Source organism: Mesoplodon bidens (genome assembly GCF_964165515.1).
Source record: "Mesoplodon bidens genome assembly, chromosome: 1".
NCBI lineage: Eukaryota > Metazoa > Chordata > Mammalia > Artiodactyla > Ziphiidae > Mesoplodon > Mesoplodon bidens.
Genome location: NC_138176.1, coordinates 31,552,518 through 31,832,952, shown reverse-complemented (window position 1 = coordinate 31,832,952; position 280,435 = coordinate 31,552,518). Strand labels below are relative to the sequence as shown.

At 48.3% G+C, this 280,435-nt stretch overlaps 12 protein-coding genes across 36 annotated transcripts; 7 read left to right on the top strand and 5 right to left on the bottom strand.

Moving 5' to 3' along the window:
- Positions 1-21,309: 21,309 nt before the first annotated feature.
- On the bottom strand, positions 21,310-50,549 carry RRP12 (ribosomal RNA processing 12 homolog). Its single transcript, XM_081245866.1, has 34 exons — positions 50,293-50,549; positions 49,518-49,750; positions 47,717-47,800; positions 46,530-46,606; positions 45,916-46,021; positions 45,596-45,712; positions 44,378-44,516; positions 44,162-44,289; positions 43,105-43,203; positions 42,382-42,473; positions 40,378-40,489; positions 40,071-40,168; positions 38,741-38,855; positions 37,582-37,724; positions 37,243-37,364; positions 36,233-36,297; positions 35,982-36,144; positions 35,399-35,553; positions 35,065-35,132; positions 34,412-34,505; positions 33,408-33,566; positions 33,192-33,272; positions 32,869-32,974; positions 32,537-32,644; positions 31,862-32,019; positions 30,754-30,845; positions 30,421-30,579; positions 30,129-30,301; positions 29,806-29,934; positions 26,540-26,589; positions 24,453-24,522; positions 22,850-22,917; positions 22,455-22,537; positions 21,310-21,829 (listed from the first exon to the last, which is right to left on the bottom strand). The coding sequence occupies exons 1-34, from the start codon at positions 50,429-50,431 to the stop codon at positions 21,727-21,729; spliced, it is 3,888 nt and encodes a 1,295-aa protein (XP_081101992.1). The 5' UTR covers positions 50,432-50,549; the 3' UTR covers positions 21,310-21,726.
- An 11,603-nt stretch (positions 50,550-62,152) lies between these two features.
- Positions 62,153-69,345, top strand: PGAM1 (phosphoglycerate mutase 1). Its single transcript, XM_081240405.1, has 4 exons — positions 62,153-62,415; positions 66,320-66,594; positions 67,288-67,468; positions 68,256-69,345. Exons 1-4 carry the CDS (start codon positions 62,277-62,279, stop codon positions 68,423-68,425), a joined length of 765 nt encoding a protein of 254 aa, XP_081096531.1. The 5' UTR covers positions 62,153-62,276; the 3' UTR covers positions 68,426-69,345.
- A 4,454-nt stretch (positions 69,346-73,799) lies between these two features.
- On the bottom strand, positions 73,800-80,030 carry EXOSC1 (exosome component 1). Of its 3 annotated transcripts, XM_081243043.1 has the most exons (8): positions 79,960-80,029; positions 79,738-79,853; positions 77,509-77,583; positions 75,954-76,042; positions 75,138-75,171; positions 74,588-74,638; positions 74,374-74,458; positions 73,800-74,038 (listed from the first exon to the last, which is right to left on the bottom strand). In XM_081243043.1, the coding sequence occupies exons 1-8, from the start codon at positions 79,988-79,990 to the stop codon at positions 73,932-73,934; spliced, it is 588 nt and encodes a 195-aa protein (XP_081099169.1). In that variant the 5' UTR covers positions 79,991-80,029; the 3' UTR covers positions 73,800-73,931. The 3 variants fall into 3 exon arrangements, with proteins under 3 accessions (XP_081099169.1, XP_081099170.1, XP_081099171.1); XM_081243044.1 differs by lacking the exon at positions 79,738-79,853 and having other exon boundaries at positions 79,960-80,030; XM_081243045.1 differs by lacking the exons at positions 79,738-79,853; positions 79,960-80,029 and having other exon boundaries at positions 75,131-75,171.
- Positions 80,031-80,216: 186 nt separating this feature from the next.
- Positions 80,217-89,310, top strand: ZDHHC16 (zDHHC palmitoyltransferase 16). Of its 3 annotated transcripts, XM_081242985.1 has the most exons (12): positions 80,217-80,388; positions 81,509-81,622; positions 83,565-83,812; positions 83,993-84,187; positions 84,338-84,426; positions 84,829-84,857; positions 85,478-85,611; positions 85,760-85,807; positions 86,655-86,740; positions 87,617-87,740; positions 87,926-87,996; positions 88,729-89,310. In XM_081242985.1, the coding sequence occupies exons 3-12, from the start codon at positions 83,570-83,572 to the stop codon at positions 88,841-88,843; spliced, it is 1,134 nt and encodes a 377-aa protein (XP_081099111.1). In that variant the 5' UTR covers positions 80,217-80,388; positions 81,509-81,622; positions 83,565-83,569; the 3' UTR covers positions 88,844-89,310. The 3 variants fall into 3 exon arrangements, with proteins under 3 accessions (XP_081099111.1, XP_081099110.1, XP_081099112.1); XM_081242984.1 differs by lacking the exon at positions 81,509-81,622; XM_081242986.1 differs by lacking the exons at positions 81,509-81,622; positions 85,760-85,807.
- A 239-nt stretch (positions 89,311-89,549) lies between these two features.
- On the bottom strand, positions 89,550-123,135 carry MMS19 (MMS19 homolog, cytosolic iron-sulfur assembly component). 2 transcript variants are annotated; one of them, XM_081228775.1, is made up of 31 exons: positions 123,008-123,135; positions 111,341-111,389; positions 109,279-109,379; positions 108,438-108,523; positions 107,983-108,057; positions 107,504-107,573; positions 106,996-107,124; positions 106,849-106,910; positions 100,672-100,758; positions 100,171-100,245; positions 99,682-99,759; positions 99,025-99,163; positions 98,627-98,781; positions 98,041-98,119; positions 97,518-97,643; positions 97,241-97,322; positions 96,835-96,935; positions 96,581-96,730; positions 94,439-94,594; positions 93,518-93,617; positions 92,926-93,028; positions 92,713-92,781; positions 92,368-92,494; positions 91,793-91,893; positions 91,597-91,653; positions 91,262-91,448; positions 90,856-90,938; positions 90,566-90,730; positions 90,424-90,483; positions 90,030-90,130; positions 89,550-89,947 (listed from the first exon to the last, which is right to left on the bottom strand). In XM_081228775.1, the coding sequence occupies exons 1-31, from the start codon at positions 123,117-123,119 to the stop codon at positions 89,920-89,922; spliced, it is 3,093 nt and encodes a 1,030-aa protein (XP_081084901.1). In that variant the 5' UTR covers positions 123,120-123,135; the 3' UTR covers positions 89,550-89,919. The 2 variants fall into 2 exon arrangements, with proteins under 2 accessions (XP_081084901.1, XP_081084902.1); XM_081228776.1 differs by having other exon boundaries at positions 96,835-96,932.
- A 706-nt stretch (positions 123,136-123,841) lies between these two features.
- On the top strand, positions 123,842-175,371 carry UBTD1 (ubiquitin domain containing 1). 2 transcript variants are annotated; one of them, XM_081251547.1, is made up of 4 exons: positions 123,960-124,048; positions 129,022-129,060; positions 172,665-172,892; positions 174,267-175,371. In XM_081251547.1, exons 3-4 carry the CDS (start codon positions 172,718-172,720, stop codon positions 174,650-174,652), a joined length of 561 nt encoding a protein of 186 aa, XP_081107673.1. In that variant the 5' UTR covers positions 123,960-124,048; positions 129,022-129,060; positions 172,665-172,717; the 3' UTR covers positions 174,653-175,371. The 2 variants fall into 2 exon arrangements, with proteins under 2 accessions (XP_081107672.1, XP_081107673.1); XM_081251546.1 differs by lacking the exon at positions 129,022-129,060 and having other exon boundaries at positions 123,842-124,048.
- A 1,534-nt stretch (positions 175,372-176,905) lies between these two features.
- ANKRD2 (ankyrin repeat domain 2) lies at positions 176,906-187,027 on the top strand. Its single transcript, XM_081242586.1, is given in 10 exon segments — positions 176,906-176,998; positions 177,000-177,089; positions 180,496-180,597; positions 182,139-182,297; positions 182,405-182,512; positions 184,007-184,105; positions 184,453-184,551; positions 185,370-185,468; positions 185,579-185,677; positions 186,725-187,027. Coding segments are annotated over 10 exon segments (1,083 nt in total). The 5' UTR covers positions 176,906-176,920; the 3' UTR covers positions 186,875-187,027.
- A 383-nt stretch (positions 187,028-187,410) lies between these two features.
- On the top strand, positions 187,411-209,500 carry HOGA1 (4-hydroxy-2-oxoglutarate aldolase 1). Of its 12 annotated transcripts, none has more exons than XM_081215832.1 (7): positions 187,411-188,028; positions 198,648-198,794; positions 198,997-199,124; positions 199,618-199,884; positions 200,011-200,107; positions 201,816-201,949; positions 208,512-208,795. In XM_081215832.1, the coding sequence occupies exons 1-7, from the start codon at positions 187,818-187,820 to the stop codon at positions 208,686-208,688; spliced, it is 1,161 nt and encodes a 386-aa protein (XP_081071958.1). In that variant the 5' UTR covers positions 187,411-187,817; the 3' UTR covers positions 208,689-208,795. The 12 variants fall into 12 exon arrangements, with proteins under 12 accessions (XP_081071958.1, XP_081071953.1, XP_081071960.1 ...); XM_081215827.1 differs by having other exon boundaries at positions 208,525-208,613; XM_081215834.1 differs by having other exon boundaries at positions 187,412-188,028; positions 199,618-199,852; positions 208,525-208,795.
- LOC308611725 (uncharacterized protein C10orf62) lies at positions 188,035-198,040 on the top strand. Its single transcript, XM_081223738.1, has one exon. The coding sequence runs from the start codon at positions 191,678-191,680 to the stop codon at positions 192,398-192,400; it is 723 nt and encodes a 240-aa protein (XP_081079864.1). The 5' UTR covers positions 188,035-191,677; the 3' UTR covers positions 192,401-198,040.
- A 1,469-nt stretch (positions 209,501-210,969) lies between the features above and the next one.
- Positions 210,970-230,009, bottom strand: MORN4 (MORN repeat containing 4). Of its 2 annotated transcripts, none has more exons than XM_081231987.1 (5): positions 229,826-230,009; positions 214,875-214,967; positions 213,038-213,152; positions 212,521-212,630; positions 210,970-212,271 (listed from the first exon to the last, which is right to left on the bottom strand). In XM_081231987.1, the coding sequence occupies exons 2-5, from the start codon at positions 214,939-214,941 to the stop codon at positions 212,123-212,125; spliced, it is 441 nt and encodes a 146-aa protein (XP_081088113.1). In that variant the 5' UTR covers positions 214,942-214,967; positions 229,826-230,009; the 3' UTR covers positions 210,970-212,122. The 2 variants fall into 2 exon arrangements, with proteins under 2 accessions (XP_081088113.1, XP_081088112.1); XM_081231986.1 differs by lacking the exon at positions 229,826-230,009 and adding an exon at positions 229,434-229,565.
- A 4,264-nt stretch (positions 230,010-234,273) lies between these two features.
- On the top strand, positions 234,274-262,860 carry PI4K2A (phosphatidylinositol 4-kinase type 2 alpha). Of its 2 annotated transcripts, none has more exons than XM_081225232.1 (9): positions 234,274-234,772; positions 241,799-241,999; positions 246,761-246,892; positions 247,259-247,412; positions 252,208-252,269; positions 253,952-254,051; positions 254,803-254,936; positions 255,439-255,498; positions 258,111-259,255. In XM_081225232.1, the coding sequence occupies exons 1-9, from the start codon at positions 234,338-234,340 to the stop codon at positions 258,165-258,167; spliced, it is 1,335 nt and encodes a 444-aa protein (XP_081081358.1). In that variant the 5' UTR covers positions 234,274-234,337; the 3' UTR covers positions 258,168-259,255. The 2 variants fall into 2 exon arrangements, with proteins under 2 accessions (XP_081081358.1, XP_081081357.1); XM_081225231.1 differs by lacking the exon at positions 258,111-259,255 and adding an exon at positions 259,507-262,860 and having other exon boundaries at positions 234,276-234,772.
- Positions 262,861-262,952: 92 nt separating this feature from the next.
- AVPI1 (arginine vasopressin induced 1) lies at positions 262,953-271,342 on the bottom strand. Of its 6 annotated transcripts, none has more exons than XM_081225251.1 (4): positions 271,155-271,341; positions 266,716-266,778; positions 264,746-265,033; positions 262,953-263,544 (listed from the first exon to the last, which is right to left on the bottom strand). In XM_081225251.1, the coding sequence occupies exons 3-4, from the start codon at positions 265,030-265,032 to the stop codon at positions 263,385-263,387; spliced, it is 447 nt and encodes a 148-aa protein (XP_081081377.1). In that variant the 5' UTR covers position 265,033; positions 266,716-266,778; positions 271,155-271,341; the 3' UTR covers positions 262,953-263,384. The 6 variants fall into 6 exon arrangements, with proteins under 6 accessions (XP_081081377.1, XP_081081376.1, XP_081081379.1 ...); XM_081225250.1 differs by lacking the exon at positions 271,155-271,341 and adding an exon at positions 270,791-271,143; XM_081225253.1 differs by lacking the exon at positions 266,716-266,778 and having other exon boundaries at positions 271,155-271,342.
- Positions 271,343-280,435: the final 9,093 nt, after the last annotated feature.

Genomic DNA, 280,435 nt, shown 5'->3' with positions numbered 1-280,435 from the left:
CCCTGCTCCCCCTCCCGCGCACCCGCAGTCACCGGGGTCCGGGAGTGGTGGGGGAGGGGTGGGCCCTGCGACCAGCTGGCTTGGGAGGGGTGGGGCTGGGGAAATTGGGGGCGGGGAGGGGGACTTCGTAATGGAGGGCGGAATCGCCCTGAGGTGGAGTCTCGGAGCCTGCTCCCTCCGCCTAGTCCTCAAGCGCTACGGCCCAGCGCGAGAGAAAGACGCGCCACCGCCTGGCTAAAGAAGAGCTGACTTTGTTCATTAAAAAAAAAAACAAACAAAACCGCGCGGCCAAAAAGAAAGATTTAAATAGAAATATAGGGCGATGAAAAAAAACTCTCTAATCATAGGATTCAAACATGGTTCACATATTAAAAGTTTTTCTTTTCCAGCCTTTTTCTATAAAAGTGTTATACAAACAGCCACTCGTATACGTTATACACTTTTCCACTAGCATTATCCCGTAAACGGTGTTCGTGTTATTGCATGCGCTTTGAGAACATGTAATGATTACGCGAGTTTCCATCAACTGGCTGTACCATAACTTACTAAATAATTCCTTTAACGTTTGCGGTTTACCTAATTTCACCGTTGTAAATAAGTGCGTGACCAACATTTTTGTGTGTAAAACTTTTTCCGTGTTGATTCTTTCCTAAGAACATATTTCCCAGGAATGGAAATTCAAGTCAAAGGATATGGATATTTTAAGGTTTCTGATAAATGTACCAAATTGCTTTCTAACAGTTGGGTAAATTTACTCTCTCATCATTCATGTGTAAGCATACAATATTCGTTGCGCCTTCACTAGTATTAATACTTGAGTATTATAGTTATTTTTCTGATTTTGTAGGTGAAATGGATCTCATTTCAGTATTTATTTCTTTGCCTTTAGTTAGGTAGAGTAGTTTTCTAAATGTTTGTTAACCAACTGTACTTCCTTTTTTTGTGAATAGTTCTCTAATAAGTTTTTCCTATTGATTTTTTCTTTTGTATTTGCATGACGCCTCTACATGCCAGAAGTTAACTCTTTTCTTTCATATTTTGCTGTGAATATTTCTTCGGTTTTTGTTGGCCCTGTGGAGTTTTTTTTTTTCACTAAAACTTAAACTTTAATATAGTCAAATCTACATAAAGTACCTTCCTTTGAAACTTCTAACACAATGCCAAGTTTAGTCTTCTTGCCTCCAGAAAGTTATTAAATATTACGTTCTATTTTCCTGAGATTTTTCTAGTGCCTTGATTTTTTTCAAATCCATCTGGATTCATTTTGGTCACTGGTGCAGGGAGATGATATGATTTTTTTTCCCACCACAGAGCTTGTCAGGCAGGGCTGTAGTTCTTCTTCAGGACAGAGGTGTTTGGGCACTGTAAACACAAGCTCAGCCCTGAGCAGCTCCCAGCTGCTGGTTAAGCCGAAGGTTGTAAGGACTGGGTGGGGCTGGGAATATTATGGTCAGTCTGTGTGCGAAGTCAAGAAAAACCTTGAACAGGTTGTACCAAGACCTAAAGAGATTCACATCTCATTCCTGCTGCGTCTGGGTGTGTGGCTCCTGGCAAATAAGTTTACAAGTGAAAACACATGTAAAATGGAAAAAATAATCCCAGCCCTGCCTCCCTCTGAGGATTGCTTTCAGGATCAAATAAGATAATGGGAGCAGGCTTTGTCAGGCATTACACAAATGTAACGTGGGATTAGGTCCAATGGTTTACTCACAGAGGCCTGGCTTAATTCCAGCGATTCCCTGAGGGAATCAGCTAATATATTCATGATAAAGTTTCCCCCTTACAGCCCACTAAGTAAAACGTACCCCCAAGGCATTACTTCCTTGAACCTGCCTTGTCCCTGAATTCTGCCTCGGGACCACCCTGACCTGGGATTGATTAAGGCCTTCTTGAAGTCAGCCCAAAGGCTCCCAAATCCCAGGGTGTGACCCCCTACAACTAGTTCTACAGGTTTTGCTGACAGATCCTTTCCCAACAAGCAGCCTTCCTCCTGCATCTCTGTGGAGGGCTCTTCACACGCTTTACTGATGAGGACTGGAAGCCATTTCCCCCAGAGACAGTGATTTTCATTTTCATTCTGATGGTACTTACTGGAGAATTTCAAGGGGAATGAAAATTAGGGGAGGGCTTATGGATTTCAGCAGAGTTAAATAAATGGTAATTTTTTTTTCTCCTCTCTGTAAGATGATGCCTGCCTGTAAGTAGAGAAAAGCAGTTTTATGCTCCATTGACTTTAAACATTAATGGAGCTGGTGTAGCTATTGTCTCTAACCCAGCATCCCTGGAAGTCGTTTTTCTTTTCTTGTCAGGGTAATTCCCATAGTGTTCTTAGTACTATAGGAAATGGAGCTGAGATGGCATTCTTTTAAAAATCTTCCCTTTGTAATGTTGCTTTTGTGTGGAGATTGCTATGTAAATATGCCGGGACTTGGATATTATACTATTCATTATAAAGATGAATTCATTACAGAAGACCAGCTCCATTTTCTGGGGGCACTTCTCTGGAGAGCTCTGAGAGAGGAAAGTGCTGTGCTGGACCAGTGGGAGGCAGAGAAATGCCCTGGATTAGGAATCAAAATACAAGATGCTAGAGAGGCTCAGATGCAATTAAAAGTAATGAGAGGGGGGCTTCCCTGGTGGCACAGTGGTTGGGAGTCCGCCTGCTGATGCAGGGGACACAAGTTCGTGCCCCGGTCCGGGAAGATCCCACATGCCACGGAGTGGCTGGGCCCTTGAGCCATGGCCACTGAGCCTGCGCATCCGGAGCCTGTGCTCTGCAACGGGAGAGGCCGCAACAGTGAGAGGCCCGCGTACCGCAAAAAAAAAAAAAAAAAGTAATGAGAGGGTATCAGAAAGGGAAGCAATGAGAGCTGTGTGCCTGGCACGCTGGCCGCCTGCCTGGAAAGAGATATGGAGGGTATTCAACAACACCCGTGGAAGGACACAGAATTCAAGGATTTTCTGAATTTGTTTGGACTGCATTGAAATTCTTCGCAAGGAGTTTGCTTTCCACCTGGACTTTGTTTTCAGTAACCTGTACTCAGAGACACCAGCGGGGATGAAGAGATGGACTCTAGGCTTGGAATTCCACCTGCATCCAGCCATGTCATCCTTCTGTGCCTCAGATCCTGAATCAGTAAAATGGAGGGTGATCCTTTCTTTACAAAATTGTTATATTACATAAGAATATGTATGGGGGGGCTTCCCTGGTGGCGCAGTGGTTGAGAGTCCACCTGCCGATGCAGGGGACACGGGTTTGTGCCCCGGTCCGGGAAGATCCCACATGCCGCAGAGCGGCTGGGCCTGTGAGCCATGGCCGCTCAGCCTGCGCGTCCGGAGCCTGTGCTCCGCAACGGGAGAGGCCGCGACAGTGAGAGGCCCGTGTACCACACACACAAAAAAGAGAATATGTATGGGAAGACTTATCACATGACCTTGGCAGGGGTGATGTTGGAGTGAAGCTCTGAGAAGCAGAAATAGTCTTAGTGATGTGTAAGCCTAAAAAAAGGGGAATTCTATGCTGTGGTCCATGAACAGATGAATAAACAAGCTGGGATATAGCCATGCAATGGAATATTACTCAGCCATAAAAAGAAATGAAGTGCTGATGTGCTACAACATGATGCTCAAAAACATTACGCTAAGTGAGAGAAGCCAGAAACACAAGGTCATGCATGTATTGGGATTCCACTTACAGAAAATATCCAGAATAAATAAACCCATAGAGGCAGAAAGTAGATTGGTGGTTGCTTAGTTCTGGGGAGCGAGAATGGTGGTGGCGGGGGAATGACTGCTAAAGGGTACGAGGTTTCCTTTTGGAGTGTTGAAAATGTTTTGGAGCTCAATAGCGGTGGTGGTTGCACAGTGCTGTGGGTGTACTAAATGTCACTGAATTGTACACTTTAAAATGGCTAATTTTATGCATGTGAATTTCACCTCAGTAAGAAAAATTCTGTGCTGTATCTGGTATTTGGTCTAGTTCTTTCTTTTTCTATAATTGTAACGGCAATCTATTTGGGGATGTGAAGTCATTGCATCTTCACCATGCTTCCAATGCAGGTCGCCGCTCTTTTTCGACTTTGAAGTCACATTGAAGATGTCAGATCAGCTGATTCCCTCACTCCTGTTGCATGATTTTCTGGCCAAGGTGAACTGGGTCATTATCTTCCCTCGGTAAGGAAGCAAAGGCTTGTCCAGAGGCAGCCAGGGGACCATGGTGGGCCTGATAAAGATCTTCAGTCATCCTTCCCATCCCAAAGTTTTCTTCTGGTTACCTGCCTCTCTCCTTTGTGCTAAGGGTGTTGGTTGGGAAAGTGGATACAGTACAGTGCCTAAAGGGAAAGGGGTTATTTTTAATAAAATTATGACCTAGGTAATCATGATTAGAATTTGCCTTGGACAAAACTGCAGGTTCAAATCACAGATCAGTGGTCACCAAAGGTTAAGTTGGTGGAGGGGAGGCTGTGACTACAAAGATGAGCACGAGAATTTTGGGGGGCAATGGGGGGCAATGGAACTGCTCAGTGTCCTGATTGTGGTAATGGTTACACACATCTACACCGGTGTTAAAACTCACAACTGTACACCCAAACAACAAAACAAACTGTAAACACACACACCATGTATTAATTATGGTGGCAGATGCATGGGTGTATATATTTGTCAAAACTCAATGGACCCTTCGGACTTCCCTCGTGGTCCAGTGGTAAAGAATCTGTCCTGCAATGCAGGGGACGCGGGTTCGATCCCTGGTCAGGGAACTAAGATCCTACATGCCGTGGAGCAACTAAGCCTGCACGCCACAACTACTGAGTCCGCGTGCCTCAACTAGAGAGCCCACATGCTGCAAACTACAGAGCCCACATGCCCTGGAGCCCTCATGCCACAACTAGAGAGAAGCCTGTGCCACTATGAAATATCCCACATGCTGCAACTAAGACCCAACGCAGCCAGAAAAATAAATTAAATAAATAAATATTTTAAAAAACCTAAAAAAAACCTCAGTGGACACTTAAAATGGGTAAATTAATTATATGTGAAATATAACCGCAATAAAGTGGATTTCCAAAAATTTGCCTTGTGGGGGACTTCCCTGGTGGTGCAGTGGTTAGGAATCCGCCTGCCAATTCAGGGGACATGGGTTTGATCCCTGGTCTGGGAAGATCCCACATGTCGCAGAGTAACTAAGTCCATGGGCCACAACTGCTGACCCCATGTGCCACAACTACTGAAGCCCGCGTACCTAGAGCCCGTGCTCCGCAACAAGAGAAGCCACCGCAATGAGAAGCCCGTGCACCACAACGAAGAGTAGCCCCCGCTCACCGCAACTAGAGAAAACGCACGCACAGCAATGAAGACCCAACACAGCCCAAAATAAATAAATATATAAAATTTTTAAAAATTGCCTTGGAACATGAAAGACATATGCTCTATAAATTCTCTATATATCACATCATATGGGAAAGTAGGAAAGATGACAAATGGGCTGCTGGTTGTGTGACAGACCAGGCCTCATGGGGCGAGGGAAGTCCTGGCAGGGTCACCACAGCCTGGAGCTCAGCTTGGGAGGCTGTAACCTCCCCCCATTAGCTTCAAGTAGGCCATTCTGGATTTTCCTCCTGGAGTAGCTTTGCTTCTGGTTTCCTGGGAGAGGGAAAGCACAGATGAGTCCAGCATCTACAGACTCTGACACACAAGTGCACTGAGGCCTTCTCTTTCCTGCTTCAGACTCGTGCAGGCAAACACCAGACCTCCTTGGAGGCAGTGCTGGTCTCCTCCGCAGAAAAAGCACATGACTTCATTTGGGAAAACATAAGGCCATTGGGAAATACAGACTTGAGAACATTGTCTAAATTCATTCTTACCCGTCACAGGCCTGTGCCCCTAGGTCTAGTGAGCTGTCCAGGGCCCACAGCCTTCTGGTCCTGACCAACTTTAGAGGGGGCACCACGTTGGGAGTTGGGTGACTTGGGTAGTAGTCTTGGTTCCTCCAGTACCTGGATGCTGGGAACAGCAGTCCCAGCTCTGGACCTCACGGTCCCATTTGCAAAGCAAGCGGTTTGGACTCAACTCCTGGAGGCTGCCCTGGCTCCAGGATGCTGCGTGAGCAGCTCGGCTGTGATATCCAGGCCCATAATCTCTAACCCTTCCTCGTACTACTCCTGCAAAATTAGGATGGTCAGCAGCTAGCGCCGAAAAAACTGACAAGGGCATTGGGAGACTTTGTGCTTTTTACTCTGTTTCCAATTCTGTAAAATGCACATAATAAAACCATCTAATTTAGGAGCTGTTCTAAGCAGAGAAGGAGGAGCCAGCTGCACCTGGTGCTCAGCTTGACAGCCCCAGGTAAACCACGGCCCCTCCCTCTTAATCCAGGCCCTGTGAATGCACACTTTTAGAAACCTATTAGCCTTGATTTGGGGTTCATTCTTTTCTCTCTACTACTATGTGGTTTTAATATTTTCTTTTCTAGCAGTCTTGGCTTTTATTTGGCTTTTATTATATAAATCTGTGGATACAGATGGACTATACATTTAAGTAAAATAAAATTGCTGTCTCCCCCAAAGAACAAACAAACCTTCAAGGTTAAATTAGATAAGAATTTAGGTAATAATTCCTAACATTTACCTGTAGTTATTATTGTGCCATATACTGAGCTTAATGCCTTATACATACATTTTATTTTATCCTCAAAACAAATGTGTGAGTTAGGTATGATCATCTCTATAATATAATATAGAGATCTATAATATAGAGAGGATATTCTCTCTAGGGAAACTGAGGCACAGAGAAGTAAAGTAACCAGCCCAAGGTTACACAGCTAGCAAGTGGGGGACTGGCCTTTGGGTGACCCACCATCCCAATTTGCCTGGGACCCTCCTGGTTTTAGCCCTGAAAGTCTGCTGTCCTGGGAAATTGCCCTAATCTCAGGCCAACCAGGATAGCTGGTCGCCGTAACTCAGTGGTCCTCAACACTGTGGGCAACGTGGCTCTTCAAGGGACGTTCTGCAATGGTAGTTGTTATAGTAATGGTAGTTATTACTATTTGTATTACTATTACTACCACATATATTTTTTTAACTTCTCATCCTCCCTCTTCTTACCACCATGATATCCCTACAAAAGTATTATCAGGGCCTCCCTGGTGGCGCAGTGGTTGAGAGTCCGCCTGCCGATGCAGGGGATACGGGTTCGTGCCCCGGTCTGGGAGGATCCCATATGCCGCGGAGCATCTGGGCCCGTGAGCCATGGCCGCTGGGCCTGCGCATCCGGAGCCTGTGCTCCGCAACGGGAGAGGCCACAACAGTGAGAGGCCCGCATACCGCAAAAAGAAAAAAAAAAAAAAAGTATTATCAGCTCTACCAAACCACTTCCCATGCTTGCAGGAGGAGGAAGGGTGTTGATTGGGAGTACCCAAAGTGAAAGGCACCTACTTTTACTTCTTTAAAACTCTTTTTTCCCTTACTTTTGGAGCAATTCTTTATTCTTTCTTTCTTTCTTTATATTTTTTGGCCGCACCGCGCAGCATGTGGGATCTTAGTTCCCCGACCAGGGATCAAACCCACGCCCCTACATGGGAAGTGCAGAGTCTTAACCACTGGACTGCCAGGGAAGTCCCTACTTTAAAAAATTTTTTAAACCAGAACCCACTTTTCTGGCTCAGCCAGTGTTTAATGAGAGCTCCGAGCCTGCCCCATCCTGTGCAGCCTTCAGCCAGGAGAAGAAGGCTGGCTGCGGAGCAAGAGCAAAGGCAGCTGAATACATCAGTGAGTAACCCCCCTGAGCTGCTGCTGCTGTGTTTTGTGCTTTCTTCCAAACCTGGATCCTCAAAGGGGACTTTCCTATTCTCTTTTCTGAAAAATGAGAGTACATTGTAAATAAAATCGTTTCAAAGCATGGTTGCTTAGTGGTTTCTACACAAAGGGAAAATCCTCTAAAAGGTAAACAGCCCAACCAAATGTAAGGTAGGAACTTTGGGTGCCAAGGGTCCTTAATTAGTGGCCCCTGTCCTATAGAAGTGGCTCTAAGCCTCAAAAAGTTAAACAGAAATACTATATGATCCAGCAATTCCACTTCCAATTCTTTCAACCCAAATTGAAAAAATTGAAAGCACCACATTCATAGCAGCATTATTCTCAATAGCCAAAGATAGAAACAACCCAAATGTCCATCTTGATTTGTGAATGGATAAACAGGTGTGATACGGTCATACAATGGATTATCATTCCTCCATAAAAAGGAAGGGAATTCTGACACATATGACCACATGGATGAACCCTGAGGACAGTATGCTAAGTGAAATAAACCAGTCACAAAAGAATAAATATTGCATGATTCCACTTATACGAAGTACCTGAAGTAGTCAAACTCATAGGGACAAAACGTAAGACGAAAAGGGGCTGGGGAGCAGAGGAATGGGAGTTGTTTAATGGGTGTAGAATTTCAGTTTGGGATGGTGAAAACGTTCTGGAGATGGATGGTGGTGATGGTTGCACAACAATGTGAATGTACTTAATGCTACTGAACTGTACACTTAAAATGGCTAAAATGGGGGCTTCCCTGGTGGCGCAGTGGTTGGGAGTCCGCCTGCCGATGCAGGGGACATGGGTTCGTGCCCCGGTCCAGGAGGATCCTACATTCCGCGGAGCGGCTGGGCCCGTGAGCCATGGCCGCTGAGCCTGTGCGTCTGGAGCCTGTGCTCCACAACGGGAGAGGCCACAACAGTGGGAGGCCCGCGTACTGCAAAAAAAAAAAAAAAAAAAAAAAAAAAAAAAATGGCTAAAATGGTAAATTTTGTGCTATGTATAATTTATCACAATGAAAGAAGAAGTGCCTGTTGCCTGGAAAAAGGGGGAAAAAAAGACAGACAATAACAAGTGTTGGCAAAGATGTGGAGAAACTGGAGCCCTTATACATTGCTGATGGGAATGGGAAATACTGCAACAGTTTGGCAGTTCCTCAAAAAGTTAAACGTGGCTTTAGCATATGACCCAGCAATTCCACTCCTGGGCATATATCCGAGAGAACTGAAAGTACGTGTCCATACAAACACTTGCACAGAAATATTCATAGCAACATAATTCATAGCAGCCAAAAAAATAGAAAGAACCCAAATGTCCATCAACTGATGAATGAATAAACAAAATATGGTATATCCATACATGGGATGTTATTTAGCCTTAAAAAGGAATGAAGTACTGATACATGCTACAACATGGATAAAACTTGAGAGCATTATGCTCAATGGAAGAAGCCAGACACAAAAAGCCACGTGTTATATAATGCCATTTATATAAAATGTCCAGAATAGGCAAATCCATAGAGACAGAAAGTAGATTTCCAGGGGATGGAGGAAGGGAAGCAGGGCATGAGGAATGACTGCTTAATGGGTATAGGTTTCCTTTTTGGGGTGGTGGAAATGTTTTGGAATTAGTGGTGACAGTTGTAAAACACTGAATTGTGTGCTTTAAAAAGGTGACTTTGGGGAATTCCCTGGCAGTCCAGTGGATAGGACACCGTGCCTTCAGTGCTTTCAGTGCTGAGGGCCCGGGTTCAATTCCTGGTCTGGGAACTAAGATCCCACAAGCTGCAGGGTGAAGAAAGAAAGAAAAGAGAAGAGAAGAGAAGAAAAGAAAAGAAAAGAAAAGAAGAAAGGAAGGAAGGAAGAAAGAAAGAAAAAGAAAGAAAGAAAGAAAGAGGGACTTCCCTGGTGGCGCAGTGGCTAGGACTCTGTGCTCCCAATGCAGGGGGTCTGGGTTCAATCCCTGGCCAGAGAACTAGATTCCACATGCATGTCGCAACTAACAGTTCTCATGCCACAACTAAGGAGCCCACATGCAGCAACTAAGACCCAGCACAACCAAATAAATAAATAAATATTAAAAAGAAAGAAAGAAAGGAAACAGTCTGGTACTTTCTTAAGAGGTTAAACATAAACTTAGCATATGACCCAGGAATTCCAATCCTAAGACTCTATCAAGAGACATGGAAACAAGTCCATAAAAAGGCTTGGGTGTGAATGTTCCTAGCAGCGTTAGTCATAATAACCCAAAGGTGGAAACAATCCAAATGTCTACCAACTGGTGAATGGATAAACACAATGTGTGTATACCCATACACTGGAACACTATTCAGCAATAAAAAGAAATGAACTACTGAATCATGCTAAAACATGGAGGAACCTCAAAAACACTATGTTAAGTCAAAGAAGAACTATGTTAAGCCAGATGCAAAGCACTACATATTACTTGATTCCATTTATGTGAAATATCCAGAAGAGGCAAACTTACAGAGACAGAGAGCAGACCAGCCTGGGGTTGTGGATGGGAGCAGAGTAGCAACAAAGGGGCCCAAGGGAAATGGTGGGGGTGACGGCAATGTTCTAAGACTGGAGGCTGGTGATAAGTTATACTAAAAATCATAGAACGGTGCATTTACAGTGGGTGAAGGTTATGGTATCTAAATTCTATATCAGCAAAGCAGTTAAACGTTGCTTTAAGGAAATTTATGGTCAATAAAGGAAAACTCTAGAGCTGTGGTCCCCAGCCACACAGGGCTATTCAGCACTTGAAATGTAGCTAGTCTGATCTGAGATGTGCTGTTTAGTGTAAAATACACACTGGATTTCATAGACTTAGTGTCAATAACAGAATGTAAGCTATTCATTAATAATTGTTTACATTATTACATGTTAAATGATAATATTTGGATATATTAGGTTAAATCTATTACTAAAATTAATTTCACCTTTGTTTCTTTTTAAACGTGGCTACTAGAATATTTTCATAGGTGACTTGCATTATATTTCTATTGGTCAGTGCTGCTCTAGAAGCAGGTCTAGCTTCAGATGAACCTTGATCTAGCAGCTTAACAATGTCACTAAAGGCCTGATTTCTTTCCAGTTGGCTCTTCCATGGTGTTGGTTTCATCCTGTAACTAGCTACTCTCAGTGTTGCAGCCAGCAACTCTTAGAGGGACATGCTTCTTCGCCCAAGAGTAGAGACTCTGTGTATCAGAATCTTTCCCAGAAGGTCTGGGATTCATGCATTGGACTGGCTTAGTTCACATGCTCACCCCTGGGTCAATCTTGTGGACAGGAGGAGAGACTCTGTGGATAGTTCACATGCCCTACTCCTACAGCTGGTGATAGAGTCGACTTCTCCAGTATCACATTTTTACCAGAACTGAAATCAAGAATGTAGGGAAGGGAAAAGAATGGAATGAATGCTGGGGAAGCAACCAAGAAATCTCCACAATGAGAAAGAGACATAAATAACAACAACACAGTGTGATGAGTGAAGTCATAGAGGTATAAACAGATTGCCTGTGGTCTGTTCTTGCTATTGTTTCTGCTTTTTCTTACTCATACCTTGTCTCCTAGTATTCGAGGTTATCATTGATTGAATACTGGACATTGTATTTGAAAAATTATTTATACAAATAATTTGGGAGCTAGGATGATGTCATCCTCCACATAGGATTTTTGTTTGTTTCTATCAGATTCCTGGGGACCCTAGGAGTCTGGAAACACCTTACTCCAAATCCTAGCCTCAAGATTCCCTGGGCCACCCAGACAACTTGATGGTAATTTGCAAGTGTATGTGACATAACTCAGATTTTTCCTTAGTCCCAGTTTGTAGTCCGTTAGGGTCCCAGCTTAAGGTGTGTGTATAATTTATTTGGGTCTCCACTCTTGGTGATTCCTAAACTCAAACTTTTATCCCTTTAACCTCATGAGGCCCCTAAAAGTGCATTTCAGCCTCACAACAGACTCTTTGTAATTTGCACCACCACCCATCCACCGAAACAAAAGTTTCCCTTTTGCTGGGCTCTCTGAGTCCTATCTACTCCTGAGGCTTGGTCAGGTAATTCCTCACTATACTGTTAGCTTTTTGTTGCTTTTAAAAGTTTCGTCTGGGCTTCCCTGGTGGCGCAGTGGTTGAGAGTCCGCCTGCCGATGCAGGGGACACGGGTTCGTGCCCCTATCCCGGAAGATCCCACATGCCGCGCAGCGGCTGGGCCCGCGAGCCATGGCCGCGGAGCCTGTGTGTCCGGAGCCTGTGCTCCGCAACGGGAGAGGCCACAGCAGTGAGAGGCCCGCGTACAGCAAAAAAAAAAAAAAAAAAAAAAAAAAAAAGTTTCGTCTTTTTACACCAAAGTGGGAAAGTGGTGGTGTGATGAATTGGGAGATTGGGACTGACATATATACACTAATATGTATAAAATGGATAACTAATAAGAACCTGCTGTATAAAAAAATAAATAAAATTCAAAAATTCAAAAAAAAGTTTTGTCTTTTTAAATGTTTCATCCTACTTCCTTTATTTTTAGCAATAAAGTACTTTTTAAAAAATAAACTTATTTATTTATTTAGGTCTTCGTTGTTGTGCATGGGCTTTCTTTAGTTGCAGCGGGGCGGGGGGCTACTCTTCGCTGCGGTGTGCGGGCTTCTCATTGCAGTGGCTTCTCTTGTGGAGCACCGGCTTTAGGAGCGCAGGTTCAGTAGTTGTGGCTCACAGGCACTAGAGTGCAGGCTCAGTGGCTGTGGCACACGGGCTTAGCTGCTCCTCGGCATGTGGGGTCTTCCCGGCCCAGGGCTCGAACCCATGTCCCCTGCATTGGCAAGCGGATTCTTAACCACTGAGCCACCAGGGAAGCCCCAATAAAGTACTTTTAAATTAAGGTATATACGTTGTTTTTTTAAGACATAATGATATTGCACACTTAGACTACAACATAGCATAAACATAACTTTTATGCACTGGGAAACCAGAACTTTCATGTTACTCCCCCTCCCAACTCCCCTTTTCCTCTGACCCCACCGCATGGCTTGTGGGATCTCAGCTACCCCGACCAGGGATTGAACCCTGGCCCTTGGCAGTGAAAGCGTGGAGTCCTAACCGCTGGACAGCCAGGGAATTCCCCTGTGTTACTCCCTTTATTGCAATAGTATTTGCTTTATTGTGGTGGTCTGGAACCAAACCTGAAATATCTCCAAGGTATGCCTATAATGTTCTTGACAGAGTTTGAAATCAGGGTCATACTAGTCTCATAAAATGGGTTGGAACGTTCCCTTTTATCTACCGTATGAAGGAATTTGTGCAAGATTGATGTAGTTTTATTTTTAAATATTTGCTGGTGAAGCCATCTGGACCAGGAGTTTTCTTTGTGGAGTTCCAACTTTTTAAATAGTTATAAAGCTATTCAGAAATTTTTTTGCAATTCAAAATTTTTATAGATTATACTCCATTTAAAGTTATTATAAAACATTGACCATATTCCCTGTGCTGTACAATATGTCCTTGTAGCTCATTTATCTTATACACAGCACCCTACTTTTTTTAGTTGAACGTCAGAGGATTTTGGACTGAATTGCTACAGACCTCCTCACCAATGACCTTCATATTACTAAATCCAATAATCCTCACCTTACTTGAACTTTCAGCAGATTTGATGCAGCTAATAACCTCTTTTTCCTTGAAATGTTATCTTCACTTAGGATACCATGTTCTCCTGTTTTGTGTTTTATTTTGTTTGGTCTTGTTTGTTTTTTTCTACCTCACTGGCCGTTCTTATCTGCCCTTAATGTTGGAGTGTTCCAAGCTTAGCCTTAGATGTGTTTTCTCTATCTATACTCACCCACTTGTTGATATCCCAGTTTATTTACTTGAAACAGACAGACACACACATGTTCCCAAATGAATACACCTACCCTGGGAGCTCTCATCTGAGTTCCAGATTCATTATCTAGTTGCTCTAGCAGCTCCATCTCCATTTGGACATCTAATAGCCATCTCAAACTCAATTATGTCTAAAACTGAACTCCTGACTCTCCAGCTCCCAAATGCTTCATCTGTAGTCTTTCCCATCTCAGTTGATGGCCACTCCAGATCATGTGACCCCTATGTTCACCATCTTCCAATGGCTCCCCTTTCCACTGTGAGGAAAAAGTCAAAGTCCTTACAGTGGCATATAAGACACTACGCCAGCTCATCTCCCTCTTACTCTCAACTCCAACCACTTTTCTTTGAATAACCCGAGCACATGCTTACCTCAGGGCCTTTGCTCTTGCTGCTTCCTCCATCTAGAGGAGTTATCTAAAGGCTCAATTATTCAAGTCCTTAGCCAATTTAAAGTTAATTGCCCAATTTAAAGTTGAAATCACCCCTCCTTCCCTTCCCCTGTCCCCTTTTCTGCTTTATAATTCTCTGTAACACTTATCGCCAGCTAACATACTTGAATCCCATATTTATTTTTTGGGTTACCCCATGGAGGCTAGGAGTTCTGTTTGTTTTGTTCTTTTTTTTTTTTTTTTTTTTGCGGTACGCGGGCCTCTCACCGTTGCGGCCTCTCCCGTTGCGGAGCACAGGCTCCGGACGCGCAGGCTCAGCGGCCATGGCTCACGGGCCCAGCCGCTCCGCGGCATGTGGGATCTTCCCGGACCGGGGCACGAACCCGTGTCCCCTGCATCGGCAGGCGGACTCTCAACCACTGCGCCACCAGGGAAGCCCTGTTTTGTTCTTTGATGTATCCCTAGTACCTAGGACAGTGCCAGACATATAGGGAGCAATGATAAAAAAGGATTGAATGATGGAATGGATGAAATATGTCCAGGCCTCGTGGTCCAGAAAACAAGGGGCCCAGCTTCCCTCTACTGTGGCTGAAGATCCCTCCACGAACAGCACTGAACTTCATGTGGCAGTTTTCATACCACTTAGAGCCATTTCTCACCATCTCCACCACTGACGCCACCACTCCCCACCCCAGCGTAATGCACCATCCCCTCTCGTCTGGATTGTTAACAGCAACTTCCCAGCACGTCTGCTCATTTCCTCTTTTTTAAGAAAAATTTATTTCATTTTTGGCTGCGTTGGGTCTTCGTCGCTGTGCACGGGCTTTCTCTAGTTGCGGCGAGCAGGGCCTACGTTTTGTTGCGGTGTGGGGGCTGCTCATTGCGGTGGCTTCTCTTGTTGCGCAGCACGGGCTCTAGGCGCGCGGGCTTTAGTTGTGGCACGTGGGCTCAATAGTTGTGGCTCTCGGGCTCTAGAGCGCAGGCTCAGTAGTTGTGGCGCATGGGCTTAGTTGCTCCCTGGCATGTGGGATCTTCCTGGTCCAGGGCTCGAACCCGTGTCCCCTGCATTGGCAGGCGGATTCTTAACCACTGCACCACCAGGGAAGTCCCCGTGTGCATTATATTTATTTTGTCTGTCCCCTCCTCATAAACTTTGTGAAGGCAAAGTTCCTGTCTGCTTTGCATACTACTGTATCTCCCACGCTTCCCAAAATGTTTTTGTAGAAGGAAGGAAGTCCTTTGCTCAGAGTAAATGCACAGTACAGGTGTATGAAGAAAATGATGGAAAGGAAGAAAGAAAAGAGACTCCACCCCCTCTTTGAAAGGGTACAAGGAAGAGGAATGAATACCCAGCAAGCAGCGCTGCCTGCCCCACCTCACCCCACCCCACTCCACCCCACCCCTCCCGGCCCTCCCAGTCCTCAAGAACTTAGTCCTGGTACAGCTCCACCCTCCCCTCACCAAGTACAAAGAAACCTCCTCTGCAATTAGTTTTAGTCTGAGTTGCAGGGCTTTGGGGGTGAAGAGCCTGCAAGATGACGTATGGGAAGAACAGACTCTGGTGTCCCAATCGCACGCAGTGTTTTGAAATTCGCAGCCAAGCCTCTTTGCAACACCGTGCTCACCCAGGGCTAAGCTACTTCTGTCTCGGGCAGTGTGGGCTTGAACTCTGGAGGCCTGGGTGCTCCCTAACGCCCCCTGCTTAACGTTACCTTTGGGGTCTCAGCTGTAAAGTGGGAATCATGATGGTAATCACCTTACCGTGATGAGGCTCTGCACAGTTGTAACTGCCTCTGTACCTGCACAGCAGATCTGAATCTGGCAACTGTGGATCAGGTGTGACTATGTCCCTGTGTGAAGTCCCAAGGGAGGGGATCCATGTGATTCCCTCTAATGACCCTCCTGTGGAGAGGGAGGGGCTTTCTTCAGAATAAATACTAGATGTCAGCTTTGCTAGCTGATTATTATTTGTTTTGGAGGTGTACCCCACCTACTCGGAAGGAGTTGAACTAGCTGCCGGAATGATTAAGTAAGGCATTTTTAGATAAGTGTTATCACACAACGATCCAATCAATACACGCATACAGGCAACCGTGTAACATCTGCTCGGGTAACACTGTGCCTCGTCATTTTTATGAGCATACTTACAACGGAGGGCTGGTCCCGGGGTTATTGTCTGTGGATGTACTTCAGGCACGGTTGCCTCAAGTCCAAGATCTACGGCATAGCAACCATTCTGGTGCAAAGCAAGACTTTTCAAGATCTTGCAAGACCTACAGAGGAGCCATAAGGACTGTATGGACTATTCCTGGCATGGTTCACAAATCCATCTGCCTGTCAGCGGTGCCTCTCTGAAATTCTGGCCTAAACTTGTATCAGCTCTGTAATTGGTACCTATGGACCTACAGGGTGACATCCCTGGAATCTGGAAATCAAGCTGCCCTCTAGAAGTCAAACCCTTCAGGTCCACACATGATGGACAGGATAAGTTATCTGCACAAGGCCCCAGAGGGAACAGGATGCCTCCCTGCTTGGGCTTGGAAATGCGATCCAGGCGTGCCTGCACATGAAGAAAGCAGGAGCCAAATGAAATCTCAGAAAAGCTTCTGGACAGCAAGTAAGTGGCTCCAAAGAACCTAGAAGGTACCACAGACCTTAGGCCTGTTCTGCAACAGTAACCAGAACAGAGAGGGACCCAGTGGGCAAGGTATATCCCATACACCAAGGACAGCCATCCTACCACAATGACATTACTTACATATCACTCACGTGATTCCCTTTGCCCAGTTTCATGCTCACTAAAGCCTCTGATTTTGACTCCCTTTGCAGGGGACCACACGAATGGAGCAGTCACCATGACACCAAGTCTCTGGCCCTGTAGCACTTATATTTCTCATTACGAATTAATAAATGGCAAATTTGACTGGGCCTCTTGTGAGTCTATTTTTCCTTCTCTGAACACGATCAACTCTGATTTTAGGTTTGCAGAGCTGATATCCAGACCTCACCTGGGGATGTGCATGCAGCCTGCACATGCAGTGGCAGGCCACCACACCTTCACCTACTTTCTTAATCAATACTTACAGATTACTGACCACAGCCCCAAATGGGAGGAAACCTTCCGGCACTGCAACCCTGAGCCTGGATGACTCAGCCAGCCTCTAACAACCTGCTAAATATATATATATATATATATATTTTTTTTTTTTTTTTTTCTTTCTTTTTAAAACATTTATTTATTTAATTTATTTTGGTTGCGCCGGGTCTCAGTTGCGGCATGGAGGATCTAGTTCCCCAACCAGGGGTCGAAACTAGGCCCCCTTCATTGGGAGCCTGGTAAATATTTCTAATGGCAGCAGTGACATTAAGCGCAATTTCAGGAAATGGCGAGCCAGCTTACATTGCCCCAAATCAGGGTGCGCAATTTCAGGAAATGGCGAGCCAGCTTACATTGCCCCAAATCAGGGTGCGCAATTTCAGGAAATGGCGAGCCAGCTTCCATTGCCCCAAATCAGGGTGCTTTTCTGGAGTACAGTCATCGACCCATTCATAATAATGTATACCAAAAAACAGACAAAGAGCAGTCATCCTGTCATTTTCTAAATGTTGCTTTGCACATGATCCAGCATCTAGTGATGGCATTAAACTCCTGCATACATCAAGGAGCAACATACTTATGGACTCAAAGATCCTTTCTAAGTAAACTGAGCTACATCTACTGGGCAGATGTTTAAGCCAGGACATTGAAAACATGTTTATGAAGTGTTTATACATCAGTAGGGTAGAAATTTTGTGAGAGCCAAGTGCAAATTTAGAACATAATCTTGTAATTTAAAACTCTATTCTTGTATCCAAAAAAGCCCTGTGTATAGAAAAAGGAAACAGGGATGAAATATATAGGATTAACAGTCAGAATTTGGTGGAAGGATTCTAGCCCGTTTTTCACTTTTCTGTTTTTTTTTCAAACGTTCTGTGAAACTTTATTTTTATTTACTTATTTTTTTGGCCACGCCGCGCGGCTTGTGGGATCTCAGTTCCATGACCATGGATTGAACCCAGGCTCTCAGCAGTGAAAGCGTGGAATCCTAACCACTGGACCGCCAGGGAATTCCCAAATCTTTATTAATTTTAAGTAAAATACAGAATACATTCTAATTTTCTAAGTTACCTTTTGAAGAAACGTATGCAACCAAGATGAATGAAAACAGAGACTACTTAAAGGTCTTGAGTAATTTTCCCACTTGTTGCAAACAACAGAGAAAACACAGGATCAAACATGTGGACTGAGGCAGGCTTGCAAATGAGCCAAAGACCTAATAAGACAGCCAATGCCAGGAATGAACTGTGGGGACAGCCACCATCAGGCCTGCTGACGCCATCTTGAGAAGCAACATTTCCCAAGGAGGGGGAGGGTTGGCTTAACCTGACCCACCTGTGTCCAGAAGCGTCATGAGGATGGGGGACATGAGCAGATTGCCTTTGCAAATCCCCAGCATGGGGCTTCCCTGGTGGCGCAGTGGTTGAGAGTCCGCCTGCCAATGCAGGGGACACGGGTTCGTGCCCTGGTCCAGGAAGATCCCACATGCCGCAGAGCGGCTGGGCCCGTGAGCCACGGCCGCCGAGCCTGTGCGTCCGGAGCCTGTGCGTCCGGAGCCTGTGCTCTGCAACGGGAGAGGCCACAACAGTGAGAGGCCCGCGTGCCGGGGAAAAAAAAAAAAAAAAAAAAAAATCCCCAGCATGATGCCAAATCCTCGGCCAGAACAAGGGTTGCTGTTTTGGTGCAGCCAGGGCGGGTATGCTTTGTCTTCCATTTCTGAGGATGGACCCCAGAAAAGAAAGCCTGAAGTCTCAGATTCTGACACTGCCAAAAGCATAACGAAATTAAAGTAGTAAATCTGGATATTGGTGGAGGCCCTCCACCATTCTAGTTGCCCTGAAATCAAATGAGTCTCGCGCTGATGAATACGCCCAATTTCCCTCCATCCCACTGTAGAAACAGAAGCGGCACTGACTTTCCTAACAGATGTTTCAAGCACCTGCAAGTTTCTAGAGCAGATTAATTCTTGCCTCTGCATCAAGATAATTTGCATTTGAAACCTACTTCCCAAAGGATATGGAGTTCATCACTAACACAAACCTTTCTAGGTCACCCGCCCCTCCCACCTTTGAAAGAAACAAAGCTCCTCGGAAAATAATAAGCAAGTTGCTTCAAAATTTTAAGACATCGATCCTGGGCAGTTGACTCCCACCCATACTTATTTTACATGAAGCTTCCTACTGCATATGCTTACATTTCCTGAGAAAAGAAACAGGAAAGGGCTGGGCTAGCTTAATTTGACCTACCTTGTGTCCAGAAGTGTAACGGCAGGGGGTCATTGTTGCACCACCTTTGAAAATCTAATAGCCACCTCTTTTGACTTTTCTTGCTTGCTCTCAAATTTCAGACTTTCTGCGAACAAGGCATGTCAACAGCGCCACCTCTGGGCGGAGTGTGGTTCCTCTCAGCTTCCTAGCCCAAAATCAGCAGGAGAAAATGCCCTAATTTGGGGGCAACTGATCAAGTTGACTTGTGTCCCCTTAGAGGATGAGTGGAATGGTGCACAGGGCCTCCTGGGAGCCATTTCAAATGGGGAGATTTTGAGATAATAAAAATTATCAATCCAGTGCCAGGGAACAAGCATACCTGGGGGTGGGAAATAGCCCTGTGGTTCTTTGCTTCTTGATTCTTGCTGGGAAAGCACACACAAGGGGTTCCCTGGGCTGATGGGACAAATGACCTTAGGAGCAATGGGAGCAATACACCAATCCCTTCTCTGCTCCAGACCGATGAAAGCTGGACAGTAGGAATCACACTCTTTGTACCACAACTTGTCTGGGAAAAAAGAGAATGTGAACATCAGGAAGTTGGGTGATCAGGCTGCACTTGGCACACAGAGGGGCTCAGTAAACAGTCCGTTGAATCAGTGAACAAAGCTGCTGGGAGAAACTTGTGCCCTGGGGCAGCCAGCGCTGCAGCTCTCAGCCGGCTGTCTCCCATTTTTATTTTTATTAAAAAAAAATTTACTTTTGGCTGCGTTGGGTTTTCACTGCTGCACTCAGGCTCTCTCCAGTTGTGGTGAGCAGGGGCTACTCTTCGTTGCGGTGCACGGGCTTCTCACTGCGGTGGCTTCCCTTGCTGTGGAGCACGGGCTCTAGGCACGCGGGTTTCAGTAGTTGTGGTGCGTGGGCTCAGTGGTTGTGCTCGCGGGCTCTAGAGCCCAGGCTCAGTAGTTGTGGCGCACGGGCATATGGGAGCCTCCCAGACCAGGGCCCAAACCCGTGTCCCCTGCATTGGCAGGCAGATTCTTAACCACTGCGCCACCAGGGATGTCCTGCCTCCCCTTTTTAGTCCGAGTCCCTGGTGCTCAACCACAGCTCCACAGACCAGCCCCAGAGCATTCGCTGCCCCTTCTGGTGCTACAAACATCACCTTCTAACTGGGACTGTGAAGTCAGGGAGACCTCCTGACGAAGGTGGGTCAAGATCCAAAGGGCATAAAGAAGATGTGGCACATATATACAATGGAATATTACTCAGCCATAAAAAGAAATGAAATTGAGTTATTTGTAGTGAGGTGGATGAACCCAGAGTCTGTCATACAAAGTGAAGTAAGTCAGAAAGAGAAAAACAAATACCGTATGCTAACACATATATATGGAATCTAAAAACAAACAAACAAAAAATGCTTCTGAAGAACCTAGAGGCAGGACAGGAATAAAGACGCAGACGTAGAGAATGGACTTGAGGGCACGTGGAGTGGGAAGGGTAAGCTGGGACAAAGTGAGAGAGTGGCATGGACATATATACACTACCAAATGTAAAACTGATGGCTAGTGGGAAGCAGCCACATAGCACAGGGAGGTCAGCTCGGTGCTTTGTGTCCACCTAGAGGGGTGGGATAGGGAGGCAGGGAGGGAGACGCAAGAGGGAGGGGATATGGGGATATATGTATAGGTGTAGCTGATTCACTTTGTTATACAGCAGAAACTAACACACCACTGTAAAGCAATTATACTCCAATAAAGATGTTAAAAAAAAAAGATACCAAAGGCAAGATCCAAAGCCTGACCCAGGGCTATCACGCTATGTGCCCCCGACAGCACGCTGGGACAGGAGAGGAAGTGGTCAAGCCACTGTTGCCAATGACCAGACACTGTTCTTGTACTTGGGGTGGGGGGGGCAGGTGATAAAGCACAGTGTTTCTAGGTACAACACATGGTGTTGTATCTTTATTCTACGTCTGATCACAGCAAATCTCACACAGCCAGACTGCAGCCAGGCAGAGTGCCACGTGGCGACAGGGAGCCAGAGGAAAGGAAGACCGTCTCTTCTGTTGCAAACACTCTGGACGGAAAGCACAGCCGCCTCGCTAGCCTACCCAGAGGCACTGAGGCCACATGCCCATCTCCAGGCCCCAGGGGCACCTCTAAAGGGTGACTCCCATTTGGAGCTTCCAAAATCCAGGGCACCTCCGGGAACCAATCCTGGTTCCAACAAGTCATTCTGAGTCCAGGCTCTCCCACTGACTGCTGCATCTGGAGCTGGCGTCAAGGCAGCTTGGGGGCTAAAAAGGGGCCTCAGGCTAGACCACAGAGCAGCCAGGGGGGTCCCGGGGCTCAGGGCCGTTGATCCTTTCTGCGGAGCTTGTGTCCCACCTGGGAGCCCCGCTGGGCAGCTCTCACCAGGCCTTTGAACTGTCCCTGCAGCTTCACCTTCTTCCTGCAGGGACAAGGATCAGAAGGGTCACATCTCGCAGAGAAAAGGCAGCCCCCCTCCCCATAACATCAAAGGGTGATGTCCCCACCCCAGCGCCAGCAGCAACAGGGGAGAAGGGGCGCTGCCAGGTGGTGGGCGGCACGTGATCCGCGCAGACCACACCCATCATGTTTAAACGAGCAGTTCAAGTCAATGATACTTGAAGGTGCATGCGAAAAAGTAAAAATAAAAAACTGGGACTTCCCTCGTGGCGCAGTGGTTAAGAATCCGCCTGCCAATGCAGGGGACACGGGTTCGAGCCCTGGACCGGGAAGATCCCACATGCTGCAGAGCAACTAAGCCCGTGCGCCACAACTACTGAGCCTGTGCTCTAGAGCCCGTGAGCCACAACTACTGAAGCCCGTGTGCCTAGAGCCCGTGCTCCGCAACAAGAGAAGCCCGCGCACTGCAATGAAAAGTAGCCCCCGCTCACCACAACTAGAGAAAGCCCATGCACAGCAACAAAAGACCCAACGCAGCCAAAAAGAAATAAACAAAATTAGTTAATAAAAAAACGGAAGAGACTTGAGCAATCGAGTGGAGAGTGTAACGAACACAGCCCTCACCCCCGACCCTGCACACGCCGTACCTGCGGTTGAGCTTGGCTTTACTGAGGGGGATGTAGGCATAGGGGTCGAGCCGACCTTTCTTCTTCACGTCACCCTTTGCTTTCTGCTCACCCAGAGAAACAGAGTCAGCCAGGAGGGTGGGCTTCTCTTTCCACCCTTGCCCCTGACCTGCCAGGCTGCATCCTCCCTTCCCTTCATCCTCTGCCTCAGGTGGTGCCAAAGAGCTTCTGCAGCCCTGGACAGCCATCCAACAAAGGCCTGGACTTCAGGTGCTAACAAGACCTCTGTGTGCCCCTCAGTGTGGCCTCAGGCTGGCTCCACAAAGGTGCCTCTCCAGGGCAGTGATGGGCACAGCTGCCCCGCACTTCCCCAGAGACTCTGCCAGGAGAGTCCTTGCCCCACCGGCAGCTCTTACCTTGGCCTTGTATTCAGCCCCAGGGGTAGCCTTCTTGGCCACAGGGCGATGGATGCCAGAGCCTCCCGCTAGAGGGGGAACACAGAGGCCATGAGTCAGGCAAGGCCAGGGCAATCGGGCAGCCTTCTTCCCGGAGAGCAGGCAGTGGGAGAAGGCAATGGGCACCTTCTCCCCGGAGAGCTGCTGGGGAGATGAGTCACAGCCAGGACCGAATGGCTGTCCCCTACCAACAAAGGACAAAGACCTTCCTCGAGAAGGGACTGTCCAGCGACTTGACAATTAGACCACTGAGCTCCTCAGACTGACCTGAATCCAGAGACCTACCAGTGACCTCTGGGAACACATATATCCTGGACCAACATAAAATACCTCACCCTCTCCAAACTGAATCTGCTCCATTTGTTCTGGGGAAAAGAACATAGGCTTTGAAGCCAGACAGACTGGGGTTCAACTCCCAGCTCTAACCGTAGGCAAGGCTCTGAACTTTCTGGAGCCTCTTAAGCTCATCTGTAAAATGAGGCACTAAGCCTTGATCTCATTCAGGCTTCACACCAAAGCTGAGAGTTAGAAAGGCAGCTCTTATCCCATCGTACAGACGTGAAAACTGTGGCTTCGAGAGATCGAAGTGCTTCCAAGGCTGGTGTCATTTCCAGCCCGGACTTCCACACAGTCATGGATGGAATCCCACAGTGCCGACTAGGGAGGGCTCTCTTAGATGACCCAGATGAATCTCCTTTCAAGGTGAGAAACTAGAAGGTCAGAGAGGCAGCGTGACCAGGCCAAGGTCACACTGCTAAGAGCAGCTGGCCAAGCAGTCCCGAACCCAGGCCTCCTGCTGCATCGTGTGGTACTACTGCTTCTGCACCACACCATCTCAGAGCAGAGGAGGTGAGCTGGGCCCTGGCCTGGGGGGCCACAGAACAAGAAGGAGCCCGGAGGCGCTCCAGCTGGGTGAGGATGTCGTGGGGCTCTGAGAGCATACCTGCTCCTGGGATCAGGGACCTCCCGCAGGAGCCCCTGGACCTCCAGATGCAGAGCAAGGGCTCTGCTTCGAGGACCTGGGGGCAGGGGCCCTGCCGGGGCTGCCTTGGGGGAAAGGAGGCAAAGGTGAGGCAACAGAGGCCTCTCCTGGCTTTGGGCAGCCACCTTGGTACCTCTAGCAGCTACTCTGGGGAAAGGAACAGCCCGGGAGCCCAGAAACAACTGTACAGGGGAACTCCCTGGGCAGCCCTCCCAACTGCCACCCTCAACATAGGTCAAATCTGGCCTGACTCAAAGCCAGAACAGAGAGGCAGACATCTCCCAGGAGAAGGGTGGGCTGCAAAAGCCTCAGGAAAGCCTGGGTGGGTGGGGAAGAGATGGGGCTCAGGGGCTCCCCAGAAGGGCTTGGGGTTCTGTGCACAGATCTCCTAACCCCCAGGCTCTCCCTCACCCACAGACCCCCTTGGTCCCCAGCCCAGCCTTATGGGACATATCAGCCAATCTTTGCTGGTGCCAACTGAGTACAACCAGGCCATGCAACCACTTGGCCCTGCCTGCAACACACCCTGCCTAGTGCAGGTGACAGGGAACCTGCTGCAAGAGAGGAGAGAGGAAGCCTCACCTTGGTACTGAGGGGGCACCTCCAGCTCCTCACTGTCAGCCTCTTTCTGCTTGAGCTTCTGGTGCTTTTTCTATAAAGAGGTAACAAGCAAAGTTCATAAACAAGAGGACATGATGGTCCTCACTAACGGTAGCCGCAAAAGGAATCGTAACCTGCATCAGTAGAAAAGGTTCTCTGCCAAGCACTCAATCCCCCATACAGATGAGGACACTAAAGCTCAGAAAGGGCAAGTAACCAGGCAAGGCCACACTGCTAGGCAGCAGAGGCGTGGCTTCCAGCCCAGGTCCTCACTGCAGAGCTCATGTCGGCTGCTCCACTGCTAGGCCTCTCCACACTGAACTCCCCCAACAGGGCTACAGCTGCCTGTCTGGGCACCTTGACCTCAGTTTAGCCCAGCCTTCCTAACGGGGATAATGAGGTCCTCAGCCTCTTTGGGGAGAACAGCTTCACCGGTACTTCGTCTCACATGATCTCCACTGCACCCTCCCTATTAGTCAGACTCACTGATCTCTGACTAAGTGCCAGGCCCTGGGGATACAGGGGGCAAGACCCCCTTCCTGTGCTCCCGGGGCCCTCAGGCAGGCGGGAGACCCCTGCTCAAGTCAGTCATCCCAGTCCCTCAACAAGGCTACCGTCCCCGGAGTTGTAAGCACGAGGCACATGCTACCTGCCAGGCACCGTGCTGGGCGCGCCAAGAGGGAGAGGTGGGCCTGACAGCAGCCCAGCCCACCAGGGGATCTGAGCCCGGAAACTGACAGCCAGGCGAGGCAGAGGGCCTTTGTGTGGGGAGACCTGAGCTCGCAGGGCTGGCTGCCCCCCAGTGTCTCTCCCACACTGCCCGGGAAGCCTGTTCAAACTACAGATTCCTGAGGCTAAAGCTCCCCAGGGACCCCAGGCACCTGAGGGGCATTCACTGGCTTAGGGGCCAGATAGAGGGAAGGTGAGCCAGGTAAAGGGAACGAGGCCGCAGCACACACAAGTGTGTCTGGGGAACCAGGACACCCAGTGTTGTTCGTTGAGACCTAGGAGAGGGGGCTCCTCGTGGAGAAACAGAAACCGGCTGGAAATGTGGCTTTGGCTGCATCACGGAGGTGATGGCTCAGTTTGTTCTTGGTTCAGCTGGCACCTGGCAACAGTTCTGCCCGCTGGCAACTGCAGCTGTCAGTTGCACCCTGGCATTTTATGCTCCCACAACTGAGGGCAGAGGAGTGAGACTAAGCAACTGTTATGCAAAAAAGCCCCCAGGGATCCCAATGGCAGGTGATGGATGCCATGAGCCAGCCGGGAGCGTGGCCACCCTGGGACCCTCTCGGTGCCATGAGACAAGATGCCCCAGCCCTGCTCTGCTGACCTGGGGGCCATCCTTCCACAGCCACAGTCAGTTCCCCTGGCCAGGAACAAGAGTAGGCTGCAGAGGGACTGCAAAGCCACCTGTGAGGATGTTGCTCAAGGAATCAGGCAGGCTTCGGCCAGAAAAAGGTTTCCAGGAAAAATGTAATGATGATGATGGCAACGATGAACAGCCACCACTTCCTTAGTGTCACTAAGTGCCATACGCTTTACATATAAGCTGAGATTTGAGTTCAGTCTGGGGCCGGAGACACGCACTTTTAACAACCCCTGTGGCCTCAGGCAGGCTGCGGATGATAAAGAGTCCCCACCTCCTGGGAGGATTAGTGAGGTGACACATGGGGCCCTCGGCACTCCTCAGTGGTGGGTGCCCCTCCCCCAAGTGGAGCCGGCCCCTGGCAGCATGCAGGCCGGCTGTTGCCCCTGCTGCCTGCACAGCACATGCCCTCGGTGGAGAGACAAGGGACCGTCTCTTTCTTCCTTCAGCTGGACAATACAGCCAACACCGAAGGAGGCACTGGGTGCTTCAGAGGGAGCCAAGCCCTCTCCGCGCCCCACAGAGGGGTCAGCCGTGACATTGCATGCCCCGGACTGCCTGCTGTGTGCCACCCCGAGGCTCCACTGGGCAGTGAGGAAGCAGGGCAATGAGTGTGTGGGAGCGGGGAGACGGCGAGAAGCTATGAGGCCCAAGGTTTAGGTCTAAGGGCCCCGGCCCGCCAGCAGCAGGAATTACTCACACTCCTGATGCCCACGTCTTCCATCAGGTCAGCCATCTCTTCATCCTCCCCTGGAGCCAAAAAGAAGAGAGACCTGTGAACACTCAGGGAGCACCCCTGTCCTCCCAAAGCCCACACAAATTTCAACCTGCCTCCTCCCGGCTCATCAGGGTGCAAGGGCTGCCAACTCCAGCCCCAGAAGACCTATCCCGTGGAAGATAAGACCCCCGGACCCTGCCCCTTCCTCCTTCCCATCCTGGGCCCCACGGACGACAGCCCCTCAAGGAAGCGGTGACCCGACTTCTAAAGTGAATACAGCTTTTGTTGAGACTCTAAGAAAGCCCCAGGTTTCCCGGGGAGCCAGGCGTTCCCGCAGCCCCACATACACTCCACTTTGCTGGGAAGACTGCCCTATTCCCCTGCTTAAAAACCTTTCCCCGCATCTGTGCTAGGCATTGTGTGGCGATATAAAGAAGTATGAACCAACAAAAAGCACAGGCAACAAAAGGTAGATAAACAAAAGATAGACAGATTAGACTCCATTAAAAATGTTAAACTTGTGTATGTCAAAGGACACACCAACAGGATGAAAAGGCAGCCTACAGGATAGGAGAAGGTATTTGCAAAATACTTTCAAAAGATAGATAAACAAAAGATAGATAAATTAGACTCCATTAAAAATGTTAAACTTGTGTATGTCAAAGGACACATCAACAGGATGAAAACGCAGCCTACAGGATAGGAGAAAGTATTCTCAAATCATACATCTGATAAAAAGTTAATATCCAGAATAAAGACAGAACTCCTATAACTCAACAACAAAAAGAAACAACCTGAGACGCAAGAGGGAGGGGATATGGCGACATATGTATACGTATTGCTGATTCACTTTGTTATACAGCAGACACTAACACAACAATGTAAAGCAATTATACTCCAATAAAGATGTTAAAAAAAAACACCCAATTCAAAAATGGGCAAAGGACTTGAGTAGACATTTCTCCAAAAAGATAGACAACAAACATGAAAAGACGCTAAACACCACTAATCATTAGGGAAATGCAAACAAAACTACCATGAGATACCACTTTACACACATTAGGATGGCTACTATCAATGAAACAGAAAACACCAAGGGTTGGAGAGGGTGTGGAGAAATTGAAACCCTTGTGTCCTGCTGGTGGGAATGTAAAATAGTGCAGCCACCATGGAAAACAGTAGGGCAGTTCCTCAAAAAATTAAAGACAGAACTACCATATGATCCAGCAATTCCACTTCTGGGCATATACCCAAGCGAACTGAAAGCAAGATCTTGAAGAAGTATTTGTATATTTATGTTCATAGCAGCACTATTCACAATAGTCAAAAGTGGAAGAAAAAAAACAAAAAAAAGTGGAAGCAACCCAAATGTCCACTGATGGATGATGGACAAACAAAATGTGGTCTAGATATACAACAGAATAAGGCAAGCCTTAAAAAGGAAGGAAATTCTGACACAAGCTACAACATGAATCAACCTTGAGGACATTATGCTAAGTGAAATAAACCAGACACAAAAGCACAAATACCGAATGATTCCACTTATATGAGGAACCTCGACTCATATTCAAATTCACATTCATACAGACAGAAAGCAGAATGGTGGCTGTCAGGGGCTGGAAGAGGGGGAAATGAGGAGTTGCTGTTTAATGCGTACAGAGTTTCAGTTTTGCAAGATGAAGAGTTCTGGTGATAGGTGGTACAACAATGTGAATGTACTTCACACTGGTGAACCGTACACTTAAAAATGGTTAATATAGTAAATTACATGTTACGCATATTTTACCATTTTTTTAAAAAAGCTACCAGTATATTTAAAAAAAAAAAAAAAAGAACTAGGGCTTCCCTGGTGGCGCAGTGGTTGAGAGTCTGCCTGCCGATTCAGGGGACACAGGTTCGTGCCCCGGTCCGGGAAGATCCCACATGCCGCGGAGCGGCTGGGCCCGTGAGCCATGGCCGCTGAGCCTGCGCATCCGGAGCCTGGGCTCCGCAACGGGAGAGGCCACAAAAGTGAGAAGCCCGCGTATCACAAAAAAAAAAAAAAAAAAAAAAGAACTTTGAAACTGATCCGCTGGAGGGAAGACAAACTGAAGTGAAGTCAATCAACAACCAAACGTCATAAGAAGCGTGTGACTAAGTACGGAAGCCTGGCAGTCCCTGGGCTTGTCAGGAGTTCCGAGGGAACACGGCTGAAGCCAAGGGCCCGTGCAAAGGCCAAAAAGAAGGACTTGCACTGGATCTGAAAGAGTGGAGAGGGGCTGGGAAGGTGGGGGGCAGGGGGCGGGTGGGCATTTCTAGTGTCAGGGTTCCATGTGCAAGAAGGGAGCAAGGAGACGGGATACACTGAGGGTGAGAAGGGGACAATGACGAGGCCAGATCTGGACACAGTGTCACCACATTTACCCCCAGCACCTCTATATGCTGTTCAGGTCACCATTTCATCTTCACAACAACCCTCTGAAGTAGGTATTGGTATTACACCCGCTTTGGAGTGAGGAAACTGAGGCACAGAGAGGTTAAATGACTGTCCACAGTCACACGACCGGTAGTCGGGTTGCAGGGGCAGCAGTGACAGCACTGGTTGAGTGGCTGCAGTGAGCAGGCGGTGAGAACCAAACCAAAGAGGAAGACATAAAACTTAGAAGACCCAGGCTTCTGTGATCTTACGTGATATGTACAGAGATACGTGAATACAGAGATACAAGCAGAGGGAACAGAAAAGACGAAACGGGACTTGGAGAGGTTACACCTGAGCAGCCCCTGGACAACAGGAGACAATGACTCGGGAGAGTCTGGCTCTTTTCACCAATAAATGAGCTTCCAGGCCTCAGCTAAGCTTACGCTTGGAATAAAAAAACACAAAAATTTTCAAAAAGGAGGAGGACAAGCAAATAACCAGAACAGAACAGAATACAATAGAAGAGAGATGAACAGAGTGTATCACAGATGGTAAGAGGAAGTACTACTACTGCCTTTTGAAAGTTCTGTTTGAATTATGGAAGTACTGTATAAATGGCTGGGTTACACCATAGAAAGATTTCTCAATGTGGTCAAAAAAGTTTGAGAAACTCAAAAAATTTGAGAAAGTTGCCCAAGATACAAGCTCCTTGTATCTGTTTTTACCTATGTTTCCCCCCAGAATGGTCGCTGAGTGAATGAGTGAACAGGCAAATGAGTGGATGAATGAGCCAACAAGTGCAGCCCTGGCCCAGGCCAGCTGCAGCTCCCGAATGGGCAGGTGGCCCCACCTTTAGCGCCTTCCTCTTCCTCCACCTTGGCGTCGTCATCCTCCTCCTCACGGATGATCAGCCGGCCGTCAGCGCTCACCTTGAAGCCGTGGTCCTTCCTCTTGCCCCGACCCGGCCCAGGCTGGGTGGCTGGCGGGGCAGAGTCGGGAGGTGAGGAGGTGGAAGGCCCGTCCTAGCCCGCTCACACCCTCATCAGAACCGACGAGCCCAGGTCTGTGACTTGGAGGAGTGCTCGCGGGCCTCCCCAGGGGCCACTCCACTCCTAAAGCCGGCCCAGGGCAAGCCCGTCCCCTGTGCCCACAGGCCAGCCGCTTCTTGCTCACCCAGGACTCGCTGGGCCACCTTGGGGTCCAAGAAGTTGAGGGGCTCGTCCCCGCCACCCTCCTTCAGCCACGTCCGGGCCCTCTGGCGGGCCAGCCTCTGCTGCTCCTTGCCCCGACTCCTCTCCTCCTGCTCGTCCTCCTCATCCTCTGAGTCAGCCAAAATCTCCTCGATGCTAAGGACAGACAAGCCCCAAGTCAGGGCGCTCCAGGAGAGGGAGGGCAGCTGGGCATGGCCTGGGCAGACTTCGGGCCAGGGGCGACCAGGCCCCCAGCGTCCCGCCACAGGTCTCACCTGTCGCCTTTGCCCTGGAAGGGCTCCTCCTCCTCCACCTCCTCTTCCGCTGCGGCCTGGCTCAGGGCCCGCTGTTTCCTGGCCCGGGCCTCTGCTTTCCGGATGTTCACCAGGACTTTCTGGTACTCCTCTGGCAGGAGCTTCCTCACCAGCTCGAACCTGAGGCCGTAGAGACGGGCCGGTGAGGTGCCCGGGCCAGAGAGCGCTATCCAGAGCGAGGTGTCCAGCCAGAGCCCTTCCAGCCCCCCGGCCTGGCCCCTTCTCAGCAGCGGTCCTGGTGGGACTGGAAACCCCTCGACTCCTCCCCTACCCCCTCCCTGTCAGGACACAGACCCGAACTTGCGGATGAACTTGGTAAACAGGTTCCGAAGCTTCATGCGGAAGTGCCGCCGCATGTCGTCCGAGAGCTTCCCGATGGCTCCCATCTGCGGGGCAGAGCGGCGGGGCTTCAGGGGGAGGATGCGCCCCCCACCCTGTCTGCCCCCCCCCACCACGGGTTTCTCCTGGTTCCACGAGTCCCTCCTATTGCCCCGCATGAATCTCTGGCTGGACCGCTCTCCAGCCTTCGTGAGAAACGTGTGGCCAGCAGGTATCATCTGCAGTGTCCCTCAGTGAGGCTGGTGGTGCAGGGCCCCCTCGATCCTTTGAAGGCTCGTATAAACCCTAGTCACTCCAGGACAGGTCACCGCTCAGGCCGTCCTCCCCTGCCCATCGCTGGCCCCAGTTAGGTGGCAGGGTTGGGCAGGCATCCTGACTCTCATTTTCCCCTTCTCGCTTTGACCCAACCCAAGGCCAGATGCAAACATGACAGGCAAGCTGGACCTAGAGCCCTGATGTGATTCAACCCAGCTGGAAGTGGGAAACTGAGGCGGCGGGTGCAGTGGACGGAGGGCTCAGAGGACAGTCCCAGCTTGCTGCACGCCTTATGCCCAGCAGGAGGGGGCCAGGGACCCAATACCAGAGGGCTCTTCAGGCCCTTCTGCAGCCCAGCAGGGGCATCCAGAGAAGCCTTCTCAAACCCAGAAGGTCACAGTGCAAGAGGGAAAATAAAAAGGGAGGCTTGGGTCCCTTCCGAGGGACAGCCCAGAGTCGCAGTTCTGTTCCCAGGACTGCTCTCACTAGCACGGTGACCTGGGAAAATCTCTGGCCTCAGTTTGCTATCCGTAAAACAAGCGGTGGCCCTACCCACCAGCCCCTGCCCTGCCCTGCAGAGCCCCTGCTGCTGTGGAGGGGCCGCGGGGGGTGACAAGTGGCAGCCTGGGCGCTGTGCCCCTTTACCTCCACCACTGGTCTCTTCCAGAGCTCATGCATGACCTGCTGCTGCACAAGACAGTGTGTAGCTAGAAAAGTGTTTGAAGCTGGCTGGCCTCAAGGCTCACTGGGTCTCTGCCAGCAGCTCTCGGGCCACGATGCCACTGGCCGAGGGGAAAGGGACACTCACCACCAGCTGCACGTGCTTGGCCAGGTGTGCCATGTCCATGACGACCATTGCCACCTTGATGAAGCCCAGTGCTGATCTGACCACGTCGCGGGTACGGGAGGCCAGGAGCAGGCACACATTCTCCAGCAGCTGCTCCATCGTGCTGGTCCCCATCAGACCTGTGGTGGCCAGAGGGCCACTGTCAGAGACTCCTGGAACCCCACCCATACCCAAGACCCCTGCCGCATCACAAGAGTGGGAGCTGACACCTGGGGGACACTTCCAAGTGCCTGGCACGCATCTAGTCACTTTCTGCCAGCATCTCCTTTAGTCCTTCAGACACCCTGTGAACAGGTGCTGGTTTTCTCCTCCATTTTAGAGATGAGAGAGTAAGGTTCCAGGAGGTTCCTAAGTTTGTTCAAGGTGTCACATGGCTGGTAAGAGGCAGAACCGGGACGAAAATCTAGGCGTGGAACCTAACCTCCTCCGACCCACTCTGAGATCGGGATGCGGGCAGCTGTGGGATGAGGAAAGCCGAGCTGGGCAGGAGAGGAGACGGGAGGCGGGCAGGCCTGGTTCCAGCTCTTTGTCCTCCCTCCCAGGACCTTTCCCTGTTTCGGAAGCCACCCTGTCCTGACCTCCTGGGCATTTTCCTACCCCGAGGGCTTCCCAGGCCTTCAAGGAAATAGCGTTTACCTTTAAACTCGAAAAGGAGGTGGGTCAGGGCCAGGATACTGCAGCTGACCATGGTCACAGCGCCCACGAGACCGGGGTAGATCAGGACGAGGTAGCGCTGCAGGGCCTCTGGGAGGGCAGAGAGCAGGAGCTGCCCAGGGAAGAACCCACCCTGCGCGCTGCATCGCGGGCCCAACGGGAAGGGGGGCTCCCGCCAGAGAGGAGCAGCCCACCCAGGGACAGGGCCAGGCAGCTCCCCCTATCTTTTCTCTCTGACGGGCGAGTGCGGGGTGCCTCCTCACCCAGGCCGGGAGCACAGCGCCCACCCCAGCCCCATGCCACCCGGGCCTCACCTGCCGGGTCTGGGCCAAACCGAAGGAAGGCGTGGCCCATCTCCACCAGCAGCGCAAAAGCATTCTTCCGAGCTCCCACCGACACCTCCTTAGTGCAGAGGATCACCTGCCCAGACAGCCCCGTTAGCACGGGCTCCCCGAGCTGGCCACCCCCGGGCGGGCAGCCTGAGGCAGAGTGGACGGGTAAGGGCACTCACGCTCCCAGGCAGTGAATCCAGCCCACCCCTCTCCCACTACTGCCCTCCCCTGATCCTGGTAGGCCTTCAGGAGCCCCATTCCAAGGAACCCCAAATCACAGCACACTCCCCTCCTGCACCCCGCACCTCCGGGACGAGGGCACTGATGAACTCCTCGTGCTCGGCTGAGAGCTTCCTCACGATATGTATGAGGCACTTCAAACGGGGCTGCGGGACAGAGGGACAACAGTCAGGACGCTCAGTGCCACCTCTGCCCCTGAAGTCCCTGAGCGTCTCCACGCTGGTCCTCTCCTGGTGTTGCTCGTCCCCCCTCGGGCAGAGCGGGGCCCCTGGAGTCCGCACCCTCTTGGCAGGCGAGGAGGTGCTCCGTAGCGAGTCCAGAAGGGTCTTCTTCAGGTCGTCCAGGTGGCTCTGCACGAAGCGGGCGCCAGGACCCTGGGGGCTGGCGCACACCTCCTCCAGCACACGGTAGGCCTTCTTCTGTACCCCATGGGCCTTGCTCTGGGAGGGCGTATGGTAGACAGGGGTGGGTGAGAGAGGGGGCTGGGGGGCCCCCCACCCTCACCCAGTCCAATAACATCCACAGAGCAGCCAAGTGAGCTGTGACTGGCCCTGGTGGGGACTCAGAGAAGCTGGCCCTGCCCTCTGGAGCTCGTGACATCCAATGGGAGGGCAGGGAGAACACAGGTTAGTGAGAGGCTGACTCTGGGCCAGGCAGGGGACGCCGAGGGGAATGAAGCCTACCCGGCCCTCCCTCCATCCCTTCCGCTCCCCTCCGGGACACCTCTCCCGAGTTAGGTGACTCTGTCCTGGACTTGTGTGTCTGCCTGCATGTTCCACCAGAGCACTTCTCATGCTGTTGGGTAACTGCTTATTATACTGTTGCAGTGGTGACAGTTTTCAGAAGGTCACGCTGGCCTGACTTTTGCCTGGTGGTTAGCCACAGCGGGCAGGGGCAAGCATGTCAGGCAGGGGACCCAGCACATGCAAATGCACAGAGGGGCTGTTATATCTGGAACCCTTAAATGCAGCCTCATGAGGCCGGAGTGGCAGCAGGGGGATGAGGCTGGGTAGGATGAAGATCAGGCCAGGCGGGGATGGGCCTAGTGAGTGAGTCAGACCTTGGCTCTACAAGAGGCATCTTAGCAGGTGAGGCCCAAGCATGGCCGTGCATTTCTGTCACTCTGGCACCTACATGATAGAGTACAGGGCTAGACAGATACAAAGGGCAGCCACGCCATGAGAAAGCAGATTAAAACCCGATCTTGAGCAGCAGCAAGGCATGGAGACAGGGCCCACGCCCGCCCAGGTGTGGGCGTGTGGGGCTCCTGGCCTCCATGGCTCACCTCTAGGTAGGGCCGGATGGTGGAGTACAGCTTGCTGATGGCGGCTTCATCAGCGTGGGGAGCCAAGGCCACGACCAGGTCCAAGACGGACAATCTGCTCAGCGACAGGAGACCAAGGAGGAGCTTAGTGGAGGCTGGGGAAGGGCATGGACTATCAGTGCCCTCATGTCTACTGGGTATGGGGGAGGTGGGAAAGGTCAGAGTGAGGAGGACAAGGGGCCTCGAAGGAGCCCATGAACAATAATCACTGCCTGTAACCTAACTCAGCACTCATAAGGTACCAGCACTGTTCCCAGCGCTTTACATGTCTTAACCCCTTCAATCCTCACAGCAACTCTACTGCAGGTATTATCATCATGCCCATTTTACAGATGAGGGCACAGAGTAGAGTAGATAAATAACTCAACCAAGGTCACAGCTTATAAGGGGCAGAGCTGGGATTTGAATCCGGGCAGCATGTCTCCAGGGTCCTCACCCTTCCCTAGCAGACTACAATGGTGCTCCAGGATGGAGGAACTGGTCAGGCCTCAGGGTAGAGCTGGGACATTCAATATCTCAAGACTTTCCTAAATAATCCCAGACAGAAACACAGAGCTTCTGCTAGACATACTCTCTAGCTCCCTGGGCTGCCCCAGCTCAAGTGGGGCACTTACCTGGTGAAGTCAGAGCTAGCAGGGTCCAGCACCTTCTCACTGGCTTTTTCCAGGAAACCATTCACCAACTGGCAGCCCAAAGGGATAAGGAGGGAGTTGTTCAAGAGAAAATACAGAGCAGCAGCAGGTCACAGAATTGCACCCTCGTCTCTTCCCCCTCCTCTCCTCCCTTTGGAGGAGGCTCGAGCCCAGCCTACTGCTGGCATATGGTCCCCTGTTCTTCTGGGGGCAGACAGCCAAGTGAGCCATGGTAGGTAGGGTCTTGACCTTTCCAACACCCCAACCCAACACTCACCCACCAGAGACTGTTCCTCCCCCTCCTCTACCAGGTCACCTGAGGCTCAGTAATGGTGAGGTAAGTTTTGATGGTTTCCAGCACGGCCCGGCGAGGGGCTGGGGTGTCTCCAGCTGCAACGGGCTGCCCGTACAGGTTGAACAGGATCGGCAGAAAGTTCTTCGCAAAGCGGCTCACTTCAGCACGGTCGGCCTCTGGCAGGAGGACCAAAGTTTGCACAAAAGGGCCAGGAGATGACCCTGCCTCAAAGGCCACTGTGGTTGCAGCCCAGAGGCATTCTTTTGGGGAACCTGTGACAGGGTCATGGGTTTGGGGCTTTTCTGGGACAGGAGAGGCTGAAGCCAGAGCACAGAGGACGAGGGGCCACCACAGTCTACGGGGCCAGCCAAGTGCTAGCCCCATGTAAAGGCTGGACAACTCCCAGCAGCTGTCAGTACACTGAGAGTAAAGAAAGAGAAGGGGCTGTTTTCAGCATCCTACTAGCTCCTCGGGTCCCAGCAGACACTCAGGTCCTTGAAAAGGCTTAGCGGTGGCTCAAGCAATGACCTGGACAGGCAAGGTCAGGGGACTCGCACCATCACAGCCATCTTCCACCAGCCCCGACCCCAGAGCCCACACGTACCCGCCTCACAGCCCTTGGTGATGAGGGTGCGCAGGGCCTGGCACACAGTGACCCTCAGGTCTGGGCGCTCGCTGATGGCTGTGCCCAGCGTCCGCGCCAGCCCTTTGAAGGCGGTGGCCACGTCCGTGGGCCTCGTGCAGAACCCAGGCAGGAGGGTCCAGATCTGGGGAGGGAGGGGATGATAGAGGAGAGCGACGCCCAGCAACCTGTGCCCGCCTGTCCCCCCCACCCCCCCCCAGCTCACCCCTTACCTGCCACTGGAGCGTGTCGTAGATCTTGGACTCCACTGTGCTGCCTGCCTGGGCCAGGTCCATTGCTAGAGTGACACAGGACACAGTGTGACCCTGGGCACACTCCTGACTGACAGGCCTCAGGTTTACCCAAACCAAAAGCCCAATGATGAGGACAGGAATATGGGCGATTCCCCTGCTCCACAGACGAAACATAACACTTATTATTAAACAAACACTCGTTTGTTCTAAAAAAATGAAAAGACCTATGTAAAACAGAAAGCGGTATCTCCCCACAATCTCCCCCCCAAATCTTCCTCCCCATTTCTGACCTTATATTTCTCCAAGCACGTGCACACTTTTAAAGATGTAAAAAGGATTGTCTTATAAATATATTGTTCTGAAACCTGGTTTTACTTGAGAATAAAGCTGGTAACATTTATCAGGCAGTTTCTACATGGCAGCCTGTGTAATGTGCACTTACGTGATTATTGCATTTAATCCTCACACCATCGCAATTATCGCCCTCATTTTACAGATGATGAGCAGACCCAGGGGAGTTGAATAAACTTGCCCAAAGTCACCAAACTGTGGAGCGGCTGAGCTGAGATTTCAATCTAATCTACTCAGCTCACCATGGACTAAACCGTCCATTCCCCTGTCGGTCTCTTTCCTTCTGTACAGTGAGCACTCTGTATCCCATGGTGGGGCTTTATTATGACTGACTTCACTGGAGCCCCAATGAGGGACGTGTGGGCTATGTTGGGATTTTTACTTGGAACATCTTTGTATATATAAATTGGTGTGTACTTGTGTAATTGTTCCTCTGGTGGGAGAAAAGGCCCCTGTCTGCCTGCCTCGGGGCAGGGGTGCCTGGCCACGCCTCGGACCCCACTGATGACGGCGCTCAAGCACTGGCTGACCACCTGCTTGGCCCAGGGAGGCTGCTGAACGTCCTAAGGCTGGTGCGCTGGACCAGGAGCCCTTCCTGACCCTTCCAGTGAGGCTCCAGGACTGTGGTGGGCCCGTACCTTTCCTCTTCAGGGTGGTAGCCAGAGGCAGGAAGTAAGCGGTAAAGAAACCAAGTCGAGTTTCCCGGACGTGGTCTCGGATGACGGGCAGCAGCCAGCTCCGAGGGAAATCCAGAGTCTCTCTGGGAGGAGGGAGGGGAGGCGCGGTGAGGAAGGGGTGACGGCCTGGAGCTGTCTCCCCACGGAGCCGAGGAACAGGACAGATCCTGCTCTGGCCACCCCCACTGACCCGCACGGCACGTGGAGACGTCAGCCGAAGGTGTGGACACCCTCCCAGCAGAGAACAAGCCACGTGGCTCTCCTGGGGCTGGAATGGAAGCCAAGCAGGGCTGCACTTACTCAGAGCCATCAATTTCCAAAGGCACAGCCTCTAACACCACCTCGGGGCCCATGCTGGCCACGGCAGCACCCACTGCGCGGTCCAGAGCTGCCATGTGGGGGGAGTAGGGGGAGAGGCGCAGGTCACACAGGGACTGGAGGCACTGGAGCAAAGAGACACGGGTCAGACATTCAGACGGGCCTGCGGCGCAAGTACCCATGGCTGAGGCTGGGCTGAAGTCTCCAAGAGGACGAGGTCAGGGGCGTGGGGTCAGGTTATGCTCTCGCCAGAGGTCACAGACCATTAACCAAATTCAACTCTTGGATGTGTTTGAGCCCTCCTCAATGCCCCAGGATTTAAAAAGAAATTCTGTATTTGTTAGTAACGGGTAAAAATCAGGAGATTTCATATACAAATGTAGATTTCCGGTTTATCTTGAAAACCGGGAAGGTATGGGAAACGCAGACCCACAGTACAATTAGTATAAATTAGCAGGCACTGCGGAGCAGCTGCCCCTCGAGACCAGAGCTGCCCCCTCTGGTTCACTACAGCCCCTCAGAGCCCCTCTGCGAGCCTCATTCCTTGAGGACCTCTCACAGGAGCCAGGTGTTGCCAACCTAATCTAGTGGGGCCTGGGCCAGGCCTCTCAAGGAAGGCCCTACCCTTGGGGAAGGCCCCACGAGGCCGGGAGTTGCTCTGCCTGCTGGAGAGGGGTCTGTGGCCTGTCCTCAGGCTCCCACCTGCTCCTGGAGCCGGGGAGGATCTCCGGGTGATCCCTGAGCCTTAAATGGTTTACTCTGGGCTTTGGTAACCTTCCTGGGACCTAAGTCTGCTTAAAATACTATGCTCACCTGTTACAGAAAATTTAGAGAATTAAAAATTAAAAATTAAAAGATAATAGATAGGGGTGAGGGAGAATCACACTGCTTCCCTGTGAGTTTCAAAACCATCAACTCCAGCTAAGACTAGTGAGAAGGCATTAGGCGGTGGGGGGAGGGGTGGTTTCAGCCCTCTTCTCGTTCCTCCCACGTTGGCCCAGTCGCCTTCCTGGGGACACAGTACTGGGCACCCGCAGTGGACCCTGGCAGTGGGGGAGTAAAGCGCAGAGGTAACGGAGACACGTGCCCCTCTAGCAGCCCCAGCCACTTCCTGCCCCAGCCCAGCCGCTGCCCCAGTCACCTTCCTCATCACGGGATGGGCCTGTCTCCCACACGCCTCGAAGAAGACACACAGCAGCTGCAGCACGGAGCTCCATGATGCGTGGAATCTGTATGTCAGGCCCTCCTCCACTGCCCTGCCAAGGGAGTGGGCAGTCAGGGCCATGGAAGTCCATGGCCGGCACCAGGAACTACAGACCACGGCAAGGGTGAGGCCCCAGGAAAGGCCAAGGGGGGAGAGCTAGTGTTTACCAAGTACCCCCTGTGCTAAGAGTTTCATTTATATAATCCTCACACTTCAAAAAAAAGCTGTGAGCTAGGTTATTTGTTCCATCCTCAGATGGGGAAACTGAGGCTCAGAGGGACTAAGTAACCCAGCAGTGTCACACTGCTAGTGGCCAAACTGGGCCTCCAAAGCCCGTGTTGTCACTGTCCCACGCTTTCTCGGTCTGACCAGAGGTGGGAAGATGGGGTAGGTACAGGTGGCCTGGGCAGAGGGAGGAAAGCCACAGCAGTGGGGAAGCCCGGCCGGCTGCTAGCCCCTTCCGGCCCAGGCACGCTGTGGTCAGCTCATCTCTTGAAGTCGAGCCCCAAAGGCTTTAGGCAAGAATGGCCAACAGGGGTTAGTGTGGGGAAAGGGGTGAGCTGGGGGTGGAGCAGCTCTATTCCTCAGTTTTCCAGAAACTTCATTCCAGGTGTATCCAGAAGAAACAGGCCTATGTCCTCACAAGGAACAGAACCCAAAGCATCACACCTTGGAGCTGAGCAGACAGACCCAGAGGAAACACCAAAGATCCTAGCCTCTTGGTGCTCTGAGGCTCCTCACTGGTGGCTGGAAGGGCCTGGGTGGTTGGAGGCCGTGTCTGTGAATGGCTTCTCTTGTAGGCATGGAGGGCAGCAGAGCACATGAGTAAGAGTGGACTCTGCGGTCAGGCTGCCACTTACTAGTTGAGTGACCTCAGCTTTCCCAGTCTGTAAAATGGAGTCAGCACCTATCTCCTAGAACTGTAAGGACTACCAGTAGTTTCTATTTATTGGAACTTAACTACACACCAGGTACTGTTCTGAGAACTTTACACGTATGACCTCATTCAATCCACACCTCCATTAGACTGATGCGGACCCTGAGGTGTTGAGAGGCAGAGGAACTAGCCCCAGATGACAGGCCCCCAAGTCCACACTCATGAGCATGACGCTACGGCACCTGGAGTGTGGCCAGTGCTCAAACCGACAGCAGCTGCTCTGGCAGTGTGCGCAAGGCCCACCACAGTGACAAGAGGAGTACCTGTCATCATGAGGAACTTTCTACAGGCACACCTTATTCCCTCCTCACGCAGAGGCTGTGTTCTCACCTGAACATCTTGGCGACATACTGGGCAGGGCCTGAGGCCGAGGAGGTCACGGAGCCGATGTCAGCCATGTGGGGAGCAACACACTCCTTCAGGATCTCCTGCAAAAAGAGGCCACAGCTGTTTGGGCCCAAGACAGCCCCCCAGTGCCACTCAGCCTTCCCAGGTGACTGCTTCCTGAAGCTTCTAGGAAGCTCACCCCCACCCTGAGAACTTCCTCCCCAGGATGCAGCTGGAGGCCTGGGGTGAGCTCTGGGAGCTCTACGGCTCTCTGCCTCCCTCGCTAAAGCTGGGCTGGGGGCTGAGGTACCTGAAGGCACTGGGTGGCAGCTGTCACCACCTGCGAGTGGGGGGAGAGGAGGCAGGTTGTCGCAGTTCCAAACAAGCGAGGGAGGTGGCCCAGCCCCAGGTCGCGATGCAGCCTGTCAACACAAAAGGCTTCTGTGGGGCCTGGCCCTGGGCCTCGGGGACTCAGATGGCCCAGGTCTGACAGCAGTCATGGATCTGCGGGGCTCTACGGGGCCCTGCTGGTGGGCAACTGCAAGAAGTGCCGTCATGCAGGTGACAGCTACACGTGGTACAAAAATGCAAACAGGTCTCCAGGGTATAAAACGAAGAGCATGCCTTCCTCACCACACCCTTCTCCCAGACTGACTCTCGGATGCACTTCCCAGGGGAAACTCAAGCTTAAGTTTCTCAAATACTCTTCCAGAAGTTTTTATGCATATACAAACACACAAAACAATAATAGTTGCTAACATTTATGTAACAATGATCACATACCAAGCACTGGTGTAACAATAAGAATTAATTCATTTAAACCTTGCAAAAAATAAAAACAAGTAAAAACCTTAAAACTGAGATTAAATCCTATTACAATTCCCATTTTATACATGAGGAAACTGAAGCTCGGAGAAGTTGAATAACTTGCCCAAGGCTGCCCAGCTAGTGGGCGGTGGGGGTGGTCAGGATTCACAGCCTGGTAGTTTGGCTCAAAAATACAGATAATTACGCACCTCGCTTTTGCTCAGTGTATCTTGGAGGTCTACCCACATCAGCATGCACACATTTACCTCAATTATTTCTAACAGCTGCCTAGTATTCCACTGTTTGCGTTTAACCAGTCCCCCCCGGGGCCACATCTAGGTTGCTCCTAGGTGTTTTTGCCATTACCTAGAATGCTACTACAAACATCCTACAACTGTGGGAGTCCTCCTGCAGGATAAACCCTGAGAAGTGGAGAACAAAATGATTTGGCCATTTGCTGGCACCTCCAGGTAAAAGGTGATTTGGTGCAGAAAAAAAGACACGGGCCTGGCAGACCTGCGCTGGAGACCCGGCTTTGCTCCCCTGCAGCTGCATGACTAGCTAACTTGCAGTGTTTCACTTTCTGGTTTATGAAGTGGGCTAAGACCTTCCTCACGGGGTGCTGTGATCAGTGAGATGAAACATGGATGCAAAGCACCCAGCATGGTGCCTGAGGGAGAGCAAGCCAACGGAAAGCCTTCAGTGGAGGGGAGGATGACACGGTGGACCCTGTCTCCAGGCAAAATGCAATCACCAACTGATATTCTACTTCATTCTCAGCCTTATTCAGGAAAAGTGGAGCCATCTAGTGGCTACTATAAGAGTGACTGTTATGGGCTTCCCTGGTGGCGCAGAGGTTGAGAGTCCACCTGCCGATGCAGGGGACACGGGTTCATGCCCCAGTCTGGGAAGATCCCACATGCCACGGAGCGGCTGGGCCCGTGAGCCTGCGCGTCTGGAGCCCGTGCTCCGCGACGGGAGGGGCCGCAACAGTGAGAGGCCCGTGTACCGCAAAAAAAAAAAAAAAAAAAAAAAAAAAGTGACTGTTATGACGGAGACACAAAACAGAAACTGGGTTCGCAGGACTGAGGATCCCAGAGGAGGGGACCATTAACCCAGGTGGGGAGTAGGGTAGAGCCGCAGAAAGGGGATGATATCCTCTGAGAAGTAAACCAGCTGCACAGGGTGACAGCTGGCCAGGGGTGACAGGAATCAGGATGGCACTCGGGCCCCACCTCTCGGTGGGGAAGGTGCTCTCGGCCGCCTTGTGCTCCTCAGCTCCCCGCAGCTCTGGCAGGAAAGGCAGCAGCCCTGGCTAACACAGGCTGTGCTACCCGGCCCCGCCTTCATGAACACAAGAGCTGGCCTGCACACACTCAGTGCAGAACCGCCACCGCCCCCAGAAAGCCGAATCCCCTCCAGCTTCCGGCTCATGTCCCTCTCATCTGTACCGCAGCGCAGGGGTCCTGGCTGGAGGCCAAGGGACCGCCCTCCACCACATCCCTACCTAACCAGGTTGATGTGGGCTTTCTCCATGACCTTCAGCCAGGCCAGCAGGGGTTGTAAGTCATTCTCGCTGGGAACGTAGTCGTACAAGGCCTAGGGGCGAGACAGGGAATAAGCAGGTGACTGAGCAAGTGTGTTCAGCAGCAGCCCAATGCCAGGACCCATTCCCATCCCTAGGCAACAGCACGTCCCTGTGACTGTCCTGTCCCAGGGCCTGCACACAGGGCCCCCTGCACTCACAGCCCCCTTGGCCTTCCTTTCCCTGCTCAATGAAGCCCTTCCGCCTCTGCTTCTATGGGGAAAAAATCTCTAGGAGCAGTCAAGAATAACTTGGGTCACACAATCCTTTGTGAACCTGACAAAAGCCAGAACCCTTCTCCGGAAAAATGTACGTGAGCATATACACACATTTTGCAATTTGGGGGTGGGGTTTGTGCCCCGTTCCCCAAATCCACCCAGAGATCCCTAACATTGTTCAAGGTACCTGTTAATACCATGAGACCACGCTGAATGGTTTTTTAGGTTAACTACCACAAAGTCAAGAGTCAGGGCCCCCAGCTCCCATGGACACCAGTGTGGCTTTGGTGGCCAGTCTCCTGGCTGCCCGTCTACCTGACTCCTACACTGGGGCAGCCCAACCCAGCCCATCCAACCTCGCTCTGCAGACAAGTAACAGGGCCGCCCCCCAGCACAGCCATGTGCCCGTCCCCCCATCAGGCCTCACCGTGATGATCTGGGCGTTGAGCTCTGCTGGCAGGGTACCCGGGCTTGGCTTGGCATGGAAGAGGCTGTGAAAGGCCTGCATGGCACAGGCTGTCACCAGCTGGAGAGGACAGGGAGGCTTAGTGGGGAACCCACCGCAAAGCCCACGGTGGCCCTGCACCCCTCAATATCTCACTCCAGCCGGTGGGCTTGTGGGGACTTGGGCCCCCTGAACCTCAAACATGCCTCCTACACCTGGACACTCAGAGGACTGCTGCTTTAGTAAGTCTTGGCAGCCACCAGGAAAAAAAAATGATTTAAACAAGGACAATGGAGAAATGCGAAGAAAATGTTTTTTTAACGTAATGGGCTAAAAAAGCAGGCTACAAATGGTTGGCATACTATAATTATAGCTGTACCTTCACGTTTTTATGTGTTTGCTTACCTAAAAAGAAAATGTCTGAAAGGATACACAGCAAGTTGTCTGTGTACTATTTATCTTAGGAAATGAGACTTGGAGGGAAAAAGAGACTTTTATTTTTTTACTTTATATACTTCAGAATGTTTTTTTTTTCCTTTTAAACAATGATCATGTTATTTATATAATGAATGCTTTAAAACATGTAGTGGACAGACAGTATAAGAGAATATATAGAGATTAACAGAATTGTGCTGGTATATCAAACGCAAGGGATCGTTTTTATGTATCTTTAAAGTTGTTATACTGACGTTATTAAGTAAGCAAAAAAAAAAAAAAAAAAAGAGAGAGAGAAATAACCGTTGTCTGTGGCTGGGGTAGAGCTCAAGGTAGGGGGAGGACTGACGCTTTACCGGCCCCGCCAGGGTTCCACCCTCTCCCTCACCTCACCTCCCAACTGAAGATGCCCAGTCTATCCGACACCGGGGATGAGATGTTGTCCCTGGGTGTAGCTAAGAGCAGCGCGGGGGCCGGGAGACCCTGGCCCCTGCTTTTGGCCTGAACAGTGAGTTTCCCGAGTGCCAGCACCACGGGCCTGGGGTCTGAAGCTCTGTCCTCCCTCCTCCTCGGCGCGTCCCCACGCGCCGGGGCCCAAGCTCACCACGTGGCTCAAGGTCATGACGCGGAGGAGAGTCTCACTGCAGCTCTTCACCAGGCCATCCGGGAAGCAGGGCAGCACGTCCTTCAGCAGGGTGAGCATGTGCAGCGTGGTGGTGGCCTCCTTGGAGCCTGGTGGACAGAGGGCAGCTGAGACTCCAGCCCGCTCTCTGCAGCAGGCCCTGTTCTCCGCCGCCCACTCTCAACTGCGTTTCCCCACCTCCAGACTTCTCGATCTCCTGGATGCAGAACTTGGCAGTGGACATGGCAGCAGGGTGGTGGGCAGGGGCCTTTTCACCAAACATGAATTCACTGCCCTTGAGGACGGAGCACACTCCATGCTGGGCAGCCTTCCGGATCTGAGGGGCAAGGAAGGGGGACAGGGCCGGGTCAGTGTTCAACCAGCAGTGTGTGTGCTTCTCATGACCACCAGCAGTGAGCATTGATCGCACACCTCCTACAGGGCCAAGGCCACGCCTGGGGCTGCGTGTGTGTGGACTCCTGGGCTGCCGAGTAAGACAGACCTCGCTTTCCATTCCTGCTCTTCTGCTAACTCACCAACTGGCCTTGAGCAAACCAGACCACTTAGTCTCTGAGCTTCAGTGTCTCATCTTTACAACACGGATTCCTTCATTCATGCAATCGTCCAGCAATATGGAGTGTCCACCAGTTCAGCGGTGAACCAACAACTCATTGGGAGGTAGGAAATAAAGAAATGTACACCAGAAGGTGAAAGTACCTTGCAGACAATAACACAGGGGCTGTTACTTTTTATACAGCGATCAGGAAAGTGTCACTTCAGTGACATGACGTTTCAGCAGAGATCTGAAGCAAGTGAGGGAACCACTGCAGGGATACACAGGGAAGGAGGCATGAGCCTGCCTGGGATCAGAGCGCTTAGCACAGGGAGTGACTCTTAACGACTGTTACATGTTCCCCGCGCTAAATTTCAGGAGGAAGCAGAGTGGCCAAGCACAACGTACTGGGCACCTACTACAAGCCAGGACCTGCACCAGGCCCGTGGGGAACACCAGAGTGTCACCGCGACCTTGCAGCAAAGTTGTTATTATCATCCCTATTTTACAGCTTAAAAACCAAGACTCAGAGAGGTTAAGTAACTTGCCCAAGGTCACAGCACAACCAGTGAGTCCAGTATTCAACTCAGGTCTGTGTGACTCAAAGCCCCTCTCCAGCCCTCTCTCCTGCCACTGTAACTAAACAAGTCACTGACCAATGAGGCAGCAGAGACTCAAATGGGCCTGACCGTGACCCTCCCTCCTGTAGGAGGAGCTAGCAGATAGGGCTTCAGGCAGGAGGAGAACCTCCGGACAAGAGCCCAGAGCTCAGGGTGACCTCCCCAGTCCACTTAGCAGGCCAGGCCCAGCCTGGTTACTAGAGTGGCCGCCCGCTCCCACGTCCTGGTGCCCCACGGCCTCACCTTGGGCTTGGTGTGCACAGTGAAGCTCAGCAGCCCATGGAACACCTGCAGGGTCACGGGGTAGCTCCAGGCCTCCAGGTCCTGCTTCCGCAGAAGGGTGGCCAGGCAGGAGAGGACCTTCAGAGGAGAGGCGGTCTCTCAGCTCCACCTGCTTCACCCAGGTGGGAAAGAGCCCAGCTTCTCACCAACTCCAGAAAGCGCCAAGGGGCTTTCTGAGGGTCCACAGAGTGCCTATACCCCTCCCAGGGAGTGTCCAAGCTGTAGCCAAATCAGATGGGCTCCGGAAGACGGCAGGGGGACACTGAGACCCAAACACTGACCCATCGGAGGGCAGAGGTGGAGCCACTGTTGGCCTGGGCTGACAGGATATCCATGAAGGCTTTGGAGGTATCAGAGAACTTCTTAATGAGCACAGGGCTGGGCACGCTACAGGGAGAGAAGAAAGAAGGTCAGAAGACTAGAGGGGCCTCCGAGAGCAGCTGGTCTGGAGGAGAAGTTGGACAGAGCGGGGCAGCGCTGGCCCAGTCACTCCACGAGCCCACCCTTCCTGACGCCCGGTTCAGTGCGTTTCCATGGCACCTGAGCTCCCTGCCTGCCCCACCTTCTCCACCACCCGCTCTCCACTATCCACCAGATGGGCCCTTATAAACTCCCCCAAGTCCTCTCCCCACCTGGCCCCTGGCTGCAGATGCCCAGACATCGTGGCTCAACACTCCACCCTGTCCCTCCTGCCCCACTCGCGGCACAGGGCTGCCCCTGGCCAGGCACCAGCACTCACACTCTGCCCTGTAACATCCCAGGCCACCCTGGAGCCTGAGCCAGTGGAATGCCACCTGATACTTAGCATCTTTTTGTTCCTTTGAATAATTCCCTGATCCTCCTCCTCCCTTCCACCCCCACTCCCTTCTTCCCCATATAAGGAGCCAGGACTCACCGCTTCAGGACGAGGTTCAGCAGGTAAGCAACAGCAGCCAGAGACTCTGTGGACTCCACCGCTTCCATTGTTGTCATCTGAGGCCAGACCATGGGGTGTGAGTGGGAAATGTGTCACGCTGGGCAAATGGGGTATGGGGGTGTGCCCAGCAGGACGGTTATGACTGAGAATGCTGGTGTCAGAGGTTCAAATCCCAGCTCCACCACTGTGACTTTGGACTAGCAACTTAACTTTTCTGTGACTCGGTTTCCTTATTTGTAAAATAGGGATCATAAGTTGTTGTGAGGTTTAATTGAATTAATATACATCAGACATTTAGAACACTACCTGACACATTATGAAAACCATATGGTGCTATTTAATCTACTTCATTAGTCTAGAGCAGAGGTTAGAAAGCTTTGTCTGTAAAGAGCCAGATAATAAATACTTTAGATTTTGCAGGCCACATGTGGTCTCTGCTGCGTATTCTTCTTTGTGTATTTTAACTATCTTGTAAAAATGTAAAAGCCATTCCCAGCCCTAGGGCTATACAAAAACAGGGCACGAGTCAGATTATGCCCATGGGCTATATATATAGTTTGCCGGCCCCTGTTCCACAGTAGTGGTTCTCACACTTTTACACCCTTAAAAAGTACTGATGATTTCCCCAAAGAGACTTTGTTTACAAAAGTTATATCTATTGATCTTTATCATATTAAAAATTAAAACTGAGAATTTTTAAAAACACACAAATATGCAAGCACAATTCCATGAGCTGTCAAAATGTCATCAGACATCACGTAACTTCTGGAAAACTCCAGGGTACAGTCAAGAGAGAATGGGAGTGAAAAAGGTAAATGATGGTTTAGCATTATTATGGAAATAATTTTGACTTAACCAACCACCAAAAGGGTCTTGGGAACCCCCAGACTACACTTTGAAAACAATTTTATTAGAGAATCCCCTGGGTGTAACTCAGTTTCATGGATTAGGAGAAAAAAATAAAAGAGAGTAGTGGATTTTGTTTTACAAGAATAATGTAGCAAATCCCACCAGGCTTACCAAGCCACCTGAGAATAACTGAAGCGCTTTCACCTGTTTAAGGTTGTCCTTCTCATCCCCACATGCAGGGGCCCCTGCCTTCTCCTTATAGCCTGAATAACCTGCTACTCGGAAAGCCCGCCCACCTGCAAGTCACACCCACTCACCAGGGCAGCAAAGTACTCAGTCTCCGTCTCCTTCCCACCCTGGGAGCGTATCACCTCGGTGACAGCAGCCAAGACAGCACAGATCTGCACATGAGGGAGAAGGTACCTATGACATCTATTTCCAATCAAACCCCACCGCAGGGTAGCCTCTTCTCCTTCCTCCTTCACAAATTATTCTCCTGACAAAGCCCAGAGCAGACAAGATGAGCAGCATCCAGAGCCAGGGGAACACACACAGGGCCCAGCAACAGGAAAACTCACACATCTGCCCAAAACCCACCTCTAAGGCTCTACCCCTTATATATGTGTAAACATTCATGCACAAGTGTTCACTGCCGCAACCAACTGGAACAATAAAGCAGCCATCAACAAGGGATTAATAATGTACTCATTATATAATAATGACAAATTCAAACACTATGTAACTATTGAAAAGAATAGTGAACAACTACATAGATTAACTCAGAAACACCGATCAGTGGCGAAAAAAGTTGTAGAACAGTATATATAAAATATAATGGCATTTCAGTAAACCTGAACAAAATGTGGGTAAAAAAGTCTACAATGGTAATTTGACAAGAGGCCACTGAGCACTTGAGATGTGGCTAGTATGACTGAGGAACTGCATCTTAAAATTTTTATATTATTTATATTTAAAAACAAATACTTTGGGCTCCCCTGGTGGCGCAGTGGTTGAGAGTCCGCCTGCCGATGCAGGGGACACGGGTTCGTGCCCCAGTCCGGGAAGATCCCACATGCCGCGGAGCGGCTGGGCCCGTGAGCCATGGCCGCCGAGCCTGCGCGTCCGGAGCCTGTGCTCCGCAACGGGAGAGGCCACAACAGTGAGAGGCCCACGTACCGCAAAACAAACAAACAAACAAACAAATACTTTATCCAGTTATTGGGAAACAGATTTAGAACTACTTGGGTATATGAATCTACTTTTGCAACTGTAAGTTTTATGAACTTTAAATACAAATCAAGTATTGCCAATGAAGATTTAGCCTCCAAATGGAGGTGTCAGACTAGATTTTGAAGACTTAGTATGATAAAAATAATGCAAAAACACCTCACTTGTAAAAATATTGATTATAAGTTGAAACAACAATATTTTGGGCATACCAGGTTAAATGAGATATATAATTAAGGTTAATTTCACTTGCATCTTTTTTACTTTTATTTAACATAGCTACTAGAAAATTTTAAATTATGTATGTGGCTCATATTACATTTCTTTTCGACAGCGCTGGTCTAGAAAAGTACTGTTACAGTTAACAGTAACTACCACAAAGGAGTTAAGCTGGGAGAACAACTTTCATATTTTATTCTACTCACCTCACTTTGTTATCATTTATAGTTTTGACATTTTTCATTTAAACAATGAAAATATATGTATATATAATTTAGAAACTAAAAAAATAATATTTAGGTCTTGTTAGATAGAACATTTTTTAACCACTGTTATTCAGTATTAATTTATTCAACAAATGTTTCCTGAAAACATTCTATGAATATATAAAAAGGCCTGTGTTAAGTACAGTTGAAGAGATAAATGTTTGCAAAAAATGTTTTGGACATTTGAAAATTGTCAGGAAAATACCCTGAGGGACTTGACACTTGAGCCAGGAAGATGTTCTTAGAAAAAGCAGAAAGTGAAACCTGCCCTAGGAGGGGTAATAAGTAGCAGACACAAAGGGTAGGAGGGGTGACACATCATCCAGAGATTCCACCTGTTGTCACTGGACAGCAGTCAGCTGGCCTCCCCTCACTAGCCTCTGGCTGTCCTGAGACTCCCGCCTACCTCCTTGTGGGCAGCCGAGCTGGACTCCCAGAAGCGCTGCACTTTGCTGAAGGTGACGTTTGTGCAGTCGGAGAGGCCGCTCAGGAAGGTGCCCGAGGACTTCTCGGTGAGAGCTGGCGCCACCTCTTCCTCTTCCATGGCAGTCTCAGGGGCTTCGCTTTTACCCAGACGCAGGGATCCTGACTGCAGCTCATTATGCAACTTTACCGCATCAACTGTCAAGTCGCTCTTTCCTGAGAACCGGAGGCAAAGGGTAAGGACCCCACTTCTTACCCGAGCCTCCTTTTGGCTAAGAGAACAAGAACTACCCCTAGGAAACAAACAGGGGGAGTCCAGACCCCCAACCAGAGAGGCTAAATTCTGAACGCGGTCTGCCTCAGCAGTCCACTGTACACCTAGAACTTATCAGATTCAGAGAGGGAACCCTCCAGGTAAAAGTTTCGCCGGTGGGAGTCGGGTGAGGGCTGCAGTGAGGGGCCTGGGAAAGAGATGAGGGTGAAAGCGCTTTGTAAAGCGCCACCACGGTTAACTATAGGCGTGAGTACTGACTGATACTCGTGGTACCCTAGCCAAGTCATCACCCTCCTGTGGAGTCGGTTTCTGCATCTCTTAAATGGGGAGGGTGGACCTTTACAACAGGCTCCAGATCGGATACTTTAGGAGACGAAAGGTCCGATGCTTGGGCCCCAGAGCCTGCAGAGAGGCTCAAATCCATTGAGACCCAGGCCCGCCCAGAACCCCGCCGCCGGCTGCGCCTGGGTCGCGACCCTGCTACCTGAGGGCCGGCTGAAGAAGCGGCTGCGGGCGGCCTGGCGGTGGCGGGAGATGGCCGGGTTGCTGTCGCTGCTGTGGCCTTTCTTCCAGCGTTTCAACTTGGCCGAGACCCCGGAGGGCAACTTCCCCGAACGACCCATGTCTACTAAGCCGGGGGTGAGTTTAAAGGACCGGGGTCCAAGGACCTAGAAACACACGCAAGCCCCACGTGGGTTCGCAGCCCGCTCCACTTCCTCTTCCTCTGGCGTAACTTCCGTATTCACGTCCGTTACCATGGCAAAAGAGTCAACATCCGGTTTACGTATTCTCCAGGCTCCGATCTGGGAGGGGCTCCGAGGAGATCAGTTCCTAGGGAAGAAGTGCTGGTGTTAGGGAGTCGCTGGGGCTCTTACTCCAGGACTAGGGTTTTTGGCCACAGGAGTGTCTTTTTTTTTTTTTTTTTACATCTTTATTGGAGTATAATTACTTTACAATGGTGTGTTAGTTTCTGCTTTATAATAAAGTGAATCAGCTATACATATACATATATCCCCATATCTCCTCCCTCTTGCATCTCCCTCCCACCCTTCTTATCCCACCCAGGAGTGAGTCTTATAAAACTGGAATTCCTTTGCAGGTTAAAAAACAAACGTACATTTATATTATTTTTTAAAAATCTAATTTCAAAACTTAAGCGTAGAGGGCTTCCCTGGTGGCGCAGTGGTTGAGAGTCCGCCTGCCGATGCAGGGGACACGGGTTCGTGCCCCGGTCCGGGAAGATCCCACATGCCACAGAGCAACTAAGCCCATGCGCCACAACTACTGAGCCTGTGCTCTAGAGCCTGTGAGCCACAACTACTGAGCCCGTGTGCCACAGCTACTGAAGCCTGCGTGCCTAGAGCCCGTGCTCCGCAACAAAGAGTAGCCCCCCCTCGCTGCCAACTAGAGAAAGCCTGCGTGCAGCAACGAAGACCCAACGCAGCCAAATTAATTAATTAATTTTAAAAATGTATATATGTGTATAACTGAATCACTTTGAAAGATTGGCACAACATTGTAAATCAACTATACTTCAATTAAAAAAAAAAAAAAAGAGTTAAGACCTGGCCAGACCTGAGGAGTGAAAACTAGTTTGGGCTGGAAAGAGAAAAAAGCAGGCAGTGATGGTCTAAACCCACTTAGCTATTTTCATTTATTACTGTGGATACCCACTTGCTAAACCACCCTTGCCTCATGACAGCACTCAATCCCACCTACTTAATATCCTCTTCTCCTAATTCCACTTCAGAACCAGAAAGCAATCCACATTCCCATTCCCCTGAGACCCTGCCCAGAATCCTTTAGCCAGAGCCCAAACTTTACAAAAGAGCTTCCCTCCCCTCTCTTGCAGAGCAGCATTCCAAGATTCCTCCAGAATTCCCTCCCTCAATTCAAGTCAGTAAATATGATTTTGTCAGACTAAGGCTTGATCCTGGGGCTTTTGGCTGATTAGGCTTTAAACATTCATTTTACAAACATTTTTTTTTAGCTCCCACTGAGTAAGATACTTCAATGAGTCAATCTTGTAAATGAACCAGAAGCTGACAAAGATTTTGCATTCTGCTTCCTTCACTTGATACAGTGTGAATTTTCCCCCTTGTTACAAGATGATGAAATGACAGTTTGCGTCCCCCACAAATTCAAATGTTAAAATCCTAACCCCCATAGATGATGGTATTAGGAGGTGGAGTTTTGAGAGGTGTTTAAGTCGTGAGGGTGGACCCTCATGAAAGGAATTGGTGCCTTATAAAAGAGATGTCTAGCCCTTTCCACCATATGAAGACAAAGCAAGAAGGCACTAGCTATGAACCAGGGGCCTCACCAGCCACACTGGCTCCCCTGAAGCTCGAAACCAGCCATAACTAATCTACAGTATTAGAAGTCAGGATAGCACTTTTCATGGTGGTAACAGCTGAGAGTGGGCACAGTGGTAATATTCGAATTTTTTATCAGAAGGGAGTTTACATGGATGTATTCACTGCGTGATAGCTCATTGAGCTGTACACTTATAATTTGTGCACCTTTCTGTGCATATATTAGTCTTCACTGGTTTACTAAAAATAAAAAGTCGTCCTTGCACACAGAGCAGAGGGAGCGTCCAGACTGTTAACATGAGAAAGCGTCACTGCAGCAAAGGCAGCGAAGGCAGCTGAGCGTTGACTCAGCTGCACGGGTCGCCACCAACTCCTCCCATCGGGCCTTATTCCCGAGACACAGGCTGAGAGCTGGATTGTAAGTCTGAGAAAAAGGAACTGTTGGCCTGAAGAGGAAGAGGAAGACAAGTCTGGAAACTACTGTAAGCAAGCCGGTGCTCACAACCAGAGGCCTAGATGTGGAGACAGTTACTTGAGAGAAGACAGATGTTAAGTGTTGGGTTCGAGTCTGGACTTACGTTCCACATGACATGGAGCAAGGATTTAACCTCTCTGAGTCTGCGTTTCATATTCCGTAAAGTGGTAATAATACTACTGAACCCACTGGGCTACTCTCTCTGTGGTTTCAATGCGAAAGGTATGTTTGTCAAAATGTGTACAGCTCCGTAATGTTGTTAGTGGTACCTTGTAAAGGGTGCCATGGTGCACTTTTGCCACCAGAGGGAGTTCTGCAAACAAGCAGTTAAAGCCAAAACCCTACCAGAGACAGCTGCAAACAGCAGCAATGGCTGAGCCGCTGGGGTTTTGCAAATCAGATGCGGAGATGAAAAGGCCCTGGGTAGTGGCAGCCTTCCTATCCTTTTCCTAGACAGCAGACACTGCGGGCCCGCAAACCGAGTCTGCGTCATGACTGGATACAGCCCCTGGATGAACCATCACTCTAGAATGAGCACTGGAGGTCCACAGCCTCCCTGCCAGCCCTCCATCCTGAGGCATCTGCTCAGAGCCTCCTTAAGAAGGAATGTGGGGGCTTCCCTGGTGGCGCAGTGGTTGAGAGTCCGCCTGCCGATGCAGCGGACACGGGTTCGTGCCCTGGTCCGGGAAGATCCCACCTGCCGTGGAGCGGCTGGGCCCGTGAGCTGTGGCCGCTGAGCCTGCATGTCCGGAGCCTGTGCTGCGCAACGGGAGAGGCCACAACAGTGAGAGGCCCGCGTAATGCAAATAAATAAATAAATAAATAAGGCATGTGGTGCCAGGAGAGGGGACAAGAGGCATCCAGATGGCCTGAGCATACCCTTTCCCACCCTGCACCCCAGGGTTCACCTTTTTGGTGAAGCACTAACCACCTCGACCCTGAATTCCAGCAACGTCTTCCACCCAGAGGCATTAGCCATCTCCATGACTAGCCACATATATATGGCTAATAAGGACCACTCACGTTTGTAGGATGGGTCCTGTAGTCAGACCCTCAGGGTTAGAATTCAAGTACTACCACTTGCTGTCTGACCTTGAGCAAGTCGCCTTACTCTCTGAGCCTCAGTTTTCCTCATCTGTAAAATGGAGATAAGAATGCCTACCCTACCCATAGGGTTTATGAGAACTAAATAAGGTAACACATGTAAAAGTGCTTAACACTGCCTTGCACATAATGAGAAGGCAATAAATGTGAGCTCATTATTATAATCCAAAACACTCTTCTTGACTAACAAAACAGCTTCTCAGCTACTATCTAAGTGAGGAGGACAGAGCACGTGTCCTCACTTCACAGATGGGGAAACATGGGTCCAAGGAGTTGAGTGACACCCCTAAGGTCACACAGGCGATCAATGGGCAAAAGCTGGGAGATCCAACTCTTAGCCAAGGAGCACCCCCTGTAGCCACTGCTCTTAAAAGCCTCTTTGAGGCTCATGTGGAAGGAACAGGGCTTCTGCGTCCAAAGCACTGAGCCCAGGGCCAGCAGGAAGGCCTTTTTTAGGTTATTGGGGCTGTAATCTGCTATGACAATAGGCAAGAGGAAACGGAAGTTGATGCTTAGCCTCTTGCTCTAAACAAAAAGGAAGCGATGGTTTGGATGTTTGACTTAGGGCTCAAGCTCTGGTTGGGGGAGAAGGGCTTTGTCACCCTGGGCAGCCTATCATGAGCCAGGCAGTGGAGTTGCAACGGCTCCAGAGCATTTTCCTAACTGCTGGAACTGTGTCAACAACCAAGCTTTGGGCTTAGGCAAGCTTGCATTTGGAGCCACATCCTAGGTGTGCCTGGGGGCAGGCAGCTGACCTTTCTAAGCCACAGTTTCCTCATCTGAAAATGGGGCTGCTCTTTGGAGGCTGAAATGAGATCACACGTGCCAAACGCTTAGCACCGTGCCTGGCACAGGGGCATGAGTGAATGGCCGGGTGTACTAAGAAGTGTGTTTCCCTTCTGGTGTAGAGAGGACTGGTGTCTAGGCATGGCAGATGAGCTCTTGCTCAAAGGGAGAACTGTCTCCAAGGTGGAGTCCACCCTTTCTTCCCACCTGACAGCAGGTGTCCATGGCTGGCAGAAGGGAGTCTGGGTAAGGAGAGACAGTGTGATCACCACTACCTGGCATCCTGATTCCCATAAAGTCAATCTTGGACTTCCCTGGTGGTGCAGTGGTTAAGAATCCTCCTGCCAATGCAGGGGACACAGGTTCGATCCCTGGTCCGGGAAGATCCCACACACCGCGAAGCAACTAAGCCCATGCACCACAACTACTGAGCCTGAGCTCTAGAACCTGCGAGCCACAACTACTGAGCCCGCATGCCACAACTACTGAAGCCTGCATGCCTAGAGTCCGTGCTCCGCAACAAGAGAAGCCACTGCAATGAGAAGCCCGCGCACCGCAACGAAGAGTAGCTCCCACTCACTGCAACTAGAGAAAGCCCGCACGCAGCAATGAAGACCCAACACAGTCAAAAAAAAAAAAAAAAAAAAAGAATTGCATTTTGCTTCTCTGCCTCCCGCTGACTGTGAACCCCCTGAGGACAGGGGCCATTCTGGTCCACTCTTTCTTTTTTGTGTGTGTGTGTGTGGGCTTCTCATTGCGGTAGCTTCTCTTGCTGTGGAACACAGGCTCTAGGCACATGCACTTCAGTAGTTGTGGTACACAGGCTCAGTAGTTGTGGCACACAGTCTTAGCTGCTCCGCGGCATGTGGGATCTTCCTGGACTGGGGCTCGAATCATGTCCCCTGCATTGGCAGGCGGATTCTTAACCACTGTGCCATCAGGGAAGTCCCAGGGGTCTGAATTTTAATAGGAAGTTTCGGAAGCATCTTACACTCATGATCCTGCTGAGTCCTCACAACCAGGCTGTGCAGGAGGTGTTATTATTGTCAACCAAACAACAATAACAACAATAAACACACACATACACACACACATACAAGGCTGCAAATAAGAGAAGAGTTTATTTTGTTCTTAAGAATTGCAATTCTGGAGACACAAATTTGGGTGAAACCTAAAGAGTGTTCCAGGGAAGGGAGTCAGGGGCTTTTGAAGGCAAAAGCCACAGGCTGCACTCTGGCACAAGAAAGGAAATGTTTGTCCTTAAGGGGTAGGCTGTCACAAGAGTTTTAGGGTAAGGGTCTGATAAATATCTTGAGTTTCTGGAACATTGGGCAGATGTCCTGGATGCCTGCATTAAGGTAATAAGTGCTCAGAAGGTCAGATTTCTATCCAGGCTGAGACATGCATAAGTCACACTTCCTCAAAGGCCTCCCAGCTCCATTTCAGAGTGCAGTCTTAGCAACACTGACTCCATTTTGATTTTCCTTTCACATCATTATCCACATTTTACAGATGGAGAAACCAAAGCTGTGGAAAGTCAAGTAACTTGCTTAAGTTCCCAACAGCGTTAAATGGTAGAGTTGGAATTGTAACTTACTTTTCTCTCAAGTCCTTTTCCTCATGACCAGCTGGTTACAAAGAAATGAAAGTAGCCTAGTTCTCACATCCAGCACTCACAGGCCGGTTGGGGTGGCAGCAAAAAAACCTGGGGGTTATGATCAGTGCCATCATCCAGGTACACCCAGGAGGACGGGAGCCCCGAGCCCGGCTGGGTGTGGGCAGGCCTCAGAGGAGAGTCAGGGACAGCTTTCAGGTAAAAGGTGACAGCCTTGGTCTATTCGGTCTGCTATAACAGAATATCATGAACTTGGTGGCTTATAAACAGCAGAAGTTTGTTTTTCACAGTTCTGGAGGCTGGGAAGCCCAAGATCAAGGTACAGGCAGATTCAGTGTCAGGTGAGGGCCACTTCCTGATCCATAGACTGCTGTCTTCTTGCTGTGTCCTCACACGGCAAAAAGGGCAAGGGAACACTGTGGGCTTTCTTTTATAAGGTTCTAATCCCATGAGCCCTCATCACCTAATCACCTCCTATAGCCTCCACCTCCTACTGCCATCACATTGAGGGTTAGGATTTCAACAGATGAATTTAGGGAGGACATAAACATTCAGTCCATTGCAGTGACATTGGAGCTGCACAGTGACTTGAAGTTGACCTGAAAGGAAAGTTAGAGGCCGAGGGAACAGCCAAGGGAACAGCAGCTGCAAAGGCACAGAGGCTAGGGGTAGCATAACATGTTTGCTCTAGAGGTGGATGCCCGTTAGAGACTACTGCACCAGTACAGGCAACAAACAATGAGGTCTGACACCAAAGCAGCAGCAGTGGGAGCAAAGAGGAGAGGACAGATTGAAAAATATATTTAGGAGGTGGAATGGGCAGCACTCACTGACTGACCAGTTATGAGGGACGGGCAGGGTTGCAGTGTGCAGTGGTGCAGACTGTGGACTGCTCAGTTTCCCAGCTGAGGGATCTGAAATCCCAGCCTCTTTGGAACCTTGTCTAGAAGAAGGGTTGGTCTTTTTTAATTAACCAAGACGTCATAGAGACTAGCAATAGCCTTAGAAGGGAGGAAAAATTACTCCCAGAGAGGTGACATTCCAGAATATGAGTGGAGGGTGTCTATGGAAGACACCACCTCTCAGTAGCTGAAACAAAAAGCTGAATCTCTGACTTACTTCAGGAAGACAGGGCACTGTCTGTGGGGCAATCTCCTTGAGTGGAGCAGGGAAGTGACCCTCTATGCGGTGCTGGGAGGTGTGAAGGTCAGTGATGGGCGTGCTTAGAGAGGGAGAGTTTGGGGGTCGGTTGGTGAACTGAAGTGTGGCTGTTGCTGATTGGCTGGCTTACAGAAGAGTGGTCACTGAGGCAAGCTGTCATTGTTCAATTAAAGGGAGATGAGTTATCATTGCTTGAATGGTTTAACACACTTTGGGGTGGTTACTTGTTGCCATGGCAACAAGACAGTCTTTGGGATATGAGAACTTTTTTTCCTCAAGTGACAGCTGGCTTAAGCCATTCACCCCTCCCCCACAGGGGCGTTTTACTTTAACGATGGACCATGTTTCTCAAGGGGTTAAATCTCCAGAGAGATTTAGGGGCTGTTTGGGGCGAGACACCTGCCTGGTCCAGGCAGCGGCAATAAGGTCCAGTTTCTGTCATCTCCCTCCAAATCCTGGGCCTGGGGTGATCCCGATAAGGGACAAGGGAAATTAGTTGTATAGCAGGGGAAGGTCCCGGCCTGGGGCAACGTCACGTATCAAATCAAAAATAGGACCTAGGAGTGAATGAAAGTTTATCTGGGCACCTTACTGAGGACTATAGCCAGGGAAACAGCCACTCAGATAGCTCTGAGGAACTGCTCTGGGAAGTTAAGGGAGGGGCCAGGATACATCATCGTGTTTGCTGAAAAGACAAAACAAAAAAACAAAACCCCCCCCAAAAAAACCCATGTAGTCAAACATCAAAAGTTTACTGCTAAAAAAAAAAAAAAAGTTTACTGCTAATCACAAAAAACAGACATCTCAAATAAATGAGATGTCTGTTTTACACTTAGAATTTAATCCAAAGAAACATAGACTAGGAAAACAGTTTGATGTGAAGGAGAATAGACGGGTTGGCTTATTGCCCTGTTTTGAGCATTTTTATCATCAATAGTTCTCACACGCAGGGCCTAGAGGCAGAGGACCTCGTGCACCCCGAGTGGTTTCTTTTCAGAGACTGAGAGTTCCATAACCCGGGGAGAGGGGTTTTTACTATGGCTGGGCTGGACACTCAAGTCTGAAGCTGGGTTTTGAGGTTGGAGAAGAAAGGGTTTTGTGAGGGGATCTGTAGGAAGCCACTTTCAGCCAGTTCCAGCTCTATCTTCAGATGGCAACTGTAAAAGGCTGTGAAGCATGTGTTTCACCCTTCCTTGAAGCCCTGCTTCCTCTCTTAGAAGCTCACAGTCTTGAGACGTGAGCCACAACCATCTGGGCTCACTTTCCAAGGCAGGAGTCCTCTCCTCCTGCGGCACCAGCTGAGCTGGGGATATCTGAGCATCACGCGATGAGTTTGCAAGATGTTGAACAAATAAAGATGTGGTGTCCTGATGGGGAGTCCTGTGGGCTGTACGGCAGCCGCCCGCCCCACCTTCCACCCAGCAGAAAACGCGGTTCGCCCTACTGGGATTCTAAATCGGGTCCTTCACTGAATGTTTGGTACTTGATAAGGGCGTTAACCTTCTGCAGAAAAAAATAAATGGGAAGGGAAGCTTGAGAGAGGCCTTTATTATTTTAAGGGACAAGCGAGGGCAATAGGGCTGTGATCATTGATTATCTGAGTTTTTGAAGCAGCTGAACCAACAAGCTTGGTGGTTGGAAGCTGTTCGAGTCCTGGGAATTTCCCTGAGGCCTGAGGAATTAGAGCACTGAGCTAGAAGGGAGGCTGTCTGCCCTAAGAGTTCAGGGATTAGAGGTTGGCTGGGGGCCCCAGGAAGAGATGAGAGCTGTCACTGATGAATGTCCCTGACCAGGAGATGAGAGTAAAGAAGGCTCTGGAGCACAGGCCCCCACCCCCATGCACCATGCAGGAAGGAGGGCTTATTTGGCCATAGTTGCTCCCTGCCGGGCAGGGAGGGAAGGAGGTGACCTGTTTGGGAGCTGTGCAGTGGGTCCCTCAGGCTGCCCCCCAAGCTGCCCCCCAGCTGTGATCAGAGCCTTCACACTGCTCGGTTCTCAGGTTATGTGAATGCGCTCCTGTATTCACCCACTTCTTTAGAAGGGCCCAGGAATCAGCCCTGACAAATGTCTGTGTGTCTTGTGTTCAGGAGAGATAACAATTAAGATTAAAAAAAAAAAAAAAAGTAGTAGAGGGCAGCATACACTGCTTTATCCTTACCCTTTACTGTCATTTGAGAAATCTTGGTTTGATAGGCTCTAAGCTTCTTCCCAGATTTGTGATGCTGTGGTAGATGCTGAATGAATCCCAATCTCTGCCCAGGAATTCTGGCTTCCAGCTGCAAAGCCTTCACAGTACTCACGTGGCTCCCCCCAGCCCCCTTCTTTTCCAGATTTCTCCAGGCTCCTGCCTTTCCCTGACACAGCAAGCCCCAACTTTGGGGCCCTTCTCCATGGATCACCTCTGACTTCTCACTTATGAACCCAGTCCCCTGCTCATCTCCTGTGCTTTTGAAAGGCTCACCTCACTTTCCTCATCTGTTACATGTGGACGGGAGGTGGCTGGAGGTGGGGACTTGCAGTGGAGAATTATCAAGGTCTCTCCTAGCTCTGACACTCAAGAACACTCAGGGAGTTAGCCGTGGGCAAAGACATCATGCTTAGTGCTTGTGTATGGGTGTATAAAATAGAGATGCGGTACCCACCCTCAAGGAGTTTCTAGTTGAGTGGATCTGACACATACATAAAAAAATCTCTGATGCTCCAAGGTAGATATGCTGTGAGTTAATCAGAGCTCCTCAGAATTCCAGGGAGATGAGAGATCCCTTCTGGAGGCAGAGGGAGTTGGTGAAAGCAATAAAGCAGGACTTCCCGGGCTCTTTCCCAAGGCTGGTGGCACAGAAGCCCTTGGCCTCCTGCCCAAAGTATCCTAGTTATCTGCTCAGTTCCAATCCCAGTGGGCAAGGGATCCCTTACCAGGCATCCTCCTGGAGAGGAAATCTGTCCATAGACCCTCAGATTCATATGCTCTAAATCGGTACCTCATTAAATCTTTTTTGTATTCTTGATCACATTGCTAATAATATTTATTATTAATATGTTAATAATACATTATTATTATTTATGGCTATTTGCTGGTGTGAAAAGCCCTGGGAGGGCATCAGTACTGGGATGACCAAGCAGAAGGAATGCCCAGAGGGAGAACTTCCAAAGAGAGATTCTTCCAAGGTCCCCCATGTGGGCCATGCCAGGAGCTTGAACAAGGAAGCCTTCCAGGACGGTTCTTGCTTTGCAGCCCTGGGAGACTGTAAGCTCCAAGTACAGCTTTTAGTGCTGGACCTCATCCCCGTCACCTCCCTGGTCACTGAATTCCATCTTCTCCCAGCTGCAGAGGAGGAAGGCAGTGGAGCACTGTACCTAGAGTGCACGCTAGGCCACTGGACTGCCTGGATTTGAGTCTTGGTTTCTTCTTCACTTCTGCTCCGAGCTGTGACTTTGGACAAATTATTTCCCCGGGCCTCAGTTTCCTCATCTGTGGAATGGAGCTATAATAGTACCTATATTATATGAATTGCTGGAAGGTTGAGATAATACATTAAAACACTTGACACGCTAACCTTTCACAAACAGTAGATGACATATCTAAAAGCCAGTCTTATGTATTTTGGTTCATGTCATTACCAAAGTGCCTTTTCTCTGCCTCTCAAACCCTTCCCACTCTTCAAAGTCAATAAATGCCTAAAATGCAACAAATATGTGGAGGCCGCAGAGAGTAGTAGGTCAGATAAGCGTGGACTTGGGAGCCAGCCATACTAGGCATGAATCTTGGTTCCTATAACCTTAGACAAATTACTTCATCCCTCAGTTTCTTCATCAGTAAATAGGGACACAATAGTACTAGCCTCATAAGATCATCATGAGGATATGAGGATTAAATGAGTTAGTGTTTGTAAAGCACTCATAACACTGCCTGGCATGTAGTAGGTGCTTTATGAGTGCATGCTAAATTTTTTTCTATAATCTGTCAAAATATAGCACACGGCACAATTTCATTGTTAGCTGTTTCCATGTGGGTCTTATTTGCACTCCACCTGCTATGAAGGGTAGAAAACACATTCAACCCATCTTTGACCCTAGCCCACTGCCTGATTCATGTTTGGTGCTCAATAAAGTGGCTAGATTGAAATAAACCAGGAAAAGGGGCATGGGCACCAGAGAGATGTCCAGATAAAGCAGATACTGAAACTGCTGATTGGGTGTAGGGCAGGCACAGGCAGTAACTCTTCTCTTCCAGGAGTGTTTGATCGGCCTAGAATTTGCTTCACTGTGGTTGGTCCAGGAAGCACTGGCCAGAGGCTGTGAGAAACTAGAAGGTGGGACAAAAGGCCCTGTGTTAGATAAAGAGCATGGCTTTCGAACCAGCAGGAACCCGTGTCGTTATGGAGATCAGTGTCCATGGAAATGAGATAGAAACAACCACCATTTACTGCACCTTCCAGGTAGATAGGCACCAGCTAAGTATTTACTACGTCCATTTACAGATGGGGCTGAGCGAGAGGTTAAGCGAGATACAAAGCGAATAAAATGGAAGAGTGAAGATTGGAACACAGGTGTGTGAATCACACCCTGCGTACGGATGGGAAAGTGACCTGGCCGAGCCAAGCGCGATTCAAATGATAAAGACCATTTTATTACAACGAAGGGTTTGAGAATAACGGCAATACGACCACACTCCGGCCTGCGAGCACACCCGGGAACAGCCCGAAGGTCCCACCTCCCTTCGGCGCTTACGTGCGCTCCGTGACTACCGCGGCGGACGCGGGGCCGGCGACGGAGGCCGCATGCGCCCTGGCGTCCTGGAGGGCGCCCCCTCCCCCTGGCGGCTGCAGCGCCCGCACGGGGCGCATGCGTACACCCGGCGGGCCGAGGGCGGCCCCGAGCCAGTGGAAAGATTTGGCCGAGCAAGTGAGCGGGAGCCGGCCGGTGGAGCGCGAGCGCGCAGGCGCGGCCGGGGTAGGGCCGCGACTCCGGAATCTCAGTGAGCCCCAGTCTGCGCCGCACTCCGAGCCGCAGCCATGGCCGCCTACAAACTGGTGCTGATCCGGCACGGCGAGAGCGCGTGGAACCTGGAGAATCGCTTCAGCGGCTGGTACGACGCCGACCTGAGCCCGGCCGGGCACGAGGAGGCGAAGCGCGGTGGGCAGGCGCTGCGAGGTGCGGAGCGGGCCGGGGCAGTGGGTGGGGGCTGCGAAGGCTCGGGCAGGCGCCGCTGGGTGAGGGCCGCTTGACCTCCCCCGCGACCCCCGGAGAGCGCCTTCTCTCCAACAGTTTATTTTGCAGTTGAAAAAATGGTCCCAGGTTGGGGGATCGACTTGCTCAAGGTCACCCAGAGGAGTGTGAGGGGCCGTGCCAGGAAGAGGACCCGGGCGGTAGCCCCGCAGCTTACTGCGCTCTCCACGACACCGCCTTGAGAAATTCCCCCTCTTCCTAGTCCGAGCACTTAGTAACTCGGGGACGGGTTGCTAAATGGGATGCCTGGTGCCTTCCGGCGGCTATAACCAAGCCTACTCAAGAGGATGCTGGGGATCCTGGTGAAGCGGCAGGCCACATGCTTCTCCCCGCTGCGGGGGAGTGACGCGGCACCCGGGGCCGGGGGGGGGCAGGGGGCGACCAGCAGGGTTCTAGGTACAAAGACATCCACGTGCTTATGTAGAATGCTGTTTACCAGCATTCCGCAAATCCTGTGTCCAAAATGCGTCCACAAATGTAATTGAGTGAATGAATGAATGAAGGAAGGAAGGATTTGAGTAGATCCTCTTCACAGCCCTATAAATTATACAGGTTTTATTCCCCTCCTTCCCATCCCTCCCTGGCCCTCTTTCCTAGTTGGGAAAGTGAGGATTGGAAAGATGACTTGTCCAAGGTCACATCTTATTCCTAGTCTGCCACCCTGGCCTCTGTTCTGGGGTTGAGTACCGGGTAGGTGCGAGGAACTGGTAGGCTGTTACGGGCAAAGGTGGAAGTGGCAGTGAGATAAGCTGGCTTACCCAGGCTTGCCCCCGCTGGCACACAGCTCTTTGTGATTTTGAAACGCTAATAAGGAAGCATTCCCTGCTGCCAGCAGTTCAAAGCGTCTCTGGACGGAGGAGGTGCTTCCACCGATCCTTCCCTGCTCCCTTTTAACCTCTGGACAAAGCAGCAGCCATTAAAAAGGGTCACTGTTGCCTGGCTGGTGTGAATCAGGTATTTGGCCCCAGTTTGCTCTCTCTAGCTTCTTGCCTTCACTGTAGATCCTTTAGAAATGAAGCTAAAGGTTCGGAAAGTCTGGGAAATGTAATCCTGCTGGGGATGTGTGTGAATACTTTGGGATGGCCTGGTGTGACCTCATACCGGTTAGGAGAGGCCAGGATAGGGAAAGTGCTGGTAAAGGAGGCCATTTTCTCTCCTGCTGTCTGGCAGGAAGAACTGTATGGGTCTGTGGTGGTTTGCTGATGACTAGCCTAGGACAAAGCAAATTGCAGCTGTCCTCTAAGACTGATCAAATGCCTTAACTTGTAATATCTTAAAATAACAGACCCTATTTCAGTTTTTAAGTAAATGTTAGTAGCATTAGTTTCAAAAGAAATCCCATTTAAAATTTTAATAACTGTTTAGGGGCATCACAGACGATTAAATAAAAAGTGAAAGACCAAAAGCAAAAACGGAATGATGAAGACCATATGAATGAATAATCTAATACTGTAGAAGACCTAAAATAACATTAAATTCACCAGGGCTTTAAGTATTATAGGGTTTATAAAATCTTGAATGATTTCAGGAGGAAGCTACCAAGAACTGAGTTTCCCCATCCGTCTTGCTCCTGGGGGCGAATGGAGTCCACACTGCACACCAGCTAACCCCATCCCTGGGAGTGTCCTAGACTATGCTTCTGTTTGATGGCCAAGTTGAAGGAAGAGACTTTAGAGTTCTCTGTTAAGAGTTGTAAGGGGAACTGCTCTTTTCCTCGGGGACTGACTTGTGTATCCAATGTGCAGCACTCCATTGCAAGTGGAAAATGCAGTGAAACAACCAATAGCTTTTCAGCATGGGAGCTGAGGCTTGCACTGTGGATAGTCACTTCCCAGTGACTCAGCCTTTCATTGGGGAGCCATTCCTCCCCATAAGATTAGGGAGGGGATGGTAAGTGCATCTACTCGGACTTGTCAGTGAGGCTCAGTGATGAAATCTGTGTCTTTTCCCTTGTGGGTTGTGGTGAGTTTCTTGGTGATTAATTCTCCCTTCCCCCATCAGCGTAGTTCTTCTTACTGGCCTTATTCTCAGTTGAACGGCTGGCAGGAAAATTCACTTCACGTTTCATTAATTACTGTTGGCAACCTCAACATGGGGCAATACGCAGGAAAGTTTGTGCTGAATTTCAGAGGGCCTTGTAGCCTCATGGAAGAAAATAGGAATGTTTTCCTGGCCCACTACGTAAGGAAAGGGCCATCTCCCCATTAAAGTGGGAGGGAGAATAATCGTTTGTGAAACATGAAGTAAGACAAATAGTTGTAACTTACTGGTTGGGCCAACATAACTTGATACCACCCCTCAGTAACTGCTGTGTATGGAGGAGAGGTTCCTTTACAAGTGCATCAGACAGCGCACAGCATTTGCTCTTTCTCCAATGAGTGGCTTCAACTTGGTTTAACAATTGACGTAGGTAGATTATATTCTCAGGGTAGTGAGGTAATTTGACGATAGCAGAAAAGGAACTGTGGATGAAGAGATTGTGATGTGATTTCCGTACTCTAGGGAAGGTATAATTTCATGCAACGAACTAGTTTTATCAGCATCCTCTAAGAGCTCTTGCTGTGTCCTGGTTGTTGAGAGTTCAAAATCCCATTTCTCCTAGACCAGAGGTTAGAGAGGACTGAAGTAGGTTAATAATTGTCAACAGAAGTGGCAGTTCTAACTAAAATACAAACATCAGGATCCTTAGAAATTAGCGAACTATGGAGATAGCTAGAGATGGCGGTTATGAGTTAGAGTTTGAAAAAATAAATTTATTGATGTATTTATTTTTGGCTGCGTTGAGTCTTGTTGCTGGGCTCGGGCTTTTATTTAGTTGCGGCGAGCGGGGGCTAACTCTTTGCTGCAGTGCACAGGCTTCTCTTGTTGCGGAGCACGGGCTCTAGGCGCACGGGCTTCAGTAGTTGCAGCACGTGGGCTTTGCAGTTGCGGCTCGCGGGCTTTAGAGCGCAGGCTTAGTAGTTGTAGCTCGCAGGCTTAGCTGCTCCGCTGCATGTGGGATGTTCCCAGACAGGGGCTCGAACCCGTTTACCCCTGCCTTGGCAGGCAGATTCTTAACCACTGCGCCACCAGGGAAGTCCGCTGTGAGTTAGATTTTAGAGTCATACAACCTGGGTTTTACTCTCTTTTGTGTAATAGCTGTGAGCTCGGATAATTTGCTTAACTCCTCTAGTTTCTGTTTTCACCTGGTAACATGGGTTGTAATGATGTAACCTTATAGGATTCTTCTGAAGACTAAATAAAGCACATACAAAGTACTCAGTCCAGTACCTGACAGATGGTAAGCTCTCTATAAGTATTAGCTATTATATTTATTAAAAGATTCCAAGTTTTTTGAATCCTTATCTTGAAAGAATTAAAGCAAATAAATTCTTAAAATGTGCTTAAGCACAGCACTCTGGGGATTAGGAAAAGTAGCCCAGATCTCAGGTTAGCTGGTTGACAGTACATTTGGGCCTTGGGTTAGATGAATTATTGGGGAACCACTGGGAAGTATATTGTCAACTGCAACATAAGTCAACAAATTTTATCTTCCCCGAAGGCAGAATATTGTTTTTCCTGCTAAGGTGTACAAAATAAAATATTTAGCCAAATAATTTTCATTTGGGTTGTCTGTACGTGATGAAATTTATATGTAAGAAAATTCTGGCTCTAGGGAATTCCCTGGTGGTCCACTGGTTACAACTCCCACTGCCGAGGGTCCGGGTTGAATCCCTGGTTGGGGAACTAAGATCCCACAAGCCACATGGTGTGGCCAAAAAGAAAGAAAGAAAATTCTTGCTCTAGAGTGGACCTGATTAGCTCATCACTTTGAACTTATAATTTCCAGATGCTGGCTATGAGTTTGACATCTGCTTCACCTCAGTGCAGAAGAGAGCAATTCGGACCCTCTGGACAGTGCTGGATGCCATTGACCAAATGTGGCTGCCAGTGGTGAGGACTTGGCGCCTTAATGAGCGACACTATGGGGGTCTGACTGGCCTCAATAAGGCAGAAACTGCTGCCAAGCACGGTGAGGCCCAGGTAAAGATCTGGAGGCGCTCCTATGATGTCCCACCACCTCCGATGGAGCCCGACCATCCCTTCTATAGCAACATCAGTAAGGTATGGACAAATGGAGGTTTGGCTTGCTCCACCCAGGACCAGGGTGTTAGGATCTGGGCTTCACTCTTTTAGCTTTTATTAGGGTCTGCCTAGATCCACTGAGTTTCTAATTTATGATAAAATAGTTACTTGGTTTTTTCTTTTCTTTTTTTTTTTTTTTGGCTGTGGGGTTTGTGGGATCTTAGTTCCCCAGCCAGGGATCAAACCTGGGCCCTCGGCAGTGAAAGCACAGAGTCCCAACCACTGGACCACCAGGGAATTCCCTAAAATAGTTAATTGTAATCCCCTTTCTCCAAGGAATGACCTCCACTTGTTAAAAGATTTAGTTAAGAGTTTATGTTGTTTATCTAAAAAGAATATATCTTTTTTACATCTACTGCCATGTTTTAAAAAAACCCATCCATAGCTGATAGGGCCTTCCTAAGCCAATTGCAAGATAAAGTGAATTGGTTAGAGCCTTGTAGCCTACCTTTTTTTTCTTCTTTCCTAAGTTATGTTTCTTTTGAACTGTCAGTCTTCCCTATAGAGGGTAATGGGGGAGGGAGGGGCAGGATAATAATTATCCCCTTTCCCAAGCTCTCAGTGCCCTGGTGAGAGACTTTCACCCATCACTTTGATCCCTTAGGGGATGAGAAATAGGCAGAACAGATGCAACTGGTAATAACTGAGAAGCTTGGATTTTTTGTTGTTTAGGATCGTAGGTATGCAGACCTCACTGAAGATCAGCTGCCCTCCTGTGAGAGTCTGAAGGACACTATTGCCAGAGCTCTGCCCTTCTGGAATGAAGAAATAGTTCCCCAGATCAAGGAGGGGAAACGAGTACTGATTGCAGCCCACGGCAACAGCCTTCGGGGCATTGTCAAGCATCTGGAGGGTATGTACGTTTTTCAGAGGGGCCCTCAAAGAGGGCTAAAGCAGAACTGTCGCTAATCTGGACTTATTTAGTACAAAGGAGACCTTCAGGAAAGGGCTGGACATGTTGATAGCCTTAGAGACAGTCCAGATTGTCTCCTAGTAGAAACACACTCTCTATCCTTGTTTCTCAAAGCATCCTCTGCAGAAGCAGAGGCGGCCAGACCCCACTGGGTGCTTGTTACATATGCAGAGCCTCAGGTCCCACTTCAGACCTGATTGAGAGGATGCATCTATCACCCAGGTAATTCAGATACACGTGGAAGTTTGAGATGCCCACCTCTAGACTAGGATTACCAGTCGCAACTGCTGATAAAAATCCTTCTTAATCACAACCTGGTACAACTCCACAGATGAATCTCAATTTGCATCTTAAATTGTTTCACCCAAGGGCCTAGAGGCCCAGATGTGCTGAGTTTTGGCAGCCTGGATGGACTACATAGGACATTTGAGATATGTATAGTCCTGCTTTACTGTGGGCTTCCAGATCTCACTTTGGGAGAGATCGCTTTCATCCTTTTTTCTTGCTTTTCAGTGACTGAGAAATAAGTTACAGGGGCATTCCTTGGGTGAGTGATCTACTATAACACAGATCATTACTGTTATGACAAATACCAGAAAGGGTGTCGTTTTAATTCCTACGAAAGTCTTTGGAGGACGTGTTTCCCCACCTGGAGAATGAGTAGCAACGCTGGAGAGGTCGTGGATTCATATCTTGCTTGACTGATCATAGGGGGGTGTATTTTCAGGTCTCTCCGAGGAGGCTATCATGGAGCTGAACCTGCCGACTGGCATTCCCATTGTCTATGAATTGGACAAGAACTTGAAGCCCATCAAGCCAATGCAGTTCCTGGGTGATGAAGAGACCGTGCGTAAAGCCATGGAGGCTGTGGCTGCCCAGGGCAAGGCCAAGAAGTGAGGTCGGGTAGCAGAGTACTTTCCCAAGGATTACCTTTCCTCCCAAGCCCATCCATTCCTCTGCACCTCTCCCCTGCACACGTCACACTGACGACATCTGTAGGCATCTTAGGCTGTAGCTGCGGATGGGGAGCAGCGGCTCCCGATTTCATTTTAGCCATTTTCTCTCTTGCACCCACTCCCTTCATACAGTCTAGTCAGAATGGCACCTCTGGGACATGGTCCTCAGTCCAAGCCAAGGGAAGACTTATCCAAGAGCGTTGAGAGGTAGTAACTGGGGCGGGGCGTTGCTAGTGGTTGGTTTATTACTAAGGACCTGCTTGAGTAGGGGATAGGGAGGAACCATGCCAAGGTGTGACCAATGAGGAGAAGCAAGAGAGCCTATTTGTGTTCCCAGAGGCTAGCTGGGCACTGTTCTGTTCAGGTGACTGGGGGCTCTAGTCATTCCAGTGGAAGATGAATGTAACCTGCATGGTGATTCAATCAAACACTTCCTCCCTGACTCCAAAAAATTGGGATCAATCCTGAATGTTTATGTGTTGCATTTACTTTTACAAAAGAAAAAATTTTATGTATATATAAATTAAAAAAAAACCCTTCTGGGGTTTCTAGTGGCGGTTGAAATATTCCCACATGTGGTCATCAGAAAATGAGCCATTCCTTACACCGTCATGGGATAAGCTTCTTGACTTCTAAGGTGTAGGAGTTCATCCTGCTGTGTGTTTTAGAATCCCTTCCCCGCCTTATTGTTTTATGGCAGCGGAATGCCTCTTGATCACATCCAAGTGTGTCTTTCACTGTGCCTGATTTCTGAATCATGTTCCCGTTGCTTGGCCCACCACTTAGGCCCAGTACTCATTTGAGCATAACTGTAGTAAATCTTTTTTCCAGGTCAGTATGATAAAGGAGTGATGTGCAATATTTTCTGTGTCATGTGTGGTATGTCTTATCTGAGGAAATCAACTCGAACATTCAACTTGAAATGTCTCTCATTACCCAAGTCCTTGTACGACAGATAAAGAGCTTTTAGGACAACCAGTCACAGCTTTACGTAGCCTAGTCCAAGTATCATGTATCTCACTGGGTTTTCAGTGTTGGAGAGCTGAACTCTGCATTCCTGTTGCCTCTCTACAGCTCTTGCTCAGTGGTGCTGGTTACTGAACACTGGAAAATCAAATTCTGAAACTCTATTATGCCCTCTTTAGAGTAAGGTAAATGCTTGTTTACTAGACTTAAAAAAGCCAATCTTTTTTTTTATTAGTAACTTTAAAACTTGATTCACACCTTCCTTTTTGGGCCCTATTTTTTTTTTTTTTTTTTTTTGGCGGTGCGCGGGCCTCTCACTGTTGTGGCCTCTCCCGCTGCGGAGCACAGGCTCCAGCCGCGCAGGCCCAGCCGCTCTGCGGCATGTGGGATCTTCCCAGACCGGGGCACGAACCCATGTCCCCTGCATCAGCAGGCGGGCTCTTAACCACTGCGCCACCAGGGAAGCCCGGCCCCTAAAATTTTAACCCTGTCAGTCAACTAATTAACATCCTCAAAAGTTACACATGCAGGAGAAAAGGGGTATACAGTCATCCCTTGGTATCTGCAGCGGGGGACTGGTTCCAGGATTCCTGTGAATACCAAAATTAACAGAAGCTAAAGTGCCTTATATAAAACTGAATAGTAGGGCTTCCCTGGTGGCGCAGTGGTTGAGAGTCCGCCTGCTGATGCAGGGGACGCGGGTTCGTGCCCCGGTCCGGGAGGATCCCACATGCCGCGGAGCGGCTGGGCCCGTAAGCCATGGCTGCTGAGCCTGTGCGTCCGGAGCCTGTGCTCCACAACGGGAGAGGCCACAACAGCGAGAGGCCCACGTACCGCAAAAACAAACAAACAAATCCTGGGTAGTACAGTTGGCCCTCCATATTCACAGGTTTCACATCCATGAATAGGGAGGGCCGACTAATTATATACGTAATAGGGAAGGGGTACCTTTTCTCTAAGGCCTTTTAAAAGATCACTGGAATGTGAGAAAGCCCATAATGCCTTTCTTCTAGTAGGAGCAAGCAACACCATCTATAAAGCTCTTATGAAGTACCTCTATGCTAGCCACTGGGTTACCTACATAATCTCCAATCTTGACAACCTCTGAAAGGGCTGGTATCCCCAGTTTACAGAAGAGGAAACATGCTGAAAACGGTAACAGAAACTTGCCAGAAGGTACACTGCTAAGTACTGGAACCCAGATGAATGTTACTGCAACTAAATCAAGATGCTTATTCTAAAATTTAAGTACTTTTAAGCATCTTGCTTTTCAAGTTTAGTTTTTTATTTGATCTACACATTAATCCTAGGAAGACCTTTAGTAACTTAAGTCTCCAGTAGCCTGGTGGGATGTGAGTTTACTTAGCTTGTACTGAATCTTAGACCAGAAGTTGGTGATTTTGCTTGATCAAGTGCTCTTCACCCAAATCAGGTTGGATCAGCTTTGATTACTACTACGCTATGTCCCGACATCACTTGAGTTTGCAGCAGTCTCCATTCCTTGCAACTTAGACTCCTGGCTAGAACTCCTGCCTCATGGGCAGGAAAATAACAGAAAGCCAGCCTCATTTACCATTATGGCTAGGAGGCCAACAACGACTATCCCTCCAAGACAGTGTTTCTTAGCCAGGGTAGCACATCAGAATCACCTGTGGAGCTGAACAAACCCTAAACACCCACAGGTTCAACCATGAGATTCGTGAGCAGAGCCAGGGCACCTGCAGTCTTTTTTTCCCCTGCACTCCCCCTGCTACCCCTTTACCACTTACAGGCAATTTTGAAGTTCACCTAACCCAGGCTGAGAACCACTTTTCCAAGGCACAGAAAGTATATTCTCCCTGTCTCTAGATTAGCAAATATCACCATTACTACATATCAATCACTGTTTGGGCATAGCTATTCAGTCAGCTATGAGTACACTCAAAACATTTTTATTCAGCATTTGCTACGTGTTAATCACAGTACCAGGTACTGGAGATTCGAAGATAGATAGCATGCTGCCCTAAAAGCTAAGGTAAGTAGGGGAGACAGGCACACAACTAACATGTAATACAATATTGCATGGTTAAGGGTGAGAAAATCTAACCTGGTTCGCAGCAAATCAGAAGGCCATTACCCAGTTGTTTCAAATGTTCTTCTTTATGACACTTTTTAAAATTACTGTTTGAAATTATAACATTTCCGTATTTGTTTACTTTCATTTGTCTCCCCTCCCACCAATGGTCCCCCCGACTAGAATGTAAGCTCCACAAGGAAAGAATTCTATCACGTTCACTGCTTTACTCCCTAGTTCCTGGAGCAGTGGTGGGCAGAGGAGTTGCTCAAATATATTTATATAATGAATGAATGATGTCCAACAAGCACTTATAACTAATTAACCAATGTCAGTTTGGAGAGCCTCTAATTGCATGCCTGAGGTTTCTGTTCAATACTTGGAAAAATGAGGCACCATGGTATAGAAGGAAGGGTCCAGGCTTTACAGTAAAACAGATCTGAGTTTGAACACTGTTCTGCCTCTTGATGTCTGTGAGATTTATTAATTTTTCTGAGCCTTAGTTTACTTATCTGTAACATGTGGAAATAATGGCTACTTTTCCGGGTCACTGTGAAGTTCAGAGATAACTGAATGGCTAACACTGTTGAGAAAATCAATTGGTAGCACCTTTCTGCAAAGCAGTAAGGGAAAATCTAACCAAAATTTAAATGTGCATATTCTTTTACTCAGCATTACACTGCTAGGAATCTGTTTTGCAAAAGAATCATAGGCATGCACAAAGATATATGGTATAGGGATTTTCTCTGCAGCATTGTCTGTAAAAGAAAGAAAGTTTAAAAATATCTATCAATAGGAGATTGATTATATCAGTACAAACTACACTGAAGTATCTAGCATTAAGTCCTGGCATTTAGTAGATACCTGATAGAAGGCAATCAGTTATATAATAACAACAATACATAACAGTAATATTGGCTTGTACTAACCAGTTTTATACATTTCCTTATAATAATCCTGTGAGGTCATACTATTCCAGATGAGGAAACAGACTTAAAGAAATACAAATAATTTGCTCAAGTATCAGTTCAACATCCTGATTGTTATAGTACAGCATATTATTTTGCAAAATGTCACCACTGGCGGAAACTGGGAAAAGTGCATAAGGGATCTCTGTACTATTTCTTAAAACTGCAATTACTTACAATTATGTCAATAAAAATTTCAATTAAAAAAAAAACAGGGCTTCCCTGGTGGCACAGTGGTTGAGAGTCTGCCTGCCAATGCAGGGGACACGGGTTCGTGCCCCGGTCCGGGAAGATCCCACATGCCGTGGAGCGGCTGGGCCCGTGAGCCATGGCCGCTGAGCCTGCGCGTCCGGAGCCTGTGCTCCGCAACGGGAGAGGCCACAACGGTGAGAGGCCCGCGTATCGCAAAAAAAAAAAAAAGCAACATATAACCTGGCTTAAGGCAACGAGAGGACACAAACCCAAGTGGGATGACTCCAAAGCTTACCCCAACCATTCTCACTTCACAGAGAAGACATGGGCTCCCTAATAACATCTCAAGAAGTGACATAATTCATCTCTCCTTTCATTCTCTCTGCAACCTCCCCATGCTTAACCCTCATCCTTTGCTTGTCCTCAAGCTTGTGTGTACATTCCTGATTCTGCACTTTGCTTGGGCTTCTCTCTCTGCTCTGAATATCTTCACCTCACTTATCTTAGTTCTTTAATTCCTCTCACTTCATGTTACAAATCCTTTCCTGTGGCCACTTCACAGGATAGTGTTCTGCACCTCTTTTCAATTCGGATTTAACATTTCCTGGAGTATCTACTGTATCAGTAATACTTTGTTTCCCAAATTACTTTCAGAATTACTCACATGCTACCTGAATCACCACATGTGCCCCATAATTTTCACTAAACCATAATCTCTCTAAATGAGGGAATGCATATAAAGTACTTAACCTAGCGCCTGACACATAGCAAGTACTCAATAAGCAAAAGTATGTACAACAGAATATACAAAGAAGATTGGCAGTTAGGCGTCGTCTAGAGCAAGAATGCACATAACACATGTCTGTTAATCGGTGCCACCAGGAAAGACCCTGCTCTAAATGTCATGACACTGTTTAGATTCTTTTCCCTACTCAATATAACAGAAACCATAAAATTCTTTTCGTAAAAATGTTTTCTTTGTCACAGCAAAAAATACATATTTATAAGACTGTCAGAAAGAGCAGGCTATTTCCACCATCATACATTGGTTTGCTGGTGCCTCCATAAGAGAAATTTATCACTCAAGAGAATGAAATCCACTGAATGATTCACAGGAAAAATGTTCTGCCTACAGAGTAAGATTTTTCTAGAGGTGGCTGCTGGCCAGCCCCAGGTGCCTGAATGAAGACAACGGCATCCTGATGTCACTTTCACACATGTACCCTTGGAAAGAGCTTACTCCCATGCATGGGGTAAAGTGTGGCTTCTTAGGTCTGTAAGAATTCAGGCTGTACTCGGGCCACTTTCCGGAATTCTTTAGTGTGGGTCTTAGGGCACTGCATCTCACACCAGCTGATGGGAACCATCTGGACACCTGGAAGGGAAAAGGTGGAGTTGGAGATGGGACCCCAAATATTTGCTTGAGACCCTTCTCTTTTCAGCTGGGTATGAACTGAAGTGTCACCAAGCTGCCTAGTGAACCTCACCTCATACAGAAAAAAACCTTGTTTATCCCACTGATGTATGGAGTGAGTGCCTCTTTTCCTTAGATTATATAAGGAGAATCATTCTAATCTCAGTAGTAAGTATCTACACTAGCATTGCTTTTTAGATAATTAAAAAACACGGGAAATGACGGAAAACAATGGACTAATCCCAAACCCTAGCTCCCAGGTAAAGGTAAGCATGTGGAAGCATGGACAAACTCACCCGATTCACTGTGGGCCACCACCACTCCCAGCTCATTTTCGGCAGTGGTTAGGAGGTAGTTGGACTGCGCGTCACCTAGGGAGATCTAGTCACATCACATTGGTAAAGGAAAACAGAGCTATAAGCCATCCCTCCCATAGCCACTTGAATGGTTTCTCCACTTCCATTTCTTCTTTTGACAAAGGACCACAAGTCTGAGGGGAATAAAGGATACCACTTTGGCCAAGACAATGTCCCCTGGGCGGAAACTCTTATAAATTTCAACCTGTAAAGAAAGAACAGGAGTGTTAAGTGAAAGCTCCGAATCAGGTCTACAGGACACTATTAACACCCCTGGCAGAACCAGTCTACTTCTAATCTCAGAGGGTAGAAGTCATCACTACTCAAGTCAATCAACTTTTATTGTTTCTGTGGCATCATCACATAAATGAAAGATTTTGAACTCAGTAACCTAATCAGGAATCTGACTTGGACAAAAGTACTATAGTTGCTCTGAAAGGCTCCAGAGTAAGTCTGAGGAAACAGCAATGAATAAATACGTGGCTTCCAAGGCAAAGGGTAAACTAGCCCCTCTCTGGTCAACAAAGTGAACAAAAATGATATGAAGAGGAAAGGTACAGTGAAGTGAATTCCACACCTTCCAGAAGGGAACACCTCAAAATTCCTTGGACTCCACATTTCCACAGACCTTTCAAATTCACTGGAATAATTTAAAAGGATTGAGATTCCTAAAGCCATGAAAAAAAAAAGAACCAACCAACAACCTTGTCTTTTTCAGTAGCTCGGACGTCTTCCTTGCTATAAAGAAAAAAGAATTAACAGAAAGGTTAATTATCTGTGAGAAAGAATTATCCTGCAGACTCCTGGCAGACAAAGAGCTACAACAGCAGAGAGAACAAGTCCTAACGGGGACCCAGCTGCCACCCAGAGGAGCAGGGTGAAGATGTATCCCTAGTCCTCTCCTGGAGGAGAAAACCACATTTCCCATTCTTGGATCACACAGAGCAGCAGTATCAATACCTCCCACTAGAGAAAAGTGGATCAGATTTAGCAGGGAAGGATAAGGAACTTCACTGCCTTAGGAGAGCTTGAACAGAAGCACCACAGAACACAGAATCCTGAGGGTGGAAAGAGCCTCAGACGTTAAATTATCTAGCTCACGAGAATTGTTTGTCCCTTCTCAAGAACCCATAGGAAAAAAATTTACCATTTCACCCACTACCCTTTTTATTGTTTTACAGTCCTTGGGTTTAACTGATATTAACTTCAAGAAAGAAAGGTACTTCCTAAAATGCTTTCTATTTTGTTTGATATGAATCATCCCTACAATGCTAATCTCCAGCTTAGCTCAACTCTTTTTGTTTTATTTAAAGCCCTATCTCATTAATATTTTCCTTTTGTCCTAACTCACATGTTTTAACGTTTTCTTTGGCTACTACCTGGGGAGAATCAAAGCACAAAAGAAGAGAGAAATGGGCAGGAATAGAGAATGTAATTGTTCCTAAAAAATCCAGGCTCCCATTCTATCCTAATCTCATTCCAGGTGCTGAGGCAAATATGAAGACAAAAATACTTCTTACCGGATAGTTCCTCGAAAAGAGTTCTTAAGTGGCGTGGACCCCACATATAGGATGTGTACTTTGGCAAAGCGTGAATTGATGCTAGAGACCTGTGCAATAGAGAAAAGAGCAGCATTAGAGTGAGTGTTAGTCGTTGGCAGCTGAAGGAGGCAGGAATAAACTAGGATTTTGGTCCAAGCAACCCTACTAAGTATAGAATTTAAGACAAGTTAACTCCTACTTATCCCTGTATAAGTCATACTCGTAAAGTGGAATAAGAGCCACTCTGGCCACTTAATAGTTACTGTGGAAATCAAATAATATGGAATAGATTTTGAAAAATGTACAAGTCTAACATAAACACTCAAGGGTATTTATAGTGTACAGCAAATCTAGCTAGACCTTTAACAGATCTTACTATGAGCCCTGTAGTGTGAAGAGAATTTAAGTCTCCATTTCAGCTGCTGCATAATATTTAGATCACTGCCTCTCCAGTTATTTTCAAAATAACACATACATTCTCTCTCCCTTTCTGTTTTTTTTTAAATTTGGCCACGCTTCGCAGCTTGCGGGATCTTAGCTACCTGACCAGGGATTGAACCCACGCCCTCAGCAGTGAAAGCTCAGAGTCTGAACCACTGGATCGCCAGGGAATCCCCACATAGATTTTCTGCTGGAGAAATTTATAGAGAAAAACTAAGAGCTGCAAGTTAATTTAACTGGCAGAGAGTGGGGATGGGCAGGGAGTACTGATATATTATACTTACTGACCAGTACTGCATTAATCTGTACTTCCCCTCAAAGACTTTATCAAATCTTCTGTTTCTCTGCAGCAAGAGTTTTGCTTCAGATGTTCAAAAATGGGCCTTCTGGGACTTCCCTGGTGGTGCAGTGGTTGAGACTCTGTGCTCCCAGTGCAGGAGGCCCGCATTCAATCCCTGGTTGGGGAACTAGATCCCACATGCATGCCGCAACTAAGAGTTTGCATGCCACAACTAAGAAGCCCGCATGCTGCAACTAAAGAGCCCGCCTGCCACAACTAAGGAGTTGGTGAGCCACAACTAAAGGAGTCCTCGAGCTGCAACTAAGGAGTCCACATGCTGCAACTAAGGAGCCCACCTACTGCAACTAAGACCCGGTACAACCAAATAAATAAATATTAAAAAAAAAAAAAAGGGCTTCCTTATCACCCTGTGGTGCCCCGTCTCTCAGACAAAAGTAAAAAATTACAAACTCAGGGAATCAGCTCTGTGAAAGAACTATGCAAGCGTGAACTTGACCTCATTGATCATTATCCTAGAAATCTCTAGACCAGCATAGTCCAGTAAAACTGTGATGATAGAAATATTCTGTGTTGACCAATATGGCAGCCACCAACCACCTGTGGCTATTGAGCACTTGAAATGTACCTAGTGGAACTGAGAAAATAAATTTTAAATTTTGTTTAATTTTAATTTATTTCAATTTAAATGGCCATATGTGGCTACTGGTTACCATATTGAACAGTGCAGCTCTACAATGATCATTATTTCAGCATTGGACAGTATCCTAAGCAGGGAGGTTAGGACCAACTTACCTTACAGGTTACAATAGCTCCCACATCTGGCAGTAATTGGGACTCTGTTTCTCTCATCACAGATATGACAGGAAGCTACAAAGAGAATAAAACATGAATATCCTCACTAAGTCTTGGGTAAAAGTGTCTGTGGCTTGACAATAATATAGGAATGCCTTGGGCCACAGTTGAGGTCACAAGGGCAGGTGGACCACAGCTTCATTTGCAGCCCAGAGCAGAAAGCCTTAGAAATTTTAGGCTATAGGATGGCTAAGGGTCCACAGGAAGAAAGCTGCTAGAAGACATAATCTAACCATTTCAGATGAGTTCTAAGCTTTCTGGTGATTTTCTTAGAGTTTTCTGGCATACAACTATATTGCCTGTAATCATGGATAATGTGACTCTTTCCTCCAAAGTTATACCTTTCTTTCTGTTTGTCATTTTATTGGACAGGCTAGAATTTCCAAATCAATGTTATATAATAGTGGCCATACTTGTTTACTTCTATTTTAAGGGAATACTTAACAGAGTTTCCTCTTGAGCATGGTACTGGCTATTGAAGTAGGCAAGATATTTTTGAGCCTCATTTTTATTAATCTCTCCCTTGTTCACTATGCCTCAGCTTTCCTGGCCTTTTTTCAGTTTCATGAATTCACTAAATTTCTTCCCATCTCAGGATCTCTATTCAACCTGTTCTTTATGCTCACCCACTCAACTCTTAGTTTTCCTTTATTCAGGATAAATATAAATATTCAGGATAAAGATTCAGGTTAAATGTCACTTCTGACTAGGGTGGGTTTGCCTATTACATGTTCTCATGGTACCCCGTAATATTCTTTCAGAGCAGGAATCACATTTGTAAGCATACATTCATTTGAGCATATATTTGCTTACAGTTTGTGTTTGTGCCCCCTGAGAAGGGACCATGTGTATTTGGCTCATTACGACATCCCTAGAGGTCAGCACTGTGCCTGGCACATGAAAATGCTCCATAGCTAGCTATATGTATAGCTATGAAATGAACAAACTTTCAAATCCTAAGGAAATTCCCAAATTTATCAAATAAAAAGTCTCTCATTTTATAGATGAGGAAGAACCTAAAACCAGAGGGTTTAAGTTTCTTATCTAAAGCAGAATCAAGGTTTAGTCAATACTGAAGTGTTCTAACTCTGAATCCTCTTTCTACTACGCTCCCTGTCTTTAAGCTGCTCCTTCAAAAACTGCTTATCTGGGCTTCCCTGGTGGCGCAGTGCTTGGGAGTCCGCCTGCCGATGAAGGGGACACGGGTTCGTGCTCTGGTCCGGGAAGATCCCACATGCCGCGGAGTGGCTGGGCCCGTGAGCCATGGCCGCTGAGCCTGCGCGTCCGGAGCCTGTGCTCCGCGACGGGAGAGGCCACAACAGTGAGAGGCCCGCGTACCGCAAAACAAAACAAAACAAAACAAAACAAAACAAAAAACAAACTGCTTATCGGATCCTGAGCTAATCGTGGATCAGCCTCTGGAACCAGGGAGAATAATATTACTCATGCATTCAACAAACATCTACTGAGCATTTATCTTGTGCTAGGCTCGGAGGTTATGGGAGTGAGGCCTGCTTTCATGGAGTCTACGGGAGAAGGGTCTAATGGGGAACTTATTGATATAACTGAGTGTTTAATTACATGCTGAGCTAAGTGCTTAGAAAGGGAAGAATACAGCTCTTTGTGAGTGTTCAACAAAACAAACAAAGCTTTTTTCGACTAGTGGTGTCTAGGACAGCCTCTCTGAGAAAGTGATACTAGTGAGGCTATCTGAAGGGTAGGTAGGAATTGAATAGGCTAAGGAAGAGAGGAGCGTGTTCCAGTCGGCGTGTGTCCAAAGGCTCTGTGGCGCACTGGCGACACTGAAAGAAGCCAGCAGTACTAGACAGCAGAGAGTGAGGCTCGGGTAGCGGAGCGAGATAAAGCCGGAGAGGTAGGCGACGTTCGGACAGGATTCAGCTCACTGCAGGGCTAAGCTCGCCTCCACTCTTCCCCCACTTGCTTCCCCGAGTGTCAGCAACACAACCAAGCCGGACCAACAAAACTGTTCTGTTATGGCGAAGTGCCCGGCAGCGGGGACCAGAGCTGTTAAAACTTAAAGAGACCAACTTCTTCTACTGAACGAGGCACTGAAGACGCGCCCGCAAGTCCCCTGCCTAAGAACTTCGAAATCAAAGGCAGCCTAAGAGAAAGGTAGAGACGGAGAAGAGGGGAAGCCGCCCCCTTTACCGCGCCGTTCTCGCTGCTCTTTATCAGGCAGCCAGCAAGCGACGAAAAGATGTAGCCATGCCGGGTGTAGGTGCCGCTGCCCGGGCTGCCCTCTTCCAAGTTACACAGACGTTCGCCTGCAGAAAAAACGTTGCATCAGCCACCGGTCCGCTGAAGCTTTGGTCGTCGGGCCTTCCTGCCTCCGTCCCTGCCCAGGATTCGCTCTGGGCACCGCTGACTTACCGGGGATGCAGTACCTCACGGGTGGCGCCATGACTGCCCCTGTCCTAAGTCCGGAGGAAAATGAAGCCGATCTCTCATTGGCCAACATCCAGGTGCAGTTCCGCAGTAAGAAACGTGCCAATTGGTGAGCTTTATCACGTGATCACAGGGAGCACCTCCTTGAGATGTAAACTCCATTTCCCAGGTTACCCCGGGACGAGCCCGGGGGCGGAGCTCCGGCCCGCATGCGCTTGCGCTTGCGCTTGCGCTTGCGGATAAGGATGGGCGGGCGGCGGGTCAGGGTCTGGAGGCTGAAGCAGTGGGCCGTGGGCCATGGTTGGTTGGATTGAGCCAGGTCGGGCCGGGGCGCCGAGCTGGAGGGGGTGGCAGTGATCGGCGGCGGAGGCTGCAGGGTTCGATTTGGCTGACTGGGGAGTCGGCCGGTGGCAGGTAAGAGCGAAGCCGCGGCCTTTGCTGCCCGGTCCTTTCCCTTTTTCTAGGGTTGGGCCCTGTTCTGGGGCCTTGTGAGTTCCCGCTCTGCACGGCCTTGCCCTAGAACCGGGCGGAGTGCACCCTCCGGGCAGCCTTAAGGCGCGGAACTGGAAGGTCAGCCCACCCAGCTCGCCCATTTCACAGATTTGGAAACTCAGCCCCAGAGATAGGATTTGACTTGTACAGTGTCTCCAGAGACCAAACCGGTACCCAAGTTATTTTACTTCCTGCCCATCATACTTTGGCCACGCCAGCCTTTTTGAGAAATAAAACCTTTCCCCGGTTTCTGTAACTGCAGCTTTCTGATCTTGCTGTCGGATCCTGTCAAGCGGAGCATGTTAGTCTGGAAGGGAAGTCTGCACATGAATAAAATGCTGCTCTTACTGATGATTGACATCTGCTGCTTGAGGCTGTAAACATCCTGAGAACAGCCTTTGTCCAAATGAGATTTGTCGACCTTCTTCTCAGTTTCCCCTGCCTTCTGGTGGCTTTGGAATCTGTGTGTGTACTCCCACCCCCACCCCTATGTCCCTCATATACAGTTTTCCCTTGGGAAAGAGATGGTGACTTAGACCCTTGGGAAGAGGGGGGTGCTGTGGCCTGCAGTCCCCTCTGATCTGGTGGCAGATGTCACTAAGTGGCTACCACCGAGGGATCAGAGTGCTCAGAGCTTGTGCTGGGGGTGATGGCGAAACTGTGCGTGCTCTATTTCCTGCCCTGTTCACTTCCATCACCACCCCTCGCCCTACCACACACAATTTTCTGAGCTCTGCTTTACCTCAATTTCCTGAGATGAAATGTTCAGTTGTGGCCCCATGGACTACATGTCTCTTCCGTGGCATTCCCATACCCCCCAAACCCCACTAGCTAAGATAAGGGGTGTGGCGGGCTTGGCTTCAGGTTTCTTTTACACAAATCTGATCGTTAGCTCTGCACCTACAAGCTTTTGGCTTACATGTTTGGGTTGATTTCTGGTTGGACTAGTTTTTAAAAATGACTTCTAGCTCTTAAGTGCTATGATTCTAACGATGGTTTTCATTTCTCAGCGGACACTTACTTAGTGTTATCATGTTGGCAGGAGTGTCCTTGCTGTTATTTGTAGGACAGATAGACATCTGACCAGCCTTTCCACTTCAGCATCCCTCCAGTTCATTCATTCAACAAGTATTTATTGAGCACTTCCATGATCCAGGTATTGCGCTAAGCACTTTATAAACATTTCGTTTAAACATCTTACCAAGTGTATATATAGAATCATAAAGGGGGAGAGCAGGAAGGGACCTTAGTATATTTAATCCTACCCTCTCACTGAATGGGAACCCAAGAAAATTGAGTCCCAACAGGGTTTGGTGATTTGCCCAAGGTCACAGAGCTGCTTAAGGGCAGAATTGAACCCTAAGTAGTCGAGTTATGGGGCAGATGAGAGTTGGTAAGTCTAGTCCTTGAGGCAGGCATTTCCTGTAGAGCTCAGTAATTCTGGAAGTGGTTGAGAACAAGCTGAAAAGTGGAGAATCAGAGAAGGAAGATTTTTTTTTGTAGACAGGAGAGATGGCATATAATTCATGTTTATTACGGATGAAGAATGCATCTCATTTGCAAGCTATTGTTATAAAAAGTATTTTAGTAAATAGGAAACTCTCCATTAGCCATAGAAAGGGAATGAACAATGTGCGGATGACCTAAATTACCTGGATTTGCTATGGGGTAAAATGTTTTGTCCCACTCTTACGTTAGATTTTAGCTGTATACTATTCAAAAATTCATGCTTCAAGCCAAATCATGATTCCACACAATAGGAGTCCAACTCAAAGGAGGTAGGAAGAAGTTTGAGCTTTTCCTTTTTCTTTTTTCTACACTGCCCCTTAATACTCTTAGACCCTCGGAGGTGATGGGAATGGCCACTTACTTTATCCTGGTACAGAGAGTAGGTCCCTACTGAATTGTCTGTCTTCTCTTTGCTGGCCTTGTCTGCTGGATTTCTTTTTGCCTTAGGTCTTAGAGGGCTTGTGGAAGGAGGTAATTAAGTCTTCTTTGAAAGGCCTCTTGTGGGGATGAGCCAGGGTGCAAGGAGAGTACCTTGCTCCAGTTACTGAAATGAAACCACCCCTACAGCGGAGCAGCCTCCTCCAGTTTCTGCTGGGTTTTGAGCTGCCTGTTAAATAAGTCAGTGGAGTTGCTGAGGGCAAAGTAGCCATAGGAGAAAATCAGATAATTTCCTTTCTGGTAAAGCCTTTCATCTGCAGAATTGATGAGACTGTCATAGAAGGAATCTGTGTCTTCTGTTCTGGGCATTGCCTGGGCAGCTGACCTCCTGTGGCTATTAGATGAGGTAAAAACCACATGGGGGAGGTGAAGGCACTTGCAGAGGAGCCATGCACAGGGCTAAAGAGCTGGGAAGGTTGGTTGGGAAGCTTGGGGCCAATGGCAGCAGCCGCAGAGAAAGCTCTTGAGTGTCTAACTAGAACAGGGCAGGGGAGACTCACCACTCAGAGGGCAGGCCCTGTGGTCTTCAGGAGCCACCAGCCCTCCTCCCACTGCCCGTGTCTCCTGGCCTGTGGTGGTGTTCTGCTCTGAACACCAGAAATTGTCTTGGCTTCAGTAAGCTTGGGGTGGGGCTGGGACTAGAATTGGAGACAAAGCATCTTATGTCACGCAAGGGGTAGCTGAGCTGTCCTGACAGGAGACAGGGACTCTCATGCCACCAGGTCTGTAACGTCAGCAGGAAGGATGAGTATCTTTTGCCAAGACTCAGGTAGCACCAGGGAAGATCTAGGTGCAGGATCCACATGCTGTGAACTCATTCCCCCACTGGCTGTTCCTGGTGAAGACAATTGTTAGGAGGTAGGCCAATGGGCCAGGGCAGGCAGGAGACACTGGGACACCTCTGCTACGGTGGCCAGGCCCTCAGAGGCACATGGATGGCTTTGTGCACGTTGGTCGGGCTCCACCCAGTGGTCTGTCTACACAGACAACTCCAGAGACCTTGCTTTGGCTTCGAGTCACCTCCCTACTTCCCACACCTACTGACTGGCCCAGCGGGCCTCGGTCTTAGGTCTTTGCCTCCAAGCTCCCCACTGGTGGGGCAGGGAGGGACAGGACCCAGGCTGGCCCCTCACAGTTGTGTGCTCTCCTAGGAACCATGCGGGGCCAGCGGAGCCTGCTGCTGGGCCCTGCCCGCCTCTGCCTGCGCCTGCTTCTGCTCCTGGGCTACAGGCGCCGCTGCCCACCTCTGCTCCGCGGCCTGGTTCAGCGCTGGCGCTACGGCAAGGTCTGCCTGCGCTCCCTGCTCTACAACTCCTTTGCGGGCAGTGACACCGCTGTGGATGCTGCCTTTGAGCCTATCTACTGGCTGGTGGACAACGTGATCCGCTGGTGTGGGGTGGTGAGTGATGCCTGGGGACAGGAAAAGGGATGTTTGGGGGTAGCAGAGGGACATGTGTCTGATGGACCTACACTGGGTTTGGACCCACACTGGCCTCCTACCCTGGGGAAACTCCCGAGTGTACCCTGGGTGTTGGCGAGCTCTCTCACTGCGTCTTCTTGACCCCCTTGGTGTCGGCAGGTGTTCGTGGTCCTGGTGATCGTGCTGACCAGCTCCATTGTGGCCATCGCCTACCTGTGTGTCCTGCCCCTCATCCTTCAGACCTACTCAGTGCCACGACTCTGCTGGCATTTCTTCTATAGTCACTGGAATCTGATCCTCATCGTCTTCCATTACTACCAGGCTATCACCACTCCACCTGGATACCCACCCCCGGTGGGTCCCCCCTCAGGGGCATGGGGGAGGGAGAGAACTGCAGGCTATTGGAGCCAGTCCCAGGAGTGTGGAGGGAGAGTGCCTTGGTATTTTGGAGGTCTGAAACCGGTGCTGCCACAGTTGTCATGGTGCTTTTCTCCCTCTGCACAGGGCAGGAATGATATCACAACGGTCTCCATCTGTAAGAAGTGCATTAACCCCAAGCCAGCCCGAACACACCACTGCAGCATCTGCAATAGGTGGGTCTCTGGGAACCCCAGCTGTGGCCCTTTTGCTGTAGCTCTAGGGCAGAACCTAGACCTGGAATTTGACAGGACATTTATGAGGCACCCGTCATGTGCCAGGGAGTGTGCCCTCTATATCGGGACACCTGGTCCTCAGGATGGTCCTGCCAAGTTCCGCATTTTCACCACTTGTGGAAAGTGAGATTCAGAGAGATGGGCCAGGGTAGGCAAGAGATCCCGAGTTAGCTTGTCCAGTGTCATGTAGCCAGTGAAGCAGGGTTTGAAGCAAGGCCTGGCTTTCCTCAAAGTCTGTGCCCTTTCCACCTCAGCAGGATGCTGGTCCTTATAGGAAAGGATTGGCACTGACATCTCAAGATCCTTGGCCACCGTAACAGAGCCTGTGTCCCTCCCTCACAGGTGTGTGCTGAAGATGGATCATCACTGCCGTATCCTTTTATTATCTCTTCTGCCTGAGGCCTCCTTCTTTAGCTCCAGAGCACTGCGGAGGTTTAAGGGCCACAGACCCAAGGCTTCTAGCATCACCCTGCAGAGAACACTGGGCTCATGAGAAGTTTGTAGAAGAGCAGTTTTCGGGGCTGACATCTCCTGGGAAAAGCGGGAGGCTTACATGCTCTCTGGGATGGATCTTCTTGGAGCAAGGCTCCCATCCCTAACAGCTCTTTCTTTTGTAGACTGTCGTGCTAACATGTATTGGATGGAAAGAGATGTTTGGTTCAGTGGGTTGTCCAGTAGGTGTCCAGATAGAACCACTGGTCCCTTGCTGCTGTCCCGCACAGATGTCTGGTTAACCCGTTAGGTTGAAGTCTTGGCAGACTCATTTTACTGAAGGATTTCAGTTTTCATGATCTCCTGATGGGACTTGTGAGGGCTTTGAAAAGCTTTAACACTTTCAGCTCAACTTCAAGGAAGTCCCATATTTTCCTGCCTTTGGTGACAGGAAGCCTTGGGCTTGGATGATGTTGTCAGGAACCAGGATGAACCAGAGAAACCTGGACACCCCCTCAAGTTGTGTGTTTGGTCTTGTCCTTAATCCTTCCTCCATCAGCCTGGCTAAACAACTGTGTAGGCCACTATAACCATCGGTACTTCTTCTCTTTCTGCTTTTTCATGACTCTGGGCTGTGTCTACTGCAGCTACGGAAGTTGGGACCTTTTCCGGGAGGCTTATGCTGCCATCGAGGTGAGCCTGTAGTTAGGAGCAGGGCAGCTCAATAGAGAGCGCTTTGGGGTGTGGAATCCATCCCTAAGGAGAGGGGCTGGTAGCACCCCCCCCCCCCCCCGTCCTAGAGGCCTGGGAGTATAACCAGCACTGTTTTCCATCCCCTTAGAAAATGAAACAGCTCGACAAGAACAAACTGCAGGCGGTTGCCAACCAGGTGGGCTGTCCCCACCCCACTGCCTCCTGCTGCTCAGGCCAGGGGTATAGAGTTGCTGAGGCAACTGGGGCCCACCTGTTTAGTCGAGTTGTAGAGGCTGGGGTAAGGGGCCAGTCGAGACTGGATCGGGGTGTTTCTGGGCACTGTCGGCCGTGGGCAGACTAAGTGGCCTAGGGGCAAGCTGGGGGGTCCCTGGTACGTGACAGTTTTTGGCTATTCCATTATCACCTTCTTTGGGCTGAGCAAGGGCTCTGCCTTGGTGATGGCCTGAGCAGCAAGGAGTCTATGTTAGTCTGTGTAATGGGGTTCCAGGGGACAGAGGTCGGGCTGGGCCAGTCTGACCAGCCTTTGTTCCTGGTCTGTCTGCGTCCGCAGCAGGATCGTCCCTTCTCCCCTGGCCTTTTAGGACTCCTTATTCTGAGCAGATCTTGGGCTTGTGATCGTGTCTCTGCTGCCCTTTCGGCCCTTAGTGGGGCTCACAGTTCTCCCCCTCCAGTTAGTCCATTCTGGGTATGGGTCTCGCCCCCTCTTGGGGATTACAGCCACACAGTTCTAGCTGGGGAGTGGAGTGGCTTCCCCTGGAGCCCCATTTGTGTTGTCAGAGCTCAAGGCCCAGGGTTGGTCCCTCCTGTGCTTCACCATCCTGTCCAGACCTGCTCTGCCCCGTGTTTGTCCACGATGATGCCGCCAGCTTGGTCCACCCATCTGGCTGCTGCCCTGACTCCTCTGTGGCTTAACCCCCTATTTTCTCATCATGGGCTTGGATCACTTCCCTGCCTGCAGGTGTTGGGCTCTGGTGGAGACCAGTGGAGCAAATGATCCAGACTTCGCTGTTTTCTTTTTCTAGACTTATCACCAGACCCCACCACCCACCTTCTCCTTCCGACAAAGAGTGACTCACAAGAGTCTTGTCTACCTCTGGTTCCTGTGCAGGTATCTTAACTCTCATTTTTTTTTTTTTTTTTTTTGCGGTATGCGGGCCTCTCACTGCTGTGGCCTCTCCCGTTGCGGAGCACAGGCTCCGGATGCGCAGGCTCAGCGGCCATGGCTCACGGGCCCAGCCGCTCCGCGGCATATGGGATCCTCCCAGACCGGGGCACGAACCCGTATCCCCTGCATCGGCAGGCGGACTCTCAACCACTGCGCCACCAGGGAGGCCCTTAACTCTCATTTTTGACAGTTTGAGGGGCAGCTTCAGAAAAACCTTTTTCGGTGCCCACACCCAGGCAGGAACCCACCCCTGTGTAAACTGCTGCTGTTCTTATTCTCACTTAGGTTGGCAAAGAGTAGGGCTTAATTTTCTTCAGCATTTGGGGGCAGGGAACATTAAAGATTTGGCATTGAGTATTTGGTATGTGCCAAGGGAAGTTAAACTCCTACTTAAAGGGTAGGTGCATTTCATAGATGAGGAAAATTGCAGATCTGAGGGGTGAGGTGATTTGTTCCATGATACACAGCTAGGAATGGTAGAGCTGGAATCTGAATGTTGTGCCATTTTATTCTAATCGTTAGTGCTTTTACTACCTCTGCTGTCTGCCAAGCATGGGTATTTTAGGAAATATATAACATTTTCATTAGTAATAGACTTATTTCCCCATCTTGCTTTCCACATCATTTATTCTTAGCCCACATTGGTGCTTTTTCATGGATGCAGTGAAGTAAAAGTTCGTCTAGGACACGTACGCTGGGAGTTAAGGCAGACTTAGACCTAAGTCCCTAGGCAGTCGCTGTTGCTCAGCTCAATTTCAGACCTACGCTTGGCCTCTCACTCCCTCCACACTACCCCACAATCTTTGCCCCTTTCCTCAGTTCCGTGGCACTCGCCCTGGGTGCCCTAACTGTCTGGCACGCTGTTCTCATCAGTCGAGGTGAGACTAGTATCGAACGGCACATCAACAAGAAGGAGCGACGTCGGCTGCAGGCCAAGGGCAGAGTGAGTGGGGCTGGGACTGGGGCGGGGGGATGGGTAGGTAACTGAACCTGCCTTCCTATAAACAGAGGCCATGGTCAGGGCCAACTAAGGCAGGCATCATGAAAGCCAGAACTTGCCTGGCCAGTTTAGGCTCAAAATTGGTTTAAGGAAAAGGGTTCGTAGAAACACGTTTTTCTTTGCTCTAGGTTTTTAGGAATCATTACAACTATGGCTGCTTGGACAACTGGAAGGTATTCCTGGGTGTGGACACAGGAAGGTAAAGTAAAATATTTAGACCAGCACCGTTCATTGAACTTCCTGTGATGAGAAAAATATTCTATACCTCTGCTGTCTAGCCATTAGTCACATACGGCTTTTGAGCGCTTGAAATGTGGCTAATGTACCAGTGAATTGAATTTTAAATTTAATTTCATCTTCACCAATTTAAATAGGCATGTGTGGCTAGTGGCCCCATATTGGTACGGTAGCAGGTGACTACGACAGAATCCTTAGAAAGCTGTTCTCGAGAAGGGACCTCTAGTTAGGGTATGCTGGCCACCAGTCACCTTTCATTTGTATGGCAGTGTCTGGATTTCAAGCACATAATTTGTGGGATTGAAGTCATCTATTTGTGACAGAGGTCCCTAAGACAAGAAATGAAGCTAGCTCCCTCAGCCCAAGAGACAAAGGTGAATCATTCTTCAAGTTGCAACTACTGAGGCAGTAATAAGTAGGTGACTGTAAGCACCTGCCCTCTTCCTTTTCCCATCCTATTATTCCTGCCTGTCACTGTGCTTACAGTGGCCCCTTAGAAGTAGTTCAAAACCTCTAAAGGCCTTCAAGATGCCAGAGGGCACATTTATTGGACAAAATTGGAACTTTTATTGCTTTTGTGATGAATGCCAGGGTAGCTTCAGACTTCCTTGATATATCTTTGCTGAGGAATGAGGCTCAGGAAGGTAGACTAGGAAATCTTAGATCTCACAAGTATTTCTGTCTTCTCTTATAGGCACTGGCTGACTCGGGTGTTGCTACCTTCCAGTCACCTGCCCCATGGGAACGGAATGAGCTGGGATCCCCCGCCCTGGGTGACTGCTCACTCAGCCTCTGTGATGGCAGTGTGAGCTGGAGTGTGTCAGCCACAACTTGAGCACCACCCTGCTTCCTCCATTGCCTCAAGGGCCTCCAACGACAGCTTCTTGGAATCCTTGAGCAAAAAGAGCCAGTGGGCCTGCCTTACGGTACCATGCAGGGACAGCTCAAGGACCAGTCTCCCGGCCATGGCAGAAGCAAGGCATGATGTGGAAAAATCCTAGGACTGATGTCCCTTTACTCAGGCAAACAGAAGTTCCAGCCCCAGACTGGAGATCAGGCAGCTAGCAACCTTACCGGGTACTGACCCCGACCTCCTCCAGCTTACAGCACTGGGGTTGGCTACCACCTCTTCCACTTGCCGTCTGAGAAAACACCTGAATGGTAGAGCTGAGATCCTGGCTTCTCAACAGGGCAAAGATACCAGGCCTACTGCTGAGGTCACTGCCACTTCTCATGTGCTGAAGGGAGCAAAAATAAAGGTATTTGATTTTTTAAAGATATGTAGTTTTTCACTCTTTGCCTTTCTTGTGGGGCGGGGAAGGGGAAAGTCAGGGTCAAGGCCTAGTGAGTGGGTGTTATGGTCCTGCCACCTCTGCCCCACTTGGAGGGGGTTGGATGTCCTGAAGAATTCCTGGCCAATTCCTATCACTGCTGTTCCTCTAGCTTATGCAGTGTTGCTTCTGGTTACGTACTGCTGAGGCATAAGTGGAGAGAGGGAAATAACTGACGGCCCCATTACCAAAAGAATCTTTATTCTCCAGCAGGTACACACACGCCACCATCCCTGGTCCTCAGGGCCACGCTCATCTGTATTCACCCTCAGCAGCATATCTCACTTTTTCTGACATATAAATGGAAGAGCCCCAAGACCAAGATCATTCTTCAAACACAAGTAGTCTCACACTCAGTTACTTCACAAATCCATCAGAAGTCAGGATTCCTATGTTTCTTGTACAGCCATGCGACAGAGGCCCAGCATTTGTGCGGTGTCTGTGGGAAAGGCAGTCAGAAGCCAGTCATCTCCCTGCTTTGGGCAAGATGGCTCGATAGTTAGTAATTTCAGGTTAGACTGTCTGTCAGAACAGTGTAGGCCAGGATGGAGGGCTCAGCTGCCAGGGCTCCCCAGCAGAAACCTGTAGGCAGAAAGAATGTTGACAGCATTATGGTGAGGCTCATTTCAGTGCCCTCTCTCCTCCCCACGAGCTAAAAACTCACCATTCTCCCCTGGCTGACACTGCTTCCTTACGCACCAGTCTCTTCTTGTCATCCAGGGGTTTGGCTAAGGCCCGGATCACCTGTGGTTTGTACGGCAGCAGCTGTGGAGTTAGAGGAGCTAATCTTAGCCTTGTTCAACCAAGACAACCAAAAAAGCTGCTCTGACTCTACAACTAATACTCTTCCTATTCTTCTTTAGTGACTCCAGAGAATGCTATGTGGCAGGCTGGCCACTGTATTTTAGGGTAGTCAGGAAATCCTTGCCTATCTGTACCCTACAGTGCATATCTCAGTCACACAGCAGGGTGGCCAGTCCCTCTTGACTAAGGCAGAAAGGTACCTCTGGCTCTTCTAAGAAGCTTCCAAGCCAGAGAGGGACATCTGCGGTACTCACCACGGGGGTGGGCAGGTGAGTAACAGCGTGCATACACTGCAGTGCAGCGATCCGGACAGCCTGGAACACAACCGTAAGGAGGTGAGGGGGGACCCATGGATGGGAGATGTACAGGCCAAAGAGTTGTTCAGGCTCAACGCACCATGGAAGGGCTGGAGCTGAGGTTTAGGAACTTGGTGACGAGGGTGTCAACGTGAAGACTCATGACTTGGGGTGCTTCCAGTAGAAGAGGCTGAAGGCAGCTGAGGGTGGAGAGCTGTACCACAGAGTCTGGGCAGGACAGGGCCTCCAGCAGCAAGGAAAGCAGCTAAGGGGCCACAGGAAAGGTGGGATGACCATATCTTTGATGAGCCTGCTTCTCCTCCCCTTTCTAGCCCCAGCTGGGGGACAATGGCTTGGTCCCTGCTTAGAGGCTGTGACCGCAAGGCTTACCGTGGGCAGCTCTGGCAAGAGCACAGGCTTTGGCAGCCTGTTAAGTACATGAGACAGACCCTTCAGGTAATTTGGCTTCACATCTGTAAAAAATGGAAAAGCTTAGGGGAAAAACTGGGCTCAGACATAGAGCTTAAGAATTCAATTCTAATCTCTGGTGAAGCTGGGACATTAGCCTACAAAAAGTTTTTTTTTTTTTTTTTTTTAAAGCCCCTCAAGCTCAGAATAGCCGAGATATGCCAATCAAAGGAAAAGAGTGGGTCAAGAATCTAGATGTTCAGCCCTTCAGGTAGAGGTCACACTACAGCTCTAAAGAAGCACTCAGGTCCTAAATTATTTGAGAGACTGTGGCCTGACCAGTGGAGAGGTCTATATATTTGAGGGCTTTCCTTTAGACTCTCCTCACCTCGAGGAGCAGCGTGGAAACCCCGGACCAAAGCTGGGACGTTATCCGTGAAGAACCGCTGGCGAAACATGATCCGCACTTCAGCATGGCCAGCACGAGTCAGCACATCAGTGCAGTCAGACATGAGCAGAGAGAAGCCATCAGCTGCTGCTGGGCCTAGTTCTGGATCACTCAGGAGGCCCATGAGCTGGAGAAAAGAGAGCGTTTGAGGTACATCAGCGGGGAAGAATCTTAAATACCCAACAGGAGGACAGTAGTCATTTTTGGGAAGAAGAGGATCGACAGGGAAGTTCCTGTTTAAGTCCTAGGTTCTGCTGTCTTCAGCAAGGACTCACCCGGTCTGTAAGGCAGGAGCTGAGAGGATGATATCTAAGCACTAGGGCCTTTGTGACCTGTTATCAGAGAGAAAGAACAGCCAGGGCATGACACTCAAACCCTGAGAAGCATGCATGCGCTTCAGGGTTAAATGGTGAAATTCTATTTAACCAGACCAGCTGCTCTGTCTAACTGGAATCCATTCCGACTCCTTACCCAGAGAAGCAGTGTGAAGGCCTGACTACGATAGGGCCCAGAGCTCAGCCCAGCCTCCACTTTGTCCACAGCCAGCTGTAGGAATTCATCCAGCTGTTGCCCTAAAAAGGAGGGAGGAAATGCTGATGCAGACGCTACACACGTCCATTTTACCAACAAAGGTGTAAATCATTTAAATGTAGAAGCCATTAGAAAAAAACAATATTGTTTTGGTTGTGGATTTGGCCCACTCAGCTCTAGGACACCAGCACGAGAGCCCGGTATTCTCATAATGTAGGGGTGCTGGCATTTGAAAAAGAGTTGTCTACTTCTAAGAAAGAATTACCCCTCATAGCTCTTTGTAGGGACCAGGATGACAGAACTAGATGGAGCACTCTGCTTGAAGCCCTTATCTTATGTCCTACAAAGCTCTGCCCAACTCTGGTCTTGACTCTTGTCCCACGGGCTGTCCCTTGGAAAGCCCTATTATTGATATATTAGCTAACTTCCTTTAAGAAGAGCATGAGAGCTAAACGTCAAGATTTCATCAGAAGTTGATCCAGGGAGGCTCCCAACCCACAGCCTCACTCCAGTACCTGCAGGATGCTTGTTCAGAAGTCCTGCAAAGCACTTGGCAGCAGCAGTGGAGGAGAAGGGGCAGCTGCGGCAGCAGCTCAGCTCTAGAAGTTCCCGCATGAGTTGGCTCAGCTGAGGGATGTCCACCTAGAGAGAACCTGGCCATGTCATGGACCCAGAGAACACCTGAACTCTAAGAGACACCCAGGAGAGAGGGGCCAGGGTGGATGGGAAATACATTCTCCCGTGGGAAAAGCAGAAAATCAGCTTAGCTTGTGACCAATTTCAGCCCAGAAGTCACCCAGGATCCACCTCCTCTGGTCAGGGTTAAACTAGGGTACTCCCCAAATGCTGTGCTCACTTACATTTCGAGGCAGGGAGCAGACAAAGGCCATAAGCAGTGCGACCAGCCGCCTCTGCCCTGAGGAGCCATCCTACAGAGGAAGAAGAGCCCTGTCAAGCCTGTCTTGCTAGCAAGAGGCTTGTCTGCCCTGAGGATACCCATCCCAGGTTAGCCCTAAAAATCTGAAGGACAGAAGTCCCAAGATTCTCCCCCATCTGATCCATCAGACCCTTACCTGGAATGGTTGGAATCTGCCAGGGAAGCTGTTTTCAGGCAGGAAGGAGATGTTGCCATCCAAGAAGAGGGGCACAATGTGGGCGACACTCTGGGCAGCCAAGCTGGGGGGAGAGCACTAGGTGTCACCGAGGAGCCAGGGCTCTACAGCAGCCCTGGGGTTCCTGGTAGTCACTGAGTCCGTGGGCCAGAGCACGATCATTCACACCTTCAACAAATACTAATCTATTCAGCACATATTATATGCCAGGAACCATTCCTGTTCTAGGCCTTGGTGCTACAGCAGTGAACAAGACAGACCAAATCCCTGTTCTCCTGGACCTTACGATCTAGCGAGAGAACTCAATGTGTATTTCAGAAGTGCTCCACAGGTGACTCTCATGCACATCTGCAGCTAAGAACCATTAGTCTGTGGCCCCCAGTCCATGATGCTAAAAGGCCCCTTCTTACTTTGCCAGCAAGACTTAACAAAACAAAAGCTGCCTCCATGTTTCAATCTGGGTAAAAGGACAGCTCAAAAGGAAGTTATTTGCTGCTTCTTCCCAAGAACTCTGTCCTCCCTGGGATCAAGTCACATCCATGATTATACTCACTCAGGGCTCAAGTGGGTGGTGGCAGTGCCAATGACAGACACCATGGCAGCCAAGACCTCATCCTGCAATAGCACTTTTTTCAGAACTGAGTGCTCCTTCTCTGCAAAATCAAAACACACACACACAATCACAGGCCATGACTGTGGCTCAGACGATTGGGTCCTGTCATCATCGTGACTCTGGGCCTTGACTCTAGCTACACGAGGAGCAGTTTTTAAACTGTCCTCTAGTAGTGCTGTAGCCCTGAGAAGCAGCAAGGCACCAGAAGTAGGAGTGTGTAATGCAGGCCACAGGGAGCTCCCGAGAGCTTTGTGCAGTCCTGTGACTGGGCAACAGTGGAAAATAAGGCTAGCTAATATGAACATTCTTAACATCAGAAAGGTTAGTCTTTTCAAAAACTTAAAGGTAACATGGATTTATCTTCATGGGTCCTTTTATACAGCAGCTACCACACATACATACATTACTGTTGCCAAGCACTGCACATTAACTTATTTAATCCTTACCAACTACCCTGTGGTATAGATATTACTCTCTATCAACCCCATACAGCGAGGAAGCAGAAGCTTAGAAAGGCTATCTTCATCTAAGTTGGCAAGTGGTAGAGTTGACCATGAAACCCAACCAGGTCTGCTTGACTCCAGAGCCTAATTCTAACTAATCTAATTACACAGCAACTAAAGGGGGAAACAGTGTGCATCCTTTTGAGTGTTGCTAACACTAGTAGATTTTGGTTCCTGCCGAAGGTCAGCTTGGCACCCTCTGCTTGAAGTGAAATCTCATTATGTGGACACAGGATTCAAAAGAAGCCTCTGCTGGTACAAAATGCAATACCAGTAATATCCCGAGAGGGGGCAGTGCTGTTCAACACTAGTGGAAGGCTGAGTCGGGAGGAGGGAGGGGTGAGGTGGAGGAAGTTACCTGGCATGGAAGCCTGCACAGCCAAGGCAAGCAGGCAAGGTATAGCTGTCTGATGGAAATACCAGCAGCTCTCAGGGTCTTGCTGGCATTTTTCTGCCACCTGCTGGAGACTCTGACAGACAGCAATAACTTCACTTGTTCCTGCAACCGTATTCCCTGTGTGGTGAGAAAGTTCTCTGTAAGGTTTTCTTAAAAGCACTTCCAGGGCTTCCCTGGTGGCGCAGTGGTTGAGAGTCCGCCTGCCGATGCAGGGGACACGGGTTCGTGCCCCGGTCCGGGAAGATCCCACATGCCGCGGAGCGGCTGGGCCCGTGAGCCATGGCCACTGAGCCTGTGCTCCGCAAGGGGAGAGGCCACAGCAGTGAGAGGCCCGCGTATCGCAAAAAAAAAAAAAAAAAAAAAAAAGCACTTCCAGGTCTGTCACATACAGAATATGGGAAGAATAATCGAAGACGAGTAACTAAAGAGACCAAGAGTGTCTTATAAAGAGCCAAGTCATTTTATCCAGGAGCTGAGACCTGCCCAGCCAGCTCTGCAACAGAAGCATTCATACACAGCTGATCGTTGAACAAGGCGGGGGTGTGGGGCGCCAACCCTCCTGTACAGTCGAAAATCCATGTGCAAGTTATAATGGTCCCTATTTACACAGTTCCTCCATATCTGCAGTTCTGCATCTGTGGACTCAACCAACCACAAGCATGTCGTACTACAGTATTTACTACTGAAAAAAATCTGTATACGTGGACCTGTGCTGTTCAGACTTGTTTTGTTCAAGGGTCAGCTGTACATTCTCATTTAGTTTTCGTTAACAACTCTCCCAGAAATACCATTTCCCTCATTTTACAGAGGAGGATGTGGAGGCTCAATAAATTACGAGTGCTTTTTCCAGGGTAACAGTGAAAAAGTCAGGAATCAAACCCAGGCCACGCTCTGAGTCCAGTGTTCTTTCTACTTTACATCAGGTGCTGGATCATCCACAAAGGGCCGGGCAGTGCAGAGTGGGGCACTTAGGGAATGAGTGAGGTTCCATGGTGTGCATGCACAGGTTCACAATAGCAATAGCTGCTGTCACTTACGAGGAGCAGTGCTTCTCAAACTCCAGGGTACGTACAGGTTACTTGGAGATCCAGTTAAAATGCAGATTCTGATCAGTGGCGCTTGAGATTCTGCATTTCTATTTATTTATTTATTTAGGTTGGGTTGGGTCTTCATTTCTGTGCGAGGGCTTTCTCTAGTTGCAGCGAGCGGGGGCCACTCTTCATCGTGGTGCGTGGGCCTCTCACTGTCGCGGCCTCTCTTGCTGCGGAGCACAGGCTCCAGATGGGCAGGCTCAGTAGTTGTGGCTCACGGGCCCAGTTGCTCCGCGGCATGTGGGATCTTCCCAGACCAGGGCTCGAACCCGTGTCCCCTGCATTAGCAGGCAGACTCTCAACCACTGCGCCACCAGGGAAGCCCGAGATTCTGCATTTCTAATAAACTCCCAGATAATACCCGTGCTGCTGGTTGATGAAACCTATTTTGAGTAGCATGGCCTTACAGTGGTGCTTTTCTTTTCTTAAAACTTTTATTTTATGTTTTTATTTTTGGCTGCGTTAGGCCTTCGTTGCTGCACGCAGGCTTACTCTAGTTGCGGCGAGCGGGGGCTACTCTTTGTTGCGGTGCATGGGCTTCTCGTTGCAGTGGCTTCTCTTGTTGTGGAGCACAGGCTCTAGGTGTGTGGGCTTCAGTAGTTGTGGCGTGTGGGCTCAGCAGTTGTGGCTCATAGGCTCTAGAGTGCAGGCTCAGTAGTTGTGGTGCACGGCCTTAGTTGCTCGGCAGCATGTGGGATCTTCCTGGACCAGGGCTCGAACCCATGTCCCCTGCATTGGCAGGCGATTCTTAACTACTGCTCCACCAGGGAAGTCCCCAGTGGTGCTTTTCAATGGACTCTGTGGGCATTCTTAATAACTGTTGCCCACGTCTCGTCCCTCCTCAGAGGCTGAATCAGTTGGATGAAAACCCACGCATTCAGCACTTTTTAAAAGTTCCCATGTGACTCTTACTATAGCCACCACTGGAACCACTGCTTTAGAGGCATCAACTCCAAACCTGACTATGGTTCCCCTTCAGCCCAGTTCCTTGATGACTGTTCCTGGTAGTTACCTTTGTTCATCTGGCGGAGATGCTGCAGCAGAAGAGGCAGGGTCTCCTTGACAATACTGGCATGTGTGGATATAGCTGACAAGGCCTGCAGACAGCGCCGATGCCGGGAGCATTTGGTGGGCCCATCCCCTCTAGCCAAATCTGACTCCTCTGAAAGCAACCCAGGAGACAAGGTTTCACTGTGTGATGGCAAGCAGGAAGGCCCCCAAGCCTCCCTGGGAAGGGGTAAGCCACGGAAGATCAGAGACACATACCTATACACAGCTCCCCAGCAAGCTTGGGCACTAGGTGGCTGCTGAAGGCCACAGGGTAGAGAGTGGCCAGGGTTCCTGATGCTTCCAGTGCTGCCACCCTGCTGAGGCACAAGGCAAATGAGCACTCGCTGAGCCTTGATCCATGGCTCTCTTGCCTAGGCCTGCCATTAGGCAGATTCAGGAGTGTGGGCTTCTGAGGCCACCTTGCTGAAGAGTAGGATTCCAGTACTTACACCACTAAGTTGGACCGGGCTTCTTAATGCCCAAGAAAAGAGAGCATTCCCACACCTCCAACCGGGTAGCAGCCAGAGCCAAGCACAGGGCCCACCTCCCCTACGGAAAGCCAAGGGTCAGAAGCACAGAGCCCTGGACCAGCTTGCTCGATCTCACTGCCTTATATTCTCACCAACTCTGGGAATCCTCCTCCAGGAAGCTCAGTCTGTATAGGTGACCCACTGCCAGCTCCAAGTCCCCAGAAGACAGGAGATCTGTGAAGGAAGGAAACACGAACCTCATTTTTCTTCCCCTGCAGCCATCACAACCCTTCCTAAAGTCCTATAAGAAGTCCCAAATCATCCAGAGTTGTAGTGAGAACCAGGGAATTAAGATTGCTCTTCACTTAAGACAGAAAATCACAAGAAAGGGACCAATACTCCTATCTTTTCTCTTTCCCTTAAGCGTACCTGGCTGGGCACCCAAGACTGTGAGTGTACGGATGCCAACAAGCTGAAGCTGGGTGCTGGGGTCCGTCAGGGCCATGAATACCAGTAAGCACAGCTGGTCCTTGAAGCCACTCAGAGGCCTTTCATCTAGGAAGAGACAGAGTCCAGGTTAGAGGGAAACCCTATTCAGAAGTGACGCAAAGATAACCTGGGACAGAATTTTTTTTTTTGGCCGCGCTGCGTGGCATGTGGGATCTTAATTCCCTGACCAGGGATCGAACCCATGCCTCCTGCAGTGGAAGCACAGAGTCTTAAGCACTGGACCGCCACGGAATTCCCGGGGCAGATTTAAAGAATTTAATCCATTGGGTATCTGGGAAGTACACTAGGAAAGAAATCAACAAGTGTTCTCTGGGGCTACATCCTCAGAACAACAGGTCCACTGTTCTAGACTACTTCTCTGTAGCGCTCCTTGCCTGCCATCCTTTATAGGGCTATAGTGCTCAGCAGCCCCCAGGATACCACATCTAGAAGATGGCCTCACCCTTGTCTTCATAGCTCCATTTCTGTTGCAGCTTCAAGAAACCCAGGATCATTTCAAGGATTGTCCGCCGCTGGTTGCTCTGTAATGTTTTAAGGGGTATTCAAGTCAAAAAGTACTTTATTTTTTTTTTTTTTTTTTTTTTTTTTTTTTTTTTTTTTGCGGTACGCGGGCCTCTCACTGCCGTGGCCCCTCCCGTTGTGGAGCACAGGCTCCGGACGCACAGGCTCAGCGGCCATGGCTCATGGGCCCAGCCGCTCCGCAGCATGTGGGATCTTCCCGGACCGGGGCACGAACCCGTGTCCCCTGCATCGGCAGGCGGACTCTCAACCACTGCGCCACCAGGGAAGCCCAAAAAGTACTTTATTTTTAAAGGATTTCAGTCCTGCTACTGCAGAATTGGGGAGAATTATCCTTGTACATTAGAGTGTCAGGAAAAGAATGATCAAGGGAACCAGCAGCAGCTAATGGGGGCAAAACCCGAGATCCACTATATCTAGGCCCAAGCGCAATGCTTAGCGCTCTCTCTGTGAGACAGCGATTCTGGCAAGGGGTCCCATCATTTCCCCAACAGATTCTGCTTCCTTACCTGACTGTGCTTGTGGAACTGTTCCAGCAGTAGGGGCAGCACGTTGCTGGTGATGTGGTCACAGGCCCGGGCAGACGCACCTGCAGCCGCCTGCAACAGTTTGGCACTAGGCCACACCAGTTTCATGTCTGGTTCACACAGATGGTGCCTGCAGTCTAGAGAGGCAGCCCATCACAGACCTAGGGAGTAGGCTGACTGTTGCCTGGTTCCCCTGCAGGCCACAGAAGCTGGAGGCTGAGCCCTGGGACAGCTGCTACCACTTAAACTGCTTTCAAATCAAAGCAGGGCTCCAGCACCCCAAACACTGAACATGGGGGCCACTCATGAAAGGTCCCTGGCCTTAAGGAATTTCTCTCTGTTGTGCTCACTCCCCTTTCTAGCTGCCATGGCCCCATTACCCTGTAGAATGTTGCTAAGGAAGGAGTCAAGGAGGTCCTCAGCGTCAGCCCTCAGCACAGAGCGAGACAAACACGCAGTCAGGGAGTTAAGGGCCGCCAGGCCCTCGGCCTCTACCCGCTCACTTGCCGTCTGGAACACCTGTCAGGGAGGGATCCCATGGCTACTGAGGTGAGCCTGCACCAGGTGAGACCCCACCCACCTACTGCCTACTTCCTTTGCGGGGAGGGGGTGGTGAGAACCTTTGGGGCACAGCAATGGAAATTAACCCCCCAAATGAGTTTCTTCTCAATTGGTGTATTCTCACTAAGTCCTCAGTCCCACTAGGATTGATACACATACTTTTTGAGGAACTGGATACCGACTTTGAGCAGTGGTTGTTGGGAACCCCTTTCCTAAGTCTCTTCCTCTCCCCCTCTACTCAGCATGACCTATGCTCCTTACCACGGAAGGACAGGAATTGGGCACTGTGCGAGACTGATCATGTGCCACCACCAAGCAGCTGACCCTACCCTTGTCATTCAACCAGAAGTATGCCCCTTGCTCTCTTGCTGAATCACCAAGCACAGCAACAGAGGGAAAAGGATACGGTGTGTTATTTCCCCTCGTGCCTGACAACCAGGAGTTAATGGTAGTGAGTTCATCTAAGTAACACTCACCTCTCTGCGGATAGAAGCCCAAAGGCTGGGGAGGAAGTCCTTTAGTTCTTTCTGTCCGTACACAGCACAGCAAGCATTCTGCCAAGGAAAGCACAGGTAATGGCTATCTACACACTCAGACTTCCTAGGATATGCAGGCCCCTCAGCATAATGGCACCTGAAAGACCCCGGCTCTCAGCAGTAAAACCAGCAGGATTTCATAACCATCCTGCCCAGGTCACTGAAAAATAGAAGCTTGTCCTGACTGATGAAAAACAAGCATGAAGAGGGAGCCCTGGTCAGCCTTTTCCTCAGCTGCCACTCAGTTACTACAGAACAAGACAAAATGCAACTGGGGGCTTTAGGTCAACATATAGGCCCAGGTTCTGGGTATCCCTCTCTTGAGGCCAATGAACTATTCCCTGGCTCTCCAAGAATCAATTCATAATCCTTTAGCACCCCTAAATTGTCTAGAGACAGCTGGATCCTCAAAAGAGAACAATCACTCACCAGAGTCTGCAGAGAATCCAGCTTGGCACTCAGAATCTCGGAATCCACTTTCTCAATCAGCAGGGGGAGCAGGAACTGTGGGAGAGAAGGAAGAACTAAAGGGTGAGATGTGGGTAGTGTTGCAGCCACACCAAGGCCAACCATGTCCTCACTGCCACCACTTCCCAGGGGCAGGTGTTACATCAAGGAGCTACACTTGAGTCGAGAGTTGTGACTGTAAACCAACCTCCCTCTCAATCCATGGCCAGACTCCCAGTGACCTGAAAAGTGGGCTAGCTGGCAAAGCTAAAGAATTTCAAAAGATAGCACCAAATAGGGATTGGTTTACTATTTTAAATGAAGAGATGGTGAAGTTTTTTACTTCGAAGGTCTGAAGACACTTGCAGGATGCCATACCCTAAAATCTATACTGGAACTTTCTTTTCCCCCATGCTTTTACTGTTCTTTCTTCAGACCCTTCTGTGGGTTGAGGCTATATATCCTAACTTTGGCTAGACCCACCTCAGCAAATCGCGGTGTAGAAGCCAGCACAGCTCGAAGACTCAGGATGAGATCTTCTCTCTGGATACCATGGGGATCATTAGGTGGCTGGAAAAGGGAGAAGGGGGCGTGGGTTTGTATAACTCTTCAGACCACCCCTGGACACAGGAGTGAACCTGGCAACCCTGCAGAATAGGGTGAGATTTACACCCAATCTGGCAGAAGAAGTATGGTATGAGGCCCCAGCAGGAAGACTGCTTGCTCTTACATGTTCCTTGGGAACTTTTGTCTGTTGGGCATTTATTTTCTATCTTATCACACAGTTTCTATCTGATCTATCATCTCACCACTCAGAGATAAGCACCCTTAACTTTCTGGTGCAACTTTCTTCTCTGTATATATAGTATTATGACTATGTAATTGATAGACACTGTTTCCCTTTAAAATATATACACTTTTAAAAAATGTGATCTTTTGAATGTATTTTCTGCAATCTACTTTTTCACTTAATACTAGGTACATTTTTTCATGTTATTAAATTATTTTTTCATAGCATTAGTTTTAGTGGCTGATACTATTTCATTGTGTGGTTGAGTCACAGTTTATTTGGATAATCACCCTTTGATGGACATTTCTATTTTTTCACCGTTATAAAAAGCTGTAATCCTGGCATTATAAAAACATTCATGATTTCTGCATCAAGAAGGCAGATTTATTTTACTGAAGTATATAGCTGACTTACAATATTGTGCTAGTTTCAGGTGTACAGCAAAGTGATTCACTTATATACATATATATATTTTTCAGATTCTTTTCCATTATAGGTTATTATAAGATACTGAACATAGTTCCCTGTGTTATACAGTAAATCCTTGTTGTTCATCTATTTTACATATAGTGGTATGTATCTGTTAATCCCATACTCCTAATTTATTCCTCCTCACCTTCTTTCCCCTTTGATAACCATAAAGTTTGTTTTCTATATCTTTGAGTCTGTTTCTGTTTTGTAAATAAATTCATTTATATCACTTTTAGATTCCACATATAAGTGATATCATATAATATCTGTCTTTCTCTGTCTTACTTTACTCAGTATGATAATCTCTAGGTCCATCCATGTTGCCGCAAATGGCATTATTTCATTCTTTTTAATGGCTGAGTAGTATTCCATTGTGTGTGTGTGTGTGTGTGTGTGTGTGTACACACACACACACACGCACACACGCACCCCCCCCCCAACATCTTTATCCATTCATCTGTTGATTAACGTTTAGGTTGCTTCCATGTCTTGGCTCTTGTAAATAGTGCTGCTATGAACACTGGGGTGCATGTATCTTTTCAAATTAGAGTTTTCATCTTTTCTGGATATACGCCCAGGAGTGGGATTGCTGGATCATATGGTAGCTCTATTTTCAGTTTTTTAAGGAACCTCCATACTGTTTTCCATAGTGGCTGCACCAATTTACATTCCCACCAATAGTGCAGGAGAGTTCCCTTTTCTCCACACCTTCTCCAGCATTTATTATTGGTAGACTTTTTGATGATGGCCATTCTGACAGGTGTGAGGTGATACCTCATTGTAGTTTTGATTTGCATCTTTTCATGTGCCTGTTGGCCACGTGTATGTCAACAAGGCACAATGAAAACATACATCAGATTTTCCTTTTCTCTTTAGAAACCCCACCAAAAATACAGTAAAGGGATTTTCCTTTCTTTTCTTTTTTTTTAAAAGCTATAAAGCTAAAGGTTGAAGAGAACAGGATGAGGGATGTTAGCAACAAAACTGTAGAAGGTGAAAAGCAGATGGATAAGAAGAAAATGACTTAGCAGAGCCAAGACAACAGAATCCTCAGTAGGCTTGGGGAATGCTGAACTCCCATATACACCAGTCTCCTCAAAAAGCTTCGCAACCACAAGTACCAGATACCTTTGGAATTGGGAGTGGGGTTGGAGAAGCAATCTGACCTCCGAGATTGCTTCCCAAGTCCTCCCTAGCTGCAGTAGAATCTGGAGGTTTAATTTTTTAGAGAGGGTAAGACAGAGGTCTAGTCTTAGAGACGTAGGTGCAGCTGAGGGCCTGGGTGCTGAATCAAAAGAGGTCTAAGTGGGAATTCCCTGGTGGTCCAGTAGTTAGGACTCAGTGCTTTCACTACCAGGGCCCACCCGGGTTCAATCCCTGACTGGGGAACAGCACGGCAGGAAAAAAAAAAAAAAAAAAAAAGAGGTCTAAGTGATACAGTTTTGAGTATTGAGATTTTCCAACCCCTTCCAGCCCTATTTGCTTGTAGCCAGACTTCTCCCTCTAGGCTGATCTAAGGTCTTTTTCTAGAAGAACCTGACTAGCCCAAGAGGAAGAATACACTGGGGGTTCCCAAGCTGTCCATGTAAGCCACTATACAGGGAAGTTCATCCTCAGCCAGCCCATTCCCTGTGCTCAGAGCTTCCACTCAACTTTATAATTCTCACTTTGAAACATGTGCAAACTCCCAAGGATTACCAGATATCTGAAGAAAGCCTCTAACCTGGAAATAGAGACCAAAAACAAAAAAACAAACAAAAAAAAACTTCGAGGAAACAAAGACCACATATGTGGGGAGTTTTCAAAAACAGTAAGAAAGTAACTCATTCATGGATTAAATAAGAACAGAATGCTAAAGAAAAAAAGACCACCAGTCTTAACCTGGTGGTCCAGCAGTTAAGACTCCGAGCTCCCAATGCAGGGGGCCCGGGTTCGATCCCTGGTCAGGGAACGAGATCCTGCATGCCGCAACTAAGAGTCTACATGCCACAACTAAAAGATCCTGCATGGTGCAACTAAAGATCCCGCATGTGGCAACAAAGATCCTGCGTGCTGTGACTAAGACCCAGCACAGCCAAATAAATAAATATTAAAAAAAACAAAACAAAAGACGTTCAAGAGATCATCAAAAATGACAATAAAAGGCCCTGGGAAAATGTCCATCAACAGAGGAATGGATAAAGAAAATGTGGTACATATATACAAAGGAATATTACTCAGTCGTAAAAAGGAATGAAATTGGGTCATTTGTAGAGACGTGGATGGACCCAGAGAGTGTCATACAGAGTGAAGTAAGTCAGAAAGAGAAAAGCAAATATCGTAGAACGCATGTATGTGGAATTTAGAAAAATGGTACAGATGAGCTTATTTGCAAAGCAGATATAGAGACACAGATGTAGAGAACAAACGTATGGATACAAAGGCGGAAAGGGGTGGGGTGGGAGGAATTGGGAGATTGGATTGACACATATATATTATTGATACTACGTATAAAATAGACAACCGATGGGAACATACTGTATAGCACAGGGAACTCTATCTAATGCACTGTGGTAACCTCAATGGGAGGGAAGTCCAAAAGGAAGGAGATATCTGTATGTGTCTGGCTGATTCATTTTGTTGTGCAGTGGAGGCTAACACAACATTGTAAAACAACCATACTCCAATGAAAATTAATTAAAAAAAAAAAAGGTCCTGGGAAATTCAAAGCATGAGTGCAGAAATGAGAGAGAAAATCAGTAGAAGGGGTTAATAGGAGATGTGGTAGTCCCGGGCCTTTCTGCCCTCGGAGCCACCCCTTGGGCTGACCACTGCAGGCTCCATTTCCCAGGCTCCCATAATGGCCTGGGTTCAGCCAACAGGAAGCACCTGTAGAAGAATGCAGGTCAGAAGGAAAGGAAAACCCAGGGCATTTCTTCCCGTTTCTCCAGTTTAGTGGGCGCTTTCAGCATTGGCAGCATCTCCTCCATGGCTCCAGCTCCTACTGATAGGCCTATGTTTTTGTCATACTCTCAGCCCCTGAGGTCCAGTAACATCAACTCTTCCCTTTGTCCCTCCAGCCTAGGGGTGGTAACGGCTTCCTGCTATTGACAGGTTGCCTCACTATCCCGTTTGGCTTCTCAGCTTTCCCACAACTTGTATAAACAATTTCCTGCATTAAATTATTTCTGTTTTAAATACCAAAGTGGTTTCTGTTTTCATGCCTGGACTTTGACTGACAGACAAGATAAAATTGTAGAATTTTCTTATAAACTAACAAAAAGGTAGAGGTAAGAAATATGAAAGGGGGGCTTCCCTGGTGGCGCAGTGGTTGAGAGTCCGCCTGCCGATGCAGGGGACACGGGTTTGTGCCCCGGTCCGGGAAGATCCCACGTGCCACGGAGCGGCTAGGCCCGTGAGCCATGGCTGCTGAGCCTGCGCGTCCGGAGCCTGTGCTCCGCAATGGGAGAGGCCACAACAGTGAGAGGCCCGCGTACCGCAAAAAAAAAAAAAGAAATATGAAAGAAAAGTAGGAGATTCAGAGGTCTAACAGAAGATTGATAGGAGTTCCAAAAGGAAGGAACAGAGAAAACAGAGGGAAAGAAATCATCAATGAAAGAATGCAAGAAAACTTCCCAGGACTGAAGGACATGAGTTTCCAGATTGATGGGACCTACCAAGTACGCAATACAATGCATAAAAACAGACCCGTACAAAGGCACATAATTGTGAATTTTCAATATATTGGGGGAAAATAATCAAAACTTAAAAGCTTCCAGAAAAGAGGAAAAAAAGTGACCATAAAGTTTTGCAAATCAAAAAGAATTTAGACTTCCTCACAGCAACTGAAAATTCGAGGTAAATGTAGCAATGCCTTCAATTTCATACCCATATTGTCAATAAGTGGGAGGAAAGAATGAAGACATTCTAGATTTACAAAAATCTAAAAATGTTTCACTCTTTTTACACACTGGGGAAGCTAATAAGGGATGTGCACCACCAAAATGAGGGAGTAAACTATAAAAGAGGAAGTACATAAACCCAGGAGATAAGAGATCCGATCCAAGAGAAAAGACAAAGGAATCCCTAGATGATGGTAAAGGAAGATTGTCTACTTTGCATTAAGAATAGGAAGCAACCAGTTAAGACTGTATGGCTAAGTTAAGAATGGTTTTTACATTTTTAAGTCGTTGAAAAAAAATCAAAAGAATAGTATCTTGTGACACATGAAAATTATATGAAATTTAAATTTCCGTGTCTATAAATAAAGTTTTATTGCAATATAGCCACTGTACCACATTCCAGTGTCCATGGCCGTTTTTGTGCTAGAACAGCAGAGGTGAGGAGTTTCAACAGAGACCATATGGCCTCCAAAGTCTAAAATAGTAACTATCTGGCCCTAACAGAAAAAGTTTGCTGACCCCTACACACAGGATAGGAACCAACACTTATACTGATGTGATCCACTATGAGGATGGCAAATGGCCAAAACAGACTGGTAAGACCATAAAGAATATTTCTAACATAAATTGTTACACTAAAAGCCAGATGTCCCTATTTAAAAGGCTTAAGTTCTTCTGAGAAGAAACAGGGATACTGATTACAAAAGAGATGAAAAGAATATCAGAGAGGTGGTCCCAAGCAATTGATGTCAACTAGAATAAGCTGGTTAAGAAATTCCCTATGGCAAAAATGGCTGTGTATCTTTAAAGGCAGTGAGAGTCAATGCTCCAATGTAGTTTGGTATGCTGTGGTATTAACTCCTTTCATTTTTTCCAAATCACTAATGCTTGCAGTACACATACCCATGCATACCCATATAGTGATGAGACCCTGAGTATTTGGAAAAAGAAGGAAAATCAAGATGCAGAGTGGGAGGAAGGTCCGAGGGCCTCAGAGCAAACACCTCCTGTACACACTATGCTCAACTGTGTCGTCTTTGTTTAGTCAATTTGTTTCTACTGCCTGAGATGCACCCTCAGAATCCAGGATCATATCCTACACATCCTTCAGAAACTAACTGAAATCCTATCTTATCTGTGAAGTCAGTTCCTGCCTACTCTAGCTCACACTAAACTCTGTCTTCTTTGAACAATTATAACACCACTTGTTTTGGTCCACAATCTCTTACTGTTACTTAAATGTTTCAACTTTCAAGGACATGAATCATGTTATACAATCCTGTAGTTCTAAGCACTACATACTTTGTCAAGGAGTCTCCCAAATACCTGCCGAATTGAACCCTTCCTCCCATGGCAAATGTTTTTCCACTTCCCAGTTTACTAAAACGTTAAGTTCTTGAGGGCAGGGATTGTTTCTTTTGTTCACCGCTGCACACTCAGGGCCTAGAACTGGGCCTGGCACATAACAGACACTCAACAAATATTTGCATTAGTGAATGAATGAAAGGTACTACTTACAGGGGTAAAATCAATAGGGAAGTAACAGGATGTCACTTCAAACAACTCCTCCACAAAGGGTCCTAAGGCAACAGAGAAAGAATGAGGACTTATAAGCCTCTCATCTGACAAGCCCCAACCAGCTAATTCAAGGCTACAAGGGTGTACCCAGGCTATAGTCTCTGGAGATGAGGTCATGGACGATGCGGAAGGCCACCAGAAGATTACGGGGATCCTTTTCCCCATCCATCACCTGGATGAAGCCAAAGGTGAAATCAGCTCCTAGGCCCTTCAGCTCTGCAGAGGAGAGAACAAGATCATTACTGTCCCATGGGATAGAAAGCTGGGCTTTCTTCTGGCCTGTGTTCTCCCTCTGCTATCGCTGCCTTTCCTGCCTACCAGAGCAGGCCCTGTTTTCCTATTCCAAGAGAGTTCTCAGTGAAGAGAAGGTGTGCAACGATACATAACTGTTACAGAGGTAAGAATTTAAAACATCAGCTCAAACTCCACCCTTCCTTTACTTTCCTGGGGAGTGAGTGGCTCCCAGTTTCCCTTTATCATCCTCTCAAAGTACTGGCTCTTCTATATCACCCCTGGGCTAAAATGAGTCCTGGTAATGGGGGGAAAAAAAAGATGCGCTCACTTTTCAGATTTTCCAGAGAGCCTTGCCTCTTACCTTCTTCCCGGGTTCGCATGAAGTTGGTGATGATACTGTAGACTGTGTGTCGGTCCACCTGTGGCAGGGACTTGGTAGGAGAGACAGGAAGTAAGTAAAGAAAGTGCCCAAGGAATACCTCAGCTGACAAAACTACTTCCTGCTTCACAATCTCTAAGTGGACAGTGCTCTTTACACCAGTATAAGATGAACCTCAGAGGAAATGTAGAGAAAGGATATGGCTATTGCCCAGCAGTCCAGCAGTGGAACCGATAACCAAAACCTGTCTGCTGTATGCCTTACTTTAAGTGTAAGAGGACACAGGTCAGACATAATGGCATGCCTCGCTCTCTTTATACAGTAGCAAGGGATAGCATGTGAACATGGTCAAAGACCTGAAAGAGTTCAGAACTTAGAAGGCAATTTTTTTGCCATCTAATTCTAGTTATGTCAATGGCTGGGAGATAGAGGAGAATACCAAGGTGACTGTTATCACTCACCTGTACGTGGACCTCCTGGAAGATGGCTTTAAGCACGGAGACAGCCAGCCCTGGGGGCAGGGCCACACACAGGCTCTGGGGGAGAAGAGAAGTGTGAGCACAGAGGGAATTCTAGCACAGCCTTCAAGACACAAGCCTAAACAGGGCTATTTAGCTACAGTGGGAATCACAACATCCAGGTTTGGGAAGAAGTGCTAACAGTGAGAAACATGGTCCGTTTTCTTAAGTTGATTAGGTCTCTGCAGCTCCTTCCAGTTTGGCTTTGAATTCTAGTCCCCAAAGGATACTTTTACTCTACAAACTAAAAACAGAAGTGGAGCTGGCTGAGACTAGTTTAGTCCCACACCTGGGCATCTGCTTTGAAGCACCTGAAGTCTCACCCTCTTAGGGGAAGGAGAGAATTAACTGGAAATAGGTTCCTGCAAACATGGTATGTAATACAATAAAGAACTCACAAGTGCCCTCAAACCCTGCAGGACAGACGGGATCACAAGATGATGGTCCTTCAGCCGGTTCTCATAGAATAGGATCAAGTGTACCACTGCACAGACCAGAAATTCAGCTGTTAATTTACACAGGCTGGAGGAGGGCCCACCGGTTTTGCTCCTTCCCAAAGTTTATAAGGGCTGTTCCTGATTGGGCTTCACTACAAATTTTCTCCTTCACCGAGAGATATGTCCCAAGCCCTCCCATTTGAGGGTGACTTCCTTGATCTGTCAGGAAAATAGGTGAACATCTTTTATTATCCATTCTCACTAGGTCACAATCAAACCCATTCTCAAGCCGAGAACTGCCTTTCTACAGAACTTGGGTTGGCAACTTTTCTCAAAGGGCCAGACAGTAAATATTTTAGGCTTGTAGGACATAGTATGTCAAAACTACTCAACTTGGGCCACTGTAACATAAAAGCAGCATACACAATAGGTAAATAAATGGGCATGGCTAGATGCTAATAAAGCTTTATAGAAGATAAATAAGTTGTTGGCTTTTTTCCTCAGGACTTCAAAACACTTTGATATTTCATTACTTTTCCACTCCATCTATGAAACACTACTTTGTCCATTTTACAAAGAGGGGAAGATATACTGAAAAGAACTGTCTAAGGCTACATTTGAAATCCATGTGTCTTGTGTCAATTCTTATCTTCTCTGCCACATATACCAGTGAGGAATGAAGACCCTGAATTAGGAGTTCATAGACACCTTATGTCCTCCCTCCCTCCCTCCCTCCCTGTAAAGTTGGCTTGAAGAGACAAGCAAGGCCTTGGCTCAGCACTCCTACTAGCGATGCCAGTACCTTCCTTCTCCAGGAGCAAGGAGTGACACTGCAGTAGCACCTGTGACAAGAGCTGGATTCCTCGTGCCCGAGTTCGGGGTTCTGGATTCTCTAGAGAGGACCTGGGGTAAAGTAAGATAGAGACAGCCTGACATTACCCAGTTCAAACTTTCGAAGTAAATATTTTGCAATTAGTCATACTCACCCCCTGGGCATGGAAGCCAGCCCAGGAAGGTATTCTGGAGGTGCTTAGCATTACAGACAACACTAAGGCCAATCCCCAGATTGACCTGGCATCATTAGAGGCATATGTGACACCACAGCCAACAGAAGTGTCCATCTCCAGGCACTGACTGGGCATGGGGCTTACTCCTTCTCATACAACTGTGACATTCCTCTGAAACAGAGCTTAGCAGCTAACCACAGGGCTCAAGAGATGACTGGCAGCTGCAGCTTCTACCAAAACAGGAGGAGAATAAATATATCACTGTTAAAGCAACCACTATAGTCTTAGGGACCATATCGTCTTTATAACTGGAAGACCATTATGGTCTTTATAACTGGAAGTTTATAAAGTAAGATGGTCAGAGTTAAGGTTTTTACTATTTAGGATTATTAATATGGGAGGACCTAGGCTGAAGCAACAAGGAGGTGATTTATCTTCAAAACAAATCACATTTAGACATACCAGAAGGAATCTAAGTAAATGCCGGAGGTAGAAGACTTCTGAAAGAGAACTGGCCAGGATACATGAATGAAACCTCAAGGTTAAGAGTATCTATAGCTAGGGGTAATGGGGCAAAAAGAAGCTCACTCTTGACAGGATCCTTAGGATAGGAACTTATAGAAAGGTAGAAGTAGAAAACTGTGCATTTAAAAATGGACCAAGGCACACAAATGCTCATAGCAGCATTATTCAGAATAGCCAAAATGTGGAAACAACTCAGATATCCCTCAACTGATGAATGGTTAAACAAAATGTGGTATATCCATATAACAGAATATTGTTCAGCAAGAAATGAAGTACTGATACTTGCTACAACAGGGATGAACTTTGAAAACATTATGCTAAGGGAAAGAAGCCAATCACGAAGGTTACATATTACTGTATAATTCCATTTATATGAAATTTTCAGCATAGGCAAATCCACAGAGACAGAGTAGATTAGTGGTTGCCAGAGGCTAGGAAGAGAAAGGAATGGGGAGTGATTGCTAATGGGCGTGGGGTTTCTCTTTGGGGTGATGAAGATGTCTTAAAATTGACTGTGATAAGGGTTGTACAAATCTGTGAATACACACTTTAAAATGGTGAACTTTATGATAGATAAATTGTATCTCGATAAAGCTGTTATTTAAAAAAAAATGGACCAAGGCCACAACAACATGAGGAGAAAGGCCAAAAGGTCTCTTATGTGGGAAAAATGCGTAATAGTGACCTACTCCCCCACCCTCTCCCCAATTTTCTAGTTTTTTGTTTTAGAAGACATGCTAGCCACGACAGTTAACAACCTTCGCTACTAAGACTTGTCAATTTAAATGGTCTACCAAGTACGAAATATGAGGAAAGCAGACATTAGACTACAAGCATATAGTTCCTCTGGAGCTTGGAGTATCTGGTGGTAACACTGGTCTTCCAGCTGTTTTTCCAAGCCTTTTCCTATAGTAGGGAACCTGGTGCAAGGTCAGCCTCTTGACCACTCCCCAGGCTGGGCTCACAGCAGGTCTGAGTCAGATGTAGGCTGACTAGAATCCTATCGGGGAGGGTGGGTCTAAAGAAGCAGAAGAGGAGTTCCAGCTCTAATTAACTAACAGTTGATGGCTTTCAACCACCCATCTCAGCCTAAACCTGTGGGCTGACTCAGGAGCTAATGTGACCCACAGGCGGTGTTCCCAACACTTCCTTAGGGGCCTCAGTCAGATGGCAAGAATCATTTTTCAGGAGAAACACTGGCTTAACCTGAGGTACTGATATGGGAGGGGGAGGAGGGTGTTGGGCTACAGTAGGAGAAATTCAGGACAAAATAACTTTTTCAGAGTGCAGCGCCAGGGCTGGAGACGGGTATTCTAGAGCAGAGGCTCTTACCCAAGGGCTTCCACCACTTGTAACACCGTATAGCTTCCAGATTTCACATCTAAAGGAAAGAAGAAAAAGAAATCTGAAAAAACAAAAATAAAACTCCATCCCAGGGTTCAATGGCTCTAATTACCAATGTTTTTGCCTACCCTAGGGCTTACACCATGGGGCCCACCGTGCTTGCCAAGAGCCTCTCCTACATGAAAGGCATTTCTGTAACACTTCAAGTGTGTAGCTCCAAGTATAAAAATTGAAAAGAAAGTCAATATATCATTTGCAGGTAACCTGTTTATCTAGAAAATCCAAGAGAAATAAATGAAAAAAATACTACAAACAAAATAATTCATTAGGGTGGCTAGGTACAAAATTAATATGAAATTAAGAACTTTCACATACACACATACAATAGCCTAAAAAATTATACAAAGGAAAAAAGAGCCTATTTACAATAGCAACAAATAAAAATTTAAAAAGAGAGAAAGAGAGAGAAAAATACCTAGATATAAACTTAACAAAAAATGTGAATATGTGGGGACTTCTCTGGTGGCTCAGTGGTTAAGAATCTGCCTGCCAATGCAGGGGACACAGGTTCAATCCCTGCTCCGGGAAGATCCCACGTGCCGTGGAGCAACTGAACCCGTGTGCCACAACTACTGAGCCTGCACTCTAGAGCCTGGGAGCCACACTACTGAGCCCATACGCCAAAACCACTGAAGCCCGTGCGCTCTATGGCCTGCATGCCACAACTACTGTAGCCCACGCGCCTACAGCCTGTGCTCCACAACAAGAGAAGCCACCACAATGAGAAGCCCACGCACTGCAACGAAGAGTAGCCCCTGCTCGCCGCAACTAGAGAAAGCCTGCAAGCAGCAACAAAGACCCAACGCAGCCAAAAAAAAAAAAAAAAATATATATATATATATATATATGTGAATATCTGAATGGTGAAAACTTTAAAGAACCAGTGAGAAAGTTACTGTGTAAAAAATAATACATAATTAGGGCTTCCCTGGTGGCGCAGTGGTTGAGAGTCCGCCTACCGATGCAGGGGACACGTGTTCGTGCCCCGGTCCGGGAAGAGCCCACATGCCACAGAGTGGCTAGGCCTGTGAGCCATGGCCGCTGAGCCTGCGCGTCCGGAGCCTGTGCTCTGCAATGGGAGAGGCCACAACAGTGAGAGGCCCGTGTACCGCAAAAAAAAATAATAATAATAAAAGTAAAAAACAAAAAATAACCAGTGTAGTGTGAGTTCATATTCAAAGAAATCAATGGTACAGAAATAGAATAGAAAATACAGAAAGAGACACAAATACATGAGAATATGATTTTAAAAATCATATTTCAATTAATGAAAAACAGACTATTCAATAAATGGTGTTGGCATGATTGGGTAAATATTTGAAACAAACAAACAAACAAAAAAACCAATGGCTCGGAATCTTTCACCAAAGTAAATTTCAAATGGATTAAAGAAAAAAACACAAGAGAACATTTCTAAGTATAACGTAGTTATATTTAGCCATAAAGAAAAGATTGGTTAAAATCAGCTACATTAAAAAAAAATTGAATTTTCTGCAAGGCAAAAACAAACATCATAAGACAAACTGGGAAAAAATATTTGCAATTCTTTTTTTTTTTTTTTTGCGGTACGTGCGCCTCTCACTGTTGTGGCCTCTCCCATTGCGGAGCACAGGCTCCGGACGCGCAGGCTCAGCGGCCATGGTTCACGGGCCCAGCCGCTCCGCGGCATGTGGGATATTCCTGGACTGGGGCACGAACCCGCGTCCCCTGCATCGGCAGGAAGGCTCTCAACCACTGCGCCACCAGGGAAGCCCTGCAATTCTTATAACAAAGGGCTATTTTACCAATATAAAAAGCACTTCCACAAGCCATTGAGAAAAAAAGACCAACAACCAATTTAAAAAGATGCTCAACCATATTAACAGGAATGCAAATTCAACTCCCCAAAACGTTGGTTTTTAACATACTAGACTGGCAAAGATCAAACATTTTGTATCACGCTTATGTTTGGTGATGGTGCGTGGAATTAAGGCACTCTTAAACACTGTAGGTGGAGTAAAAATTGGTACAGCCCTTTTATGGAGCACCCCCCCACCTTTTTTGGCCGCGCCTGTGGGGCATGCAGGATTTTAACTGCTTGACCAGGGATTGAACCTGTGCCCCCTGCAGTGGAAGCGCGGAGTCTTCACCACTGGACCACCAGAGAAGTCCCTATGGAAGGCAACTTGAAAATACTTTTTAAATTACAAATGTATGTAGGCTTTAACCCAGGGAATCTTCTCAGAATTTATCCTATATACTTGTAAAAGTGAAAAATAATGCATGTACAAGTTTTTTCATTTCAGAATGATACTAATAGCAAATGACTGCAAACAACAAATGGCTGGGACATGGAAGCAACCTGTGTCCACCGACAGATGAATGGATAAAGATGTGGCACATATATACAACGGAATATTACTCAACCATAGAAAGGAATGAAAGTGGGTCATCTGTAGAGAGGTGGATGGACCTAGAAACTACAGAGTGAAGTAAGTCAGGAAGAGAAAAACAAATGTTATATATTGACACATACATGTGGAATCTAGAAAAATGGTACAGATGAACCAGTTTGCAAGGCAGATATAGAGACACAGATGTAGAGAACAAACCTACGGACACCAAGGGGGGAAAGTGGCGGGGAGGGTGGTGGTGGTGGCGGTGGTGGTATGAACTGGGAGATTGGGATTGACATGTATACACTAATATGTATAAAATAGATAACTAATAAGAACCTGCTGTATAAACAATAAATAAATAAAATTCAAAAAAAAGAAACAAGTTAAATAAGTTATAGTATATCCATAATGGAATTCTCTGTAACTACTTAGGAAAAAAATTGAAAAAAGACTGAGGAACCTGTGTATTTATACAGATAGTGGGACAAGATTTAAAAGCAGAACATAAATAGAGTGTACATAAATAGTATATAGTATGTAGATAGCGTTGTTTTTAAAGGGAGGGAGAATTATTTCTATTTGTATTTATTTATATCTCTAGAAGATGAAAGGAATTAGTAACACTGGTTGTCTCTAGGGAGGGAGACGGGTAGCTGGGGGTTGAGAGGTAGACTTAAAAAAATGTTTTACACTTTGGAATAATTTTAGATTTAAAAAAAGGTTGTAAAGACAGTACAGAGTTCCTGTATACCCCTCACCCAGTTTCCCTGAACGTTACCATCTTACATAGTACATCTGTCGAAACTAAGAGAGATTAGCATTTGTATATTACTCTTAATTAAACTCTAGACTTTATTCAGATTTTACCAGTTTTTCCACTAATGTAATTTTCCTGTTTCAGGATCCAATTAAGGACACCACATTGCAACTAGCCATCATGAATCCTTAGTCTCCTCTAGTCTGTGAAAGTGTCTCAGTCTTCCTTGCTTTTCATGACCTTGGTATTTTAAAGAAGTACTTTATAGAATGTCCCTTGATATGGGTTTCTTTGATGTTTTCCTCATGTTTAGCCTGGGGGTATGGATTTGGAGAAAGAATAGCATAGAGGTGAGGTGCCTTTCTCGTAACATCGTATCATAGGTACAGTATATCAACATGACTTATCACTGGTGATTTTAACTTTGATCACTTGGTTAAGGTAGTGTCAGCAGGTCTCTGCACCATACATACTGTTACTATTTTTTCTTTTCCCACACTCTTTCCTTTGGAAGGGAGTCACTAAGTCCAGTCCACAGTCAAGGGGAAAGGGGAGATTAAGCTTCATTTCCTAGGAGAGTATTTATCTATCTATGTTATTTGGAGTTATTCTAAGGAAGATTCATCTCTTCTCTTTTCTTCATTTATTCAGTTGTTTACATCAGCATAAGCTCATGTATATTTTATGCCTTGGGTTATAATCCAATACTATAGGTTATTTTTAAATTTTTTTATTTTTTGCGGTACACGGGCCTCTCACTGTTGTGGCCTCTCCCATTGCGGAGCACAGGCTCCAGACGCGCAGGCTCAGTGGCCATGGTTCACGGGCCTACCCGCTCCGCGGCATGTGGGATCTTCCCGGACCGGGGCACGAACCTGTGTCCCCTGCATTGGCAGGCGGACTCTCAACCACTGCGCCACCAGGGAAGCCCCAATACTAGGTTATTTTGTTGCTAAAATTTTCTATCTTTGGCCGTGGGGAGCTTTTTTAGGTTGGCACCAGTGTCCCTTTGACATGCCCCATCCTTTTATTTTTTTAAGTGCTTTCTTATTTTCTGGCACTACAAAATACTTCAGGCTCATCTTGTAACTTCCCTGCCCCAACCCTTGAATCAGCCTTTTCTCCAAGAAGCCCTGGTTCCTTTTATTGGAGAATAGTATTAAAAACCAAGATCTGGGTGTAACTGTGCTCATTGCTATTGGGGTGTCACTGCTTCTAGGCCCTCCTCAGCAGAGAGAGCTGGGAAATATATGTATGTACTCTAACCCATGTATACACACATATTATCATTATGTCTGTATCTAACCATATATATTAAACTAAACATAAGATCATATTAGTCTCCTCTCTAATCTAGTGCCACAGGGTTCATTCTAGCCTTCGCCCTTGCTTATTTGTAATTTGTTTCTCTGACAGTGAGAAACCTGGTTCCCATGATCTATTATACCATTTATTATTCTTTTCAACACTAGTGTAGCTAATAAACTACTTTCAGAATTGTCAGCCTCTGTGAGAAACAAATTTATAAGCACAGTACAATATTTATGTACAGTTTTGTCTTTAGCCTTATAGTCTCCAGACAAAATATTGTTTTCCAAAGTCACTTAGATCAGCTTTTCCCCCCACCCCCTTTTGCAAGGATATACCATACACTAGAAATATAGTAAATTCATTTGTCACAGTCTGCATGCTATCTTGGGATGGAAGGGAGACTTCTCACTGTGTATCCTTTTGCACCTTTTGAATGTTGCACCATGTGAGTGTATTACTTATTTTTGAAAATGCAATTTTAACAGCACAATGGTAATTCACATAGATCTAACAGAATCATTTTGGGATAAATATTCAAAGGAGAAACGAAGAACAAAAGGTTAGCCATCTTCCTAAGCGTTTGATTAACGTAGAGGAGTTTTAGCTCAACAAGGTGTGGCAATCAGGGAATTACCTTCGCAGCCTGTTCTGGGTCCCCAACCCACCTACTTCTAAATGCAAGACCTAATTAGTCAGCTCGCCAACACCAGACTTTGGCTAGGTGAAAAACAGGCTTGAGAAAACTCCTAAACTTCCAGTCCGCCTTAAGTCTGTGGTCTCTGAACAAAAGCTGTGAACTGAGCTGAGGCGCAATCTGGTACTAGAGTAAGAAGTCCAATCTGACTGAGGAAGGGAGTGCTCTAGTTGGGATTCATAGCTTGTGACTGGCACCAATTTAGACATCAGGCACTCTTAGCCTTACTCGTGCCAGGATGTGGAAGGCCCAGTGCTGCCCCTGCTCCTGAGAAAGAGCCAAAGGGAAAAATGCGCAAGCTGTGGGGTGGGGGAAGGGGCAGCAGCTAGACTAAAAGGACAAACCAAGGCACTGACAGTTGTTCTACACCCAATTTCTTAACGTCAGTACTTAAGAGAGATACCCATTTCTGGGTTACAAAGTTGCACCATTTGGGAGGGTGGAAAAGGGTACTTTTCTGGAACCTCCTGGACAGAACCCAGGAAACTCTGCTGAAAAACCCATCTAAAAAATAATTTCAGGGCTTCCCTGGTGGCGCAGTGGTTGAGAGTCCACCTGCCGATGCAGGGGACACGGGTTCATGCCCCGGTCCGGGAAGATCCCACATGCCACGGAGCGGCTGGGCCCGTGAGCCATGGCCGCTGAGCCTGCGCATCCAGAGCCTGTGCTCCGCAACGGGAGAGGCCACAACAGTGAGAGGCCTGTGTACCGCAAAAATAAATAAATAAATAAATAAATAATAATAATTTCAGTAGCGGCCACAAGGGTGTTAGCACATAGGAAGCCACAGGGGACTGATGACTGTTACTGAACTGAACTGAACCATCCTTCTTCAGCAACACCATCAAGGTCCTCTGTGTATGCTGGGCTAGGGACTCTCTTTGGAAGTACCTCAAGTGCTGTTAAGACAAAGTACCTCACTATTAGGCCTCACTCAGTCACCTCTAATTTTTTCATTAAAAAAAAAAGTGAGGTATAATTTACATACAGTGGAATGCACAGTGAACGTATAATTTGATTAGTTTTAACAAAAGTATACCCACAGTAATCAACACCCCAATCAAGATATAGAATATTTCCACCACCAGAGAAAGTTTCCCTCACACTCTCTACTAGTCAATCTCATTGCTATAGGTTGCCTCAAATTTTATAAATGAAAAAGAGTTCTTCAGCATTCAGTATACATCATTATGAAACTGGCTGTTTTACAATTAAAGAAACATCCATTTGCATGTGATTTCTTGAATCCCAGTATATGGGTGAATTCTCCTGGCAAAGCCCTTTAGTCTTCATACTTTCACAAAGAATCCATCTTGAATTAATGCAGCACAAACATAAAAGTGAAGTATAAAAGTCATACAAAATTAGGAAAAAATGAAGAAATAATAAAGCTATTGTAACAGTAAATAAGAGTAAGGAAAATGGCAAATAAGGTGGCAAAGAACTAGAATCAGTATTTTGAAGATGTTTTCACAAAGGTGACTAAATCTAACATCTTATTCTAGTTCTGTTGAGCCTATCTTAGAAATGTCTTTCAAATTTTCATCTTTTCCTTTTCATCCCTGATAACCAGACTATACAGGGACAGCTGTCAAAATAGCCTTCAACTTGTTAGTGTAATGAAAAGGTTCTGTAATTTTTAGATAGTGGTGGTAGTTGTAGAACACTGTGAATGTACTAAAAGCCACTTACTTATACACTTAAAAAGGTTACAGTGGTGAATTTTATCTCAATTAAAAAAAAAGCCTTCTGATCCATCCCTAATCTATCTAAAATGCACAATTACTTCCCTGCTCACCAATCTCCCTTTGCCCCTCATTGCCTAAGACCTGACTCCTTGGCTTGATGTCATTTACGATTTAGCTCTTAATCCCCTCCAGCCTCACCTTTGATCATAACTCCTATCATTCAGTCGCATGAAATCTCAACATGTCAAGCTCTTCCATATCCTTAAGCCTGGAAACACATTCCCTTGGTTTGGAATGCCTCTTTCCTGCCCTTGTCAGTCTGAGAAACTTCAACACCTCAAGACCCAGCTCAAATGGCAACTGTTCTGTGAAGCCTTCCTTGATTCCCAAAACAGAATTACTCCCTCTTACACATTCCTTGAATCATTCTTTTTTTCTTTTTTTTTTGCAGTACGCGGGCCTCTCACTGTTGTGGCCTCTCCCATCGCGGAGCACAGGCTCCGGACGCGCAGGCTCAGCAGCCATGGCTCACGGGCCCAGCCGCTCCGCGGCATGTGGGATCTTCCCGGACCGGAGCACGAACCCGCGTCCCCTGCTTCGGCAGGCGGACTCTCAAACACTGCGCCACCAGGGAAGCCCCCTTGAATCATTCTTTAAAAAAACTGTCATGTACGTTTGGTTTCATTTATCCATTCAACATTTATTGAATACCTATTATAAATCAATTACTGTGTTAGGACTGGAGAGAGAAATATAGACAGGGAGCTTTTAAGGAGCCCAGTCTGTTGGGGCAGAAAGACATTTAAAACAATGAAAGAACAACAAGTACAGTGTTACCACAGTGGTATAAACAGAGCCTGGGGTAACATAGGAAAGGAGTAAAATTCTTGGGTGTATGGGACCGTCCATCACTAACTTTAAGCGATTAGTTCTCTTAACAATAAAAGTTCTTCCAAATGAAAAATACCTGGAAGTACTGTTAATTATGCACTTGGACTCTAGGGATGAAAGAAGCTAATAAAAAGTTAATTTTCCTAGGGGTAGTCTCACTGGCATAAGAAAAATAAATGTAAGTTCCTCTCCCTATATAGGTTGGTCTAAGTTTTTCCAATGTGTCCAAGATTTGTTCTCTAAAAATGGACCTACTAGCACCTGCTAAATACCCACTCTTTCCTCAGCAGGGCACCAGTCCGTGTGGGGCACTGAGGAGTCGTCAAAGGAGTATTTATATGAGCACTGACATAGAATGCACAATCAGACCTCTGTCTGATGGAGTTGCAGCCTCTTGAGAATCTGGAGTAGCAGCCAAGGGGGAAGGGGAGAGGGGGGAGGATGTGAAGGAACAGGAGAGAGAAAAATCCCAATCAGGACTCAGTTCCAATCAAGCGCTCAAAATGCCCTTTCTTCTGAGAATGCCACAGACATTTCTCAGAACTATATTTTACTTTTCTTTAACAGTTTTCTGGTTTCAAGAATAGTGGTCTCCTCATGGAATTACAAATGTAGGAAAATACAATAAAGACTGAAATGAAGGCAAATCCAAATAACCAAGAGGAAGAAAATTTATATCCATCACCTATAAATCCAACATGTTCAAAATCAGCTCCCTTCCCAATTTTTGGACATAGTACTTTTCTTTTGCTCATCTTCAGGCTCAAAAGCTTGAGGTCATCTTAGAGTCCTCCCTCTCCTCCAAGCCCTATAACTAATTAGCCCTCAAATTCCAGATTCTTCCTTCAGCATCTTTTATTTCATTCATTTATACCACCTACTTATGCTAGTCTCCAGGAGACTATGGTGGTAGAAGCAGGAAGGTAGGATGTGGAGATGTGTACAGAAGTAGCTACTAAACAGTCTGCGAATAAGTATGAGCGGTTGAGAAATAAGTACCACAAAGATTCTCAACTGTGAGATGATGTCTGGCTGGAGTAATCAGGAGACACTTGGGGGCAGGCAGTGAGCCCTCAAGCTGGGCCTTTAATCCCAGGCCTAACTTTAATTAGATGGAGCCAGTGGAGGGATCTGGGAAGCAAAGCAATCAGGGGAACAGCAAATCAACTGGCTGCCTGGAACTAAAGATCCAGGAGGGGAGTGGTAGCCATTGAATGCCTGGCTGAGCAGCCTTTAACTCTTAGGCTGCCAGGTCATTTCTCTTCCATCATTTGCACCTTTACATCTGACACCTACTCTCATCAGGAACCCAGGTGCAAAACAAAGTTGGTGGTAGCTGCCTTTGTGATCACAGGACGTTCCTTCTACAGTTACAATTTGTAGGAGAGGCTGCTGCTATGAGTGGCTGAATAGAAAGCTGGTCCCTTCAGCACCAACAAAGCTTGACTTAGGCTGGAGGATTAGAAAGCACATCTTATTCTGGGGATGCTTCAAAACTCTTGTCAGCCTTCAACAACCTTAACTAAGGCTGTGATCTAAGATTGAGAATACCGATTTAATCCTCCTCAAATTCATCTTCACTATATGACTCCCTTGCTCAAGGATCTACATTGATCCCAATTACCTACAATAGGTCATTTAAATCCCTCTGTTTAGAATCCAAGGTTAGGCATCATCCAACCCCACCAAACCTTTTCAACCTTATCTGTTATTACCCCTCTGTTAGTTATCTGTTATTACCAACCTCCTTTCCTAATCAGGAGAGCTAAATTACAACAGGGCTAGTGTTACAGTCTTAGCTGAGCTAAATTTAAACTAGACAACAGTTTAGGCCACTTTTTTTTCAGGCACAAAAAATATAAATTCTACGAAAATATTTATAAGAACTTGGCGGTCTTTACTCATGCTGACTTCTCAAGTGTGTTCTGAATTTGAAGAACCCTAAATTAATGTGTTCATAATGTATAAATGTGAAAAAATAGTTACAAATAACACTTTTTATAGTAATGTTCTTTATCTTTTTTTTTTTTTTTGTGGTACACAGGCCTCTCACAGTTGTGGCCTCTCCCGTCGCAGAGCACAGGCTCCAGACGCGTAGGCTCAGCGGCCATGGCTCACGGGCCCAGCTGCTCCAAGGCATGTGGGATCCTCCTGGACCGGAGCATGAACCCGTGTCCCCTGCATCGGCAGGCGGACTCTCAACCACTGCGCCACCAGGGAAGCCCTGTTCTTTATCTTGATAGTGGGTAGGTGTAAGCATTTTTCAAAATCAGTGAATGGATGCTTAAGATTTGTACACTTCATTGAATACAAGTTTTACACCAAAATTTGTATTAAACTATAAACAAACCCTAGTTAATGATATGCATACCAAAGCAGTTAGAGGGAAGTGTACTGCTATCTGCAATTTAAATGACGGATAGATACATGATAAAGCAAATTATATTAAAATGTTAATGGTAGAATCTAGGTGGTGGGTGTATGTGTGTTTTTCTTATGAAAAAATTACTTAGACTTTGCTGTATGTTTGAAAATTTTCATAATAAAACATTGGGAAAAATGACATTGATAATACACTGTAGTTATTAATCATAAGCACTGACGACACACTATACTGTACAAAGCTGTAAGAAGTTAACTTAGTGGAAAGGCTACATCAGGCATTTATTTGCTCCTTGATGCTCCCATGTCACCCTGCACATACCTCTTACAGCCCTTTTCATGGTGTACTATCCGTTTGCATGGCAGTCTCTCCCACTACATTATAAGTCCCTGGCAGGCACAGATCTAGCGTAATTTGTATTTATATCCCTATTACTTTGCATTGTGTTTCAAGACTAATATGTTTAATAATGGTGGAAGGATTGAATTAAATTGAAATATTGCTAAGGATCAAAGTATTATACTTCTGGCAGATTCACATTATTCATTTCTCACATATTCTAATAGTGAATATGTTCAATTTTCAAGAGAAATGTATCCTTTACTTCTCCCCAAACACGCAAAATTTCCAAAAATAGAGACAAAAATCATCTGTACTGACAAGATTATTTTGTATTCTATTACTTAAACACAAGGTCTGAAGGCCTCCTAACGTTCAGTAACTTTTTAGATTTTTTTTTCTAAAAGAGTGAAGTCTCAGAATTCCAAGGAAATCTGTAATTTGTTTTATTCAAATCTTAGATAAGCTGTCAGAACTAAGAGATCCCTAAACTGATCAAAAGCAGGAAAGTGGAGTTCTGGGGAAAAGATAAAAACAAACTCCACGTTAAAAAGTCACAAAGCAAATTAATCAAGAACTTTACCAAGAAACGGAGGGAAAGCCTTAAGGAAGATACGCAGAACTTCTCAAACTCCCCCTAGACTGGTTTCTCTCCTCCTCTCTCCAACTACAGCCAGTCAGATATCCGGCCGCCCGGCCAGTCCCAGCATGCCACGCGACTGGAGCTGATGCCGCTGAAGATGCTTCTTGTCACGTCAACTTCCTAGAAACAACGTGCTTTCGCGGCGTGAGCCCGTGATTCTGAACTGCAGGACCTGGGTCCGAGTCCCAGCTCCTCCACCGGCCTGATCTGAGAGTCTCTTGCCCTCGCTGGGCCTGTTTCCTCATCTGTGAAATGGTAATTAATCTCCTAACCCCGGCCGGCGCACAGGATGGCTATAAACCGAGACAAGGGGCGTAAGGGCGCTTTACGGAAGACTGCAAGCGACTCGCAATTTGTTATGGCTCTTAAGCACGCGGTGTTCACAACCAGCCCCGGACCAATCTCTCAAAGTCACCGCTGTCCCTCACTCCCTTCCCTCCCGGCGCCTGTACTGAGGCCGCTCCCTCCTGGAGGCCCCCAAGCGGAAGCCGTGCGGCGCCGTCGGCCGTACCTGCAGCCACTTGGTCAGCGGGGCCCTCCTGCTGACCCATGACGAAGTCTTGCACGAGGCCCCACAGGGCGCCCGTAGGCGCCACCGCCTCCAGAGCGGCGGCGGCGGCCATGACGCGAACTGGAAACCGTGGGAGGGGAAGTGGGAGGTGGCATGGGACGGGCCTCTCCGCGCACGCGCCTCCTGAGCCAATTGCCTGGCGAAAGCTGAGGGGGCGGGGCGCTCTCTGGATTACGTGCCTGCCGGCTCCAGGCCCGGCAGTTCCAGGGAGGGATGGGACGGTCCCTCCCCAAGGGGCGGGGCCTGGAGTCGGGGCGGTGGCTCAGGGAGGGAGGTCTGCTGATGGGCACGCAGCCGGGGGTCTTTGAGGGCGAATGATTCCCAGCCCAGCTCCCTGGGAGAGGGGCGGTGGGGCGGGCACCTGGCTGGGTGGGGCCGAGGGGCGGTACGCACCCTGGGGGAAACCAATGAGAAAACAAGGCCGGCCCAAGGGGGCGGTGTCGTCGGTCACATGCGCACCTGGGGGGGGCGGTGCCGCCGGCGCGGGCACCGAGAGCCGATGGCAGGGAGCGGGGCCGGGCTGGGGCGGGGTTAGGCAGGTGAGTGACAGGCTCCGGGGGGCCGGCCGCAGCTGGGAGCCCCGAGCGAACCGGGAGTAGCTGCGGCGGTGCCCGCCCCCTCTCTCCGCCCCTCCAGCGGAGCTGGTCTCCGGCCGGGCACCGTCGCGGGCCCCCCTGGCCCGGCCACCTGGGACTGTGCTGGGTAGTTGGCCACCTCCCTCTCTCCCCTCGTCCGCAAAGTTTGTGGCGAAGCCGGTGCAGGGGTAGAGCACGCCCCCGGGGGAGATCGGGGAGCGCCGGATGCCGGGCGGCAGGAGCCGTTGACCCGGGACGCCGCCGTCCGGGGCAGGAGCGCGGAGCAGCCGACCACCCCGCCGCCTCCGGTGCATGGGGCCCGGCTGAGGAGCCAGCATGGGCAACTGCGTGGGGAGACAGCGCCGGGAGAGGCCGACCGCCCCAGGACACCCCCGCAAGCGAGCAGGTAACGACTGGGAAGGGAGCAGGGTCGTCGGCGCCCTGCCAGTTGTCCTCCTTCTTGCCCGAGACTTGGGCTTCCCGAGCGACCTCCCACGGCTCCTGGCGCCTGGGTTTCCCCGATGGCTGCTCCGGAGCCAGACGGGGTCCCCCTGCCCAGCCCCGCGGGCCGGGGGAGCCGAGTTGGGGCAACCGCGAGCGCTGACCCGGCTGCGAGCCCAACTTGCTCCAACTGGGAAGCTCCGGGTGGGGGTGGGGGCGGGGGCAGGAAATGTTTGCAGACCGCAGCTGGGCCGGCGGCGGGGAGGAGAGCCCCGGGCGGGGGCGCCGCTGGCCCGTCAGCGGTGCCGGGGTCGGACGCCCGCCCGTCGGGGCATGGCGCGGACGGCCAGGCGTCCCCAGAACTCGGGGCGAGCGAAACGAGAACAGTCGCTCCTTCCAAAGACTGTGTCATTATCGGGCTGCAGATCGTGTCTGCCGGAATCCGACTTGCAAAAGCAGCGCAGGACTCTGGGAAAGAAATCTTTATTTTTCCCGCAGGGCTTTTTAGAGCCTCCCGGTCGTCTGAGAGTCTAGGAAAGGTGGGATGCGGGGTGGGAATCGCACTCGGGTTGTTGGGATCCTTCCCAGCCTTGGGAATGGGATCTGCTCCCTGGTGATCCGCGAGGGCCGGCAGCTCCTTCTCACTTTCTGGGTACACTCCTCCTATCCTGGCGCTTCGCCTGGGTAAGAGGTCTGGCGGTCGTTTCCCCGGGTCTTGTACTCACTTCACTTCCTTCCCTGAGGGTGTTGCGAGGGCCTTCTGAGAATGATAAAATCGCAGACTTTAGAGCTGAAAGAGACCTTCGAAACTTGTCTAGAGTCCAGATAGACCTACCTCCTCTTGTCTATGAAAAGCCCAGATCCAGAGAGGTTGAGCAGCTTGTCCCCAACCACACAGCTAGTCAGTAGTACAGCTGGGGCTAGAATGCAGTCTCCTGTTCCACTCAATTGCCACATATCCCTTTATGTAAGAGGAGCCACAGGCAGAGTTGTTAATGAAGTAGAAACTCTAGTTGGAGTTTCCTGTCTCCTTTGACACCGAAGGTTTGTGTTGCTTGAGTTCCGGAAACTGGGACGGAAGATGAGGGGAAACATGGGGGAAGCAGGGAAGGATGTCTGTGTGGTGGACAGGATGACTTGTGCAAGAAGCAACATGTGTTTATAGGGAGGACGACGTAAAATTTAGCGTTGAAGTCCTCTTGTCTGAGGGCAACCCTGGCCATTCTTCGGACTGAGGAAAGTTGATTCTCAAATCCAAAGGCTTTCTTCCTTTCATTCATTCACTTATTCAACAAATACTTATTATTTATGTGCTCAGCCCACATAGTTGATTTGTAGCATTTTTAATTGTTGATAACCCTCTCCCATTTGAAACTCCAACACCTCCCCCAACTTTTCCCTCCTTGGCATTGTTTTTTGTCTCTGATCGCTCCCGCCTGCCATCACCTCCTAGTGTGGGACGCCCATGGTTCAGTCTGACATTCCGTTTGTTTCTCTCATCATGCTCCCTCCCGGAGGAATCTTACTCAGCCCCCCAACTCGTCCATTGGGAAGGCCCCTACGCTGTATCTTCAACTATTGCCTCTCCAACCCCAGACTCATATATCTAAATGCCCACTGGACACAGATGTAGTTAACCTCAGGTTCAACAGTTCTAAAACCAGCTCTGCATCTCTCCTCAACTAGCTTCCCTTTACTCTTCCATTCTTCCAGCTGCCTAAATGTATACTTTGAAGAATTCTCCCTGCTGTCTTTGTCTCCACGTCCTGGAGGAGTCATTCAGTGGGCCCTGCTGGTTCTTCCTTCAGCAGGACTTACAAACCTGCCCCTTGTCACCTCAAGGCCAGCTCATCTCCCAGACTGAAGTTAGTTCCCCACCAAAGGCAAATACATCTTCAGTTATTCATCCAGTGCCTGCACATGGTGGTGTCCCAGAAGGCATTTGTTAAATTAACGTGTCTGAACCCTGTAAGTTCTATGTTCAGAAATCTTTCTGCCCCTCCCACTCCTACAAGAACTTTAACTTTCAAGGCTGTTCAAGTCTGGTCCAGTACTACCTTTTAAGGCGTGATTTCTTTCTCTTCTTTGACATTAATGTCACCTGTGTTTGCTCATGCCCTTTCTCCCTTCTTATCAAGAGCCTTTCTTCTCTTCAAGGTCCACCTCAAATCCCTTATCTTTCTGGAAGCACCTTGCCTGACAAGTCCCCCCCACCTCCCAGCAACCATGATTGCTCTTTCTGAGAACTCCTGCAGTCCCATTATACCACTTACTTAACAATTATCTACTCCATATTATTAGTCATTTCTTTGATGTTACAGTCATATCAGCGACTGCATTGCAAGCCTTGAAGACCTTGTGTGTGTGTGTGTGTGTGTGTGTGTCTCTGTCTCACTCATTCATATAGTCATACACACACACACACACACACTAGGCACTTAGCACAATGACTTGTACAGAGGAAGCACTCAATATTTGTTGATTTTAAAAGGCTTACACGGGAATTCCCTGGCAGTCCAGTGATTAGGACTTGGCTCTTTCACTGACGTGGCCTGGGTTCAGTCCCTGTCGGGGAACTAAGATTCCACAAGCCATGTGGCGCAGCCAAAAAAAAAAAAAAAAAAAAAAAAATTAAAAAAATAGATTAAATAAATAAATAAAAATTTCACCTAAATGTTTTTCTGAGGTATATATCTGCATTTAAAAAAAATCTGCTAGTGTATCTTTATTTCACTTCTGTGGGTCCTACTATGAATAGCTTTATTCATACAGTTCAAAGCCAAGGGGAACTCTGGAGGATGACAAGTTTGGTATAAGGGACGGACTCTTTCTTTTCCTTTTAAGTTATTTATTTATTTATTTATTTATTTTTGGCTGCGTTGGGTCTTCGTGGCTGCACGTGGGCTTTCTCTGGTTGCAGTGAGTGGGGACTACTCTTTGTTGCAGTGCACAGGCTTCTCATTGCGGTGGCTTCTCTTGTTGCAGAGCACAGGCTCTAGGCACACGGGCTTCAGTAGTTGCAGCATGCAGGCTCGGTAGTTGTGTCTCACGGGCTCTAGAGCACAGGCTTAGTATTTGTGGTGCTTGGGCTTCGTTGCTCCACGACATGTGGGGTCTTCCTGGACCAGGGCTCGAACCCATGTCCTCTGCATTGGCAGGCGGATTCTTAACCACTGCGCCACTAGGGAAGCCCGGGATGGACTCTTTCTTAACTTCACAGCGTGCACCTGACATTCCTGTGACATCTGCAATTTACCCTTTGACAAGGACATAGTTTCATGTTGTAAGACTAATGCCTAAAACTCCCCCTGCCTCCCACCATAACTCTTATCTTTCCTTCGCTACTGCCGTAGTGGGAAGAAACCCTCAACAGAGAGCTAAAACCTGACTTCAAGGTCTAGGCCTGCAGCTGGGTAACCCTGGGCAAGTCATTAACCCTGTCTGGGTCACACTTGCAATATCTCAGAAAGGGAGGGGGCTATACCAGCTCATTAGAGCTGTTTTTTTTTTTCGGCGGTACTAGGGCCTCTCACTGTTGTGGCCTCTCCCATTGCGGAGCACAGGCTCCGGACGCGCAGGCTCAGCGGCCATGGCTTACAGGCCCAGCCACTCCGCGGCACGTGGGATCTTCCTGGACCGGGGCACGAACCCGTGTCCCCTGCATTGGCAGGCGGACTCTCAACCACTGCGCCACCAGGGAAGCCCTAGAGCTGTTTTCATCCTCTTCACAAAGGCAGCTGTTCTACACTGGAAAGTTAATGAGCTGAAATCTTACGCATTCTTATGTCATTCTTTGGCCTTTGTTCTGTCTTCCTAGTCACCTGATGGGTGAAGCAGAGACACAAGGCCTACCGGTCGGTCCGGGAGTCTTCCAAGAGCTAGAAGGATTAGGCGGTACTCTCATCTCGTCAAGATTTGTGGTTGTCACTCTTTTTTTTTAACCTATTACTCTTAATACATTCTCGGTAGGTATGAGTTCTGGGTGGTCTTTGCATGCTCCAGAGAATACGTGGGGAATTACTCCTTTGGGGGGCTCCCACCAACCCATGCATATACCCTGGATAGATCTGATATCTCTGCCCATGAAGTGGGTGAGGCAGCCCCTCCCAGGCCCATCCTGGGGAGAAATAGAGGTGGTAGAACAGGCAGGTGTCTTGCCCAGTTCCACCCTTTGAGAATGTGGCAGGGCTGAAACCCAGCTATCTGTGATGTGCCAAGCATATCCACTTACATTCTGGAATCTCAAGCTCGGGGTGGACAGACCCAGAGCCCTGTTTTGGGCTGGCTGGGCTTGGCTCTGTGGTTGCAAGAGAGCCTACTTCTCATTGTGTGGGCTGCTGTGGCTATTCTTGAGGGAGTAATTGGGCAACTTCTCCATTTGCTCATAAATATTCACTGAGTGCCAGGCACGTTGCTGGCTGTGAACAGACAGGGTCCTTAGCCACATGGAGCTTATAGTTTTGGGGGGGCGCAGACAGTAAACATACAAAGTGTGTGTGATCATACATAGAAATCCTGTATGATAATACATACAATTTTGTATTATTACATATGCTGGTGACTCCCACATGTATAATTTCAGCCCAGTTTCTCCAACTCCAGCCTTGTATATTTTGCTGCCTGCTCAACACACCTAATGTCTAAAAGCCTTCTCAGTTTAACATTTCCAAAACAGAATGAAGGCCCACCCCACCCCCTGTCCTCCCAAAGTCAGCTAATGGTGATTTCATCCTTCCAGTTGCTCAGGCCCCCAAAACTCTAATATCATCCCTGACTCCTCCCTTTTAATCCCACCTCCGCTTAATCAATAGATCCTGTTGTCTTTGCCTTAAATGTATCCAGAACCTGACTCTCACCATCTTCACCACTTTCACCCTGGTTTAAGCTACCATCCGCCTTTTAACTGACCTTCCTGCTTCCTCCCTTGTCTCCCGACAGACTATTTTCATCACAGCAGCCAGAGAGATGCTGTAAACTGTAAGTCAGACTTTGTTACTCCTTTGCTCCCCATCTCATTCAGAGTCCTTGTGTTGGCCTACAAGACACGATAGGATTTTCAGCACCTTGCCTTTCCTCAGCCATCTCTTGTTCTTCATCCCCTGTTCCACCCCCTGAAATCTGAATGGGTCCCTCTCTCTCCTCCTCCAAGGCTCCTCCCTTCTTGTCAGTCAAGGACTCCCAGGCCGTCCTTTTAGAAACGGATCCCCTTCCTTCCACTACCTGCTCTCAGCATTATCTACCACCTTTTCCCTATTTTATTTTTCTCCCTGGCACTCACCACCACCTGACATTGGCTATCTCCCCTACTACGTGTGACCTGAGATTTTAATTTGTTCGTTCCATGGCACCTAGAGCAGCGCCTGGCATGTAGTAGGTGCATAATGAATATTTGCGGATGAAGCTAGTGTGTAGAACAGAGGGGGTACAGTCTGTAGAAGAGCAGGGATGAGCAGCCCTGATTGCTGTCTCATCTGAGGTGGGTGGATGTATCCTAATGGACGGCTTTAACTGCAACCCCAAAGTGGTGTTCTGTTCCTGGGACTGGCTTCTCTCTCGCCCCAGGCCTGGGTAAGGTCTCAAATACCTGGGATGTAATGTCCCGTGGTTTGGGAGCCTCTTGCTAGGAGATGCTGGGCCTGAAGCAGGAGGACAGAGTGAAGCCCCTTACTAGGGTCCCAACCAGGCAGTTAGCACTTTCTTGTTATCTTACGTGTGGAACTATGTAAGAGCGGACCTTTCTCCCAGGCACACATGGTATTTGTGGTCATTAACTCAAGAGGTGGGTGTGGGGTGGTCTGACAGAGTGTGAGGCAGGAAGGCGGGTGATGTGGACTCCAGGCCTCTCTACCCATCACATTGACTTGCTGGGGAATTTTTAGAATCATAGAATTTTAAAGCTGAAAAGGAACTTAAAGATGTCTTTAACCTCTTTTTCTTTTCCAGCTATTAAAAAGGGAATAAAAGTATGTCTACTCCCTGCCAAGTTCACAGAAATATGGTGCAACCTATATAAAAACTGCATAAGCTCCTTTAAGTTTTGAGTATGCTAAGGTCAAGAAATTGTGGTCAAGGTTGAGCGTATTCAAAAGGGAGGGGGTGTGGTCTCTTTGCCACTTTCTTGAATGGTGATCTTGGGCAAGTCATTTGTTTGCTCAGTTAATCATCTCTTAAAAAAAAAAGATATTTCCAGTTTACTTCAGAGAGATGTTGTGGGGATAAATAAACTAACATTGTTTTTAAAATTACTTTCACGGCTTAATGGTCTGCTCAAATATGAGGTCCCAATCCAGAGTGTCGCCTGCCATTGATGGGAAATAAGGCCTTGGTTCTCTGCTCCTTCTTAGTTGTGTGTGCAACTTTGGACAGGCCTCTTGATCTCTTTGAGCCTCAGTTTCCCCATTTGTACAATGGGATGACTGCTGCCCTGCTCACCTCCCAGAGGGATTGTAAGAATCAAGTGCGATTCTGGATGAAAAGAGACTTTGTGAACTTATGAAGTTCCCATTATTCAAAGGTAGAGGATTTTTACACACAAAAACCATAGCCAGTGATTTTCCCCAGATCATTGAAGCTTACTCTTTTTTAAAGAGCAAAACTATAAAAGAAATGTTTAAAAACTATTTTTGGATGGGAATCTTTCTGAAAGGGATGATATGCTTCCCAGCAAAGTATACTGAGCATGAATAACCTCTTCTTTGCAACTTGGTGGTGTTGAGTTTGGACCTGTATGTACAAAGCCCTGCTTGGTGGAGATGGGGACCACAAAAGCCTCTTTCTCTCAAAAGCCTTTATCTCTGAAAGAAGGTGAGGGTGAACTTGTGGCAGGTGGAAGGTAAATTGTTGAGGAAGAGCCCATTACACAGTGGCCTGCCTCGAGGTCCCAAGCAGTATTGGTGTGGGTAGCCTCTTGAACCCTGTTCTGGGCTCTGAATGAGAATAGCGGGTCCTGCCTGATCAGTTACTGTACTCACGACAGTGTGAGGCCCCCAGGCTTTTCAGAATGTAGGGCATTGGGTCCCAAACTAAATGGTTCCCAGCTGCTGTGCTTTTGGGGTTCACGGGGTTCATGTTTCCACCTATAATTGTTGCTCTGTCTTCTCTCTGGTAGTCAGTGTCACTTTTTTTTTTCCTCATTAAAAAACTTGTGGTTAAATATACACAAGATAAAATATACCATTTTAACAACTTTTAAGTGTACAGTTCTGTAGCATTAAGTATATTCACACTGTTGTGCAGCCATCACCACCATCCATCTTCACAGCTTTTTCATCTTCCCAGCTAAAAATCTGTACCTATTAAACACAGACTCCCCATTCTCCCCTTCCCCAGCCCCTGGCAACCACCGTTCTACTTTCTGTCTCTATGAATTTGACTACTCTGGGTACCACACAGAAGTGGAATCAGGCAATATTAGTCCTTTTGTGTCAGGTTTATTTCACTTAGCATAATATCTTCAAGGTTCATCCACATTGTACATGTGTCACTTGCCTTGCTTTTTAGGGGTGAATTCTATTGTATGTCTATACCACATTTTGCTTATCCATTCATCTGTTGACGGACACTTGGGTTGCTTCCACCTTTTGGTTATTGTGAATAATGCTTCTATGAACATGGGTGTACAAATATCTGTTCGAGTCCCTGCTTTCAGTTCTTTTATGTGTATGTCTAGAAGTGGGATTGCTGGATGATATGTTAATTCTGTGTTTAATTTTTTGAGGAACTGCCATACTGTTTTCCTCAGTGGCTGCACCATTTTACATTCCCACCAACAATGCACAAGGGTTCTGATTTCTCCACATCCTAACCAATGCTTGTTATTTTCTGTCTTTTTGATAATAGCCATCCCGATGGGTGTGCAGTGGCATCTCACCATAGTGGTCACTTCTTGAGATCCTGACTACCAGGCTCAAATAGCAGCCCCTCCAGTTTCCTGGGGGAACATATGGCTGAGATTGTTAGACTCGTACCTAGAGAGAGAGTAGATGGGCTCAAAGTGAAGCCCGAGGGGCCCTCCAGTAAGGGAAGTACAGGAGATTGGGCAGGTAGATTCTGTGACATCTTTTCTGGTCAGTCAGAATCTGGCTTGCTTCTGGGTTTCTAATAATGTGGTCGATGGCTGGGATGGGTGGACAGTGGCTTCCAGTTAAGCAAAGCAGTTCTTTGTTGTTACAATTCATGTGGCTCCCAAAGAACGTTAATGCTGCCTTACTCATATTGAGCGCTCCCTTTTGCACAAGAGATGCAGGACTGTGGTTCAGGTGGGAGCACTTGGGATGGGTAAAAGGCAGGGAGTATTATAATGACATGGCATCCTGGTGAGCTTGTCTGCTGCTCCAGGCCATGTGCTTCTCTCTAAGCTGTTGGGGACAAGATCTCCCTGCTTTCTGAGCCCACAGGGAAGGGGGACCAAGCTTAGTGTGCCCTCACACCTCTGACCAGCCCCAGGCCCTCAACTTGTGTCCCTTATTGCCCTCGGAAAGGGGAACCTGTCAGGAAAAGGGCTGGCGCAGGGTATGGGGTGGGGGGAGTAGGGGGATGGGAATGGCTCTTCATTTGTACCTGTCTCCTCTGGGAGGCTGCCACCAGAGCCCAAACCTAGGCAGCCAGCCAGTTACCAGGCAGCCTGGATCTTAGAGGCGAGCCTGTGGACTTGGAATTTTGTTGTTTTTAAGGGCTTGTAGAGATGAAATTAGCAACAGCTCACCTTTGCTGGGTGTGTACCATGTGCCAGGAGCCTCCTGTGCAGTATCTTGATTAATCTTCACATCCATCCAATGGGTGGATACTATTATCACCTTTTCACAGAGGAAGAAATTGAGCCTTAGAAAGGTAATGTCTCCTCTCTAAGGCCATGCAGCTTGTAAACAGCAGGGCCTGATCTCAGAGCCTGAGCTTTTGGCCCCTGTATAGTTTACCTTCCCAGGAATGGGAGGAAGAGAGCACAGGGTTTTTTTGTTTTGTTTAAACAAGAGTTTATTATTGAGTCCCTTCAGGCACCCTGCTCACCTTGTTCAATCATCTCTTTTGATTCTCCTCATTTTGCCTTATGAGAACATTCCTACCCAATTTACATAGGGGAAAGTAAATTGATTTCTGGTGGTCACAGGCTGAGCAGAGGCAGAGCTGGGACTCACTTTAATACTTTGACTCGAATTTCAGTGCTCTGAGCTCATTCAACTGTGTTGCCTCCCCCCATCCCCATGAGAAGGATCAGGAGGTGGCTGTGAAGTCTGCAAAGCTGCAAGGACTGGAGTCACTCCGCTCCCTTCCCATTGCTGTCTCCTCCTGCTCTCATTTCCTCACCCCCAGACTATATCTCGGGGTCCCATGAGTCCATCATTATGCATCTAGTACTTGGCACTTTGGCACATAGTAGGTGCTCAGTAAATGTGCATTGCATGTTTGAGGGCTGAGTGTGGTGGAAGCAGTAGAATCTCAGCCAAATTGTTCCTGAAGAGGAACACCAGCAGAATGCAAACAGCGTTGTTTCCTCCCCCTTCTCCCAGAAGGAACCTCCACTTCCCAATGCCCAGATGCCAGGGACTTGAAGAAAAGAGTGCCTTGGCTCTGCAGACTTTGAATTATCCCCAAATTTCCAAGGGAAAAGAGGCAACAGAGTCACGTTAGCAAAGTGCTTGCAGGATCAGGTGTCATTCTTTGTAATGCATAAGACTAATGATCCCTTGCTCTGTTCATTTTGCCATTTTCAAAGTACCTTCTCAAATATTATGTATCATTTGATCCCCACAACCATCCTGTTAGGTGATCAGGGCAGGAATCATTTTTCCTGTTTTACCGATGAGGATACTGAGACTTAGGATGTTAAGAGCTGCCCAAGGTTGTTGACAAGTAAGTTAGGCAGAAGCCATGGGAGGCAGTGGCCCCTCTGCTTTCTCATGTGGTGAGAAAGCCTCAGGTCAGAGCCTCAGTTTCTGCATCTGTGAAATAAGGACAAGAGTAGACCACTTCAGGTATTCAGGGATTAAATGTGATGATTTGTGTGAAGTGATCAGTGCAGTGCTCACACACGGGAGATGCTTAGCAAATGATGGCAGTGGGCCATTAATGACAATAACCTAGGCTAAGTTCATTGTTTCTTTGGGGACTTGTATTCTACTGACTCTTGCTCAGCTCAGAGTATTGGGAAGAACAGAGTGTAGCCTCCCTTACCTTGACGTGGGAAGTCCGACTCTGGCCACCCCCTGGCCCTTCCCCTGCACTCAGAGTGCATAGCAAGGGCTGACCCTGAATTTCTTTTGATTTGCAAAATCTGAGGTCTTTCAAAGAGGACGTTTATAAGGTAGAGTTTTTCTTTTGGTAACAGGTAATTATGACAATTATGACAAATATTTTATTCACTTAGTATCCATTTGCATTTTTTTATCCTAGCTCCTCCAGCTCATTAGCTGTGTAATCTGGGCAAGTTGTTTTGGATTTGGGGGCCTCACCTTCCTCACCTGTAAAATGGAGATAACAGTATCTACCCATAGGGTTGTCTTGAGGATGAAATGAGTTAAAGCACGTAAATCCTTAGACTGGTGCCTGGGGCATATTAAAATATTCAGTAAATAGTAGTTTTTTTTTTTCATTATTATCAGCATACTTGGCACTGTATTTAAGCCAGCTGTCCCCAGCCTTCTTCTTCCCCCCAAGTTAAGATATATGGCCAGTGAAGTTCATATACAAGACCTAGCTTCTGCTCTGTATGTACCCTGGCTATTTACCATTCTTGTAACTCCACTCATTCAGGAAAGCAAACGGGAAGCAAGTTGCACAAGAGTGATATTATTGTAGAGATAGCCTTGAATCTAGCTTCTTTTTTTTTTTTTTTTTTTTTTTTTTTTTGCGGTACGCGGGCCTCTCACTGTTGTGGCCTCTCCCGTTGCGGAGCACAGGCTCCAGATGTGCAGGCTCAGCAGCCATGGCTCATGGGCCCAGCTGCTCCGCGGCATGTGGGATCTTCCCGGACCGGGGCACGAACCCATGTCCCCTGCATTGGCAGGCGGACTCTCAACCACTGCGCCCCCAGGGAAGCCCCTAGCTTCATTTTTTTAAAAATGTGAATCATTCACAAAAACTTGAGAACTTCAACTCTTGTTAGTTACAGATCTCTTGCAATGTCCCGCATATTCTTGCCGATTCCAGCAACAACTAGTAGCTACTTTTCTGGGCTCTCTTGGAACAGATGCAAACGCTTCTTGCCTGGTAGGTCAGGGCTCGGGAGTGCCCTCAGTGTGCTCATCCTCAGCTTGGCAGAACATGTCTGGGTCTGCTGGGGCTTCCTTTCTGGAGCCTGGCACCTCCTCCATGAACTTCCAAGAAAGCAGTGATAAACATCCACAGCAGGGCCACTTTTCCACACTTGATACACAACTCCCTGCAACTGGATTCAAAAACAATTGTTTTATAGTTATTATATACTGCTGTTTATTGAGTACCAACTATGTGGCAGGCCCTGCAGTAGGTACTTCATACACATCTCCTCTAATCCTCCTGTTAATTCACTGCGAGTCATGCTGTCCTCATATTAGGGGAGAGGCTCCGTGTTACTAACTATTGCGCCCAGGGTCACATGGTGAGAAATGGAAGATTTCCGATCCCAGATTAGTTTTCAATTTTCAGCCCTGCATTCCTTCCATGAAACACCTGCCTCACTGTCAGTTGCAGCTGAGGGCTCACCGGGCCCTAAACAGGTATAGCTGGTTTACTGACGTCATTGCCACCCATGACTATCAAATAGTCTGCTTCTGCCAGTTCTTGCACTATGTATCCCGAGTATGTTAGAAAGTGCACTTTGCGACAGCCTTCATGGGTTTGTCCCCCCTTCCACCTCTCCCCACCTACCCCTACTGAGTGTCTGCTAAACAGACCACACTGTCCTCTGTAACATGGGATATCACACATGGCATTGATTTTTTTCACTTATGCAATGCCCTCTGTTCCCCCAGAATAGATTGTCACGTGGCCGGAGCATTTCCTTTCACGAACCCTCACAGCAGCTCCAGGAATCACCCCTGAATCAGTCCCGTTTATGTGGTGATTACCACGTGCATTAGGCACCCTACTACATGTTTGACATCACTGTCTTCAGTGTTCATGTCAGCCCCAGGAGGTAGGCATAATTACCTCCACTTTACAGATGAGGAAGCTGAGGCTCAGGGAGGTTAAGACCCTTGTCCACAAAAGCGGGGGAACTGCTGTTTGAATCCTAGTAGTTGTACCCCAGGGGCCTGTATCTTAACCGCTATGGGAAACTGCCCCTAAATATTCACAACTGCCTTGTCCCCGCCATGGTGTTAGCACAGGGCGCAGCATGAAGAGTCAGTTCCTTTCCTCAAGGAGCTCACGGTGTGGTGGGCTGAATAATACTGAGCTTCTGTGATCTGGTTTTATTTATTCCATTTCCATGTGGGCACACCCAGGTGTGCAGATTCATGACACACAGCTCCAAGGTTGCAGGGTGAGCTGAGGGGACAGTCCCCGGCGAGCTGGCAGTGCTCTGTACGTCTGTGTTTATGCCCCAGGTTTACTTCTCCGTTTGCTATTTGCCCTTCATCCCTCTGGGCTCTCACATCAGGTTCATAGAACCCAGAGTTCATCCGGGTCTGGCCCAGTGTGATATTCCTGTTTGTGGCCCAATGCAGGGCTGGCTGGCGAGGACAAGGGAGGCCTTATTTGACTGGAAACTTGCTGCTATTATGGCTTTTTATAAGGCCCCAAATTATTTTTTGAAACATGCTGTATGCGCTGTTATTTGGTCCCGCTCCCTGAGGAGCAGAGTGGGCTAGTCTTTGGAGTCCATGGGCAGAAGGAAAGCTACATTGGACCCTTTAATCTGTAGCTGACCCCTCCTATCTGAAGCTGAGCCTAGCGTTGCCCTGCTTTGACATATGTCCCATGGAAGATCCAGGGCCTGGATGTCTGGTCCATCCTTGGCCATTAAGCACGTTTTCCTGCAGCCCCGGACAGAGATTCTCAGTCTGCTACTGTTGACAGCACCACTCCTTGGGCATTCATCTATGCCAGGGGCCTAGGCCCAGGGGAAGTATCAAAGGAGAGACTTCAGCCTATGGGCCCTGTTCTGCATGTGTCTGGCTCACCACCCGATGCTGGTTTGGATATGGATTGATGGGGACCCCTTTTGTAGGCTGGGCCTGGGGCCTCAGTTTTTAGAGGTGAAATGATCCAAAAGCTGTGGGGCTGCTCAGAATCTACCCTTACCTTTTAGAAGAGAATTGGCATTAATAAGGAATTCGGCTGGAGGAACTGGTTCAGAAAGGTCAAGCCCCTGGTCTGTGGTCTGTCCTGTGCAGTCAGAAGTGGAGCTGGTACCTGACCCAGGGAATCTGACTCCATTTCCTGTGTCTTTTCTGTACATCCTGCCTCATTCCTGTGTATGCATACTATACATGTATGTCTCATCATCCGTGATGGCTTACAGTCTATCTGGGGGAAGGAGCAAAGACAAATAGAGGTGTGATACAATTTCAAGCAAGATAATGTGTAGACAGGTGCTGAATCATGCGGTGTAGACAGGTAGGGACAAAGGCAACGTGTAGACACTTGAGAAAGAATTGAGGTTGGATAGGGCAGATATTAAGGGTAAGTGAGGAGAGTTTACAGAAGGGTTAGTGATTTGAGTAAGGGGTGCAGGTTGGAGAGAAGCAAGTAATACAATTTTCTTTATTGTAAAAGCAGTCTGTGTTTATGTAAAAAATGTGAGCAATACCAGAAAGCCCAAAGAAGAAAATCTCCTTCATATTCCCACCACCCAGAGAGAGTCTCCATTCCCGTTTGGTGTTTCTTCTTCTAGCCTTTCTTTCTTTTTTATTTTTTAGGCAGTAGAATCAAATTGGCTGTGCACACCAAGGTTAAGGGAAGGTCTCGAATAGCAAATGGGGAGCGTAGGTCAGAGCAAGCCTCTGCTGGTTCCTTACACATGGAGTGCAATGAATGAAGTGCTTCAGGAAGAGGCACCCAACATCCGTGAGCAGATGGGACCAGAGCCTGTGAGGAAGCAGGGGCTCCTCCACCCAGAGCTGGGACTCAGATTTCATCGCCCACTGCAGAAGAGTCTCAGGTTTACTCCTCACTGCTGCTGCCCAGGGGGTCAAGGGAAAGAATTTGTCCTGAGTCGTCTCAAAAGCTTGCTCCCCCTGACACACCCCCATCCCACAGACTCCTCTCTTTCTTACTTACCATCCGGTTTCTCCAGCAGAGTTCTCCTCCCCTGGAGTTGGGGCCACACAGCCGATTTTGCCACACCACAAAGCTGTGCTGCTACCTGAGGTCATTTCAGGGGAGAAACTATATACAGCAGAGGACTAGCATCAGGACATCTCCATATTGTTCTGACCGTTTAGCATTGCCCTTCGGCTGATGCAGACAGGGTCACCTGGGGACTCAGCGCCCGTCAGATGGGCTCTGCGTTGTATCTTCAGCGCACTCTCTCTGTTCCCCAGCCAGTGCTCACCCACACAGGACCGGGGTTCTGACCCCTCCCAGTTCCAAGAGAGCCTTTAAAGGAGCTGCCTAGGGAAAGGGGCAGTAGGGAGAGTTCAGAGCCCAGAGTTCTCTTCCTGCTCAGCCACTTGGCACCTGTGTGGCCTTATGCCTATAAATCTCTGGCTCCTCATCTGAATGATAAAGGAATTGGTCTGGAACAGGAGTTTTTTTGTTTGTTTGTTTTTTTGTTTTTTGCTGTACGCGGGCCTCACTGTTGTGGCCTCTCCCGTTGCAGAGCACAGGCTCTGGATGCGCAGGCTCAGCGGCCATGGCTCACGGGCCCAGCCGCTCCGCGGCATGTGGGATCCTCCTGGACCGGGGCACGAACCCGTGTCCCCTGTATCGGCAGGCGGACTCTCAACCACTGTGCCACCAGGGAAGCCCAGGAGCTTTGTACTATTGTTTTAAGCCACTGGAACCCTTTCAGATGCAAGCTTACAAGGTAGCCTGATACATACAACCAAATGGGTACGCCACTGGTTGAGGCTGGGGAGACTGGAGCCCCAAGAGGTTCCATTGAAGTCTCAGGGTCCCGCAGAGTGCACAATTTGAAAACCACTAGGTGAGACAACCCTCTGAGGTTTCTTCTTCTAGCCTTAGGATTCATGGTCTGGCCTTGTGATGGCCTCTGGCATAAATGACCCATCAATAGGGGTGGAAACTTTGTGACCTCTTGGAGACTTTGATGGTCATCTTGGGGGAGGGGAGAATGGTACAGGGACAGAAATCTCGGGGCAGAGGTTTCTGTAGTGGGGGCAGCCCAGGGGAGCACAGTTTGCAGATCCAGTTGGACGTGCTGGCCCACACTGCCATGGGCTATTTTTCTCCAGTCTGCTCCCGCTTGCGTTTTCTTTGAGTGCTGGTTTGTCCCAAAGATGAGATGAAAATGAGGATATAATGCACTTCAGGCAAGGAACGTGCATTTAACTTAAGTTGCCTGGGGCTGAGTTACATACTTGATACATGGAGTATTTGTAGAGCATGGTGGTACCTTTGGCAGAAATCAGAAAGCCAGGATCTGGGGCCAGTTTTCTTCATTCAGCAAGTTTGTTTGTCAGGCACCTGCTTTGTATTCCTGGAGAAGCATAAGGGAGATCCCAGCTTTGTTAGGACCCCTTGATTTCGAGTTAACAGAAACCAGCTGAATCTAGCATAAGCACAAAAGGTGATTAATTACAGGGTTTCAGGGGGTGCGTAGGACCCTACGGCAAGATTGCTGCCTGGCCTTAAGCAGGGATTGGAAAACCTTGTCAGATTCTCCCTCTTTCCCTCAACTCGGCTACTCCTCGGGCTTCCTCCTGTCTCTGCAGCTGGGCTTCCTCCTCCTTCAGCCCACACGGCCCCAGTGTTCCTGCTGCAGCTCCAGCCACACTCAGGGGGGCTTAGCTCTCCCAGCCCAAAGTCCAGATTCCCAGAGCAGTGGGTCCAATTGGCCCAGCTTGGTCCACTCAGCTCCAGCCAGGGGATGGGGTCACATGCAGCAAAACCTGTCTCGTGGGGGCCACTTCTGACCCTGTGCAGGTGGGGGACAGCTCCAGAAGAGGGACACTTGTGAGCCGCACAGACAGCTCCAAAGCTGTCTGTTCCTCCAGCCCTCAGTGAGGAGCTCCAGTCCCAGGGCAGGAGCAGGTGTAAGAGGAACACTTACTAGGCACACAGGGAGACAGGAAGAGAAGTGACCCTTGGTAGAGCCTGCTTGTTGCTGAGTACACGGCTCCTCCAGTTGGGGCTGTCAGATGGAGGCGACGGGGCTCCCCGGACTGGTGTTGGCAGTGTTCCCCACAGAGCAGGGGCCCCTCCGCGGTAGCTCAGGGGGAAAGGGTTTGTTGGCAGGATTACAGCGAGGCAGCCGGCCTCATGGGAGCTGGGCCTGAAGAGCAGTCAGGAATGGAGGCGGCTCTGTCTTTTGGGGGCTCTTGGCCTCTCTGCTTGTGTCTGAGCGTCTGCTCCTGGCTTCCCCCTCTGTAGACCCAGCCTTCTCTTCTTACTCATTGGCTTGTTCTGTGACTGAGCACACCAGTGCCAAGTTCTGGCAGCGAGTAGATTGGCTACTCTGTGGCCAGGGACCACCCAGGTACAAGCAGCAGGTGGGTGCCTGATCCTGCAGGATGCTGGGCTGCCCCTTTCAGGACTCTGGGCAGGGCAGGTGTTAAGAAATGGCCTCCTCATACCTCCTGCAGTCAGGGGGAATGCTTGTGGACAGAGGAGAGGGGAGCCTGGAAGATGGAAGAGAGGAGGGGGCTCAGGAAGGGGGACAAGCCTGAACTGAAGCAAGGGTGCAGGGAGGGGCTGGGGGGCCGGTGCGTGCTTCGGGGCGGTGACAGTAAGAGGCAAGGCCTGAAAGGCACCTTGAGAGCTGAGCTGTGGGCCAGGGGTGTGGAGGGCATGGGGAGCCACTGGGAATGTGTGGCCAGTGCGCTGCCAGGGACTTGAAAGGGTACCCTGGACTCAGAGGCTGAGAAGGATGGCTGGGGAAGGGATGGAGCAGGGCTGAAGACAGCCAGGCCAACTAGGGGGAGGAGGGGAAAGGTCTGCCCTGACATGTTGGGAGTGGAAGTCCCTTTGAAGAAAGAATCCACAGGATTGGGTGACAGGTTGTCTGAAGCAGAAGGAGGGCCAGAGGCGTGGGGGGAGGGGTGGGAACATTGGGGAGGGCCTGGCGACACTGGGAACTTGGGGAAGGGTGGCTCGTCTAAGGAGAGAGATCGTTAGCCTTACAGAGCAGCTGGGCTGCTGGAGTGCTTGTTGTTTTATGTTGGGAGAAGTGAGCGGAGTTAACAGGGAAAGGGAAGTCCCAGGCTAAAGGAAGGAGACTTCTGGAGAATGGGTCCTGGGCCCACCAGCTCTGCTTCTCAGGAACTGTGATCCTGCCCAAGGCGCTCAGCTTCCTCATCTTCAAAATGGGAACAATATCTGCCCAATCTTCCTCCTAGCGATGTGAGGAAGGTCAAAGGTCACACACACGAGGATGCTTTGTGCACAGGAAAAGCTTGTACAGATGCGGGCAGCCTTGTTACTGTGGCTGTTGGTGTGCCGGCCTGCATGGTGACCCCCTCTGCAGGGTCAGGGAGCCTTCCTTCCCGTAGCCACCCCCGACTCCCTCCCGGATGATGTCACTGCCAGCTCCATGTTACCTGGGGTCATGTTGAGATCAGCACCCTTCTGGAACTTGAGCCTGGGGGTACCTGGATGGCCGATTAGGTCTAAGATCAGTCACCCCTCACCAACTTCCAGCATTCTCCTGATGGGTGCTGTGTGTGTGTGGAGCCCAGTGGGCCAACTGAGGCTGAGCTCTCCCTCCGGGAGAAGGAGAAGAGGCAGCTGGGGAAGGGCCGGATGTGGGCAGGCTGAACCATGTACATTTCAGAGTGCAGCTGGAAGGTGATTTCTCCCGCGCGTGGGCCTCCTTGGCCTGTTCCCCACAGAGAAAACCACGGAGCACTTGTTTCAAAGTTCCCAGGAAAAGGGGAAATGATGAAACCTGCATCCTGTTTTGCCACCGGCCTAGCAAGAAGGACCCAGGTGGGGACAATAGATGGTGGCATGACAGGAGTACTGGTGAAATCCTGGGGCCTGCAGAGTTGGGGCAACAGAGGCTTGAGGGGGGGACCCAAGGTCAATGAGGGGAGAGCGTGTGGCCCTCCTTCCCGTTCTGTCCCCACCTTGCTGCATTTAGTAGCATCCGGCAGCCTGATAGCCTGCTTCGTTTTCCCCAGCCGACCCTCCCTCAGGATGTGGCCCGGCTTTCCCCTGTGCCCACATCCTGTGCTTCCTGGCTTCCTTCTGGCTCACCTGCAGCTTCCTGTGCCCTCCTGTCTTTGGTTTGGGTCTTTCCCCGGTGCTTTCTCTTTTTCCCCCCTCCACCCCCTTTGGCTGTTTCTGTCTGTTTCGCTCCTACAGAGCCTCTGCGCCTCCCAGCCCAAGCGAGACTTTGTATTCTCCTGCCAGCTCCTTTCCAAACTTGGGCCCCTTGGAGGATTACTTTTCCTAAATCGCAGCAGCTGTGCATCTTGCTGGCCTACCCAGCTGTTCTTGTCCTTGACCACAGAGGTCATGTCATTTGTGACAATAAATAGAAAATGAGAATGAGAGGGTTGCCCGGTGCCTCTGGGCTCCCCTTCCAGCTGCCTGCAATCCTACTGGGAAACGGTAATAGTAATAAAAATAATAAAATAATAAACTCTGCATTTTCACTTATCATTTTCCAGATGCTCTGCTAAATATTTTACATGCCTTATTACATTTAATCTTCATAATAACCCAGAGACATAAGTTGTATAGTCATCCTCTCACAGCTGAGGGAAACTGAAGCTCCAGAGGTTACGTAAGTTGTCTGACATTACCTGCGAGAAAGCGGCAGAATGAGACTAGAACTCGTGTGGGTCTGACTCCCATGCCCATCTCCTAACTTTGGCGACCTATCTGCTTTCCACTGGAGGACAGTTGCCACAGGGCCAGGCATCTCCTCAGCCCACTTAAACTTCCAAGTTCACCTTTCCCCCAGTTGCCTGTTGAAACGAGTAACTAGCCCAGATAAGGAACCCTTACGGTGTCCTTCTCAGAGCCGTGCTTTGTTTCTCTTTTCTCCGTACACCAAACAATGGAAAGACCTTCAGGTGGCAGGGCTCATAGTATTTCTCTTTGCTGTGGACTCCCCCATACCAGTGTCCCATTTTACAGATAGGAAAATGCCTCCTAATCTTTTTTTTTTTAATTCTTATTGGAGTATAATTGATTAACAGTGTTGTGTTAGTTTCAGGTGTACAGCAAAGTGAATCAGTTATACATATACATATATCCACTCTTTTTTAGGTTCTTTTCCCATATAGGCCATTAGAGAGTATTGAGTAGAGTTCCCTGTGCTATAGAGTAGGTTCTTATTAGTTATCTATTTTATATATAGTAGTGTGTATATCTCAATCCCAATCTTCCAATTTATCCCTCTCCCCCCCACCCTTAACCCCGGTAACCATCAGTTTGTTTTCTACATCCTCCTAGTCTTAAGAACTTAATTTGACATTATCCTGACAAAGGAACTTCAGAGCTAGAAATAATAGTCTAATCTCTTTGACTTCTATTCGATACTCTTCCCACTGAGATCATGTTGCCGTTCTGTTCTGAGTGTGCTAGAAATATGCCCCAGAGGTTGCCTCTTCCACACATTCTGTTGAGAACACTTCTGCTCTTTGCAGTCGGCCCTCTGTGTTCTATTCTTGTCTGTGAGTGGTGATCATCAGTGGGAGAGAGATTGAATCAAAATCTCTGGGGATTGGGGCATATAGGAAGTTTGAAAGAGCATATTCAGTATCGTAATCACATCTTAGGTTTGGAAAATAAACCATTTTTAAAATGTAAACTATGAAAGGTAGAGTTTGGCAAAAATCTTGCCTGATGTTACAGTAATTCTCAAGTCGGGCATGGCACAGTTTTGGGTGGGGTGTGTGTGTGTGAAGTCTGTATTTATCAAAAGGGTGTGTGCTTAAAAAGGCTGGGAAACGCGGTTTTCCAACAGGAGACTGTATTGTCTTGTCATTCTGTGTCCTGCGGCCCTACAAGTATTTACTGGAGGTGCCTCAGGATGGCTTGCAGTATACGGGGGCATCCTGCCTTCCTTGTCTCAGTTGGACCAAACCCTCTTGGGGCTCTGGGTGGCCTACCCGATGGCTTTGTTGTATGCCAAATGAAGCTGATATCTAGTGTGGAGGCCCGGTCCTGGAGAGTTCAAAGCTAATCTGAAGTACATACCTTCCTAAAGCTCAGGCGTGCATTGAGTTTGTATATGCCTGGCCCCATGCTTGGTCCTGGGTATGCAACTGAACAAAACAGGTATGGTCCTGACCTCATAGAACCCACAGAGTAGTGGGGAAACAGATTATGCCCAAGTAATCAAAATGCATATGACAAAAGGGAGAAGAGGGTGTTGGGAGAGAACTGTGGGGTAGGGGGAATGAATTATTTTGGGGTGGACGATCAAAAACACTTCCCTGACAAAGATACCTAAGCTGACACCTGAAGGCTGAGACTGAGGGAGCCACGTTTGTCTCATGTGACCACACTCCACTTTGGCCAGGGCTACTTGCTGGCCCACGAGACACCTCTAGATAAATTAGAAGAAGATGCTTTTGGGCAGAGGCAGTCCTGCTAGGGCCCATTGCTGATGCTTGAACGTGAGCTGGCCCCTGGTCCTGGTGCTTATGTGCTGGGTACAATCCAAGGTGGGGAGGTGTGGGGGGAGGATTACCCAAGCCAGATAGAAGGAAGTGCATGAGTGAAGGCCCTTGGACAGCAAACAGCTTGATGCCTTCCAAGAAGCCATTGGAAGAAGCAAGTTGCCACCTCAGCTTTTCTCCCCTGGTAAGGAGGTATTTTCCCTTTCAAGGAGAAAGGAGAGAGAGGCCGCGTCTGGGGCACTGTCCAGAGCTGCGAGGCTGTCCAACAAGCAGTTGGATTCTGGCTTCCATGGGGCCATAGTTAGTTGGTGAACGTATGCTCCGACCTTCTTCCCACAGCAGATGTCCCTTCCACAGTGTCCTAGGAAGAGAGAAGGACCCTTAGGAGGGAGTTCTGGGGAAGCCAGGACAGATACCAAAGCCCAGGGCCTGCCAGCTTCCATTCAGCCACCCCAGGACAAGTACCTACTCTGTGCCAAGTTCTGTGCTAATCTTGCCAATTTGGAATATCATGAACCTTTAACCTTTTTCTTGTCTTACCTGGGACACACAACCTTTCATTCCACAGGTAGGGATGATGGACTCAAATGTGAATGATGGCTGCTGGGTGGAGAGCTCTGCTCGCCTTGGGGAAAGAGGTGGCATTTGAGTTCAGTCCTAGGTGCATGGATGCACATGGACCATTAATTTATGGAGCGGACTAAACTCTAAGCTCTTGGAGGGAGGGATCCTGTTGTTGATGGTGAATCTGCAGTGCTTAGCATGATGCCTGGCTCATCACAGGTGCTCAGTATGATATAGAGATTTATTTGGAGATTCAACATCTCTCCAGGAAGGCTGTCCAAATTCGAACCCAGGTTTCTGTCCCTTTGCCCGAGGCCTGCCACTGGGCCACAGCTACCTAGTGACAGAAAAACTAAGGGATGTTTGAGGAACTTGAAATCATGTCTTGGGGAACTGGGACTGCTTGGCAAGAAAACACAAAGGCACAGGGGGATCAGGAACGTGGTCTTTAAATCTTCCAAGAACTGTTGTCGTGATATTGTTACCAGTTACTGAGTCCTTCCTATGTGCCAGGCGCTGTGCTAGGGGCTTCACATATGCAATTTCGTTTAATCCTCACAATAATCCAAAAAGGAGAATATTATTATCTATATTTGATAAGGGAGGGAACTGGGGCTTAGATTAAATGACCCACCCAAGATCGTCTTCCTGAGATTTAGAATGGGTCTCTCTGACTCCCAGACCCATAATTGCTGAGAGGTTTTAACCAACACAACAGCACTGCCTAGAGATTTTGTCATGTGGTTTCAGAAACTAGAGCTGGCACTCGTGGGTAGGAGCTCCAGGAAGGTAGTTTCCTGTTCCCCATAGGGTGATTTCTCTTCCTAAAGGAGAGCAGTCTGAAATTAGAATGGGCTGCCTTCTGGAGCCCAGCTAACACTGCAGGACCTCCCAGGATCTTCAACTTCAATGGGGTCTGGTTCTACAAAAGCTGAAGCTCTCCTGCCTTAGCCTGGTAGGGGCTTTTTCTGAGCTGAGCTGACATGAGCAGCAGTACTCAGACTTCCTGGGTCAGCCCAGCCCAGACCAGACCGGTGTTCTGGTCCCTGTTCTCCCTGAAGCCCAAGCTATAGGGCTGGGTTCAGGTTTCTTCCGAAAGGAGCTGGGCAGCAATGTGCACCTGACCCCCTTTGGAATGGGCCACACAACCACATGGCCAGGTCTCTGGACCCTGGCATGGAAGCTGGCACTTGTTTGGGCTTCAGGGGAGGGCAGATTGGAGTGGACGCACCTATTCTGGGCTCCTTAGGGCTACAGATGTTTACATGGATGCATTGATTGTCCTGTGCCTTTCACTTTGCCCCACTGACTTCTGGTGGCCATGTGGCTGGCTCCAGGATGCAGAAGGGCATGGGTTGGCTCTTGAGCCCCTGCCACACATCGAGTGAGTTGATATCAGTGGTTTACACAGGAGGCTGCAGGAGCAGGGGACAACCAATTGGAATTGCAAGACATGGATGAGATCGCCTTTTCAACTCCAGAGCATTTTGACCAGAAATTAGAGTTAGAAAGGCCCTAAAGGTGATATTGTCCAGCTACACACCCAGCGTGGAGTTGCTCCACTCAGCACCCCTGCCAGGCAGTCGGCCAGGCTTTCCTTCAACAAGGCTGATTTTGGATGGCTCTAATGAGGAGGAACTCCTTTCTGGCCCTCCGCAGAGTGTGTTCCTATGCACTGCCTTATTACCTCTCACCGTGGCCTTGTGAGGGGGTCTGTATTCAATGAGCTTGCGTGATCCTGGGCAGGCCTTCTTTGTGTCTCCCACCCACTGGTTCTGCATGAGCACGTCTGCTTCCCTTTGGTGAAGTTTTCCTGTTACCACTCCTGGGATACGAATCCAGGGTAAGCATTGGTGACCTGTCTTACAGCATGGTGAGGATCAAAGATAAGGCATAGGCCTTGCCCAAGTCATCCCACACATGTGGCCAGGCAAGGACCACAACGCCCGAGATGCTCAGTCTTGTCCTTTGCTGCTCAGGCACAGTCTGCCTCCTTTCTGATCTCTAGCACGTTTTATGGGCAAGATTTAGATTTCCAAACAGCAAGGTTAAAGCTTTTGGCTTCCTTCTTTAGAGTGTACCTGGCTGGTGGGGTGAGTATGGGGATGGACATGTAGGAGCCACATGGTACCAGGAACAGGACATAGCAGCAAGGAGGAGGGATCTGGAGGGGGGCCAGGGTGTGATGGCTGACTGCCTCAGAGAAGGGCCGCCGCCACGGGAGGCTGGGGCCACCCTGGTAACTCCCTCCTTTTCTCCTTCAGAGGTCTTTCATCTCCCTGCCCCCTTTTTCTTTCGGCTTTTCTCCTTTTTCTCTTCTTGTGAGGCAGCCCTGAGCTGTTCTGCCTTCCAGCTCTTTAGCATCTTCTCTTCTGTCTACCTGGAGATTCCCGATCTTAAGATTTAGCATCCTTGACACATCATATTTCTTTATAACGTCTTCTCCTTCAGGGCTCTGCAGCCATACCTGCCACTTCAGAGCAACTCCTGTCTGTACCTGGGAGCTTTAACACTGAGCCTCAACCAGACAGTCTGGATGCTTGGCTGCCAGCCTGCCCAGAACATTTAATTACCTCCTGCAGGTGACATCTTATTCCACAGCGACATTTCACGACAGTGCCTTAATGCTGAAGGACAGGTCCGGTGGTAAGAATTTGATGTATCGTGGCATGCCAACAAGAGGACGTTTGGGGGCAGTAGAAGGAAATGAGTAATTTGTGGAGTACCTTCCACGTGCCAGGAACAGGGTGAGCTTCTCCTTCCAGTGAGCCTGTGAGGTGGCACCATTATCTCTGTTTTACACATTCGAGAACTCAAGCTTGCTTAGGGTCCCGGGGCCAGTTAATGGGTGGGGTCAGAGTGTGAATCCTCTTCTGCTTGACTCCAGAGCCCAAGCTCCTTCCCCTGGTCTGTGCTGCCTCTCCACAGGGCGTCTGTCTTCAGTGTTTCCTACTAGCGCCGAGCCCAGCACCTGGCGTGAACATGAACATGTGATGGTGGTCGTAGAAGGTGGGATAGGGCTGTCAGGTTGGGGCCTGGTGAGCTGGGTAGACCTGGGATGGTTGGGCAGATGCCTGAGGCACCTGTGGGCTGGGGGAAGGCAGTGGCTGTCCTCGGTCCTTGTACCTTCTGTTTGGGCGTGACTTAGTGGGCACCCAAGCTCACGGTTGAGAGCATCCAGAAGTGGAATAAGGAGCGGTGGTGCTGGGTGTAGCAGACCCAGAGTTATGTCAGGGCCATTGATCTCGGCGGGCTCCCAAGGCTGACGAAGACCAGCTTCCTGGTACCTCTGTGAGAGGTGGTATTGGTGAGATTATGTCCACCATCTCCTGGGCCAACTTCTTCCCCATTTCTCTGGTTCTCCGCACCTTCTGCCCCATGACAGCCAGCAGGTTGAGTGTGAGGGGACCCATCTAAGGACTAGAATAAATGTTGGTGTGCATTTGGTTTTGCATCCCTTAACCCTTTCTTTTTTTTTTTTTGCGGTACGCGGGCCTCGCACCGCTGTGGCCTCTCCCATTGCGGAGCACAGGCTCCGGATGCGCAGGCTCAGCGGCCATGGCTCACGGGCCCAGCCGCTCCACGGCATGTGGGATCCTCCCGGACCGGGGCACGAACCCATGTCCCCTGCATTGGCAGGCGGACTCTCAACCACTGCGCCACCAGGGAAGCCCACCTTAACCCTTTCTTAACAGCAGGAGTCAGGCTTTCAAACTTTGGGGGACCAGATTTGTTTTTCTGGTCCCCTCCATTGGCTCTGATGCTGCCTTTTTCCTGCTCTCACCACAGAGCTCTTCTCCCCTGTTCGTGCCTCCTTATGGGTGCCTCACAGAGTGTTTGCTCTCACTTGTACACCCTTTTCACCTTGCCTCCTCTCCTGACACTCCTAGACCTTAGAGGCTTGTCTGGGGGTTAGGACTCACCCTTCCCCAGTAGGCACCGAGAAAGGTATTTGACGCTGATGAAGATTTATGTCCCATTGGTACTTTTGGCTCACCCTGTGAAGGCAAGTGCGTTTATTCACGTTAAAGCTGTTCTGCCGTATGAAAGGGGCCTAATGATACAATGGCTTGAAGAGTGAGAAATTTATTTTTCTGTCTCATGTAGCGGCCCTGATTCTCCCTGATGTGAACAGACCGGGTGAGAGGGGCACCTCTGCTGCTCGTGGTCATTCTGGGATCCATTTGCTTTGGAAGTGCTGCTCCATATCAGGACATCATTGTCCACGTGGCTGAAGCTTGGTTTCCAAGCAGGGGAATGGAAAAGAGGAGGTGGAGGAGGCAAGCCTGTTGACCTTAGGCCCAGGTCCTCTGTGACTCACGTCCCTACAGCTCACATTCCATTGGCAAGAAAAAGAATGTAATTACAGGGACTTCCCTGACTGCAAGGGAGGCTGGGAAGTGTGGTCCAGCTGGGCTGCCGCTTGCCAAGAAGGAGGGGAGAATGGACTTGGGTAGACAACTGCCAGTCTTAGCACAAAAGATGGAGAGTATTTTCCTTTGCATGTACTGATATGAAGAATGTTTCCCTGCCTGTAATGTGCCCACTCTCTTTGATAACTTGCACACATGCCTCCCTCCTTGGCAAACATCTGTGCATCAGACTCAATGCTGCACAAACTGGGTGAACCAGAAGCTGAGTAAGGCAATTCCTGCCTTTTAGCAACTCAGTGTGGTCTGGAGAGGGCAAGTGTGGAGTCCAGAGAGTCTGTAAGTGCCAACACAGAGATCCTCTTGTTCTTGTGTGCAAGGCACTGCAGATACAGAACTACAGGACCACACGTGGCCTCCATATGCGCGCAGTCGTGTGGTCTAGGAGATGGAAGTGAAGTGCTGGGAGCAGGGCTGGCTTGGGGAATGAGGAGGGCTTCACAGAAGAGGTGACACTGGAGCCGGGCACAGAAGCGTTCAGTTTCAACAGGTAGAGGAGGGAATCTTCAGGAGAGAAGACCAACAGCGAAGGCATGCAGACTTGCAAACCCGTGCAGGGTTGCCGGCCCAGGTGTGGTCTGGGCATAGTGGGAGCGAGTCCAGATGTCTGTGTGGCTCATTCCTTGCTCCGTTCTGGCCTCTGCACCTGCTCCTTGCACCTGCCTTCCCTGGCCACCCTTTCTACAATTGTGCCCCCTCTCATGACTTTATTTTTCTGCTTTATTTTGAGCATAACACATATAAATACCTGGCACATCTATATTGACCTGTGCATCATCTGTCTCTCCCATTAAAGTTCCATGAGAGCAAGGATTTTGTTTTCTACAGTACCTGGCAAATAGCAGGTACTCAGATGTTTGTTGAATGAATAAATGAATGAATAGAAATGTGTGTTGAAGATCACATTCTTGGAAAACCTTGATTTCTATGCTAAAGAGTTGGGCTTTTGTAGGCAGTGGGAAGCCACGGAAAGTTTTTGAGCAGGGGAGTGACACAATCACTGTAGGGAAGGTTATTGGCAGCAGGAAGATGGGTTGGAGCAGGGAGAAAGTGCCCCTTCCCTGGTCCTACCCCAGCTCCGCAGCAATATACTGTTCAGCCTAGTGCCCCATTTGTGCAGCCTGGAAACCTTTTCGTGGGCACGGTCATTTTGTTCGGGGCCGAGCAGAGATTCAGTCTCTGGCAAGTCTTCATTCCTAGCAGTGGGGTGGATGTAAGCTGACCTCTGCTTTTCTTTTTGGAGGCCAAAGAAGGTCTAACAGCCACTCTTGTGCACTTCACTGGTGAAAGTGAAAATTGATACAGTCTTTGTGGAAAGCAGTTTGGCAAAAGGTAACCAAGTACCTTAAAGATATTGTTAAAGATACCTTTAACCTAGAAATTCCACGAGGACTCTGTCACAGGAAAGTAAGCCAAAGTATGTGCAAAGTTTTATGTATGAAGACTTCCGTCCCAGTGTGAAAAATTAGCAATTATCTAAATGTGTGACTCAAGTACCTCTCATCTCCATCCCACTAAAACTCTGCCTGCCACATAATAGGCACTCAATGCAGTTGGAGTCCGGGCCCTTGTTTTCTCTCCTGAGCTAATGCAGCAGCCTCCTAACTGGTCTTCCTGCTGCCAGTCTAGTCCCCTCAAACCCACCCTATGCATGGATTCCAGAATGAATGATCAAAAATGCGTGTCCTGGGCTTCCCTGGTGGCGCAGTGGTTGAGAATCTGCCTGCCAATGCAGGGGACACGGGTTCGAGCCCTGGTCTGGGAAGATCCCACAAGCCGTGGAGCAACTAAGCCCATGTGCCACAGCTACTGAGCCTGTGCTCTAGAGCCCACGAGCCACAACTACTGAGCCTGTGTGCCAGAACTACCGAAGCCCACGCGCCTAGAGCCCGTGCTCCACAACAAGAGATGCCACCGCAATGAGAAGCCCGTGCACCGCCATGAAGAGTAGCCCCGCTTGCTGCAACTAGAGAAAGCCCGTGCGCAGCAACGAAGACCCAACACAGCCAAAAATAAATAAATAATAAATAAATAAATCTGTTTTTTAAAAAAATGCATGTCCTTCTTCTGCAGCATCTTTTCTGGGTTCTTCCAGCTCTTGGGGGTAATGTCCACACTGGCCTCACACCTTCCATAACCTGCTCTCACCTCTGCTTTGGCTTAGTTTCCAGCCGCCTCCTGCCTTGCATGTCACACTCTGGCAGCACTGCTTGTGCTTCCCCTGCTCACCTCCAGGCCCCTGCTCCCCTTCTTTCCACTGCCTGGCTAACCCCTGCTCATCCCTAGGCTCGGAGCGGACTTTAGGACCTCTCATAGACTGAGTGAGACCCCGTCTCCTGTGTTCCCCTGATCCTGTGTGATCGCAGTCCTTGCGTTTGTACGTCGTTTTCTACTATCTCCTTATGTGTCTGTCTCCCTTACCAGCTCTGACCTTGAGAGCCTGTCTTCTTGGCTTTGTGCCTCTGTTCCCCAGCATGGGGTCTGGTACATAGGAGAAGCTCAATACATTTTCTTGAATGAGTGAATGAATGAATGGAGAATGATGTAAGCTTTTTGTTATGAAAAAGTACATCCTGTACAGTGCTAAACATGTAGTAAGTACCCAGTAAATATTTATTGAATGATTCTATGTGAGGCATAAAACAACAGGATTTTTTGGAAGTGTCTTATTTATTCTGGATCTCCTTTATTTCCTGAGTTGACCTTTTGGGGTACAACCTGGGCATCTGCATTTTTACAGAGCTTCCACAGGCGAATCTGATGAGCAGCAAGGGCTGCAAATCACTGGCTTAGCAGATTAAAATAAAAGCAGGATCGAGGACATACTAATGGTGGGAGTTTGGATTGTACACACTGTGTGATCCCAGCAATACATGCATGCATTGGGAGAAACAGAAAGACAATTGCTCAGCATGTTATTGCTGGTTCTTGTTGGGTGTCAGGATTTGGGTGACTATAATTTTTTTTCTTTTTGTGTTTTATTGTGTGCTTTTTCTCTATTTAGTATATGTCACCTTTTAAACAACACAAAAAAATGAAAAGAAGGTCAGTCAGACAGAGGAGTCCTGATCGTGCTTGGCATGGCGGGTCCTGGGGTCGGCCCTGGGCCACAGCCTTTCACTGGCTCCTGCGACTGATTCCAGCACTGGGTCTAGAACCCGACCCTTTACCCTTTCTGAGCTCCAGCATCCTGGTGCTCTGAGAAACTGCCCAGTGACCGGGGACCTTGGAAACTGCCGTAGATGATTCCTAGGTCTGAAGCAGGCTGCCTTGTCATTCCAGGTCTCCAGGTGAGGAATGTGGTGGGAATTTGGTAAGAATTTGCCACCCCAGGGTAGTCTCCAAATGGGTCCAGAACAGAAAAGCTGAGCTGGGATGGGATGGGGGTGGGGCCCGGATCTGAGGGCCAAGACCAGTAGGTTCACTGTGATACTGGGGGCTGGGTAGAGAGCCACCTGATAGGTATGAGGAAGGGCAGGGGCAGCCAGGTGGGACACTGCGGGTTAGAAAAGGGGGGCAGGTGGGGAGCAGGTAGCAGGGGACTGACTGGCTTGAGGACAGCAGCCCATTGAGGGAGCACCCCTGAAGCAAGGGGTTCTTGGCTTGTAGTCTCTTGGCTCTGGAGCTAACCAGGCAGCTGGGATTGTCCACGGGGTAGGGGTGGGGTGTGTTTGCTTGTTATCTAATGCCGTCTTCCTCCCAGCAACCTTTTTGAGTCTTTTTCCCTTTATGTCCCCCATCAAGGTGAGCTCTTTCTTTCTTTTAAAGCCCCGATGGTCCTTGTTCATGCTTCTTATGGCCTTCGTCACTTTCTGATTTTGTGTTCTTGTTTCTGAGCGTGTCTTGGGCCCTCCTGAGGGCAGGATGAAGTCTCGTGAATCTTTGCGGTCCACACAGGCCGTGGTCGGGTCCAGGGAAGGTGGAGGAGTGCTTCGAACCTGCTTTCCTAGCTGGAAAGGTCAAGGCCACGGCTACAGCAGGGAGGGCTCTGCTCCTGGCCTTGTGGCTGGCTCCTGCCTGGTGCTTCTCAGGGTCGCCACGGCGACAGGGTGCTCGCACACAAGTAAATAGCATCCCCCGTGCAGGGCTGCCGGCCTCAGCAGTTCTTGACCCCAACTGAGTTGAAACTGAGAGGATGCCTTTTCCAGCAGCTGAGAGCCCAGCCCACAGGGCTCCCTCCCTGTCCCTTTAGTGGCTGTGCTGAAAACAGATACCTCCTGCTTCCTGGGGTTTGCCGCCTCCTTCTACCCACTGCCAGAGCCTGTCTACACAATCCACAGCGGGGAGGAGGCTTGGGACAAAACAGGTGGTCTCCTAGCACACAGCTACCAGCTGCATCCTGTCTGCCAGGGGGCCTTTCCAGGGCCTTGCTTTCTCCTGGGTTTTAGCACCCTGGGAGCCTGCCTTTCTCCTCTGCCCCAGAGGTGGATTGAGGGGAGGATGAAGAGGCTGCTCCTGCCTGGCCTCGGGCTGGTGGAGCACACCTGAGAGGATGAGGCCTGACCTGTCCCCTCAAGTCTGACTCAGCTCTTGCTCGACACAGATCTTCAGTCCTCATCAGACTGTCTCAGGGAGGGCAGGTGATGTGGGCCACGGCCGAGCTGCCCGAGATGGGCTGGGCCCTGCAGCCTTCTACTCTGGGAAACCCCGCAGGCAGGGCCAGCTGCATCTTTCCTAGCCACACAGCCAGCTGCCTTTCCCGGAGACGAAGGCCTGAGGGCGGCTCCACCAGGAGGTCAGGTGTTTTCCCCTCCGTTGTCCCCTTTCCCACTCTCACCCTCATCTCTGTCCAGGAGACCTGGGCTCCCACCGCCCCACCATGTGATCCTCTCCCTCGATCCTTCTCTCAGCCTTTATTGAGCACCTACTGTGTGCCAGGCACTGGCCTGAGCCCTAGAGCTCCTGAGATGGGTAAGGCCCAGCCCTGCCCTTACAATTTGTTTGCGGTGCAACTCCTACAGAGTGGCTTAAATGGGAGTTTTATCAGATCCAGGAGAGCGAGGAAGAATCTTTCCTTAGAGGTGCCTTGTGGGCAGAAGACACTCAAAGTCCTGACTGAGCTGTTTCCACCTTGTCATGACAAGGATCTTTTATTGCCTTTCCCCGTAAGGCTTATAAAGTTTTCTACCAAACTACACTTAAACAAAAGCTTAACACACACACACACACACACACACACGAGACCTTATTTTTTAAGAAGTCAATCCATATACAAATATATATTCTAGAAAATTAAAGTCCCATCACTACACCCCTCCAGTGGAAAGACTGGTGTGTATCCCCCAGATTCTTTTGCTCGCTGATGCTAACGCTGTCGTTATAAACTCGGGCTCATTTGGAGCTGCCTGTTTTCTTGGGAAGCACACAGCCTCCAAGGGCCACCACCTACCCCTGGCAGTTACTCCAGCCCTAGACCTCTACCCAGAAAAATGGCGTCAAGCTCACAGTCCTCCTTGCTCCCTCCCCCCACCCTCCCCACTTTGCACCAAGTCAGGATCTAAAGCTCTGTGGTGAGCCTTTGATTGGCTAGAATTTCATTTGCCAACCTCCCCTTCACTGGTTGCACCCCAGACTCCTCTTCCCTTGAAGAGGAGCGTGTGGGCAGTGGGGAGATCCCACCTGGATCTAGAAGTGGGACCTCTGGGTTTTTCTGCCCATTCCTCCTCCCTCTGACCATGTCTCTCACCTCCTTTGTTCTTCCCCCATCTCCTGACCTCAAGAAATTGAGTCACAGAAGCATCACAAGCTTCCAGAATTGACTAAAGCGTCTTTTCTGGGCTGGAATTCTATGAGCTCTGTGAGCCACTAGTTTCCATATGCTGATCAGAAGCTTTAGTTGACAAATGTCTTAGCATTTCCATTAGAAAAGTTATAATCTAAATGTAGTTGGAGAGAAATTCTTTCGAGACTTGTGAGGGGAAGGTAATAAAAGGGCTTTGTCACGACCAGGTTGGGAGTTGCCCCGCCGTCCCCCAATGGTGGCATAGCTGTGTAGAACCAGAGCCAGTCAGCCAGGGATGAACACTAGAAAAGAAGAAAGCGGGGCGCAGCCTGGATGCCACAGCGAGAGTTTGATTTAGAAATGACCCCTGCTCACCGCACTGCAGACTTTTGTTCAGATATTTCTATAGTCCTGACCTTGTCAATGAAGAGTGAAGAGCAACATTGAGTAGGAGGCCAGTGGGCCAGAGAAAGGGCACCCATCAGGGCCCGGCGGACTCATCACACTTCAGCCCATCTTGCTGCCCAGCACTCACTGTCCCAGCCTGACTCCAGGCCTTTGCTGCTTCTGTACCTTCCACCTGTAACGGCTCCTCCGTCACCCACTTCAAGGCCAAGTTCACAATGTTATTCCTCCTCCATGGAGCCTCACAGATGTGCTCCCTCCCTCATTTGTTTCCCCACAGCCTTCTGAATCTTTTTTATGTCACTTCTGGCTTGTCTGGTGGTGTAGTCATTCATTCATTTGTCCATTCATTCATTCATTCATTCAACTAATACTGAGGACCTACTCTGTGTAGGGTGCCAGGTGCCACTGTGAAGGAGAGACCAGGGCCCTGCCTATGAGCAGCTGGCATTCTGATGGGGAGACAGACAGAAAAATGAGTAAACTAACCACAGCAGAATTGGGATCGACACTACTTAGGAGGAAAGGGGCTGGGATGGGGAACGGGGGAGCCCACCTTAGCTAGGTCAGCAGGGAAAGCCTCTCTGAGCAGGTGCTGTTTAAACCTTAAGGTAATTCAAATGACATCCTCACAGTCCCAGGCCCCTTGAGTGCCTGGTAAGATCTTGAACACAGTGGGTGTTCAGAATTGTGTTGAAATGAATCTAGGCCATGACCCTTTTGTCTGGGCGTCAGCACCCTGGGAGCCAGTAACCGTAGCCCTCTCCCTCCTTAGGGCTCCCTAGCCCCACCTCCAGCCGTCATTTGACCGAGAAGAATTGGGTTACTTTGGGGGTGGGGTGGCAGGGTCCTGTGAACTTGGGTGTGGGCCAGCAAGGCTGCTTCCAGGCCAAGCCCAGCAGCATCAGGGGCAGGAGAGAGAGAGAGAGCATGAGCAGGGGCTGACGACCTCCAGACAGCCTGGAGGCTCTACATGTGACTGGGCCTCTTGCATCTGGATCCTCCATCAGGGATGCTTCCCCTCCCCTGCCACCCCCATAACCCCAGAGGGAAACTGAGGCCCAGAGCTCGGAAGCTGCCTCTTCCTCTAGCAGCAGCAGAGGCCAGAGTGGGTCACTGTGCTGGAGAAGGAGAAATGGGAAGTCTGAAATGTGAGGATGAGGGAGAGGCTTCCTCCAGGCTGCCCTCCTAGCCCACTGGAGCCTGCTTATTTCCAGAGTCCTTGTCACACAGGGTCGTAGGTGGAAGCTGCCAGCTGTGGAGATGCTCTAACCCAGCTCCTGCCTGCCCCTTTGACAGACGCGTAAATGAGGCCTGGTTGTCAGGGTGTGGTTCCCGATATGCTTTCCAGGTTCCTCTGCTCTAGCACGCGGCAGTTTTGCCTGCTTGTGTGGGGGGGCATATCATTTACTTATTATGCATTTGTTTATTTTTTAAAAATGTGCTGCAGAGTAACACACTACAAGGGTTTCCTAAATTATGCATTCAAGTATTTTCAAAATAGGGAGCATGAACATAATGTATCACAAAACCAGAAAGGACCATCATGCATCACTTGCGCGATTCAGCCCTGGCGCAGGCGACGTTAGAAGCTCATCTGGTTGGGACGTGTCATGTTCTCCTGGGTTGCACGGTGCCTGGTGCTGGTGGATGGCTGTGTGAGATCCGAGCCATTTCCACTTCAGCAGGGATCCCATGGGTGTTTGAGAGTCTCTCTCTCTCTCTCTTGCCAGTCTTGCAGCATTTTTGTGCACAGAATGTCGTAGCTCTTTGCGTGCATGCAAGATCACACGTATGGTTTGCCTTGTGGTTTTGGGCGGGACCCCTGAGTTTTTGAAGGAAGAGATCTTGCTTTAGTTGTCTTTGTGCCCCTCACTGGCCCCGCATAGGTCTCTCCACAAGTAGATTTGAGTTGAGTCTTAGAGCCAGAAGGGGCCCTGGATCTGTTAGTCCAACTGCCTCATTTACCAGATAGGGGCCCAGAAGAGGGCCTGCAGGGAGATGACCTGCCCCAGGTCACGGGGGCTGAATGAACCAGGCGGTCCTGGGGCTGAAGTGTGCAGCCTTCAGAGCTGAGTCGGGAGCTGCCCTGGAGGGGAAGAAGGGGTGTGTCCCCGAGAGGCCCGGTGGGCAGTGTGGGTGGGAGCTGAAGCTCACTTATGCCTTAGGAGCCTGGGGTTTCTGGGGGCCACTGGGGAGGTGTCGGGAGGGGTGGGCAGTGTGTTGTGTCCGTGTTCTCCCCGCCTTCCCTGATCGGGTCCACTTTACCTGCCTCCCATGGTAGGTGGGCTTCTCTGAAAACCGTTCCCTCTTTTCTCTGAAACAAGGGTTTTGCTGCTTAGAGAAGAGCTGCCCTGGGGCTGGCTGGGGAGACCTCTCCTTGTTTAGCTTGGGGGCCTGCCCTTGCGGCCTGGCTGGTAGCAAGACGGGGCCCTGCGCTCCATACAGACGCCAGGCCCACTCCTGGAGGCTGCCCAGCCCCTGTGAGCTCCCTGCCCTCCCAACCCACCGCCTCCTCAGGCGTTGCCAAAACAAACAGCATAAGGTGCCTGGGCGCCCAGAGGCCCTTCCTCAGAGGCACGCTGGAGGGCCACCGCAGCCAGCACCTTTGGGCATTTCTGTTCCTTCTCCTCCTGAGGGCTGGCGCCTTCCATCTGGAATGTTCTCTGAGGAAGGGGGAGGGACCTGGGGAACTTCCCGGGTTGGGATCCCTGCCTCTCGCTCCAGCAATCTGGATCCCATTACCCTCCTGAGGGGTGAGGAGGCCTTGTTTTTTAAAAAACTTGTTTCTCTTTTTTTGCTTTATATTTCACAGGAACTTCAAATAAGCCAGTTCGCTTGTACACAAAATAGGACTCAGTGATAAATGCTTGCTGGTGGAAAGGAAATTAGACCTAAGGAGGTTCATTCATTGATTCAGCTCAGAAATGCTTTCCAAGCATTTGCTAGACTAGCTCCCATGTGATGAGCATTCATGACCTACCAAGCACTTGACACTCAGCAGAGGCCGTATCTTTTTTTTTTTTTTAAACATTTATTTATTTATTTATTTGGCTGCACCAGGTGTTAGTTGCGGCATGCCGGAACGTAGTTCCCTGACCAGGGATCCAACCCAGGCCCCCTGCATTGGGAGTAAAGAGTCGTAACCACCAGACCACTAGGGGAGTCCAAGAGGCTGTATCTTATGGGGGTTTCAGAGCCAGCCCGCCACCTAGCTGTGTGACCTTTGGATTAGGTGACTTAATACATGTAAAGGGCTTAGAACAGTGTCTGACATATGATAAGAACTTAATACATGTTAGCCATGATTATTAATGTCCTGGTATTTACCATAGTGCTCATCGTAACCCTGTAAGGTAGTGACGGTTATTGTTCCCATTTTCCAGATGAGGAAACTGAGATTCTCAAAGGTTAAATAACATGCCCAAGTCATGCAAGTAAGTGGCAGAGCCAGGGTTCCATCTCAGGCCTGGAGTCTGAGGCTTTTGGCAGCCCGACTGAGCTGCTTAGCTGGCCCCAGGCTAGGGGCTAGGCATTCAGGTGCCAACACTAACGAGACCAGGTGCTGCCTTGAAGAGCTCATCACCTGGCATGGAGGCCAGCACGCACACAGGCATCACTGAGTGAATTTCCGGAGGCACCACATGGGTTAGAGTCAAGCCAGGCTGAGTGAGAGGCAGGGCAGGACTGACAGCAATGCTGCACTACACACAGGACTGGTCCGTGGTGCCTCCAGCTAGGCCTCCCCTTTTGGGCTAGAGGCAGAACTGCTTCTGTGCCTGTCAACTGTGTGTGTCATAAAACAGAAACTAACACACCATTGTAAAGCAATTATACTCCAATAAAGATGTTAAAAAAACAAACAAAAAAACTGTGTGTTGGAGGGGAGAGGGGGTCACCTCCTCTCCTACCCTCCTCCCAGCCCCAGCCAGGGTGTTCTTCTCACTGCCCTGGGGAGATGGCATGCAGGACAGGGTCTGGGACAAGCACTGAGAGGGCTGAGAGTGAGAGGATCTGAAACCACACTCACTGGATTCCTGCCACTGTTCCAGGGTCCCTGAACCTCAGCGTCCTCATCTGTAAGATGGGAGTAACATTATTTGCCATCCAGGGTTGTTGTAAGGATTAAGTGAAATGATGTAAAAAATCTCTCTATAATCCTAAGTCTAATACTTACATGACTAATAATAATCACTACCGTTTTTGAGCCCCTACTTGGTGCCTCACACAATACTAGACTACACACAGTACCTTGTTTTGTTTTTTTTTAAATTTATTTTATTTTATTTTTTATTTTTTTTGGCTGCGTTGGGTCTTCGTTGCTACGCATGGGCTTTCTCTAGTTGCGGCGAGTGGGGGCTACTCTTCCTTGCGGTGTGCGGACTTCTCATTGTGGTGGCTTCTTTTGTTGCGGAGCACGGGCTCTAGGCGTGCAGGCTTCAGTAGTTGTGGCTCGCGGGCTCTAGAGCGCAGGCTCAGTAGTTGTGGTGCAAGGGCTTAGCTGTTCCGCAGCATGTGGGATCTTCCCGGACCAGGGCTCGAATCCATGTCCCCTGCATTGGCAGGGGGATTCTTAACCACTGTGCCACCAGGGAAGCGCCAGTACCTTGTTTAATCCTTACACTAGTTCTTTAAGGTGGATATCATTGCTCCCATTTTATGGATGTGGAAACTGAGGTCCAGAGGCTCAGCTGCCTGGGCTCACACCTGTGAGGGGGTGGACATGAGAGTCAGACCCAGGTCCCCTCTGATCCCTAAGCCACCTCTCTATGTTCCAGACCTTCTGAGTTCTCTCCCCTTCCCAGCCCCGCGCCACCTCTTGCTGGTAAGTTACTGAGCCAGCCACGGGAGGGTGTGGCTGTCAGGGGGCCAAGCTGAGCAACGCACTCCTGCCAGGCCGCCACTCAGGCCTGGCAGCTGGTGGTGGGCAGGGATGGAGGGATGGGCTTTACCTGCCCCCGGCCCCCCGGTTGTGGTGGGAGCAGTAGGCTCTCCTCCCTGCTGGTCTGGCAAGTAAGTTTTGTTGGCCTATGAGTCACACAGCACTGATGAGTCAGGTTTTTCCCTTCTCCGTGCCCAGAGCAGCTGAGGAGAGGGTGGGGGTTTTGTTAGGAAACAGGACCTCCCTCCCTCTGCTCTCCACTCTCCCCCAATGCCTTGGAGCTACATATTTTCTCTCCAAAAGTCTGTGGCTCAGCCTGTGTCCCTACAGAAAAGGGTATCTGGGTGCTGGCTGCACAGGCTCGAGAGAGCAGGCCCCGGGCTGAGTAGAGTGGAGAGAGAAGGGGCCCTCCTTGTTAGTAAGAAGAGTAAGGTAGCTAGTCCAGGGCTGTCTGACTCCAAAGCCCTGCTCTTGGCCTCTCGTTTTGGCTTACCCACTCCTATCTGCAAAGAGGGCCCTAGCCCTGTATCCTCTGGACAGTGCAGCCGGGTTTCCCAAGGCACAGGGTCCCCTGAGCTATCCACTCCTTGCCTTATGACCAGTCTGGCTGCGAGCCTTGAGAGGACTGTCCAGATGGTCAGCCTCACGCAGGCCTGGGGTTCTCCCTGAGTACCCCCCTGCCAGGCCCTCTCAGAGGCCTCATTAAACAGTCAAAGCAGCCAGCCTAGTTCCAGATCAGTGCTTGTCAGTCCTGGCCACATATTAGAATCATCTGGAGAGCTTTTAAACCCCTCTGATGCTCAGGCCATACCCCAGAGCAATTAAATCAGAATCCCTGGGGCTGAGTCCCAGGCAGCTGTGTTTCTTTTTTTTTTTTTTTTTGCGATACGCGGGCCTCTCACTGTTGTGGCCTCTCCCGTTGTGGGGCACAGGCTCCGGACGCGCAGGCTCAGCGGCCATGGCTCACGGGCCCAGCCAGTCCACGGCATGTGGGATCCTCCCTGACCGGGGCACGAACCCGTGTCCCCTGCATCGGCAGGCGGACTCTCAACCACTGCGCCACCAGGGAAGCCCAGCAGCTGTGTTTTTGATGCAACACACTGTATTGCCTCTCCAGAGCCTGCCCTCCAGGAGCTGACGGTCAAGTTGAAGGGACGGCACAATGCGCAGGGGACATGCACACACGTCAGCACGTGACTCAGGGCGGTGTGGGACAGTCACACCCCACGGGGCCAGGGGTGAGGTCCATGTGGGTCCCGGAGGGAAGACGCTTCTGGCCTGCATCCTGATGGATGGAGGTCAGGACCAGGCAAAGCATGGGAAGGAAACAAGGAGGATGCTGGCCTGACAGGGCCAGTGATTCACGGGCTGTAGAGGAAGAAGGGGAAAGAATGAGTCAGGCACAGCTAGCTGCCTGCAAGGCCCAAGCCTGGCTTTGGAGGAGAATGAACGTGCTCAGACGAGGAGTTCTCTGTTGATCCACAAACAGAATGTTGCAGGCTCTGAGCTGTGGCATGTGAAGAAGTGGGTGAGCCTAAAAAAGGTGGGGTTCCAGATCTCAGGGATGTCAGGCATCTGTGTACACCTCACACTTGACCAAGGCACTTCTCACAGAAGCTCCCTGGAGTATTTCAGCGTCTCTGAGGTACACAGAATTGGGCAGATGTGTTTGGAGAGTGAAGGACCATGCCCCAGGTCACCTGGCACAGGCCGCGATGGAAACAGACTCAGGCCTTCTCACTCCAAGCTCACCCACTTAAGACAGGCCGGAAAGAAAGACAGGGTGTGGACTGTAAATTAACACCAGGCCAGAGAGAGTATAGAGGCACAACCAGGGGAAGGGTTGTAGGGTCTTTTCTAGCCCCAGCAGTGCTGGGCAGACTCGCTGTTGTGTTTGCTATGGAGGCAGAGGGGCTGGCACTCAGGCAGAGGAAGCCAGAGCCCAGGGAGGCTTGGTGCTGGGCAGATCTCACGTGGGCTGTTAGGTGAGTTGGTTAGTTGAGAGGAGGGTGGACAGGATGGTAAAGAAGCTGGAGTAACAGTAGAGGGAACAGGGATCTTCAGTCTGGAGAAGAGCAAAATATCACCCTGTGACAGTCATGGTGACTTGTTCTGTGTCATTCCAGAGAGCAGAGCCAGTGGATTCCAGGTCAAAATCATAATCTTAATAATGGCAAAAAATTTCAGTGACAATAATAGTGCCTCCTCTGTAGCAAGTACGGTGCTGGGGTGTGTGTGTGTGTTTGTGTTTGTGTGTGTGTGTGTCTGTCTGTCTGTCTGTCTTCAGGTTGAGGAAACAAGAGCTATGGTGCTAGGGAGACTGCACCTAGGGTGTGGGGTGTTAGGTGAGTTGATTTATTATATATAATCTTCTTGATCCTATTAGCTAATGTAACGTATATGTGTAGATTTTCAATCCTCCCAACCTCCCTAAGAAGTGGGCCGTAGGGAGGGTGGGAGGGAGGGAGACGCAAGAGGGAAGGGATATGGGAACAGATGTATATGTATAACTGATTCACTTTGTTATAAAGCAGCAGAAACTAATACACCATTGTGAAGCAATTATACTCCAATAAAGTTGTAAAAAAAAAAAAAAAAAAAAAAGAAGTGGGCCGTTACTGACTCCCTGCTTCTCAGAAGAGGAGACTAGAAAGCTTAAGACATTTACCCAAGGTCACTTAGCTAATTGATGATGGGGCTGATGTTAAAACCCTGGTCTGTCTGACTCCAAAATCTGGACCTTCGGTCTCTGTGTTTCTCTGTCCTACTGCCTGCTACATAGTTAGTGCTCAGTGAAGGGTGACTATAACACTTAACTTTCTAACCATTTGACCCATCCAACAATGGGATAGGTTTCCTCCTGGCATAGTGAGTGTCTCCAGAAGTGCCCACAGAGGCTGAATTGCCCCCCGTAGGAGTGTCATATGGGTGGGAGGTTGGTCTCCATCACTGAGCCCCAAACCAGCCATGCGGAAGTAGAGTCTTGGGCTAGTGCCTGAGTCTGTGTTTCTGTCTAGCCCACCGGAGACCTGGATGCACAGTCAGGCCCTGGAGTCCTGAGAAGGCCCCGCTCTTAGATTTCATTCTTTCCTAGCGGGAACAGACTGACTCGTAACTCTTCCACTCTTGCTCTTGAAGCGTATTCTGCTTCCTGCTTTTCCTGTTGGAGTTTTCATCATCTTTGGGTCAAAGGCCTATCGTTTTAATGTTCTAGTTATCATTGAGCTTTCACTGGCAGTGGAGTGGTTTGATAGAAACAACTTACCATCCCCCCACCCCGACACACACACGGGCAAAAGCTGTGGGTTTTGGGACAGGTCACATCACTTCTCAGAGCTTCGGTTTCCTCATCTGTAAAATGAAGGGGCTAGAGTAAATGACTTTAAGGTCACTCCTGGCTTCAGGATTCTGCCATGCTCCGGGGGACCTGCCCTGATGGAGTGGCGCATGTCTGAGTGAAGCACAGGTGGCGCTTGACAGCCAGGGGGACAGAGTCTTGGGTGTCAGAAGTCAGGCCTCTAGGCACCTGGCTGCCAAGCTGGTGCTGGTCTGGATCCTCCCTGCGGGGACCCTCCTTGACAGCAGGGCTGTAGAAAGCAGTGGTAGAGATGGCCTGTCTCTCCTCCCTAGAGTCCTGAGGTAGCAAGGGGAGCTGGCCAGATACCGGAGACCTTTCTAGCAACCTCTGGGGACCTCTAGCAACCTCCTGTTTTACTTAGTAGCCGCCATCCTCACTCTTCTGCCCCAGGAAAAGTGCTGACCCTACGCTGTGCAGCCAAACAGGGAAGCGGGCAACCATCAAGCCCACTCTTTGTCCCTGTCAAACTTAACCTCATTTAGCCCCTGCATCCTCCTGCACTGGGGGAGGTAGAGACCAAGCGTTCACTACAGCAGGGGTTTTCACAGTTTTCAAAATCACAGCAACTTTATGGAAAAGGAAAAAAAGATGGTAACCTTTCATTCTGTTAATTGTGTAATGATAACGAGCACGATTGACTCGGCTTGCTCACTAATTACAATAACTACCGTCTTTTAAGTACTGGGCAGAGTGGTCTCTGTAATCCTTACAGAAGTCCCATGAGGTGGGAGTCACGTCCTCTTTACAGATGGGAGCACGGAGGCTTGGAATGATGAGTTGGGCTCCTGCACTCACACAGGTGGTCAGGAGCCAAAGCAGCCCCCACCCCCACCCCATCCAGCTCTGAAGCCCATGCATAAGTAAGTAGCCAGATTGGAGAGACAGCCTATGCTAATGTGTCTCAAGTCATAGTTATCTGTAATCTAGGTTCTTTCTAGAGCTGGTAGTCCTGGAACTGTTCACATTCAGGCCGGGACTTTGTTACACCTGGGAACAAAAATCAGCACATGAAGAAGATGGGAACATATTCACTACAGGAAAGGAACAGGCTGGGGTTTTGTTTTTGTTTAAAATTCATATGAACTTAAAACAAGAAGAATCACCGTCATTTCCCAAACACCTGATGTTTTATAACTCTGCTTAGGAAATACATCGTTCTTTCCCAGCCAGCCCCAGAAAAGGAGCTGTTGGTTGTATAGCAGGCTGGATCCCAGAGTAGGCCCTGGGGATTTGGGGGTTCTGTCTGTAGAGATCAGAAAGGCCAGTTTTCCAGTTTTCCCTCAGGAAATGGGACAGGGGGACGGCTGGGGGAAGTCAGCTTGGGTGAGCGGGAGAGTTGGTCAGAGCCCAGACTGGGATGCCACCTTTCGCCCTCCCTGGCCTCTCAGCCGGGGGCCCCGGGCTGGGGGCACAGAGCAGAGAGCAGATAAAAGGCCTGCTCCTCTGAGTCCGCCCCAGTAAATGTGTGCGTTGTGTGCAAGCACAGTGAAAGCGCACACTGTCTCCACGGTTCTGTGTGCCCCCTTGTCCACACTCACAGCCGCCCAAGCAGGGGGGCTCTGGGTAGGGTTATTTTTCTTGGCTGCACTTTCGTCTCTCCCGTTGCCACGAAGCTTCCAGGCCCTCACTGGGCGTGGTTTCTGACACCCAGGCCCTCATTCTCCAGCGGGTTTCCTCACTGTACACCTCCGGAACTGGTTTTGTCCCTCCTGGACTGCCACTTCTGCCACCCCCTGTATTTCGCCTCTCTCCCTTGCTGGGATTTCTTCCAGCAGATTTCTTCTGCTCCCCGTCTCTGATCTGGTCTCTGCCCTCTCCAGCTCCTCCCACTTTTCCCAGATGGCTCGTTCACTTCATTCACTCATTCATTGGGCAAACGGTGGTTGAGACCTGCTGTGTGCCAGACCGGGGCCTGTCCCCAGGATGCGAGTGATGAACTGGAGGTGGTCCCGGCCTCAGGGGGACAAACTGGACCATTTCAGGGAACTGCAGTTGCCCCAGGCTGGGCGCCGTCACAGAGCTGAGTTCAGGGCTCCCAGAGGAGCCTCGAGTCCTTCAACCCTGCCCAGGACCCCTAGGACCCAACGTGCCCTAGGAAGGGATGCAGTTTAGGAAACCTGGGCTGTCACTTAGCAACTGGCTCCACCCCTTTCCCTCCCTGAACCCTAGAGCTGGGCCGGAGGGAATGAATGGGGAAGATGGGCCCAGGCTGTAAAGTGGCCATGTGGGGAGGCCCCAGCTGAGCAGAGCTGGGCTAGCACTTTCCTTTCGAAGGTTACCCAGGCTCTGAGGGTCATCCTGGGCTAAGTCTAACTATAAATACTGTGCTTCCTGAAGGGATTACCTGCGCTCTGCTTCCCCTGCCTGCACCCTCCTTGGCTGGGCTGATCCTTTTCTGGGCCTGCTGTTCTCTTGAATCTCTTATCCCCTTTGCCAGGTGCCATACTTCAGCCACATCTCTCCAGCCCCCTGCAGCCCAGCTGTGACTGCCAGGGAGGAAGGGGAGGGCAGGAGAGATTGGAGTCTGCATCCTGGTCAAAGGGCCATTGCAGCTCAGGCCGTTGGGATGGGAAGGCCCTTGTCCCTCCTTCTGCCTGAAGCCTCATCTCTCCCACCAGCCAGAGCAAGCCCAGGCTTGTCACATAATCAGTACTTCTGGGGAGAACATGGCTGGCCCCATCCCTGGAGCAGGGACCTGGGTATGCAGCTTGGTAACCGAGTGTGGAAATAGAGCTTGGGGATTGCCACAGGTATAAATAGGGCCGTCTCCTGGCTTGGGTGGACTGACTCTCCTGGGAAATCTCTGGTTCCCTTGGCTGGTCTCAGACTTGGTGTCACTTCCCAGTGACTCAGATGTGCCAGTCCCCGAAGCCACAATAAGGATCTCTTGGGGTCTGAGATCAACAAGCAGAGTGACTGCCTGTCTCTTCCCTCACAGCAGACCCTTCTCCCGCTTTCCCCTGCCTGTCCACTGCTGCTGTCAGCTGTGATTCCTCCACCATGCTCCCACACCGTTCACTGTGCATTTGTCAGTTCCATTTTCAACTCAGCAGACACTTGCTGAGAACCTGCACTGGGCCAGGGATATTCAGAGGGAAGCAGCCAGGCCCACTGCCCTTCCTTGGGTTCTTGAGGATCCCCTCTTGTGTAGTTATTCTGAGTTAAGCAGTGTGACTCACACACATACGCACACACACTCATAGATGCACTCCAGCTCTATGCAAATTGGAAAGGATCTTTAGTGTTCTCTCTCTCACTCTCCTTTCACCACCATCCCTTGGGGGTGGTATTGCCAGACACCATTCATTATCCGGGCCAAACCACAGCGTCCACCATCATTATCCTCCCCCAACCCAGACATCGTGCCCTCTCACTCTCTTCCCCCTTTACCCTCCGAATCTCCTCTCAGCAGCAACTTTGGAGGCGATCCATTGGACTAGCTGATGTTAACATGTGGATGAGCGGGCCATTTCCACTTTGTTTTGCTTGTGCTCACAAGTGGCGTTCTTCAATCAGAATCGAGTACCTACTCCAGCCTAGCCCTGCAACTCTGGCTCAGTGGGTCTGAGGTGGGCCCTGGGAAGCTGCCTTTCTGTTTTTGTTTTTTTGTGGGTTTTTTTTTGGCTGCGTTGGGTCTTCGTTGCTGCACGCAGGCTTTCTCTAGTTGCAGCAAGTGGGGGCTACTCTTCATTGTGGTACACGGGCTTCTCATTGCGGTGGCATCTCTTGTTGCGGAGCAAGGGCTCTAGGCACATGGGCTTTAGTGGTTGTGGCACACGGGCTCAGTAGTTGCGGCACACGGGCCCTAGAGCGCACGGGCTTCAGTAGTTGCAGCGTGTGGGCTCAGTAGTTGTGGCTCGTGAGCTCTAGAGCGCAGGCTCAGTAGTTGTGGCACACAGGCGTAGTTGCTCCGCGGAACGTGGGATCTTCCCGGACCAGGGATCAAACCCATTTCCCCTGCATTGGCAGGCGGATTCTTAACCACTGTGCCACCAGGGAAGTCCAAAGCTGCCTTTTTAACCAGCACCTCAGCAGGTCCTAACACAGGTGGTGTTTCAGGCAACCCTCAACACCCCAGCTTTTGCGTCTACTCAGAAACATACATTCTCTGCTCAGTTCCCTTCCCACCACAATCACAGAGACCCGTGATTGTCATGGGTGTTTTGTCCCGCCCCATACAGGTGTGTACCTTGATCTTTTATTTTGTTTTTTAAATCTCTCTTTTGTCAACTTCACTGGGGATAAGGACCATTTCTGTTACTCTGTTGTTTTTTTTTGTTGTTGTTTTTTGCTGTACGCGGGCCTCTCACTGTTGTGGCCTCTCCCGTTGCGGAGCACAGGCTCCGGATGCGCAGGCTCAGCGGCCATGGCTCACGGGCCCAGCCGCTCCGCGGCATGCAGGATCCTCCCGGACCGGGACACGAACCCGTGTCCCCTGCACCGGCAGGCGGACTCTCAACCACTGCGCCACCAGGGAAGCCCTGCATACGTTTTTAGAAATAAAAACTGGAGCACGGTGCGCTGGCTGTTCTCTAACCTTTCTCGCTGTATGATGCACATTTCCCCGTGTTACTCAGCCTCCTTCTGCCCCATTACAGAATGGCTGCTAGGGATGCACAGATGTTAATGTAGCCTTTCTCCTGTGCGTTTAGTTTATTTCTAGAAAACCGGGCTGAGCTAAATAGCTTTGTAGATGAACTTTCCCCACACGCTTGTGATTATTTTCTTAGAATACTTTCTTAGAAACCAAATCGGTGAGCCAAAGGGATGCACACTTTTAAGTTTTTTGGTATCATAGCAAATACCCTCCAGAAAGTTTGTAGCAATGTGTACAGCATATAAAAGTGTTCACACCCCTTCCACTGCCCAATATTTTTTGACTCAACTAACTTTAAAAATCATTTTTTTTAAGTAAATGAAATTTAAAATACTCATCATCAATTTGCTTTTTTTTATGTTTGGAGTAAAAACTTCCTTTTCTGTTTTGTCTGTATTTGTGCCTAAAATTGTAAGCATTAGTGTGTAGGGATCTGGACATTTTGGCATGTCTCTTGTGCATGCTTGCCTTGGGCCTGGGCAACTTTGCTGGATATTTTTGTGCTGTGTTTGACTCACTGTGAAGGGAGCCAGCCCCTGGCCCAGAGGTGCTGCGCCTGCCCCCTTCTGGCGAAGAAGTGTAGTGACAGCTGAGACGGCTGGGCTCCTGCTGCCCTTTTCTTACATCAACCCTCCCCCTTCCCACCCCCACCCCCACCCCATTCTAATATTTTCTCATATTTTCAGCCTGAAAGGACCAGCGTGCAGGGCGAAGAACTTTTAAGCCCTTGTGTCTTGGGTGATGGAGATGCAGTTAATACTTGGGGAGGCTCACCGGCATCGTGTCCATCCTGGGGTGAGAAGTGGGTCTCTGACAGCGCAGACAGGAAAGCATGCTGTTCTCCGTGTGGAGGGGAGGGGACTCTGAAGGCCAGGTATTCGAGCAAAGCATCCCTCAGGTACTGGGGGCCTCCTGAGGTGACAGCTTTGAAAGGTGACACCATGGGGCTGTGTTCATATTAAAGAAAGAGTGAGATGCATGCATACACAGTTACACGTTAGGTGTCCTGAGGTCACCAGTCCAGCAGCCTTGATTGTCAGGGACAGAACCAAAACCTGACCATTTAAGTAAGGGGGTGGTGGGGCATCTGAGCAGGAACAACACATGTCCCGAAGCCTAGTTTCTTCTTTAGGAAGCCTCTTTCCTAGAGCCATATGCTCTCAATTTTGACAGTGCTGACAAAGCTTTCTCAACTCTCAGCAGATTAGGAGTGGCCCATTAGCTGGGCCTGACCTCTACCCCATAGGAGCAGCAGTTAGATGGAGACCAGTAAGAGACCAGTGACATCTGGCAAAGAGGAAGGAGAAAGGAAAGCTTTAGAAAACAGCTCAAGAAGTTAAAAAGCCCTGACGTCTGGATCCTTGAGTGGAGGGGCAGAAATGCCGCACCCCAGAGGTCCCGAGGGTGTCACTGCATAATGCCCGTGAGTCCTGATGGATCAAAGCTCTTGTCAGGGAGTCATCAATGCTAAAGGACCAAAGAGAAAGGGGGTAGAAATCATGATGCAGAGCTACTTGATTGATCCAGGCAGAAACACCTCCAGACCAAACCTGTTCAAAAAAGCACATGGACAATACTGTCATTTTCTGTGCTGCCTTTCTGCCTCCTTTCTGTCGTTCACACTTAAGCCTTTGAGCCATCTGGCTTTTTTCTCTTTTTCTTTCCTTTAATTTATTTTTGGCTGTGTTGGGTCTTCATTGCCACGTGCGGGCTTTCTCTGGTTGTGGTGAACTGGGGCTACTCTTCGTTGAGGTGCGCGGGCTTCTCATTGCAGTGGCTTCTCTTGTTGCGGAGCATGGGCTCTAGGCTCATGGGCTTCAGGAGTTGCAGCACGCAGGCTTCAGGAGTTGCAGCACGCGGGCTCAGTAGTTGTGGCTCGTTGACTTAGAGCACAGGCTCAGTAGTTGTGGCGCACGGGCTTAGTTGCTCCGCGGCATGTGGGATCTTCCCGGACCAGGGCTCGAACCCATGTCCCCTGCATTGGCAGGCGGATTCTTAACCACTGCACCACCACGGAAGTCCCGAGCCACCTGGCTTTGATTTTTGTGGCTGGCGTGAGGTAGGGCTCCTGTTGCATGTTTTTCTATATGGAGAACCTGTAGTCCCAACATCATTTATCAGTAGCCCATTATAAAGAAAAATCTCTAGTGTTTCTCCTCTACTGTTCACACAGAATACTTCTGATGACAGTTATGTGGGTGTTTTTCCCATACACTCTTCATATTTTTAAGGCTCTCATTTCTTAAACTCAGTTATTTTGTAATCTGTGTCTGATAAATCCCATATCTGAAGCCTTTGTGGGTCTGATTCTTTTGCCTGTTGTTTTTGCTGGCTCAGACTCATATTGCCTTGTTTCTTTGTATGCTGTGATTAAAAAACAAAAACAAAAACAAAAAAACTATGACCTTATTATTAATTTTTCTTGGAACTTCATCTCAGAAATTCTTTGAGGCCTGGTCTGAAGTTATTTTCCTACAAAGAGGATTTGCATTTCCTTCGGCTAACCCAGGAACACTTCAGATTAAATGTCTGGCTTGAGAGTTTTCTGTCTGCACTGGTAGCGGCAAACCCACAGGAGGGCCGTTTGTGGATTCAGTCTGACCTGAGGTGGAACTCTCACTCTGTCACTTACTGTGTGACCTCGGGCAAGTCATTTAATCTCTCTGCCTGTCCCATCATCTGTGAAGTAGTAATAATAACACCTACCACCTAAAGCCACTGGAAGGGTGAAATGGGATGATATATATAAGTAAAGTGCTTACACGGTTTTCTTTCACACAGTTGGTAGACAGTGAATGTCCTTCTCTTCCCCTGAGGAGCCGCCACTCCTGCCCCAGCCCACGGGGGCAGTCCTCAGCTTTAGTTCCGCGTCTCACCCAGGACCTGAGTTAGAGCGGGAGCCAAGTACTTTAGACCTCACTCCTGTGGCTCATTCTGCCTTCAGCTTTGAGGTGACTGAGCTTCCTAAAGCCTTTGAGAGATGCTTCTTCCCTCAATCTTGACTGAGGTCTGGAGTTGTCTTGGAGCTGGGTAACAAGAATCATGACATTTAACAGAATTGTTTTCTTCTTCAGAGGCTGCAGGGGTTTCTTGGTTGGTTGGTTATGGTTCTAAAAACATGCTTTGTAACTTTATAGTGGAACATTAATAACAAGACATTAAAAACGTTTATAATTTTTAGTCATGGGAATGAATATACATGGACAGTATATAAGTGTGAAATAAACAGAAAGTTGTATATTGGCATGAAAACATTTAAAATCCTCTTTATAACAAGGAATATTTTTAAAATAAATCGTATGATATGAGCCCAACTCTACTGAGAAAAATGGGGGAAAGAAAGCTGGAAGGAAATATGTCTAAGTGTCAGCAGTGGTTACTTCTGAGTGGTGGAATTCTTAAGTAAGTTTTCCCCAATGGCAGCACAGTACAGACAGTGGTCAGAGGGTGGCCTTCTGAGTCAGAAAGCCTGGCATTAAATTGGTACCTGTGTGGCTTTAGACCAATGACAAGCTCTTTGGGTCTTAGTCTCCCCATCTGCTGGGTCATTTTGAGGCTAAAATGAGTAGCCTGTGATCTGGCACAAGCTGGCTCTGTGAACAGTGGCAGTTATTTTTTTCAGATTTTAAATTTTTTACATTCTTTACAGATTTTAAAAATACTGAACACATCCTACTTTATTATCAAAGAAAGAGAGTAAAATTAAGACTTAAACAGCAGCAGCAACAACAATAAAGGCAGTATATGCTGCGTTTGCTAACAGAAGTGGTTTACACCCCCAGGTTGGGTGTGTGCAGTTTCCAGACTCTTCCCTGACTCCAGCAAAGGGCCCGGAGACCCGAACGCTCAGGAGCCACTGCAGTGAGGGCCAGGGAGGCAGGGCTGGGAGAGGGTGGACCACAGCCCTGCCTTTCTAGATGCTGAGCTTCTCCCTTCTGTCCTGCCCAGGACGCAACGAGCCCCTGAAGAAGGAGCGTCTGAAGTGGAAGAGCGACTACCCAATGACCGATGGGCAGCTGCGGAGCAAGAGGGATGAGTTCTGGGACACAGCGCCCGCCTTCGAGGGCCGCAAGGAGATCTGGGACGCCCTCAAGGCTGCCGCCTACGCAGCCGAGGCCAACGACCACGAGCTGGCTCAGGCCATCCTGGACGGAGCCAGCATTACCTTGCCTCATGGTGAGCAGGCAGGGCGGGGCTTTCCCCACCGGAGCGAGGGGGCCATCAGGGTGGAGGAGAGCCAGTGGCCAGCCCCATGTCAGGAGCTTCCATCCAGGCTGGTGGGTGGCAGGTGTGGCTAGTCGCTTGTTCATTCAAGCAGCCCTCATGAACATGGTCCAGGAGTGGGACACCAAGAAAAATGAGACACAGTCCCCGCTTGCCTGACGAGGGCATGGAAAGACACCAGCAAACCTCAAGGCAGTGTGATGAGAGCAAGCTAAAGATTGCTCAGGGCCCTTTGAGATCCCAGCACATCTCAGGTAACAACCTTCTGTTGAGTATTATTATGTGCTGGGCACCGAGCTAGAAGCTTCTACTGCATTATCTCATTTAATTTCATAATGGCCCCTGGGACTATGTAAAGCAGAGGGCAACAGTGGAAACTCTATAGAGTCAGAGACTGGGTTTTAACTGAGTGTCTTTTTCCTAGCTATGTGACCGTGAGCTTCTTGAATTTAAAGCCTCAGTGACTAAACAATTATAAAGTGGTGATACCAACCTCATCGGATGGCTGTTAGGATTCAACAAGATACACATAACATCATTTAGTCCAGTCCCAGCACTTAGTAGGTGCTCAAGATACAGTAAATATCAATGTATAACTACATGTAATACATTGTACAAGTAAGAAGATTGAGGCCCACTGGGTATAAGTCATGAAAAGCAGGGCCTATGCTATTTCATTCATCCTTGTAACTCCAGCACCCAGCACATATGCTCAGGAAGGAGTTGTTGAATGAACAAATGAAAAGTTAAGTAATTTTCTAGGGTTGAACGAGCCAGTACCTGGTGGAGCCAGAATGTCAGCCCAGGTCTTCCTGCCTCTACCTCGAGCTCCCACCAGCTGTCCCAGGAAGACCTGTAGGGTGGGTTTGAGGACTGTGGGATGACGATGACAGGTGTATCAGTGTGCTCAGGCTGCTATAGCAAAATACTGCAGACTGGGTAGCTTATTAAACAACAGAAATTTAGTTCTGGAGTCCGAGAAGCCCAAGATCAAGGTGGCAGCTGATTTGGTTTTTGGTGAGAGCTCTCTTCCTGGCTTGTAGATGGCCACCTGCTCTCTATGTCCTCATTGTGGGAGAAGAGAGAGAGCTTGAGCTTTCTGGTGTCTCTTCTTGTAAGGGCACCAACCCTTACTGGATCAGGGCCCCACCTATATGACCTCATTTAACCTTAAATACTCCCATATAGGCCCCTGTCTCCAAATACAGTGACACTGGGGGTGGGGTGGGGTTAGGGCTTCAATACATGAAATTGGTGGAGGGGACACAAGTTAATCCATATCAGTTGGTCCCCAAGCCGACTCTGACCACCCTGCCTTTCCCACAGGCACCCTCTGTGAATGCTACGATGAGCTGGGCAATCGCTACCAGCTGCCCATCTACTGCCTGTCGCCACCCGTGAACCTGCTTCTGGAGCACACTGAGGAGGAGAGCCTGGAGCCCCCCGAGCCCACTCCCAGCGTGCGCCGAGAGTTCCCACTGAAGGTACGCCTCTCCACGGGCAAGGACGTGAGGCTCAGCGCCAGCCTGCCTGACACGGTGGGGCAGCTCAAGAGGCAGCTGCACACCCAGGAGGGCATCGAGCCATCCTGGCAGCGATGGTTCTTCTCTGGAAAGCTGCTCACAGATCGCACGCGGCTCCAGGAAACCAAGATCCAGAAAGATTTTGTCATCCAGGTCATCATTAACCAGCCCCCGCCGCCCCAGGACTGAGGAGCCCACGGACCCCTGGGCAGAGAGACCAGGGAAGGCCTCTGCAGGGCTGAGAGGCCTCCCGGCTGGAGCACTAGTCACCCCCACCCTGCCGCTGCCTTTGAGAGCCGTTCTTTTCTCCAGGGGAGCCTCTCGTGTATGGCTGCTGGGCGAGCCCTGAGGGGACCCTGCTTCCCAGGGACTCCATGGGCCACCAGTGCCCAGCACCCAGGAAACAGTGTGCTGCCACACACAGGCCTTGCCAACCTCGTCAGAGAAAAGGCAAACCAGGGCCCTCCACCCTGCCTCTCTCCCGCGGCAGGTTCAAGCCACGAGGGCCAGCCCGGAGGCCCCTGGAGCCCAGGTCTGTCATCTGGTGCTGCCGGCTGTGCTCACTCCGGTTTTCTGCTCAGGGTCTGAAGCAGCTGCTGTCTCCCTCCCTTGCCCCTGCCCCCTGACTCTGCCCTGGGCCCAGTGCCAGCCCCCCAGAGGGGAGGGGACCACTCGTGAGCCCCGGGGGTGGGGAGCCTGAGGACGGCCTCTGCCTCTCCCAGCCCCCAGCACAGCTGGCAGAGATGAGGTGGTCCCGATGGCTGGGCTGTCGTGGCAGAGGCCTGCACAGGGCCATCTCCTGGCTGTAACCCCGGCAGTGGGGGGTCTGCAGTCTGCTCACGGCCCCGCAGCAGGTCCCTGTGTGCAGACACGTCTGCATATTTATCAATAAAGCCTTTTGCTCCTTCCTTCTCTCTTGCCTGGCTTTGACTTTGGGTTCTCCTGTAGCTCTCTGGAGCCCTGGAGCCAGTTCTGGGGTGGGAGCAGGTGGGTGCACAGCCTCCCCAGCTGCTCCGGGTAGAGCAGCTACTGCTCCGTGCTCTCCACCGCAGAGAGGACGGTGGAGCGAACTGTGAACTGCCAGTATGCGGGCCTGTGTTCTCGTGGGTCCTCCGGAAAAGCCACTTAACCTCCGAACCCGGGTTGCTTGTCTTTACAGTGGAGGTGATGCCGCCTGCCCTGCCCCCCCTCTCAGCTGCTGGCAGGATTACATGGGATAACAGGTGTGAAGTCGCTTTGAAAGCGAAGGCAGCCCCCCGGGAAGGCGGCGTTAGTCACCTGCTGCTGTGCTCCTGCAGCACGAGGGCGCGGGCTTCCGGCTCCAGCCCCGTGAGCCGGGCCCTCGGGACTGAGACGTGTGCGGATGTCCTGCAGATGCTGCATGCACCCTTGGCGACGTAAAAGCAAAACCTCTGATAAATTTTGATGATGAGCCTGTCGGCTTGCCAGCAAGGGAACCAGAGGGAAGAAGGAGCCGGGTCTTGTGCTTCCTTAGGGGAAAATGTGCACGTAAGCAGAGAGGGGGACCTTAGATAAGGTGGTCTAGCTAAGGGCAGGCCACGTGAGTGTCACAGAACCACAAGGCTGCGGTGTCTGTGGTTCACTGGCAGGTTCAACCTGGGTCGTGGTGACCCAGGCCTCGCTCCCACAGTTCCAGGTGTGGAACTGAGCAGTACAGGTCTGCTTCTTCTCCAGTTGAGAGTATTTTTCTTTCTCAGTGACCACCGGTCAGGGTGGCCTGCCTGGGAAACCGGGGAGGGAAGGATGATCAGTCAGAGTTGGTGTCTTCGTCAGCGGGGCTTGGCGCTGTGTTCCAGCCCTTCCAGTGGCTCATTGAAACAAGACCATGTAAGTCCCACAGAGGCCCCCTGCGACAGACTGATGGGTGAGGTTTGTCAGGGACAAGTGGACTTGCAGCCAAATGCAGCGATGCTTCACTAGGGGGCACTGTGGGACCCCAGAGAGGCAAAGGCCTGCGTGAGCTGCGGGCAAAGAGGGAGGCGGCTGCTGTTACCACCACCCACCGCCTGGCACTCCAGCCCAGATGAGGCAGAGTCTTGCCCCTCCCCGGAGCAGGCAGGGCCTTTTCACGGGACGGCCTGCGGATGTGGGCTTATCTTGGGCCCCCACATTCGGCCTTTAGGCTCCCTCACTGGCACTGGCTGGGCAGGGTTTCCAGGCATCCAGCAGGTGGCACTGCCATCAGGACTAAGAGCAGCCAGCGATCCGTTGTGCAGAGCGGCTGCCCGGCCCATCTGGGCCTCAGCACTCAGGACAGAGGCTGGGCAGGCTCCTTCCCGCAGTCCCCGCTCTCGGTCCCGGGGCACTGGGCCCTCCGGCTCCAATAGGCCAGGGTTTGGGGGGTGGCAACTGTCCCTGCCGCCTCCTGCTCCTTGGGGCTGCCTGGGGTGAAGGTGACAGGTCCGGAGGCAGCTGGAGAATTGGGTCGGTGAGCTCATGACAAAGGCGCCTAGCGGGGCGGGGGTGGGAGCCCTGGCATATAAAGCCCCTGGGGCCCCGGAGCCTGCAGGGGTGGGTTGCGCGTGGTGCCATGGCGGACTCCGAGGAGGTGCAGAGGGCCGCGGCGCTCATCGAGGAGCGGCTGGCACAGGAGGAGGAGAAAGAGGTAGGGCGGGGTGTGGGGCCCAAGGGGGTGCTGAGGAGACCCAGCTCTGCTGTCAAGGGAAGGAAGAGCCTGGCTGCCGTACCTGGCAGGAAGGAGGACAGGTGTCCCCAGGGGCCCAGCTGGCCCTACTGAAGGGTGCTCCTGAGAGGGGGCTGCTGTCAGTGGGAGACGGAGGCTTCAACCCCCAAATTGAGAGACAGTGGAGTGGGCGAGCCAAGCTGGGTTCCCTGAGACCATGTCCACCCACCTGGGCCTCGAGGAGACAGGCTGAGCTGCACAGAGCAGGACAGCTGGGATGCTGCCTGCGGATTGGGGCCCTGAGATCCCCCAGCTGCCGGCTGGGAGGCTGGGACAGGAAAAACTCCAGTGTTTGGTTCCTGAGGAAGGATAAAGACGGGGAGCAGAGTGAGAAAGGGATGCTGGCAAAGGAAGCATGGGTTTTCTAGGACCGTCAGCCACGCCCGGGGAGGCGTCTGAGCATGGGGCTCTGGGCAACTGTATTTTCTCTGGAATAAAGAAGTCAGGGAGGAGGGTGCGGGCTGGTCCTACTCTTCATTTTATGGAAATGAATACTTGACCTAGAGTCTACTCTTCCAAGAGCCCAGTGCTGGGAGGAATGAGAGGCTCAGGAAGGTCAGCCCCCGCCTCCTCTTTACCAGCTCTGTGTTCATTTTAGCTGACATCTGTCAGGTGCACGGTCAACTAAGAAACAAGGCAGAGTGGAAAAGGGTGAAATAGAGGTGTAACTCAGAAGTGAAGGAGCACAAAGGGTGGGTGAGGCATGCCGACCGTGGGCCCTCGAGGACTTCTCTGTAGACAGGAGGGCATTTGAGCCAGGCCTTCAAGGATGGCCCTTGAAGGATGGAGGTCAGGAGGGGGGAGAGTATTCCAGGCTAAGGAAACAACAGGCGCCTGTCGTTGGGGTGAGTGGATGCATGATTGTCAGGAGAAAGTCTGGCAGGAGGGGCTGAGGCTGGGAAGGGAGACAGGGCACAAACCAGACAGTGAGGACCACATGAAAGATACTTAGAAGATACTCAAAGATACTCTGTGGGCAGTGGGGAGCCACTGCATGTTGTTGAGTGAGGCATAGTGGTGCCACCTGACCTGTTTTGGCAAGGCAGCTCTGACAGCCCTGAGAAGGACTTGGAGGGGGAAAGACTGGCCCTAACAGGAATGGGAGGGAAGAGATAAATCAGTGTAGATGTAGACTCCATTCTAAAAAGGAAGAGTGACTGAATGGAGGTGAGGAAGAGGGAAGGGTCAGGACTCTGGTGGAAGAAGAGATGAGGACTAGGGAAGGGAGGAGAGGTTTGGCTGGGAAGGACCTGGACTGAGCCTGCTGAGTCCCCGCCAGGGCATCCCTGGATCTCCAGGAATGCCATTTCTCATTCCCCCAGGGCAAGTGCACCAGGGCCAGGCAGGTGAGTCATGTTGCTGAGCCATTTCTGGAGTGCCGCCACTGGACACAGAGACCTTCAGCAAGGGGACACGGAGCAGTCCTCATCCATTCATTCATCCAACAAATATAGCAGCAGGGCTTTCAGGGCCCCAGGTGCCCACAGAGCCAGCCTCACCACTGGTGCCTCCTACATGCTGGGCACCGTGCTACGCATTGGACAGGCATTCTCTCATTTCCTCTGTGCAGCCATCTATGAAGTAAGGTGGAAGTTTTGTTGGGTTGTGTTTCACCGACAAACACCCAATTCAATAAGCATTTCTTGAGCACCTACTGTATGCCAACCTACAGAGACAAATCTGAAGCGAGGCGCTGTGGAGTCTGGGTAAGGCGTGGGCAGGCGTTAGAGTCCCCAGTTGTTCCCACCAGGCCCCAGCCCAGCAGCATTCTTAGAGGAGAACCTCTGTTCAGCCTGCACCCTCTTCATGGGGTGGGTAGGGAAGGAGGGTCTTGGAGACCAGGCCAGGGGCTGAGGCTCTCTTGCGGGGGCCTTACTGGGCTAGGTCATCACTGAGGACTCGGAGGTGTGCAGAGCTGCTGAGCCCGCCTGCCACCATCCGTGAACTCATTCATTCATTTATTCTCCAAACATTTGCTGAGCACCTACTACGTGCTGACTCTTGTCATCAGTGCTGGGGATGCCAAGATGATTAAAACCAAGCCCACTCTAGATGCTCCAGGAGCCCAGCCAGGGCCCCACATGCAGTAGTAGCTGAAGCCCTAGGTGATCTTGTCCCTGGGTGAGGATGCAGCATTTCAGGCAAGGCCGGCACTGGGGAGACCTCAAACCATGCAAGCCTGACATGGAAGGGAGATGCCAGTGGACAACAGAACATTCGAAATAAAGACCTGGAAAATCAGCCCTCAACTGACACTTGAAGAGCATAACAGCGGAGCTCGGTGTCGAACGACAAAGGCAGCTGAGAGCTCTGTAAGGGAGGTCATTCCTCCCCAGCTGCCACCTGGACTCAGCACCCTCCAGCCTGGACAAATGTCCCCGGTACATGGGGACTTCAGAGACAGGGGCGCCAGCACTTAACAAAGAGTGCTTTCCTTTAGACGAGAGGAAGCGACCATGAGGAAGTAGTCCAGGCAAGTTGGAGCTACAAGTGAGGAGGAGACTTGGACAGAGTTTCCCCCATATTACTGAAACGAGAATAAGGTTAATACTTAGAGTTCACATCAAGCTGAGAGCTGGGGAGCTGCGGGTCCTACCCCTCAGGTTCCCTGAAAGCAACAGTTTCCATGCTCTAGGATTTCCCGGATCAGTAAAATCTGAGGGAAAGAAGTTGGTAACCGACAGAGTTGCCGAATTTTTGTATTGTCAGGTAAGCCCACTAAAAAACAGCAACAGGGGCCTCCCTGGTGGCGCAGTGGTTGAGAGTCCGCCTGCCGATGCAGGGGATACGGGTTCGTGCCCCGGTCTGGGAAGATCCCACATGCAGCGGAGCGGCTGGGCCCGTGAGCCATGGCCGCTGGGCCTGCGCGTCCGGAGCCTGTGCTCCGCAACGGGAGGGGCCACAGCAGTGAGAGGCCCGCGTACCGCTAAAAGGAAAAAAAAACAAAAAACAGCAACAAAAAACAAAACTATCATCTCATCTCAAGTATTTCATCAAAGTGAATATTAAACACCAAAACCCCCAAAACCTCAGTGCTTGAAAAAAGTGAGTATGTTTAATTTCATGAAAACTCATTCCAGTAGCCCTTAATCCTGTTTTGCTGGGGACCCAGGGCAGTCAGTACACAGGTGTTTGAACTGGGGTTGGGGCCGGGGAGCCTGGCTCTGACCTGGGGCCTTCTGGACCAGAGAGGAGTGGGGCAGATGACGGGCTGGGAGGTCACACCGGAGGAGGTCCTTGGGGTCCTTGAATTTGTTGTGGGCTAGGCTATCTGGCCCCCCAGGCACTGCAGGCAGGCCCGGAACCCGTCCTGTCCTTGGCTCACCAGAAACTCCGAGGAACCACCCATCAGAAGCTGCCCATGGAGATGCTGGTGTTGGAGGATGAGAAGCACCACAGGCCTCAGAGTCCATCCTTACAAAAGGTTAAGGTAAGTGCTAGGAGAACTCAGTATCTGTGCTCTCAGGAGACAGACCAGGCAGTTACAGCCTTGCCCCTCCTGGTGCTCCTCCAGCAGCTCAGCATCCCCGGGAGATGTTAGCGATGCAGCATCTCAGCCCCATCTCATATGTGTGAAGGAGAGCAGAATATGCCACCCCCAAATATACCACTTTGGCGTACTGATTTTGTTTTTCTTTTTGCGGTACACGGGCCTCTCACTGCTGTGGCCTCTCCCGTTGCGGAGCACAGGCTCCGGACGCGCAGGCTCAGCGGCCATGGCTCACGGTCCCAGCCGCTCCACGGCATGCGGGATCCTCCCGGACCGGGGCACGAACCCGTGTCCCCTGCATCGGCAGGCGGACCCTCAACCACTGCGCCACCAGGGAAGCCCCATACTGATTATTTATAACTAAAGTTATCTGAGAAAAAGCCAGTGCAAGAAGGACACTCTGACCCTCCTTTGTTCCCCTGAAAGTAGCAAATAAATCTGCCATGGGAAGTTACCCTCCCTATATCAGGAAAGTAGAAAGCTTCCTTATCACTAGATATCAGGAATTCAGGGCTGAGAAGGCTATATAAACAAAACTTGTTTCTTCACTAATTAGTTCCTCCAAAAACAAACTCCTTTGTCTTTTCAATATGGCACACATCTATTGTTTCTTTGTCTAAAATGTGTAAAAGCTGCCTGCTTTGGTCACTTCTTTGAGTCTCATATTTTTATGGACTACCATACATACGAAATTAAATTTGTTTTTCTCCTATTAATCAGTCTTACATCAATTTAATTATTAGACCAGCCAAAGAACTTAGAAGTGAAGAGGGGGGAAGTTTTCCTCCCCACGCCTGCTAAGTCAGAATCTGCATGTGTACAAGATCCTACGGGACTCATTTTGGAAGCAGCAGTGTTGGGGCAGCCATACAACAGGGCATGATGCAGGTGTTAATGGGCTGGGGGAGGCTGTGTGTGCTGACAGGAGACATCTGCACGCTGATAAGAGAAAAGCAGAGTTTCCAGACCACTGTGTGGAGGATGATCCCGTAGGATGCATGTCTGAAAGGGCATCAACGGAGCTATGATAGAAGTTCCTCTGGGAGAGAAGGGCTTTCTCTTCAGAGCTTTTATGTTTCTGTATTACTTTTATGGCCAGAGAGAGAGAGAGAGAGAGAGAGAGGCAGGGAGGAACGGATGGAGGGAGAGAGAGAGAGTTGCATGGAGAGATGAGAATTCGTACCCTGTTCTGGAGGCCTGGGCTAAGAACTGCCCTTGAGATTTCCTCATCAACTCCCCACCCTATGTGGAGCCTTGAAGCTGGGCAGCTCCCAGGCAGCCCCCTCAAGCCCCCCCCCCCCCCCCCGTGCATCTGTGTCTCAGTCTCATTGGCTTCACCTAGTCCTAGGCGGCAGAGCTAGACCTGGATTCTTTCTCCCTTGAGAGGCTCCCCCTGTCCTCCACCTCCAGCATAGCTCAGAGGTCCCCAAGCCCCACATTCTGTGCCCCAGTGCGGGGCTTGATTGGCTATCCCCACGCAGGGTCAAGAGCGCGTGCGTAAAACATCCCTAGACCTGCGGAGGGAGATCATCGACGTGGGTGGGATCCAGAACCTCATCCAGCTGCGGAAAAAACGCAAGCAGAAGAAGCGGGAAGCCCTGGCAGCCTCCCAGGAGCCACCTCCAGAGCCGGAGGAGATCGTAAGGGTCCTGGGGAGGACACCTGTGTGGGCAGGGGGAGCCAGGGGAGGGGGAATGGCTCAGATCACAGCGGAGCGGCCCCCAGGGACTGCGTTCGCTCTCTCCAGACCGGCCCTGTGGACGCGGAGACATTCCTGAAAGCGGCGGTGGAGGGGCAAATGAAGGTCATTGAGAAGTTCCTGGCGGACGGGGGTTCCCCCGACACCTGCGATCAGGTGATGTTCCCATCGGGCCCTGCACCTGTGCCGGCCTCCCTTTCAGAGCTGACGCCCGCACCCCGCCCGCTTGTGCATTCTTTGAGAAGAGGTGTGGGTGTCCTTTGGGAGGGGGCCCCTCAGAAGATGTGGGATGCCCCCTTCCCCACACAGGAGTTTTTCTAAATCCTTAGACCCTTTCCAACTTGAACCAACCCCAGAGTAATAAACACCTGGATTTTTAGGGGAAAAAATGGAATGGAATCAATACAGAGTCCAAGACCAGGAGATATGGACTCGAATCCCACCTGTACCATTCCCTAGTTCTGGGACCTGTGGCTGGGCCCGTCACCTCTCTGTGCCTGTTTCCTCCTTCGTAAAGCTGGCTCCTCCCCTCAGGGCATGTTATGGGGATCAAATAGAATATTAGTGCTTCAATACATATTTATCCAATGAAAAAACTATTAAAGCACATGCTTGGATATGATATTTTGTGTTGCATTGTATATCATACTTTTAACAGTTATTTTTATCTTAAGGTTAAAATATATATATATAAAACATGAGACATGCCAAATCAATTTTAAGTGTACAACTCAGTGGCATTAATTACATTTATAATGTTGTGCACCCATCCCCACGATTTTCAAAATGTTTCCGTCACCCATCATACTTCTTTTTGTTTTCCCTGAAACTGCCTCTTTCATACTTTGTAGGATGCTCTCTCGAGACCATATCCTGGGATTGAGCAAATTAATGGTCACCCCCTTCAGCCTGCATTACTGCAGGCTTAGACTACATGTCCCTTCCACTTTTTAGATTCCAGAGTTTTAATCCTCTTGGTCTAGCTGAGCATCTCCTGCCTCTGCGCGTTGTGCTAGGTGCTAGGAGCACAAAACCAAAAAGACCAGGGTTGACAGTAGCTGGGAGACTGATGCACAACTGGATCATTAGAATATGGAAAGATATGCCCTCTGGCCTGAGTGTTTCAAGAGACCAAAGCAGAAAGCCGACTGCATTGGAAAGGAAGTTCATTCCCTCCTTGAATCAGTAATCAGGGTGCACCTGCCCATCCTGGTCCTGGGCAAGGCACTCAGGGGAAATAGTCAAGTAAGACTCAGCTTGCCTTTGACTGTCTATCACAGTGGAGGGTTGTCTGGACCCCTGGGACAGCTATGGCCTAGAGGTTTCAAGAAGTCGATGACACTTGAGCTGCATCTTCATGGAGTTACAAGAATTCATCAAGCGCTCACAGGGAGTATGGGCAAAATGGGCATTTGGGCACAGGCAACAGCTTGTGTGTTTAGGGGGCAGTGAGAAGGTCAGAGTCCCCAGTGCATAGGAGGCCTCCAAGATCCAGATAGAGCATGAAGGAGCTGGCGGAACATGGAAGATATGGGGACCGGGGAACAGGGGTCAGAATTGGGCTGGGATAAGGCCTGGGCTCAACTTGGGTGGGCGATGGGCTCAGGCCTGGGGCCAGAGTTTAGACCCTGACAGTTTCTCTGGGGACAGTTCCACCGGACAGCACTGCACCGAGCTTCCCTGGAGGGCCACATGGAGATCCTGGAGAAGCTTCTAGAGAGTGGGGTCACTGTGGACTTCCAGGATCGGGTGAGCAAGAGGGCAGGTATTGGGTGAGGGGCAGGAGGTGGGTCCAGCACTCATAGATTCCCTATCCCTGCAAACCTCCAAACTGGGACATAAACAAGCTGCCTTGGGGGCCAGGCCAAGGTTGTATGACCTTGGGGGGCCCCATCTCCTCCCTGAGCCTCCTCTGTAAATCTGGCTTGGACGAGATGGACCCGGAGGGTTCTTTGTCTCCACTCCATCCATTGCTCAGTCATTGGAGTGGCCCTATCCTTCCCTGGATATCTGCCTGCCCTCTTGGCTGGGGTCGTTTCCCCCAGGGCACTTTCTTCCCTGTAGCTCTGCAATTAGGCTCCACCCTTCCTTTCTAGCTGGACTGCACAGCCATGCATTGGGCCTGCCGTGGGGGCCACTTGGAGGTGGTGAAGCTTCTGCAAAGCCGGGGAGCAGACACCAATGTGAGGGATAAGGTGAGGCCATAATGCTCACAGATGTTGGGGTAGCAGGGCGGAGGGGTGGGGGGGGAGAGAAGCAGAGGGTAGAAAAGCAGAGAGCAGGAGGGTAGTGAGCTAGTCTGGTTTCTGGAGTGGCTGCAGAGCCCAGGGATGGGTCCTTGCCATCAGCTGCAGCCCCTTGGAGACCACCATCTGGGGATGGGAGGAAGAGCAGAGGAGAGGGGAGGAGAAGAGATCCACTAGCTTGGCGGCTTTGGGACCACCCAAAGAGGCAGGATTTGTTCACCCATGCCATCGTTCATCATCCTTCTATCTGTCTATCTATCCATCCATCCACTCATTTATTCATCTGTTCACTTATTTATTCATCCACCATTTTTAGTTCACTCAATCCTTTGTATATAACCTTGAACAAGTGACAGCCTCTGAGCCTCTGTTGCTCATCTATAAAATGTCTTGCAGAGTTCTTGTATAGATTGGATGGGAAAATTTATGTAAATTAATTATTTATTCAACATAAGGCTAATGTTTTGTAAGATTTTGCTGTGCTCATCACATAGTCATTTCTCAATAAATGGCATCTACTATAATTATTTTAAAAGGGCAGAGGAGTGAGCAGTTGCTCACATCCGGGTGAGAGGGGAATCATAGAAGGCTTCCCCGAGGAGGTGGCATGTAAAGCCTTAGAGCTGATCATCAGATAGGGTGATGGGAAATTACAGCGTTCCCTGCCCCTCCTTGGGAGAATTAGGCTAGAGTTAAGACAGCCCCCTCCCAGAGGCATCACAGTCCAGGTCCCTTCAGCCAGCAATTCCTGATTCCTCCCCACCCAGCTGCTGAGCACCCCCCTGCATGTGGCAGTCCGGACGGGGCACGTGGAGATCGTGGAACACTTTCTATCCCTGGGCCTGGACATCAATGCCAAAGACAGAGTGAGTGTCTGGGTTCCTTCATGCCCAGCCCCACCATAGGGGGCTCCCTATGCCCCCTGAGGGCTCCCACATGCCCCCGTGGGCCATGCTGAATGTCTCACTGGTTCTAGGAAGGGGACAGCGCCCTGCATGACGCCGTGAGGCTCAATCGCTACAAAATCATCAAACTGCTGCTCCTGCACGGGGCTGACATGATGAGCAAGAACCTGGTAAATCCACTCCTTTCCTGATTCAGTAAACAGTGTGCACTGCTCTCCTAGGCCCTGTGCTGGGCACTTGGAAGAAATACAGAACTGAGCAAGACTCGGCCGGCCTGCCCTTGGGGCAGTCTCACAGTGGAGGGTTTCTCTGGGCCCCAGGAGATTGGGGGCCCACCCGGCTTCCCAACTCTCTCTATGCTTCTCTACATCCAGAAAATCTTAGTGGAGAAAACAGCCAGGAGGGACAGGAGGAGGATTTCCCAAAGGCCCCCAAGTAGACCACAGGTGGTCCTAATGTCCAGGCTCAGGGAGGCCAAAATCGTGGAGGGACAGAGGCGGAAGGAAGCTAAGCACTCAGTCAGCACGATTGTTCCTAGCACCCTGTGTTGGCTCCTGTGGCCCTCCAGTTCCTTTAGGAGCCTATGTCCCTCCGTCCAAGCTCTTCTTTGGGGCCCAGAGCAATCACAAAAGAGAGGAGAATTGGGTAAGGGGGGACCTTGACTCAAGAAAGGCTGGGGGGTGCAATATAGGGGTAGGAGATTAAGAGGTACAAACTGTTATGTATGATATAAGCTACAAGGATATATTGTACAACACGGAATATAGCCAATATTTTATAATAACTCTAAGTGGAGTATAACCTTTAAAAATTATGAATCACTGTATTGTGCACCTGTAACTTATATAATATTGTACATCAACTATACTTCAATTGTTTAAAAAAAGCTAGCTATATGAAAGAAAAAAGAGAGGTTGAGGAGATAATGGGATAGTTAGGAAGATAAGGGGAAGGTGTAAATGAGGGCTTCTCAATCTCCCACGTTTTGGGTGGGATAATTCGTTGTCGTGGGGGGACTGTCCATGCATTATCGGATGTTTGAGCAGCATCCCTGGCCTCTAATCAAGATGCCAGTAGCACCCCCTCCTCCGGTGTCATAACCAAAAATGTCTCCAGACATTGCCAGTTGCTCCCAGTTGGGAACCACTGGCGTAGATGAGGGCACCTCTTTGTACAGACTTCTGAACTGTGACTAGATATCCTCTTGTTTCCCCCAGGAAGGAAAGACCCCCACGGACCTGGTGCAGCTGTGGCAGGCTGACACCCGGCACGCCCTGGAGAGCCCGGAGCCGGGGTCAGAGCAGAACGGGCTGGAGGGGTCTGCCGAGAGTGGGCGGGAGACCCCCCAGCCTGTGCCAGCCCAGTAAACGACTGTCCCAGCCCAGCCAGGCACCTGGCCTGTCCCCTGCGTACAGCCGGAGGGTCATAAGAACGGCCCCCAGAGCTGAGGACCGCACCATTCCTCTGTGTACGCCCCGGGAGCACCCACAAGCTACAGCAATTTTTTAAAAAAGTCATTTTTGCTGTGTGTGATGTTCATTTCTATTTATTTGTGCCTGAAATATTTAGGAATGAAGGAAGACTGGGGGCAAGGGCGGGCTCAGGCAAGAGGGGAACTTGGAGCCCTTTGGCCCCCCTGAGCCAGCCCTGCTGCTTTTCCTAACAAGGCCTCTTTTTGCTTCTTTCCTGCCACTCCACTTCCCAAGTCCCAGTGTGGATCAGCTTCCCAGGGCACTTGTCCTGGGGTCCCCTCCTGGCGACAGCTGTCCTGTGGGGCTGTGTGTGACCAGCAGGGGCCTGTCACGTGGCAGGCTTGGTGGGAGGAGCTTGGCAGGGGAGTGGGGCAGTTGCGGGCAGCAGATTACAGGCCTCATCCAGCCAGCCTCGCCTCCCACAGGGAAGGGCCGGCTCAGCCAATCGGCTCCGCCAAGCTCGCAACTGCCAAGCGGAAGCCGGGAAGCCAGCCTGGCTCCTGACTTTGGGGCTGGGAATTGTGGGAGGAGGGCCGGGCCCCACTGGAGGCACCCTTTTGTGTAAGAACCCCAGGAACCAGTCCTCCGTCTGGCCACAGGGACACTGGGTTGTGGCATTTCTCCAGCTGCTCCCCAGGGGGAGGGAAGACCTCCCTGGAGCCAACAGGCCTAGCCTCTGACCCTGGAAACACCCAGCCCAGGCCTGCCTGAAGGCCAACAAGTCAGGGAGCGGCAAATTTTTAACCAGACACATTGATCATTAACTGGGGTAGGAAGGAGTCCAAACTCAGCATCCCTTGGGGGCAGAGACCAGCTGGGCTTTGAGCCTCCTGTGGAGATGCTGGGCCCCCGAGTCTGGTCCTCTGTGAGGCAGGGGCTGAGCAGGGCCTTGTCCAGCCCCATGGGGGGCTGGGCCTCAAGGGAGGGGAGGAAGGTGGACATCTCAGGCATCTACCCCCCTGTGACCACCCCCTTCACTGCCACGGCCGAGGTGGACTATGGGAAACTGGAGGAGAATCTGCACAAACTGGGCACCCTTCCCTTCCGAGGTAAGTGGGGTCTGTCCGCTGTGGGAGTTGGGGAGATGTGAATGACCTTGGTCTCCTAGCCAGCAACCAGAGGAGGGTACACAGGCTCTTTCGAGGTGCTCTTCGTCAGTCGGGTACCCTGGGAGTCATTTTATTATGGAAGAGGAACAGGGGGCATTGGTCTGGAGTCAGGAGACAGGCAGGAAGCTAACTGCTGGCCTGTGGTCTTGGATTGAATCTCCTCTGCCTCAGTTTCCCCAGCTGTAAACTGTTGAAGTTCTTAGCCCAGCGTTATTGTGAGGATCAAACTAGATAATGGGTGTGAAAGCCTTTGTCAACCAGCCACTTTGTGCAGATGTGAGGGTAGCGGGGTGTCACGTGGCAGCCCTGCCAGCGGGCTCATCTCCCTCAAAGCCTTGTTTGCACACTCTCTTCTGGGCAAAGCCTCCCTCAGCCAAATTAATTCCTGTCCTGGATCCTCTGACTCATTTCCCCTGTTACACATGGGCCTCCCCTCTCTGAGATCAGGGACCAGATCATATTTGTGACATTCAACATACGACACAGCCACAGGCACGATGAATGAAGATAAAAGAAGTGGCAAATTCTGCCCATCCTGCCCTGCCCAACCTCATCCATCACCCGTGACCGTTCCCTGACTGAGGCAGTGCTCTCAATAGCCCCATTTCACAGAAGGGAAGCTGGGGCTCAGAGTGACGAGATCACTTGCCCAAGGTCACTCAGCTAATAAATGGCTGAGCTGGGATTTGAGCTCAGGTCTGACTGCACAGCCATGCTCGGTTTCACTCCACTGCACTGACTGATGAGTCGCTAGGCCAGATTCTAATAAATAGACCCTGATGGGCACCTACTTGGAAATGGAGTGGTTCCGACTGGGGTGATGCAGTGGAGCAGTTGGGAACGTGCACTCTCGATTCAAACCACAGCTTGACCACTGACTTAGCTGTGAGATAAATCTCTCTAAATCTCAGTTTCCCCATCTGACACGTAGATGTAACAATGGCCACATCATAGGAGGGTGGGGAGAAGCATCTGAGAGAATGCAAGTGAAAGCATGCTGTAAATTGTGAAGGGCAATGTACATTAGAAGGTGTGGATTCCAATGATAACGATGATTAGAATGGCAGTATGATCGCCACTGCGGGCAGAGCCGCATTGTGACAGTGCCCGCTGGCCTGACTGAGACCCCATTCGTATCTCAGTGCTGAGGCGATGTGAACCTTCCCTAGCGGACAGTGAATGCCCTGTGGACGTCCACACTGAGCAGTGACACAAACTCTAAGTACATTTCTGCTGGGGCTCAGCCCATTGGCGCCCGAAGGTTTGGGCTGAGGCCCGGGTCTCTTGAAGCAAAGTGAGAAGCTCCTTGAATCTCTAAGCGAAGACTCTGCTTCACCTCCCAGGTTCAAGGACACCCTAGTGCCGGGGGTGGGGAGGGTAGACTTTGCATCCAGTGTCTGCCTGCGCCCCAGGCTCTTCTCTGGACCCTTCCTTCCCCCTCCCCCCAACTCACTGCTGCAGTGGGGACAGGGGTGCCTAGGAGCACAGGCTGCAGAGGGTTTGGCAGGCTGGCCACTGGTAAACTACGCAGGCGCCAGCTCCTACCTCAGCTCTCTCTTACCCCCCGCCCCCCGCACATGGCGGGGTGTGGCACTGTGTAGAAGAGCCCAACACCTGGAGTTAGAAGACCTGTAGGAGTTCTGGTTCTGCCAGTTACGGCGACCTTGGAAAAATCACTGAACCTCTCTGATCCGGCTTCCTCATTTTAGAATGGCAACTGGGCCACAGCATTCAACCTAGTCCTCCCAAGGAACCCAAACCCGAGGTCCTGGCACAGATAACATCGGGCCATAGCGCCCAGTCACAGCTCCCAGGATGCAGCCAGGATGCCTGGGAAGGGAGCAGCCAGTGAGCCACTCTAGTGTGAAAATCTATGTCTCTCTTGCTGGATCCTCACCCCCTTTTGCAGCCCAAACTCAGGGGCAGGGGAGGGAACCATCACATATCACATTGCCAGGGCCTCCTGCAATGAGTTAAAGGTCCTCCAAAGAGGAGATGGGAACCTGCCCTTGATGAATCAGTGAAGAGTTAAGAGATTCTTCTGAAAGGCAATGCCTGAAACTGTGCAGCTCTATTTATTATTTACTTATTTTTTTCCAGCATAGTTAATTTGTACTAATTATTTGAATAAAGAGCATTCTTTTTAAATAAAACTTATAACCGGAGACCAGAGAGAAGGGTTTTTGCAGAAGGGCCATTGGCCCCTGAACTCACACCCACAAACAACCTCAGAGATGAACTTTGAATTGTTATTTCCAAATGAGGTTAGTGGATGACCCCGGAGTTACTCCAGCAGGATCAGGGAGATGATGTTTCCCAGAAAACCTTAAGCTACTGTCTTATTCCCTTATTAAGAAGGAAAGACTATGGTTTCTTGTGATAGGTATAATATTTTGTGTATATTAAAGCCATTAGTTCGTTAAATAAAATATTTTGTTTAAAATATCACAATTTTTATAATCCTATCTGGCAATGAAAAATGTGTTATATGCCTCTGGGAGTGGCCCAGGCCTGTTTCTGCCCTGAGAGGCCCTGGGTATAACTTGGGATTGACGGTCAGACTCTCAGGTATCTGTACCCACAGAGAGCCTGGCCAGCTGGCCCACCCACTCATAACCTGAACTGTGCCCACTTACAGGGGAGTTGGGGGCAAATTCTGGATTTGCAGGTGCATCACTAAGCCAAGAGGTAGCAGCCCCCATCCTGCAATGGCCCCAGGGATCTGGGACGGGCTGAAGTCTCCTGTCCTATGTATTCTGCCTTCTCAGCCTACTGCTTGTCTTCCCCCCAATTGTGACCTCATGTTATTCCAGAATGAGCTCCTTTCTGGACCCCTTTGGCTTCTGGACCCTCTCTGTTATGGGGCTGGGGGCTGTAAGTGGGGATGGAATGCACTGAGCTGGCAGTGGGGCTAGGCCCTTCATGGAGGGAGACACTAGCCTTAGGCAGCCAGGAATGGATGCCAGCCCAGCCAAGGGGGTCTTTCAACCATGGCCAGCTTGACCCAGCAGCTTCTGCCCCTTGGGTGCCATCAGATGGGGAGGAAGAGAAACCAAAGACTGGAGGATAAGAAGGCCTGAGTTGCAGAATAGGTCACAAGCAGGAGGCAGAAGGGACTCAGAATTGGGGAAGCTACACTTCCACTGACCTTGGGGACAGCTGTCAGGGTAGGAGAAAGGTCCCAGGCCTCAGCCCATGCCTGTCAGACTCTAGTCTGACAGGCATGGGCTGGAAAGTGGAAGTGATAAAGATAGGATAGGAAGATAGGAAGTGATAAAGCAAGGATCCTGTGACCTCTCCCCGCCCCGCCCCTCAACCACCTTCCTCACAATGGGGTTCATTGCTGAGGTGGGAGGGGCATCCTAGGGAGGGCACAACGGGGGGGGGCTGCCTGCCAGACAACCTTGGGGAGCCTGTCCTTTCAAGCATGAGCCATACCATCTGAGCTTCCCCCACTCCCAGTGTGCTCTTAGCTCTGCCCGCCTGGCGTGGGGTCCTGGAGACCTTCTTGGAGCTCATCCAACAACCATCATGCAGGGTGGTGCTGGGGACCGCCCTCTTATTTGGAGGTGGAGGCCTCCTGTTGTGGATGCAGAGGAAGAGGAGAAGGAAGACAGATTCTGAGACTGCACAAGACGAGCAACAGCCACCAGAAAGCGAAAAAGCAAGGAAGGAGAGCTGGATCAAATCGCACTTTAGCTCTCTTTCCGAAGAGAAGCTGGCTGCCGGCAGCAACCCCACCTGCAGCCACAGTGCCGGGGCCTGCAGCAGCGGTGCTGCTGCCCAGCCTGAGAGCGGCAGCGGGGAGGCCAGCACCATGATTCGTGTAGAGACCTTCACCACGAGGCAAGGAGAAGAGGGCACGGCTCTTCACCGGGAGCCCTTGACCAGCAAGCAGAGGATGTCTGGGACCTCAGTGACCAAAGAGACCCACAAGGAGTCTGGGAAATCCTCGTCCACAGATGAGGCCACGTGGGCCGCCGTGGCTGCCTGTACCAAGGAGATTGACACCAAGGGGCAGCAGCTGGCTATCTCCATGTTGCAGCGTGCCACGGCTTGCCAGAACTCAGGCCACCTGGAGTCCAAGGACATCACCCAGGAGGAGCTGAAGGCCCTCGAGGAGGTGGAGATGAAGCTGAAAGGGAATTTCCTCACCCAGCAGGAAACCACCACAGCTGGTGCCAACCACACGCACACCTTCCATAGCCCTTGCCACCATGGCCACCAGGGTTATCCGAGCCACCCGAGCCACCTGTGCCACAGCCTGCTGAACCGCAGCCGCCAGGCCTACCAGCCTTTTAAAGCCACCTAACCACAGATGGAGATGCCCCTTCCCCCCACAGGGCTGGCACACAATCACAGGCATCCTATGTGGTCCATCTCTCCGGTGGGGCAAACTCTGTGGCCCAGATGCTGCTCAAATCCCTTCTTCGTCAGGCCCTCACAGGGGTCCCGGGCCCCTTGGATTCTGTGAGCGGGGTCTGCCACTGATGGCCCCTGATGGAGGGAGAGCTGGGGGAAATTGAAGCAGCTGAGACAGACTCGCAGGCCACGGAAGACGCACCAAGAGAAGATGCACGAGGCAGATCCCAGGAGCAGCCGAGAGCACCACGCTGATGCCAGCTGCCTGGAACTGAGCCAATAAAGCCTTGTATACCCTCACTCTGAGTCTGAGGGCTTTGTGGCCAGCCCCAGGTCTGGGCGGGCCTCTGGGGAGAGGGTTCCTCCTCCCACAGGCCTCTTCGTGTGGGCTGATTCGAGACTCCATAAATCGGCCGCCCGGGTCTCAGTTTCTGGGCGTGGGGAGTCTCCAGGGGGCTCAACCGCCACCGACCTGCGGCTGCCCAGGAAGGAGGGAGCAGCCGGGAGAGACAGGCTTTGAGAAGCCAGGAAGTAAGCAGGGGTGGGATGTAGGTCATCCTGTGTACTACCGCCCTCTCCCTGCTCGCACTGGGATCCGTGTTGGTGCCTCCCCACCGCCTACCTTCAGAGCTACTGTGCGATATGCTCTCTCTTCTTTTTTTTTTTTTTTTCTTGCGGTACGCGGGCCTCTCACTGTCGCGGCCCCACCCATTGCGGAGCACAGGCTCCGGACGCGCAGGCTCAGCGGCCATGGCTCACGGGCCCAGCCGCTCCGCGGCATGTGGGATCCTCCCGGACCGGGGCACGAACCCGTGTCCCCTGCATTGGCAGGCGGACTCTCAACCACTGCGCCGCCAGGGAAGCCCTGCTCTCTCTTCTTGTTCATGCTACTCTTGCTGGGGCTACCTCTGCTGCAGTACTGCTAAACCGTCGTAGGATTGGTACTACCAGTAGCTCCGCCCGCCTTTTTTTGTGTTTAGTATATGCCATGCTCTGTGTTGTGTTACGGCACAGCCCCATGAGGAAGGTATTATGTTATCTCCATTTTGTAGGTGAGGCTCAGAGGTGTCATTTTCCTGAGACGGCCTAGACAGTAAGTGACGTTGCTGGGGTCAGAGCCCAGCTTGGCCTGACTCCAAAGCCCGTACCCCGAATCTCTGCCCTGTGCTGCCCCTGAGTCCAATGCCCACCATCCCTCAATCGGTCTATCTCTCTTATACTTATCCCTGTCCTCTTCCCACATGTCATGTCACTCACTGTGCCCTCCGGCAAGCCTGGGACTCTCCTTGCCTCCTCTTCCTGGGTTTCACAAAGCCATTTCTGGAGCAAGCAGTGACCCCCAGTTAGGCAGTTAACGGGAGGCAGCTGTCTCCCCCATGAAACTTGAGAGGAGTCAGCTACATGGCACTGTCTAACCTCCAGTGTCTCCTTTACGTAGAAATTTCTTACCATTTGCATCTATCATGGATTTACCAGTGGTTCCCAATCTGTGGGCCTCCAACTCCAGGAAGAAGGTGTCCAGAATCATTGCAAAGGATGGGTAAATCTATAAACACCCTAAATGTTGTCAGTTGATTTTATGGAGCATAGTTGAATTTGAATATTTTTGACATTAATAATGAGTGACTTTATATAAATGTTGATGTGTGTGTGTGTGTGTGTATTTAATAATGAGTGACTATATAAATGTTGATGTGTGTGTGTGTGTGTGTGTGTGTGTATTTAAATATAGGGACTTCATAATAGGGACTTCCCTGGCGGTCCAGTGGTTGAAACTCCACGCTTCCACTGCAGGGGGCGCAGGTAAGATCCCTGGTTGGGGAACTAGGATCCCCCATGCCACACAGTGCAGCCAAAAAAAAAAAAGTACTTCATAATAGAAATCTTAATTGGAAAAAAAATGGGGTTAATAATACTGGAAAATGTTGGAAGCTGCTAATTAGACGGAAAGCGAGAGCAGTGAGGTTTGGCTTCTGCAAGTGATTGTTAAAATGCATAAAATGCATGCATTTATCTGGAAGACCTTAAATCCCTTATTTAAAACTTATTACATAAAATTTCAGATTAGCTAATTATGACTTTGGAATCTTAACTTTTAAAAAGTTTCAAACTGGCAAAATTCAAATAAAGTCTGTAGTTAGTATTGTACCAATGTTAAGTCTCTGGTTCTGATCATTGTACTCTAGTTAGGTAAGATGTTGTCATCAGTGGGGGCTGGGGGAGGGATGTATGGAAATGCCCTGTACCATTTTTGCAACTTTCCTGTAAATTGGAAAGTAGTTCAAATTAAAAGTCAAAAAAGTTTTCAGACAATTTAGTTAAGAGTGATATCAAAGTTTTATGACAGTTGTGCTACAAGGAAAATTGCTTCTAAGCAGCCAACTCAAGTATATACTTTTGGTAAGGATATTTTTATAAGAAAAGAGAATGGTTAAATCATTGTTAGACTAGATAGAAAGAAGAGAGGTTAACAGTCACTAGACTCTTGTCTGAGAGTCCACTGGGAGAGTGGCTGGTTTCTCAGATCAAGGCTTAATTCCATTAAAGCTCATTAGGAAATTGCTTAAGCATTTCATCAGGAACTTTCATTTCTTCCTAGTGGGAGGTTATGAATTACATCATGCAAAAAAGTTCTGCCCTAGACCAGGTTTGGGACAATTTTTCTTTTATACAACAAATTATCAACGCACGTGTCAACAGGCAGTGTGCTGGGTATCACGAAGGAGGCCAAAATGAGGACACCATCTTTGATCTCGATGCTTCTAGACAAGGTAGGGCAAGTGCTGGGCAAGGACAAAATGCTATGGAGCACAAGGGAGAGGGGGATTAGGGAAAGGCTTCGTGGTTCTTGCAGCATTTGAGGGGCTGCAACTAGGGAGGTGTTCTGGGCAGAGAGAAAGGTACAGGAGCAAAGGTGTAGAGGCAGGATGATGGCAGTGTGTCTGGGGACTCTGACAGTCAGTTTGGCCAGAGGGGAACATTCAGAGATAGGCAAAAGGGAGGAGGAAAAGCCCGAAAAGTGACTCCAAAGCCTCAAGGCAAAGAGAACTTAGGAGACTGTCCCATCCAATTTCCTCATTTCACAGCAGAGGCCAGTTTGAGAAATTTTGCCAAGTCCCAACAGGTGGGGGTTGGGCAGATTGAAGGGTTCTGAGGATCTCTGTGCAGTTTTGAGTAGGCAGCAGGGAAGGACAAGGAATAGGTAATGGAAGTTCAGAGGAGAGATGTCCAGTGAAGGCTTGATCCCAGGAAGACTTCTCGGAGGAGGTGGCAATGATGATGGGCCAAGGGGCATAACACTGACTGGGGATACTCCTTACATAAAAGAGACTGTGATTCCTTTTGGCCACAGTAAATCACCCTGTTGCTTGTGTGTCCTCAGCCCCTACCTACTCCCCTTACCATACCTTTCTGGTTCTCCAGAGCAGCCAGAATAACCATGGGGGCAAGGGAAAGAAGCTTCTGAAATGAGCCTCTTTCCTCTTAGAGCTGGAGGGGGCCTGAGAGGTTCCTGAGTGCAGCCTCCCGTCCCATACCAGCCATCCTCCCCCTCCTCAGACTGAAAGTTGCCACCCTCCTGACTTAAGGCTTGAGCTCTCCTCTGACTAATATAATGATTACAGCTAACATATTGAATGCCAGGTTCTAGCTATTCTAAGCACTTTACAAATAGTATCTCATTGAAACTTCACAAATCTTGAAAAGGGCACCAATATTACCCCCATTTTTCAGTTGGGGAAGCTGAGGTTTGGTTAAACCATTTGCCCAAGGTCTCAGAGCTGGCGAGGGGCCACACTGGGAGTTAAACCCGGGCTCTGACAACCCTACTGTGCTGCTGCCTGCTTCCCCACCGCTCACTTTCCTCATTCCCCACCCATCTGGAACCCTGGCCTTTTCCTCTCCTTTAGCCCCACCTCTACACCACAGTGGCACATTAGGCCTGAAACTGGACGTCTGGTCAAGGAGAAGGAGGGGGGTCTTGGCAGTATCAGTTCACAGACTTCAAAGTGCTTTCTTTCTCGTACATTTTCTCATTTGAGCCTTTAAGACAGCCCTATATGGTAGGATTGAAGTGGCTTTATTGTCATCCCAAAGAAAAGGAAATGGGGTCTCAGAGAGTGATGTGACTTGCCCAGTAGCCAGAGGGACTGGAGTCCAGCGCTTGTCTGACTCTATCACACTTCCTCTCCCCCAGCCTGGCAACTGTTCCTTCTTGGGAGTCAGGCCCGGGTCGGATGCTCCCTTAAATGAAATGAGGAGAAGCCACTAGGAGTCTTGAGCACAGGGGCCTGCTTTGCCCACCCAGGACAGCTCAAGACCCAGCTGTCCTGCTGTTTAGGCCAAGTCCAACTGTGGGGACTGGAGGCTTCTGGAACTGACCACCAGAATGAAAGGGGACTTGGGAGTGAGTGACTGTGTCTGGAGACATGTCTGAAGCAAGAAGCCCCCTTCCAGGGGGCTGGCAGGAAATGTTGCGGAGGCACTGGCAAGAGCCTGATCTCTAAATTCTTAGCCAGAGGGTGCTGGTCCAATCGTGGCTGGATTGGAGCCCCCTCTGGGGTTGGCAACTCTGCAAGTGGGGTGATGCACTGGGAAATCACTGTGGCCTTATGGAGCAAGACAGAAGGAGGCTCCTACCATAGGCCCCTAGCCTGACATGGAGGAGTTGATCCTGAGGAGGCAATCCAACAGAAGCCAAAATCTATTTGCCTCAAGATGTTCCCTGCGATGTTACCAAGGCAAAAAACTGGGGGAAATATGCTAAGTATCCGGTGAGCTCTTCTGGCAACCCACTCAGTGGACTTTAATGGTAGAGTGAACAGCACAGAGAAAGGTTTGTGGTGTAAAGTTGTCTCCCCATCACACTGTGTCCCCTTAAGGATGACTCACAGGAACAATCTCTCTTTGTCCCAGTGCCAGGAAACTCTGTGTTTCTCCAGGGCAGCTGCTTTGCTTTATCTTGATTTCTACATATCTGTCAGCTGACCACATTTCCCTTTTAGCTTTGACTGTCAGGAAGCTCCAAATCAAATTTCTGGCCCATCAGAACTGTATGGCAGGGATTTTGTATACTAACATTGCCCCTGGGTTTCTTTTCTTTCCTTCCTCCCAAACGGTCTTCTATTTATTAATAATCTTCGTTTATTGTATGCTGTATTTAAGAAAAAAATTTGAAATGGAATGGAGAGGAGAAAGAGCAGGAAAGAGAAAGTAAAACAAAACAAGCTGAGAGGAAAAGGGTTTAACATTCCATTTAGATTCAGCTGAAGAGCATCAATTCTACTGGTCTCTCATGGATATAAAAGGGTTGACACCTTTAACTGCTAAAGTTAAAAATCTCACAGATGATGGTTAAAAACGGAAAATGCAAAATAAAATAATGAGATGTCATTTTCCACCCAGAAAATTGGCAAAAATTAGTTCTGACAATACTCAGTATTGGTGTGGATGAGCACTAACAGTTTTTTCTATGTGCTGCTGGGGTATGAACTGGCTAATTAGAATTTTGGCACGTGAAGATGCATTTACATGCGACTCAGCCTTTACATGCCTAAGTATCTAAACTGAGAGAAACTTTTAAACGTGTTTGTTTCAGCATTGTCTGTAATAGCAAAATTAGGATGTATTCTAAATGTCGTCAAAGGGAGAATGAAAAGTAAATTGTGGTCTAACTTCACAAGAGAATATTATACAGCAATGAAAGTGAATGAATCAGAGCTCCCTGTACTGCTGTGGCCAAGGTACAAAACACAATGGTGAGCAAAAATGGCAAACTGCAGAATGTTATGTAAGTGTGATTCCATTTCTATAAAGTTTTAAATGGCAAAACCCATCTTATAGATTGTTTATGGGTCCAGATGTATGTTTCAAGGGTATAAAGACATGAATGGGAACAATAACCACTTGAGACACGCCAGAGATGAGGAAGAGGAGGGTGACGGGGCGGGGGGCGGGTGTCGTGGGTGCTGGGTACACCGATGTGGATTCTATTATTAACTATTCTTTTTGGCATGCCTAAAATATCTCATTAAAACAAAGAAAAATGGTGTGAACACTGTCACCGCAACTGGGTAGAACGCTCTGCCTGCATCAGGACAAAGATGGGAAGGAAATGTGTGATAAACTGTGGTGTCGGGGAGGTAGGAGCCTGGGTGAGCATAAGTCCAACAGCCGCTTTTTCACAAGCACGTGGGAAGGTGTCGCCTCTCTTGCAGGCTTCGTGGTCCAGGGCTCCAATGGCGAGTTCCCCTTCCTGACCAGCAGTGAGCGCCTGGAGGTGGTGAGCCGCGTGCGCCAGGCCCTGCCCAGGGACAAGCTCCTGCTAGCCGGCTCGGGCTGCGAGTGTGAGGCCTTAATGCCCCGGCCCTGGCGGTAGCTGCTGGGGGCGGGGGCAGGCTCCCTGACCTGGGGCTGGGTCCGGTCTAGCGCTTGCTCTGTTTCTTCTGCGCTGCGCCCCTTGCTTGCCCCAGGGTCCTAGCCCAGTCCTCTGCCTCCTGCCCTCGCCCACCGCGGCCTGTAGGGAAGACTTCCTCCTTCCTCCTGCAGCCACTCAGGCCACGGTGGAGATGACGGTGAGCATGGCCCAGGTCGGGGCTGACGCCGCCATGGTGGTGACACCTTTCTACTATCGCGGCCGCATGAACAGTGCCGCCCTCATTCACCACTACACCAAGGTGGGTGTGAGGGGTGGGTGTGGGCTTGAGGTCTGGGGCCAAGAGGAAGCTGGGTGAGGCAGAGATGCTGCCTGGGGAGGGGAGGGGAGATGAGAGAAGCTGGGAGCAGAGTGGTGAGCCTACTTCCCATGAATGTCAGCTTTGGGAAAGGGGAGGGATGCCACCAGGTACCAGCTGTGTGACAGTGGGTGACTGACCTAACCAAGCTGTATTGCTGTTTCCTCCCCTCCCAAATGGGAGGAATAATGGAATCTCCCTCCAGGGTGGTTGTGAGGACTAAATTCAATCAAAACATAAAGGACTTAGAGCTGTGCCTGGCACACGGAAAACACTCCTAAGTATTAGCCAGGACTAGTGCTTGCAGTCAGGGTGCATAGCACTGTGACTTCTAGCCCAGCAGGTGGGCCAGTCCAGGTAGCCCTGCAGAGACCCAAGCCCGGACCGCCTCAGGCCTGGGGCAGCTGCCCTCTCCTCTCTCCTCTGTGCCCCCCAGGTTGCTGACTTGTCTCCAATTCCGGTGGTGCTCTATAGTGTCCCAGCCAACACGGGGCTGGACCTGCCTGTGGATGCGGTGATCACGCTTTCCCAGCACCCGAATGTCGTGGGCATCAAGGACAGCGGTGGTGATGTGAGCGGCAGCAGCTCTCGGCTGGGGCGCCCTCCTCCTCTTCTCTTCTGCTACCAACTTCCGGGCAGCTGTGGGACCCGCTTCAGTCCTGGGCTCCTGTGTGGGTTCCCTCTGTCCTGTGGGCTCTCTGGGGTTCGTCTGAACTTTGAGGCATCTCTCTGGGACCTGGGCTCTCATTCTCCCACACTTGCCCAGCCCCCATCCAGGCTGGTGGCAGAGCCTGTGGGCCCAGCTCTCACACCAGGTTTGCCGTTACAGGTGACCAGGATCGGGCTGATTGTCCACAAGACCAGGAGACAGGATTTCCAGGTGTTGGCTGGATCGGCTGGCTTCCTGCTGGCCAGCTATGCCGTGGGTAGGCCTCTCACTGCTCTCAAACTGGGATGAGTGACCAAGATATATGCAGGCAGCTGGGTTCTGCTGGGAGAGACAGTGAGGGCCGGGACTGGGTGTAGAGGGGGCCTTTGCCAGCCTGCCTGCTCAGAAACCTCAGAGGTCTGGCACACTGCTTACTTATCTGAATAGTGGGTGCTTGTGAGTGACCTTGTGGGCAGAGGAGGGTGGCTAAGTACAATCCCTGGCCTGTAGGGGGGATGCCTACAGTTTGCTCTAAGTCCCAAGCTCCCTGCTTAGGTGACAAATTTGGCTCCTTTAATCTTACCTTGTAAATCATTCTCTGAGGGAAGAGGCCTTGGGGCCCTTCCCACTAGTCTGGGAGTGCATTTTCCTCTCTCCGTGGGTCCAGGCCAGAATGAATTGTCAGGCCTGCGGGGTTGGGCTGGGGATCTTCGGCTGCCTGATCAGACTCTGTTCCAGTCCAGGATCCTAGGAATGTCACCATTAGACCAACTGCTCTTATCTGCTTGGGGTCAAGGTCCTTGGGTTCAGACTGGATTTGAGCCGTGGAAGGGAGGGAAGCATCTGCTCCCTTCAGCTGAAGCCCCAGTGAGTGTAGATTTGAGTTACTTTTCCAACGATGCAGGGGAAAATGCTGGTTCCTATTCTCTCTTGTCTCTGCAGACTTTGACTTGTAGTATAGGTCCTGCGTAGCTCCCCTCTGCCTTGTCACAGTCTCTAAAGGGAGAGTAGAAGGGACCCATTTATGCTTCATTCCTGAGAGTGTGGTAGATGGAAATATCACAGGCTCTGGAAGTTGCGGATTTGAGCTGGAATCTGAGCTCTGCCATTTATTCACTGAGAACCAACAGGGCAAGGTACATGACCTTTCTGGGCCTGAGTTTCTATTCTGCAAAGCAGGGAGGTGTTATGAGGATTAGAGAACATTGGACTTATGTCTGCCATAGTGCTCGGCACATAGTAGGTTTTCAATAAATGGCATCTATATTAGCTCATTCGAGCTATATTAGCATTAGCTTGAAATGCCTACTCTCTCTCCAGTCTTGAGGCCACTCTGCTTTGAGTCACCCCTAACTAGCTTTGGAATCACACTCACAGGCTAGCAGAAGTGGCAGGAACCTCTGAGATCACAGCCAGCCCGTTTTCATTGCTCATATGGGAACAAAGAGAACCAGAGAGGGGTGATGACTTGTCCAAGTTTATGCAGCCAGTGGGAGGAAATGCCGGGTCTCCTGACTGTGTCTAGTGCTCTTTCCCCTCCCCTAACCTCTCCCTCACCGCTGTCCCAGGCTGAATTCACTGGGGGGAATAAAATTTCAGTAGAGCAAAGGCTTCCCATCCACTCCATCCCCTTCCAGGGCTGATGAGTCCGGGGGCTATTGGAGGATCGTGGAGGTGTCAACGGGCAGGGGGGACTTTACTCTGCGGGGCCGGGGGGCGTGCAGAGAAGGAACTGTCCTTGAGTTAGCCTTCAGGCTCTGCTCCCTGCCCCTCAGCCTGGGGGAGTCTATTTTGAAAATGCTGGAAATGTTCTCTCTGGACATCTGTACTCTGTGAACTCACAGAGCATGTCGCAGATGTGGCTAACCAGTGGCCTAGAAATGCACAGCCTGTCTGCCCAGCACAAAGAGGTGCTGGGGACCAGGATTTGGAATTCTCTGCAGGCAGAGGCTCTGGCTGGTATTCTGCATCTTACTCTGTGGCAGGAGCTGTGGGGGGCGTGTGTGCCCTGGCCAATGTCCTGGGGGCGCAGGTGTGCCAGCTGGAGCGACTCTGCCTCACAGGGCAGTGGGAAGATGCCCAGAAGCTGCAGCACCGCCTCATCGAGCCAAACACTGCGGTGAGTTCCCAGCCAAGGGACCCAGAGTGGGGGTGGTCTGTGTCCTCATTGGAACAGGAGCCAATGCTGGCATAGGAGTCCCCACTTGGTCTCTTCCCTTTCAGAAAGTCCTTTTAGAGAACATCCCAGTGTGGGAACTCTTTGTGCCTCCCCAGAAAATCTTGACTTCAGGAACAAAGTCGAGCCACATTGGTTCTCAAACTTACGTGTGCATTAGAATTCATTTAGGGAACTGGTTAAAATTCTACTCCTTTAGGCTCAGGAACAGTCATTGAGACAAGCATCCTGGGTGAGTGTGACATCAGGAATCCTGGAACCTTACTTAGAGATGCACTGCCTAAAGAGAGGGAACCGTGGGCCTTTATGTCAGCTTTATAAGGGGCCAGATCCTGAGAAATAGAATGATTGAAAGTAATAAAGGAGTGGGAAGGCTGGAGGTATTCAGAGCGCAGCTTTCCCAGGAAAGTCCTGTCTTCAAATAATCCATTCTGTAGTCAGACTGTGTACCCCAACTCTGTGCTGGGCCAGTCAAGGAGAAGAGGCAAGGTGGAATGCTTGTCAATTGCAGGCAGTGTGCTGAGCCATATTGGAGTCTGAGGCATAAAGAAAAACGTGTGTCCCTGGAGACATGTTTTTATTCATATTTTAAATTAAACTTTTAATTTTAGGATAATTGTAGATTCACATGAAATTATAAGAAACAATACAGGAAGATCCCATGTACCCATTACCCTGTTTCCCCCAATGGTAACATCTTAAAAAACTATAGCATGAAATTACAGCCAGGATTTTGACATGTATACAGTCAAGATACAGAATATTTCCAGCACCGTGAGGATCCCTCGTGTTATCCTTTTAGAGCCACACCTACTCACCTCCTGCCCCCACCCCCTCCTTAACCCCTGGCAATCACAAATATGTTCATTTTTATAATTTTATCAGTTCAAGACTGTTATATAAATGGAATCAGGTAACCTATAACCTTTTTATTTACTCTATGAACAAATCTTTTTTTTTTTTCAGTCTGTAACCTTTTGAGATTTGCTTTTTTCACTCAACATAATTTTCTGGAGATTCATTCAGGCACACGTAAGCAATAGTTCCTTTTTGTTGCTGAATAGTAGTTCATGGTGTGGCCATAAACAGCTTGTTTCACTTGGTGAAGGAAAGCTGGTTGAAAAGCTGCTGTGTACATTTCCGAACAGGTTTTTGTGTGACCATAAATTTTCATTTTTCTGGGATAAATACACAATTGGTGGGTCGTATGTTGTTTGCAAGTTTAGTGTTTTAAGAAACTGTTTTCCAGAGTGAGTGTACCATATTGTATTTACATCAGTGTAAATGTATGCGTGACCCAGTTTCTCTGCATCCTCACCAGCATTTGGTGTTGTGACTTTTTTTTTTTTTCCATTCTGATAGGCATGCTGTGACATCTCATTGTGGTTTTAATTTACATTTTTCTGATGGCTGGCTAATGCTATTGAACATCTTGTCACTTATTTATTTACCATCTATATATCCTCTTAGATGAAATGTCTGTTTATGTCTCTTGCCCATTTTCCACTTGGATTTTTTTTTTTTTTTTTTACTGTTGTGCTTTGGAAGTTCTTTATACCTTCTAGATACTAGTCCTTTGTCAAAAATGTGGTTGGCAAAGATTTTCTCCCAGTCTGTAGCTTGTCTTATCATTCTCTTAACAGATCTTTTGCAGAGCAAAAGTTTTTAATTTTGAGGAAGTCCAATTTATCAATATTTTCTTTTATGTTTATGCTTTTGGTGCAAGTCTAAGAACTCTTTGCCTAGCACTAGATTGTAAAGTTTTTCTATTTTTTTCCTAAAAGGTTTATATTTTACAAGGCTGTGACCCATTTTGAGTTAATTTTTGTAAAATGTATGAGACTTAGATCAAGGTTCATTTTTTTTCTGTTCTTTTTTGGCCTGTAGATATCCACTTGCTCCAGCACCATCTGCTGAAAAGATGGATCTTTCCTTTACTGAATTACTTTTGCACTTTTGTCAAAAATCAGTTGGGTGTATTTGTGTGGGTCTATTTCTGGATTCTCTATTCTCTCCATTGATCTATCCCTCTGCAGTACCATACAGACTTGATTATTGTAGGTGTGTAATAAATCTTAAAATCAGATTTTAAGATTTTAAGCTAGACTGATTCCTCCCACTTTGTTTTTTTCCCCCAAAATTGTTTTAACTAATCTAAACCCTTTGTCTTTCCATATAAATTTTAGAAAAATATTGTGTATGTCTACAAATACTTGCTGGAATTTTGATAGGAATTGTGTTAAACCTGTACACCAATTTGGGAACAATTGACATTTTTACTGTGTTGTCTTCAAATCCTTGAATATGGTATGTCTCCATTTATGTAGACCTTCTTTGATTTATTTCATTAGCATTTTGCAGTTTTTGGCAAACCAGTCCTATACAAGTTTTGAGAGATTTACACCTAAGTGGCTCATATTTTTTGAGTGATTATAAATGATATTGTATTTTTAATTTCACTATTCATATGTTCATTGCTAGTATGTAGAGGAACAACAGTTGATTTTTGCTTCTTTATGTTGTATCATATGACTTTGCTGAACTCACTTATGGGTTCTATGAGGTTTTTTCTATATTCCTTGGGATTTTCTACATAGACAATCATATCATCTACAAATAGGGATGTTTTATTTCTTCCTTTCTGATCTGCATACCTTTTATTTCCTTTCTTGCCTTATTGCACTGGCTAGAACTTCCTGCACTATGTTGAATAAGGTAGGAAGAGTGGACATCCTTGCCTTGTTTCTGATCTTAAAGAAAAGCATTCAGCCTTTCACTGTTAAGGACAATGTTAGCTGTAGGTTTCTGTAGATGCTCTTTTTCAAGTTGCGGAAGTTATCCCTCATTCTAGTTTTCAGAGAGTATTTAAAAATCATGAATGGGTGTTTAATTTTTGTCAAATTTTTCTGCATTGATTGATTTGATCATGTGATTTTTTCCCCTCTTTAGCCTGTTAATATGGTAAGTTACATTAATAATTTTCAAATATTGAACCAGACTTATATCCCTGGGATAAAACCCACTTGCACATGGTGTATAACTCTTTTTATATATTGCCAAATTCCATTTGCTAATATTTTATTAAGGGTTTTTCCTGCCTATATTCATGAGAGATATTGATATGTAGTCCTTTTTCTTTCTTCCTTCCTTCCTTCCTCCCACCCACCTCTTTCTTTCTTTCTTTCTTTCTTTCTTTCGTTCTTTCGTTCTTTCGTTCTTTCGTTCTTTCTTTCTTTCCTGTCTTTGTCTGATTTTGGTATCAGGGTAAAAATAGCTTCATGAATTGATTGGGAAGTGTTCCCTCCTCTTCTGTTTTCTAGAAGAGGTTGTGAGAATTGGTGTTAAGTCTTCTTTAAACATTGAAAAACAATTCTCCAGTGAAACCATCTGGTCCTGGAGATTTCTTTTTTGGGAGTTTAGAAATAATAATGGCTCCACACTAGGCCTCTACAGGTACCTCCCTAGTTGGAAGGGGTAGAAGTGCCTTCTTATTGCTACCCGTGTGGCTTCCACTGAATCTTGAGTGTGTCTGGTGGGGTGGCCTCCTTAAGGCTGGGCAGTGGTCAAAGGTCTGCCTCTCCTCATTAGGCCTCTTCTGAGACATCCCTCATGGATGGGGAGGAGCACTCTTTACGGCTGAGTGTGGGGTAGAAGTTCTGGCTTCCAATTCAGCCTTTGCTGGCCTGCGTGGGGTGGAGCCACAGCTTTCTCCTGTGGGGTTTGGCTAGTGTAGAGTGAATACTGTCTACAAGTTCTCCATCTTGCTCAGCTGATGGAGAGAACAGGTGTCTGTGGGGCTTTTCTTGTCTCTGCTCGTTGACATTTCAGGGTCACTGTTCCTTCAGCTCCCAGTCTGGACCGGGGGGCTCAGCACCGTGTTGTTCCTTGGGTACCAGCGTTCCTACTTGGTCTTCCTTCTCTCTGCCTTTCAGAATTTTACATTGGTTATTATATAATGTCCTGGGTTTTTTTAGTTCTACTTACTGGGAGGAATAAGGAAAAGTACACCTATTCCATCTTCCTGGAAGTGGAAGCTCTAAGCAGTTTTCTAAATGGTGATTTTTTTTTTCCCTCCTAGAACATTAGCTGGAAAAAAATATTGAAAAATTTAAAAGTAGGCACATTAAAATTCATAGCATTTTTTTTCATTTAAAATATTTTATCTAGGGCTTCCCTGGTGGTGCAGTGTTTAAGAATCCGCCTGCCAATGCAGGGGACAAGAGTTCGAGCCCTGGGCTGGGAAGATCCCACATTCCACGGAGCAACAAAGCCTGTGTGCCACAACTAAAGACCCAACACAGCCAAAAATAAATAAATTTGTTTAAAAAAAAATTCTAAAAAAAAAAATATATATACATATATATATATTTTTATCTATACCAAAAACATAACTTATTAGAATTTTACTTCCCTGGCTTGAATGGAAGCAAACACATCAAAATAATTTTTTTTCCCAAATCTACTTCTAGAAAAAAATTAACCATTCAAAATATGCAAGACATGTATATAGGGGCACACATAATTAGTTTGCCTCAGGCTACAATATGACAGGGCACGGCTCTGTTGGATCTTGTCTTTATTTAAAGCTTTGACACTTTGTTCCTCATGGATTTTTTTTGCATTTTTTTAAAATATTGCATTAAATATTTGTCTTGTGACTGAGTTTTGCCTCTGAGGCAATAGTCCCAGACGGAGCTTGGCAATGTTTTCTTTGGTAAAGTGGTGGGCGGGCTCTAGATTTCCCTCACAGCTTATCTTTACCTCAAAAGGACAGATTAACTCAGATTTAGAGAAAGGACAGCTGAGGAGGCAAGCACGAGTTTCCCTGGATGTGAAGGTTCTCCTGGGATAGGACAGGCTACAGACAGGGTGTAAGAATTGCAGAAATGAGGGCCTTTCAGCTGAGCCCCATCAGGGCCCAGGCTGTACTATACATTCTGACATTCCACTGGGGTGGGACCTCTGCTCTCCCACTCCCATCTGCCTGTGAGAGAGAAGGTCCCAGAACCTGCAGACCACCCGGATAGGAAGAGGAGGAGTTTCCAGGCCGCTTGAGGTCTGGCCTAATAATGGCATTTTTCTCATCCAATTCTTGTGACATGGGGTAGATGTTGTTACTTCCTAATTTGATAGATGAAGCAGCTTGGGCTGTCCTTTGGGAAGAGAGGATACTTGCTGCCTTCCTAGCCCTTGGCATTCCATCCTGCCTTACCCTTCACTCTGCGCCCCGTCCTGTGCCAACTCTGGGCACACACTCAGGAATGCCTGGAACACCTTTCTGCTGCCCAGGCTGTAGGCTCAGCCACCCCAAGAGCAGCTTGATGTCACCTTATTGCCCTGCCCTGCTTGAACACAATGTGCGTCCACTGCCCTCCCACCCAGCCGGCCTGTTGCCCCGGCTATATTTAGGATATTCCCTGGTTTTTACCTCCAAAGCGTTCAACCCTTTCTCAGCATCTGAAGAGGGGCAAATCAGAGATCTTCAGACCCTTATGTGGAAGAAAGCTTTCCTCTAGGTACTTCTTGTTTCCATCGTCTTTCCCACCCTAGTCAGGTTTTGGGTGAAATGTTCAGGTTATTAGAACAGGATGAGGGCCAGGCCTGGGAGGAGGTTTGCTAAAGTCTACTGGCCTCTAGTGGTGAATAGTTATTAGTCAGTCATTCAACAGTGGTTCCCAACCTCTTTACCCCAAACAACCTCTTTTATTAGTTTTACCCTTCATGAAGCCCATATTTCTAAGGTTTTACTTCCCTCAAAATGAAACTTTATTAAGTAATAATTACTTTCTTAGTTTTTAGGTAGTCAAAGATTAATCTAACACTTCCCATCAGCATGAAACAACCCGTTGCTATGCTAAACACAAAAAAATTGATTCTTCATTTTCTGTAAAACTCCATGCGTGATTTTAAGTTAGATCTCCCACTACAATGGAAAAGACTTTAGAGATCGTGTTATCCGGCACCCTCGTGTTTTAGGCAAGTGAACTTGCTCAGAGATAAGTTGATGATACAAGGTTACAGAGTGAAACTTCTTCGGACAAGGATGCATTGTTTTCCCTGAGAGCATTTGGAGTTGGGGTCAGGGAGGAGCTATGGGTGCATGGGGAGGGACCCTGCTGCGGGGGCAGTAGAGGTCTGGGCTGTTCCGATTCCCCACTCTTGGTGTGCCCTGGGTCAGGTTCCAGGGAACTGGGCTGCAGACCAGTGAGGCTCTACCGCCCAGACCCACAGCGCTGCTGCTTTCTCCCATCCCAGTTTGAGGACCGAATGCCACTCTCCTCCCCGATGGGGCGGATTTCTCTCCTAAAACCAAAGCAGGTGCCTTCCTTCATTCTAGGTTTTGGCATTGTGGTCTCTACTGCCGACCTGCCTTCTGAGTTCCCAATCTACCCTGGGTGTCATAGATTTGGTAGTTAGTTTACCGGGAGGGAAGGGTGGGAACCCTAACTTTCTGAAAGTGACACATGTCTGGGTCCCAGATGTGAGTGTGCAGGGGACTCCCCAGTCTCTTCTAACAGGCCCTGCTCCTCAGGTGACCCGGCGCTTCGGGATCCCGGGGCTGAAGAAAACCATGGACTGGTTTGGCTACTACGGAGGCCCCTGCCGCGCCCCCTTGCGGGAGCTGAGCGCCGCCCAGGAGGAGGCGCTGCGCCTGGATTTCACCAGCAACGGCTGGCTCTGAGCGTGAGGACGGGACGGCCGGACCGCGCCCACCCCAGCCTCCTGCCTTGCGGTAGCAGCCTGAAGAGGAACGCGGGGGGACGAGGGTTCAAGGCCCCTCTTCTTACTTCGGTCATCCAGGTAGCCTGTCTCCAGGCGCTGCCATGCACGCTCGTTTCCTGTTCTCCCGGCCCCATGACCTCTCGCATTTGTATCCTGAACTCTGGGTCTCTAGAGACCTTCAGTCTGGGAAGGAGCAATGACTTACTTGTCTTTCTACTGTGCTTTTCTATCCCCTGAGACACGTGAACCAGGAGCCAGAGGGGAAAGTCAGGGGGGCAGTTGGGCACAGAAAGGCCGTGTTTTACTGAAAGGAAGACTGCTTAGACTTGGGGGTACAAACCTGAGTCCAGCACAGTGCAGCAGGAAGCCAGGGTGACTCCTGAGAACCCAAGTTCTGACTCCTTCTAGGGGAAGCAATAGGTTGGGAAACCTGATCAGAAAGGTGTCACTGGTCTTTCAAAGGCACCCCCCCGTCCAAGCTGCATTCTAATCCTTTCCTAAATCTATTTTGATTGATCTCATATTGTCTCTAGCCTTGATCCCAACCATCATGTGCACCAGTGAGACAGCCCAGTGGCTTGCCAGACTGGTAAATAATGACACCTGGTGGATAAATATTACATTCTAGAAGGCTATTCTAGCCAACCCAGGTCTGAAACATTAGGAAAGGGGATTTGGCCTGAGGTAGGACCATCCCCTTGCCTATACACACTCTGCTTTTACTGTTAGGAACAATTACTTTGTTACTGCAATAAAGTTGAATAAGTTAAATTAGTGTGGCTATGTACAGATTAACACTCCACTGCTATGCAGATCTTAGGTTTCCAGCCCAGATATCAAGAACCTTCCCAGAGGCAATTTAGCTCCCAAGGTCTGCGTTTTCCCAGCTCTGAGAGAGGCCCTAAGAATACTAAGCAAACATAACCATTAGATTATTGGAGGCCTAGGGAAAAAGTTATTGAAGTTTTAAATGAGAGAGGTAAGAGGCATAAAGGTTCAAGTGAGATATTTAGAAACACTTAGCACATTCATTTAAAAGGCTGCTTTCTCTAAAATGTTCAACCTTGGGAATTCCCTAGCGGTCCAGTGGTAGCAATCCGGCTCTCACTTCTGAGGGCCTGCGTTGAATCCCTAGTCAGGGAATTAAGATCCCACAAGCAATGTGGCCAAAAAAAAAAAAAAAAAAAGTTTAACCTTATTCAGTGATATCTGACTAGTGGCAGAAAACCTGAGATGAATTTTTTAAAAACTACTCTCGTTTAAAAGAAAGGTAAACAGATCTTTGTTTAGGGCAAGGGCTAAAGGAGCGAATATAAAAGGTATCAATCTTCAGCAGAAACTGGGCATCTGGTTGGCACTGAAACTTGAGGCTCAGCACCTGGGCTCTTCTCACAGGCAACTTCTGGAAGATCTGGGCTCAGAGGAGAATCAGGTTTAAGGATGGGGCAAAAAGTTAGGGCTAGGGAGGCAGCCTAGTATACTGGTGAAGAGCTCAGTCTCTGGGATTTCCATTCTTGGATTTGCGCCTTAGTGTCTGCAAGACCTTGGAAAACTATTTAACTGCCCTGAACCTCATCTGTAATACAGGGATAATAATGGTACCTTCCTCTCAGGGCTTGTAAGATCATGCAAGTGAATGGGTTAGCATGGAAGGTGAATGTTCAGAGAAAGACTTGCCTGAGGTAACCCAACAGGTGTGACAATAAATGGTCTCAGGACTTGGGCACCCTGACATTCAAGGTGATGAGGAGTTCAGTGGAAAGTGCTTTGGAGTCAAAAAGTCCCAGATACAAATCCCACCCAGCTCTGCCACTTACTAGTTTGGGCAACCTGAGCCCGCTTGGCTTTTTTTTTTTTTTTTTGCAGTACGCGGGCCTCTCACTGTTGTGGCCTCTCCCGCTGCAGAGCACAGGCTCCAGACGTGCAGGCCCAGTGGCCACGGCCCACGGGCCCAGCCACTCCGTGGCATGTGGGATCTTCCTGGACCGGGGCACGAACCCATGTCCCTTGCATCGGCAGGCGGACTCTCAACCACTGCGCCACCGGGGAAGCCCTGCCTGGCTTTTTTTGTGTGTGTGTGTGTGTTTTTAATGTTCCTACCTTGCAGAATTAGATGATATTATGTAGTAAAGTGTGCAGTGTCAGTTTCAAGCCCCCATCTATAATTAACTTTTAGAAATAGCAAATGGGTCAATATTCATAAGGGTGTACAGCAAGAGAGTCAAGAAAACTAAGTATAGGCAGTTCTGGTGATTTGTTTATTCCTCATAAACACTTGTTTCTACAGTACAATTCAGAGAATAAATAGAGGCACACGGCTCTAATTTCCACCACAATCTGCTGTTGAGGAGACATTCAGTGTGAGGATAAGGGGCTGTGGGGGGGGCATGTTTGGGTCACAGGGTAACTGGAGGCCTCTGTGATGAACTGTGCGGGGATCCAGTCGATCAAGATCTGATCCCTAGGCCTGATAGCCAAGGCTCATGATGGAAGAGTTACAGTGAACCAAATGCTCTTTTAGTTCACTGCCATCCCAAGATGGGTCCAATTCTACCTGAACCCCAAGGGGTTAAGGTGGGTCTGACCTACTGGTCCACTGGAAAGAAGCTGTGTCAGCCCAAGCCATCCTTAACGATTTAGTTCACTCCATGACAGGACCTGATGGGACCCACAGATATCTGCCCTTGCCCTGGAGTTAGTTATAAATACAAGTTATAAGATGACTGTTTATATCGGTTTCTTTCTGACAAAAGGGATCCTTTCCCATGTCTAAGGAAGGAGAGAGGAGCACAAATTATCTGCTTGTAAAGTCAAGGGAGAGGGAAATAGCATTCACTGAACCCTTCACAGGAGCAATAAACAGACACGAGGACCAGTCTGGTCAGACAACGTGGAAGGCCTGGGGCCATGGTGCCAACCAGAAGCGAATGCAGGGGTAACATACAGGAAAACTCTGGCCTTGACTTTCTCAGGACCGCTGTACTGTCTGAGCCACTCCTATCGTTTCCCTTATTTCTCCAGGGCAGCACAGAGCACTGGCCCTAATCTGGGGCTGGGATCATCTGCACCGAATAGGGGCAGAAGGAAGAGACTCTGTATCACTTGGCAGAAAATGAAGTAGAAGGCAGCAGCAGGTCCGCACCGGGTGACCCACGGTGTTAGGGACAGAGAGTACCAACGAGCGAGACAAGGGCAGGGCACACCGGGTACCACTGCTGCAAGGCCAGCGGCCCGAGCCTCAGACCTTCTGTGACCGAAGCCCTGCCTGGCAGGTGACGGGGCCTCTCCCAGGACTTCTGCTCCATGGTCATTCTCATCTCCTCTCACATCGGATTCTTTTGTTCACCCCCAGCGGGTGGCGGGGCGTTGCTGTCAGCTGGGCGCAGCGCCGAGTCAGGCGGTGAGGCTCCGGGCTGACTTGGAGGCGCTCTGGGCCCGCTGAACCACCGCCGAGCACTTCTCGCGCCGCAAAAGCTTGTTGTTCTCGAACAGACCTTCGTTGCGGGGTATTCCGTGAGAACCATCAGGGAAAGTCAGCAGGCCTTTGAGGGGGACAGAGAAAATATGGGTGTGACAGTGGCATTAGTGGCTGGGAGGTCTGCTTGCTACGTAGAGGTGGAGGGAGAGAAAAGTTTGCAGCCCTTGGGTACTCTATTGGTGAGTCCGATGACCCGGCATCGGCGCCTGGTCCCTATGCGTTGCTGGGCATCCACAGGAGGATTAAAGCTGCAAAGGTGTCCTTCCACCCATTTATGCTCGTCAGTCCCCTGTCCTGCTGGCCCGCAACTTACCCAAACCATCCACTCTGCCGTTTTTAAATTCCCCCTCAAAGGTCATGTTGTCATGTCGAATGAAGACCCCGACGCCGTTGAACTTGCCCTGGGCAAACTCCCCCTCATACCTGCAGAAACACGAGATGTCAGCCTTCAGGATAACTCAGTCAGGCAGCTGCCAACACCAAATGTGTGGTTTAGCAATGCCAAGGAGCAAAGCTGATTCCACTCTTCCAGAGCTCCCACCCACCCAGCCAGCAGAGAAGGGTCAGTGAGTGTGTATGATACGAGGCTCTAATCGCAAGGAAATAACCTAAGAGAACAGTGGTGGGGTGGGAGGTCACTGACCTTGCCATTTCAAATTTTAGATGTATTTATAAAGTAACCAATAAAAGAACGAACGCTACTCCTTGCCTGTTTTCAGAGGGCCCGGGACAAGCTCAGGTTTGACCAGATATTTCTCACTATCCCTTTTAGAACAGAACTTCCCTTCCCTAGTTTAAGGCTGAGAAAGGAATGATGACCCAGTACCCACCTCGAGCCATCTGAGAACGTTAGTACCCCGAAGCCATTAAAGAGCCCATTCTCAAAATGGCCCAGGTAGGTGCCACCATCTGCAAACATCAGTTGACCAAAACCATGTCTGCGGCCTGAGCAAAGAGAAGACAGGTGTCAGGTTGGGATGGGGCAGCTTCAGGGTCCCCTCTCACAGTCCAACATCCCTTGCCTTGCATCACCCCACCCACAAAGGAAGGAAGAAAAGCAGTGACACTAGCAGGGCAGAGAACTATTACCCAGAGTAATAAGCTGGCTACTAAGATCTTCCCTTCTTAAGTCACAACCATCAGATTTGGAGCAGGTCTCTCCAAGTATGAAGATAAGAGAGCACTGAAAAATCACAACAGCTTAAAAAAAATTTTAAATAAAAATCACAATAGCTAACTTCACAGGGCCTTCACTATGTGCCACGCACTCTTCTAAGCACTTTGTATTTATCATCTTATTTAATCCTCACAACAACCTTAGGAGGTAGGCCCAATACTACTATTATTCCCATTAACAGATGCAGAAACCAAGGCAAGGAGAAGATAAAAAACTTACTCAAGATCACAGAGCAACTAAGTGGTACAGCAAGACAGCAAATGCAGCCGGCAGACTGACTCTGGAGCCCTTGACACTTAACTGCCTTGACACTCTGAGAAAAAAATTAAAGTACCCTCCGACACCATGAAGCTGCTAGGCAAACCTAACAGCCTGACTGGCAACACTAGTTTGAGCTTTGCTCCATCAATAGGGCTGTGCTTACCCACTGAACTGACCAGAGAACAGAGCAAGATACTGGAGAAGCTGCAATGCCATTCCGGGTACAAGGGCGTTCTTTTGGTGGATAGAGACTGCCCAGCAGAGCCTCGAGAAGACTCTCCTCTGAAAGGTCACGTTAAAGGGGACAGTAGGTGTTTGGGAGGCAGGAGAAAAGGCTGGGGATGTACGGAGGCAAGGTCACGTCCCATGTGCACAATTTCTCCTCTCAAGGCTCAAAAATTCATCAGCTGCAGGGATCTACCATGAAAAGAATGAGGTGTCTGGAAAGGGCGTGAACTGCTCTTCTGGGCACAACTATAAAGAGTCAAGTCTCCTCGGGGCAGTTCCGGGTTTGCTAGGACTGGACGCATGAGACTTTTAAGTGGCCAGACTGTTTCCAAACTGAACATCATTAAAGTGCTTCCTGTATAGCCTCAGGCTTGGAGGAATTCTGCCCTTCCTATGAATAGATACTTCCAAATGTAATGAGCTGTCACAGGAAATTCAAGGCAATGAATGTCATCTGCTCTTGAGTGTCTGCCCTAATTTCTTCCTTAAGATTCACTAGAATCAAGTCATTACAATGAATCTGTACTTTGCAATTTATGGGCCCTAAAAATAATTCATTTTGTTCTGCTGAGTACGTTAGCATTTATAAAAACAATTCCCAAGTAATACCACTAAAGGATAAAAGAGTGTTGGGGGGTCTCCTGGCAGGCCAGTGGTTAGGACTCGGCACTTTCACTGACATAGGCCCAGGTTCAATCCCTGGTCGGGGAACTAAGATCCTGCAAGCCATGAGGCGTGGCAAAAAAAAAAAAAAAAAAAAAGTGTTAAAACACTTTAAATTTAAAAGTGGGAAGATTTAACTTATTTCTGGAGATGGGAGTAACAATAGCATTTTCCAATTCCTTTATTTATAATCCTAAAATCAAATAAAGGAAAGGCACTCTTTGGCTTTAGAAGTTAGAAATGAAGACTCATAAAGTTGTCTTATATATATCCTCATGTATTTGTCCTTCAGCCAAATGAAGTGTTCATCACTGGATGTTCCCCATGGGTCCTCTCACCCTCCTTCCAGTCGCCACGATATTCCTCCCCACTGGAGTAGGTGAAGGAACCTTTTGTCAGGGTCATGGTGGCAGCTTACAGAAGGATGAAAACTGCAAGAAATAAGCAGAGGAGAACCAGTGTCATAGGATGGCTGGAGGAAAGGCCTGTAAAGCAATTTTATAGATACCTCCTAAAGGCTACCAGCCTGGTAAGTGTAAACTACCTTGAGTACATTTAACAAAAATCCCCCCCACTCCAACCACCACCACCATCATCGCCACCTCTGCCCAAGCAGTATTATCCTCCTACTTGTCTTAAAAGTCTTCAGCCAGGGCTTCCCTGGTGGCGCAGTGGTTGAGAGTCCGCCTGCCGATGCAGGGGACGCGAGTTCGTGCCCCGGTCTGGGAGGATCCCACATGCTGCGGAGCGGCTGGGCCTGTGAGCCATGGCCGCTGAGGCTTCGTGTCCGGAGCCTGTGCTCTGCAATGGGAGAGGCCACAACAGCGAGAGGCCCGCGTACCGCAAAAAAAAAAAAAAAAGAGGAAAAAAAGTCTTCAGCCTGTTCCAATTTTCTAAGACCTGGGATGGAAATTTAGGATTTCTCTGTAAATATTTGCTTGATACCTACTATGTGCTTAGTCAATGTATAAAATATAGTCTCGTTCCTCGATGAGTTTATAAGCTAGCTGATAAGACTAACAACTGAAACACTGAATAATACGAGAGATAATATAATGAAGTGCCAAACTGGATGGCAGAGATGACAAAGACAAGGGATGGGCAGAACATAAAACAAGCAGTGAAGAACGCAAAGGGCAATGCCAGACTGAGAAAACGTGGGGGTGAAAGCACAAAGAGCAATATAAACACGACATGTGCAGTGGGAATTAGGAAGCCAGGTCTTATTCGAGTTGAAGGTTTATTTAGGGAGTAACAGGAAACAAATTCATCCACGTACACCCGGCCTAAATCTTAAATCTGAAAAGAACCTCTCAGATTTAATGCAAACTCCCTCATTTTGGAGGGAGAAACATTTGGAGAAAACAGAAGCCCGAAGAGGTTAAAAACTAGTTAGTGAACAATGATGATGATGGAACTCGTGCCCATGCCTCCCCTGACTGCTGGTAGTTCTTTTTCCCCTGTACCATGTGCTCTGCTTTTAGGGTCAGGCCAGCTTAAGGAGACCTTTGAAAGCTAGGCAGAAGGGTTGATAGCTGATAAGGTATGGAAAAGAAGAAACTTCTGGGGGTTATAATATGAAATATGAAAGCAGAGTCTAAGGAAAATGAATGTGGCAAAAGGAAGCAGGATGGGCTGGAACAGCAAAAGCCTACAGCCAGAGAAGCTGCAAGACAGGAGATGTGATCATTTAGTCGATTGTAAAAATGGGCACAAAGTGTTCTCCCTCCATCCATGCCCTTGCAGACATGGCAGATCCTCCATTAAGAGGCAGCTTATTTATTCCTCTGCCTGTTGGATCTGGGTGGGTTATCTGACTTGCTTTCGCTAATGGAACATTAGCAAAGGTGATGTAGCAGAGGTTTGAAAAGCGCTTGTTTGTTGGGCTTGCTCTCTTATTGCACTTGGAACTGTTCTGCCTCCATGTGAATGAGCCCAGGCTAGTCTGCCAGATGGTGAGAGGCCACGTGTAGCAGCTGTCCCAGCCTACCACAGATGCATGGGTGAGCTCAGGCAAGACTAGAAGAGCTGCCCTCCTGAGCCCAGCCCCAAATTACCGACCCACAGAATCACGGATTAAAGAAATGGTTGTTGTAACCACTATGTTTTGGGGATGGTGTGTAATAACACACCTAGCAAAAGCTAACTGATATACCCAGGTATGAGATCATAAAGTCTGAACTAGGGAGATAACAGGGTAATGGGAGCAGGAATGATTATCACAGATATATCACAGGATAAACAAAAACAACCTGGTAACATTTGGAGACTGGCTAGGTATAGCTTCATATGAGTGGTAAAAGAATATTTATACTCAAGGATATTCTATAAGAAAGGAGTTAAGATACCCAAAACATCAATAAATATAAACAGAGACAAATAGAATCATTTGACATATTTTTTTAATGCAATCCCTATTTCTCTTTCTTTCCTTTTTTTTTTTTTTTGTAACTGGAAGTTTGTACCTCCTAATCTCCCTCACTTATTTCTCTGATCTCTCCACCCCATCCCCTCTGGCAAACACCTGTTTGTTCTCTGTATCTATGACTCTGTTTGTTTTGTTATGTTTATTCATTTTTTTTGTTTTTTAGATTCCACGTATAAGTGAAATCATATGGCATTTGTCTTTCTCTGATTTATTTCATTTAGCATAATACCCTCTATGTCCACCTATATTGTCACAAATGGCAAGATTTCATTCTTTTTCTTTTTTATGGCTGAGTAGTATTCATATATATATATATATATATATATATCCATTGTGTGTGTGCGTGTGTGTGTGTGTGTGTATATGGAATATATACACACATACCATATCTTCTTTACCCATTCATTTATTGATGGGCACTTAGATTGCTTCCATATTTTGGCTACTGTAAACAATTCTGCAATGAATATAGGGGTGCATGTATCTTTTCTAAGTACTGTTTTCATTTTCTTCAGATAAATACCCGGGAGTGGAAGTGCTCCACTTCCACTCATATGGTAGTTCTGTTTTTAATTTTTTGAGGAACCACCATACCGTTTTCCACAGTGGCTGCACCAATTTACATCCCCACCAACAGTGCACGAGGCTTCCCTTTTCTCCACATCCTCCCCAACACCTGTAATTTGTTGTCTTTTTGATAACAGCCATTTTGACAGGTGTGAGGTGATATCTCATTGTGGTTTTGATTTGCATTTCCCTGATGGTTAGTGATGTTGAACATCTCTTCATGTGCTTCTTGGCTATCTGTATGTCTTCTCTGGAAAAATGTCTATTCAGGACCTCTGCCCATTTTTAAATCAGGCTGTGTGATTTTTTGATGTTGAGTTTTACCAGTTCTTTGTATATTTTGGATATTAACCCCTTATCAAATACATTGTTTGCAAATATCTTCTTCCATTTAGTAGGTGGCCTTTTCATTTTGTTGACAGTTTCCTCCACTGTGCAAAAGCTTTTTAGTTTGACTAAGTCCCATTTGTTTATTTTTGCTTTTGTTTCCCTTGCCTGAGGAGACATATCCATAAAAATATTGCTAAGACTGATGTCAAAGAGCATACTGCCTACGTTTTCTTCTAGGAGTTTTATGGTGTCATGACTTACATTTAAATCTTTACTCCATTTTGAGGGTTTGTTTGTTTGTATATAGTGTGAGAAAGTAGTCCAATTTGATTCTTTTGCATGTAGCTGTCCAGTTTTCCCAACACCATTTATTGAAGAGTATGTTTTCCTTATGGTATATTCTTGCCTCCTCTGTGGTAGACTAATTGCCCATATGAGTGTGGGTTCATTTCTGGGCTGTCTATTGTATTCCATTGATCTATGTGCCTGTTTTTGTGCCAGTACCATACTATTTTGATTTCTGTAACTTTGTCGTATAGTTTGAAATCAGGGAGCATGATACTTCCAGCTTTGTTGTTCTTTCTCAAGGTTGCTTTGGCTATTCAGGATCTTTTGTGTTTCCTTACAAATTCAAATGACATTTTGAAAAAATATCAGCAATTTTGACTAATAAAGTAAGTACTAAGTAGGGGAAAAGTAAATTATAGCCACTCATCTGTTCTTTATCAGCACCCTATGGGATATTCTAATTTTGGCCTATGTCATAATGATTTTGATGCAGATGCTGAAAGCTCAGAAATGGTCTGATGTGAAGACAGCCTGGTCTGAACAGAGCAGAAGCCCTGTGTTCTCACCCAAACACGGAGAGACATTCATTTCTACCCCCATAATGAAGGCCAGCTTTGTGGAAGCTCTTTTGGTGATGTTTGGAGTCACTCCCATAGGTACAACAGGGATTTTCTCACTTTTCTAGTTACTCAGGAGCTCCATGTTCAGGGTCTCTCACATTGTAGAAGATATCCCAAGACCAGGATCATTTTCTTGTCTTAATGCCCCTCAGTACCTCTGGGGGGCTATTTTCTCAGTGGCTGGCACCTGGTGTGCCATCTCTGTCCCATCCACTTTCCACAAGGTCAGCATCTAATTTCAGGCTCACGAGCCTCTTATCATCAGCCCAGCATCAGAGTATGCCTGGGGTAGAGGTCAACATGACTCCATTGCAAATACAACATTAATGAGAGGAAGAGAAGCAGTTTTCCATCGAAAGTACAGAGGAAAACGCTTCCCAGTCCAGATAGGCATGTTGATAGCTAGAGGTCACCATCAGCTCTTTTGAGAATTAATTACATCAGAGAACTAAAAGTCAGCTTATGGCACAAATCTGAGCTATTTCATTCTTTCAAAACAAGTCAGAATATGAATGGTTACATCTTCTACTAAATCTTAAAACTAAACAACCGTTCTGACACATAAATGCAAAATCATTATTTCCACAGGAAGATGATAAGATAAGGACACTCCCTTTCAATGTTCAGCAGCAGCTGACTAACTTGTCTTCACTCGAAGTTTTGGAAGGAGTTATTTCAGTGCAATTTGAGGAGCCAGACTGACTACACAGGGGCTCAGCCTCTTGTGTGTTTACTTCTTCTCAAGGCTATGTGAAACTTCCAAACAGTGGCATCCCACCAGTAGAAGGAACTTGAAAGAAAGGGAACTGTTCTTCTCCAGTTTGAGGATTATCTAGGGACCGAGTACTACCCAGCCCCTCCAACTGTAAACCTAGCCACTCTTTTGGTATGCTGTTAGCTCTTGGGCAATGCATCCTAAATATTTCAAAGAAGCCAATGAAACTTGAAAGATTAGCTTCTCATTACCAAATAGAGTGGACTGTATTTTCCAAAGATATTCGCGATCATATCTCCTGTCTTATACATTCTTCTACAATTTGACCTTGCCACTGCCCCATCAAAAAGTAGTGTCTAGGGCTTCCCTGGTGGCGCAGTGGTTGAGAGTCCGCCTGCCGATGCAGGGGACACGGGTTCGTGCCCCTATCCCGGAAGATCCCACATGCCGCGCAGCGGCTGGGCCCGCGAGCCATGGCCGCGGAGCCTGTGTGTCCGGAGCCTGTGCTCCGCAACGGGAGAGGCCACAGCAGTGAGAGGCCCGCGTACAGCAAAAAAAAAAAAAAAAAAAAAAAAAAAAAAAGTAGTGTCTAACTGGTCCACAAGAGACCTCCCAGCTCCACATAATATCAAACGGCGAAAATCTTCCAGAGATCTCCATCTCAACACCAGCACCCAGCTTCAATCAACGACCAGCAAGCTACAGTGCTGGACACCCTATGCCAAACAACTAGCAAGACAGGAACACAACGCCACCCATTAGCAGAGAGGCTGCCTAAAATAATAAAAAGTCCACAGACACCCCAAAACACACCACCAGACGTGGACCTGCCCACCAGAAAGACAAGATCCAGCCTCATCCACCAGAACACAGGCACTAGTCCCCTCCACCAGGAAGCCTACACAACCCACTGAACCAACCTTAGCCACTGGGGACAGACACCAAAAACAATGGGAACTACGAACCTGCAGCCTGCAAAAAGGAGACCCCAAACACAGTAACATAAGCAAAATGAGAAGACAGAAAAACACACAGCAGGAGAAGGAGCAAGATAAAAACCCACCAGACCTAACAAATGAAGAGGTAATAGGCAGTCTACCTGAAAAAGAATTCAGAATAATGATAGTAAAGATGATCCAAAATCTTGGAAATAGAATAGACAAAATGCAAGAAACAGTTAACAAGGACCTAGAAGAACTAAAGATGAGTCAAGCAATGATTAAAAACACAATAAATGCAATGAAAAATACTCTAGATGGGATCAATAGCAGAATAACTGAGGCAGAAGAACGGATAAGTGACGTGGAAGATAAAATTGTGGAAATAACTACTGCAGAGCAGAAGAAAGAAAAAAGAATGAAAAGAACTGAGGACAGTCTCAGAGACCTCTGGGACAACATTAAACACACCAACATTCGAATTATAGGGGTTCCAGAAGAAGAAGAGAAAAAGAAAGGGACTGAGAAAATATTTGAAGAGATTATAGTTGAAAACTTCCCTAATATGGGAAAGGAAATAGTCACTCAAGTCCAGGAGGAACAGAGAGTCCCATAGAGGATAAATCCAAGGAGAAATACGCCAAGACACATATTAATCAAACTGTCAAAAATTAAATACAAAGAAAGCATATTAAAAGCAGCAAGGGAAAAACAACAAATAACACACAAGGGAATCCCCATAAGGTTAACAGCTGATCTTTCAGCAGAAACTCTGCAAGCCAGAAGGGACTGGCAGGACATATTTAAAGTGATGAAGGAGAAAAACCTGCAACCAAGATTACTCTACCCAGCAAGGATCTCATTCAGATTTGATGGAGAAATTAAAACGTTTACAGACAAGCAAAAGCTGAGAGAGTTCAGCACCACCAAACCAGCTTTACAACAAATGCTAAAGGAACTTCTCTAGGCAAGAAACACAACAGAAGGAAAAGACCTACAATAACGAACCCAAAACAATTAAGAAAATGGGAATAGGAACATACATATCGATAATTACCTTAAATGTAAATGGACTAAATGCTCCCACCAAAAGACACAGATTGGCTGAATGGATACAAAAACAAGATCCATATATATGCTGTCTACAAGAGACCCACTTCAGACCTAGAGACACATACAGACTGAAAGTAAGGGGATGGAAAAAGATATTCCATGCAAATGGAAACCAAAAGAAAGCTGGAGTAGCAATTCTCATATCAGACAAAATAGACTTGAAAATAAAGGCTACTAGAAGAGACAAAGGAGGACACTACATAATGATCAAGGGATCAATCCAAGAAGAAGATATAACAATTGTAAATATTTATGCACCCAACATAGGAGCACCTCAATACATAAGGCAAATACTAACAGCCATAAAAGGGGAAATCGACAGTAACACATTCATAGTAGGGGACTTTAACACCCCACTTTCACCAATGGACAGATCATCCAAAATGAAAATAAATAAGGAAACACAAGCTTTAAATGATACATTAAACAAGATGGACTTAATTGATATTTATAGGACATTCCATCCAAAAACAACAGAATACACATTTTTCTCAAATGCTCATGGAACATTCTCCAGGATAGATCATATCTTGGGTCACAAATCAAGCCTTGGTAAATTTAAGAAAATTGAAATTGTATCAAGTATCTTTTCCGACCACAATGCTATGAGACTAGATACCAATTACAGGAAAAGATCTGTAAAATATACAAACACATGGAGGCTAAACAATACACTACTTAATAACGAAGTGATCACTGAAGAAATCAAAGAGGAAATTAAAAAATACCTAGAAACAAATGACAATGGAGACACGACGACCCAAAACCTATGGGATGCAGCAAAAGCAGTTCTAAGAGGGAAGTTTATAGCAATACAATCCCACCTTAAGAAACAGGAAACATCTCGAATAAACAACCTAACCTTGCACCTAAAGCAATTAGAGAAAGAAGAACAAAAACACCCCAAAGTTAGCAGAAGGAAAGAAATCATAAAAATCAGATCAGAAATAAATGAAAAAGAAATGAAGGAAACGATAGCAAAGATCAATAAAACTAAAAGCTGGTTCTTTGAGAAGATAAACAAAACTGATAAACCATTAGCCAGACTCATCAAGAAAAAAAGGGAGAAGACTCAAAGCAATAGAATTAGAAATGGGGGCTTCCCTGGTGGCGCAGTGGTTGAGAGTCCGCCTGCCGATGCAGGGGACATGGGTTCGTGCCCCGGTCCGGGAGGATCCCACATGCCGCGGAGCGGCTGGGCCTGTGAGCCATGGCCGCTGAGCCTGAGCGTCTGGAGTCTGTGCTCCACAGCGGAAGAGGCCACAGCAGTGAGAGGCCCACGTACCGCAGAAAAAAAAAAAGAATTAGAAATGAAAAAGGAGAAGTGACAACTGACACTGCAGAAATACAAAAGATCATGAGAGATTACTACAAGCAACTCTATGCCAATAAAATGGACAACCTGGAAGAAATGGACAAATTCTTAGAAATGCACAACCTGCCAAGACTGAATCAGGAAGAAATAGAAAATATGAACAGACCAATCACAAGCACTGAAATTGAAACTGTGATAAAAAATCTTCCAACAAACAAAAGCCCAGGACCAGATGGCTTCACAGGCGAATTCTATCAAACATTTAGAGAAGAGCTAACACCTATCCTTCTCAAACTCTTCCAAAATATAGCAGAGGGAGGAACACTCCCAAACTCATTCTACGAGGCCACCATCACCTTGATACCAAAACCAGACAAGGATGTCACAAAGAAAGAAAACTACAGGCCAATATCACTGATGAACACAGATGCAAAAATCCTCAACAAAATACTAGCAAACAGAATCCAACAACACATTAAAAGGATCATACACCATGATCAAGTGGGGTTTATTCCAGGAATGCAAGGATTCTTCAATATACACAAATCAATCAACGTGATACACCATATTAACAAACTGAAGGAGAAAAACCATATGATCATCTCAGTAGATGCAGAGAAAGCTTTCGACAAAATTCAACACTCATTTATGATAAAAACCCTCCAGAAAGTAGGCATAGATGGAACTTTCCTCCACATAATAAAGGCCATATATGACAAACCCACAGTCAACATCATCCTCAATGGTGAAAAACTGAAAGCATTTCCACTAAGATCAGGAACAAGACAAGGTTGCCCACTCTCACCACTCTTATTTAACATAGTTTTGGAAGTTTTAGCCACAGCAATCAGAGAAGAAAAGGGAATAAAAGGAATCCAAATCGGAAAAGAAGAAGTAAAGCTGTCACTGTTTGCAGATGACATGATACTATACATAGAGAATCCTAAAGATGCTACCAGAAAACTACTAGAGCTAATCAATGAATTTGGTAAAGTAGCAGGATACAAAATTAATGCACAGAAATGTCTGGCATTCCTATATACTAATGATGAAAAATCTGAAAGTGAAATCAAGAAAACACTCCCATTTACCATTGCAACAAAAAGAATAAAATATCTAGGAATAAAACTACCTAAGGAGACAAAAGACCTGTATGCAAAAAATTATAAGACACTGATGAAAGAAATTAAAGATGATACAAATAGATGGAGAGATATACCATGTTCTTGGATTGGAAGAATCAACATTGTGAAAATGACTACTACCCAAAGCAATCTACAGATTCAATGCAATCCCTATCAAACTACCACTGGCATTTTTCACAGAACTAGAACAAAAAATTTCACAATTTGTATGGAAGCACAAAAGACCCCGAATAGCCAAAGCAATCTTGAGAACGAAAAATGGAGCTGGAGGAATCAGGCTTCCTGACTTCAGACTATACTACAAAGCTACAGTAATCAAGACAGTATGGTACTGGCACAAAAACAGAAAGATAGATCAATGGAACAGGATAGAAAGCCCAGAGATAAACCCACGCACATATGGTCACCTTATCTTTGATAAAGGAGGCAGGAATGTACAGTGGAGAAAGGACAGTCTCTTCAATAAGTGGTGCTGGGAAAACTGGACAGGGACATGTAAAAGTATGAGATTAGATCACTCCCTAACACCGTACACAAAAATAAGCTCAAAATGGATTAAAGACCTAAATGTAAGGCCAGACACTATCAAACTCTTAGAGGAAAACATAGGGAGAACACTCTATGACATAAATCACAGCAAGATCCTTTTTGACCCACCTCCTAGAGAAATGGAAATAAAGACAAAAATAAACACATGGGACCTAATTTAACTTAAAAGCTTTTGCACAGCAAAGGAAACCATAAACAAGACCAAAAGACAACCCTCAGAATGGGAGAAAATATTTGCAAATGAAGCAACTGACAAAGGATTAATCTCCAAAATTTATAAGCAGCTCATGCAGCTCAATAACAAAAAAACAAACAACCCAATCCAAAAATGGGCAGAAGACCTAAATAGACATTTCTCCACAGAAGATATAGAGACTGCCAACAAACACATGAAAGGATGCTCAACATCTTTACTCATTAGAGAAATACCAATCAAAACTACAATGAGATATCATCTCACACCAGTCAGAATGGCCATCATCAAAAAATCTAGAAACAATAAATGCTGGAGAGGGTGTGGAAAAAAGGGAACACTCTTGCACTGCTGGTGGGAATGTGAATTGGTACAGCCACTATGGAGAACAGTATAGAGGTTCCTTAAAAAACTACAAATAGAACTACCATATGACCCAGCAATCCCACTACTGGGCATATACCCTGAGAAAACCATAATTCAAAAAGAGTCATGTACCAAAATGTCCATAGCAGCCCTATTTACAATAGCCCAGAGATGGAAACAACCTAAGTGTCCATCATCGGATGAATGGATAAATAAGATGTGGCACATATATACAATGGAATATTACTCAGCCATAAAAAGAAACGAAATTGAGCTATTTGTAATGAGGTGGATGGACCTAGAGTCTGTCATACAGAGTGAAGTAAGTCAGAAAGAGAAAGACAAATACTGTATGCTGACACATATATATGGAATTTAAGAAAAAAAAATGTCATGAAGAACATAGGGGTAAGACAGGAATAAAGACACAGACCTACTAGAGAATGGACTTGAGGATATGGGGAGGGGGAAGGGTAAGCTGTGACAAAGCGAAAGAGCGGCATGGACATATATACACTACCAAACGTAAGGTAGATAGCTAGTGGGAAGCAGCCACATAGCTCAGGGAGATCAGCTCGGTGCTTTGTGACCGCCTGGAGGGGTGGGATAGGGAGGGTGGGTGGGAGACGCAAGAGGGAGGGGATATGGGAACATATGTATATGTATAACTGATTAATTTTGTTATAAAGCAGAAACTAACACATCATTGTTAAGCAATTATACTCCAATAAATATGTAAAAAAAAAGAATGAAATAATGCCATTTGCAGCAACATGGATGGACAAGAGATTATCATACTAAGTGAAATAAGTCAGAAAGAAAGACAAATAACATATGACATCATCTATATGTGGAATCGTAAAAAATAATGATACAAATGAACTTATTTACAAAACAGAAACAGACTCACAGACATAGAAAACAAACTTACCAAAGGGGAAAGCGGGGGGAGGGATAAATTAGGAATTTGGGATTAACAGATATACACTACTATATATATAACAGATAAACAACAAGGACCTACTGTATAGCACAGGAAACTATATTCAATATCTTGTAATAACCTATAATGGAAAAGAATCTGAAAAAGTTATCTATCTATCTATCTATCTATCTATCTAACTGAATCACTTTGCTGTATACCTGAAACATTGTAAATCAACTATACTTCAATAAAAAAATTCTGAGTGAGCTGTCATTGTAAAAAAAATAAAATAGAAAATAAAAAATGTAGTGTCTAGGGGCTTCCCTGGTGGCACAGTCGTTGAGAGTCCGCCTGCCGATGCAGGGGACACAGGTTCGTGCCCCGGTCCGGGAAGATCCCACATGCCGTGGAGTGGCTGGGCCCGTGAGCCATGGCCACTGAGCCTGCGCGTCCAGAGCCTGTGCTCCACAACGGGAGAGGCCACAACAGTGAGAGGCCCGCGTACCGCACAAAAAAAAAAAAAAAAAAGTAGTGTCTAACTCCTCATTTATGGCTAGGCTTGTGATTGCTTCAACCAATAGAACGTGATGGAAGCGATGGTGTGTTCTGAGGTTAGATCATACAAGGTAATGCAATTTCCATCTTGCTAACTGGTAAACTTGAGCTTGGAGACCTGAGCCACCACATAAGTAGTCTGATTATCCTGAGGCTACCATGCTCAGCGGAGGCCGAGCCACATAAAAAGTCACATGTGTTGGTGCTTCCAGTTGGCAGTCCTCATCTCTGAATCATCCTAGCCCAGGCACCAGGAGTGAGTGAAGGAGCCTTCAGGATGATTCCAGTCCCCAGCCACTGAGCCCACATCCCAGCTGATGTATCATGGAGCAGAGAGAGATTATCTCCCGATTCCTGAGTCACAGAATCTGTGAGCATCCTATGGTTGTTTTAAGCAGCTAAGTTTGGGGTAATCGGTTATACAGCAATTGTAATGGGAACATCATCCCTCAACTTATCCCTGCCACCATCCTCTCCCATTTGTTTTCAAACACACATACTACAAATTCCCATTCCTTTTTGTTCTAGGGAGATATAGCAAACTTCAATAGCTGATTGTCAAAATGATGTCCATTCCCAAGAACACAATTAGAAGTGCTAATTAAAGGAAACACATGTACACTCCATGTGTCTCAGGCCATGGTTGAACACACTTGACTTGAAACTTCTACATGTGTCCAAATAATTGATATTGTCACTGTCTGAGGCAGAATCAGGGTTTTCATTTATGACTTCTGTAGTTAGCCATGCTAATTATAGCTGTATAGCTACTGACCCCAAAAAGAACTCTATCAGTAACCAGGGTCCTTGAGACAAATCTAGTTTAATAAAGTATAGCCAGTGCTGATGCAGGCTAAAAAAACCAATACTTTAAAGGAATGCAGGGACTTCCCTGGTGGCACAGTGGTTAAGAATCTGCCTGCCAATGCAGGAGACACAGGTTCGAGCCCTGGTCCAGGAAGATCCCATATGCCGCAGAGCAACTAAGCCCATGCTCTGCAACAAGAGGAGCCATTGCAATGAGAAGCCTGCCAGCAACTAGAGAAAAGAAAGCCCACACGCAGCAAGAAAGACCCAATGCAGCCAAAAATAAATAAATGTAAATTAAAAAAAATAAGGAATGCAAATTAGTATTTGTGTCAGCTATTCAAAAAATCTTTTTTTTTTTTGCGGTACGCGGGCCTCTCACTGCTGTGGCCTCTCCCGTTGCGGAGCACAGGCTCCTGACGCGCAGGCTCAGCGGCCGTGGCTCACGGGCCCCGCCACTCCGCACCATGTGGGATCTTCCCAGGCCGGGGCACGAACTCGTTTTCCCTGCATCAGCAGGCGGACTCTCAACCACTGCGCCACCAGGCAAGCCCCAAAAAATCTTTTTAAAGAGAACAGATGGCCTAGGAGTTTAGGCTTCAGATTTACATGTGGAATCTAGTTACAAAGCCAAGACGATTCACGCTTCTTAACAGGTGCCCACCCTTCCTCTCTCTTGATAGATGGGTTGCAAAGGATCAATCCAAACATTTATCTAAAAGAAAATGACTATTTTGTGCCTATAAACCAACACACTATTAGTCTGCACAATAGACTATATCCTTGCTATCTTTATTTTCTCCCACCCCAGACATTTCCAAACAGAACTCGAAGACAGGAATGAGAACTTTTGTTTCCATTCCATTTGTCTTTTTTTTTTTAATTTCAGAAATCAAACTGGTTAAAAAATATTTATGCATCCACAGTAACCTGTGTCCAAATCCAGAGGATTAAAAAAAAACTAACATAATAGAGAATATATTTTCAGTTTAAGAATATTTTTTGGAGGCATCCACCTTAACTATCTACATATAGCTTCACACTGTCCCCCTAAAGCCACCCTCCCCAGGGTATGACAGTCTTGAAAGTTCTTTCAGTTATAAAGAAAGCAGCTGTTAGGCATTTAGAATCCTAAAGAGATGAAAATGAAGGCTTTGATGAACAAAAATCAGGCTTATAATGGACCTAGAACAAAAAGTCAAATGTTCTTTTCAAAGTATTTTAAGTGAGCTTAAAATAACGGTCTTTGTTTTAAGTCTGTAAGTCTCTTTCACTATAATTCTTCCTTCCACTGGAAAAGTAAACAAATGTACTGCTACTAGGTAAAGGTTTTATTTAGGAAGACTGTGGGACAGCTAGACTGAAGAAAGTGGGAAGAAAATCCTGACACCAGAAAGAAGGTCAAAACAAAACAAAACAAACAGAAAAACCCCAGACACCTTGGGGTGATGGGGACTGCCAGCATACTATTCTATTTCATGAGAAAGTAAAATTCCTGGGCTGGGTTCTAATACAACCGAGTGACTCCCGGTGGTACCTAAGCAGTTTGGAGATGCTAGACAGTAGGGATGCCACCGTCAACTAATTTAAGCATCCTACTTCCCAAGGATGTGTGTGAGGGACGTCTCTCCACCAGAGTGTGATAGAGGCGGACCCAGAGCAAACAAAGCCCTAGACCGCAACAAGACAACACTTACTCGTCGACCTCCCCATTCCTTCTCCCACCCGGTTCTGGCTTTCCAGCACCGCTACTTCCCTCACCCCGGGTCCGCTCTCCAGGGCGGGAGGGGTCTTCTGCTCACACTGGTCTGCGATCTCCTCTGCACACAGCGCCCACGTACCCCGATCTCTATCCTGGAGGCCATGGGCTCGGGCCTCGGACCCCGCGGTAGAGACGGGAGGCCCGGGTTTGGGACCTCCGGGGCAGCAACCCTCGGATGGAGCAGCGCTCCCGCAGCCCCTGTCATTTCGGGCTGGCCTCCTCAGTCCCTTCCTCCCAGACCACACTCTCCCGGCCCCCTCCCACCCGCGCTGCCAGCCAACCTGGGCTCGGCCTTCCGGGATGACCGTCTCGCCCCGACGCGGGGCGGACCTCCGCTCCGCCTGGCTCGCCCCTGCCACCTGCCTCTCCGCCACCACCTCCAGTGCCTGCCGCACTTGACGCCGCCATCCCGGGCAGCCGCACTGGGCACAATTCCCGCAGCCCATTGGCTGTTACCTAGGCAACCGGGAGCAACGCCACTCCCCATTGGCCCAGCCTGGGTTCTACGCCATCTTTGTGCGGGGCTGAGTGTTAAGGGAGCCCTGGGCCAAATACCAGAAGGAGGGGTGGGGCTGACCCACGGTGCCACCTCAGCCACCCAGAGAACTCAGGTCTCACCTACCAAGAGGTAGCCTAGCTGAAATGTCAACTCCAAACCAAACAAAAACCAAACCTGCGTCAGAAGCAACAGTCACCACCTACACAAGCGGCTCCGATCCTGCTCCGATCTCCACAGTTGTCAATGGCACCGACGCGGAGCTAAAGGACAGAGCCCAAAACTGACTTTTGAGGTGCGGCTTTGTAATTGTGAAGCGCAGGATGGGGCAACTACAGTTTCATGAGTGTCAGCCCTGTGCCAGCATTGTGATGATATTAGGGCACTTTTGCATTCATTATACGGATTTGTGTTGCCGTTGTCATGACTCATATCCTTTGTATTTAAAATATAGTGCCGGGCTTCCCTGGTGGCGCAGTGGTTGAGAGTCCACCTGTCGATGCAGGGGACACGGGTTCGTGCCCCGGTCCGGGAAGATCCCACATGCCACAGAATGGCTGGGCCTGTGAGCCATGGTCACTGAACCTGAGCGTCTGGAGCCTGTGCTCCACAACAGGAGAGGCCACAGCAGTGAGAGGCCCACGTACCACAAAAATAAATAAATGAATAAATAAACACCTAAATTTAAAAAAAAAAATAAAATAAAATATAGTGCCAAGATTGGAACAAATCCTCTCAAATACCATGCACACCAACCGGTTTATCCATATGTTTATTTACCTAACAATGTAAATACAGCATGATGCTAGGTTCTGCCGGGCTAGAATAGACATGAACACTGCTCTCATAGGATTTACGGCCTCGATGTGGAGAAGAAAAGGTTCATGTACATGGAAAAATCCAAGTCTATATTTAATTATTATGTACTTAATTATTAAGAGAAGGCAGGCGAATGAAGAGAGTAAGCAAATTGCTTCTCTGAATTTGGCTTTCCTAATCTGTAGAAAGGATGATAATAGTAATAATGATAAAGTCTCCCCAAGACTTGTATGAAAATACAATGTAAAGTGCTTAGTACTGTGTCTGACATTGTAAGTGCTCAATAAACTGTAGTTTTAAAAGATTTGGATTCTGTTTTCAAATCCCATCTTTGCCACCAACTGTGTGTGACTTCAAGAAAGGTGGTAAGCTCTCTAGCCTGTGAAATGAGATTGCACTAGCAAACCTATAAGATTCAATCCAGCTCTAACTCACTGGTTCAACATGCTGAACTGTGTGGTGTTAACTATGGATATAATTACAATAGTTGAGGAACGGAGTGTCGAGAAAACAGATATTAGATTGGAGAATGTGTATTTAGAAAATATGAAGAAATAAGGTTAAATAGATTGTGGTCAAATTATGGATAGACCTGAAAAAGTAGAAGATACAGTTTGCAAAATGTAGTTTCTTGTATCTGCAAATTTGTACACACAGAAAGTAGACTAGAGGTTACCAAGAGCCAGGGGAAGAGGATGTTATTGTTTAACAGGTACAGAGTTCTTGTTGGGATGATGGAAAAGCTTTGGGTATAGATAGTGGTGATGGTTACACAACATTGTGAATGTATTTAATGTCACTGAATTGGACATTTATGAATGGTTAAAATGATAAATATTACATATATTTTACCACAATAAAAAAATGTAGTTTCTTGATCAGAGCAGTGACACAATAAAACCAGTGTTTTAAGAAAATTAATCTGGCAGCGATACCCAGAGATGATCAGAGAGAGATTGGAAGCAGAGAAACTCAGAAGCTATTGCAATAATGTAGCTAAGATATCCTGAGAGTCTCAAAACTAATGCGGTATCAGTGAGGATGGAAAGAAAGGGGTAAACATGAGACACATTTTGCAGAAATAATTAATAAGAAGCAATATAGTGTTAAAAGCATGGAGCTAGTCTGCCTGGATTTTGATCCAGTTCTGCCACTTACCAGCTGCATGACCACAAGCAAGTTACTTTACTCAGTTTCCAACATCATAGGGGCTGCAATGCCGGTCACATGGCTTAATCTGTGTAGTGGACAAAAAGCAATATTTGCCACATGCTTAGCATTTGGTAGGTGCTAGCTCTTAAAAGGCAACAGAGAATGTATTGACACTTTTCAGTAAAAGGAGAATCAAGTTCTAAGAAGTAAATACAGAAATAATTTCTGAGGGTTTTCCATAGAGAAAACTCAGAATTCAAGGGAGAACTCTGAATCTTGGAGCTTTCCTTGACCATAATTTGAAGCTTAAGGGCTAAATGAGATGAATAATACTAAGAGGTCATCTCTGTGGCTATGGCCTCTGGGACATAAGAGGCAAGTATTAGTTAATTATTTGATGTCTTGTTAGGAAAATGAAATAACATGTCTTGTAACTGAAAGGGGAAATTGAACCATCTGTATGGACCTTTGCCTAGAATGGTATATTTGGCAAAAAAATGTTTAAGATATTCCCATTGTTAAAAACAAGACAACAGGCCCCAAAGGGAGTCACTTATGCTAAGCCCTATGTCACTAAACCCAAACTTAATACTTTACTTAATTACAGTTTCAGCCTCTCCCAGACATGGAATCTTAAACGAGGCAATCTGGACTCACCTGGTCAGCACTAGTGAGGTAATCTTTCTGATAGACCCCTGCATCCTGGCCCGAAAGGATGGTGAACGTTGCCACAACCAATCTGCTTTCAGCTATAACTTCCTTGACCCGCTGACTATAAAGGTCTTTCATGTTGTACAGCTCCTCAGAGCTCCTTTCTATCTGCTACGTGGGATGCTGCCCAATTCATGAATCATCCAATAAAGCCCGTAAGATCTTTAAAATTTATCCAGTTGAATTTTGTTTTTTAACACCATACGTACAATTAAACAATTCTTTCAGTTCAGTACTCCCACTTAGTTGTGGCAATAATTAGATTCAAGAAAGAATGATTTTTAAATATTGGTTACTAGGGGTCTGGTCATCTTTTGAGAAAACCCATGCCTCTAGTCTGTTCGTTACGTTAAACATAAAAACAAAAACAACATCAACAATAACCTCAGGTCCAGTGGTTAACAATCAGCCTTCCAATGTATGGGACTCGGGTTCGATCCCTGGTGGGGGAACTAAGATCCCACATGCTGAGGGGCAACTAAGCCTGAGTGCTGCAACTACAGAGCCCACGTGCTCTGGAGCCCGTGTGCCACAACTAGAGAGAAGGCCACATGCCCAAATGAAGTTTCCCACATGCCGCAACTAAGACCCAACGCAGCCAAAAACAAACAAATAAATAATAAATAAATATTTTTTAAAACCAATAACCTGAGCAGTGATAAAAAGCTACCATTTGTTGAGTGCTTTTTATGTACTAAACACTATGCTAAGTTTTTATGTACATTATCTTGATTCTTATTTAACTAGTTGAGGAAGGGATGATTATTCTCATTTTATAGAGGAAGACACTGAGGCTTAGAAAGTTAAGTAACATACAAAATAATAAGTGTGGAGCTGGAGTTCAAACTCAAATGTCTTTGATGCACTCTTTTCCCAATGATGAAATAAACATTCACATTTTAAGGCAAGACAAGAAAAACTTAAAAATTTTCTCTGCCAGTTTGGGCTTTCTTCCAATGTGTGCATTATGCATTAACCAGACCTCCCCAATGGCAGAAATACCTGCTCAACCATAAAGATCAATTTTTCTTCTGGCGCCAACCATATAACTCCTTAGAAAATAACATTCCTTTCTCAATCCTTGTGTGTGCAGACATATTTGGTGAACTTTATGTACAATTCCAATGTATCATTTCCCTTAAAGATAGCGATTAGTGAAGAACAGACTGATTAGACGACCTGGGGAGATACTAGCCTGCACGTAAGAGAAGTTCTTAGCATAAATGCTTATGACTTTATTAATGTTACTAGCTATATTACTTGTATTCTGCCTGTTTTACAAGATTGTTTCTCACATTACCAAATGTGTGACTGAGCCTCTGATAAAATTAATGATGATTAGCTGATTTGAAATGATTGACCAAATATATAGTCCTATAAGATCAATGATGTAGGACCTCTCTGGCGCAGAGTTTGACTCCGTGCTTTCGTAAGCCAGAAAGAGAAAAACAAATATCATATATTAACGCGTATATGTGGAATCCAGAAAAATGGTACAGATAAACCTATTTGCAGGGCAGGAACAGAGACACAGACGTAGATAATGGACATGAGGACACCGGGGGAGAAGGAGAGGGTGGGACGAATTGGGAGATTAGGAATGACATATATACACCACTAGAATGTGTAACTGAGGAGCTTGGCTGCTTTATTGTAAACTTCCAAACTAGGGCCAGATATCGGAATCTAAGGGCGGGGCTGGGCTGGTAAGAGCAGAAGGCGTGTCTGACCCGGGGCTGGCTCCTGGAGCATGCGCAGTCTTCACAGAAAGTGACCGGCGAAAAGTGCTGAGGATGCGATTGCGTAGGCGTTGTTTCTGATTGGCTACCGTTCGCCCGCGAGGGGTCGTGTCTACTCGTCGCCAAGTAAACAGGGGAGGTAGGGGCGGGGCCAAAGAGGCGTCGGGACCTGGTTGGCCCGGGGAGGGTTGGGAGTTTCGCGGATTGGTCCCAGCCGGGATCTCAGCTGTGTGAAGCGCACCGGGTCCTGGAGCCCGCGGCCTGAGGGATGGACGAGACTAGCCCACTCGTGTCCCCTGAGCGGGCCCAACCTCCGGACTACACCTTTCCGTCCGCCTCGGCCGCTCACTTTCCGCAGGTGCCGGGGGGCGCGGTCCGCGTGGCGGCGGTGGCCGGCCCGGCCCCCTCTCCGCAGGGCTCGCCAGGCCACGACCGGGAGCGGCAGCCACTGCTGGATCGGGCCCGGGGCGCGGCGGCCCAGTGTCAAACCCAAACCGTGGCGGCGCAGGCCCAAGCCCTGGCCGCCCAGGCCGCGGCGGCGGCGCACGCCGCGCAGGCCCACCGCGAGCGGAACGAGTTCCCGGAGGACCCCGAGTTCGAGGCGGTGGTGCGGCAGGCCGAGGTGGCCATCGAGCGTTGCATCTTCCCCGAGCGCATCTACCAGGGCTCCAGCGGAAGCTACTTCGTCAAGGACCCTCAGGGGGTGAGAGCGGGCTGGGGACCGCGGCCGCCGGCATGGGGGAGGGTGGGCCTGTCCGGGGAAGTTTGAGGGTTCGCACAGCCAGAGGGAGAACGGGGGTTTGAAAGGCTAAGAAAGGGAGAAACTTCACAGTTTAGAGCCCCTTGGCAGGATTTTGGAATTCTACTGAGGACTGGAGACGGAGAAGCTGTCCGGAATGAAGAAATAAATCAGAACTTATTTGGTAGGGGAGGAGTGAGCGGAGAATGAAAAGAGGAAATTGACCAGATACAGGCGAGGGGCCCAGCGGTGTGATGGGGCAGTCGGCCTCTGGATAGAGACGCGCGGGGAGATGCTGCTTTCTAGTAGGTTCCTTATTCGGCCACTGACGTACTGCTTTGAGCGTTGAGCCCGTCCTCTCTTTTTGGACCGAACCAGTGTTGTCGCTGTTCATTGCGGAGGACGGGTGACCCATCAGGGGCTCTGAGGGTTCATTCCCAGCCTTCTCTGTTGTGGGGACGTCTCCTGCCACCGACCCAGGCTCCTTATTGGCAGACGTTTGTTGTAAGAGTGGGTGGACTCATCAGTTTCATTTGTCCTGGTTATTGCTCACTTCTGGGAAATTGTTCAAATCCTTCTTGTGGCTCCCCAGTTTAGAATGTGAAGTTTGAGAAACATGGGACCGTCAGCTACCTTCTACTTTCATTTCTCACCCAGGACTGTCAGCAGTTTGCTTTTTTAAGAAAGGCAGAGTGTTTGACCATTGTTTTGTCCGTTGTATGTGTTTAAAGGGGGATGGGATGGGGCATGAAGTGACCAGGGCGGCTGAAAAGTGACCTTTATTCTTTTGATAACCATAGGAGAGTTTAAGGCATTTAGATCAAACTAGAGGTAACTTTGGAATATCCGTGAATCAAAAAAAAAAAATCAAATCTTCCCTGTTAAAGTTCTCAGATGGACCAGAATGATTTATTGGGAAAATGTATTATTGTTATGCTTATTAAAATGATGGGTATCAGAGCTCCCTCACATTTTCTCTGCATCTCTCTTGTGTGAACTCTTGAGATGGGTGGTGTGTTCTTTTGGTAGGAGTGCTGAGTGGCCAGGATGGACTGTGACTTGTAGCTCTTGGTTAGGTTCATTAAAGGATTCAGTTAATTCTCCCAGATGTTGTTGTCCCTGAATTATCACCAAGAACCATAGAGCAATTCTGCCATCAAATCAGTTAACATAAACTGAGACGGGGGAAAGCTTTGAGAGTAGTAAGTCTTTCAAATAAGGGAGCAGTGAGTTAAATCGAAAGCTCAAACAGGAACCATCACTTGTAGAAGAAAAGAAAGGTGGGTGTCCTGAGGTTTAAATGTTAGCAAGATGTTTTCATCTTTTTTATTTAGGAACCAGAGTGAGATCTAAGATATGAATGGATTTTATTTTATTTTCTAGTTGTTTGCTTGTTGGCTGATGTAAGAAGGGGCTAAGATTATCTTTGTTAGGTACAGAAGCAGGAGGAAGGTTTTTGTTTTTCTTTCATGACACTGTTACAGCTCCACTGTAACACTGGAAGTGTGTCAGGTCAGCAGAGAAGTGTTCTGGTGCTCTGACAGGTGGGAGTAATATGATCTCTCAATTCTACCTGGCAGGTAAAGCACTACCACCTCAGTACATAGGCCACAGAGAATGACAGACTATGGGTATGCTTCTTGGTGATTTGCAGGATCTTAGTCTCTCAAATTTCCTGGCCACTGTCCTTTCTTAGAGGGGAAGTCAAGACACATATGACTGGATAAAACTTATTAGTGTAACCATGCTGTTCACACTGAGGAAAATGTGGTTCAGAGCAGAGGATCACTTCCTAACTGCTATGGTGGGTTATACTGGACCACAGCCTCACCGTAGTTCGTTTTGTCATCTTTGGCCCTGCTGCAAATGTGTTTAACTATTTTATTTAAAAATACGTAGATAGGGCTTCCCTGGTGGTGCAGTGGTTGAGAGTCCGCCTGCCGATGCAGGGGACCCAGGTTCGTGCCCCGGTCTGGGAAGATCCCCCATGCCACGCAGCGGCTGGGCCCGTGAGCCATGGCCGCTGAGCCTGCGCGTCCGGAGCCTGTGCTCTGCAACGGGAGAGGCCACAACAGTGAGAGGCCCTCGTACCGCAAAAACAAAAACAAACACAAACGTAGATAGCATTTACTGTATGCCAGGTACTATTTAAAATGCTTTACAAATAATAATTCACTTAATACTCATAACACCTTCAGAGGTAGGTACTATTGTTGCGCCCGCAGATGATGACACTGAGGCACACAGCATACCTAATTTGCCCAGGGTCTCACAGCTATTAAGTGTGAGGCAGGATTCAGACCCCGGCAGACTGGCTCCCGAGTTCATGCTCCTAACTACGGTGTCCTGCTGCTTCGGAGGTAGTCATCTGAATCTCTGGGTTCTCTTTTCAGCTACCACATTGGTTAAGACTAAACTTGGCTGTGTGCGACAGAAAATTTACAATAGTAATAACTTGAATAAAAGTACATTTGACTCTCATAAAAGAAGTCTACAGACTGCTCAGAGCTGGGATGGCATTTTCCTTTATCATGGATGCAGTATGAACAATATGCATCCGACCGTCCGGCTGGTCAGCCATCCCTAGCATGTGGCTTCCACTTCGTGATCCAAGATGGCTGCTCAAACTGCAGACATCTTGCCTGCTTTTCAGCCAGTTGGAAGAAGGAGAGGGAGAGGAAGAGGGAGAGGATGCCCTTTCCCTGTAGGACGTTTCCTAGAAGTTGCACCAGACTCTTCTCCTTACATCCCATCATCCAGAACTTAGCTGCAGTAGTGGCTGGGAACTGTAGTCTTTATTTTGCCCAGCTAAAAATCAGGGACCTGTGTCCAAGGAAGAAGAGGGAACAGAGATTGGGGGAACCAGCAGTTTCTGCCACAGGTACTTTGGAGCTGGACAGTCTGAAAGGTTCTTAAAGATTAGCAGCCCTGATTCCATTTCCTATTTTAGGGTGGTTCCTTCCTCAGGATGAGCAAGTAGGGACCTGGAACAGTAAGATGGAAAATGCTAGATCAGGAGTCGTGGTAGAGTGCTCATATTACCCTCCTCATCTACATACATCCTTGTGCTTCAGGTCTCATGCTCAATCATCTACGAAAGTATTTTTTGAGCATTTTCTGTTTTGAGAGGCTAGTAATTCTAGGTGTTCATGTTGCCAAAACATAGAACAGCGTGTGATTGACTAGTTTATTGGGAGAAGTAAATGAGATACCACACATGAAAGCCCCTGGCCTAATTCCTGGTGCTTAGCAGGAGTTCAGAGTGTTTTGTTTCGTTTTTAAGTTACATGCCCACTGGCCTCTGGATTAGGCTTTCTTGGATACGTGGCACTGAATAAAGCAAAAGTAGTATAATTCTGAGATGATCCTTTCATATTGAGAATAGTAATTCATTAGATAATGCTCATTGGTGTTTGCGACACAGTTCTTCAGATACTGCTCACATGTTCTAGGAGCTTGGCCTTGTGTCAGTAATTTTCAACCTTTTAAAAATACTTTATTCGCCAAGAGTTTGTCATGAAAACAGTACAGTATTATTTTCCATTTTTCAAATATAAAATTATGTTGTAGTATTGAATATGTTTCTTCTAACCACCTGTGCCCTCCAGGAAATTTTGATGTCCTAACATTTGGTTGAGAATGATACTAATAGCCAAATAAGGAATAAAGAGCTCAAACAGAGTAACTTTTTTATTACTAAAATGTTAAGACACAGTCATGTTTGTATACCATATATAGGTGTAGTTCTGGAGATTTTTAAGCATCATCTACCACCTGTTATAGGGAGCTGTCCCAGGCCACAAGTTGTAATGGATGAGGCAGTTTGGGTCGATGGCAGTGGATAGGAAAATAAATACAGGCTGAATCTCTTTTATTACATTCTACTTAGATCCCATCTTCTTTCAGGATCTCATATATTTGGAGTAGTCCATCCCTCTCTTTTGTAAAAGTTAACATGTAAATAAGGCTTCTCTACCTAAATAGCTAAGTCAAAGAATGCTGTTTCCATCCAACCTCTACAGAATACAGACTTGCCTTTTTCACTCCTTATGAGTGTACAGCAGAGATTTTCAGAGGTCGCATGATGTATGATATTGAAACAGATTGAATTTTGAAGAAAATGTGAGAATACAGTTGTCTTTTATTGAGCCAAACATTAGAGATTTGCAAAATGTAAAACAATGCCAGTCTTCTCACTAAATGTTTTTTAAAATATAGTTATTTTTCATAAAAACATGTCACTTATGTTAACATGTAATAGGCTTATTTTTATGATTAGATGAATTAATAAATAGTTTTAACATTTTAGTTTTAATTTCTAGTACAGCAAATACAGATTTCACCCATGTATATAGAAGCTTTTGGGGTCTTTAATAGTTTTTAAGAGTTTAAAGGGACCTTGAAACCAAAAAGTTTGAGAACCGTCCACTCTGTGTTTACCAAACTTAAAAAAAAACCCTGTTTATTATGTGTTATTTTTGCATACTTCACTGCATAGTATGAGTGATGTGCTTGAACTGTGTTAGATTTTAGCACAAAATAGTACCCTCCTCCGTGGGGCTGCTGCATAGATACAGGAAACCCTTTGGGTTCCATGTGCAGTGCTGTTTTTATCCCCAAGTTCATGGATTGCTGCTACTTGAGCTACCTGCACCTTAACCCCTTTATTAAAAGGGGTTTTAGTAAGTGGGTGTTAAGGGAGGGTGTTTTTACAATATTGACATCAAACTGAAGCTTTCTCCTAAATGTAATAAAGGAACTGAAAGTATATTAAAGAAGAGAAAGGTTGGTGAAACACATTAGGCAGTAGTTATTTTCTTTCTCAACCAAATATTGGTGGGTGGCTTTAGAGTTTGTCTTCTATGAATTAGGAGAATATTCTTGAGTATTCTGTAACACAGTTGATTATGTGACGTTAACATTAGCTTTGGAAATTAGGCCAGAGGCTGCTTTATGTGTCTATCTAGGAAACCCACAGAGTGTTGATGCACTGTCTTATAAGAACTAGGTACTGAGCAAATGTTGGCAGAATTGAATTGAACCGAGGCAACACTTAGTCCTGAAAGGCACTTGTCTCCCCTTCTGTCTGAATGTCCTTCTGTTCCTCCATCCTTCCCACCCTACCATTCCCCTATTTGTCCATTCCAGGCATTATTATTTAATGAAACCCTTGTAGTACTGAGAGAACCACGATTACTAATGCTTTTAGAGTCAACAAAATGCTTTCTGATTCTCCTTATGGTGGAAGGAAATTGAGAAGTTTGAGAGGTCAGTCTATAAAAGATGCTTGGCTGCAATGTTGGCCTTCAAGTTCTGCTTTCTTTTCTTTTCTTTCTTTCTTTCTTTTTTTTTTTCCGGCTGCACCGTGTGGCTTTCGGGACCTTAGTTCCCCGACCAGGGATCAGACCTGTGCCCCCTGCAGTGGAAGTGCAGAGTCCTAACCACTGGATTGCCAGGGAATTCCCAAGTTCTGCTTTCTTTAAGTGGAAGTATTTAAGCCTCAGCCCTGTTATTTTTCAGCCTCACTAATGGTAGGAATATCTTGGTTTCCCTTTCACTGGGAACCAGCTTGCAGAACTCCACATTGTGCCTCAGTTGAACTGACTGGTGGGTTCTGGGATGGGCCTCAAGTTGTACTGTGGTTTCAGTGCCCAGGTTCCAGAGAGTTACATTGGAGTCATGAGTCATTCTCTGTATGGTAAGCCACTTACTACTGCTGCTGTGTGATTCAGAGCCCAGGGTTCCAGGGGTACAGAGACAGAGAGGAAGATTGCTAAAATAGGCCTCTTCCTAGCCACTTTAGATAAGACTGCAATTCTGAAGACTTACAATATGAATATATGCATTTGACTTTTTCTGGTGAATGATTAAGTGTATCATTAAGAATAAATTGATTCTTTTGGAGGAGGAAAGTTCTGTATTTCTCTTGCCCTCTCAAATCCTTGCAAGGCTTCTTGAAGGGACTGTCCTCAAGATTGACCAGTTATTGTTTTAGACATGTGCCTAGCCAGTTCCTAATATGAGTACTTAATGCAGGCAGGTGGATTTGTGTTTTTTGCTGTGACCAGCCATTCAGGAAGTGACACCCACAGGAAGATGTCTTATGACCTAGACTAGCTTGAGTTGGCTGTGGGGTGAGGGGAGAGGGAGAGTCATATGATATAAAGATGAATCACTTGAATAGCGTATTTACTTTACTTTTCTTCCTTTGAAAGTACCAGCTTGGGGACTGGAAGGAATGACATAAATATAAAACAACCTCAGAGGGCTGACTGGCTTGGGGAAGAAACCTTCAGGAGGGAAGGCCTTAGTTTCTAGATTGCAGCAGCTTCCCATATGTCCAAGGATCTTTGAGGATTAAGTTACTGTCTGCTAGAGAAGATGGATCTTAATCTTTGTGGCCTCTCATGTCCTGATCTCTTGCCTATCAGAATTACTTAAAAGAACCCCATTCTAACCAGATAGCAGATCCTTTTTCCTGCTGTGATTTTTCTCTTCCTTTGCTTTCTTGGTTTGTCATCCCTAAACTTTTTTAAGGTTTGTTAACACGAGGAGGGGGTGGGTGTGGCATAGTAAGGCCGATAGAGGAAACTACCACTGATGAAAGAACTTTCTTAACCTCATTCTATAAGACCTTACTAACTTCCTTTCAGTTGATACTTTTTTGAGTCTTTCCGTAATTGATGCAGAGCAATAGCATGTATGAGTGTACCTTAGAAGTTGGGGTTTGATGGTGTTAAAATCTGTTGAACCGTATATACCAGACTTGGCATCTTCTCTGGCCACAGCCCTTTCTGGCAGGGGGTCTCTCAGCTGCTCATATGAGCTGGTATCTTCCCCTTACAAGCTGGGGGAGAAGCCAGTGTCTAACTGTATGTAGGGATTGTCTGCCTATGCCCTCTCATTTCTTTCTAGATTACTGCTGACCTGGTCTGTGAGCTACTTTAATCAACTTGCCTTTAACATCCTCTTTTTCTTTTGTCTCTGTAGAAAATCATTGCTGTTTTCAAACCCAAGAATGAGGAGCCATATGGGCATCTTAATCCTAAGTGGACCAAGTGGCTACAAAAGCTGTGCTGTCCCTGCTGCTTTGGCCGTGACTGCCTTGTCCTCAACCAGGGCTATCTCTCAGAGGCAGGGGCCAGCCTGGTGGACCAAAAACTGGAACTCAACATTGTACCCCGTACAAAGGTTTGTCTCTAGGAAGCCTTACTGCCTGGCCAGGCCAGAGTTTTCCTGGACCTAAGCCCTGCTACGTGTTAGTGGGACCGCTAGATCCAGTGAGGGCTATTTGTGCCCTGAGTCTAGGGTTCTCAGCCCCTTTTTTTGGTGGGGGTGGTAGGTTTAAGCTCATGGTTTGATCATGTGATGAAAGCTATCCTGAGAAGGATACACATAAATTTTCTGCACACAGTTTAAGGAAGTTCACTGACCTGATGCACATGTATGGGCTCCCTGGGTCTTTGGATCCCAGGTAACCCCAAGCTGGTTAGAAACCTAGCTACTTTTGTAGCTTACTCTGTTAGATTTCTGAGCTTTTTCAGGATTTAGATACAGTCTAGAATGGACTAGCTGATGTCAGCTAAGCACTAATGCAAGGTCTGCCAAGGAGGACTCTAGGATTGGCTGAGGGTTAGAGTAAAGGTCTGGCCTGAACACCTACAGGGAACTGACATGGAATTCTCCTCGCCCATCTTTATGCTATGGAATTCTGGTACTTGTCTGAACATAACAAAATCGGGTTCCCAGATCCAGGCAATTCCACACTTAGAATGGATTTGTACATACCTTGTATGTGTTATAGACTTAGCTGAGGTTCTGTTGGAGGGTCTGGACCATACCCGCCCCTGCCCCCTCGCCCCTTGCAAAAACATGCTTTAATATAGAATTTATTGCATACAATTTCAGGAAGGTTACTGACACTAGGTTAAGAACCCCTGTACTACAGGGTGTCTCATGAAACCTTCCAATGGTTCTGAGGGGAAGAAATCTGCTGGTCAGCATATGAACATCTAAGGGCACGTCGCCACTCACTTAGTATGTGGCTCCCCGAGATTTAGTAACAATTTAAGGTGGAACTTTGATCTGATGCTTTAAGGATGCAGGGGCATCTTTGTATCTCTGGGTCTTAATCCTCTTTGAAAATCTGATAAAAGCTATAAATCTTGTTCCCACAAAAAATACATATATTTGCAATTATTGCATATAATTTCAGGAGGATGGTTCATAGACAAGTTGAAGTCCACCCTTTGACCCATAGGATCTAGATTTAAAACCCCTGCTTAAGGTTTTCTTTGCCAGTTTAGATAGCAGGCTGTGGGCAAAGAGCCTGACAGCAGACAGGAGCTTCCCTTCAAATCTGTTTTTTCTGTTTTCCCAGGGTATGTTAGAAGAAAATGTGATTGTTGTGGATGTTTAACTGTGTCTGCTCCTTTGCCACCAAACTTCAAATAAGCCAACTAATTTGTTAAGGTTGTAGAAGTCAGGGACCACTTCTTGAAATTTCCTTCTCTCATTCTCAGCACCTAGCAAAGTACTGTACTTATAGTAAGCATTCCTTAAGTACCAGCGGAATCAGTGGATAGATACCAAACCATGAAAAAACAGTAACAGAGATCCCCCAACCTCAGGCCAATGGAGAGAATGTTTGATTGTAGTTCCGGGCTTGTAGCTCCCATCTGACACCTAAGTCACTGCCTGGCCTTGTGCAGCTCTTTCCTTCCCTTTATACTTAATTCTCTCTGTGTGCGTATAGTTAAACGGCACATTGAACATCTTGTATGATAATTAAAACTCCTAAGATCCCCTGCCTAACCTGAAATCCTACTAGGCCGCTCCTAGACTCTAGAAATGCTTCTAAGTACTCCTTGCTCATCACTGTAATTTCCTTTCTTTGCTAAGTAAATAGCAGACCACCCATGCCTTGTGCCTGTCTGCTTTGCCTGTGCTTCTCGAGTGCAGTGCCTAAGAATAAGAGGGCTTGAGTCCAAATTCTGGTGCTGCAGCTCTTTACTGGGTGACCCTTGGGCAAGTCACCCCCACATCCCTTACCCATTCAGTCTCCTTACTATAAAAATAGGGACATAAAGAGGTCCTAATTTAGAGAGTGGCTATGAAGCTTGCACAAGTTAATCCATGTTGAACATGTAGCCCAGCAGCTGGCACAGTGTAAACACTCCATACATCTTCGCCTGTGGTATTTTTATGACTATTCTAATCATTAATGTCACACAATCCCTTTCTTCCCTATCTCTGGGCTTCCTCTTTCCCTGTTAGAGAACCTTAATGAGGCCTGAGGATCCTTTACATCAAAAAATCAACAACAAAAACACTTGTCTTCCATGAGACTGAGATGAGACAGAACTTTGCAAGCTTAACATACATTTGTGGGACTTCCCTGGTGGCGCAGTGGTTAAGAATCTGCCTGCCGGGCTTCTCTGGTGGCACAGTGGTTGAGAGTCCGCCTGCCGATGCAGGGGACACGGGTTCGTGCCCCGGTCCGGGAGGATCCCATGTGCCGCGGAGCGGCTGGGCCCGTGGGCCGTGGCCGCTGGGCCTGCGCGTCCGGAGCCTGTGCTCTGCAGCGGGAGAGGCCACAACAGTGAGAGGCCCGCGTAACGCAAAAAAAAAAAAATCTGCCTGCCAATGCAGGGGACACAGGTTCGAGCCCTGGTCCGGGAAGATCCCACGTGCCACGGAGCAGCTAAGCCCATGTGCCACAAATACTGAGCCTGCGCTCTAGAGCCCGCAAGCTACAACTACTGAGCCTGCGCACCACAACTACTGAAGCCTGCGCTCCTAGAGCCCGTGCTCCGCAGCAAGAGAAGCCGCAACAAGAGAAGCCACTGCACTGAGAAGCCCATGCACCACAATGAAGAGTAGCCCCCGCTCAACGCAACTAGGAAAGTCCGTGCACAGCAACGAAGAACCAACGCAGCCAAAAATAAAGAAATAAGTAAATAATGCTAAAACAAAACAAACAAGCCAAAAAAACCCACATATATTTGCAAGCTTTACATTACAGCTGTTGGACAATAGTAAGAGGAAATCTCTCCCCTCCCTCCCTCCCCACCCTTGTGACAGGATTCTATCCAGTTGATCAGAGCATCTGTCACTATGGAAACGAGGCTCACCTTGAGATGGAGCTTCAAACAGTAAGGCTGTAATTCTCACTCGATCGCTATCTCTGCTCTCTGTTCCTGCAAGGTTTCAGGTGGTGATAGTTTCATTAGTCATAGGGAAAGTGGTTTGTTACAAAAATTGATCGAAAATAAATCTGATGGGGGGTGGTTTATGGCTTGAGAGCCAGTGTTTTCACCATGGAAACTGGCAAGGTAGTCTTAGGAAAGCCTTTTTTCCCCTTTATTCCTGTGCTTGTGTTTCCAGATTTGTAAGGCAGAGAGTGCTAACCTACAGTACTTTGCACATCCGTTTTAGGTACTCTGTTAAAACTGGATGGATGGATGGATGGATGGGAGGAAGGGAATTATTTTATGCTGTCTCTGAGATTTCGGGGGCAAAATAATTAGTTATTTGTAATGAATTTTTCAAGGCTTAGGAAAAGAAAGAATTTTCTTATAAATTTGATTTTAGGTATTTATATGGTAAAACTCACTTATAGCTATCTCTGAAAGAAGCTCGTAACTCATTCATTCATTCACTTAATAAATGAGCATGTGCCAGGCACTGTGTTAGGTACTAGGGATGCTAATGTAAATAAGATGTTCTCATCCACCCCACATTTCTTTAGTCTTAAGAAACAAGTTAGATATAGAAATGGATAATCACGAGACAATATTATAAGTGTGATAATGGACACACATATGGATTATGGATTACAGTGATATCACTGCAGTTTGACAATCAAGTGTAATATTGGGGGCCTATTAAAAAAATTTTTTTGAATAGGTAATGCATGCATCTAGTGCAAAAATTAGAAGGCACAGTAGAGTAAACAAAGAAGAGTAATTCAGCCTCTCTCCCACCCCTGTCTTCCAGCCACTTGGTTTCCTTCCTCAGAGGCAGCTGTTATTACTAGTATCTTGTGTGATATTCTAGATACAGTCTACGTAAATATATAGCAACTCACTAAAAATTAAAACCAATTTTAATATTTGTTTAATTTTTGAATGTAAATAATTGTACATAGTACAGAATTCAACAGGAAATAAAAAGGGTATAGAGTAAATTGCAATTTTAAAAAAAAATTTTTTAATTTCTTTTTTTTTGTGGTACGCGGGCCTCTCACTGTTGTGGCCTCTCCTGTTGCGGAGCACAGGCTCAGGATGCGCTGGCTCAGCAGCTATGGCTCACGGGCCCAGCTGCTCCGCAGCATGCGGGATCTTCCCGGACCGGGACACGTGTCCCTTGCATCGGCAGGCAGACTCTCAACCACTGCGCCACCAGGGAAGCCCACAATTTGTTTTTATTTGGAGAGAAGATAGGCACTGGGCCATCTTCTCCTAACCCAGGAGGTAGCTGTAGTGGTCAGGGTAATTCATGCTAGCTGCTGTAACAACCCCTGAATTGCAGTGGTTTAACACAGTAGGAGTTTATTTCTTGCTCACATCAAGACCCATGCCAGTTAGGCAGCTCTCCTAGATCCCATGTCACTCCAGGTAGCGGCAAGAGATCTAGGATCTTTCCATGATGTGGTTTTGCCATCTCAGAGCCCTTCATTTCCAGCTGCACAGATTGGGGAACGTGAGCTAAAGATCATGGGAGATTTTAGGGGCCAGGCCTGGAAGTAATGGGCATATATCACTTTGTCAACATTCTCTTGGCCTGAACTAGTCATATACTCTATCCTGGCAGCTAGAAAGGCTGGGAAATGCATTCCTTCTATGTGCGGAAGAGGAACAGTATTGGTGAGCATCTAGCTATTCTCTGCCATAGTGGTATAGTTCCTTAAATTTGACTCTAACCTAGGTGTCTCTTCTATTTCCACTGTAGGTAGTATACCTGGCCAGTGAGACCTTCAACTATAGTGCCATTGACCGAGTGAAGTCCAGGGGCAAGCGGCTTGCGCTGGAAAAAGTGCCAAAAGTTGGGCAGCGGTTTAACCGAATCGGGCTACCGCCAAAGGTATAGACTGCGCCTAGGTGGCTTACCAAAGGTGATGATTTATAGTGGCATAATCATCCAAGTGATGAAGCAAGGTGTCTACAGACTTACCTATGGACACCTGAATAGCCTGCCCAGAGGCTTCTGTCTTGCTCATTTCTGTTAAGGGCCTAAGGTTTGAGGAATAATTCTCCAAAGAGACCCTAACTTTCTCACTTTACTCCTCTGGACCATTTAGTTGGGCTTCTTGAATTTGGATGAGCAATTACTGTCACAACCCTTTCCTGACATAAACTCCACAGGGCCTTAGTGGGTACCTGGCTTACTCCTGGGATCTTTGCACTTGGGCTGTAGGGAAATTCCTTTATTCTTCCTTTTTGGTTGCAGGTTGGTTCATTCCAGCTCTTTGTTGAAGGGTACAAAGATGCAGACTACTGGCTACGTCGTTTTGAAGCAGAACCTCTCCCTGAGAACACTAACCGGCAACTACTGCTGCAGTTTGAGCGGTTGGTGGTGCTGGATTACATCATCCGCAACACTGGTGAGCAGCTGTGGGTGGTCCTGTGCCCTGTGCCAGACTGTGATGAGGCACGGGGGAGACCTGGAGGCTTGCAGAGCTTAGTATCAGAGTACCCTATCAGGATGAGTTTAGTCTAAGACATAAGGGTTATGCCCATTTGGAGAGGGCCTTGAAAATACTTTTCCTAGACAAGCCTTGTTCAGGCACATCATGTGTAGTTATCAGGAGTGGTGAGTATTTGTTTTATCTTTGCCTCTTTCCCGGTCCCAGACAGAAGACCCTTTGGCTCTTCCAAAGCAACGTGAAGAGTCCTCTTATCCTTGATCTCTAGTCATTCATGGTAGCCCGGCCTATCACAGGACAGTTTTGTCTTTAAATACCTCATCTAAGTGGACTTATACAGCATTTTCATTCTCTGACTGGCTTATTCACTTAGCATAATGTCCTCAAAGTTCATTCATATTATAGGCTGTGTCAGAATTTCTTTCCTTTTTAAGGCTGAATAGTAGTCCATTGTGTGTATATACCACATTTCACTCATCCATTAATCTGTCTACAGAAAGTTGCTTTGTGGTTGCTTCCAAGTTTTAGCTATTGTGAATAATTCTGCTATGAACGTGGGTGTACAGATATCTTTGAAACCCTGCTTTCTGCTCTTTTGAGTGTATACCCAGAAGTGGAATTGCTGTATCATATGGTATTTCTATGCTGAGAATTTTTTTAGGAACCGCCATACTGTTTCCCATAGCAGGTGCACCATTCTACATTCCCATCAGCAGTGCACAAGAGTTCCAATTTGTCCACATCTTCACCATCACTTGTTATTTTCTGTTTTTTTGATAGTAGCCATCCTAATAGGTATGAGGTGGTATCTCATTGTAGTTTTGATTTGCATTTCCCCAATGATTAGTGATCTTGAACATCTTTTCATGTGCTTTTTGGCCATTTGCATTTCTTTTTTGGAGAAATGTCTGTTCAAGTCCTTTGCCCATCTTTGAATCCGGTTGTTTTATTTTTGTTGAGTTGTAGGAGTTCTTTATATATTCTGGATATTAATCCCTTATCAGATACATGACTTGCAACTATTTCCTCCCATTCTGTGGGTTGCCTTTTTATTCTGTTGATAGTGTCTTTTGATGCAATTAATTTAAAACTTTTCATGAAGTTTTTTTTTTTCCTTTTTTTAATCTATGCCTTTTGTGTCATATCTAAGAAATCACTGCCAAATTCAATGTCATGAGGCTTTGCCCTATTTTTTCTTCTATGAATTTTATAGTTTTAGGTCTTAGATTTAGGTCATGGATCCATTTTGAGTTAATTTTTGTATATGGTGTTAGGTAAGGATCCAACTTCATTCTTGTGTATATAGATATCCAGTTTTCTCAGCACCATTTGTTGAAAACATGGTCTTTTCCCTATTGAATGGTCTTCCTATCCTTGTCAAAAATTGTTTGATCATAAATGCAAAGGTTTATTTCTATAGTCTCTATTCTAGTCCATTGGTCTGTCTTTATGCCAGTACCACACTGTTTTGATTACTATAGCTTTGTAGTAAGTTTTGTAGTAAGTTTGAAAGTTTTGGAGGAAATGTGAGTCCTCCAACTTTGTTCCTTTTCTGGATTGTTTTGGCTATTTGGGGTCCCTTGAGATTCAATATGAATTTTAGGCTGAGTTTTTCTATTTCTGCAAAAAAGATCATTGGGATTTTAAAATTTATTTATTTATTCATTTATTTAATTTTTGGCTGCATTGGGTCTTCACTGCTGCACGCAGGCTTTCTCTAGTTGCAGTGAGCAGGGGCTACTCTTTGTTGCGGGGCACAGGCTTCTCATTGTGGTGGCTTCTCTTGTTGCAGAGCACAGGCTCTAGCCATGCGGGCTTCAGTAGTTGTGGCTCGCGGGCTCTAGAGCGCAGGCTCAGTAGTTGTGGTGCACGGGCTTAGTTGCTCTGCAGCATGTGGGATCTTCCCGGACCAGGGCTCGAACCCGTGTCCCCTGCATTGGCAGGCGGATTCTTAACCACTGCGCCACCAGGGAAGCCCTGGGATTTTTATAGAATTGCATTAAATTTCTAGGTTGCTTCACTTCAAGTAGTATTGATACCTTAACAATATTAAGTCTTCCATTCTATGAACATGGGGTGTCTTTCCATTTATTTATGTCTTCTTTAATTTCTTTCAGCAATGTTTTGTAGTGTTCATTATGCAAGTCTTTCACCTCCTTGGTAAACTAATTTCTAAGTATTTTATTCTTTTTCATGCTATTGTAAATGGATTTCTTTCTTTCTTTCTTTCTTTCTTTTTTAAAATAATTATTTATTTATTTGGCTGCACTGGGTCTTAGTTGTGGCACATGGGATCTTTGTTGCTCTTAGTTGTGGCACATGGGATCTTTGTTGCAGCATGCGGGATCTTTTAGTTGCAGCGTATGGGATCTAGTTCCCTGACCAGAGATCGAACCTGGGCCTCCTGCATTTGGGAGCACAGAGTCTTTTTTTTCTGTTTTTGTTTTTGGCTGCATTGGGTCTTCATTGCTACACACAGGCTTTCTCTAGTTGCGGCGAGTGGGGGCTATTCTTCATTGCGGTATGTGGCCTTTTCATTGCAGTGGCTTCTTTTGCTGCGGAGCACAGGCTCTAGGCGTGCAGGCTTCAGTAGTTGCGGTGTGTGGGCTTGGTAGTTGTGGCTCGCGGGCTCTAGAGCGCAGGCTCAGTAGTTGTGGCGCATGGGCTTAGCTGCTCTGCGGCATGTGGGATCTTCCCGGACCAGGGCTTGAACCTGTGTCCCCTGCATTGGCAGGCGGATTCTTAACCACTGCGCTACCAGGGAAGTCCCTGGATTTGTTTCTTAATTTCCTTTTTTGGATTGTTCATTGTTATTGAATAGAAATGCAACTGATTTTTGCGGTCGACTTGGTATCCTGATACTTTTGCTGAGTTTATTTATTGGTTCTAACAGTTTTTTGTGGAATCTTTAGGGTTTTCTACATATAAGATCATATCATCTACAAACAGAGGTAATTTTACCTTTTTATTTCCAGTTTGGATGCCTTTTATTTCTTTTTCTTGCATAATGCTCTGGTCTTTCAGTACTATGTTGAATAGAAATGGTAAAAGTGGGCATTTTTGCTTTGTTCAGGATCTTAGAAGAAGAGCTTTTGGTCTTTTCACCACTGAGTATGATGTTTGCTGTGGGTGTTTCATGTATGACTTTTATTATTTTGAGGTGCTAGTCTGCTGGTGATTAATTTCCTATTTTTGTCTGTCTGAAAATATATTTATTTCAGCGTCATTTTTGAGGAATATTTTTGCTGGAAATAGAATTTGGGATTGGCAGTTATTTTCTTTTAGCAGTATTTAAAAAACATTCCGTTATCTTCTTGCTCCCATGGTTTCTGTGGAGAAGTAAGTCGTCCATATTACTGTTGCCTTTTTGAATGTAATCTGTCTTTTTCTCTAGATTTTTTTGAGATTTACTCTGTGTTTGGTTTTCAACAATTTTACTGTGATATACCTAGGTATATTTTCCTTTGTATATACAGGCTTCCTTGAATCTATAGTTTGATATGTTTTGTCACTTTTGGAAAATTCTCAGCTATTGTCTCTTTAAATATTACTTCTGCCCATTTTTCTCTCTGTTCCTTCTGGGACTCCAAATTATATGTTGTTAGATATACATTCATGTATATATCTTTTTTTCCTGGGTGCTTTATTCTGGTTTATTTCTTGTGGTCTGTCTTTCAAATCACCACTTTCTTTAGCACAATCTGCTATTAAACTTATCTATTGAGTTCTTAATTTTGTTAACTGTATTTTTCATTTTTTGAATTTTTATTTGATTCTTTTTATAGATTCCTGTTTTCTGCTGATGTTCTTAATCTTGCCTTTTATCTTCTTAAACATATTAAGGATTTTACCTTGAACATTTCAGAGTCTATATGTTCATTATTTGGGGTCCTTGTAGATTTGGTTTTAATTTTCTTTTGTTTTTCTTGTTTTTATTTGTGTCATGTCTCTTTGTATACCTCATTATTTTTAATGGTCAGATATCATATATCAGAAATTATAGAAACATTTGGAGGCATAAGATGTTGGTATAAATCCTGTCTGGAAGGAGATGTTTGCTTTTGGCAAGCAGCTAGGGTCATCAGCAACCCAGGATCACTTTAACTTCAGATATTGCAGGGAAATTCTGCTTACTTCCAGGGTTGTAGCCTTTCAGGTTTCAACCAAAAGCATGGATGATTTACCAGGGTTCCCCCACCTTATCCGTCACCAGGCTACAACTTTGTCTCCCTAGGTCCCCAGTGCTATTAGAACACTGTTCTACCTCACAGCCACCTCTTCCCAAATCAGCAGGTGCTGTAAGAGAAAAGAAGTCACGAATGCTGGACTCCCCTCTCTGGATTACCTTTTTCTCCCAGATCATGACACTTTAACTCTTAAGGGTCTTATAAAATCTCCAGTGCCTTCAAAAGATTTAAAAATATTTTATCCAGGGACTTCCCTGGCGGTCCAGTGGTTAAGACTCCACGCTTCCACTGCAGGGGGAGTGGGTTCAACCCCTGGTCAGGAAACTAAGATCCCATGTGGCGTGGCAAATTGAATGAATGAATGAATGAATGAATGAATAAATAAATAAATAAATAAATAAATAAGAAAGAAAGAAAGAAAGAAAGACTAAAAATATTTTATCTGTTTTTTGTAGTTCTTCTTAGTAGGATGATTGGTCCCCAAGTGCCCAGAGTATCTAGTTCATCATTGCTGAAAGTGAAAATCACCCCAGTTTTTTCTACTAACTTCATATTTCTGTTCACAGATCGAGGCAATGACAACTGGCTGATTAAATATGACTGTCCAATGGATAGTGCTAGCTCTCGGGTAAGTGGTTGATCTATATCTTGAAGGAGAGGATAAGGTGTAGTATATGCATAATATGAAAGCATGTAGTGGGGTGATATTTAGGTCACATAAGTTCAGAGGAATCAGGATAGCACGTGTCTTTAAAATTGATAGGTTAATATTTGGAAGAGCTTTTCTCAATTTGTTTTTTAAGGAATATCCTGCTAATGATAGGGATAGAATGAAGAAAAGTACAAATAAGTTTGGAACGTATTACATACTTTGTGCCTTTTTTGGAGATTCACATTGCATAGTAGCACAGTAAAGGTCTGAGAAATAGTGCATTAGTGCACCTGTGTGGTTTTGTTTGGCTCAGTGATTTCTAAACCTTTTGACCATGGAATACTTTTCTCACAAGAATACAATTCCGCAGAACATCAGTTTAGAAAAAGCTGCTTCCTGCAACTTTCTTTACCCTCTCATTGCTTTTATACTCCACCACACTTCCCCATCCCTGTTCAATCTGCACATTTAAAAAAATTAGCAGGAAGGCTACCTGGAGAAGGAGAGTGAGGTTGGCTTTTATTCTTTACAGTGTTTTTTTTTCTTCCAGCTTTATTGAGATATGATTGACATATAATATTGTGCAAGTTTAAGATGTACGATGTGATGATTTGATGTATATATTGCAAAATGTTTACCACAATAAGGTTAGTTAACACATCCTCATAGTGTTTTTACCTCCTTTTGTAATAGTGGTTCTCAAATTCTGTACATCAGAATCACCTGAAGAGCTTACTAAAAATAGTACAGATTCGGGGGACTTCCCTGGCGGTCCAGTGGTTAGGACTCTGTGCTTCCAGTGCAGGGGGTGCGGGTTCACTCCCTGGTTGGGGAACTAAGATACTACACACTGTGCAGAGTGGCCAAAAAAAAAGTACAGATTTTACTGGGTTGGCCAAAAAGTTCACTCGGGTTTTTCCCTAAGATAAGTACAAGCCTTTCCTCCATTAGGTCTGGGGTAAAACTGAGGATTTCACACCTTAAATAAGGTATCCCAGAGGATTCTGATACAGGTATCCTGGACCCACATGCCCTGTTCCTGTGGTGGCACTAGTTAACCTGAACATGGAGCCAAGTAGACAGTCATGGAATGTCTGACATGGGCTGCAGTCACAGGCAGTCTGCTCCACTCTCTCTGCATTCAGCTCTCGTCCTTTTCCTTTTAATGTATCACTGAAGCAGGGGAACAGACTCCCTTATGCAAGAGCAGCCAGCTGTTATCTTCCATGGTTCCGTTATCTTACTGGAAAATGTGGTCACCACCACTGAAGTGGCATCTGAGTCAAGGTCCACACGAAAGGACCTTGGCTGCCTGATAACTGACTTTTTTTTTATACTCGCAGGATTCTCACTGCCTTTCCCTAGGAGGAATGGCTTATAGTTATCTTTTGTTATTGTCATGTCCCATGTTACCAAGGACTGTGGCAACTCTTGGGGAAGGGCACCTTTTCTAAGATAAGAAAGGGACTCCGGGAACCTTGAATTAGCCAAGTCAAAGTGCCATGAATGTATTAAGTCAGGTAACAATATGGAAACCAGTTCAGAGGTTGAGTAAGGACTGATGCCTGAGGAGGTTGAGATGGGAGGCTTTGCTACTACTTTAAAGGGCCTGGGGCAGGTGGGACTCTATAAATATTTAGTCTTCCCTTGCTCTTCAGGACACAGACTGGGTGGTGGTGAAGGAGCCTGTTATCAAGGTGGCTGCCATAGACAATGGGCTGGCTTTCCCCCTGAAACATCCTGACTCCTGGAGGGCGTGTAAGTCTCAAGACGGCTATGGTCTGGCTCTTCTCTTGCTCAGTCTCAGTTTTCTTATGTGTGCAATGAAGATAATAATTCCTCTATCACAGGATTGTTCTAAGAATTAATGAAATAATGCAGCTCATGCACTTGAGCACAATGGCTGGCACATGGCAACTACTCCATAATGTAAGCTATTATTATAATTTTTACCTTACATTATTCCCATTTGAAGCACAGAGTTGAGTTTTTGCATCTCTGCTTTGCATTTTTCTTATTCTGAGGACTGTCTTATCATAATTTATTCTATTTGTGTTTCTAAATACAAGCTGCTGTCAGTGTTCTGTCTTCCATGTTGACATTCTAGAAGCCAGCCCCTGCCCCCATTATAACTGAGAAACCTTTAGAAAGGGAAAAATACAAGTAGAGGGTCACTAGTCCCTTTGCACTACTTGTCTGTCTTTTCAGAAGGAGCATCTCAATGTTTTGGTGGCAAATAATTGCTTCTAGATAGGCTGACATCTTGGAAAGTCATATAATGTCTGGGAAAGAGCACAGGCTCAGGGATTAGGCAGACCTGGGTTTGAAGCCCAGTTTCTCCACTTACTGTGTCACCTTTAGGGTTAACAGCCCCTATAACTTTTATTTTCTGTTGTGTTTCAAATAAGAGTGGTATCCTACTTTTGCCAGTGCTCTGATAGGTGGAGGACATAGATGGGCAGGGATTTTTTTCAACACCAGCTTTGCTTTTGACTTTTCCTCTTTTCAGATCCTTTTTACTGGGCCTGGTTGCCCCAGGCAAAAGTCCCATTCTCTCAGGAGATCAAAGATCTGATTCTTCCGAAGATATCAGACCCTAACTTCGTCAAGGACTTGGAGGAGGACCTATATGAACTCTTCAAGGTTAGCCCTGGGAACCTCAGCCTTATAACCATATAGAAGAAAGAATTCCAGTGGTTTTTCTAATTGGTCCTGATACAAGCCAACAGAGAATGGAAACACCCTTCTGGCTTGTGTTAGCCAATGAAGAGCAAGATTCCCCCCCTGTGGACAGCAAGACCTGGTTTGAGTTGGTTTGAAAAAAATTGGCAGCTGTGACGAATCACACTGGTCTGTGTGCTTTGTGTCATGTGGCTGCAGTGTATCTGCAGAGCTCTCATTTTCAAATGGAGCACTAGCACCTGGAGTTCTCTAGAGTTAATAATGAGACTGAGGACAAAAGAGTTACCTGTTCTCTATTTCCCCATCTGTGAAACAGGGAGTTCTTGGGGTGGTGGTTAATTTCACTAAGTCTCTGAAACTTCATGTAGGTTCTCTTTATTAGAAAGTTTCTAACTGGGGGCGGAAAACGGGTTCTTCTGAGGGATTCATGCAGGTTCCATCTCCTTCTGCCCTTCTTTTGCAGAAAGATCCTGGTTTCGATAGGGGCCAGTTCCATAAGCAGATTGCTGTCATGCGGGGACAGGTAAGCCTGGGACATCCTCCTGGTGTCATCCCTGGGATCTCTCTGAGAGGGTTTTATGCTCACGTTGAGTAAATGTGTAAAGCTTGTATTTTAAACCCATCTTAGTCTATGCCATACATATTTGTAACTCTCTGTTAACACCTGAGAGGAAAGGTAGCCATCCCAAATCTCCCACCTCTTCCATGGTATCTGGTGCTTGGTGAAGCACTTACTATGTGCTTAGCTCTGTGCCACTTGCTGGATAGTTCATTGGTAAATTTACCTGGTGGTCTGTGTCCTCAAGTTGCGCAAGGCAGCCATATGCCTCGGTGGTTAAGAGCTAGGCTCCGGAGTCAGACTGCTGCTTCACCATTCCCAGCACTATGGCCTTGGGCAGGAGTCTCTGCTTCCTTGTTTATAAAATGGGACAGTAATCATACTTTGCATAGTTGGCCAGAGGATTACATAAGATAATGTGTATCAAGTGTTTAGTAAAAACAATGCCTGGCACATGGTAAGCACTCGGATGCTGATCATGGTTATAACTTTTGTTGTTATAGTTACAAGCCATATTATTTCTTTTTTCTCCACTTCACCTTCAAAGAGAACCAAGGAAACCCCCAGGGTGTTGTTGACCTTCCAAGGCATAGTAAAGAATAGCTTGAAAATTGTCTAAAAACTCTGTAGGACACTGACATTCTGCTTATCACTTTGAAGTTTTAAAGATCGCTGGGATGGCTCAGTGGTTAGGGCACAAACTGGTCAGAGTGCCTGGTTTGAATCCTGGCTCTGCCATTTACTAGCCATGAGGTCTTGGTCGAGTTACTTAATCTCTCCTTCTTTTAGTTTCTCCACCTGTAACATGGGATTAATAATAGCACCTTCCTCCTTGAGTTATTATGAGATAAATCACTGAAAACAGTTGAGTAGTGCTGGTGTACTGAAGTACTCAATATGGGTTAGCTTTTTTTTTTTTTTTGCGGTATGCGGGCCTCTCACTGCTGCGGCCTCTCCCATTGCGGAGCACAGGCTCCGGATGCGCAGGCTCAGTGGCCATGGCTCACGGGCCCAGCCGCTCCGCGGCATGTGGGATCTTCCCGGACCGGGGCACGAACCCATGTCCCCTGCATCGGCAGGCGGACTCTCAACCACTGCGCCGCCAGGCAAGCCCTGGGTTAGCTATTTTGATTATGATTTTGTATACAGCTTCTGTATACAGAAGCTTTGAAGGACAAGAGGGTTTTCTCGGTCATAATTGTACATTTACCTCTTTCTTCCATTTAGCAAAAGGCTGCTGGTGAGAGCAACTCTTGAGCTTACCGAGCCCATTTTCTCTAGAAATGGGACAGACAGGTTTTAAGAGCTGCAGTTATTATAGCTGCCTGAATACCATAACATGGTCTTCCTACATTTCCCAAATAATGTAAGGGCCCAGTTAGGCTGGCAGAATTTTTAGAAACCTTAAAAGCCATGTGATGTAGTCTGGTATTATGGAACTCAGCATAAAGGAACAAACTTCTCAAGTTTATGTAGGCTGAACCTCTGTCTCTATTGTAGTTTCTTCTCTAATCCCTTCCCAACTCCAGTCTCTTGCCAACATCATAGCAATCTTCCTCTCATGATATTTAGTTAGGACCATTATCTAGAGTAGCAAAAGGCAGGGTGGCGGGGTGGATTGAGAGAGTGCAATCTTAGCTTTCTTTCCAACTTGTGCTCTCAATGTCCTTTGAGGGCCTGCGGCATCTTACAACCTAGAGTGCCTCCCTCTGAAACCATAAGGTTCCATGAGCGTCCAGCTCCTCCTCCTAGCATGCAGGTGAAAGGAAGGCACCACCTTCTACCTACCTGAGCTGTAATCACAGAGTGGGCTGTACAATGGCCCAGAGTCAAAGGTGAAGACTGAGGAACTCCTAGAGAGATGGAGTGGGGTGATAGAAGTTGTTCCTCACCATAAAGGCTTCTAACCAGGAGTCAGATAAAGAATGCAGAGTCTGAGGGAAAGCTTCTTAAGATAACATTTTCAAAGACAGTATTTCTTTTTAGGCATTATGTGCCTGCTATAAATTTTTCTTCAACTTTTTAATTTGAAACACTTCAAACCTCAGTAAAATTGAAAGAGTGAGTGGGGTCTTCTAGACTCACCAATTGTTACATGTAGTTAGCCACGTTTGCTTTATCTTATTTCTCTAAATATTATCTATCTGAATAGTATCTGTCTCTATATATCTATATAATTTCTCTCTTTAATATATCTATATAATTTGTCCCTCTCCCTAGATAGATAGATTTTGTTTGTTTGCTTTTGGCCAAATCTTTTTAAAGTAAGTTGTAGACAGTTTGACATTTTACCCCAAAGACTTAAACATGCTGGAAAGGTGGCTTCTAACCCGAAGAACCAAAGAAAGCACAGGGAGATCTAGCCAGGGCAGGTGTGAACTCCTGTCTCTTAAGTTGGGCGGGTCTCCTGCACAATTCACTCTAATTCCATTTGAACCTCCTTTTAGTTCTCTGGCCTGATCTTGTACTCAAGGCTCTTTGAAGCAGTGTAGGGTGCTGGCAATACCAAAACAATGAAGTAAAAAAGAAATTAATTACTGGTAGGATCGACTTCTCACTTCTGACCTCTGTTCCAGGTGAATCTCTGCCTCTTTTGGGGCAGCACTTGTAGGCCAAGGATATTTATGGCTTGAGGCCTGTGTGATTTGGGGGTGCCACCTAGCTTCCCCTCCCATGTGTCTGGCCTGGCTGTGAAAATCTTCAACATCCAGTGGTATAAAGAAGGCTGTCATAGGACAACTTCAGCTTTTGTACTGTCCTACCAGAGAAGATAAATGGTGGTGACTGTGATTTTGACAAGGGGAAGAAAATGTGTTCCTTTGGACACATATCTGAAATACATGTAAAACACAGACAAAACCTGGAGAGGAGCTGAATGCGCTGTGGCATCTTGGAACAGAAGAAGAACAGTCCTGGAAAAGCTGACGAAATCCGAATTAAGCCTGGAGTGTGGTCAATACCAATGTTCCAATGTTGATTCCCTAGTTTTGGTAAATGTACCACGGTTATATAAGATGATAAAGTAAGGAGAAATTGGGTAAATGGTACATAGAAACTGTCTGTACTATCTTTGTAGCTTTTCTGTAAGTACAAAATTATTCCAAAGTAAAAATTTTATGTAAAAAAAAGATGATGAAAAGACAGCATGAGAGGGACAATTCAACTGAAATGGCTTTTTTTGGTTTAATACACGGTCTTTGTAGGAAAATCAGAAAATAAGAATAAACAAAAATCACCCTATCTCTAGGTCACCTTCCTTGACCCAGAGATAATCACTGCCAACTTCCAGACTTTTTTTCTCTGTAGATAAGTAGATAAGAAAATAAAGGTGGGGTCACACTATAATAGTGGTTCCTTATCTCCTTTCTTTTCCATCTAAGACACTGTGATCAGTTTTCCATGCCAAGAGAATATATTTTTTAACTGCTTGTTTCCAGTCCCTTAAGTTGTTAGCTGATCCCATACTCTCAGGTATTTATATCATTTTCACTGTTACAAACAATACTGCACTGTATTGATTGAAACTAAGAGTTTTGTGCATGTCAGTGATTGTTCCCTTAGTCCTTAAAAATGGAGTTGCTGAGTCAGAGGGCCTGTTCACTTGTAAACCTTTATGTTCCACTTGCCTTTCTGAAAAACTGTGCCACGGTCCCGTCCCACAGCCACGTCTCTGAACTCTCCCCAGCTGAGTCGTCATCGTTGTGTTCTGTGTCTTTACTAACTAGAAGGGCAAAAAAATAGGACGTCTTTGTTTTCATTTGTATTTTTTCAATGAGTAGAGAGGTTTCCATTTTCTGTGTATTGCCCACTTGTCGTCTTACTTTAGTAAATAGCCTGTTGGTACAGTTTTCCATTAGTGGATTGTTTATTCTTGTTTTGATTCATAGGAGCACTCTATCTGCAGGTCTCCCTTCAGAGGCAGACCAGAATGCCTAGGCTTTGCCCTCACTGATCTCATTTTTCCCACTGCAGATCCTAAATCTGACCCAGGCCCTGAAAGACAACAAGAGTCCCCTGCACCTCGTCCAGATGCCACCCGTGATTGTCGAGACGGCCCGTTCCCACCAGCGGTCTGCTAGCGAGTCCTACACACAGAGCTTTCAGAGCCGGAAGCCCTTCTTTTCATGGTGGTAGCCCCAGAGGCAGACAAAGGCACATTGTCTGAGACTTGGCCTGGGAGAAAGCCTGGGGAGCAGCTTGCAGGAAGAGCCAGAGAAGCCGGCAGAGATCAGTGCCCTTAAGAGCCCTCCCTCTCTGCTCACCACCCCCTCAGAGCTTTCCCAAGCGCCGGGAGAAGCACAATCAGGACAGTGTGGGCTGTCGGGCTCTTCTGAGAGCTGGCGTGGGGGGGGCTGGCGCTCCGAGCAAGTAGTCCAGGTGCCTGGGAAGGAGCATCTCCATTCCAGCATCTCCTGGGGGAAGGCTGGGAAACTCCCTTCCCTTCCTGACACCCTGCTCTGTAGCTATTCCTCATTATATTCTGCATCAGAAAAAAACAAATACAAATTTAAATATAAAACCCAGGCAGAATCCCAGAACCTCTTATAGCAGAAAACCTCTCATCCAGACCTAAATTTGCATGGGCCTAGACATCCAGGTGTCTCACAGTTCCTTACCCCCACGGACCAAGGCAGCTAGGTGACTCGCAGTGCTGGCACAGACAGGAGCCACACTTCCTTTTGGTTTTCTGCCAAGTCTTCTTCCCCTTCTCCTCCCACCGGGGCAACAGGCTGACTCCAGACACGATTCTCACAGTGGGGAGACTTTTGCTGTAGAACTCCCAGCAGTTTTACAGAGATGGTATAGATCACCTCTGCTCCATCCCCTGCTGGGGACCCAACCCCTCTAGCCCAGGCCTGTAGGTTGCTTGTCACTCAGGCAAAGGCAGGAGGGAGGAAGTTGACTCCCCAGCATGCAAATGTGATCCATACCACCTGGGTATATGCTGGGAACTGTAATGGTCTATGGGTGAACTTATCCGAGCCTCGCTTCCTTAGTCCTTGGCCATAGCCAAAGGTAACAAACTCTCCCAGTCTGCTAGTTTGTTCCTGTTGTTTTAGATGTTTTCTTCTCAACTCTTGAGTTAGTGCTTCAGTTCTGGGTTCTGGAGTGGCTCTCGGTGAGGGTTCTGGGGTGGGTCTCAGCACATAAGAGGACAGGATATTAGGTCCTTGGACTTCTTTTTCCGCTACCACTGCTGCTTGTTGGAGGTAACAGGACTTGTGTTCCGCCTCCTGGTTGGCAGCTTCCCTTTGCTCCCCGACTTGTTCCAGGCCAGTTTTTCCACGGCTTCTTGTGAAAGGCAGGGCCCTAAGGAGAGAGGCCTTCACACTGCCCCCCGGTGGCTGCCCAGCCCACTGTGCATCTTCTTGCTTCCATGTCTCTCTTCCCTCAGCTGTCCCCCTTACCAGCTGTCCGAGCCCTTTCTACACCAAAGCAAAGAATGGCCTCAGGCGGGAGTAAAGAGGGTGCCACCCGTGGCTGTGGGGCAGCCCTGTGCTACTGGACATTTCAAGTTTCCGGCGTCCTGCGATTGGTCAGTCAGCCTTGGAAAGAAACTATCTCGAAGGTTTGAAGAACAACCAAAGAAAGGGAGCAAGGACTGTGGCTGTGTTCCCTCTGCTTGCCTAGCTCCCGCCATGCAGGAGGTGTGCAGCTCTCTCGTCAGCTGCGCCAGGCTGGGCCCCTTCCAGTCCAGCCCCCAGGAGCCAGCTTCTCCTGGGCTTCCACCCCGCCGACAGGAAGAGTCTCTGGAGCTGGGTACGCATGCCCTGTGGACAAGGCACAGCTCCCCGCTGGCCCCAGCCCTGACAATCCCATTGAGCCGACCCCGACTCTGACCTTGGGGACCATTTTTGCGAGAACATGGGAGCAGCAGGGCTCCCAGAGGCCGGAGGGGACCCAGGTGTGTTTAACTCTCCAGACGTCTGTGTACAAACGTGTTGGTGAAGCCCCCACCTGGGTGTTGAGAGAGCCTGAGCAGTCTAAAGAGCCCGGTTGCTTCGCTCACTGAGCCGATCTGCACACTGTCCTCAGGCAGACCAGCTCTGGGATGAGAAGGAAACTGGGTCCAACGTAGGAGGGAGCTGGTCCCAGTCCTGGCAGGCCAAAGAGTATGGGGCATCCTTTCCTGGCCCACATCCGTTCTCCTTGAAGCCTGTACTCAGGTTGCCTTGAATGTGGACTTTGGGAGAGCTAGGGCCCCGAGTGCCGGGGCAGGCTTCTGGTGGCACTCGTGGCACCGCCCGGCCCTCCGCCAGCCACAGGCTCTGTCTCCCAGTGTCGGGGAGTAGAGGCTGGGCTGTACAGTGCTGCTGCCTCTGCACTGTTCTTCCAATGCACTGTAGAAACTGTACGTAATGCATTTAAGTCAATGCAGATGTATGAATAACAAGTCCAATTCTGACCTTTTTTGTCTAGTTTTCTTTGGTGGAAGGAAGACAAGGTAGGAGGCAATTTTAAGGACAAAGAACCCTGTGTTGCCATGGAGTGAGTTACTGAGATATGGCTCCTGAGTCTCTTTTCCTCTAGCAGAGGAAGGTACAGGTCCTCATTTCCCAAAATATTTTCATAACTCATTTGACACCAACACCTGACCTGCACCTACACACATGCAAAGCTATTTGTAATCATCATGTATCCCTTTTACTGTGAATATTTGTTACAGAAATATTAGTGTTCTGTTATGAGATGTTCCCCCAATAGGGATTACACAGTTTTTGCAATAACTCCTCTCTAAAAGCCAAAAAAATTCTAAATTACAAAATCATCTCTCCCGGAGGTTTGGGGTAATGAATGTGGACTGGCTTCTCTTTTTGGCCGTAAGAGGGCAGCTCTGCTCTGTGTGTGCATCACTGCCCACTTGGAGCAATTTGAACCCTGGCTCCTTTAAGTGACGGATAATAAAGCAGATAGGATGGGTGTGAGGGGAGCTGAATGCTAATGAACATATAGTAGGCTTCTTTTGAGCCAAAGCTAGAATAGTGGTCAAAAATCCTCATCTCAAGGGTTTTCAGGCTACAGGAAGCCTCAGTAATGCAAAAGGCACGATTGGTGCAGCTGTCGAGCTGCCTCAGGATGGTTGCTCCACAGGGATGCGGAAGCCAGCTGAGGAGCTGGTGCCCACTACACTGACGGCAGACTCATCCGGCCTAGGGTCACGGCCCACTATGCAGGGCTGACTGTAATAGTCTCCCCTTCGAGAGCTGGCTAGGGGCCAAGAACCCTCTCTCCTCATCTTGGACCAGGACTGCCTATGGAGAGGCTTCCATCTCACCTCCCAGTCTGACAGCCTCTGGTCAAGGAGGCCAGCCCTATTTTCTCCTTCCTTCCCTCTCTGCAGCGAGCCCAGTGCCTCACCCCCAGCTCCGGAGTGTCCATGCTGGATCTTCCCCTTCTGTGACAGACTCACAAAGCTCTTGATGTGAACCGTTTTATTTTGCCACTTCAACTATGGTTTCCTTGTGCTGGCCTGAAGGGGCAGGGGTGTGGGACAAGCTGCTGGACGACGGGTTACGGTAGTAGTAGGAGGGTCAGTAGCAGGAGTGGTGAGATGCTGAGTCTGAGTGCCTGTCCTTGACTCCCAGGGGAATATCATGCAGCCCAGGTATAGTGTTAAATTGAGAAGGGCTGAGGCAGGAACGGTCACTGTTTCTCCTCAATCTGGTGAGGAATGGGTCCCATATAACAGCTCAGTGGAAGCCTCCGGGCCTGTTCTGACTCGAGCGGGCCAGTGGCAGCAGTGGGGCTGTCTGCTTCAACTCTCTTCCTCCTTCGCCTCCCCAGACCCTTTGGCAAAGGTCCCTATGAATCCTGGGGAAGAGAGAGCTGTTCCCAGCCCCTTCCCCGGATCAGTGTCTGATCTGATGAAGGTAGCTTGTGGGACCTGGCTTCCTCCAGTTCCGGTGGATCCTGGCACTGGTCCTCCTGGAGTTCAGATACTGCCCGCTGGAAGCCATCTCCGTGGCACTGCTCTGTGGGTCGGCCAGTGGAGCGCGGGCCTCTGTGATTCTGCAGGGAACAAGTGTGTGTTAAGCCAACATCAATAGGAAGGACAGTACAGGGACTGAAGAGATTTTGGTCATGGTGAACTATTAAAACACGTTGTTCAGGGGGACTTCCCTGGTGGTCCAGTGGCTAAGACTCCACACTCCCAATGCAGGGGGTCCGGGTTCGATCCCTGGTCAGGGAACTAGATCCCACATGCCACAACTAAAGGTCCCACATGCCGCAACTAAAAGATCCCACATGCTGCAACTAAGACCCGACGCAGCCAAATAAATAAATACTAAAAAACAAAACAAACATTGTTCAGGGCCAAATGAGACCAGGGCTCTGGTCTCATCTCTGCCCAAGGAGCTGCATGACAAGGCAAAGCTTTCAGACTGCTCTTCTGTAAAGAGAGTGGGGCTAGGTCAGGGGGTGTGACACTCAGCATTTCTCCATCTTCCTCATCCTGTACTCATGGCAGACATCATTAATCTGTCCTGATACAAGACCAGAGGGCAAGTATCCATCTCAAGATGATTTCAGTAGGGATTACTAATCAGTTGGAACTAATATGAGCAATGAAGCTGATCTGCTGCCCCTGGACCTGATGATCTCAGAAAGCCTGCTCGGATCTGATATTCTGACTGTGGGCCCAGCGTGTAACCCATAGCGATTGGTTAGGCCATGTGGTTCAACTCGATCTCTTGGGGCTTGCTGTTCCTGAGCTGGCAGTGACCTAATGAGCAAAGAGGTGGAGGACTAGGGAAAGTTTAAGGTAAAGTTTCTCAACCGTTTTTAACCCTTGATGTCTCTACAGTACTCTCTTATGCTATTTTCTTAGTAATCCCACAGCCAAGGTTTTCACCAGGCTTACTTTTGAATGTTACCTGTTCAGCAACAGGTAAACAGGGTTGTTTTTTCTTCCAGACCATAGTCCCTCACACCTGGTGGAGAATCACTGAGAAATGAGGTGGCCCTGAGAGGACCCAGGCACCCGTTCCCATGGGAGTAGGGTTAGGGTCATAGATGATTCCAGTAGGAAGAGCAACCTCTAAGTGTCAACCACGTGGTAAGTAAGCGCTGTGTAGACCTCACGACAACCCCAGTGGTAGGTACCTAGAGGTGAGGCCAGGTTAGCAGCTCCAGGCCCCAGAGCCGGGAAAGGGTGGAGTGGGTGTGTCAGTGCTCTCCTCCCCGCGGCCCTCCAGCCCCAGGGGCCTACCTGAGCCGGCTGCAGTGGTGTAGCGAGGGGCCCAGGGGCTTCTGCCGAGGGGGCCTCTTCCTGCGCAGCCTCTTCAAGGCCTCCGCCACACGGTGGTCCCCTGCACACTCCCAGACGACCTGCGCTCGTTCCTCGGCCAGCTGGTCCCCGCTGCGGTGAAACAGGCCCTGGATCTGCAGCAGCTCAGCGTCCTGGAAGATGTTGGCCGAGGCCTGCTTGCGGCCCCGGGCTTCTGTCGGGGCCTGCCCGGGGGGTGGCTCGCTCACTACAGAGGCGGGGGTACCCATCCTGCGTGCCGAGGAAGGAAAAGGGAGGGACGTCAGCAGCTCAGCGGGCCCTTCCCAAGCCCTGGGGTCCTGACTAACGCGAGGGCTTCTGGTGTTTCTATTCTCCAGGAGCCGAAGTGGAGGAAGTCTTGACTTAAAATCACTCTAATTTCCCAGGGCACCTTGGGGAAATAATAATGATGATGACAGTCAAACTTTACTATAAAGTGCTTATGTGCCTGACGTATGTATTAATGGTCACAGAAGGTCAGGACTGTTTATCTCCACTTTACAGATGAAGAAGCACACCCCAGACGTTAAATGACTTTCTTGCAGGCACAAAGCCATGTGTAAGTGCAGAGCCAGAAGTAGAACCCAAGTCTGTCTGGCTGTGGAGTCCACGCAGAGCCCGCGTCCTAGTGATAACGCCCGTAGCAGCGGCAGCTGAAACGTGTTAAGCACTTATGCATCAGGCTTCACTGTAAGAGCTGTATTCACATAACATCGTTGAAATATGAACACAACAGCCCTATGAGGTAGGTACTTTTTAACCTCCTCATGTCACAGATGAGGAAACTGAAGAACAATCCAGAATACTCTGATGCTGAGACCTAAGCTCTGTGGCACAGAAGTAAGAGAGGGGCTGTGGACTTGGGCTCCCCAGGTGGGAATCCGGCTTCTGGCCGCCTGCACCACTTACTGGCTGGGTGACCCTCCACACCTCATCTGCTTCCTGTGTAGCTTAGCCATACTAGTACCTACTTCGTAGAGCTCCTATGAGGACTGAGTGAAGACACATAAAGCATTAAGACCACTCATTTGCTTTTCCATCTACAACACTGAGAAGAGTCATCCCATTTTCTATTTTCAAGACCCTGGGGATGAGCCTAGTCCATATAATTTAGTAAACACAGTATGATATAGACCAATCATATCTAACCACAGTCCAAAGGACCACAGAGGCAAAGGTAGGGGCACAAGAAGGGGTTACAGGGTTAGAATATCCTATCAGGGCAGAGGCAGAAATCGATACTAAGTTCAATAAAAGTTAGGCTCTGCTCAACGCCCCTGCCTCCTCACATGCAAGAAATGAAAACTGAATTACCTCAGTTCTAGACAGTTGTTTTTGAATGATAAAGGCATAACAGGCTCACCCACCTTATCCTTATCTTCACTACAGCCTGAAAAAGCTATGGCATTGGAAAACAGCCTGGAGACCAGGAAGACCAAGGACTTTGGCATTACCCAGAATTGGGTTTGAAGCCCAGCTCTGCCACCGTCCTGGCTGTGACCTTAAGCAAGTTACGCAACCTCTCTGAGCCTGTTTGCTTAACTGTAAAATGGGGCTAATAATCAATTCTCAGGATTACTGTGAGGATTAAATGGGTCTAGTGTGGTATCAGGTCCCCAGTCGGAGCTAAATAAATGCAAATGCCCCTCTTCTTGGCATCCTTGACTTTTTTACTTGGGTCAGGGGTGTAATGTAGACCCTCCTTTTCCTCTGAGCAGCCTGGCCTGAGCCAGCTGAAGGCCTGCCTGTGCTCCCTTCACCCTTCACAGTCCTGGGCCTAACAAGGAAGGCCCGATTGCTAAGTCAGACCTCATTCCACAGCCAGCTATAGAGATACCTATCAAACAGCAACTGGCTTACAAAGGGGGAAATCAAATTTAAAATATATTTAAATTAAAAATGTACATGCTCACCGTAAAAAGTGCAAAAGAACAGAATCAGGGACTTCCCTGGTGGCGCAGTGGTTAAGAATCTGCCTGCCAATGCAAAGGACACGTGTTCAAGCCCTGGTCCGGGAAGATCCCACATGCTGCGGAGCAACTAAGCCCGTGAGCCACAACTACTGAAGCCCGCACGCCTAGAGCCTGTGTTCCGCAACAAGAGAAGCCACCGCAATGAGAAGCAGGCGCACCGCAACGAAGAGTAGCCCCTGCTCGTTGCAACTAGAGAAAGCCCGCGTGCAGCAACAAAGACCCAGCGCAGCCAAAAATAAATAAATAAATTTATTTTAAAAAACCCAACAGAATCATATAAATAAGAGCATCACCAGTTTCCTATCCATCCTCAGCCCACCTGCCGAAGTAACCCTTACTCTCACCTGCTTTTTATGCTCTTGAGAATCTGAGCCATCTCTCCTTCTCATTCAGACTCCTCAGATATGACTGTCCCCCTCCTTGCCCTGGCCATCCCTCCTCCTCATCCCAGTAGCCATCCTCCTTCCAGTAACTTCCACACTCACCCTGTCCCAGTTTCTAGGTCTTCTATCATAAGAACCCCACTCTCTTTTGAAAAGATTTAATAACAAAAATAAACCTTCAGAAGACTGTCAGATAAATTAACTTCATAAAAATTGTGCTTTTGGGGGGACTTCCCTGGTGTTCCAGCAGTTAAGACTCTGCGCTTCCACTGCAGGGGGCGCGGGTTCGATCCCTGGTCAGGGAACTAAGATCTCGCATGCTGCGCGGCGTGGCCAAAAAAAAAAAAAAAAAAGTTAAAAAAAAAAGTACCTGTTATCTGGAAAATGGGAATTTAAAAATCTGCCTCTCCATAGGCACAATTATGGGAATCCAGTTAAGACCTAATACGTGTGGTAATTAAACCCCCAGCGCTGGATGATATAAATATACTGTGACCAGACAACAACAGTCACCAAGTAACCAAATAACACTTTCAGGCTGATAAAGAGAAATAAAAGCTAACTATGGGGTGTTTATTCCGAATCAGCGACATGCATGGTATCATTTCATCCTCAAAACAGTTCTTAGGAATCAGGCACTGTTATCCTCATTGCCATTCAAAGGGGACTAAAGAGTAGCTGAAATACGTATCTTTGGCTCAGCCAAGGCCAGAACCTCATTTTAATGACTGCAGCCCGAGCTTTTAAACCACCAAGTTGCCCTCACAGCCAGGCCGCTCAAAGCACAGTTCTTCCCATCATTTCTGTGAGGACTGTTTCACTATTCTTATCTAATTCACAAAGGGGGGAAACTTGCCAGTGGAAAGGGAAGAACAGTGAATGTCCCACATGCCAGGCAGGAGTGGGGCTGTGGAATTTATTTTAATCTTCACTAGCACCAGAGCTCTTTACCAGGTGACAGGCTGGCCCAGCCTTGAAGCCATGAACCTGTGGCACTCTGAAGAGGAAGATCCCCAGCCTCCACCAAAGGAATCTGGAACTGCAACCCGGCCCAGTGCACAGAGCACTGGCTTCTGAGTCAGAGGACTAGGTTCGAGCCCTAGTTCTGCCACTCCTGGGCTGAAAGGTCTCAGGCACTTCACGTGGCCTCTGTGGGCCTGTTTCCCTCTTACATCTGAAAGGACAGGTTGATGCTTGTGGTCTCCAAGGGTGTGTGCTGGTGTTTGGAGTCAATGATTCCATGACAAGGCTAGGTCCATAGGGAAGCAGAGATGGGTTTGCTTGTCTGCCAGGGCCCAGGAGCAACATGTGTGGACAGGTCTGGCTTATTCAGTGCCAGGGAACTTCCCCACCAGTAGCTTCCCTTTTCTGCCCTCCTCAGTCTTCCCTGGAGGCCAGACCCTGCTGCGCTGCTGTGGGCTGTGGGGTTAGGGTCTGGTAGAAGACAGAGAACTCACTGCTCTAAAGCATTCTAGTGACCTAGGCTGGCTATGGCCAAGCCTGGAGCAGACTCCCAGACTGATCTTGGTGGTGGGAGAAGGGGTGACAGTTCTTCTCTTAGACTCAGGCAATCTCACCCTCCCTTCAGAGAGAATGGCAACGGGATCAAGTAGCAGCATCTGCCTCAGGGAGGATGTGGCTTGGAGCCTGACCTCCCAGATGGTCCAGCCACCTCTGCCAGGGCTGCAAGGCCCTGCCTCCTGCCTCTAGTCTCTAGCCTCCAGCCTCTAGCCTCCAGAGGCCAGTTACAGAGCTACCGTGAGTTACAAACACACCAACGAGGAACCATCAGGGAGAGTCTGAGCCTCCAGCCTCAACCACAGCCTCCATGAACCCCGAGAGGCCTTGGCACCTCCAGATTTTGAGGCCCCTCACTCCTGGCTCCGCCTCCCACTCTGGGATTCAGAGAGCAGAGTGAGGCTGGGAATAGAAATCAGTGGATTTCACGGAGGACTATCTGGTAAACTTGGAGAAAACTGAATCAGAACACTTTTATTATCAGAAAAAAATTTCCTGTCTTATTCAATGTGTTACTTCCCCACGAACTTCCTGGACAAGACCTGAATCCAGGGAAATCAGTGTGTACTTGAACAATGGCAGTTTTTTAAACTGGGAGATGAAACCACGGATCTATTAAAAGATTATAAATGGATCTTTCATTTCAGAGCTGACATAAAAAATAGGTATGGGTCTCTGAGCAAATGCGTAAAGACTAATTGTGAAATACTTCAATTTGATCCAAACTAGCTTAGAAACGAACTCCCAAAGTAAATATCAAATGTTGAAAATGAAGTTCAACTTGTTTTGAAACAGGCAATAAATGAATTGCAGGGCTCTTACAAAGAAATATATTTAAAAGGTGACTCACCATGCACTGAATTTGAAGTACATAAATATGGTGCCCAACTGAACGTTCTTTGTAATGTATGAAGCTCAGCTCAGACAGTCATTTTCTCTGTAGTCTCAGGGAGGTACTGGGAACTATGACAGGCACAACACACTTGTATGACCTGGGCGGCAACTGGGCCCTCACTCACCCCCTTCAGATAATGCTGGTGATGGTAATAATCTGTAATCAGAGGCCAAGGGCCTCTTTAGAAAAAGAACTGGAGGCTCTGGCCCAAGGCCCAAATCAACACCTGTGGCTTCCCTGCACAGACATGCCACTGGACAGCAGCCAAAATCAGTGGCTCCTTCAAGCAGGAGGCTCAGTCCAAATGGCCTTGTGGGCCTAGCTCAGCCAGGAGAGAACTGGACACAGGTTGGTCTCCAATTCTGTGTCCCAGGAAGTAAAGAAAGGAAATGGACCCTTCCCCCAAATCAATTCTCAGATATGACCTGGAAGTAAACTCCTGCTAGATCTAGGAATAACTCAAGAGTTCAAGAACCCTGAATTCTGGCTCTGCCCCTGATAACTGGGTACCTTGGCAGGCCTCGGTTTTCCCCTGCCTCAATTTGCACATTATCAAAGTGGTGAGAATAAATAACCCTTAGGGGATAGGGAGATAAAGTATGCCAAAGCATCTATGCCAGTACATTACGTCGTGAATGAATGATGCAAGGGAGAGAGGCTGTTCAACCACCAGGGACTATAGAATCATTGCCATTTTCATCCTCACTACTGTCATGAAACTCCCTCGAAAGGGACCTTCACTCTTGGGAGAAGAGAGTAAAGGGAGATGGATTCATCTGTGGACCTTTAAATCATCGCTGCCATTGAGGCAGCTTGCTCCCTGTCAAGTGCAGAACAGCACTTTCTGAGGAGTAATATCTTTAATCCTCACAACACCCCTATGAGGAGGCACTATTATTGTTACACCCATTTTACAGATGAGAAAGCTGAGCCCAGAAAGGTTAAGTAACTTCCCAAAGTCACACAGGTGGTAGGTGATGAGGCTGGGATAGGAACCCTAGTCTGATCCCAGCGCCCACGCTCTCAACCACTGCTATTTTTGTTCCTGTCGGATGGCTGACGAAGTCTTCTGGGGGAGGAAGGACCCAGGAGGCTCTGAAACGGGCTATCTGCTTCTGCGGGTTTTGGAAGGCGCAGGGATCGAAAGTCAGGTCTCCCAAGCCAGCCTCTGTGCCCTCGACACTCTACCGCCCCGCGGGGAGTTAGAGCGATTACTCACCACGCTGAAGGGCAGAGCCGACAGACCTCAAATCGGGATGGGGTCAGCTAAGATGCACCCACCCCCAACCCCTTGCACGGCTTTCGAAAGGCCGGGCGCAGCTCTGGGCTTCCTGCCTCGACGGTGCTTACAGGGACCGGACGGCGTTCATCAACAGGACAAGACCTTGGGAGGGGGTATCCTGGTCGAGGTCACACGGCGATATCCCCAGCACGGGTCCGCCCCAGGGGCTCAGACGTGGCCGCTTCGCACTACGACGGGCTCTAAGTGGACCTGGGAGTTCGGGTCCCGGCGACACCCCTGCTCTGACGGCCCGCCCACTCGCTTCCACCGCAGCTCAAGACAGGCTGCCGAACCTACGTACCTGGCCGCCTGAGGCGGGCCACCTCGGTCACAGCCGCGGTTCCCCAGAGAAAGCGCTCCCTGGCTCGGGAACAACCAATCCTCTGCCGAGCTTTGGTGTGAGCGCCCTGCGAGCCTTCCAAAATCGAACGCGGAGACTCCGTGAGCCAATCGGCGGCGGCAGAGGGGCGGGGGGCGTGTCCCACCTAGCCCCCTTCTCTCCGAAGGCCTCGAAATCCGAGTGCGCCAGGTCCAATCAGCGGCGGAGCAGCAGAGAGGGGCGGGTCCTCCCGGGCCCTTTCCCTCCGCCCCAGGCGGCCCTCGCGCCGCGCGCGGAGGTGCCCCTTTCATTGACGTCAGTCCTCAGGAAGAGCGCGGTTTTGCTGGCTCGGGAACGGGGGCGGGGCTGCATTCCTGCCCCGGGGTGCGGCGACGGCTGGCCCTGCTGGTTACACGTGACGGATGCTCCCCTCCCCTGGGCCCGAGGCTTTTGCGCGCGGCGCCGAGTTCCTTGCAGCATGTGGCCCTCTGCAAATAGACTTGCAGCTCCTTAAACTCAACTCCCAGACCACTTGTCTTCTGGCTGCAGCTTTGCGGGAGAGGAAGGGACAGTCAGTGCGGTGGTCAGACCTTTGGTTTCAAAGCCAGAATGTCGTGGGTTCGAATCTTGAATCAGCTGTGCAATCTCGGGCCAACCTCCTAATGAGACACCATTAAAAAGGTTTCATTCATGCCTTAGACAATGGTCCATTAGGGATTCACCCTGTCCGAGTTCCTTGACCAGCAGCGAACTGGAGACACCTTTAATAAGCCTTGCCTTGGGGGAATTTACAGCTTAGTAAGGGAGGCAGACATTTAAAAACTTAAAACATTTAGTTGTGATTACAATTGTGATAAACATGAAGGAACCTAAGGTCCCTTGGGGAGGTCCTAGAAGGGAGAAGTAACATTTCAGTTGAGTTGTGAAGGAGGAGTTGAAATTGATCAAATGAAGAGGAGTGGGTCTGGGCAGAGAGAAAGGCACATGCTAAGGCCAGGAGGCAGCTTGACTCAGGAGGACTTGAAATGAGGCCGGGAGTAAGGTCAGCAAGGGAGAGAGGTGGGGAGGCAGAAGGCAGAGGCAGGTAGTGAAGAAGTTTCCATTTGGTCCTCTGAGGGGAATAGCATTGTATGTGTTTATTTAATAGATACGTTATAGCACTTACTATGTGCCAGTAATGCCAGTCAGCACTTTACAAATAGTAGCTCATTTCATCCTCATGACAAATTTGTGTTCTTAGAAATTCACTTTGGCTGCAGCTTGAAACTTAGGGGGACAGGAGTGGATGCAGGGTGTCCAGTAGGCCCTTGATAAGTGCTTGTTTGCTTCGTTGGAAGATGAGGAGTTGTTTGTGCACTGGTTCAAAAATGGTCACAAAGGGCACCTGCGAATAGGCAGCTGAGTCTCCCTGACTTCTTTTTCACTTCAAAGCTGACCTTTGTAGTCATTTGAGTTCTCTTTTGTAAAAGTTCCCAGGGGGGAACGGTAAGAGCCAGCACACTGGGATTGTGGGTCCCTTTTGGCAAGGTGGAGGGTATGTTTGGGAGCTGTTCTTCCTCATCCCACGGCCTCTAATTCCTCTCTGTGTCCTGCACAAAAACAGTATCGGCAAGTGCTTTATTGTAGCTTAAAGGGTTTTAACAGTGGCTTCTCTTTGCTTTCCTGAAGCCCTGTGGAAATATTGAAAAAAATGAAGAAATCAGCAATGTTCATCTCCAATAGAAAGTATTGCTGCAAAGCCTTTCATCCAACTGCTTGGCTAAGGAGAGTACTGTGCAGACAGTTAAACCAGGAATCTGGGCTTCTGAACCAGGAACTCCTTCTACTCCATTCTCCACAATAGGAAAGCCAAACTCTTGGCATATCAGTGCTTGGAGAGGCTAAGAATTCTGATGCCATGAGCTCTCTGAGCATACCAGGGTAGGAACTGGGGACTTGTGTCTTCTGGGTCAGATGTGACTAAGGCTGGGTAGAGAATATCTGGTGTCTCCAGACATCTTTGCAGGCATGTGACCATTGTGTGCTTCCCACACAATGGAACCATTTCTATTGCTACAGCTTTGTGATTCAATATTTCTGATGAGAAGATGAGGCACTTCCGTGAGGCCATGCAGGAGTGGGGGATCTGGGATCCACTCCCCAACAGGGCCCTGTTTAGTGAAGGCCTACCCTGGGTAATGGAGCCCTGGGCTAATTCAGGCCAAGACCTGGCTTTACCAGGGATCAGATCAAGGTGAGGCAAGTGGAACACTCCTTGGGTGCAATATTTGAGGGGGCAACAAAAAACTCCATAATTAGGATAAATATTTTAATGTAATATCTTTAAAAATCAAAATAATGCAAAATATCCATGATGAACAAAGTATTGACATTTAACATAAAGACAGGCTGTTGTTTGTTTTATGACACTATCATTTTGCAATGGGAACAGTCATTTCCAATCAGCCCGCGGTTCCCAGGAAGGCCGCCATTGTTGTCTCCTGCCAATTGGCTTTGTGAGTGTTGACAATATTGTGCGAACAGATTGGGCAACACAGGGCTTTATATGTGGCTGTGTTTTTTTTTTTTTTTTTTTTTTTTTTTTTTGCGGTACGCAGGCCTCTCACTGCTGTGGCCTCTCCCGTTGCGGAGCACCGGCTCCGGACGCACAGGTTAAGCGGCCACGGCTCACGGGGCCAGCCGCTCCGCGGCACGCGGGATCCTCCCGGACCGGGGCACGAGCCCGCGTCCCCTGCATCGGCAGGCGGACTCCCAACCACTGCGCCACCAGGGAAGCCCCGGTTGTGTTTTTTGATCGTAGAGCTTTTATCCACTTTTTCCATTTGGTTCAAAATATGGAAGGATGTTTTGATAAGTGCATATAGGGGCGCACATTTTCCCTTTCACCCTAGGTTCCAATATGGCTCAGCAAGGTGCTAGTTTTTAGGGGAGTAGAGTCTAGGAAAGGGGTTCTAGCTGTTTAACCTTAGGCAAATAACTTAACCTCTCTGCTTCTCTATTTTCTCATCTATAAAATGGGAATAATCATACCCACCTCTGAGCGTTGCTGTGAGGATGAAGTAAGGTGCTATAGGCGCAGTGCATAATATAAACCTTGCTACAGACACTAAAGCAGCATTTGACTCCTTCCCTCTGTATGCTGCAGGAATTGTTCAAGCAGCTGGACAGTCACAAATGGTCCCCCAGTGGGACTGAGACTTGTTCCCATGGGTTTGTTGTTGCTGAATGCTCTGTTCTGGGGAGAACAGAGAGAACTTCCACACTCACCTGACAAGCAACAGTGGGACTCTTGAGTCAACTCCGTTTTTCTTGGTAAATGACCTGATCATTCTAAACTTTTTAAAAAGCACCCTTCTGCTTAGGACGTTACAAAAAGCAACTTACAACAACCCTCTTCTGTGAACTTACAAACTGAACAGGCTGAAAACAACAAAGTTCTACAGGCAAATGGTGCATTATAGAAACATTAAAAAAAAAAATACACTGTTCAGGGGCTTCTCTGGTGGCGCAGTGGTTAAGAATCTGCCTGCCAATGTAGAGGACACGGGTTCGAGCCCTTGTCCGGGAAGATCACAGATGACGCAGAGCAACTAAGCCCGTGCGCCACAACTACTGAGCCTGCACTCTAGAGCCCACGAGCCACAACTACTGAGCCTGCGTGCCACAATTACTGAGCCTGCGCTCTAGAGCCCGTGCTCTGCAACAAGAGAAGCCACCGCAATGAGAAGCCCGCACACTGCAGGGAAGAGTAGCCCCCGCGCACAGTAGCAAAGACCCAACGCAGTCAAAAACAAATAAATAAATTTATAAAAAATAAGTAAAATAAAAAATAAAAATACACCGTTCATGTAGATTAGAATTCAAGGTCAGTATATTAGTCTGTTTGGGCTGCCAAAACAAAGTACCACAGTCTGGGTGGCTTAACAACAGAAATTTATTTTCTATAGTTCTGGAGGCTGGGAAGTCCAAGATCAAGGTTCTGGCTGACTCGGTTTCTGGTGAGAGCTCTCTTCCTGGCTTGCAGACAGTGCCTGCTCACTGTGTCCTCACCTGGTGGAGACAGAGAGAGAGAAAGAGACCTCTCTTGTTTCTCTTCTTATAAGGACTCTAATCTTATCAGATCAGGCTCCATTCTTATGGACACTCTCATTTAACCTTAATGACTTCCTTTCTCCAAACGCAGTCACATCGGAGGTTAGAGCTTCAACATATGAATTTTGGGGGACACAATTCAGTCCGTAGTAAGTATGAACTCATGGTTTAAAAAATACAGAAAAAAAAAATACAGATAAGTATGGGCTTCCCTGGTGGCGCAGTGGTTGAGAGTCCGCCTGCCGTTGCAGGGGACATGGGTTCGTGCCCCGGTCTGGGAGGATCCCACATGCCACAGAGCGGCTGGGCCCGTGAGCCATGGCCGCTGAGCCTGCGCGTCCGGCGCCTGTGCTCCGCAGCGGGAGAGGCCACAACAGTGAGAGACCCGCGTACCGCAAAAAAAAAAAAGTGGAAGTGGCCCAACAGGAGTCACACCTGCAGAACACTCCCCGTGGGCCAGGCGCACTACTCGTCTCATTTACTCTTCCCCAACAGCGCTGTGAGGTCAGAGCTGTTAAACCACCTCTGCTTGAAAATGAAGAAACGGAGGTACAGGGAGGTTATGTGACTTATCCAGTTTCAAGCAACTAATGGAAAATGGAATTCAGATATTTGATTTCTAGATCCAGGCTTTTACCTACTATGTAAATCTGGACTTCAGTCTTGGTCTGGGAGGTGGCAGGACCTCAGAAGACTGCCCCTGAATGGCGGCAAAGAGAATGGTCCCAATCTGGTGGCAATGGTCAGAGGTCAGGGCCAGGCAAGAGGCCCCGAGAGTGGGGTGGTTGTCACAGGCCCCCAGTTCTGCACTTGAGGAGCCTGTGTACGTTTTTTCCATTTCTCTCCCAGCTATGCAAGGAGGCCCTAGGAAAGGGCCCCCATCTCTCCACTCCACCCACAGCAGGAGCTTTAAAGCAAGAGGAGTAGACACCAAGGGCTGGCCTGGGCACTGGGTCCCCATCAGATGATGTTCTGTGCTGAGTGTCCAACCTGTATCACCTCCTTAGCCCTCAAAACCTTGTGAAACAGGTCGTTTATTAGCTCCACTTGACAGTTGAAGAAAATATGAGATTCAGACACATTAAGCTAGGAACTAAATTTAGATTTCCAGACCATTAGAAATGCTACAGCTGCCTTAAAGTCCCTGAATCCACTTTAACTGTGAACTTTCCCCAGTCTCACAAAAGACTCTTTACAAGACCTGACCCACTCAAACCACACAGCAAAAAAAGCAAATGTGGTCTCCCCTCCACTACTATTTGGGTCTCCAACCTCCCATTATCACTGGGGCCTCTTAAGGATGTGGTGAATCATGGAGATTTTCCCGACTCTGGTTCTTTCTCTGCTGCCATGGCCTGCTTAGTTAGCTTAGTTGCTCATGGCCTCCTGCAAAGGCCTAGGCACTCCTTGGGAGCTGGATTAACAAGTTCAAAGCCCCCCAGTGTCCCGCCTAGCTCCATTCATAGGGGACTCCACCCACTACTCAGGTAGCCCTTGTTCCCACAGTCTGGCGGGAGCCACACTGGGAACAAGCCTGGAGGCCCACGGGTGAGAGTGCGTGTCCTGGCCTGGCTCACAGAGCTCCTGTAGAGCCCCCTGCCCTGCAGCTGCGGGGAACAGGAGTCTGGGTGCCATCCCAATGGTGTCACAAAGTGAACACTGACTGGATTCTGAGTCAGGACACCTAAGTTCTAAACTTGGCACTCACATCATCAACCAGCTGTGTGACCTAAGGCAAGTCACATACCCTCTCTGGGCCTCGTTACCCCTTCCATAAAATGAGAAGCGTCAAGCAAATACTCGTTAAGGACTCTTCCAGCATGCTTTTGTAGCATAATTCCAGGTACATAGTAGGTGTTCAGGAAATGTTTTCTAGTAATTTAACTATAAGATTCAAGGCAAGATTCTCCAGGTCCCCGCACCCATCTATTTCCTTACTGTGCATTTTGCCTTTGCTGTTAGCTGATTTGGGTCAAGTGCCAGCTCAGGGCTTGGGACATAAAAGGTGTTAAACCACTGTGAGTTGAGTCTATATATGCAGTATGTTTACAGTGGCCCAGAGACTGAGGACAGAATAGAATCTGACTGTGAACAGTAAGAGCTGATCGTGGGAGCTCAGGGTGGGCTACACCTTCCTCCTTATTACAGGTTGCCTCCCGCTCTGGGCACATCGAATGTCATTGCATTGGGGCTCACAGTATCCATCTAGTGTCAGTACTTGTTCCCTAAACAATCTAGTCCCGTTTTTGCTCACACTGTTCCCTCTGCCTAGAACACCTGTCAGGCCTGGGATTTACCCCATTTTTAAGCTAAAAAGCTAGCCTGCTGTCATTTCATGAATGCTGGCAGAAGACACAGGATTCCTGAGTCAGAGACAAAGGATTGACCGCTGTTGGCACAGCAAGTAGCATTAGCACCACTGTTACACATCTTTCCCTTGTTCTCAAGTTTCACGGGGGCACCACAGAGGGACTCAGGTGGATGTTACACATGCAGCGGGTTTGCGTCACAGCTGCGGAGCACTGAGCTTGGAAAACCCACCACAGTCCCCTCCTACCTCACCACTTTTATCGTAAGCAATAAGTGAGTCTGCTCTGTGTCTGGGAGAAGATGTTCCCTCATCTCTCAAAGTTGCTGGCTGCAAACACAACACTGAGAAATGGTTGTGGAAGGAGCTGTCATGGCCTTGCATTCTTGGCACGCTCAGTGATAACATCCAGGGATGCTCAGGACCTGCCTGATGGGAGACTGCCTCGTCCAAGACACCTGTCCCCCACCTCTGCTTGTCAAAACTCTATCCATCCTCAAATGGCACTTCGTTTTTGAATCTTTCCTCAGCCCTCCCATCACAATACTCTTTCCCTTTTGTATTTTCCTTATAATTCTCATCCATGCCTCTTTTTTGTGTCCATTTGCGTCCACGTCTGTCCCTCCCCTACCAGCAGAGTGCAAACACTTTGAGGGCAAGCATTGGTCCTCTTCATTCCTGCGTTCCACACCCAGATTGTTTGCATCCAGCAGGTGCTTAGACCATACTTGTTGAGTTGGAGGTATCAAGATCTTTGTGCATGGTTATGCTTTTGCGGAGTCTGTGGACCGTCTTTTGGAATGTCTTCAAGATTCCAGAGGCTAAAAATACCTCCTCAAAGCCGCCAAGGGCGCTTCCTTATAAGGAGTAGGATTTGCCTTGTGAAGCCAAAAGTTTGTGTCCACCAGGTGGCGCCCCACCCCAACTCTCCTGATGCCTTTATTATTATTTATTTATTTATTCTTTATTTTTTTATTTATTTATTTTTGGCTGCGTTAGGCTTTCGTTGCTGCACGGGCTTTCTCTAGTTGCGGCAAGCGGGGGCTACCCTTTGTTGCGGTGCGCGGGCTTCTCACTGCAGTGGCTTCTCTTGCTGCGGAGCACGGGCTCTAGGCGTGCGGGCGTCAGTAGTTGTGGCGCATGGGCTCAGTAGTTGTGGTTCGTGGGCTCTAGAGTGCAGGTTCAGTAGTTGTGGCGCACAGGCTTAGTTGCTCGTGGCATGTGGGATCTTCCCGGACCAGGGCTCGAACCCGTGTCCCCTGCGTTGACAGGCAGATTCTTAACCACTGTGCCACCAGGGAAGCCCCAGATGCCTTTTTAGAAGAGGGAAGGATTCTCTTGTCTGCCTCTAAATGTTTGTTGGCTTAGGTCCCCCACTTACAGAGGCAGTTTGTGTGGCTGTCATAATTCCCTGTCATCAGTGCAACACCCGGATTCAGTGCCCAGCTGCGCATCCTAGCCCCAACCACACTCGAGACGGGCACCCTGAAGACATTGAGGATGTCTCTCCAGGGATTGCTCAGGGTTGCTGAAGGAACAGCCCTGAAATTGGGATCGGAAGACCTAGGTTTGAGTCCCCACACTGACACTTGGTAGCTGTGTTTCTTTGGGCAAGTCATGTAACCTTTCTGGGTCCCTGTGAGAGTAGCTGAGAATTAAATATGCGAAAGTATATAAAAGCATATTGAATGTGGACCTGGAGTCAGCCACACCCAGGTTCCTATTTAAATTGTCACCCATCAGCTCTGTGAGCATGGTCCACTTCCTTACCCCTCTAAGCCTTGGTTTCCCCATCAGTGAATCAGAGTTAATACCAGTTATTTTAAAGAGTTGGTATAAGGATTAGGTAGAACAATAAAGTGCTCACTTTATATAAAGTGTATAGTAAGCATTCAATTCATAATAATCACATATATATTATGTATCCCTAGCCCCTCAAATGGTGCCTAGCACTTACTAGGTGCTTAATATCTATTTGCTGAATGAAAAGATTTCACAGATGAGGAAACTGAGGTACAGACCCCCCTAGGTCCCAGCACCAGGGAGTGGCCAAGCAGTGAGAAGTAGCCAGGCAGTCTGCCTCCAGGGTTTACACCCTGAGCCTTTATGCCATGCTGTCTTACCAAAAAATGCGGGTGGTATACACCACCATTTGTTCACTTAAAATATGCATTCAGGTACCCGTAGGTGGGGCTGAGTTGGCAGTGGGAGGCATTAGCTCCCTGAGAAGCCACGTAGTTTTTCTCCCTCAAGGGGAGCCAGGGGCCAGCTGCCTCATCCCATGACCAAGAGACGAGAAACGGGCTCTGTAGGGTAGGATAAGCTGGGGGTCTGACACATGCACAGTCCCCAGGACGAGAGGGGTCCTCTCACTTCCACTGCTTTCCTGCAGCCACCCAGTCTTCCATTCCACAGACATTTACTGAGTCTCTTACGTGCCAGGCACAGGAAAAGATGGATAAGACTTGATAACCAATGGTTATGATGTAGCTGACTCAACTACTACAGAGGGAACCTCCAAGGGGGGCCTAGAAGAGCCAGCAATCAACAGCCTGGGAGGCTAAACCAAGGGGAGGAACATTTAAACTGGGCATTGAAGGATAAGTAGGAATTTGCCAGACAAATGGGGTCTGGGAATGAAGGGCATTCTGAGCCTATTTGGGAACCTTAAGAGGTTTGGTGGGGTTGGCATGCTGGGTGCAAGCATGGGTAAGAAAAGGAAGTGGAGGGCTTCCCTGGTGGCGCAGTGGTTGAGAATCTGCCTGCTAATGCAGGGGACACGGGTTCGAGCCCTGGTCTGGGAGGATCCCATATGCCGTGGAGCAACTAGGCCCGTGAGCCACAACTACTGAGCCTGCGCGTC

Coding starts and splice junctions, on each gene's coding strand:
- RRP12 (XM_081245866.1), bottom strand. CDS start 50,431: ATGGGTCGTTCGGGGAAGTTGCCCTCCGGGGTCTCGGCCAAGTTGAAA. Junction 33,567..34,411: donor CCATCCGGCCCTACCTAGAG/GTGAGCCATGGA, acceptor ACGCCCTCCCAG/AGCAAGGCCCATGGGGTACA. Junction 30,846..31,861: donor CCAAGCACGTGCAGCTGGTG/GTGAGTGTCCCT, acceptor TCTGCCCCGCAG/ATGGGAGCCATCGGGAAGCT.
- PGAM1 (XM_081240405.1), top strand. CDS start 62,277: ATGGCCGCCTACAAACTGGTGCTGATCCGGCACGGCGAGAGCGCGTGG. Junction 66,595..67,287: donor TCTATAGCAACATCAGTAAG/GTATGGACAAAT, acceptor TTTGTTGTTTAG/GATCGTAGGTATGCAGACCT. Junction 67,469..68,255: donor CATTGTCAAGCATCTGGAGG/GTATGTACGTTT, acceptor GTGTATTTTCAG/GTCTCTCCGAGGAGGCTATC.
- EXOSC1 (XM_081243043.1), bottom strand. CDS start 79,990: ATGGCGCCACCCGTGAGGTACTGCATCCCCG. Junction 79,854..79,959: donor CGTGAGGTACTGCATCCCCG/GTAAGTCAGCGG, acceptor TTTTTTCTGCAG/GCGAACGTCTGTGTAACTTG. Junction 77,584..79,737: donor AGAGCAGCGAGAACGGCGCG/GTAAAGGGGGCG, acceptor TTCTCTTTGTAG/CTTCCTGTCATATCTGTGAT.
- ZDHHC16 (XM_081242984.1), top strand. CDS start 83,570: ATGCGGGGCCAGCGGAGCCTGCTGCTGGGCCCTGCCCGCCTCTGCCTG. Junction 84,427..84,828: donor CACTGCAGCATCTGCAATAG/GTGGGTCTCTGG, acceptor CCTCCCTCACAG/GTGTGTGCTGAAGATGGATC. Junction 85,808..86,654: donor TGCAGGCGGTTGCCAACCAG/GTGGGCTGTCCC, acceptor TTCTTTTTCTAG/ACTTATCACCAGACCCCACC.
- MMS19 (XM_081228775.1), bottom strand. CDS start 123,119: ATGGCCGCCGCCGCCGCTCTGGAGGCGGTGGCGCCTACGGGCGCCCTG. Junction 97,644..98,040: donor ATGGAGCTATGAAGACAAGG/GTGAGGCCATCT, acceptor GTCTCTTCCTAG/ATGAAAGGCCTCTGAGTGGC. Junction 93,029..93,517: donor ACCACCCACTTGAGCCCTGA/GTGAGTATAATC, acceptor CTCTCCCCCCAG/CTTGGCTGCCCAGAGTGTCG.
- UBTD1 (XM_081251546.1), top strand. CDS start 123,979: ATGGGCAACTGCGTGGGGAGACAGCGCCGGGAGAGGCCGACCGCCCCA. Junction 124,049..172,664: donor ACACCCCCGCAAGCGAGCAG/GTAACGACTGGG, acceptor TGTCCTGCCCAG/GACGCAACGAGCCCCTGAAG. Junction 172,893..174,266: donor CAGCATTACCTTGCCTCATG/GTGAGCAGGCAG, acceptor CCTTTCCCACAG/GCACCCTCTGTGAATGCTAC.
- HOGA1 (XM_081215825.1), top strand. CDS start 187,818: ATGCTGGGCCCCCGAGTCTGGTCCTCTGTGAGGCAGGGGCTGAGCAGG. Junction 188,029..198,647: donor GGGCACCCTTCCCTTCCGAG/GTAAGTGGGGTC, acceptor GCACGTGGGAAG/GTGTCGCCTCTCTTGCAGGC. Junction 198,795..198,996: donor AGCCGGCTCGGGCTGCGAGT/GTGAGGCCTTAA, acceptor TTCCTCCTGCAG/CCACTCAGGCCACGGTGGAG.
- LOC308611725 (XM_081223738.1), top strand. CDS start 191,678: ATGCAGAGGAAGAGGAGAAGGAAGACAGATTCTGAGACTGCACAAGAC.
- MORN4 (XM_081231987.1), bottom strand. CDS start 214,941: ATGACCCTGACAAAAGGTTCCTTCACCTACTCCAGTGGGGAGGAATAT. Junction 213,153..214,874: donor TCGTGGCGACTGGAAGGAGG/GTGAGAGGACCC, acceptor CTCTTTGCTCAG/GCCGCAGACATGGTTTTGGT. Junction 212,631..213,037: donor ACGTTCTCAGATGGCTCGAG/GTGGGTACTGGG, acceptor GTGTTTCTGCAG/GTATGAGGGGGAGTTTGCCC.
- PI4K2A (XM_081225231.1), top strand. CDS start 234,338: ATGGACGAGACTAGCCCACTCGTGTCCCCTGAGCGGGCCCAACCTCCG. Junction 242,000..246,760: donor ACATTGTACCCCGTACAAAG/GTTTGTCTCTAG, acceptor TTTCCACTGTAG/GTAGTATACCTGGCCAGTGA. Junction 255,499..259,506: donor TTGCTGTCATGCGGGGACAG/GTAAGCCTGGGA, acceptor TTCCCACTGCAG/ATCCTAAATCTGACCCAGGC.
- AVPI1 (XM_081225249.1), bottom strand. CDS start 270,941: ATGAACGCCGTCCGGTCCCT. Junction 265,034..270,921: donor ATGAACGCCGTCCGGTCCCT/GTAAGCACCGTC, acceptor CTCGGCACGCAG/GATGGGTACCCCCGCCTCTG. Junction 263,545..264,745: donor CACCACTGCAGCCGGCTCAG/GTAGGCCCCTGG, acceptor TGTTCCCTGCAG/AATCACAGAGGCCCGCGCTC.